This window comes from Lacerta agilis, chromosome 10, assembly GCF_009819535.1.
Source record: "Lacerta agilis isolate rLacAgi1 chromosome 10, rLacAgi1.pri, whole genome shotgun sequence".
Taxonomy (NCBI): domain Eukaryota; kingdom Metazoa; phylum Chordata; class Lepidosauria; order Squamata; family Lacertidae; genus Lacerta; species Lacerta agilis.
Genome location: NC_046321.1, coordinates 29,386,682 through 29,667,643, shown reverse-complemented (window position 1 = coordinate 29,667,643; position 280,962 = coordinate 29,386,682). Strand labels below are relative to the sequence as shown.

The 280,962-nt window shown below is 42.3% G+C and overlaps 7 protein-coding genes, 1 non-coding gene and 1 pseudogene across 18 annotated transcripts; 2 read left to right on the top strand and 7 right to left on the bottom strand.

Annotated features, from left to right (window-relative positions):
* Positions 1 to 29,762: 29,762 nt before the first annotated feature.
* TEF (TEF transcription factor, PAR bZIP family member) lies at positions 29,763 to 52,034 on the bottom strand. Of its 3 annotated transcripts, none has more exons than XM_033163574.1 (5): positions 51,863 to 52,034; positions 36,992 to 37,318; positions 34,661 to 34,881; positions 32,263 to 32,474; positions 29,763 to 30,442 (listed from the first exon to the last, which is right to left on the bottom strand). In XM_033163574.1, the coding sequence occupies exons 1-5, from the start codon at positions 51,963 to 51,965 to the stop codon at positions 30,421 to 30,423; spliced, it is 885 nt and encodes a 294-aa protein (XP_033019465.1). In that variant the 5' UTR covers positions 51,966 to 52,034; the 3' UTR covers positions 29,763 to 30,420. The 3 variants fall into 3 exon arrangements, with proteins under 3 accessions (XP_033019465.1, XP_033019463.1, XP_033019464.1); XM_033163572.1 differs by lacking the exon at positions 51,863 to 52,034 and adding an exon at positions 39,140 to 39,348; XM_033163573.1 differs by lacking the exons at positions 29,763 to 30,442; positions 51,863 to 52,034 and adding an exon at positions 39,140 to 39,349 and having other exon boundaries at positions 32,259 to 32,474.
* An 11,672-nt stretch (positions 52,035 to 63,706) lies between these two features.
* On the bottom strand, positions 63,707 to 107,304 carry ZC3H7B (zinc finger CCCH-type containing 7B). 5 transcript variants are annotated; one of them, XM_033163312.1, is made up of 23 exons: positions 102,797 to 103,011; positions 96,560 to 96,620; positions 94,616 to 94,649; positions 92,751 to 92,948; positions 92,147 to 92,305; positions 91,438 to 91,518; positions 90,091 to 90,150; positions 89,225 to 89,267; positions 88,259 to 88,509; positions 86,320 to 86,668; positions 85,201 to 85,259; positions 84,271 to 84,433; positions 84,031 to 84,192; positions 83,036 to 83,241; positions 82,182 to 82,282; positions 81,107 to 81,288; positions 80,683 to 80,768; positions 74,339 to 74,472; positions 73,270 to 73,375; positions 69,079 to 69,187; positions 67,319 to 67,449; positions 66,182 to 66,345; positions 63,707 to 65,022 (listed from the first exon to the last, which is right to left on the bottom strand). In XM_033163312.1, the coding sequence occupies exons 2-23, from the start codon at positions 96,610 to 96,612 to the stop codon at positions 64,830 to 64,832; spliced, it is 3,024 nt and encodes a 1,007-aa protein (XP_033019203.1). In that variant the 5' UTR covers positions 96,613 to 96,620; positions 102,797 to 103,011; the 3' UTR covers positions 63,707 to 64,829. The 5 variants fall into 5 exon arrangements, with proteins under 5 accessions (XP_033019203.1, XP_033019206.1, XP_033019207.1 ...); XM_033163315.1 differs by having other exon boundaries at positions 90,091 to 90,147; XM_033163314.1 differs by lacking the exon at positions 102,797 to 103,011 and adding an exon at positions 107,286 to 107,304 and having other exon boundaries at positions 64,830 to 65,022.
* Positions 107,305 to 107,552: 248 nt separating this feature from the next.
* RANGAP1 (Ran GTPase activating protein 1) lies at positions 107,553 to 131,678 on the top strand. The gene is made up of 16 exons (XM_033161670.1): positions 107,553 to 107,726; positions 116,468 to 116,627; positions 116,779 to 116,906; positions 118,033 to 118,092; positions 119,097 to 119,276; positions 120,008 to 120,142; positions 121,155 to 121,313; positions 121,481 to 121,594; positions 122,246 to 122,345; positions 124,179 to 124,263; positions 125,241 to 125,415; positions 126,724 to 126,846; positions 127,233 to 127,335; positions 127,841 to 127,929; positions 128,885 to 129,006; positions 130,885 to 131,678. Exons 2-16 carry the CDS (start codon positions 116,516 to 116,518, stop codon positions 130,952 to 130,954), a joined length of 1,755 nt encoding a protein of 584 aa, XP_033017561.1. The 5' UTR covers positions 107,553 to 107,726; positions 116,468 to 116,515; the 3' UTR covers positions 130,955 to 131,678.
* Positions 131,679 to 132,395: 717 nt separating this feature from the next.
* On the bottom strand, positions 132,396 to 140,508 carry LOC117053685 (chondroadherin-like protein). 2 transcript variants are annotated; one of them, XM_033161669.1, is made up of 4 exons: positions 140,244 to 140,508; positions 136,159 to 136,618; positions 133,893 to 134,491; positions 132,396 to 133,289 (listed from the first exon to the last, which is right to left on the bottom strand). In XM_033161669.1, the coding sequence occupies exons 2-4, from the start codon at positions 136,595 to 136,597 to the stop codon at positions 132,426 to 132,428; spliced, it is 1,902 nt and encodes a 633-aa protein (XP_033017560.1). In that variant the 5' UTR covers positions 136,598 to 136,618; positions 140,244 to 140,508; the 3' UTR covers positions 132,396 to 132,425. The 2 variants fall into 2 exon arrangements, with proteins under 2 accessions (XP_033017560.1, XP_033017559.1); XM_033161668.1 differs by having other exon boundaries at positions 136,159 to 136,601.
* Positions 140,509 to 142,338: 1,830 nt separating this feature from the next.
* Positions 142,339 to 142,454, bottom strand: LOC117054613. Its single transcript, XR_004427523.1, has one exon. It is a non-coding gene; the product is annotated as a U5 spliceosomal RNA (small nuclear RNA).
* A 4,188-nt stretch (positions 142,455 to 146,642) lies between these two features.
* On the top strand, positions 146,643 to 155,747 carry CHADL (chondroadherin like). 2 transcript variants are annotated; one of them, XM_033163006.1, is made up of 5 exons: positions 146,643 to 146,778; positions 149,424 to 149,592; positions 151,598 to 153,268; positions 154,443 to 154,609; positions 155,298 to 155,747. In XM_033163006.1, exons 2-5 carry the CDS (start codon positions 149,437 to 149,439, stop codon positions 155,593 to 155,595), a joined length of 2,292 nt encoding a protein of 763 aa, XP_033018897.1. In that variant the 5' UTR covers positions 146,643 to 146,778; positions 149,424 to 149,436; the 3' UTR covers positions 155,596 to 155,747. The 2 variants fall into 2 exon arrangements, with proteins under 2 accessions (XP_033018897.1, XP_033018896.1); XM_033163005.1 differs by lacking the exon at positions 146,643 to 146,778 and adding an exon at positions 148,650 to 148,718.
* A 3,565-nt stretch (positions 155,748 to 159,312) lies between these two features.
* L3MBTL2 (L3MBTL histone methyl-lysine binding protein 2) lies at positions 159,313 to 182,852 on the bottom strand. 2 transcript variants are annotated; one of them, XM_033161967.1, is made up of 17 exons: positions 182,735 to 182,852; positions 178,043 to 178,301; positions 175,797 to 175,930; positions 174,352 to 174,475; positions 173,761 to 173,840; positions 172,932 to 173,049; positions 171,442 to 171,576; positions 169,815 to 169,903; positions 167,030 to 167,261; positions 166,652 to 166,728; positions 165,138 to 165,242; positions 164,431 to 164,578; positions 163,779 to 163,861; positions 162,796 to 163,030; positions 162,066 to 162,131; positions 160,479 to 160,646; positions 159,313 to 160,187 (listed from the first exon to the last, which is right to left on the bottom strand). In XM_033161967.1, the coding sequence occupies exons 1-17, from the start codon at positions 182,771 to 182,773 to the stop codon at positions 159,907 to 159,909; spliced, it is 2,373 nt and encodes a 790-aa protein (XP_033017858.1). In that variant the 5' UTR covers positions 182,774 to 182,852; the 3' UTR covers positions 159,313 to 159,906. The 2 variants fall into 2 exon arrangements, with proteins under 2 accessions (XP_033017858.1, XP_033017857.1); XM_033161966.1 differs by having other exon boundaries at positions 162,066 to 162,164; positions 182,735 to 182,851.
* A 9,236-nt stretch (positions 182,853 to 192,088) lies between these two features.
* Positions 192,089 to 270,699, bottom strand: EP300 (E1A binding protein p300). 2 transcript variants are annotated; one of them, XM_033161754.1, is made up of 31 exons: positions 270,561 to 270,699; positions 252,823 to 253,481; positions 236,013 to 236,189; positions 231,579 to 231,840; positions 231,018 to 231,131; positions 230,384 to 230,620; positions 229,705 to 229,798; positions 228,576 to 228,713; positions 225,751 to 225,868; positions 224,176 to 224,347; positions 223,613 to 223,690; positions 222,494 to 222,603; positions 220,969 to 221,121; positions 220,014 to 220,508; positions 219,358 to 219,549; positions 217,670 to 217,826; positions 217,159 to 217,277; positions 216,621 to 216,860; positions 215,771 to 215,859; positions 213,486 to 213,596; positions 209,075 to 209,131; positions 208,317 to 208,394; positions 206,560 to 206,627; positions 204,991 to 205,141; positions 203,891 to 204,037; positions 201,735 to 201,848; positions 199,635 to 199,800; positions 199,036 to 199,200; positions 198,465 to 198,626; positions 196,946 to 197,227; positions 192,089 to 195,465 (listed from the first exon to the last, which is right to left on the bottom strand). In XM_033161754.1, the coding sequence occupies exons 1-31, from the start codon at positions 270,652 to 270,654 to the stop codon at positions 193,216 to 193,218; spliced, it is 7,449 nt and encodes a 2,482-aa protein (XP_033017645.1). In that variant the 5' UTR covers positions 270,655 to 270,699; the 3' UTR covers positions 192,089 to 193,215. The 2 variants fall into 2 exon arrangements, with proteins under 2 accessions (XP_033017645.1, XP_033017646.1); XM_033161755.1 differs by having other exon boundaries at positions 193,216 to 195,465; positions 213,486 to 213,566; positions 270,561 to 270,654.
* Positions 270,700 to 276,191: 5,492 nt separating this feature from the next.
* LOC117054128 lies at positions 276,192 to 279,909 on the bottom strand (annotated as a pseudogene).
* Positions 279,910 to 280,962: the final 1,053 nt, after the last annotated feature.

Below are 280,962 nucleotides of genomic sequence, written 5' to 3'. Positions count from 1 at the left end.
TGTGACAGACAAAAGTGTTCAGTTGGCCCAGTGCTTCAGGATTTGGTGTCCTGATGTGTGCAAAGAGTATTATGATGGTTTCAACGTTGCTTGAGTGGATTGTAGCTGCAAGCAATGGTTAGAAAGCCAGTATTTTGGAAAAAAAAATGTACAGTATTTGTCATGCAGCACTTAAGAAGCTGCCATCATGAGCACCTGAAAAAGGAAAAGTTTCCTTCAAGTTAAGCGCCTTCCTCTAAGTAACAAACTATACCAAGTTTGGTCACAATAGTGCTTTGGTAGCCTAGCCAGAGCACCAAGTTCTAACATGTCTCCAGAAACTCCTGGATAGTTTCTCCCAAGCTAGGGTGTGGGGTGGTGGTTAGACATTCCTCACAGGGGACTCCCTTGTTAAGAGAATTTGAAATATTGAGTCATTTAAAAGGGAGGGATCCTACCTGAACATAGGTTATAATGTCAACAGCACTGGTATTTCTGCTTGCTGTCATTCCCTCTTAGGGCAACAACAACTTACAGCATGAGTCATTCATGAAGGGCAAGGGAGGGCTCTCAGAGAACTGAAAAGAAGGCTGATCTTGCAATGCTTAAGGTGTGAAGACAGAGCAACAGGCCTGGAGAAAGTGGATTGGAATGTAGGACTGCTGAAGCCTCAATTATTTAGATTATTGGATTTAAATACATACATGCTTCCCACACACAATAGCAGCTGGAAAATCACAGCTTCACAGAGGGCCTTATATTCTACAGCACTGCAAGCCCAGATTTTGCTAAATAGTCCATTGTAGCTAGAAGAGTTTGATATGGTAATACAGTGGTACCTCGGGTTACATACGCTTCAGGTTACATACTCTGCTAACCCACAAATAACGCTTCAGGTTAAGAACTTTGCTTCAGGATAAGAACAGAAATTGTGCTCTGGCGGCGCAGCGGGAGGTCCCATTAGCTAAAGTGGTGTTTCAGGTTAAGAACGGACCTCCGGAACGAATTAAGTTCTTAACCCGAGGTACCACTGTATGTCTTAAGGTTTTTGGGCTGTTCCCCAACAGTACAGGGGCTGGTGTAAAAACCCCAGCGAAATAGTAATAAGGCTACCTACTGGTTTTACTTTTTAAGTTTGCTGGCTTTTACATTATCAGTTCAGAGTTTATGTACATATTAGCAGTATCAGTCATGTTAAACTTTCAATTTAAAAACATAACAAGATCCCTACCAAATACTAAGTTGGCTACCACTAATTAAAAACCAGAGTAAAAATGTCAGTTACACTGTTAAGGAAGAGGCTTAGGTTTTAACTTTGAGCTTCCACAATGTGGAGTTTTTGCAACTGTAAAGCAGCCATCTAGAATGCTTTCCTAGAGGCTTCACTGACAGCCAGAACATGGGCTTTCTGAGAATTTTATGTACATCATGGTAGAATACAAATATAAGAAAATGAAATATGTTTTAGGGAAGATGCATTTACAAATTCACTTATTGTGTAGAAAGCACAGTCAAGAATGTGTACTTAAATATGAATTGGTACAATTTCATAATTTGCATACTAATACAAAAACGGGGTGGAACAGAGTTGCATATGTGAAACTGAAGCAGATCAGAATCGGACTGATCCCTTCCTTTACATCATCACTGTAACAGCAGGCAGGCACTAGAAAGGTGGTGTGGCTTCCACAAAGTGTAAACCTTTGCATCTCTCCAATTCAAAATGTACCAACACCAACTTTGTTGGCTGGATTTGTTGTAAGTATGGAGTGGACAAAGGCAGAACAAATAACTGAGGGGGGGGGGAAGGCTTCCTAGGTGTGCAAGACCCCAAACCAGGGGTCAGCGAACTTTTTCAACAGGGGGCCGGTCCACTGTCCCTCAGACCTTGTGGGGGCCTGACTATAATGAACAAATTCCTATGCCCCACAAATAACTCAGAGATGCATTTTAAATAAAAGCGCACATTCTACTCACGTAAAAACATACTGATTCCCAGACTGTCCGTGGGCCAGATTGAGAGGCAATTGGGCCACATCCACCCCCCGGGCCTTAGTTTGGGGACCCCTGCCCCAAACCAATTCAGGCTACATGCTGGGATGCTGATCTAATGTTCCTTTTCCCTTTCCCTGTGGCAGAGCTGGTCTGCTGGCATGTCTAGGTTAGTTTTGTCTTTCCTGAATGCCATGGCATGTCATAGGCTGGATGAGTGGCAGAATACACAGGGCCCCTCTGAATCAGGCCCCACCTTCAAGGGTTATGGTTCAGGTTAATGCACACATTTCATTACTCTTGTATAAATGAACAGTTTACAAGATAAGTTCCATAACATCCTTTTCCTATTCTTCCTCTGCCCCTTGATATATTCCAGTGCCATCTCTTCCCCACTGTACATTATGTTTCTTGCTCAGAAGTGTATTAATTCTATACCCTACAATGCAGGTTTGCATTTGGGGATTGCCAACAAAAACATAGGCAAGTAGGAAAGGCCTGGGCCAAGGATAGCCAGCCTTAAAACCTTAAGTGCCTGTCTGTGCTCTTACCTCTGCTTTTCTGGCTGCCCTCCAACTTAAGCTGAAGTGAGTCTCATTCACCCTGACCCCTCCGCTAATTTGCTGGAGGGGTTACGCTTCCAGGCCTCCTGCTCCTCCCCACCTCTGCTGTGCTGACCTCACAGTGTGGTCACCTTAGACAACCCTTTGTGCTTATCAGAAACAATCTCCTCTAGTTTTTCTCTCTCCTTTAACTTCATTGACTTCCAGTTACAGTTACTTCTGTAACGAATGGCTAGCATTAATTAATATTGCAGTCATTTCCAGTGAGAACAAAACCTGGGCTGTAAATAAGGCAAAAACAATCAGCTGTAGGTTCATGGGCAATTGCACGTTTAAAAAATTGCTGATCATTATTTGCAAATGCACAGAGTCACTTGCAGGGCTCATTGCCTTTGAAAGGATCAGCATATTTGAAAAGCAGGCCAATGTGTTCCTTTGCTGAGATGGCTTGCTCTACTTTAGCTTTAGGAACCATGTGAAACTATGTCACTGATGTAACACAGTTGCAGCAAGGTTCTATTTTTCTTTATCCCAGCATTGTAAGGATGGGGGACTCATGTCCAAAGAGTAATGTTCTCATTAAGGCCTGCTACCATAAAAGCCCCCTGCTTTTAAGCAAGAGCCAGTGTGTTGAGGCAGTTGATGCCCACCAACGTGGATGGTTTTTGAAGAGGGCTAGACGCAGTTATGGAGAATAAAGCTGGCCACAAGTGGCCACTAACCCTGATGACTATGTTCTACCACCACTGCCAGAGGCAGTATGTTTCTGAATACCCGGTTGCTGGAAACCACAGGAGCTGCACTCAGAACCCGCTTGCAGGCTGCCCATAGATATCTGGTTGGCCACACTGAGAACACAATGCAGAACTATGTGGGACACTGCTCTGGCCCAGCGGGCTTTTCTTGTGGTGTAATGGTTGTGATGCTGGACTAAGACAGTCCACTGATGCTGAACTAGGTTCAAATCCTTACTTGGCCATGAAACACTAGGGTTGGCAGTCTCTCAGCCTGACCTACAGCACAGAGTGATTGCAAGGCTAAAATCGACTGGGACGGGGACATGTAGGAAACCGTGTATTCTGTCTTGAGCTCCTTGGAGGAATGGTGGGATATAACCGTTAATTTAAAAAGGCCAAGCTTTGCCCCCCCCCCCCCGCGAGATCAACAAGTGACAGAATGGGGAGTGTGCGGCAGGAGAGACAAAACAAGAGATAATAAGCAAAGTTCAATTCAACCTTCAGGTTTCTGTATATGACTCCAGAAAAAAGTGTCACTGCTTGTTACTTGTCCTCCCAGCGTGGCAAGCGTGATTTAAGTTTTTCAAAGTAAATGAGACTTGATTCACGAGCAATACTGATGGGCATCTTTATCTACAAAAGGAAGGATTTTATGTTGGTTTAAAGAAGAGCCTTTGAGTCAGTGAAGATAAAAGCTATTTGGCCTATTTATGTTGTGTTAATATTTAAAAAATCAATCCATAAATCATGAGTAGGAGAAGTGCTTTATATCCAGGCAAGCAATACTATTACGTTTAACTTGTGCTCAGCAAACGCAACCACAAATGGGACAGAAGCTGCTGGGTTGTTCCAATTCTTTCGGTTAATGATCGGAACGATGCGTCTAGACCGCTGTCATGTAGTCTTTCAGCATCACAATTCCCTACAGCACAACCAGTCCTTTCCTTCTCAGGGAATGGTAGCGCTGTGGGGGGTAATGTGGGTCTTCTGATGACTCTCGGCACCCTTAACAAACTGCACTTCCCAGGATTCTTTGTTTGCGGGAAGCCATGACTGTTTAAAGTGGCATAATATCGCTATAAATATGTGGTGTGCATGTGGCCTCTGACTGCCATCTACAATACAGTATGTGTCTCCAGAGTTCCAAGGAAAGTCACATTTCTACCTCTCTTATGCAGGAGGCAGAGGATGCACAACCCACAGGAATCTGTCTCAGCTTGATGTTGCCATCACATCACAATGCCAAGAGCATGCAGCAGCAGTGTTTAGATCAGTATGTAAGAGGAGGCATACAACCCACTGCCTTGATAAAATGTTTTGTATCTTAAATAAATGATGGGCTCTGCTGCACAAAGTCTTGTAGAAAGGAATCAAGAAATGCTCCAAAAATAGCCCCCAAATAGATCCTGATTTTGACACAACAGGTCTACTTAGCAAAGGGAAGCTTTAATTGTGAATTTTAGGGAGCATATAGAAGAACGGATCTCTTACATAATTTTCTGTTTACCTCTGAGCTTTGTCTCCGATCTATTGTGTACTGCTCATTCTTTCAGGAGGATAGGCATGTTTTTCAGGAAAGCTAACAAATTGTTTGGCATAATGTCTTTATCAATTTGTTAGTCCTTGAGGAAGGGGTGGGGAACCTGTGTTCCTTTCAAATGTTGGACTGCAACGCCGATCATCCCTGCCCATTGGCCAAGCTGGATGAGCTTCAGTACAGTGTGCATTTCTGTCCTCACCATCCAATGATGTGATCTACACAATGAGGTGGGTATTCACACATTGTGATGACATTGGACCCTGGCTAAGCTGAAAACTATGGGGATGCTGGTTTTGGTGTCAGTTTGAGTTTTGTAATGTGTAATGACTGTATTGCAGGAAGTAAAGGGAGCTGCCATCAACCATGACTGATTGACAAGGGTGCCTATAGGATTAATGGTTTTGCAACCATTTTACGCTCATTCACAAATTAGACTGACATCACAAATGCTGCTTCATGTGCCACAAATCCAGCCCCAGATGCTGGTATTACAGATTGCTGCAGAGATTATAAGCTCCCGTGTGTGTGTGTGTGTGTGTAAAGACTAGACATGCTACGTTCCAGTTAAAAGATACTACAATCTCTAGGTGGAAATGAAGATCACAACACACATTTCTGCTTCATACGTCAGATAACTAGGAGAGAAGAAAGACTTCTTTGTTCCATTGCCAAAAAGCACAAAAAGGAATGCAACAACAGAACTCCGCAATGATTATGCATACTCAAAATGTTGCAGAGGAGAGACTGAAAGCAGCACAGTGATTATTCCTAGATTAGAGAAGTAAATATATCTTTAGGATAGGAACTTTGTGGGGGGAAATATCAAAGGAACATTGTGTTCAAGCAAAGGCCTTTTACAGTTGTGTCATCCTCCATGATAGGACTGGAAGCTTGGAGTAAATTGCAGCAGTGGTATCACAGGGCACAGGACTTTGTGTTTTGCTTTTGCACAAATCTTATAACCTGAAGAGAGGACTGGTTGCACAGATGTTATGCCTGAGGGCTCCTACGCCCTTACTTTTTTTTCTTCTTTTTTAGCAATCCTTTCCCATGGAGACAAGGAAACAGATAACATGGCAACAACATTCAGTCAGGTAATTTAAGTTCCCAAAAGAATCTGTAATTCTTTCCTGGGAATATGAGCAAATATTGACATGAGTCAAGACTGGGATGGATTTACCTGCAAGTATCTGTTTTCATTACCAGATCGCAGCCTCAGAACGTGTAAGGAACACCTCGGATTCCAAACAGAGTACCTTTCATTCACCACTGCCAGCCCCCATGCATTTGGGAAAAGGGTTAAAGACTTGTAGGTCACAAGATAAAATGCTAGGGATTATTCACTGAATATGAGCCTAGCAAAAGAGATTTCTCATATACCAGTACTGCATTTGGACACTAAATGAATTATATTAGGAGGATGTGTAACCATTCAATGAGGTTGTATAGGAAAGTAATGGGGAGGACATACAGACCAAATGTGGCCAATGGAGAGAGCCCATTTTCCTCCCAACAAGGCAGCTGTGCCAGCTAGTGGGGCAGCTGCCTGCACTGTTAACAACAGAGAAAATAACCCTGCAAGCACAAGCCAGTGAACAATCTCTCTGTCTGTGCGTCTCCCATTCCCTTTGGAACAGCCCTATAAATAGTCTTCTATTCTGGCCCTCTTGACGTCAGACTCCCAGCTCCTTAACTCTCTGCTAGTCTCCAGGAGCTGGCAGTCAGAGAGAGGAGAGCCCTTTGCTGCATGTGGCTGCTGCTGCAAGTTAACCCTTCACCTGTCGTCTTCTCAACAGAGATATATTTCGTGGTCACAGTTTGACTCTCCAGAATACATACACGTACGGTACCTGCCCAATGGATCAGATTAGATTGGTGTCATTTTGCCCAAATATTGGCTGAGTCCTGTGGCCTCTATTCTGCACAGTTGGCCAACTGAAAGGTCATGTTGGCTTACAGAGGTGAAGATTTAGCCTCTTCCTCTACCTGCTCTCCTGCCCCCCCCCCAAAAAAAGACCATTCAAAAGCTTTTTAAGAGGGTCACACATACTGGATAAAGGCAATTCCTCAGCAGAATGGTTTCATGTAATAGAAGCAAGACAATGTGTTCAAATTAAAAACAACCCATGGATTCCCAAGCCAAAATACTTTTGCCACATACAAGAGATGTTCTTTTCTCTTTTCCAGTTTGAAACGTTAGCTAGCCATGATGTCAAAGAACATACAATTCATCAAGGGAATAATAAATACACTTGTTTTACATTAAGGTTGCAATTCATTGCCCATCTGTCTGGCTCCAAGAGGGCATTTGGTTCTAAGGTAAGCATGCCTAAGATTGCACATCAAGAGGAGCAGTCACTCAAAGGGCACTTCGAGATTGTTCCTATTTAGGTGGGTAGGTTTGTGGCTGGGGAAAGACAATAGGAAGGTTTGTAACTAATGATGCAAATGTGACCAGATCCAAAGTTGGCCAGGTCTCCTTCTATAGGAGAAAGAATCAATGCCATCAAATTCACTCTTTCCTCCTGCCCCCAACCCTAGATGAAAGCTGTCTCCTGCCAAAGTGTCCTCTTCTATACAACTACTATTGATGTTACAGGAGTATCCTAATTGAGGTGCAAGTTTTGTGAAGGGGGGGCAGGTAAGGAGGGGGAAGAATTATAGAGTACTAAGCAGCAACAGTTCCCCAGATGCAGTCTGAAAGAGCTATCGTGAGATTATCTGTAACAGATCATGCAAAAGAAAAAAGAAAAAGTAGTTTGGAAGAGCTCATAACAGGATTATGCGCAGCACATACTTGAAAGAACTCATTCCCTGCATGTAATCTGTTTTGTGTTTCTACCCTAACTTGATCCCTGTCCAGAGAGGCAGCTCAGCCTTCTTGGAAATCTGGATAGACCCATCTTACTGGGTCATCTAAGGACCACAACAAAGCCACAGCTAGCACAGACTACTGCCTAGGAAGTAAAACATGTATGAACCACACCGCATTCATACTACACCTTTAAATCACATTTGAAACCAGAGCCAGTCCAGCCATGAGGCAAGGTGAAGCAGCCGCCTCAGGCAGCAGAAATTCAAGAGGTGGTGCCCCCACTGGTGCTCCACCTGCCCCATTACTCCCACCACTGCTGGAGAAGCAACAACAACAACAACAACAATAATTTATTATTCATACCCCGCCCATCTGGCTGGGTTTCCCCAGCCACTCTGGGTGGCTTCCAACATAATATTAAAATACAATAGTCCATCAAACATTAAAAGCTTCCCTAAACAGAGCTGCCTTCAGATGTCTTCTATAAGTCTGGTAGTTGTTTTTCTCTTTGACATCTGGTGGGAGGGCATTCCACAGGGCAGGTGCCACTACCGAGAAGGTCCTCCGCCTGGTTCCCTGTAACTTGGCTTCTCACAATGAGGGAACCACCAGAAGGCCCTCGGCACTGGACCTCAGTGTCCGAGTAGAACAATGGAGGTGGAGACGCTCCTTCAGGTATACTGGACCGAGGCTGTTTAGGGCTTTAAAGGTCAGCACCAACACTTTGAATTGTGCTTGGAAATGTACTGGGAGCCAATGTAGGTCTTTCAAGACTGGTGTTATGTGGTCTTGGCAACCACTCCCAGTCACCAGTCTAGCTGCTGCATTCTGGATTAGTTGTAGTTTCTGGGTCACCTTCAAAGGTAGCCCCACATAGAGCGCATTGCAGTAGTCCAAGCAAGAGATTACTAGAGCATGCACTACTCTGGCGAGACAGTCTGCAGGCAGATAGGGTCTCAGCCTGCATACCAGATGGAGCTGGTAAACAGCTGCCCCAGACACAGAATTGACCTGCACCTCCATGGACAGCTGCAAGTCCAAAATGACTCCCAGGCTGCGCACCTGGTCCTTGCCTGCCTCCTGTCCCCCCAAAACAGTACTTCTGTCTTGTCAGGATTCAACCTCAATCTGTTAGCCGCCATCCATCCTCCAACCACCTCCAGACACTTCACACAGGACCATCACCGCCTTCACTGGTTCTGATTGGACAGAGAGATAGAGTTGGGTATCAGTCCAGGTAAGGGATGCTTCTGTGGTGGCAGAGCTGCTCAGCTTGCCCTTTTATTGCTTTTTAAAGTTTTACAGGTAGTTGGAGCTGGATTTTATCCAAAGAACATACCCAGAACACATTGGTGCTGCTGTCTGTCTATGGCAAATTGGGCAGCTTGTCCTGTGGACATCAGTGGTTCTAAAAGCAGCCGATAGTCATTGTCTCACAAGAAATCCATCAGAATGTGCTAGAAGCTTGACAATTTTTTCGCAGCCACACAACTCCCCTGCCACCACTGCCTGCTTAGAAGACCACCAAAATAAAAAATCAAAGTTACTTTGTTAAATGTCTGGTGATGCCTGATAAGAAGTCATGATAGGACTTCCTACTGCTCAAGTCAGTGAACAAAGGATCAAATGCACACTGGAAGTGCAGGAAGAAACTTTAAGATACATCTTCTGGAGTTGCCTTACCCCATAATGTATTCTGTGGTTCTGTTTATGCCTTTCGCAACATGTCACTCTAGTTCTTAATACTATGTGCATCTTTAGGTTATCTCGTATGCTTTTAGGTTATACATCAATAGTTGAGTTGGCATCTGTCTGATTCGGGAGACAGTGGAAGTGTGCGCCTTCGGGCATAAAGTCAAACCACTGTAGAATTACAGCACCTGCTGTGGCTGTAGAGACCAATACGGGAAAAACATGTTTTATTACAGGTGGGGCAGATGAAGGGGTCCAGTTTTGCTGCTACAGGTGCACCATGGCATTTCTTCTCTCTGTGCTCCTCCTAGCGGTCATTCCTCCTCTGGTCACTGCTGTGGATACACCACCTGACTATTTGGCTATATGGCCATTGGCCACTACTAGATGCAGAGTGAGCCTAGTTCTGCAGAATAAATTATTCTTAGGCAACTGCACCAAGTATCATGACTGGCAACATGAATTTTGCTCTTTGGCAGAATAAGAATGGGAGACCCATCAAAGACAGCAGTCTGCTAAGCTTTAGTAATACAAGTTAGTCTTTCCTTAAACATTTGAGGAATAGCTAATGAAAAGGGAGCTTCTTTTTAATTACAAACGCTCTATTTTAGCTTGCTTTTATTCTCATGTTGGTTTCTCTTGAATAGCACAGCATAGGGTAGCTTGTGCGTAACTTCAATCGTGTTGTTACTAGAGTAGAGCATGGAAAGGGAACAGATAACTGGAGGACAGGTGGGTCTACAGATATTGAGACTTGTTGGTATCTTTGTTATGTGCTGACGTTTTTAAGCCACTGGCTCTTAACATATTTATTGAATTATTAATAAAATATTAACCGGGAGGAAAAAGGAGGAGGAGATTTCCTAATACTGTATCTCCATACTAGGAAAAGGCTGGGATATTGAATTTATGCCTTTAATGCATCTGATAAAGGCTGGAAAAAGAGGCTGGCAACCTCACAGCTAAATTAATGGGGAATTGCCAGGTTGACTGTTGCGTTTGACACCCCAGTGCCATATCTTATTGCCCTTCTTTCCTGGAGACATTCCAGTAACTGCAGCCTCTCTGCCATGCACAGTTGCTGATTGGGGTCACTGTTCCCAAGCATTTGAAACTACCTATGAGGAGCACCTCATATCATATCCATGGCACTACTTAAGATTGTTTTGCCTATTTTTCCTCTTAGGCACAGAGAGAGGCTCTTGGACAATTAATAAAAATTGCTGGAAATGTAGAGAACAACGGGCATGTACAAGGAGAAAAGGCTTCCATAGCAAACTATCTCCCTTGCCAATGATGATAGTTATTGGAAATTGCTTCATTCTTTCTGGAAATACTTAACAAACAATTAGCAACCAAGGTATTGAGAATGTTATTTATAAATCCAATGAGGCAACAATATTCAGGAGGGACAAACCATCCTACATCACCCCCACTTCCCTTCTCTAGGGCCTCATCAAAGTCCTCTCAGAGGCAGCTGTTTCTGCAAAGCAATCTTTATACATAAGAAAACTTAAGTAGCTGCTCATAATCCAACTTGCTCAGGAAAGTTTCTCCAGTCATGTGAGGCTCTCCTTCTCATAACCAATGAGAACAGAGCAGAGCAAAGGGTCCTGTAAAGCACTACCCCAGGGTAATTTGACTATATCACTAAATAATATTTACTTTAGAAGGGCTGAAACATCCTTATAGAGTCACCAGTCCTCATCCTTTAAGCCTTCTAGAGCGATGACCCTGTTGTCAGACTCTGCAGCTCCCCATCATCCACAGCCAGCATGGCCAATGGACAGGGGTGCTGTCCAACAACAACTGGAAGGCCATAGGTTCTTCTTACCTATTTCAGAAGCTATGGCTGCAACTTCAACCCAATTACCTAACATTGTTGGGCCAGCTGCAGGTTTGGAACCCACTACTGGGTCACAGCTTGAACCACAACGCAAACACCGTACAAATATATATTAAGCTATTAAGAAGTGGGCCCCATAAGGTATGTGTGGCCTAAAGGTGGCCCCTGCCCTGAAAAGGCTGTCTTCACCTCCCCACTAATGTAAATGATCTACTCTGGGATACCTGCCTACTTGCGAATTCTGTTTTCACTTCCCACCCCACACTACCAGAGGATTTAAAGGAAATGGACAAAATCACTGAACTATATGCACACTGTTGACTAATTGATATATATTATTCCAATGGAACAATGAGAAAATCTACAGTCACTGTTGATCTCAGACAAGGTAGCCAGGACAAAGTAAACACTCAGCATTTGGTCCTTTGATTGCCATTGACAGAGCCCTGCTGTTTCTCCTTGTATAGTATGCGTGTGGGTCTGATTCCACAGATGTTGTTCAAACACATGCATATTAAATTTTAAAATAAAATGATTCATCACTGCAGGCCCAAGAGAGTCGGGCCAGAGACATTTACGTGCAACCCACATTGGATTACCGTTTGCCAACAAAACATTAGTTGCAACTGCATATGAAGAGGCCAGTGTTTAGCAGGTCATTTGGGTTGTTCCTAATAAAGGAATTGCCCTACTGTGAATAGCCTATTGGAGTGCTCACCGATTGCCCTTTCCATACTACTCTGGTACTGTTCTTCTATATATTAACTGACCAAATATTCCATGATCCATGCCTGGAGAGTTTCTGGACTCAACCGCATCTCTCCACCCCATGTGGACTTCTGGAACTTCCTTATGGGCCTATTTTTTTACTCAGTACTTACCAGTTCCAGATCCTTCTTCAGAGGATGAATGGCTCAATAAAAACTTCCAGGAGAGAAACACAGAAGAGGGAACCCCTTTTGCTACAGCTGAGTATTCCTGGCAGGAAGCCTCACAGAAGTTTGTGCTGCTTGACATTGGGAGGCAATAGCAGGCAAAAGTGAAGCTGAGAAGCAGTCTTTTTTCTTTTTTTGGTACTCCACTCTGCTGAAAACCATATGGCAAAATGTGAGGAGACAGAAGGCTTGGGCTGTGAGAGTGTGTGTATTTGTGTGTCCATGTTTGAGTGAGTGTGTAAGACAGGACTCTCTGCGAGTCATTGGCCACTTGTTCTAACCCAGGAAAGGCCCAATTTTACACAATACATTTAAAATACACACTCACCCCAGGAATCCTAGGAACTATACTCCTTACAGACCTATAATTCACAGCACCCTCAACACACCACAGTTCTCTGGTATCTCAGGGGGAAGTCATGTGCTTTAAATGTATGGTATGTACTGTTGTAGCACATGTACACAGCCCTAACTCCTTTGGGGGTGCATGCAAGCCTCCCCACACGAGCAAATCCCCATGTATTATTCCAACTAAGCCCTCCCTTTCCAAACACTGAAACCTATTTTGAGCATGTGGCAGTTGCTACTATATTTTATAGACTATAAAATGGCTTGTTCATTCAAAGCAACCTAGTCCCTGGACACTTGCCAATGGCTTAATCTTTCCACAGCAAATACTCCTAACAGGACACTGGCTTAGAGCTTTTGTTCCTTTGACCCCCTTCCTGCTCCCTCAAATTATATTCATTCTTGTGCAAGGCATTCTACTGCCCCTACCCACATTAACCGCCACTGCCCTCTGGTGCAAAAAGGAAATGCTTTATTTTCCCTCTCTCCGGGTGCCTATCAACCCCTCTGAAAGCAGCTCAGCATTGACATGCTTTGGAAAGCCCAGCTGGAGGAACATATTGGGAAGCACAAGCAGTGTAAATGTCACGTCACTCTTTCCCTTTCCCTTTTCTGAGGCTGAAGTGATGCCTGAGTGTCTCCCATTATGTAACACACAGTGCACATGGGAGCCAGGGTGCCACAGGGTGGATTACAGGCCGTGAGTGGAACAGCCGCAGCCATCGAACAAAGCTATTTTTATAGCTCATCTTTTGCTGCCCCCGCCCCCCCTTCTCCTCTAGCTCTTCTCATAGTGCCAAGCAGAGGAATAAGATATTGCAAAGTTTTGTTGAAAGGAGTACAAGAATTCCTTCAGATTATGTCATTAGCCTTCACTGTAACTTTGTTAGACAACCAGCAACACTAAAAAGCTGAGGTAAACCTGGAGATTCTAATGTCCAGGTCAGATTCTGGAGGTGCCTCATCATCCTAGCAGCAAGTATGGTCGCCTGAGCTGGCACTTACCTCTGCTGGGAAATATTTTTCCTCAAACACCGAAGGTTGTACACCTTCTCATTTCAGCCACCACCCATCCCCCTTTCCTGACCCTGGTGTGTCTCCTTAATCCCCATTCCCCGCAGTACTGGCAGTTCCCTCTCTCTCATGGTAATATTAGAAAGGTCACTCCACTGCCATTCCCACCCAGGACGACCAGAGCAGGATGTTGGTGGAAACTGCACCATAGTGAATAGGGAATCTAACACCCCTAGAATTGCCCCATCAGCTGAACAGAGAGGGAGAGACAGATGGTCAGGAGCAAGAGAATGCCTGCTTAAAGAGGCTAAATGTGACCAGCTTTCTCTCAAAAGCCCTGCTCATCTACTCCACTCCCTGGGCTGGCCGTTGCTGAATCAACCAGCACCAAGGCAAATAGCTCTCGCTCCTGTTTGCATATCAACCAGATGCAGAAGAGGGCAGGGGTCTTTTCGTTGTCATCAGAGACGCCTCCTAAACACCAAAAGTGGTCTAGAGCAATCAAACTTAGCCTAATGTCTGGAGTAGAAATTTTGACAAAAGTTCAGAATGTCCTGCCACTGTGCTGGGTGCAGTTTTAGGCATAAATCTTCATTTCACTTAATTCCCAAGGGAGTAATGTTTTAGGGGAGGGGGACGCTTCATAAATACAGTGGTACCTCAGGTTAATAACTTAATTTGTTCTGGAGGTCCATTCTTAACCTGAAACTGTTCTTAACCTGAAGCAACACTTTAGCTAATGGGGCCTCCCGCTGCTGCTGCGCCGCCAGAGCACAATTTCTGTTCTTATCCTGAAGCAAAGTTCTTAACCTGAAGCGTTATTTCTGGGTTAGTGGAGTATGTAACCTGAAGCGTCTGTAACCTGAGGTACCACTGTAGAACCACAGTATATATTAATTTACTGGCTTTCTGTGCAAAATGAAAGAGATTTGGGGCATCCAGTAATGCTCTGGGAAACTATAGGTATTGTTCTGCATGCCAAGCAGTTCTGAGAGTAGAAAGGGCCTCCCTTTTCACTCCAATTGGTAGGGCAGTGAACTCCTTCTCTCCTCTGGGGGACAGATAAGTGGCATGGTTGGTTTCCCACTGGCCTCTTGGGTTTACTTTCCTCGTTTTTCTAGCACTGGATATCATTTTTATTTGTGGAGAGGGAAATACAGTGGTACCTCTGGTTATGAACTTAATTCGTTCCGGAGGTCCGTTCTTAACCTGATCTGTTTTAACCTGAGGTACCACTTTAGCTAATGGGGCCTCCCGCTACTGCTGCTCTGCCGCCACACAATTTCTGGTCTCATCCTGAGGTAAAGTTCTTAATCCGAGGTACTACTTCCAGGTTAGCGGAGTCTGTAACCCGAAGTGTTTGTAACCCGAGGTACCACTGTACATGGTGAGGGTACTCCCCCCCTTTTTTTATTGCCCTGGATGGCATGGGGTGGGGAGTGACGCAGGGATGTCTCTACTTTCCTTCTTTTCCTAGCTCTGGAGGACATTTTGATGGGGTGGAAAGAAGAGGGAAGAGGGTTGGCTTCCCTTTGTTTCTTGTATTTTGATCTAGTGTTGGGGAGGAAGAGGCAAAGGCTGGTCTCATTTCTTTTCTGCCCAGAAGCACCTATTTATTTTAATTTTTTGTAAATAAATAATAATAATAATAATATCCTCCAGGCAGCTCAAGGTGCTATACATGGTTCTTCCTGCACGTCATTATATCCTCACAGGTTGGGCTGAGAGAATGGCTGAAAATTGCCCAGCGAACTTCATCACTAGGTGGGAATTGAAACCTTCATTTCCCAAGTCAACCAATCAGTTAGTTGATGCTTTGCTACATAGGAATAAGAGTATTCCCAGTTTTGTGTCAAGCCATACCCTCATGACAGCCATTTTGCATCAAGCCACGGTGCCTTGTGGCAGCCATTTTGTGACTGGTGGCTTCAACATTCTCTCAAAATTCCAAAAATGTTGATGACCGCTGCTTAAGTAGCACAACCAGTGACAATTGCTCCTCAGTCCTAACCCAGCTCCATTTCAGATGCAGTCTGATGTTGCATTGTTAGCAGTTTCCATTTCCTTGGTATAAAATTGGTCCTTCACAGTTGGAAGATACCCGTAAAGGTACTTCAGTTACATTCATTAGCAGTTTAGCTCAACAAAACAATGTTAAAATTACATAGTAGCAACTATGACCCTGGAATGCAAAGCACCTTAGATCTACGAGATTAATGGGTGGTTTAACATAAATCAAGGTATAAAAATAATTTAAAAATTAGGTTTACATGGGGAAGTCACACCGTTGGATGCATTCACGTAATACATTTAAAGCATGTGGCCACAGCCAAGGAGTTAATACTTGCTTTTTTAGTGTTAATGACTCAAAACGTCAGGTACACACTTGAGAGGCGGTGGCAAAAAAAAGGAGTTTGTGGCACAAAACTGACTGAGGTTTTGAGAGGATACTAGATTTTAGGGTTTGTAGCTAATGGCAGGCAGACATTTTCATTATTTATTTGTATTTATATCCTACATCTTCAGCACAAAATAACCCCAGGGCAGCTGTTAACAACATTTTGAAAACAATCTGATTATAAAAAGGAAGCACAATGGAGCAACCACAAGAGGCTGATCAAACACAGTACAGTATTTTTAAACGTCTAAGGAAAATAAGAAGGGTTCATGAAGCACCAAAAGACACAGAGTGCCAGGCTCAGCTTCCTGGGGAAAGTAGAGTTGTTACAGTTGAACAGGGCACTCCTGTGTCCCCTGATGCACCTCAGGTATCAGAGACACCTGGAGAAGGGCTGTTTACAAAGATCTTAACACATCAGCTGGTAAATGTGGGAAAAGGCAGCTGTAGAGGTAACCAGACCTAAAGCCCCATAGATCATTAAACAGCAAGTATCAGTACTTGCAATTATGCTTGGAAGCAGGCAGCCATGATATGTTTGCTAGGCCTGGTGCCTGGAAGTAGCTGCTCCTGGTTGCGAACTGTGCCCCAGGATGTGAACGGAAATTGGATGCGAACGGAGGCCCCGTTAGCGAAAGCACACCTCAGGATAAGAACGGTTCAGGTTAAGAACGGACTTCCGGAACAAATTAAGTTCGTAACCAGAGGTACCACTGTATTATTTTTAATTTTGTTGTTTTACTACTATGCTGTTTTCCACTTTGGGTTCCTTTGGGTGGCAGGGCAGGATAGGAATTTAATAAATATATATAATGATAATATTCTGAACCAAATGAAGTTTGAGAAGTCTGCAACATATTCGCATATATTGTATATGCACACAGGTAATGCAGGTGTGTGATCTACACACCAAACACGTTGCAGTGATCTCATCTGGAAATGACCAGAGCTGGATCACTGTGGCTAAGCTGTCTCTGTCCAAAAAAGCCAAGGCTGGCATGGCAACACCAGGTGGTGAAAGGACACTGCAAAGCACATCATGAGGGCCTCCAGTAACAAAGCTGAATTAAGTAGCACCCCAAGACTGTGGGTCTAATCCTCATCTTTCAGTTTGCATTGAATTTTAAAAATGCCATAGGCTTACTCACATACAGTTTCAGCTGAACATGAGAGGGAGCTAGAAACTCAATGGTTGACATCACCAAATTCTCTTTCGATACATGGTACCAAAAGATTATGAGCTGAAATCAGTTCTTGTTGATGACTTTTAGTATGCACACATTTGGCATGTATGCCTGCCATGTGACTTTCTTAGTGAGACAATGTCCTAATTCAAGAAGGGATGGGATGCAATGATATCCACATTGTACCTTGAGCACAACTTAAGAAATGAGGAGGTGATCTAAGGGGAGTCCCTTATAGAACTATAAGAAAGGGAATTTATTGGTGGGCATTAGGGAGGGTGACCAGGAAGGGTAGCTGCTGAAATAGCACCGTTGTATGGCAGGAATGCAGGAGCTGCAGCCTTCAAGATGTTGCTAGACTACAATTCTCATCATTGCTGACCATTGGGCCATGCTGAATGGGGCTGATGGTAGTTGGAGTCCAACAACTGTGGGAAATGCAGTCTCATATAACTAACATGTTTAGTTCTGGTTACAGGTAGGTAGCCGTGTTGGTCTGCCACAGTCAAAACAAAATAAAATAAAAAATTCAGTGCATGAAGAGGTTAAGACCACAGAATAAGCTGTTGTTGCCAGACTTGACCAGGTCCCGGCCCCTCATCTCCAGTGGGCAGTTAGGAAAGTTATTTTATTTTGTTTGCCTTCTTTCTGCTGTTCAGTCTCTTCCACCATATGAATCCAACTAGGCAGGATGTGTGAGCAGATCGCTCCAAGTCCTGACTGCATGTTCAGAAACTTTTACCATATTTTGTAACCCAGTTTTCCTTGCTGCTGTATGGAAAAACACATGAATATGACTGTTGATGATTTTGTAAGTACACTTCTTTTAAACTTACCAAATTGTGTAGTCTATTCAATGCTAAGAGGGTAGAAAGGGAAAGTCGCCGTAAACAACTTAGAATGAGATATTTAAAAGGTCTAGGAGCCTATATTTACATGCTTCACTTTGCTGCATGTTTTGCATTTTAAAATCTCAGCTGAGACTCTATCTTACCAGAAAGTATTCTACCCTGTGTTTGGATATAGGAACCTGGCATTCTTTTCTTTAAATCAATCATAAATCAACACCAACATATGGTGAACCACAGGTTGCCCATCTCTGCTGCAGAGGAAAGGGGTAGCCTTGAAACAATTTTCCTTCTTTTTATAGGGCTACAAGAGCACTTGAGTGATAAATTGGATAAAGGTCCCTTTCACTGCATTTTAAATGAACAGATACAATACAGGAGAAAAGAGCACTTAAGCTTCTGTGACTTAGTACTATCTGTCAAAACACTCATTTATATAATTTGGGATAAATGCAGAACACTTTCTGCATGGTAGAAGAATCTCCTTTCTGCATGCAGAAGAATCTCCTTTTGGCCAGGGAAGTAGATCCTTTGCCAATGCAGTTTGCAGTTGTCACCATGGGCGTAGCTGGGGGGAGGGGCAGCTGCCCCCCAATCAATAAAAATAAATGAAAGCACATAGTTAACTGAGGTTCTGCCTCCCCCCCCCCCCAACAAAAGGCCTAAACCCCCCAACAAAAATCCTGGCTACGCCCATGGTTGCCGCTACATCTCTCTCTGAAAATAATATTTTGCTCCCCATGCAGATTGGTTTTGACAAGCCTAAGGCCCTCTTATCCAGACTGGCAGTCCCTGGGGTTGCAATCCTTTTCACTTGTGGCACAAAAGGCTTTTTTCTATAATTCATTATCCTTGAAACTGCTCAGTCATCCATACTAAACAAACTCGAGAAGAAGTGGACCAGAATGTAGAGTCTTAAGACTCTAGCCTGCTCATCCATCATGCTGGTTCAACTGGCATATAAAAGGGAAGAGAATGTGATTGTTTGCTAATGGGAGGTTTATTTATTTACAATCATTTTTTTACTGCCTTTCAATTAAAGAAAATAAAAACCATTCAAGACAACTGGTTGCAAAGCTTAGGCTGGATTAGTGTCAAAACAGTATGCTTCTCTCTCTCATTCATTTCATATCTATAACCTTTAGTTTCTTGTGCAATCCCATCGGGAGGGTTATTTATTTTTAAAGGGACAAGGTCACAGCACTTGCTATGCTGCAACAGCGCCATCTGGTGGCGAGTCATTAGAAAAGCAGAACGTTTCTTAACCAAATTAGAAGACTGGACAAGGGGTAAGATGAACGTGATGATGAGGGCACATTTATAAATTGGGGGGGGGGAGGCGCCTGCATGCAGTGAGGGATGATGAATCCTCCCTCCCCTGATTTCCCTGCACTCCTTTGCCCCACTGTCAGGCCTTGGTCAGGATCTAACAAGGCCTCATGTGAAGAGCCCAATACAGGGGGAAGCAGCCAAGGTTCATAATGGCCATAGGTAATATATGGTTGAAAAGATGAGGCAAGGAGAGAGAAAGATTGCATGGTTACTTGGTAAGTTGTTGAGACTAAGAAGCTCAGTTGGATGCAAGGGCTAGAAAAGTGAAGAGAGAACATAAAGGGTCAAAGCAGAGCAAAAGACAACGAAATCCAAACTCCTTCCCTCAAAATCAGAAGGGATGGAAGTTGTTCAGTAACCCTGAACTTTGCTGGCCCCATTGGTGAGGGAAGCTGCTTTCAGGTCAAATGGTCTTGCTGACTGTGCTCTCCTCTCCCAAAGCAAAGTTCAAAACCAGAAAATCAGTGTCGCCTCCAGCATTGTAACTCCAAGTGTATCCCAGGTAAATCATACATAAGGTCATTTATTGCAATGCCTGGAGTACTGCCAGTACTTTTACTCTAAAGCCTTGCTACTTCCAGCTGCCCACTCACTTCCACCAATCTTAGCTCTTTCCGTGTCACTCCCCCTTTTGCAGAAGATAGTTCAGATGCAGTTTTTTTATTCAAACAACCACTACTTAGCGCTCTCTCTCTCTCTCTCTCTCTCTCTCTCTCTCTCTCTCTCTCTCTCTCTCTCTCTCACACACACACACACACACACACACACACACACACATCTCCCACTAAGGCAGCAATTAAAAAAAATCCTTCCAATTTTAGGAAGGCATGAAAATAACAAAGCACTAAACATTCCAAGATGTGAGGTACAAACCCTTAAATACTACATGGAAGTCTCCCAACAGACTCGTGGAGGGACACTGCATAGTATCGGAATAACTAGGAAACGGCAAAAATGGGGCAGGTAAGATATATATCCACCAAAAATGGGATTTGACACGTGAGATGCAAAACAAAAAACATGAAACATGTTGCACACAGATAATAGGCAACTGCCCCTTTCCAGAATGCAAAAGTTCTGAAGCACATCCTCTGGAATACATTTTCTCATCACACAATTAAATCTTAATGAAACTCTTTTATTCCTTGCATCCATTCCAGCCTGCCCACACCTTTAAGATTAGCACAAAGGAAGTCATTCTCACCTGCCTGACACCCAGAGCAATTAAACTGATTATAAAAGGGCATTCTCTGTATTGTCACCATAGCTCTTTACCAGCTGGGCTCCTTCAGACCATTCAGGACTTTAGGAAAGGGTTGAAAATATACCTGTTCACACTGGCCTTTCCTTGAATTTATTTTTTCTTGCTGCAGTTGATTTTGTTTTTATATGTGTGATGGGGGTGGCTGGATGTTTATTGCTACTGGCTTATTAAATGTCTGTAAAAAAAATTGATATTGTATTTGTATTGTTTAACAGAAGCCACCTTAACAGGGTTTGACTCTTAAAGCCAGCATACAAATAGATCAAATATATAAACACAATTTAAATATAACTATTTGGTTTAGAGGAAGGACCAGTGGTATGACTGGGGTTAATGTAGAAGACAGCTCCTTCAGTTGCAAGGGGACATCTGTGAAGAGCTGAAATATATCACCAAGGTGTCTCATTACAACCAAATGCCAGATGAAACTAAGTGGAAAATAGAGACTGATTTCCAAGGTTGGAGAAAGACAATAGTTTAAAAGCTGGAAGTGGTTGGAGAAATTGTTTCCAAGAAATACAGATATTTCATTGATTCCGTTGTTGCCTCTTATCAAGCAGATTTTTGCAACCAATACAAAATCCTGCAAAACCAGTTTAAGCAGAGGCAAATGGAGGATAGTGTACACGTACACACACACACACACACACACACACACAGCAATCTTTCAAACCACCTTCAATTCTTTGAAAAAAGCATTTTTTAATCTGACCCAAGATAGTCCCATTTCTGCAAATGTCCCATTGGAATTTTAGTACTCTGTTGTTGGAAAGGAGACAGTCTAACCCAGTTCTTGTGGATGATGTGCAAGTCATCAAAATCAATTGACGTAATTCCAATGATTTCAATTTATACACTCAAGAGTTTGACCGACCTTGGATATCACCAGTTTTTTTTAGTGAATTGTTTTTATTAATTCGAGTTTCTTGAGGCATAGCACTGCTTATCATCCTCACAGACTTCCGAGTCCCAAAGATTTCTACACCTTGTCATTTAAAAGCCATATTTAGCTCGTTGCACGAAGATAGCCAAGTTTGAATCTTTTCTTGTCCTTCTTCCACCTCCATATCCAAACCCCATTTGTCAAAAACAAAAACCCTAGAACATTTGTGACCAATAGTTGCTGTCCTAATGCCAAACACTACCACAAAACTCCTACTGCCCATCAGCATTCAGAGAGGGCAAGAAGCAGGTATCCTGCAACGGGGGTGGGTGTGCGGCAGTCTAGGTATCATGTTGTGCAAACTCTAGTTCAAGCTACCAACTGGGGAATTTTTTGTCTCTTTGTTCATGTTTGCCACATCTTCTTACCCTACTGGAAACTGACTTAATTGCTAAGGAAGCAGTAAGCTACTTGTGGCATGACTAGCTCCAGTAGGCAATTTAATGTTCTCTCTTTCCATCTGCATAGGATGTAATTTGACTTGCATGATTGGCATCTAGCTTCAGTACCTAAACTCTAGGGAAAGCTTTTAGTACTCTTTTAAGCAACCCTTTCTGGTGCTTAAGAAGATTAACTTATTATTGATTAGTGGTGCTTTGGAGACAGTGGATAGATTCTTCACAGCATGTGAAGTTTTAATTCCCACAAAATGTCCCATCCCCACTCCCCTTTTAAGGCAGTTCTAGTATATAGGAACAGATTAATTTTTTGCCTTTTGTTTCAAGATTTTCAACAAAAGGCTGCGGGAGACCATTTGTGAAATAGGTGGTGTTTCCATAAACATTAGAGGTGTTAAGTGCTTCAGCAGGATGTGATGTCCTACTTCCTACTGCCCACACACATTTTAAGAAGCGCAGTACATAGCACTTGCTTTTCTTTCTCAGGGGAAGCAACCCTGTTCAGCTTTATTGCGCTCCACAGATATTAGCTGTAGTTGCAGCAAGCTGGGCTGCTTCCAGGGAAAGCTCGCTCCCTGCCGCTGCTGCTTCCCTTCTGGAGTGGTGGGGGCTAGGGCTGGAGCCGGGTTTTCCCCTCTCACTCCTGCAGCCAGCGGGTCTGGCTTAATAGACTACATTATAGTGTAAACAACACTTTTATATGCACTGGGAAAGAAAAGAAAGAAGTTTGACTCCCTTTATTGTGATATTTGTTTTAATACAGTGGTCTGGAATATCTCTGAGGTATGCCTGTATTTCTGATACACTCACAAGGTAAAAACATGAGGAGAAATAAATATAAATAAAATAAACTTTTGTGTTCATTCATGGCCAGAACTAGCTTGTAAATATAGGAAGCAACAGTACAGCCTGACTTCTGAAAGTGATTATTGACACCAACTCCTACAGACAGACATCAGAGATAGCTGAAGGATCTGCACCACATCTTTATGTTCAGGTGACAGTTTGCAAACAATATACTGCAGTGACTACCAGTATATCTTGAACTTAGTAGAATATACACTTTATTTTTTTAAGGGGAAAAAATCCAACAATTCAATACAGTCAAAACTTTACATTTTTAAAACAAAAGCATTCTTTTTTTAAAAGATACTTAGCAGAGAGACTTTAACATACCGAGACAATCCAGCTCAGGCTTCCACAATCAGAGAGCTCATATCCTTAATTCTATCTATTAAAAAGTGTCATAAAAATGAATATCAGGTAGGCTTTGAGTATGAATGTTTTTTTTTCTTTCTTACCAGGATTATCATTTTTAAGTCCTTTCGACAGTCATCCATTATTCATTTGTGTGTACAGGGGAAAAAATGGGTAGGGATAGAGACATTTTTACCCTGATGTTTTTATAAATGGTAACGATCCTACTATATAGCGCCTTAAAATCCATGACTGAAAAGGATTTTATATACCAATCTACACACCTTCACTCAGTACATACTGGAACACATCAAAGAGAAATGCAAATGTTGTGCAGCAAAAACAATGAGTAGTTTTGACCAAAAAATGTCACATTTTATATTGCAGTCACATTTCCCCTGTTTAATGACAAATGGAGCTAAACACTCACCTGCTGCTCCAAATGAACAGAAGGGACTAAAGACAATGAAACTCCTGAGTAGTTAATCTCTCTAACTATGGAAAACTAACATAGCTACGCTGCAGGATTATCTGAGAACATATTTTTAAAGGGACATCGTATCCAGCTATTTTATAAGCAGATCAAGTTTTCCATGCCAATGATAATGGAGTTTTAACAGCAGAAATAATGTCACTAAGCTGGAGAAATGCTAAGGGAAGTACATTGCATGCAACAGATCCCAATGTAGAATACTGACAAAAAAATTACCTGTATTTCCAAATTCGTCTACCAGTTTTTTATGGCTAGGCTACCATAAACCTAATGTATAGTGTGCTGAATGACAATTCACACCAGACTTGTGCAAAGAGCATGTATGAACACAACATTCAGAGTAGTTTGCATTTCTGAAATAATCATGTGCTTTTTGTCAACAGGAATTAATGCATGAGGATACTGCTAACTGGCAAGATAGGCTTGCCTCCAAATAAAACCAGTTGAGTATGATTATGAATAAACTCAGTGACCACAGAAATACCCCCCATGCCAATTCTCAGTGTCTCTGCTTTTCGTGGTTTATTAAACATTTTGTAAATAGAAAGCATCACAAACCAAAGCTCTACAATAATTTAATTTTGCTTGATTTCTGCAGTTTTCTAAGAAACAAAATCCTCAAACCATGCTACATTAAAATATCTTAATGAGTTTGCAGAGGTTACAATGAAAGCACTTATTACTCCATGAGGACTGAGATTAATATTAAAGTGTATTTACATATTTTGTCGTACAAAATACAGTATTCCAATAATCATGTTATTACTGTGTTTCAGACACAAATGGAAAAACACCACACTTCTACTATTCTGGACCCAACTAAACACCTTGCCAGCTGATGCTTCAAAGCACAAGTTAATTGTTATCCTAGTTCAGCAAAACAATACAAAGAACACCTCAGCCTCAGTTTTGTATTAGGAGGCTGCCTTGTTGATTAATTCAGATAAAGTTCACAAGAAAGCACTACTAGGAACCACAAGTAAGAACCATGTGCATTAATGGAGCAATGGGGGAGGTTATGTGTGTGTGTGGGGGGGGGGGGAGATGTATTATTAAGAGTCTGAAAAATAGAATTATTACATTCCCTCCTCAGCCTCACCTTCTTTTCATTATAATTAGATAGTACAAGTTCACCAGAAAGATAATCAAGTTGACAAGCTTTCGCATCAAAAGCAATTCTCATTATAAATTAACTCAAATGAAGAGAATTAGTATCTAAAGTTCACAATGAGAATGACTTTGAACTCAGCAATGCCTTGTCTTACAATGTTCTATCTTCCTTGCTGGGCATCATTCAGCCAGAAGAACATAAACTTGTGTTGTTTTCATAAAAAAGATGTTTAGCAAGGGGCGGACATGCCAGGCATTGCCATTGTGAGGGAGTGTAGTTGCCATTCACTTAAGTATTTTTATAGGTTCTGTGGCAAATTTGAGAAAAACAGATGTAATATATAGAGTATGTTTTGGAGCCACAGGGAGAGAGAGGGTGTTTTATTCAGAGTACACCCACTGAAATTACTGGACCTAATTGAAGTCAGGTTCATTAGTTTCAATAGGTCGACTTTGAGTAAAACATAGTTGCACACTATCCAGTGAATTCTTCCCTGCTTCTTAGCTTAATGAGATCTGCATACCAGTGAATTCAATGCTGGCTCAGAAATCAGCCTTGCCTGATTTCGTTAATGAAAAAAGGACAAAAGTGTTTTTTAAAGCGGAAAACGGTGTGTGTGTGTGTGTGTGTGTGTGTGTGTGTTTGTATTGTTGTAGTTGCCATCCTATCAATGCCACATGCAGCGGCAGAGCATATGCCCGTGCAACCCGGGGTGAGCGCGCTCCCGAGGGTAGCGGGGCACAGAGGGTGCCCTCCCAGGTGCAGGATAGCTGCTCAGGTGCATAGAGTGGTGCACGAGCCCAGCAGCTGGGGCCGGAGGGAGCCACTGATGGCGGACATTTGGCGCCCCCTTGCCCCCAAGTTGTCAAAACGAAGGGGAGAGGGGGGAATGCTGTCGACAAAGCAGTGCAGCTCCCCCCCTTCCCCTGACGGCTTGGGGTAGGCTTGGGAGTCATGGGTGGGCGGCACACCAAATGTCACCCCCCTCAGCGAAGACACCCGGGGCGCACCGCCACACCACACCCCCTTCCTCCGCCCCTGGCTTTGGCTGCAAACTTGCGAAACGGTTTTTTGATTTTGTTTGTTTTTAAAGAGAATGGTTGAACAAGATAAGGCTTCTTCCAAACAAATCTCACTGCTCTATACACCTGTCTCCTCTCTGTAACTGGTTTTCAAACTGAAAAAGGGAGAGTAATCAGTTAAGAATTTTCAATTTGCCAGCATTATCACTGCTATGCACATTGCACAGAGGCAAACCTCAGATTTGTCACAGACTGTGTGCTCCATAATGAGGTGCAGTTAATCAGGGCTGCCTGGAGATGTGTCCGTGGATGCTTGAGGCTCCAGCATTGCAGGTGAAGCCAAGCCGATGTGGACCTGATCAATTATTTGGCTGGGAGACTTTTGGGGGCAACCCAGTTAGATGGGTGGGGTATAAATAATAAAATTATTCTAATTATTATTATGTATACACAAGATATAAAATTATATTTTAAGTGAGTCCACATGATGTATGTTTGCAAACACATGGTTATACACTCACAAAATTTAGGTGAGCATTTAAAAATGCAGATCTAAAAGGGTGCACACGTGAAATACATGAAGTAGCAATTTAGCTGAAGAGTATATGAATACTAGTGAACTCAGTGTACACATTTTTCCAGGAAAGCAGAGGTGCATATACAAAAAGATAGATAATGCACCTTTTTTTTCCTTAGCAAAGGTTCAGATTTGTAAGATATCTGTTACTCTAGAAGTTGAAACAATTCAGTTTTGTATAGCTGCCTTTAGTGGGTGAATCAGCCTCAACATGAGAATCTATGTTAAAACATCCCCAAATTCTGATTTTTGATGTGTGTTTTTGGGGTGGGGGGTAGTAAAAAAATTGAACTAGATGCTTATGGCCCAGAGGTGTTTAGGAATTCTGTAAAAAACTACACTATAGAGATTCTAGTATGTCTTAACTATTCAAAATATATTTGCTCTTAAAAATTTTACAGTATCTCTGTAAGCTTTAGCTGCTGGCTCTCTTTTACTGCACCTGTTATCTTGATACCTGACAGAAGGACTGCCCACTAGGGAGTACTAGAAGCAAGCTCTACATCTAGAATACTTGGTTATCCGGCACAATACAGCACAGCACAGCACAGAAAGGGAAAGTGCCAATGAATATTTTTTTTAAAAAAAACCACCCGCAAAGACATTGGGAATTTAACAGTTATACAAAACAGCAACCAAGATTACCGGTAATATCATAGGTTTATTATAAAAAATTATAAAGGCTTCAGTACCCACAGCACTAAGTATATGCCTCCATTACTTCTTGATGAATGATACAAAAGTAATGAATAAGGGAAAACTCCACCAAACTTTCACATGAAACCTGCACAGAAATTGATTACAAAGAACCACAAATTATCCCTTAAACCTAACTCATTGCTCTAGTTGCAAAGTAGAAATCTCAACATGACTATTAAATAATGATTAAAAACCAATAAACAGAGGTTAAATGCCTTTGCTAAGCCTGTACAATGAAATGAAATCTTTAAGAAAAGGAAGATCAGCTTCTAAATTATTATTATTAAAATACAAATTAATTATTCAATTAATTTCATCTATAGATGAAATTCAGTTAGAGGGGATATTTTATTTCAATCTCTCTCAAGGGGATGATCATGTACATCAAGATTACCATAACAAAATTCTCTATTATATGGATTATTTGCTTTTGAAGATTTTCTTTCTTCTCCACAATATTTATTTAAAAATTGAAAGTTGTTAACTCCTGGATCTTCAGTGGCATGTTGATAGTAACTGGGTATCCATAAAGAGATTACTGTTCCCCTCAAACTGTTCCTAGCAAGGTCTGTAATCCTACAGATCACACTGTGGTCATTCCATTATATAATTAAACAGCAGTATGTAGAAGAGTTTGCATACTTACAGCAGGCATCCTGCACTATTTCTTTGGGCAAATTAATGTTAAACGTTAGTGCAAATTAAGAACATTATTCTCTACTGTTATCACTATAAATTGGTTACCAAGATGAAGAGGAAGGTGGAAGACCTGGTTATGCTAATGATATATTATCTACCTCCCATACCAAAGAAATAATGCATTTTAAAGAAACAAAGTTGTAAAGTCACATGATGTTTACTGTGTCTCATTTGTTTTTCCTGGGAGAGTATTACAACTATTTCATCTTCCTATACAAAGGTACACGTAAAGTTACCCACATAACCTTTTCATCGCATCGTATAACATGTGCAAATATTCCAAGTGACTAAACAAAGCAGATTGAATGTGGGAATTTAATTTATATTATATTTCAGTTGTTTTGTGCTACAAAATGGTTGGAGAACTAAAGTTATTAACAACTATCATGAAGAGCCATATATTACATTTCTAATGTAACAGACACAGGTATTGGAAATCTGGCTCCAACTGCAAGTTATAAGGGTATGCAGCACATCATTTAGATTAGTACTACAATTCTGATATTATTTTCTTTCTGTGTTTATTTAATCGTTATATCAATCTTCTCCAACATTGGAGAGATTCTATAAACAGTCCACAGTCAATTTTACTAAGTAATATGCACACTGGTGCATTAATTACGGACAATTAAAATAGTACAGGCAATTTCTTAATTTTGCTGGGATTACGCTTTGAAAACAGCAGAAAATCAGTGTTTTCCAAAATGTAATCTACTAGCATAGTTGTGTTGGGACTTTCCTGTCAAGTCCAACTTCTGAATCTGGAACAGCAATCTTGAAGCCTCTTGTGCTAAGCTGGGATTGCCAGCATTGAACTGTACACCAAAAAAATCCCCCGTGTTGCAAACAGAACATTCTAAACAACAAGCAACACGTCAGCTAATAATGTACTGACGATATTTTTATAACGTTATACTGTTTCAAAATTCATAAACAGAAAACATATGTGCATGGAACATTTATTTTATTCTTACTAATTTGTGACTCCATGCACATATTATACGTTTTCTGTTTATGAATTTTGAAACAGTGTAATGTTATAAAAATATTGTCAGCATTGAACTGTAGGCACAATAGTGCCCTTGAGGTCTTCCCATGGTTCTGACAGGCCAAATGAGCCCCTCTTACTTCCTGCCCTTTTGATAAGCTGGCAAGGGGGGAACGCATAGAGCTGAATGAGGAGATTGGAGGCAAGATGCTTCTTTCCACTTTCTCTTTTAGCTCCACGTGCTCTTCAAGGCCCAGATTAATTGTTCTGGATAAGATCACTTGGAAAAGTGATCTTCTTTCTGTGGGGAGGCTGATCTGGCTGAGGGTAGTGGCCAGAAGGGATGGTGCACTTGTCCAAATGTGCCCACAAGCCTAAAAAGGTTGGCAACCTCTGCTATGCTTTCCTAATCACCTGCTAACCCAGTCATTAGTCCTATGACAAATTGGTGTGGGTTTTATCCAGTTTTGCAATATATCCATTCTTGACACATTACAAATTTCATGATCAGGGTGTAACTTCTACACAACTGAAATGCCCTATTTCCACAAGTCATTTTGTTGTTTCTAGGGTCTAAGCAACAGGTTCTGCTACCACACAGGCATGTATCTGATGGGATGTTCCAAATGTGCTATGTCTGATGCTTCAGATTTATAAGTGCAATGCTCATCATACTATGTTCAGGCACTCAAGTGAAATTCAGAAATCTTTAAGGGAAAAATAGTAGGGGAAAACAGCATAAATGTTGCTTATTTTATTTCTAACACATACAGGACCAGGTAGTAGAAGTGAAAATAAGCAATTATTCCGTCATTATTCAGTTGGGGCAATCAGAAGGCCACCCCTATTTTGATAAGAGACTTGGGGCAATTTGTTCAGCAAGAGAAAGTAAACTAGATGTTGAACTTGCATCTTCTGGAAGATAGGCAACAGCAGATAAAATGAGTAACTGAGTGAATAACTGAGTCACCCTACTTTCGCAACCTGTCCTTTTATTATACTGCTCCCTCTTCATTACACATCTATATTTATTAAAGTAAGGAAATAGAAATCTCTTAGGATTATTACAAGGAGCAGATTGTGAAAATGCATCAGCATGCCATCACAATCATTCTATTGTCAGTCAGCAAGCTTAAGAAAAAGTGCTAAATTTCAGAAAGTGAGTGTCAGCTTTAATCAGCCGAGAAAATAAGGTGCATCTAACTTGCTAGCATTTGTTAAGATATAGTGCATCTTGGGGTACGTGTTATTTCCCATTACTTCTATTTTAACTGATATGTTGGTTGTATATTGCACCAAAACATATTTCTTTTTAATTTGTTTTCCACATATTCTGTTTCTGTTCCAACAGTACAAGATACAATAGATTAACAGAATTTAGATGCAATATTGATATCCATTCTGAAGCACAGAACAGATATGAAAAAGAAAACACAGAAGGAAATATTGAATAATTATAGTTATATTCCCTTAATACCTGCCCCTTTCTCCCAATAAAGGATCACCACTGATTATTCAAACTGAACTCAAGGACACGAGCACCAAGTGTCATTGAAAAGAGTTAATAACTGTACTGCATGTTGTGGGTACAAGGAAATACAGCAGTACAACAAGAAATGTACCCTTAGAGACCTTGGTCTTTTCATCATGCTCAGCCCTTGAGTAGTTCAGAGGGAGGTACTTGCAGGCAAGCAGGGTCATCATCAGTTGTGGAACACCTCACATTTTCACTATTCATTCTGATGGCAGGTGGTTTCATGTGTAGTTTTTAGTTTCTTTGTGATTTTAAGAGTCTTTAAAGTTGCATCACTCGGAATCGGATAAGTCACTTTAAACAAAGCAAAGCAAGAATATGACTATTTATAAAACAGCACATTGTTACATTCACTCTCGGGGATGTTACCAATTCCCCATTATAAAGGAAACGGACTACTTGGGGAGCATTACACTAGCACTGACAGTAAAACCACTCTTCTGAGTCTAAGGTATCACAAAAGGGAACAACAATTCTAGGAAATTTATTTTAACTGCACAAAATTAAACTGCTTCCCATTTCTATCAATGAGCCATGGTAGCTTGTCCAGCTGTTGATCCATACCCAATAACTCGTGTTTTTTAACACTACTAACGTGACCTCCCTTTAAAAAGTGGGTGGGCGGGCACTGGCTGCAGCGCATCTAGATTATATTGTCCTAAAACAGCAGCAGTGTCCCAAACATTGCCTTTAAGAAAACTCTTCATTCTGCCTGAAAGCTAGTTCAGCATTCAGGCATTTTTCTCTCCTTGATCATTAAGAAAGTATATCACATGCTGAAAAAATTTGCTACAAGGGGATATGTGCACCTGAACTGGCACTCAAGGTACCCATTTACTTCTGTATTACTGACATTCTTATGTATCCTTGCAACCAATGGCCTCGAAGAAGGTCTCCAGTATTACACCAATGTATGCTGCTTTAGCTGGAGGAGGTTATTATCAGCTATTAGCAGCTATGGGGAAAGCCTTGTGTGTTCTTTTCAAGATAAGCACTAAAATATGCTTGAGACACAAGACATGCAGCTGTCAGGGAAACTATATGCAAGGCAACCCAAAAGGATGAATAAATTAAATAGCTTGCAGCAAGGTAATGTGTCCCACCCACCTCTTATATTGGTCAGGAGGTCAAAATCAACACTGTAGCAAAGCATCACTTTAATGGGTCTAAAGCAAGCTCTTCCAGGACTAATATTATCCTACAACTGTAGGTCACAAATATTGTGGCTCATTACTTTTTAATAAAAATAAGAATATACTCCTTTGAAGAATTAAGTGCAGGAATTTACCATAATGAATTGAACATGTAATTTAAGTGAATCTGATTATTTTCTCAACAGCCACTCATATTAGTTAAAAAACTAATGCAAGTGATTTGGAGACAAATTGCTTAAATGAAAGTAAAAAATTCCAAATGAATAAAGAGGAAATGCTTCCATTTTACAATATGAAAAGGAATTTATAATTTTTTTCAGAAGTAATACACCCACAGCAGTGTAGTTTGGACAGATACACAGCTGTTAAGGTTGCAATCTAAACCGCACTTATTTGTAAGTCCCATTGCATTCAACAGGACTTACTTCTGAGTAGTTAGGATTGAAGCCAAAGCCACATTTCTGCCCAATAGAATCAAAAGGCCCAGAACTGAAAAGAAGATTCTTACTTGTTCTCAAAGTAAGAGAAAACTATCAGTCCTGCACATCATATTATATGTATAACTTGGAAAAGGGAGCAATTACAAAATTATTTCAGCATGATTCCTTCCACATTATATTTGTTTTAAAGGAAAATACTTTTGAACCATTTGCCTTCCATTCCAGACATGACAGCAGTAAAACACCTGCCAGTCCAGCAACATGGACAGATTTATTCCTCAAGTCATCATATTAGTGTTATTTGATTAGCAACACCAAGTTCTTAAAATGTGTTAAATTGGTTTTTTTTTTAAATATTAAAAATTGGCATATTGCAACACAAGGATCAGAAGTGCCTGACCAAGTTGTGTCAGCAGAAGTGGATCTTGTTCAGGGTTACAGAACAACTGAGCTACAAACATTAGTCTCTATTGAAATAGAGCGAGCCAATGAACAAAGTAAGGGAAAAGGGTTTGCTTACAAGGGTCCATATCTGCTCTCATATTTAGAGACAATGTTCTTGCATTTTCCCATTTCCTTTCGCAGCTCTGCCACCTCGGTCCTCAGAGCTGTATTCTCCTTCTCCAGAAAGGCAGCTCGGACTGTGATCTGGTTCTCTTTCAGGCGACGAGCATCACGAGATCGTTTGGCTGCCACATTATTCTTCTTCCGTCTAGTCCAATATTTTTCATCCTAGAGGGAAAATAATCAGTTCAATAGTGAAATACTTCAGGTATCCAAAAGCCAAAAAGTACCTACCATATGGCCTCTTCTTATGACCAGCTATGCAACCCAGCCTAGCAAGAGTTATCTATGCCCTAGTAACTTCCAGAATAATTGCTGTGTCTCATATGTGGGGACTACTCAGAAATCTGGCACAGGAAACAAATCTGCTAGATTGATCAGTCCTGATCAACAGACAGAACACATCTTAAAACAGCTCCAGTGGTTACCATCCACTTCAACAGCTGGGTTTACTTATATAACAGGATTTAGTGGGACATAATTTTGCTTTAGTACATCATAGAATCATATAACTGTAGAGCTGGAAGGGACCCTGAGGGTCATCTAGTCAAACCCCCTGCAATGCAGGAATCTCAACTAAAGCATCTGTGACAGATGGCCATCCAACCTCTGCTTAAAAACCTACGAGGAAGAAAAGTCCACCACCTTCTGAGGGAGTCTGTTCCACTGTCAAACAGCTGTTACTGTCAGAAAGATATTCCTGCTGTTTAGTTGGAATCTCCTTTCTTGTAGCTTGAATCCATTGGTTTGGGTCCTACCCTCCAGAGCAGTTTACAGCCCTTAAGATAACTGAAGACAGCTGTCATATCTCCTCTCAAATTTCCTCTTATCCAGGCTAAACATATCCAGTTCCCTCAACCCTTCCTCATAAGGCTTGGTTTCCATACCCTCGAACATCTTAGTTGTCCTCCTCTGCTTAAGTTCCAGCTTGTCAATATCCTTGTTAAATTGTAGCACCCAGAACTGGACACAGTACTCAAGATGTGGTCTGATCAGGGCAAAATAGAGTAATTCTGACAAACAAGCGCCCCCGGGAAGCCCTTGGCACGCCTCCGGCAGCCAAACTGTTGCACGGTGGCAGCCCGGAGAGCAGCACCCACTGGGAGGGGCAGCCGGAGCAGCAGCAGGAGGAGACACAGCGCTCTCCCTCGCCGTCTCCTGCTCGCTTGCGGGGGCAGAGGCAGGCCGCCCGCTGGCCCTTGCGGCACGCCATGTCCCGCTCTAACCAGCAGCGCGAGTACAAGTGCGGTGACCTGGTCTTCGCCAAGATGAAGGGCTATCCACACTGGCCTGCCCGGATCGATGAGATGCCAGAGTCCGCTGTGAAATCAGCTTCCAACAAGTACCAGGTCTTTTTCTTCGGGACCCATGAAACGGCGTTTCTGGGACCAAAAGACCTCTTCCCATATGAACAGTGCAAGGGGAAATTGGGGAAGGCCAACAAGCGGAAAGGCTTCAGCGAAGGCCTCTGGGAGATACAAAATAACCCCACTGTCAAGGCATCCGGGTACTAGCCAACCCAGAAAAAGGGCCCCACGGAGCCACATTTCTACGGAAGGAAATTGCTCTGCCCCTCCCTCCCTCTCTCTTCTCTCCTGGCCCCGCCATTTTGCAGGTCCCGCGCTTTGAGTTAGTGCTTTCTAGGGGGTTGGGAAACGCTGGTCAACCACTTTGAAATAAAAGCAGTTGAATGCCTTTTAAAAATAATAATAATAATTTTTAAAAATAGAATAATTCTATTACTTCCTTTGATCAAGACACTATACTTCTGTTGAAATATATAAATATGCTTGAGCAAATGCTGGTGACCTTTAAAAAATATATCTGCAAATAGCATGCATATGTGCATGTTAACACACACGCACACACGGTAGTTGCTAAAGAAGGATCCTCTGTACCAAACAAGCAATACAATGGGTCAAAAGGGGTCAGCTGATTTACCAAAAAAAGGGTGGGGGGAGCTGTAGGAAATACCAGTACTATGAACCAGAACAGCAGAGTAGTGAACAAACCAGCTTCCAATAACCTTTTCATTATTACCTCCCATCTATGCAATAACTCATTCTAAAAAGAGTCGTCAACAGGTTTTCCACACCTATCAGCTGATCACCCATTCCCACCACCCTTCTGAGTAATACCCCTCCCCACTCCCTCACTATATTTAAGGATCTGGTGACTTCTGTTTCAGTGTATCTGAAGAAGTGTGCATGCACACGAAAGCTCATACCAAGAACAAACTTAGTTGGTCTCTAAGGTGCTACTGGAAAGAAGTTTTTGTTTTCATTCTAAAAAATTACACATGAACACTGTTCTCTAACTCACATTCTAACACTGTGATAAAAACCGGGTGTTACCTTTTGGTCTTCCGGGACAAAGACTTTCTTGGCTTTTTTAATCATGGGCTGTGGTTTCAGGTCCTCTTCAGCAAACTTATGCTTTCTAGGGTTGAAGAGCTCACCTCCTGGAACACTGGACAGCACTAAATCAGCAGGGTCAGGGTTGAAATTCACATCAACCTCAACACACTCGGGATCAACAGGGCTGGGAGTCAGTCTCTCGTTATCTGGTGAGGATTCTGGCAAAGAAAAAGAATTGAAATAGGAAGTCAGTGTGAGGAAAATAGCAACAAGGAAACCAAAGGGTCAAAAGCAGCCCCCTTTATTTAATGCCCCCATGTACATGGCACTTTACAAAGGAGGATATGACATGTCCTCACCCCAAGGGACTTCTGGTCTAAATCTAGACACAAAGGCAACACCCATGGGAGAGGAAGGAAGAAGGCAAGGGAAGAATGTGTGACTTTAGTTACATATCCTTGACCTTAGTTACAGGAGGGTAATTAAAAGACCACAGGGATAAAATCACTATAAAGCAGCCTTAAGGCTGTGCTGTTGTGACAGGAGTTAGTGCACCCATTTCACCCCACCAAAACACCCTGATACTTGCAGCAGGAGCTGGTATACAATCAATTTAAGGTCAGTTAACAGGTCAACTAGCTAATTTAACTCAACAAAAAAATAACCACATCAATCCATGGTATTTCGGAAATACACCTAAGATATGCAAGGAAACCTGGACAGCAGCAAATTGAAAGGTGACAGCAAAACAAAAAAGCACATTCCTTCTTCTAATTTCAAGCCACAGGACTGCCCCAGCCTGGTTGGAGTCCCATACAAAAGACAGGTATGAGTGTGCCTGTGAGTGAGTGCAGAGGAGGCTATTAATCCCAATTAACACCCTATTAACAATCCATTAAGAATTTGTTCTGAATCTGGGATGGATGGGGTCATTCCCAGAAGCAAGCATCTGCAGTCTTCTTGTGTTAACTGCCACAAACTGTGTACCAGCTTGTATCCAGTAACAACTACAGGAAGAGTGTGAAGACAATCCTGTTTAGATAGATAGATATATCTTGTTCATCTGTCAGATAAGATTAACTGCATATGAAAACAGCTAACAAATTCATGCTTTCAAGAAAAACAATTCCCCTCAACATCACGTCTGCCAAAGCAGATAGCCAGACATGCAGGGTATTAATGTGCTCTGTTTCGTCATGTGAAGGAAAACATTTTGCTATTCTTCGCTGTCTGGATGGTAATCTATGAAGAAGAGAACTCGGGCTTGTGAAAAGATATGTCTATTGGTCAGAAGATGCTTGGTTGTAGCAATCATGACTGGGACTCTGCACATTTTCAGATAATAGTTCCATATTTCCTATGTTGGATAGAGATGACTTGTCTAGCCTGCAGGTAAAGGTTCAACAAAAGTTTCTGGAAAATTTCTACCCAAGACTTTAATCTCATAGTACAGAACATTATCTTGCATGCTAAATGTTTTCAGAGTACAGTGGTGCCCCGCTAGACGAAAATAATTTGTCCTGCGAAAAATTTCGTCTAGCGGGTTTTTGTCTAGCGAAGCGGCAATGCAAGCCGCGTTTTTGCTAAACAACAAAAAAAAAAAGACGAAAAATTTTCGTCTTGCGAGGCAGCCCCATAGACTTTTTCATCTTGCGGGGCTGCCTTCCGCTAGACGAATGCCTTCGTCTAGCGAGTTTTTTGTCTAGCGAGGCATTCGTCTAGCGGGGCACCACTGTAATGCAGAATATGACATACCAGGAGTCTACTTTTTGAAAGTCGAAAGATACATTCCTTTTCTGAGGTGCAAACTTGAATGGAAGACCACCCCACAAATGAAGTACCCTTTTCTGCTTCACATACATCTCCCAGCAACCATTTATTAAGCTACCTGTTGTGTCAAGAAACACAAACACACACAGGCTTTGTAAAAGAGCATGCTCTATCTGAAAGTACAGCTCACTTAAAGCTTAGAATAGACTTACACTACTATCCCAACGTTAGGGTATGTCTCTGTGCAAAGGTTCCAGAAGCACAATTAATGCGATGGAGGTCTAGTTCTAACGTTACTTTCATTCATGGGAGGGCACCCAAAAGTCACTTGGGCAGGGCCTCTGTAGTTGATGTAGTGTAGAAGCAATGCACTAGCAGTGCTAATGAGCTATAGTGCAGAAGCAATGCAAGTTACACAGACAAGTTTAAGCTGACTTGCTACAGTTGTTTTAACCGTCCACCTCCACTTTAAATGAAAAAGCATTAAAGCACAACAGGCAAATATATCATATTGATTTTGTGATTAGGAAATATTCAGATTGGCAGCATTACACATACCTGCACTTGTGGTAGTTTCTGATGGCTGGAAAACCACTGTGGAAGATGATGAGAGTGGGGTGGTAGCAGCAGAAACACTGGCAGGTTCTTTTCCTTCCAACTCAGCCACAGGCAGCAGTGGGTTCTGGTTCAGATCCAGGTGAGTAGGACTGGAAGGGATTCCATTCTCCAACAGGAACTCATCCAGATCCATGTACTCCAGGTGGAAAGACTCCCCATCATAAGGAATTGTTTTGTCCCAGATGGGAGGCATGAGGGAGGCAGAGACTGCCATTGTACTAGCAGCTGCCGCTTCATCTTCCTCAAGTTTTTCCTTCTTCTCTTTATCTAAATGTAAAATGAAATGATGGTTTTAATCTTATGGAGAATTATAATCATGGTTCAAACATATACGCCACTCAATTACTCAACAATATCATGGTCCAACACATTTATCAGAAAGCACATGCTAGGTGCCAGAACAGAACCATTCAAGATTAGAAACATCCCTTTTCAAATGGAGGTAGCAATTATGCACAAAATGCAACACTGGACTTTGAGACTAAGCTATCAGAATGAACGTTGGTGTGCACACACAGCACACAACTATAAACATCTATGTTCACAGCCAAACTCCAGCCCCTCAACTCACAGCAAGACCGTTAAAACCCTGGATTCTAGGTAGTGTATACTATGGTTTCACCAACTTTGTCTTTCTTTGATGCTATGGTAAACATGCACTAAGAAGCCACAACTGGCTGACTCATATCCACTGCGTGTTTGGAGACATACATTTCCCTTTTATATGTTTACATCCAGTCACCAGTGAGGATGTGGCAGATAAGCTGTAAAAGTGTAACCATCCTAAAAGGGAGTAACACAGTGTTATTAAATCACATGAAGATAAACATTCTAACTTTCCAGCTACTGCTGCCATGTTACATTTTAGAAGCTTACCGGTATATGTGATCAACATATGACAAAACATTTAAACGTGTTTCTGTGACAGTGCAATTGTTTGCATGTTTACTCAGAAATAAGCCTCAATGTATTAAATGGGACCTACTCCCAATACTGTACAAACCAGGGAGCTTTGGAAAAATAAAAACAGGGCTCCAGTGAATGTCCAAAACTGGAGGAAGGCTAACATTTACTACCGAGTTACAGGTAGGTAGCCGTGTTGGTCTGCCAGTCGAAACAAAATAAAAAAAATTCCTTCCAGTAGCACGCACACGAAAGCTCATACCAGTAACAAACTTAGTTGGTCTCTAAAGTGCTACTGGAAGGATTTTTTTTTTATTTTTTTTACTACCGAGGTTAGCAAACTGTCCATTGTAGATTTTCTTCTTATCGACCATGAGTAAAAATCTACCATCCATCCAGATTCAGACAGGTGTTGTGGAATCAGGTGCATTGCAAGAGACAAATGCAGGTCAGCCACCCTTGCCACATCTACAAAACGAGATTTACATTCACATCCATCTTGGAATGCTGGTGGAGAAATGTGCATGCAGGTGTGTCACTTGGGAAGGGCGGCTCCAGAATACGTATGCATGCTTACGTTAATCAGGAGGAGCACCTCCATCTCTGGATTACCACGAAGCATCAAAACAACCAGGGCAAATGCTTCTCAAATGCTTCCCCCCTCCCTTCCCCCCACGCGACTCAACCTTGAATATTTGCAAACAGTATTTGCTTGAAATCCCCATCTGTTGTCTCCAGAGCGTTTCTCTGGATCGGGAAGGGCGGCGCAGGGAAGCGAGCGCCTGTCCTTTCCGTGCGTAGTTTTGGCAGCAGCCGTGCTGCCACTGTGGTTATGGGGAAACGGGAGATCAAATCGGCCCCTTAACGCTGCGGGAGGAGCCGTTGTTTTGCCTCCTCCGCCACGACCCCTTGCGGTGCCACCCCGATGCACGTTTGCACAGCGAGGCTTGCTCCCTCGTAAGCGTGCAGGAGGGGCTGGTGCTGCTCATCTCAGGAACGTAAACAAGCCGCCCGGATCATGGCAGGCGAAGGACAAACCGGGGCGCCAGAGCGCCGCAAAATGGATGCGAATCTGCCCTGCTGCTGCTGCTGCGTGCGCCGTTCCCCTCCAACCCTCCGGCTCGCTCCGCAGCGGCCGCCCTCCCCGGAGGCCCCCCCCCCCCGCGCTCCCGCCGCCGCCCTCACCGAGGCGCGTGTCCCGCGGCGGGTTTTCCATCAGCTTCTTCAGCACCAAGGGGAAGGCGCCCGCCAGGCCCCGCTCTTGCTGCGCGGCTCCCGCGGTCCCCGCCGCCGCTTCCTGGTGCACGGCACGGCTGGACATACTATAACCAAGCGGTCGGCGAGCGGCGGCGGCGGCTTCCGAGACACCCCCACCCTCCCCGTGAAGGCCCTGAGAGAGGCGGGCGGCGGCGGCGGCGAACGAGGCCAGCTGAGGGGGCGCCCGCGAAGGGAGAGGGAGGGGCGGGCCCGCCACCACTCGACACCGACGACGACGACCACTGCGCGTGCGCCGCTCCGGACGGCGGCTTCTCCGGGGGCCCCCGAGGCGCTTTTACTATTCATGAGCCCAGCGTCGCCACCCTCACGTTCTGCGCCCTGTGATTGGCTAGGGCCTTCAGAAAGGCGGGGCTGGCCGCCAGGCACGTGCAGCGGAGGGGTGAGTTTCTCATTAGCATGGGGGCGCCGCCCCACACGCTGGCGGGTATATGCCGCCGAGACGCCTATTGCTTTGCGCGCACCCGCGGCTCTGACCTTAAGTGAGCCTTGAAGCGAAGGGCGCGCGCCAGGGGCCGCCAGGGTAACCAGCAGGAGGCGGCGGCGGAGCCCTTTTTACCTGCGTGGGAAGGAAGTGAAGTGGAAGATGAGGGGACCAAGAGGTGCCGGGACGACGGAGGGGACCAGCGGGGCAGCCCCGGAAAGAGGAGCTTGGCGTCTTTACAGGTCACAAAGCTCGCCGAATTGGAGGTCAGCAAGCGCATTCAGGAGGAACAGCAGCAACAATGAGGCTTCCGAAAGGGAACCCCTCACACTCTCTGCAGGAAAACACGAACACGCACAGTTTGTTCTTTCACCTACCATACACACCTGTATACTTCTGAACCTCGTTTAAAAATAGCACCCACCCATTGTCATAGAATCAGAGAATCATATAGTTGGAAGGGACCCCGAGGGTCATCTAGTCCAACCCCGTGCAATGCAAGCATCTCAGCTAAAGCATGGCAGATAGCCGTCCAACTAAAAACCTCTAAGGAAGGTTGTCAGTGGGAAGTTTCTGAATATTTAAATAACTTATTCTCCACTTTTTGAGGCAGTTATCTGCAAAAGAGCTTACAATATTTTGTAAAAGTACAGTGATACATAAATCAATTTAAATAAAACCTTTTAAAACAGGGTATGTATGCCCCCCATGGCTTAAAAAGGCAACAGGGTCATTTCTCTCCCCACTGTGTTTCAAGTGGTGGTCACTGCACACATCAGAGAGGGGGCCAGGGTGTCTTCACCCGATGCACATTACGTAATTTCCCTTGTCCCCGGAATTCAAGAAAGGAAAGCGTATCAAACAGGAGCATTTCTCAGCAGACTGGATTTAACTAATGCCATATGCACGCCTGGCACTGTGTTCTAAACCACTGAGCCTAGGGCTTGCTGAACGGAAGGTTGGCGGTCCCAGCTCCTGCCAACCTAGCAGTTTGAAAGCACGTCAAAGGGCAAGTAGCAGGGGCGTCGCTGGGGTGACAAGCGGCGGCCCCTCCCATCACTCCCCAAGGGGAGCCCTGCCGCCCGGCATCCTGTCTGTGCAGCGCTGCTGCTCCCGGGGCAACGGAGCGAGTGGCGGCGCGTGGAGAGTTGCGGGAGGGGCCGTCGCTTGTCACCCCCACACGCCGCCGCTCGCTCCATCGCCCCGGGAGCAGCAGCGCACAGCGTGTGCGGTGCTGCTGCTTCCGGGACAACAGAGCGAATGGCGGCTGGTGGGGGTGACAAGCGGCAGCCCCTCCTGCCACTCCCACGCGCCGCCGCTCCCTCCGTCACCCCGGGAGCAGCAGCGCACGGCCCGACATTTCGCGCAGGCGCACTCCGTCATCGGACCGCCGCCTCTGCGGCCCCCTTTTGAGCCGCAGAGCGAAAAGGCGGCTTGTGGGGCTGCCGTCAAGTAGATAAATAAGTACCGCTCCGAAGGGAAGGTAAACGGAGTTTCTGTGCGCTGCTTTGGTTTCGCCAGAAGCTGCTTAGTCATGCTGGCCACATGACCCGGAAAAACTGTCTGCGGACAAACGTCGGCTCCCTCGGCCAGTAAAGTGAGATGAGCACTGAAACCCCAGAGTCGTTCATGACTGCACTTAACTGTCAGGGGTCCTTTACCTTTACCTTTTATATGCACCTGGCCTTAAACACCAGTGGTGGGAACAGTGGAGAATAGTCTATTTACAACCAGACCAGGGGGTGGCAGTGCTTGTCAGACTTCTGCTCCTTAGTCCCAGTGTTGCCTGTGTAGAGTTTAGCAGGGAGGAGGTTGCAGACAGAAACCAGTACAGTGGTACCTCGGGTTACATACTCCGCTAACCCAGAAATAACACTTCAGGTTAAGAACTTTGCTTCAGGATAAGAACAGAAATCGTGCTCTGGCGGTGCAGCGGCAGCGGGTGGCCCCATTAGCTAAAGTGCTTCAGGTTAAGAACATTTTCAGGTTAAGAACGGACCTCCGGAACGAATTAAGTACGTAACCAGAGGTACCACTGTATTAGTTGCCTTCACCTATTATTGGCTCTGCCTCTTCCTGCCAAGGGCTCTGGCTCTATATACTGTTGGCGTCCTTGCCTTCCGCCCTGCATTTCCCAGTGGACCCCAGCTTCCACTGGGTAGGAGTGCACCAGAGCCAAAGTAAGCAATGAGGAGTACATATTGACAGTCGGAAACAATAAATAATTATTATAATTATGATTCAGTTCACATAAGAATGAATCGTGAATGATTTAATTCACCCATTGTTGGAATAAACAAATTAATATAATCTAGAAATACTGAACTGTACTAGAATCTTGGAAGACACACTAGCATCAAATGTGCTTGTAAAATTCATCTCAGACCCTGCCTAAAAGTCTGCGAACCTAAATTTCTAGAGCTGGGAATGCCTTCCTTTGTGTCCACCCCTTTGGGAATTACCGTAAGATCTTGAATTTAGGTCCCACTAGTGGCATTAAGTGTTATGGCACTTTCCTGCCAAAAAGATGTGACAGGCCAAATCACCTGAGGTTTTCAAGCAAACCTCTCTTCATCAAGCTTTTGGGTTCAGAACTATAATGTGGCTATTAGTGTGTACCTAGTGTTTTATATACAGGTGAAACTCGAAAAAATTGGAATATAATGGAAAGGTTCATTTCTTTCAGTAATTCAACTTAAAAGGTGAAACTAATATATGAGATAGACTCATAACATGCAAAGCGAGATATGTCAAGCCTTTATTTGTTATAATTGTAATGATTATGGCGTACAGCTGATGAAAACCCCAAATTAACAATGTCAGCTTTGGGGTTTTCATCAGCTGTGTGCCATAATCATCACAATTATAACAAATAAAGGCTTGACATATCTCGCTTTGCATGTCATGAGTCAATCTCATGTATTAAACTCCAGTAGCTAATGAAAACAATTGCTTACATAAATGGACTTTCCCACAATATTCTAATTTTTCGAGTTTCACCTGTATGTATTTGCTTTATGAGTATGTATTACAGTATATGTATTGTTTGTTTGTATTACAGTATTTGCTTTCTGTAAATCAGTTTAAGTGCTGTTTGGCAGAAAAAATGTTTTTAAAATAATAATTTACAGTGAAAGCCTATGCCTACTCAGAAGTAAGTCTGACTGAGGTCAGTGGAATTTACTCCAAAGTGAGTATAGAATTGCAGCCATAAGTGTCCTGGAGACTTTTCAGAAACAATAGAACAGAGTATAGTATAAAACCACCTGCTGCTTGCGATAGAAGCAAGCAAGCAGTGGTATATAAAGTCAAGAGAAGAGCTTTATTTTCATAGTTGCAGGCCTCTCTTCTTCCAGTGGGCAGAAGCACACTGGAGATTAACTGAAAATCTTTTTTGTAATATAAATATTTTTTAAATTTCTACTTTTTACATGCATGTAACCTGTTTCTCATTTTTTCAGTCTTAACTTTGGGTCACTACATTCACATACAAAAAAGTCCTCATGAAAATTGACCAGCATTTTTAAGTGAGCTTGTTTTCTAATATATGTAATGTTTACGCATTTTTGCCCACTATATTGCATTATGTCCAACCAGAAGCTTTTACAGTGCAATACTGAAAGCAGGATTGCATGTAACCACCCCAACGCCACCATAAATGTAAATAATCATGAATGCATAAAAAGGACATACCATATTTTTCTGTGTATAAGACTAGGTTCCTTTCCTTTAAAATGTCAAAAAAATTGGGGGCGTCTTGTACACGGATACATCTCCCCCCCATTTTCTTAAATTGGAGTCCCCCAAAATAGGGGGCATCATACATGGGGGTGTCTTATAGACAGAAAAACACATTACTGTATTTTGCTACTTTTACAAATGGCTACTGTTTGGTTCAAGTACAGTACGGCTTATATTGGTCAGCAACAGGAGTCACAATATTGCCTTGCTCTCAATCTACCTAATTAGAGTAAAGCATAGAAAGCTGTTTTATTATATTTATGGCTAGTAAAGCTTCTAGGGTAGTTTGAGGCAGCTTGAGACAGGCAAATTTCCTTGGGCGGTGTGTTTCTCAAACTAGGCTGGGACCCAGCAATGAGTCATGGGCCACAGCCTTTCCAGTGCCTCCTCACTGGCCTGGGATTAGAATGGAAGGCAGAGCTGTCAACCTTCCTTTTTTTGCATTGGGAAACGGCACTGGAATAAGGGAATTTCCCGCCAAAAAAGGGAAAGTTGACAGCTATGTAAAGAGAGGGGAGCTGTTAGAGGAGGAAGAGGCGAATGCAAAAGGATCAGTGAGAAGGGGCGAAGGACACTGAACATTTGAAGTCTGGTGGGATAAGGTGCAAGTTGAGTGTGAAAAAACCCTTTTCACTTAAATTGGCAAATTCTTCCTAATATGGAGTGGCTGAGTCATGGCAACTGTCCTTACTTAGCTTGCCTCCATGGCAACTGTCCTTACTTAGCTTGAGGAAAGGTGAATTATGGAACTCCTTGCCACAAGGAAAAAGCTAAGGCAAAGAATTTAGCAATTTCAAAAAATGGATTAGATATCAGTAGCAAGTAATAGTAACTGCCAGTTGATTATGCCAAACTTTACCTCCACCTACCACTATTTTGGATTTTGCTTGGCTCTTGCATCACCATGTTGTAGTTTGTGGGCCTCAGTGATTTTCAGCCATCTCAAGTAAGCCCTGGGAGTAGAGAGCTTGAGAATCCATGTCCTAAGGTACACTGCTACTAAAGAAACCATGGTCCATAAAGTCAGACCATGATTCTCTCCTGCATCAATTTCCTCCAGTGATCTGTTCCACCATAATCCACTTCTGCATTCTATCTGGAAGGTCCAGCTGGACACCATCACTGCTGCGACTGGTGACATTGAAATCGCACTGAAGGCTTGCTGTTTTCAACTGTTTACAAAATGGTTGGGAGAGGAATTATCCCTCAACATGAAATCTGGAGTTCAGACTAATAGGATTAGTGGTAATAAGATTTCCACACAACATCAGACCTAGCATATTCTAGTGCACAAGGACAACATCATAACCAGGGCACATGTCATCTGGAGATTTGCGACAAGGTGCGTCATCACTCTGCAGACGACACCCAACTCAGTTTATCGTTTTCATCAGAGATTAGGTGAGGCTGCAAAAGTGGTAAGTTGGTATTTGGAGATAGCCATGGACTGGTTAAAGGCCAATAAACTGAAACTCAGGTGCAGTTTCTGTTGGTTAGCAGTTCATCTAGCTTAGATGGTGTTGTTTAGACTTTTCTTGGTCTGCAGTGCCAATAAATTTGGTCTTATATTTACAGACCCAAATGACTCCTAGCTATAGTTATGTTATAGAAACATCCAGGTTTGACTACTGTAATGCACTGTATTTGTTTCTGCATTTGCTGAATACTTAGAAACCTAAGTTAGTACAAAATACAACATCAAGATTTGTAATTGGCTGGTTGAATGGATCACATCCCAGCCAAGCACATGGCTTTTTATGTTTATAGCCCTTAAAAAGCTTAGCACTGTGATACCAGAAGGACGGCATGAACCTGCCCAGATATAAAAGGTCTTCCTCATATTCTCTTCTGAGCTCCCTTATCTTCAGAAGTGAGGAAGGTGGTGCTAGATTGGCCACCTCAGCAAAGGTAGAAGAACATAGACATCCGGGCTACTAGCCATAATCCTCCTTTAAAGTCATCCAAGTCATCACAACATCTCGTGGGAATGAATTCCATAGCACAGTGGTTCTGAAACTTTTTTCTCTGGGTCACACTTTCAGAATAAAAATTTGTTCGCACCACTGATTTTGTGTGTGTAAGAAATACATGGGGGGGGCACCTCATGGCAGTTGCTCATTTATAACATAGAACACAACTAGTTTATAATATGATCATGAGACATCCAGAAAGTATAAAACAATGCAGCTACATAAGAACATGAATCATTCCCTAAATAAAATATTGATTATCCTTGAATCTTCCTGCCATACAGTATTGCCATCCTCTCCTGCCACACCAGTGTGGTGCACCGCAACCTTTGAAAACCACTGGTCTAAGTATATACAGTGGTACCTGAGGTTACAAACACTTCGGGTTACCAACGCTTCAGGTTACAGACTCCGCTAACCCTGAAGTAGTACCTCGGGTTAAGAACTTTTCCTCAGGATAAGAACAGAAATCACGCAGCGGCGTGGCAGCAGCAGGAGGCCCCATTAGCTAAAGTGGTACTTCAGGTTAAGAACGGTTTCGGGTTAAGAACGGACCTCCAGAACGAATTAAGTTCTTAACCAGAGGTACCACTGTAATACTGACTGGATTATCTCTATATGTTTCATCATACTCCTTAAAAAAAACAACCCAAAAACCTCTAAAAGATTAGTGAGACAGGACTTCTTACCCTTGCAGAAGCCATGCCGCCTCTGCTTCATCAGAGTATGCTTGGTACTTTTAGCTTCAATAAAGCTTTCTCCAAACAGATGTTAAGCTAGCTATTTTGTAATTACCAGAATCCCCTTGGCTCCCATTTTTAAAAATTGTGTCACATTGCCCACTTTTCAGTCCTCAGGTATGGAGGCTGATGTTAGGAGCAAAGTATATGCTTTTGTTAGAAGATCAGCAATTCATATTTTAGTTTTGTAAGAACTCTCGGATGGATACCATCTGCACCTGGCAATTTGTAAATTTTTAATGGCCCATATGGCCTAGAACTTCATTTCTTGTTAGTACTATTTGCTTCAGTTCCTCAGACTCTCATCCTGCTATAGTTGGTTCAGGTGATCAGATCTGCCCTACATCTTCCACCATGAAAATAGATGCAAATAATTCATTCAGCTTCTCTGCAATCTCATTTTCCTCCCTTAGCACACCTTTCTCTCCCTTATTCCTTTCTAGCCAGTTTCCTGCTAGAAGTTTCCTGCTTCTAATGTGTATTTTGTTGGTGTTCGTGTTGTCTAGTGATCCTTGAATGACAGGCTAAGTGCAACAGCTTGGGAAGAAAAACCACGTACCACTTGCACAGGATGTTTCTCTGAATCCAGGGAAAGGACAAGCAACATTCTCCCAACCCCATTATTGAAGGGGCTGTGGAGATCAAAGCTGCTGTCACAAAGAGAATGGGAATGGGCTGACAGACAAAAAGTGTTCAATTGTGTGGGAAGTTTTAGGATGAAACTCAGCTTGTATGGTAGACTGGTGGGTCTGCATAGGATAAAATTTTAACTGTGCTGACCTTCCATCAGGTGCTTAGACTGATACTCTCAGGCTTGCTTTCCTCATTTTCTTCTTCACCTTGGGAGAAGAGACATCTTTGTATGTCTCTCCTGCTGAGAACAAAGAGCAGGCATGGTTCTTTGTATCTCCATCTTAGTTAGACAGAAGAAAGGATATTTCCTATCAGGTATGTTTTCCCTTTAATAAAGTTAGCTTTCTTATTTTCCTAAACTCAAGAGAATCAGTGTAATTATAATCAAGAGCAAAGTATGCTCCTCCAGCAAGTATTCAGTGCTCAGCTCAGCTTCCAATCTGTGTATTAACCCTGCATAAATATTCCAAGTGAGTTCACACTGAAGGAGCTGTAATCATGGACCTTATTTTGGGCAAGCCTGGTCCAAACAAATCATATTATTATTATTAACAGAGAACATGCAAATGCATATAGAAGCTGCCCCAAATGTAAATAAAACTGAATTTAGCCAAACTTTAGAGTACTTACAAGACTGAAGCTTCTCTTCAGCATTGCCCGCTAGGCAATTTGCCTAGACCTTAATCTGTCTCCAAAACTTTACTTGACGTTGACGCTTTGAACAGTATGTGTATATATATATATATATATATATATATATATATGTGTGTGTGTGTGTGTGTGTGTGTGTGTGTGTGTGGTGTTGTTGTTGTTGTTGTTGTTCTTGTATTTATACTCAGTGATTTCTAACAAAATATTAAAACACAAAAAACTGAAACATTAAAAACCTCTCTGTGCGGGCTGCCTTCAGGTGTCTTCTAAAATTCAGATAGATGTTTATTCCCTTGACATCTGATGGGAAGGCGTTCCATAAGGCAGGTGCAACTACTGAGAAGGCCCACAATGCACACAAACAAAAAATAGTACTTTTATGCCCATAGCAAGAGGAATTTACCTGTGCAGCTGGCATTCCACATATCCAACCTCTCGTTTTAACCACCCCCTCAGTCTCTATGCACGCAATGCTAGTGTGCTCCAGTGAGGTGTCCACTCACTGGCATGCTATCACTGCACCTCAAGGCAGGCCAACCTAGTTTAAGCAAGACACCAGGTGCATGAGATGCCTCACAGGGTATTCTTACTTGCCTGGCAACTTATTTAAATCAGGCTTCAGTTCACCAAATGAAAGAGTCGCCTTCTGGCATAGCAGAAACATCCGTAGGGTTGATGTTCTGAACTAATATCCATATTGTGTCATACTACTGGCCCATGGTTTGGCACATAGTGGAATTTCACATACATTATTTAGGATCTATGTGAGCTATTATTTAGGAACATAATGCATAAGAACTGATTTTGAAGCTTTGCTGGACTAGGCTTTTTACTTACAGTTCTTCTGGAATTAGTTGTTCTGATTCCTAAACAGACTAAACCCTGCACCCTAGACTACCAGAGAAAAGCAGAGAATTCAGTGAGACTCATAACTGGTTCACAATTAAATGTCTGAGTATATTGTATTCTATATTGGTTATGGGAAAGGTCAATGCTGATTTAAAAGGAAGACAAATAAGAGGATGATTGGGTCTGAGGGGGAAATATGGAGCCATGCAGCCCATTGGAAAATCAGTTCTCATTTATACAGTATACTAAAATATGTATAGCTGGCTCCCTCATCTAAACTATCAATGCAGTGTACAGCAAATGATGACCTCTTTGCTTTCTATTGACTGGTGCCTGTATGGAGATAGCCAGATGTTGGAAAACTGGCATTGGGCTGAACATTGATTCTTGGTATAACAAAGTATGGTCAATAGCAATGGCTGATAAACTAACATGTCAGGTCAGAGCAGCAAAGGGCAAACACAACCCCTGTTTCCTTTATAACATATGGCAAATATATGGCAAATATAACATATGAATACATAAATAGTTCAGACTGGCAGAAATCCACCCAACGCTCACAGGAAAATGTGGTGTGATCTTTTAGAGTAATCAAATGAAACTTTATTACATAGCATGACAAAAGTCTGTAATTTTATCATGACAAGTTATTTGTTGTTTATTGTTGTAACAGTTGTTTTCTCTAAATGTATCTTCTGTACCATAAAGAATAAATGAAAAAAAATTTTTTAAAGGCAGTGAACAACAAAATAGGCAGGTACAGTGAAACATAAATACAATAATACATTGTAAGTCTGTGATCCCCCCTAAGATCTTATGATGAAGGGTGGTCTAAAAATACAGTGGTGCCTCGCAAGACGAAATTAATTCGTTTGGCATGTTTGGGAACCCCGCTTCTTGGGAGTCTGATCTAGCCCTCCTCTACAAAAATTCTGCCCCTTTAAGAACACACTGATTTGGGTAGCAGCAGATAAAATAAAACAGGCAGCACTGAGGCAGGTAGAGCTAAGCACCTTTGTTGGGGTGCTCCCTCTCTGGTCATCAGCTCAATCATGTGATGTGTGGAGAGTGGGTGATAGCCCTCTTCATAGCTGAACCACATGGATCAACCAAAGAAGGATACTGTGAACTTGTATGTTCCAGGAATGGATGTGAGTGTGTGCAGATGGCCACACCCACTGCTGGCTTGTGAACCCCAGAAAGGTGATCAAAGGTGAAGGAGGCTATTGGGCGGGAGGAAAGTTACCCACTCCTTTTTTAGAGGAATGAATAGTAACCTCTGTGTGTGTGTGTGTGTGTGTGTTCATGTGCATTTGCTTTATTTAAATTACAAAGAACAATGCAAGTAAAAATGGAAAGCTGTTTGCTTAAGGGAGAGGGAGGTTCCCTTGACAACGTTTCAAAGATAGCATATTCTAAGAATTCAGCTTCTGAGTAGCCAAGATAAAGCACATCCAGTGAAAAGTAAATCATCGCCCTCAAAGATCTGTTCGTTTTCCTTTGTACATTCATACAAAACCAGAGACAGACAACCTGTAACTCTCCAGATGTTACTGGGCTGCAGCTGCTAGCATCCCTGCCCATCAACCCTCCTGGTTGGGGCTGTTGGGAGTTGGAGTAGTGTAGCAACATCTGGAAGACTGCACGTTGCCTGCCTCTGTTCTTCACATGTTGTTTATCTAAAATCTACTAGGTAGTTTCAGTCCTTTGGTACTGAATGTCTTGGGAGCACAACTCATATCCATCAGGAGCTGAGCATTCAGAATTGTGGACTCAATTTTGTGGAACTCCCTCCTAACTAATATCAAGCATCCCCCCTCCCTGTTGAACCTGAAGCCCTTTCTTTATTCCAGTGGATATTTTAAGTAATTTCTGATATAATAGTTTTTAACTGATTTTATCTGTATTGTTATTTGTTGAACTTGATGTAAACCACTTGGATACATTTATAATTAGGTGGTATATAATTTGTCAAAACAACCACCTATCAGAACAATTACGTACTACAGTGGTACCTCGCAAGACGAATGCCTCGCTAGACGAAAGGCATTCGCTAACGAAAGGGCGACTCGCAAGACAAATTTCCCTATGGGCGCGACTTGCAAGACGAAAAATGTTTGCGTTTTTTTCCGTCAAACCGCGCTTCCCCCATCCGTGCTTCGCAAGACGAATTTTTCGCTAGATGACAGCACTCGCAGAACGAATTAATTTCGTCTTGCGAAGCACCACTGTATTTGATTCTGGATTAACTGTCTGGTCTGCATAATTTTTCCTCTTGGGTGCAGTTCTAATTATTTTGCCAGAGCTAAATTGGACCTCCTGTTTCCAATGATCTTTTGCAGTAGGCCTAATATAAAATAGTTCTGGGGAGCGGATCATGTCACAGAACAGACATCTGGCTCTGTTTTTATACCAGTGGTTTGTTGCAAAGGTTTATGAAAGGAAGAAATAGAGGACAAACAAGGCAATGACAAAAGGAAGATGCTAGGGACCTAAAAAATGAGAAGCACGTGTATTCTCCTTTACTTCCATTTTCATCACAGCACAACATTCCAACTGAACTTTTGCCATCATCACTCTCCTGTTGCCACAGTCAGTTCACATAGCAGGCAATTTCTTTCAGCAGGCTTTCCCCACTGCATCCACTCACTACATTGCCCCACAAAAATCTGCCTTCTTGCACATGTTTGGGACCCTGAAATGACCACCAGCTTGTGTTATAGCAGGCTAACCAGAACCATATCTAAAACACGCACCACAGCATTTAGACGAGCTCCTGGCCAACAGCCAGAAATGCAGCGAGCGACTTAAAAACACCCCCCCCCAAAAAAAACACAAATGCCTACATAAGTGGAAAGAGAAAGCATCAGCCAACGGATCCCAAAGCCCATGGGAGCACTTGTTAAAACATCCAATCCCGGGTGGCTCTATTTCATATGGGAAGCGGAGGGAGAAAAAGCAACTTATGCCTCAGAAACAGCGCCATAAAACGACGTGACACTGATTTAAACCTGTGGGATCGTCGACTTGCTCTCATTGGAAGCCCTTTGATGTTGTTGTAGTAGTAATAATTTATTATTTATACCCCGCCCATCTGGCTGGGACCTGGGTTTCCCCAGCCACTCTGGGCGGCTCCCAACAGAATATTAAAAACACAATAAAACTTCAAACATTAAAAACTTCCCTAAACAGGGCTGCCTTCAGATGTCTTCTAAAAGTCAGATAGTTGTTGTGGTCATGATCCCCCGGAGCTGACCGACAGATAGCTCGCGGAATTAGAAGGTATGGGAATCCTGGGAGTTTTTGATACCTAAGTAGAACGGCTCCAGCAGCAGTAGTAGTTGCTTGAGCTGAGAGATCAAACCGGACCATCAACACAAGACACCCACCACATATCTGACAGCTTCTTCCGAAGTCTCCGGCCGCCCTCCTCCGAGTCCCACACATAATTAATTAGCAGCACCAGAAAAGTGTGGCTCTCAGCACGTGTCGCTGCTCTCGACTCTCCGATCCTCGCGGCTTAGGTCGAATTAAAGACAAGCCAAAGCCATTATCTTTCATGCCGCCACCCCTCCCTCTCCCAATCTGGCTTTGGGGCAAAAGGAACGGCGCGCACAGATCCTACCTTTTAGAGATCCCGTCCAAGGCACAGAGTACTCCAGAAGAGACTTCAGCACTTCAGGAAAATCCATGGCAGGAGGGGCTCCGAGTCTGCTGCAGCTGGACATTTCCCACCTTGGGCTGGGGAAGGACAATCCCGTTTCTTCCCAAGAGAAGGGCCGCCCGCGTGTCTGAGTGCGGAGAACGGGCTTTCAGCAGAAGTCACAAGAGCAGCCCGGAGCGATATTGCTCAACAACTCCTGGCAAGGGGGAGGCGGCGAGAGGAACAGCTAATCAGAGACGGAGGAAACCCAGAACTCTTCAGCCCGCCCCGCCCACTCCCCGCTGGCCAATGACAAACAGGGCCGGGGCCGGTCTGCCAGGGCTGGTTTACAGAGCCCGCTGCAGCCAATCAGACCGTAAAGAACTGGGCCGGTTACCTAACTTGCGAAAGGAAATGGGCTCGGTCGCAGGAAAGGCTTAAATCTCAAGTGTGAACAGACGGGCAACAAATCAAAGGAGTATTCTGACAGTTGGCACAATAAGTCTACCACAACCATAAAGTACAATGGCAACCTCACGCCAGTAAATCAGAGGTTGCTCTCTCGATCAGGCAGAATAAATGCATTAGTTTAGTACCTCCGGCCGGGTGTTGTTTTGTTTTCAGACTGTGGAGCGGCTTTGCAAATCATCCGTCATTTTAGGAAGGGGTACGCGGCGTGACCCTGGAAGCTGCCACCTCTTAGCCAGTATTTCTTGATTTCTCCATCAAAATACTGTAGGCAACATTCGATATTTATTTTTCATATGCTACTCAGTGTCTTGTGTGGGGTCATGACCCATCGGATCAAAGTTCTTAGTCTTAAGTTAGATAAACCTTAAGTAGTATAATCACAATTCTATCTCTTGGATAAAACCCCATGGTACCTAATTCAGTTACCTAATATATGACCTGACAATAGAAGCTGCAAGGCAGAAGCAGTAGAGTTTGTTTGTTTGCTTGCTTGCTTGCTTCTGTTTGCAACAAAGCAGTCTTTCAGGTGGAATCACAACTGCTGCCCACAGACTAATTCTGTGCTCCCATTCTTCACAAAGAAGATGACCACCTGCAGTTGAAGGGGTTCATCACACACAAATTCCAGCAATTCTTGGAGTGATTGATGGTGTGTATGTGTTTGTGCTGTGCTATGGGGTCCTTTAATCTGGCTTGGGTGTGGGGTAAAGGAACCATAGGGAAAATTAATTGCCGTGTGTAGATCCACATTCTGCATATGGCTAATTTGAAGATGCCATGGTCATACTCATCTATGATTGGTGGGAATTTGTGGCATTCAATGCAGGTGGGGGGGAACTTGTTTGAGCTGTTTTAGTTTGTGGTGTTTAAAAAGATGCTGCTTTGCTTTTGATTTTGCTGCTGGGTGCACACATGTGATGTCAAATAGGCTCTACCAAAGTTATAGCATGAGAATTATGGGACACTTTCATTCATACTGTTTCTCATGGAGTAAAATAACACACCATGCTGCTGCAAGCTTCATTGTTAGTGGGTGTGGAAAACACCATACTTGTAATCTAGTTTCTATTTCTATGGCATCAGCAGAAAATCTGTTGCAAGATTTCCAGGAACCTTTCTGTACTTTATCTAAAAGCCATATTTATACAAAACTAAAATAGAGCAATAACCTTATACATAGTCTGGGGGTGGCACTATATTTGGGGCATAAGTGTCGTTGGTGGCTAGAGGTGCCTTTTAACAGCTTAGGCTAGTTCATTAGCTGCAACACTATCTGAATAAAGCAGAGTTTTGTTAAACATGCTCTAGCTTTTTCTGGACTAGATTCTGGACTGACCCATTCAGCGCCACCCAGCACCCATCAGCGCCACCCAGCAAGGCCAGGGATGGTGAGAATAGGGGTGCAGCAATATCTAGAGGCCCACAGTGCAAGTTTAGAGCCCTTCTGGTCTCAGGTATAACTCTAACTCCTAATGCTATATAGCTTGATACTGAGAGAGATCATCCAAAGCTGCCAATTAATTTTCTTACTTTTGCCATCAGTTTTAAGACATGCTTTATTAGGCATTATGTTCAAATACTTTACCACACTGTGAACATAACATACTTTAAGGCAACGTCCCCTAAATCCTGTGAACTGTAGTTAACGCTTCACAAAGCTACAGTTCCCAGCACCTTTAACAAACTACAGTTCCCAGGGTTCTTTGGATGGAGTGTATGCAGTCTGTTTTATACAAAGAGACAGACTGGTACAATTTTGAATCAGTTGTGTGATTATGTCAGCATCTCAGTCCAGTAGCAATAGGTGTTGCAAAGCCTGCTTAAAACTGTGATTATTCCAATGGGTGCAGCCAGCTATCCCATCCCCCAGTCACGCTTCACACCTAGACAAGTTGCCCAGAAGCAATGTTAACAAGCCTCAGCTCTTTCCTGGCACCCCTTACACAAGTTCCTCCCACACACTGCTTTGAGCCTGGAGGCCTTACCTGCAAGATCCTTGCCCAGTGCAAGGAACTGAAATGCCTGCAACACACACACACACACACACACACACACACACACACACCCCTGTCACAGTTGTGGGTTTGCCAAGCATAATTAGCCTAGCAGCTTGGAAGCTGAATACAGTTGTCACCACAAGAGAATAGATCAAATACAGTGGTACCTTGGTTCTCAAACAACTTGGAACCCAAACACTGTAAACCTGGAAGTAAGTGTCCCAGTTTGAGAACTTTTTTCGAAAGTCAAACATGCTCCATTTGGAGCGTTACACTGACAATTTGAGTGCCACACTTCCGTTTTGAGTGTTACACTGAGGTCTGCCTGTTTTTGCTATTTATTTTGCGTTTATGTGGCTCTTTTTTGGGGGGGGGGATGACTGTGTGGAACCCAGTTCAGCTACTGATTGATTGTGTGAATGCAGTACATTGTTTATTGCTTTCATTTTATGGATCAATGGTCTCGTTAGATAAGAAATTTCATGTTAAATTGCTGTTTTGGGGGTTGTTTTTAAAAGTCTGGAATGGATTAATCCATTTTGCATTACTTTTTATGGGAAAGCGTGCCTTGGTTTTTGGAACGGACTTCCGGAAAGGATTACCGTAAGTTTGAGAACTGAGGTACCACTGTGTCCCACTAGATCTGTAGAATAGACCTCCATACCTGAGTGAGAATTTGAACCTAAGTCTCCAACATTTTCACAGCCAAATGTTCTCTTTAATGTATGATATTGGTTGCCAGTTCTCTTGGGCACAGTGGATATGATACACCAATAGCTGAAACAGCTGTCTTTGGGGAATAAAATAAAATAAAATAATGCCAAATAGAATGATGGTGACGATACACTTAAAAGAAAAAAAGTATATCAGAATTACCAGATGGTGACCAGGTGGTTGAATCCCATCTAGAAAACTATGCGTTTGGATGAAGAAACTAAAACCAATAAAAACTGAAGTTAATTAACAGAGACTTGGAAGCATTCTTCCAGCACTTTGCCAAACCTGATCATTCATAGCTGCCTAATGCATTTGGATCATGTTAGGAATACATAGCCAAACATGGCAAACCACTTAATCACAAATTGAAAACAAAACAAAACAAAAAAACTGAGAAAGTTTCCCAACAGTTTCAAATACAGCTCAAACGGTTATGTATTTATTCAATTTATGTCCTATGCCACTTAATGCTCTCAGCAACTTGTACAGTACAAATATTTTGTAAATAATTGTTTTAAAAAATATAATTGGAATTTTCCTAACTCTTGCATAGCCACCCTCCCTTCATGGCAGTGACTCTGAGAGCAGATGGCAGCTGTTACGCCTGCTCTTGCTCTGAGGGATGGGCAACCTCCCACCTGTTTTTAAGCCACTAACCAATGACTGCAGCTGGTATGTTTTTTATTTCACCTACCTACAGTTTCATGGCCACTGACAAGACGATCCTTGGGGAAGCCCATCAGTAGTTAGTAGTCACAATGACCATGCCTCCAGTCAGAGAAGAAGAAGAAGAAGAAGAAGAAGAAGAAGAAGAAGAAGAAGAAGAAGAAGAAGAAGAAGAAGAAGAGTTTGGATTTGATATCCCGCTTTATCACTACCCGAAGGAGTCTCAAAGCGGCTAACATTCTCCTTTCCCTTCCTCCCCCACAACAAACAGTCTGTGAGGTGAGTGGGGCTGAGAGACTTCAAGGAAGTGTGACTAGCCCAAGGTCACCCAGCAGCTGCATGTGGAGGAGCAGAGATGCGAACTCAGTTCACCAGATTACATGTCTACCGCTCTTAACCACTACACCATGCTGGCAGCAATGCTTCTGAATCCCAGTTGCTGAAAACTGCAGGAGGGGAGAGGGCTCCTGTGTTCAGAACCTGCTTGCGGGTTTCTCACAGGCATCTGGTTGGCCACAGTGGGAACAGGATGCTGGACAAGATGGGTCACTGGCCTGATCCAGCAGCCTCTTACGTTCTTATGACAGCCAAGCAGCCTTTTAATTGGATGGAAGAGGCCCTGTAGAACCCTGTTCCTTGCAGCCCCAATAGAACATAAGCTGGATCTAGCCCAATATTATTTTCCTACGTTACGCCCGTAAGCAGGACCAGAGTGCAACGGCACTCGCCCCACTTGCACTTCCTGGAAACTGATACACAGAATCCTACCTCTGAAGGCAGAGGTAGGACGTAGCTTTGTCCTCCATGAATTTGTCAATCCTTTTAAAAGCCATTTAACTTGGAAGACATCACTACATCTTACTGGAGCGTATTCTGTAGTTTAACTATGTGCTGTGTAAAGAAGTACCTCCGTTCCTTTATGCTTTGTGCTTCTAACATTCAGCTTCATTGCATCTTCCCCAGCTTTAATATGAGGAGGGAGAAAAGCCTCTGGAACTTCTAGCCAGTGACTGAATCCAGACTGAGAGCAGAGTACCGTTTGTGCTCATGTGCTGCTTGTGGCTCCCCCCAGGCATCTATCTGGCTGGCCACAGTGAGATCAGGCAGGGCTCTTCTGGCGTCCTTTGCCTGACCTCAGTAGTCCTCATGCTGATCAGTGTGTGATGGCATGAATGTCCCAATTATTAGTAAACAGTACATGTGACATCCTAAAATAAGCACTTCCTGTGGCCCACGCCATCCCATGGACTTCCATTTCTCCTTTTCCTCTCAAAGTCAAGACTATTCAGTGGCTGTGTACTTCCCCTCACTTTGATCAGCAATGGCTGGTATAATCATCTGACACCAGTTTTGATTTGAAAAACAAGACCACAAAGTAACAGGCCTCCTCCCTCCCTCCACAAGGCATCAGGCAAGCCACTTTCACTCCAGGGTTGTTGTTTTCGTCTTTTAAACCTGCACATCAGCAGCAGGTGGGGAAAAATGCTTTAAGTCATGTATTTGAAATGTTGTCTCAGATGAGGTTGCACTACAATACTATATGGCCAAAAGTACCCATCAGGGTTACATGTATTTATAACCCTAAATTGTGATTATGGACATATTCAAACAGCAATTTGCTTTGTGGTAATTTGCTATGATAGAAGCCTGGGAGGCTGAAGAGCTGATTAACCTGAGGTATAGTGAAGTACACCAAGCCACACTGTACACAACTGTTTATAATAAGGCTACAAGCCAAATCTAAGCATAGTTGCCACAAGCCCATGAATGTATGGGCCATGTGCTAACATCACTGTAAATAGCAACAAGAACTGTCCATGTGCTTACAGTGGCGAAGCTGCATGCTCCAGCACCGGGGGTGGCGAGCAGGCGGGGATGTGGCTGGTGTGTCCTAGGGGCGTGGTGCCCAGTGTGGTGGGGGGGCGCGCGGCGCATGTCGTGGGGCGGCCGCGATGGTACCGGGACAGTGCGCTCCACCTGCCCCTCCGCCAGTGTGTGCTTATAAAGAACATAACCACCTTCTTGCATGGCACAGGCGCCACCTCTCAGAATAGGCAGGATTTACATGAATGTGAACCATGCATCAAGTTTAATTGTTTACATACATCTTTTCTCTCTCCTTTACACACACTTTACTGCATGTAGGCAGAATTCAGAAGATCTTCCACCGGACTTCTCTCCTGCTGATTATCATTTAAAAAAAAAAAAAAAAAATAAGACTTCCGGCGGCGACGCAATGGCGGAGCGGTCGTGGGTTGCCTCGGCTGCGAGGCGACCCAGCCCGTCCCGGGGGTTGGAGCCCCGCTACCGCTAAGCGGGGCTCCGATAGGGTGCGGGAAGAGCGTCCCGCACCCTGGGCTCCCCGGCTATGCCCACTATGGCTCCGTCCCCTTCCCTCGCTCCCCCTGTAAAGGGGGAGTGGGGGTGAAGGGAAAACGGAGCCGGGCTTCAGGGGACAAGCCCCAACCGGGACGCGAAGCGGCGGTTGCCCCCGCGATGTGCGTTAACGTTCTACCTGTCAAAGTTGGAGTTTAAGAATCCCGGTGTCGTGAGTATTGGATTGGACTTGTTTTTGTGCCTTGTTGACGACCTGGGGGACATTTGGAAAGGGAGCCTGCCTCTTTCCCTTCGGGAGATAGAAAATAACCAGCTTAAGAGACTGCTGTTACAGCGATGGCAACAAAGTATTTAAAATTTGATAAGTGAGACTTATGGCTTTCCCCTTTGGGGACTAAACTGGTGGACAGTATCTCTTTTTAAAATTTTTGGCTCTTGCACCCTGGATTCGGGGAAAATGGCCGTGAAAGACTTTGACTGAATGGAAAGTTACTGGCAAGATGGAGAAGTCTGAGAACCGAAACTGTAATTTGACACCTATGCCCACTTCTGCCATGCTCGGCTTTGTTTTTGACTTGGTTACGAACTGTGAAATGACCCATGAAGAAAGGACTATTTTATTGAGACTGGAACTGCTCAACCGAAAATTGGAGATATTGAACTGTCATATGTCAAAAAAGTTATATCCCACAGAGGAGACTGTACAGGAAATGGCTGCATTGGAGGAGAGCCTTGGCAAAGAACTGAAGGGACTGATTGAACAACAGGATGAAAAGGTATGGCTACTCCGGAGTAACGGATCGTCCCTTGGGGGTGGCAGACCCAGGACGGAGAAAATCGTTATAACTAACTCCCGAGGTGAGAGCTTGGGAGCGAAGGTGAGAACTTTATGTTTATATTTACAAATAAAAGAAGAATGTGATGATGAACCGGAGAGGCTGGGGGAAAAGGTGTGCACCCTGATGTTCTATGCAAGGACTACTTTGGACTTAGTCTGGATCTGTGGTTATGTAAAGAAAAAGGATACTTCGAGGAGCAGCTCTGGAGCAAGACGACCAAAGAAAATGGACAGAAGGGGGATAGGGTGAATGATATTAAGGTATAAAGGAAAAGAATGCATTATGGTAACCTGAAACCGGTGTGTCAAGACTTTAAGTTTTTAGAGAAAGAAAAGAGGTATTCTAAATTTTTGTTACTAACAGCAGTTATAGTGAATGAAGATATTTGTTATGATTTATTTTGAAAATAAGGGGATAAGAACCAGAATCTTGTATGGAATTAATATTAAGTTATAACATGATCTGATCTATGTTAAGTTAAGAATGGGAAAATATTGTTTATTATGAAACAAGATTTGTTAAAAAGAAGCTTTTGATTTTAATTTTTAGATATTTGGATTTTTTAAGATTAAGATGGTATAAGATGTTATTAAAGTAATATTTGGGATTGGAACCGAAGGTGAAAAGGCAGGGGAAGTCGGTACCAAGATTCGACCAAGAAATTTTTTTTTTTTACAGCATAAGAAGAAGAATTATTGGTATTTGTGTATTTGTTTATTTCTAGTTGGGGGTGGGTTAATGTGGGTGTTATATTTGTATGTTGTTTGTTGTAAAACCAATAAATTCTTATAAAAAAAAAATAAAAATAAAAAATCAAGCATGATCTGCATATTTAGCCACACAGTCTATACTAGGGTTGGAAAACCTGTCGCCTTCCAAATGCTTTTGGACTACAATTCCCATCATCCCTGGCCACTGGCCTTATTGGCTGGGGTAGATGTATGTAGAAGGTTTGATGCTTTGTTCTGATTTGCCTCTGGGCACTCTCTTAACTGGCAGTTTGGCAAGAACAACCTTGCTAAGTTGTTTTGTCCTCATGTGCAGTAGTTAATAAACTAGGTCCCTAACTTGGATCCGTTGTGCTTGCTTTTATTCTCTTAGTTCCATGTTTTTATTTAAGGTGTTCCCTCACCTGGATAACAAACCAGTGGTGTAGAAGTAAATTCTTGACGCAGTTTTTCAGTAAGCAATGCCAATGTCATTGTGGTACGTACCAGTGGTATGGATCAACGGTCATTTGATCAGGAGTGCTGACCAAGGACATCAGGGGTAGGGAAACTTTGGCCTTCCACATGTTGCTGAACTTCAACTCCCAACAGCCCCAGCAAGCATGGCCAATTGCCAGGGATGATGAGTTGTAATTCAGCAGCACGTGGAGGTTCCCCACATCTGAAGTACGTAAGTAATGAGAGTAGTGGCATCATGGGAACTGTGTGACATGAGACTTGGTACTTTGCTTTAAATGAGAGGTAGCTAAAACAGAAAGATCTATCCTAGGGCCACAAATGAATCACTTTTTGATCATGTTTCATACCAGCCATATTACCCATGCATGAAGAAACAGATGAGCCACCTTGCCATTCTCATCCAAGGAATAATACAGCACACATGGTGAGGGTTTAAAGTGCACACTTTTATTTTCTATTACAAAGGCTAAAAGAAGCAAATCTGTCTCATTAGGAACAAGAAAGTTGTTAGAACATCTACATTATTATCTTGGATACTAGACCTTCTGAAAGGTACTATGGATTTCTTTGTAATAGTAAAGCGTGGTATTCTTAAAATATAGTAATACAAAGACATTTTGAAGGACTCTCCAACTTATTACAAGATCAGCTTAGAAATATAGCATCTCCCTTCACTGGCTTTCCCCATCACTCAATTTCTTAGGGGTAGTCTGGTTGAAGACTGGTTAATCACTATCCCATTCAAACCTACCCTTCCCTCAACTTTGAGGGTCTGGCAAAGGAGTCCTACCTTCTTTTTTGGAGCATTTTATAATAAAGTGACTGAACCGATAACTTTCTTTAATGTTAAGAAAGGGGCATTGCCAAGCTCTTTGTAGCACAGTTTGTTCAGTATTAACAAACATAACCAGTGACCTAATTTCATTATAATTCTCAGATGTGTCTGCCCTCCTGAAAATCTTTCCTTTGCTATGTCATTTATGGTAGTTATCCAAATGCTTGTTTCTTTTATTCAGTTTTTCTGGAGCAGTAGGCTGACACCCTTGATTACTGAAGAACTGCTAGTGCTATGGATACAGTGAGATGCTATAGCACAAAAAAATAATCCCATCCTATTTATGTAAAGACAAAGGGGAAAAGATAAACAGAGGACAAAGTACCACCCCCTGCTCTTGACAATGTCCATTTTCTTAAGAAAATAATCAAAAGGCTTTCTTTAGCACCTTATTTATTAGATGAACATTTCTTTCCATGGAATGGGCAGATATTTACATGGGTGAGTTCACCACTAATTGGAGTAATGATCCCCTCTCAGCATAAAGAATTCTTTTTCAACACAACAGAACTATTCCTCCCCCCAACATCATTTTGTTTCAATAAGAGATGCTGCATTTCCCTAGCTAGAGTCCTTTTCCTTAACCCTCAATAAAACAAGATTCCTTCGATACCACATACATATATAATATTATATAGAGTGATATATTTAATACCTGTGTATATATGATTTATGGAAGGGTTACATATATACACACTAGAACAAGTCCAGTGACAAAATACTGCAACACCACATATCAGGTTATCATATCAGGGAAAAAACAAAAGTTGATTCTCACTGCATTGCCCAGGAATATGTGTTCCCACCCCTATAAACTCTGCTTCCATAAACCACAAAAGCCCTTTTCTCCCCCATCAAAGTAGTATTGATTGGAGTAAAAAAGGCTGCAAAGCAGTTTATTTTTTTAATTAAAGAGGAAAGGAAACATTTCCCACCCCATAATCTAAATAAATTCACATATTATAACTCATGGTAGAGCATACACTTATATAGTTACATTTCTAGATGCAGATAGTTTAAGAATTTTAAACATCCATTTTCTTATGTGTGTTTTCCTCTGTCCTGTCCCAAATAGGTTAACATTTCAACTCCAGAAGCTGGTCAATTGCTCTCATCAGTATTTTGAGAAATAGGACCAACAGACTGAAAGCATAATGGCCAAGCAGACAACAAGCAAATACGCAAAATGCTTATGTGTGGGAAGGGGAGTGATTTGGCTCATTCAGTTGCAGTTGAATTCCTGTGGCTTTGCTTAATCCAGTGTCAAATTAATTAAGACTACTAAATTGTCAAGACAGCAGAAAATGCAAACTCCCTTTTTATCAAAATCTAGGCCAATGGAAAACACATAACATGATATGAGTGGTTTTGTTTCAAATTCTGGAATAATCAAATCAATAAAAGGGAATAACAGCTTTCAAGAAAAGTATGTGTGGATTATTCCATGGAATGGTGGTGGTCAGGGTACATGACTACCGTTCATTGGCAGTCAAACACACAAAAAGCTATAACCTTCTCCTAGAAGATAGCAATGAAAAGTACCTACATCTCCTCTTTAGGAATACAAGTTTTTCGTCTAACAAAATAAGCCTATTTCAAAACAAGTAGCTTGTTTTGCTTATAAAAAGAGCAAATATCTTTAAACTGGTTTTACGATAGGTACAGGTGGGTTAATAAGTGTGAAGGCCAGATACTGACAAAAACGAGTAATGGGGCATCTGATCATCAGTTAGAAAGAAAATAAAGCAACAAAAGGTTTCAGAGAACCTTAACCTAGTGATCTTATGTTCCCCTGCTCACTCTACTTTCCCTTATCACAATTATTTGGGCCTCTTCATGTCTATAGGGATAGCTTATATTATCTTAATTAATATTATTTAAGTAGGGAAGGGTTATAAAATTTGATTAAATATAAAAACTCTTAGTTGGACCATTTCATAAAACAGATAGTATAACCAAGACTGCAGGTCCTAGATAGATACATCTCAACCTCCTTATTCAGATCACACACCATCTGCTTGCAAAACATAAAGCAAATATTCCAATACTGCATACTAATTTGTAATACACACTTAGACCCAAAAATAGAATTGCGCCAACTTGTTCAGTCACAAGTGCTGAGCATTTTAGCTTGCAAAAATATAAGTTCTGCACATTTTAGATCACCTGCATTCTTATCCAGAACAGATGTGTCCAACACACACATCATGCCGTGTCATAAAATGAAAGCACCTTTTCCCTTCTTCAACCCCTATTTCACAGAACGTTTTGTTTAATGTTCCCATCATTTTTTTGCAGACGTTTACAGCCCAGTGCTGAACATGCTTACCCCAAAAGCAGGCCCCATGGAGTTCAATGGAACTTAACTTTGGACAATAGCCTCTGGAAGCTCACTTCAAAAGGTGTATTAAATAGTACTAATATAGAAGAGATCATAATGTCTTCTAGGAACCTTGTCCACTGTCAGAGAATGGACAGAAAGCTGATTTAAGGTGTTCTTGTTGCTGGAGGCTATTTGTAGATAATATATTCGATTAGTTTTGGAAACAAAACATTCATATGCAAGGAAGGTTTTATTCTCCTTCTTTGTAACCTTGGTTTAACCAGTTTCTCTTGTGGAAACATTTTTAACTTTTCTCTTTGCATTTAATTCTATCTTTGATTTCAAGTATAGTTACATTTTTTATTATCTGAGTGGCACCACATATTTTACATGGCAAAAAAAATTGGTTTCCAACCTGACTCTGCTTTTTATATGGCAAACATTTCTTAATCTAAACGACTGGATTCCTTTTACATAATTTCTGTCCATTTCTGCTATCATTGCTTTTTGGTCTTTGCAGACACACACATCTATCCAATACCGGGGGGGGGGGGGCACCACTAAGGTGGAACTGACACACAGTAACAACCGAGCAGGCTCTCTGCACAACCTGCAAACATTAATTTTTCTTAAGCACATGTCAATCCTCAAAAGAGCATCTTGGTTTTAGGTGTCTCTATGGAGAGGTAAAGACTGCATTGTGCAATTGCTCCAACTGTAGGAGGAAGAATCTTCACAGTTATGCTTAACAAACATAGGTCCAACACAATAATCTGTTATCAATTTGCTTTTTGGGTAGCAGAATAAGCTATATGGGAAGGCAGGGAATATACTGTTGCCTCCACTTCCAAAGACAACGTAGTGATAATCTTTCTAGATGGACTAGAAATTCATTGTCCTCCCTCACCTGAGAGGGATTGGAATGGGCAGCAAGGAGGAGGTAAGATTTAATCTTAGAATACACAGAGAAAAATATGATCTTATTTTACTATTGCCTACAGCAACCACCGGAGTCATCTCAAAACTTTAAAGATAGGTTGAACTGGGCTTGTTTTAAGTTACTTCCTTATTCTTCTACACAATGGTTTGGGTGTCTGTGGAGAAGAAGCACACACCACTGCACAGTCACCAACACTGAACAAAACCCCACTTGCTCATCATTTCTCCACTACCTCTCTATGCTCAAGTCCATGATGCTGCAATATTCCAGCAATCAGGCACCCCAAATAAAGGATCCAGGGGCTTTGGGACCAAAGTGAGAAGCCCCCTCCCTCTTATTTACCAAACACCGCAAAACAGTAGCTTTTTTTTTTTAATTGAAAAGTGGTAGATTGAAAAATTATGTTTAAAAAGGGAGCGGGGCAGATAAAACAACCAAAGTCTAGGAGCATCATGTTCCCTGGCTATAGATGAATCAATTCAAAATCCCATTCAACATCAGTAAATCATCTTGATTATCTTACAATCAAAGAGAGGTTTGTGGAACAACTACCAGTCTCTTTGTCACTGCCCTGCTCCTTCCCTTCCCACATCTCTGGTTCTGAAAATCTGCCTGTTTTCTCACCACCCTCAGTAAATTATATGCTATCCTGTAATAGGAAGCTGTATTTGCCAAAGTCGTCATCTCTGGGACAGAGCAGCATATCCTTGCGGGCTTTGGCCAGCTTCTGCTTCATTACTTCCCTCCGATCCAGCCACTCTGTCAGTTCATCCTGGCCATGAGCAGAGCGACATTTCTCTCCTTCAGGGCAGGATTTTGTCTTCTGGAATCTGCAGGAGGACAACAACACATGGCTTAAGAGACTTTAGCGTTTTTTCATTTTTAACCATTTCCCTCAGTTCTTCGGTATCTGACACCAGAAAACTAATTTCAAACCACAGAGGTTTTTTTTTCTACTAAGCATAGCAAGGGCCCAAGGCAAAAGAGGGATTTTTTTTGGTAAACAAGCCAGCCTGGTCAGTTGTCAGGTATGATGGGAGCTGGAGCTGAGCAACATCTGAACTGTAACTGTTGTTTAAAGATATGATAACCTTATTAAAGCAAACATAAGTAAGTCTTAAAGAAACAATAGCAAACTTACCATGCCTTTATAGTTTATAGTAAATTATATACTGTTACTTTTATTATAAAAGTGTGTCTGGCCAGTTTTGTACCATGTCTGAATTTCACCAGCTACTGAGATATGGTTAAAGATGTTGGTAAACAATGTAGTACAGACATCTGGTGGCAGCAGTTAGAAAGTGAATCAGCAGCGGTAAATAAAAGCTGGCTCTCTGCCTATTAAAAATAAATAAATAGATGCACCTCTCCACCTATTACTAATAAACATTTAACCTGAAATGTATATAGTAGCTGTGCTGCTCCATAAGAAAATTCCAAATCAATATTAGGGAAATAGCTTTATGACAAAACAGTACATAAGCTTCTGAGTCCTTCAGAACTCTTCATAAGGCTAGACGACAATGGGGTGAGGAAGAGCTGAAGCCAAGGACTGTTCTCTTTATTAATCTGGAGATACATACTGACTAGGGACATGGGTGGCGCTGTGGTGTAAACCACTGAGCCTTGGGCTTGCCAATTGGAATCCCCGTGACTGGGTGAGCTCCCATTGTTTGGTCCCAGCTCCTGCCAACCTAGCAGCTCGAAAGCACATCAAAGTGTAAGTAGATAAATAGGTACCGCTCCTGCAGAAAGGTAAATGGAAATTTCTGTCTGCTGCTCTGGTTTCGCCAGAAGCGACTTATGCTGGCGACATGACCCGGAAAAAATGTCTGCGGACTAACGTCGGTTCCCTCGGCCAGTAAAGCGAGATGAGCGCCGCAACCCCAGAGTCATTCACGACTGAACTTAACTGTCAGGGGTCCTTTACCTTTACATATTGACTGCATATGTAACCAGATGACAAAGGGGTAGTTTTGTGCACAGTACCTTTCACACAGCCGGAACTCCCCCATTGGGAAACGGTAGTTCCAGCAGCTAGAGTCGTTCTCCGATGTGAAGACTTTTTCTTTATGCTTCTCTGACTGAATGTGTTGCTGCCATTGCTTCTTGCTGTTGCTGTTCTTCCCACAAAGCCAGCAATGGTAACCCATCTAGACATCAGATAACAGGAGAACACAGTTCTTTAACTTCATGCTGTTTCACTGAGCAACTGCTCCATAAAAGAGTTAGAAAGGGCTCCTCCAACCACCTCCACGCCTAGCGTTCAATAAAACCGATTTGCCCATGACTTAACATTTCCAATAATTAAGCTGTATAGAAATAGCTCAGATAAAAATAAAAGAAATCCATTGTTCTATGTGTTTCATAGTTTGATCACCAATTAGATTTTCCTTTACTGTCCACTTTCCAAAATGTTTCTGGGTTTTGTGGGGGGGGGGGGGAGTGGTGGAGAGAAAAGGAAGAGGGGGAGGGAAAAAGGGGGTGCATGTGAAAATTTGGGTGCAAGGGGATGCAAAAAAGAGAGAGTGGGAGGCATGGCAATGGGGATGGTGAAAACAGGTGCAAAATGGGGCTGCAGAACAGAATAGAAAAGTAATTTAAGAAATGGGGCTGGGAAGGTGAAAAGCAACCTTTGTAGTTGCATGGGATTGGAAAGAGAAGCTCTTGGGGGTTAATGTGGGGAGAATGGCAGGGGTGAGTAAAACAGTGAGCAGGGGCACACACGTGTGTGTGTGTGTGTGTGTAATAAAATAGAGTCAACATTAAATCCTTCATATATTTCATTACTAATATAAGGATTGGGTCTTCCCGAGACTTCCTGTCATTCCAGCAAAATACATGCAATTAATGAAGTGGCCCTCTATTTCTTTTTTTAAATGGTACACTGTCTTCATAAAAACAAGGAGGGGGATTCAATATTTATTATTTGTTTGTTTAACTTAATTGCTTGCTGCAAAGAGCAACGGCATAATGTATAAAACAGTACCTTTCAATAAAAATCATTCCAACAACCATGAAGAAACAGCAAAAACATTCCACCCATCAGAAAAACAGCAAAAACATTCCACCCATCAAGCAGCTTATGGATGGCAAGAGACAGATTGCGCAAGAGAAAGATGTTACCATGTCAGCATAATCAGTGGGCATCTGGATCTGCTTCTCCCCTTCCCGTGATGTCAGAGGTGTCCCCTCACCCGGCTTCCCAGGATTGTGTTTTTTCAGCCACATGTCATAGGTCTGCTGCATATCCAAAACTGCAATGAAATATCAGTTTGATGAGCCTCCTTTCCATCATGCCAAGCACAATTGCTCCAAGAGGAAAGCTTTACAAAAGAAGCTGCTTTATACCAAAGTCAGAGCAAGAGTCCGTCTAGTTTGGTATTATCTTAGCATTCTTGTAGCTCTTCAGCATTTCAGACAGGGGTCTTTCTAGAAGCCCTACCTAGAGATGGCTGGATTTGAACCTGGGACCTGCCACATGCAAAAGATGTGCTCTGCAACTGAGCCAAAGCCCCACCACAGCTGAAAGGACTTACAAAAAGACTTTTGATTTTAAGGCGGGTGTGAGGAACTTCAGGCATAAGGGCTAAATGTGAACTTCCAAGTTTCTCTGTCTGGGCCCTGGGACTCTCTCTACCCCACACCCCTAGGCTACACCCCCCCCCCCACCAACCCAGCTTCAACCCTCCCCACCTTGGGTGTTTTTGGATGGGTGGAATTTGTCCTTGGACTCTGATAATAGCTCTCCCTTGTCTAGATGAAGAATAGAGAGGGGTAGGTGTCTGAGTGTAGAAACTAGACTACTGTACAAAGTTTAAAAGCCTCTTTTGCCTCTGGCCCTGCTCATTACTGGAATGTGGCCCCTGTAAGGCTGCCCAGAAGGTGAGATATAAATGCGGTAAATAAACAAAATGAAAATAAAATAGCACACGGTGCAGGACACGGTTTCAGCTGGCAGAAAAGAAGATAAGCTTATACATGTGTGTGATATTTTGGAATACAATTCCAGCCCACAATGGCGTGGTTCCTATTTAAAGCTGACTCCTGTAAACTGTGGGTATCTACGGATTGGGAGTCAAGTCTTGTGCACGTATTCCTCCCTCCTCTGCTCTCTGGAGTCACCTGCACCCCATTGATGACATTAACCGTAGTTTTAGGGAACTGTGGTTTGTAAACCAATTTCAAGCCATGGCTTTAATCCTATCCAGGTTTAGCCCTACCCAGACCTGGAACCTCTTCATAAGAGGAGCAGAGCACCCTAGCAGATTTCACTGCCAGCAACCCTGCCAGACCCAGAACTCCTGCCCCCAGGACCAGAGCTCACAACACCAGTAGCCTAGATTCCTGGATAATTCTTGGATTCCATCCCTCCACCAATCATCACCCCCTGGAGCTCCAATAATGGAGGAGACAGAAGCAAGGCAAGTTAAATTCTTGGCTAACAGCATGTTTGGCTATTCAGGAGGCAGGTAACTGCCTGAAAACAGGGCCTGGCAGAGAAAGCCAGGCAGGAATGGAGTCTCCCGCTGCTATATAAGCTCTCAGTCTGAGCTCCGTCAGAGCTCCAAACACACCTTCCTAAACTGGGGAAAGAGACAAGATTCCCAATTATTTTATACATTGGTGTCCTCATAATGCAATACTTCAATTAGCATGGGGAAGGAAAGGAGAATTGCTCTGGAGAGGGGAAGGAAGGGGTGAGTTTCACAAGACCAGCCCTTGGTTTGCAAACTATGCTTTTCAGGGAGCCAGACTTACATCTTCACTAAGCCACAGTGTGTCCATCACTCTCAAGGCTAGCTTTCCTACCGTAAAAACGGGGGTATGGGGAACTAGAATGGAAGAGAGTTCTCCCCCTGCTCCCAAACATACATTCCACTCACTCTTATTTTCTTTCATGAAAGTCCACATCTCTCTCTCTTCAGGGCTGTGGGCAAAAGAGCAGTTTCCAACATACTGACACTTCCTGCCATTTTGGGCATGAATGCATAGCTGCAAAGAGATAGAAAAAACACACACACCTTAAAAAAGAAGGAGAAAAAACCTCTAGCCTCAAAAGAAAAAAAGGATGAAGTAGCCAAGAATGGTGCCAAGTCAAACAAAAAGGGGACAAGCAAGCTTTACGAATTAATTCTGCTTCAGACTGTATCCGCAGATCTGTGACTAGGCAATGATAACAAATTTGTCTCTCCAGTTTGACAGGTGATAGCTTTCCAGCATTAAGGTAGTTGACCACCCCACCCACCCCCGGCAACAAAAACCTGTTCTTTAAAGCTCAAAGAGCAATCTCTGGAAAATCTGAATTGACGTTTGCTCCAACTGAGTGCTAAAGAGCAGGCATTCACTGTGACAAAACCAAAACCAAAAACCCATGCTCAGACACAGCATTTTTAAGTGCAGACCTGTGCCTGGAAAGAGTGGGTTAAAGGTAAGTGTGGATAAGCCCTGAGAGCTTTAGGATTTAAATTTTCAATTATTGTTTTTTTTGGTACAAGTTTATTCTGGTTTTTATCACTGCATATATGTTGTTGAATGCCATTAAGGATGCTGTGGTGATAGAACCCACCTCCACACATACACCTGAAAGATGACAAGCAAAGAAGAAGAAGAAGAAGAAGAAGAAGAAGAAGGAGAAGACTGATACACTGGGGGCTTATGGAGGTTATTCAACAACTCACTGTTATTCTGTGAAGACTGCTGTGGAATTGTTCCTGTGCTTTCTGCCCATTTCCCGGGCCCTCCTGAGGCTAGCAATTGCTGCAGCACTTCCAGAAGAAGGGCTTCTGAGTTTCAGGTGCACTGCCAATCAGTGCACCTGGTTATCAATAAGCCATACAGACTTTTCTTACATACAGCAATTTCTTCTTATAGATCACTACTAGTCAATTCAGAATGGTTGTGTGATCCGCAGCAGGATTAGGGTGGCGGCGGCGGCATAGTTTCTCCCCTCACTCAAAAAGCAGCTGTTGTGCAGAACACTGCTAGTTGCTGTGTCACAGGGATTGGAGTCACGGGCTCCTCCCCACCTGCCTCTTATTCCAGAGTATCAGTACCACAGACTTGCTTTCTGCAAGTCCTGCTATGGCCACATACCACTTGTCTCACGCTTGCCATTTAAGCAAGGTCTTCAGACACTGCCATCTTTCCCCTTGACACAGGGTACAGAGGAAAAACTACTACTCTTTAAGGCCACTTTCTCTCTCAGAGCCCTTATGCCTGTCCTTGTGTTGGACAAGCGCTCCCAAGAACTGCAGGTGCATTCTAGCACATGGAGCTACACAGAGATCTACTTTGAAATGGAAGGCTGCATCACGGAATTAAGAATAGTACACCTTCAATATGCTACATTCAAGCACGCTTTCAAGCAAGAGCATGGAATCACAGTGAAGCTCACAGACCTGCCTGACATACTAACATATCAGAAAGTTACTCTGGACCACATCCTCTCTCCGTTTCTGGAAATGGAGACAAATCAAGGCCAGATTTCTTGAATACCTCTCCAAGAACCTCCTACATTGCAGAGTTGAATAGAAAACACTAAACTATAAATATAGGAGAACTGAAGAAAAGCTTCTCCTCCAAAGACATACTGCTAACGTTTTCCCTTTCCCTCATATCTCCCTTTTTAGTTTTTGTTTCTACCACAAAGCCTCTTCATTTCTTGAAAAGACCACACCCTGAGGAGGCTACAGCACAACTACCCATTCCTCATCCACGGTGAAAATCATGCTATGCTCTAGGAGAATGATTTCCAAAGCAATTGTTTTTAACCTCTTTTCCTCATCCTTACTTACTCATGGAAACAGAGGATGTTGACTTTGTGCTCAAAGCAAATAGACAACAGACACTTGGATTAGAAACAGATTTAATGAACAATTCCAACAAAGCAAACAAAAACTATTCCCTTAGCCAGGGGTGGGGAACTTGTGGTCTCCAGATGTTGCTGGACTACAAATCCCATCATCCCCTGACTACTGGCCAAGAGTTGGAATCCATTGGCCGGGAGCTGGATTCCAATAACGTCTGGTGGGCCAACAGTTCCCCATCCATGCACTTAGCAATCAACAGAAGTACAGCAGTAAAATTATTCACTTCCTTGTAGCAACCATTTTTGAAGCACAGTTATTTCCTTTTGCAACAGAATACAAGTCTTTTAAAAATGGGATTGGATGATTTTTATAGAAAACTCTTCTAAAGCAAGGAGGCATTTGACTATAGGGGCACATGAAAAGCCTAGGTCTGAACATTCATGTGTGAATATATGCACGTGCATGTATTGCTTGCTCATTATTTGCCAAAGAGATCTACATTGGCTCCCAGTACGTTTCCGAGCACAATTCAAAGTGTTGGTGCTGACCTTTAAAGCCCTAAACGGCCTCGGTCCTGTATACCTGAAGGAGCGTCTCCACCCCCATCATTCAGCCCGGACACTGAGATCCAGTGCCGAGGGCCTTCTGGCAGTTCCCTCACTGCGAGAAGCAAAGCTACAGGGAACCAGGCAGAGGGCCTTCTCGGTAGTGGCGCCCGCCCTGTGGAACGCCCTCCCATCACAGGTCAAGGAGATAAACAACTACCTGACATCCAGAAAATACCTGAAGGCAGCCCTTTTCAGGGAAGTTTTTAATGTGTGATATTTTTGTATCTGATTTTCGTTGGAAGCCGCCCAGAGTGGCTGGGGAAATCCAGCCAGATGGGTGGGGTACAAATAATAAATATTATTATTTTTATTATTAAAGATTGTTGGTCATTTTGAGTCTTCCCTTCTCTTAGGAAAAAGGGATACAAAAAAGTTTTGCAATATGTTCACCCACAACTGGGCTTAACATTAAGAGCTCCTCTTGAGTTTTCTTTTTTCTTTTTCTTTTTTTGAATGAACAGTGCTTTCCAAATCCTTGAATTGACTTGAAGTCACTTCATCTTCAAGCCCAGGAGCTAATGCCACACCTTCTCTGGCAGTCAACAAACTGAGAAATATCACCAGCTTCTTTTCACAAACAAAGCACTCTGAATTAGGAGGGTAACCCAAGGTGAACGCTACACCCGATTCCAGAGCCAACCAGTCTTTCATGGAACAAGGATTTTAATTAAAACCACCAAATTTGCATGGGTGATTTCAACGGGTGTCAAAATATTCTTTCCTTATCGCACCACTGACTAATCTTGGCCTTCAACCAGCACCTGTTTTTTGTCTAACAATAACTCTGCTATTCTCCTGTCGAAGGAGCTCTTCCTCCTTCAGCTTGTGTATACTGGCTCCCTTCTCAGTCTATACAGAGGCTCAAGCATGAATGGAAAGAAAAGGCAACTCACTTATAAGAAAAGGTCACACAACATTTGGGGCTTCTTAGAGAAAAGGCGAGTAAGATACATGACAGATATAAAGAATGATGCACAGTGGGAAAGTGGATAGAGAAAAGTTTTCTCCCTCTCTCATAATACTAAAACTCAAGAGACATCCAAGTTTCCGGGCAGCCAAAAAAAGGGCATTTCTTCGCACAGCACATAGTTCGCCTGGCACCTTCATTATATATTTTTAGGCACCAACTGAAAACCTTCCTCTCTAACCAGGCCTTTGGCTGATTAATATTCTACAGCCTTTTAAATGTGTCTGTGGGAAGGGGGGTATTGTTTTGCTGTTTTGTTTAAATTATTTACCTGTTTTTATCCTTTATTATATTCTGTGAACTGCCCTGAGCTGAGTAGTAGTAGTAGTAGTAGTAGTAGTAGTGGTAGTAATCAACTAGGGAATTCACGGCTACAAAAAGCAGTGATGGCCATCAGCTTGGCTGGCTTCAAAAGAGGATTAGAGAAGTTCATGGAGGATAAGGCAATCAACTGCTAATAAGCAGGATGGTGATGGTCTACCACTGCTGCCAGAAGCAGTTTGCCTATGTATACCAGTGGGAACCACAAATGGGGGAAATGCTATTATGCTCAAGTTCTGCTTGTGGCTTCCAATAGGCAACTAACCAGCCACTGTGAGAAGAGAGTGCTGGACTAGTTGTGCCTGATCCTGCAGGCTCCGATGATGTTCTTATGTTAAGCGCCATCTGCAAACCAACAGTGCTACTCACATCGTATTGCTGAGGGAAGTTGCGGATGGAAGGCAATGGTCGGACAGACACCCATTTCTTCTTTGCTTTGGACATTACAAGCAGGACACGGCGCTCCTTGGTCCAACTACAAGGGAGGGGGGGGGAACCAAAAAAGATGCTCAGAAAATATTCCATTATGAGCAGAGTCTGGCTTTCATGACAACTGGTGTACAGACTGTCCTAATGAATCCATAATTCCCTGCTAGAAAGAAGGAAAGCTCTGTGCCACGAACCACGTAGGCAGGGTGGGGAGGACAACACACAACAACTGATTGCCAAAATAAACCATGCGAAGCAGTAGCAGATAAGAAAAGCCTTACGAGGCAGATCATCTGGTCCTGTATCACATAGATTGTATGATTTATAGACTAAGTGTGTGGAGGCACTGTGCATACCTTCAGACTGGGGAGGCAGAAGACAGCACTAGTTTGCTCCTTTTTGCCAGAATATGATCAGTGACATAACCCTGAAGGAAGGACTAATAATGCACAAGGATTCCCCAGACGCAACCTGTACTAGAGCTGTCAGGCATGAGGGAATCCTTGACACATTGCCTACTTAGGGAAGCAACCGTACTTCCTAGGCAAAGGAAAGGGGAGGGCATTGGGAAGCAGAATCAAAATGGGCTGGCTTCAAACTCCCTGCCCATTGCTTTACAAGTTAATCAAGCATTTATAGTAATCTTTCTTAGTGCAAAACTGAAGTATACCTCCAATTTTAAAATGGGGGGGGGGACCTGTATTGTTTTAATGCAATGTTTCCCAGAGTTTTGAAACATTGCATTAAAACAATACAGACCATAAGTAATTGGACCATAAACTGTGCATCATTTTTAATCTCCCTTCTCCCCATGTTCCCCCCCCCAGCTTCCTCCACAAGAGTAGGTATGCCTGGCTCAGTTCAAAAACGACCACAAATACTTTTTATAGTCTACAAGGAATAAAAACTAAACCCTAGAAAACCACAGCAGTCGTTTAAATAAAATCATGCCACAAAATCTATGGTAGGAAAACATTTGACAGGCAGTACAATAGGTAAGGGCACATACCAGTGGCGAGCTTTGGCACTACAGTACTTGAGGTCCTTGTCTGGTTCCACCACCTGCCCATTCCTCCAACACTGGCCACAAACAAATTTCATTTGGAGGTCGAAAGTGCTTGGCGTGGGAGTCCTCGCAGAGGCCTGATATTGGGAAGGAGGAAGGAACAAAGTTGGTGGAGGGAGTTGGAAAAGTTGGAAAAGAGGGTTCATGTTGTTATGGTTCTTGCCACCTCTATAGGAAAAAAGAACATTAAACACAATACTCACATACAATCCTCATTCCTTTGACTGCAATTTTAGAAAAAAAAATCGCTGCTTTTCTTTATAATCAAACTCATGGAACTTAAAATAAAACACACACACACACACACCAGGGGTCTGAGATGAATGAGTCACTCTGGGTGCCAACTGCTTTAGGAGTGCAAAACGCAAAGAATGCTAATCTCAAACAATTTCTCCAGCCACACTGTTTTGTGTAGGATTATGCTGCATCAACTCAAAATAAGCGCCACTGAGTCTTTACTCTCAGGTAAGGATAGCCACCTGAATCAGGTAGCCAGGGCACACCAACTGAGACCAAGGAAATCTCCACAGAGAATGGACCCTGCCTTAGACCAAGCCTAGAAGGAGGATTTAAAGTTTTACATGTGTGTAATTCTGGAGGGAGTTTCTAAAGACTCAGATAAACACACCAGGTTGGTGTCACAGGTCACGTAAGTAAAGACTGTACCCATCCCCATGATGATCACTGCGAGAACAAATGGAAAAACAGGGCTAATCCAAATTAGCGCAGGAGGTATGGTGCAAAAAGAGTAACTATGACAAAACACAAACCGCTGGAACAAAAACAGCTATCCCTATTAGCCAAACATACTAGACACCTATTCCTACAGTGTTAATTAACCATGTGGAAAGCTGCCATCAAGGCCCTCTCACCAAATAAATCCATATAAGTCATTGTTGCAGATGGAATTCATCCCTTAGGTATCTGTCTAATAATCGCTGCCTCCAGTCTTTTCACGCCCTCATCAAAGGCTTTGAAAAGCTCCTTCTAAACATTAGAAGCTTCCAAGAACATGAGGCAAGCACAAACTGAACAGGTATTTTCAGGTGAGTAGCCCAAAGCTGAGAAGCATATGCATCCTTGCCAGGTAAATACATCTTTGCAAAGGTAAAAGGACTGAAGGAAGAAGCTAAAGCATCAACTGTGCATGACTGTATTTGTAACAGCAAGACACATACCTGACGGATTGCTAATAAATTAGTCAATGTTGCATGGAAATTAGAGGTTTCTAAGCATGCCATGAATTAACTCAGCCCAACTGGCTTCAGATTAACAGCTCCATTGTTATGGGGCCAACATTACAAGATCTAGTTGGCAACTAAACCATACCGGCCACGTGATTAAAAGCTTTGGCACAGCAATGCTTTGATTTGTTATTCCAAATAAGGCAGAAGGCATGCCACAACAAGGAGGAGAGCAGTGGATCAGTGGTAGAGCACGTGAGTAAGATCACCAACAAAATGTTGCAGCATAGTGAGCTTCTTTCAGAATTCCAGCCAGCCAGCTATGACTTCTTTCAGGATATTCCATTCCATTTCTCCCTCCCTCTAGTTTTCATTCTTCTACCATCCCCTGAGTACAGTCACTGAGTATGCTTTGGAGAAATATCTGTAGCTCAGAAGCAGGACATCTGTTCTGCACGCAGAAAGTCCCTATTTCAATCCCTGGCATCTCTAGGGAAGACTGGGAATGCCCCCCAACGGAAACTTTGGAGAGTTGCTGCCAGTCAGTGTAAACAGTACTGAGCTAGATGGAACAATGGTTGAAGGCCAATTCTAGAAATGTGGGATGGGTCTGATTTCACTTAGATATGCAAGAGTATTATTCTCTCATAACCTTTCCCTAGCTCTGTTAACTCTTCTCCAGCTGTTCCCAATTATTCACAATATTTAGTTGCCAAAAAAAGCAACTCAGCCCGGCATTGTTTATTCGCAGTCCAGAGTGAAGCTGGCTATACAGAATGGCTGTTCCAGGTATATCTAAAAACGAATGCATTCAGGCATTGTGCAATTAGTTTCCAGACAACTTCACAGCTTAGAAAATGTCAGGTGATTTTGCAATCTGTGAAAGTAGCAAGAGAGCAAGTCATCCTGTTATTTAGTTTTTCTGAACCAAAGTCATCTTAGCACAAGAGCAGAGTGTGCACAAATAAGGGAATTCTGGGGAGATAGAACCCATCCCCCTAATGTGACTCTGCAACATCCCTCTCCCCACAGAAGTTCCCCCACTCCCTCTCCATACAAGAGTTATTTAGCTGGAAGCACAGCTGAATAAGCATTATGCCAAATTAACCTGCTTAGACTGGAGAAAAATAAAGGCAAAAACAAACTTTCCACTGTTGGTTGCCTAGCCCTCTGCACCAGCGAACTGTTGCTACTTTCTTTTAGAATTAGCTAAAAGTTGGTTAGGATGGAAACCACAATGAACCCATATGGGACTAGTTAGTTATATTTGAAATTCCGTTCCATTTAAAAAGCTACAAGCATGCTATAAACCAGTGTCATGTAGGACCCTGTTTAATTAGCAGGGTATCAGCGACAAGCATGTTCTGAACATGCCCGCACAAACATTTTTAAAAAATCTTCATTGCTATCAGCTGTGCTTTTCACAGCAGCATTTCTTACTAACTGAACATTTCTGACTTAGTTCAAGACACCCACTAGGCTCAGAGATGGTGGAATTTTGACCCTCCAGATACTACTGGACTTCCAACTCCCATCATGGGAGGATGGATTGAATGTTTTATTTCACAAAGGGATTGCGAGACTCATTAGAAAAACAGTCCAACACTTCTTCAGCATCCTTGGCTTGAATGTACCCTCAAATATTACATGTCCGCAGATACTAGAAGAAGAAGAAAAAGAAGAAGAAGAAGAAGAAGAAGAAGAAGAAGAAGAAGAAGAGGAGGAGGAGTTTGGATTTGATATCCCGCTTTATCACTACCCGAAGGAGTCTCAAAGCGGCTAACATTCTCCTTTCCCTTCCTCCCCAACAACAAATACTCTGTGAGGTGAGTGGGGCTGAGAGACTTCAAAGAAGTGTGACTAGCCCAAGGTCACCCAGCAGCTGCATGTGGAGGAGCGGAGACACAAACCCGGTTCCCTAGATTACGAGTCTACCACTCTTAACCACTACACCACACTGGCTCTCAATGAAATGAAGGGATCCAGGTCTGGAAGGCTGCAGCCTCAGAGAAGTAGGGTGTGAGCTGCCCAAGGCCACCTTCTCCCTTGTATACCCAGCCATGGGGCACGGGGGACTCTTAGCCCAGCCTCCAAAATGGTCTCATAGGCTGCATATGCTCCTCATGCTTTCTGAATGCCTCCCCCATGACATGGAGATAGGCTGTTTCTCTTGTCAGAGGAAAAGGCCACTCCTCCCTGTCTGCTCTAGCTGGTAACTGATACTAGGCTATGCCTCCACTGTCCCAGTTCTGCTTCCGCTGCATTACTCCACCATGGCACTTAATAATTTACTACTCCTACCTGGTCTTTCTTCTCTCATTGGGAACATTCATTCCCTTAATGGCTACATGTGTACCAGCTTAAACCACCATGGAAGTAAATGGTGGTGAGAAAGCATCCAGAGTTTAATTTGTTTCATTGGCTACCACAACATCCCAACTGCCCTCTTCCCCAGCTCTTGCCTGATCCTTCCTTGCATCTGTACTGCCTCAATCCTTCCACCTGTGCTCTTCTCTGAAAAGTATGATGTAGCTGCGCAGTTTGATTATTTGACCCCATTGTTATAGTAGCATGAAGCCACAATCCTACATATGCTGGACAAGCCATAACATGTCCTTCTTTGCTGAAAATGACTGACAGAAGGAATAAGAGACACCAAGTGGTAGGAAATATTATTTAGCATTTTAATCTAACAACTTCTAAATGATGGGTCTCCCCTCCCCTCCCTTTCTCTTCTTACTAACCACACCTTCTGAAAGTCATTAAAGGTCAAAAAACTTAGTGTTCTAGTCCAAGAGCTGTTTTAATCCAATGTCGGGGCTGGGCTCCTTTTGTTACTCATCAGCTAGGCACTTCTCCAGGACTCCAAAATGAAACCCAGAAGGAGAGCAACGGGTTATTATTGTACAGTAGTACTTTAAAAGCTGCCACTTGGAATCCAGAAGCTTTTCTTTTGGGAATTATGGGATCAGAACTACCTAAACAGTATAGAAATTTATTTATGTATGCAACCACAGCTGCAAGAATGTTATTTGCCCAAAAATGGAAAGAAGAAGAGGTCCCAATGAGAGAAGAATGGATACAGAAGTTAATGGACTACGCAGAAATGGCAAAACTTACCAGGAGAATAAGAAATCAAGATAGCAATTTAACAATTTTTAAAATAAAGGAATGGAAATGGTTTACTGAATATTTACAAAAAAAAACTGTAAACAGATTAAGACATTGGCAGGATTAATGTAAAAACCTGTAGTCTCTCTCTCTCTCTCTCTATATATATGGGATATATACGGGAACAGATTGGAGAAGGAACTGGCAAACCACTCCAGTATTTTGCCAAGAAAACTCCATGGACATAAAAAGTAGAAGCTTTGAAAAGAAAGTGAGAGTTTCCAAGGCATGCTCTGGTTCATGGGGTCACAGAGAGTTGAACACAACTAAGACGACTGAACAACAACAACGGGAATAGATATATAAAAGAATATGTTGAGATAATTTGGAGTATGCAGGAAGATAAAAAGAAATGTAAAGAACCATAGAAAGAGGAGGAAGGGAGTCGGAGTTTTAAATATTTAAATTGAGTAATTGTTGTAATTTATATAAATGAAGTGAAGGATAGGCGTGCCTGGCGTGCTCTGGTCCATGGGGTCACGAAGAGTCGGACGCGACTGAACGACAACATATAAATGAAAATTATAAAAACTAAAAAGCTGCCACTTGGCTTTTGAACCTCAGCCTACATATCACCAGCCCTCCCACGAGCCATAATCTTCCAAGAATCAAATCTGATCCCCGTTCTTCATGGTTCAAAAGAGTGTTATTAGCTACTCATTACTATATTTTTTCAAAAGGTACATCATGGCTTCTGGATTTTGCTTCTGTGTTTTGATTTTGTCCCGGAGGGGGAGGGGCTTTCTGGGCATAATTTCTTTTCTGTTACTTTTAACAACCACAAAGAACAAATGAGATAGTGCTGCCTCTAACAGTGTCATGCTAGATGCTGGCAGGCATGATCAGCTGAAGAAACCGAGTGGGAAGGAAAGAAGTCAGAGTAATAGTTGCAGCAAACCTCATGATCTCCACCAAAAATAAGCCCACCCCCCACGGGCTGCACTGCAGTATGAAGAGCCACTCACCCATACAGCCCATAAGCATCCTCCTCCCTTCCTTGAAAGCTGCCTCAAGGCCCAACTGCTCCATTCTGGATCCTGTTTTGGACATGTGCAATATATTCATCCTTGCTGAGAAGTTAGTGCCACTGTGCCTAATGGCTCTTGTTGGCCACTAAATGTGTTTAGGAATGTGGTCTTACACACAGAACAACCCTTGAGCTATTTTCGCATAAACAATTATTTCCATTTAAGAAGCTCCTTAACAGGTTTTAAACCCTATGAAATTCCAAATGAGATAGAGAGAGAAGTTAAAAGCAAGGAAGGGGAAGAAATACATACACCATTTAATAATACAAATATACTGGAGTAGCACCCAATCCCACCCCTCTCCTGGGGGGCCACTATACAGAGAGAGACACTGCTTATTCTCTCAAAGGCACACAAAAGAATACAGAGAGAGTTCTGGTAGGTCAAGCATCCTGTTCTTCACAGTAGCCAATCATATGCCTCTGGGAAGCCTACAAAGAAGACATGAGGACAACAGCCCTATCTTCAGCAACCGATACTGAAGGCAACATAGTCATCAAAACTAGAAGCAACTGTTAGCTATATCTACCACAAATCTGTCTATTTTCTTTTTTAAAACATCTGTTTATTTCCCTTTAGAGCCAAGTTGGTGACCACCACATTTTCATAGCTGTCAACCTTTTCCTTTTTTGTGGGAAATTCCTTTATTATAGCATTCGGAAACAGCAGGGAGGGTTGACAGCTATGCACATCTTAGGCTAGTGAATGCCAGAGTTTAACTATGCACAATGTTCTCCGGGAATTTCTGTGTGGGTGGAAAAATTAGGGAATGCTCATGTACATTTTAAGTACACAAGTATAGAAGTAAAGTACACCTCCTGGAACTGGAAGTTCCTAATGCTGTCTACCTTTGATCAATGAATGTGTGTTCTCATAAAATACAGCCATTTGCATTGGACCGTACCATATTGCTGCTAGTCTTGCTCGCATGTGCCTCCATCTGTTGCCAGTACTTCTTGGATTCCTGTACAATATCTTCATGGGTCATCCCTGGAATTATAATAAAGACTTCTATTAAGAGCTTCCAACTTCCAGAATCTTTTCAGATTTTTTAAAACAATGGTTTTAATTGTAGTGTTTCAAAAAGGCCATTCTTGCCAAGTTGACAGTTACATCCATTGATTCACTCTAGAGCTTTTCTTTTCTACAAAGTGTAGAATATTAAAACCTAACACCACAAATCATTCCCTCAACTCTTATAATTCATGTATGTAGGATTTTAATATACTAAAGGTACAATCCTATGGTCCCTAGAAAGGCATCTCAGGAACCATAGATACTGCAGATCTCCCCCTCCATCCTCAGGATGAGCCAAGTGGTACACTTACCCGAGTACTGCTGTAGCAGCCAAACTTTGAGCTCTATGAAGCTGTGAGCAAAATGGCAGCTGTCTTCACGCAGGCAGCCGTAACGCACCTCATGCCTGCACACATCAAACTGAAAGTGCTCCTGGAACTGGCGGATCTTGGAGTATTTCAGTGAGGTGGAGCGAACAATGTGAACTAGACACCTGCATCAAGGAGAGAAATGTTTATTCATAAAGATACTTGTTTTAAAACAGCAGTGATATAGACAAATACTGCTTAGCCTGAGCCAGCCCATCCATTTGCAGCACCTTCTGCCCCCTTATTCTACAGAGAAGAACCTCAAATCTGGACTACAATGTTAGCCTCTCGAGAAACTGCCATAAAACATGCCCACCAGTCCCTAATATATTGCACCTTTTGTGGATTTTCATTATAAGCCACTTTGGGAGCTAATTGTGCTAAGTTTAGACCACCATGGGTACGTACCTCAGTTTCAGAACACACTTTCTGGATGTGGGCTTTGACAATTGTGTATCTGCAATGCTTCATGAGTAATGTACTGACTGGGCTAGACAGACAAAATAAAATATTGTATCTTGGGCCTGATTTATGCATTACTCAAGAAGCATGGCAAATATTTAATCATCAGAACTAACAACAGGAAAAGGTTGGTTCCACAACTGAGGTGCTTATGTGTGGTAGTTAACAGGATGGCACCACGGTGAGGAATGCTGCTTTAAACGATCTGCTAGATGACTGCAGCAGCAAGAGCACAACCACGTCAACTGTTCCATGCTGCTAAAGGAAATGCATGAATATGGATTTAATGATCCTTATCATAATAATATAGGATAGGCCAGGAGTATTCCCAGAATCAAACAGGGTGGGGGTAGGGCATTACTAGCGAGACCATCAGCCGCAGCTCATTGTTGAGCAACTGCTTTGCATCCCCAGCATCTCCAGGTAGAGACACTCTAGTATGAAACCCTGGAGAGTAGTCTGTCAGTCTGTGCAGAGTCAATACCGAGCTAGTTAAAGGTTTGACTTAGTACAAGGCAACTTCCTATGTTCCTATGATGAAGCCCAGCCCACTTACTTGTTATCATAAAAGCTATGTTTCGCAGCTAGGTTGGAGCACACTGCTGGCGAGTCCTTGGTCCCTTTGCTGATTATCCGGGGTTTGCTATCAAAGCAGATCTGCAAGCACACCATTAGAAAAGGGTTTCAGACTCTTAAGTCCCTAGAAATTGCTTTAAACAATCATTTCTAAAGCACTTCCAGTGCACTGTAATATTTGCCTAACAAGGGCTGAAATCTGAATGGTTCCCAAATGGAACCCTGGAGAGCCCCTGACAGTCAGTGTCGACAATACTGGACAAGATGGTCCAATGTTCTGATTCAGTGTAAGACAGCTTCTTGTGTTCCTTTATCATGCTCCTGGCAACTTGTGATTATAGGTAATTATTATTATAGACGAGGAATTAAGGCTAAGAGGTTGCAACCTGCCCACTCAAAAAGTCAACGAGTCCTGTTCTTCCAGGACCCAGCCCAATGTTCCATTGACTAGAACACAGTGGCTTTCTGCTAAGTTACTTAGTGAGAGAACAGGATGCTTATTGTAATCAAGCCACAACCACACAGTGATGTTTCCAATTTATGTTTCTCAGCAGTACTGGAGATTTTTGGAGGCCAGCTCAAGGCTAGCCACATAGCAACTAGGCAGTAGATTCCAGAGAGGTGCCATTTTCCATCACTTTAAAACAGAGCTGCAACACACAATGGAGTGTGTGAGAGAAAGGGTAAGCAGAATTTTGGTGTTTTTATGCAAAACCAAAACTAACAAATGTCAGCACTGAACAGTATTCTGGGTGAAAGGCTCAATGGTCCAGTTATGTAGCTAGACAAGAAGGAAGCAGTGAAAGGACATCTTGCCTGCCTTCTACTCCATACCTCACAGAGAAAGGTGAATATGCCCTGGTGTTCCTTCAAGATCCTGGCAATGGTCAGGCTGCCCCGCTTGACTCCGCCCAGCGGGTCAAAGAGGAGGTCACGATTCAGAGTCCCCTTCCGCTCCTCTGTCCACACGTCGATCTCCTCCTGGTGGTACGCGAAGGTGCAGTTATCCCCGTACTTACAGTCCTGCTTGTTAAGCATATCTACAAAGCAACAGACACCACACCACCACACAAGGAATGGAGGCTGGAATCAGAACCAAGCTCTCTTGCCACCCCTCCATCTGTTTCCTTCTCTTCCCTCCCACCCAGCCCCAAGATCACAAACAGTTAAAAATAAACCAATAAGTTCAAAATATCACATCTTGCTGTAGCCCAGCCTTCCCCAACCTGGTACCCTCTGGATGCTATTGGGACTACAACTCACATCACCCTGGACCATTGGCCATACTGGCTGTGGTTCATGGGAGTTGCAGTAGAACAACAACAACATCTGGAAAGTACCACACTGGAGAAGGTTGCAATTAGTCATCCTAATAACTCAAGCCCCAGTCATCTTTACTAATGATTAACTTAATCTCCCCAAGGAGACCTGCCTGACACCTGCCCATTTTGGCATAAGACAGACAATTTGATTTTCTTAAGATGTTAATTTAATCATTCTTTTCTTGGCTGATGGCAATTGTGTTTTTATGCTGCCCTTTTAAATCTTTCTGCTTTAGGTGTGCTTTTGTAGATCTTTTATCTTGTTTTATAACTGAACTTTGAAAATTTTGTAAGCCACCATGATGGGGAATCAATTGAAGGCAAAGGTATAAATCCCTATAATAATTAAAGTCTGTACACATTCATGAAGGAGAGGGTAGGTCAGTAGGAAACAGGTCATTGCTACAGAAAGCAGCCTCTCTCTCCCCATGCCATATTTCACAGAACCCTCCTTCTGTATGAAGCAGTCCCGTTCCCTGCCCCATGCACCCTTTCCCTTCAATTCACCTTTGCACAGATAATAAGATCCCACAAAGTTTGTCTTGGTTGGCCGTGGTCGGATTCTCTTCCAGGTTTTATCTTCCGAGTTGCAGCGCCTGCCCAGCAGTATATCCCGCTTGCACTTGTGTTCCAGGCCTTCTCGATAGGTATAATCGCCAGCCTTGGGTCCTACAAAAGGGGAGACAAGATTAACAAGAGCCCAGTTTTTCCAATAGCAATTAGTCCAAGTCACCACAAGCAAATAACCTGTTTTGGGATAGCAGATGCGACAGGCTTGTTTGAAGATGTGAGTGGATGCCAGCGGATTCTTCACAAGCAGAGCTGTGTTGGGCATCATTGACTCTGGCTGACACATCAGCAACTCTACCACTTTGGGTACCGTTGGGTGACTTGGTCCACTGTGGTTTGCCTGGAGGGGGGGGGAATTGCAACAAAAAGTAATTGAACCCCTCTCCTGAAGTTCTTTAGGTCAACCTGCATTTCAGAAAGAACAAGCCAAAGAGGGCAGACTAAAGCCCTTCTCATTGATGACTCTACTCTACACGCAGGGAGAATTACTCTGACTTTCGTGGTCAATCCAAAATACAATCTTGAGAATTCCCATGAATTCTAGGCAGGGTTGCAAAGTGGAATAGACTGGATGAAATCTGGGTATCAACTATATTACTGACAGTTACACTGAAGGTGCATCTGAAAATCTATTTCCTTCTTATTTGAAAGCTTATTGGAAAGGTCAAAGAGTATCCTACAATTGTCCAATACACTTTAGTTGCCTATGTGGTTCAGCTAAAGTGTCATATATAGCTCAGGAGGGGGGAAACAACTTTTTTCCTGATACATGGCTGTACCATGGTAATTGTAAAAAATAGTGAAATTATTAGTTTTTTGTAACAGATTTCATTAGCTTTCCAACACAGTTTTAACATTTTAAATCACATACTTTGTTGACATTATATCTTAAATTAGAAAAGGTAACATCAGCCATGGCAGCATAAAGAGCTCAAGCAACCTGCCGGAAGAATGGGCTGTCACATGAAAATGCAACCTATACACCTTTCAAAAAATCCTAATGAAGTTTTGCCGCCTTACATGATGCCAAGGGGTCCATTTTCAGCTCTTGGCCCACAGATTATTCTATCTCCCAATCCAGAGAAAAAGAGAACAACTACTACTCACCAAGGATGGTGGTTTCTGGATACCAGCAGGCTGCCGTGGTTCTTGTGTGCTGGTTTCCTCTGAACAAGGAGAGAAAAATCACAAGAGAAATGAAGACAGCTGGCCAGTGTTACAAGCATGATTGCCAACTACCCGAGCACTACCACATTCAACTACCGTCTCTTTTCTTAAATTCCCAAGAGGCAACAGAATCCAAGTTCCATATTCTTTTAGCACTTGAGGCAAATAGTTTCAATAATTTAAAAAAAACCCTAGATTTAAGAAAGAAAATAATAGTAATGCTCTTGCACAGCCCTGCCACCCAGGTCATTAACATGAGGTCTGCATAGGGAAATATCCCAGGGGGTTCTCTCTCCATTGTTAGTTTCAAATTACTCCAAAGAGGCAGTTCTCACCAAGAGGAAAATTGTTTTCTAGTGGTTTAGGTATCACTGGCTAGAAAAAGACTCTTTTCTTCAAATTTGCTTTGGATTATACAGAAACATACCTCCTTCTCCTTCATCCTCTTACATGTTAATCTTGTTATTCAGTCAAGTAATTTTTAAGTTTCTCTTAATCTATAATGCAGCAATGAACTAATACTCCTGCTGTTTGGTGCAAACCACACGAGAGGCACTATACAAAGCAACACATCTATCCATTTGCTTATTTATTATACCCCGCCTAGTTAGAAAAAAAGAAACACTTGCAATTTAAAAGTGACAATACAAGGCTGGGACATAGGCCAGGAACAGATATGAGTGGTGAGAAGGAGAGAGTTAGATGGCAGTGGAGGAGCATGTAACATGAGCCTAGGGCAGTTGATTCTTCACAGAGATATGCCTAGAAATTATATTGGGTTTTAATAATAATAATAATAATAATATTATTTTTATTTATACCCTGCCCTTCCCCGCCAAACCGGGCTCAGGGCGGCTAACACCAATAAAATCACAACAAAAACATAAAACAATTCATTAAAATACAGATTAAAATACAATTTAAAATTTAATCTAGACTGCAGCCTCATTTTTAAGTAGCCCACCAATCACACCAAAAGAATGAAACATCAGGGTTTTGATGCAGCATTGCCCTTCCTTTCTTACAAGATAATGTGACTCTAACAGGCCCCACACCTACCAACAGTAAAGGAATCCAGCGCATCTAGTGACCCCCTATTGGTTCCAAAAGCATCCAACACATCGAGGCGGGACTCTGTGTATGGGAGCAAGTCTAGCGAATCCAGTGAGTCCAGAGGGGAGCTTCCACTGCCACCCACAGGCGATTCAAAGGCATCCAGGACAGATGAGGAGGAGAGCTGCTTAGTGGCATCCATCACAAGGCCAAAGGAAGCAGGAGGGAGCGGTGTGGAGACTGGAATGCTGGCGGTCACCACGGGAGGGAGCAAAGGAGTGCCGCCGGGAAACACGGGGATCAGCTGGGGCATCTCACTAGACAGGTTGGCAGGGATGGCACCTTGGACCAGGGACTTCAGCAAGAGAGATAAAACATGATACAGTTAGAGGGGAAAGAGATGAAATACACCAAATACACAAGGTAGGTAGAGCAGGGCACTATGGCAGACAGAACTGAAGACTAGTTTACAGTTACTTTCTCCAACGCAGCAGCATTATCAACCAGTATCTGGGTAGACCCTCCTCTCTTTTCGGGTGCAACTCCTCCCCCCGCCACTGCAGTTCAGCATTACACAGGCATCAAGACTAACCAGGTGTCAGAGGCATAAGTGGCATTAACTGGATTGGGGGAGCAGGGAGGAAGAATGCAACAGGTAAACAGATCCAGTACGTCCAGTTACAGGTAGGTAGCCATGTTGGTCTGCCATAGTCAAAACAAAATAAAAACTAAAAACGAAAGCTCATACCAAGAACAAACTTAGTTGGTCTCTAAGGTGCTACTGGAAGGATTTTTATTTTTATTTTTTATTTTGTTTAGATCCAGTAGGGTACCAGAAAGAAGCTTCAGGAAGCTTCAGGGAAGGAGAATGTGCCCAATGTTGACCTAGAGCATTGGTATATCTAGGAAAGAACCGTCTACTCTGATGAGCAGTCGCTGTCTAACACGGACAGTTGGTCTTTCCTAGGTAAAGGGACGCCTGACCATTAGGTCCAGTTGCGGACGACTCTGGGGTTGCAGTGCTCATCTTGCTTTACTGGCTGAGGGAGGCGGCATACAGCTTCCGGGTCATGTGGCCAGCATGACTAAGCCGCTTCAGGCGAACCAGAGCAGCGCACGGAAACACTGTTTGTTTACCTTCCCGCTGGAGCGGTACCTATTTATCTACTTGCACTTTGACGTGCTTTCGAACTGCTAGGTTGGCAGGAGCTGGGACCGAGCAACGGGAGCTCACCACGTCGCGGGGATTCGAACCACCGACCTTCTGATTGGCAAGCCCTAGGCTCTGTGGTTTAACCCACAGCACCACCTGCGTCCCTTGGTCTTTCCTAGTACATGCCTAATACTTTTCTAATACAGGATCCTTTCAGGTTGAAGTGTCAGGGATTGAACCCTGGATTTCCTGTATACTGTGCACAACACATGCTCTGCCATTAAGCTATGGAATTCCCCATTCCTGATATCAGAGCTTTCTCTTAACCATGATTTGAAATGGATGTTGGGGAGGAAACCCTGGGCAGCTTCAACCACTGTCAACATCAATGCCACTGTATCACTTAATTGCATGTAAGACTAGTAGAGAACAATCTGCACTCCAAAAGGCCAACATGTGTGGACAGGGAGACCAGAACTCTGCTTCCAATTGCTTAACCACAGCTATACAGTTGGGAGTTGTAGATGTGCACACACCCTTTGTGTTCCCAAGGTGATAAACAATGCCACATGGAAATGTATAATATACTCAGGTCTCATGTTGACTCAGATTTCGTCAGATACTTAGAAACCAAGAGGAGGAGTTTATGGGCAGGGAAGAGAAACCAAAAGGAGGAGGGAGAAAGACACAGAACTCTCCAGTGCATGAGGAGAAGAGTGAGGGAAAGTAAAAAAGGAGTGACTGAAAGCAGAGACGTAGATGGATAGATAGACCTAGGAAATCTACTCTTACCAGAGGGTATTGTGACCCATCTGCAATAGAATCCAGAATGGAGTCCAGTTCATGCCCAAGAACTCCTCCTTCAGTGAAGTCATCAGCACCCTCAGACCCTGGCATGGATGCAGCCTCAGTAGAAGGGAGCAGGGTGGCGGCAGGCAGTGAAGTTGGTGTGCCTTTCGTATCCAAGTCAGTTGATGGAAAGGCAGAGTCCTCACTCACAGAGACATTGGGAGGGGTGACGCACTGGATACCGAGAGAGCTGTCTGCAAGGCAAATTATTTGATCACATCCAGATGGCAGCACACACACAGAAATTGAAGCTCAGAGACTCTTGCTCTCTGAACTACAGGAAGCTACTGTATGCCAGGAAGTTTGTCCAACTAGCCCAATATTGTACACTCGGGGGGGGGGGGCAGTGGCTGTCCAGGGTCTCAGGCAGAGGTCTCTCTCACCCCTCTATCATCATCCACTATGCGATCCTTAGAAATAGAAATACCAGGAATTGAACCAGAGACCTTCTGCACTCAAAGCCTGTACTATACTGTGTCTCCCATCTTCAAAATACGTCTTTCAGTATCTGGCAGAGTACAATCTAAAGTCATGTTTCCAACAGTTTCTTCAAATTTTATAGCATGCTAGCACCCTGTGTATCATGGGAAAATGGTATCTCCTGCAGTGGATTTCATTCACATGTGCTGGGAGCTTCAGCATACACTGGTTTTTCTGCTGGGACAACTGCAAACCCAGTGCAAGGTTCTCAAAGCTGGCTCAGGGAGGGAAGTTGCAAGAGAAAGAACTTACTTCCGCCCTCCCCTCTACCAGCACCTTTTCTGTCACTTCAGTTATAGTCCTTAGTGGCAAACCAGGTGGAAGAACCAGAGGTCCTGAAGATATGCCCTGAGACTTTCTAAAGTCAAAGCTTAAGTCAGCAAGAGAGACAAAAATTGTTATGAGTCAAAGGAACATAAAACTAATCACCTGTTTCAATGTCATCTACAGAGCCCAATCCATTAGAAACAGTCTGCAAAGAGAAAGAATATACTATTGTCATCCCTCTTGCGGGGGGGGGGGGGGGAGGGAGTTACTACTCTCAGCATTCAGATCTTTTCTCCAATTTTCACAAAGAGTTATTTCAGGGCCCACAGTGATGTACCTAACTACAGCAGTTTGCAGTTTTTTCCTCTTGCAAAGTGTTTATTCACTTTAATGACACACATACTGGTCTTTGAAACTAGCACTAATTTCCTCTCCTTCACCCTTCCCGCCAGGCTTCAGGGAAGCTTTCAACTATTAAAAAACACAAAAAACTTGGGCATATGTTCATCTGGTTAAATTTTCTTTGGACCCCTTTCCTGTTGGGTTTATTTTTTTAAAAAACCTTGAAATACTGCTCAGGCCATGTGAGTTATGTGACTAGTTGGACCGACAATCAGTGCTCTACACAACTGACTGACTTCATTACTGTCACAAGGACCATTAGCTAGCCAGTCAGCACTCTCTACAGCTTTTTCAGCTTCTGCTAAAATTCTGGAATGCAATCAATTGCACTTAAAATTAAAAATTTCCAGGAGGCATCATTTCTTGCAACAGCGAACCTAGGCAGTGAGTGCCAATAGGACTCTAGCCAAACGGGATCACTGAGAAACATGAGGGAGATATCGGCATACATGGTGGAATCCCAGGGTTTGAAGAACAATAAAACTCTTTAAGCGGGAAATGGGGACAGGGAATGAAATGAAGTTTCACAAAGAGGTCCTGGCTGGCTGGCATGCTGAACAGCAGCACTTGACAGTGCAAAATGTTGTTTCAGGTCTCACTTGCACTATTTTATCAATAAAGGCTACCTGATTTGGTAAGGCAGAAGACAGGCCATTACTAAGTAGAGAAAACGTTTCCAATTCCTGCTGCAAGGAAGAGAGAACAGTGGTAATCTACAAGATTCTGACACAAAGTCACTTCCATATTAAGAAGGAGCAGGTAAACATACAAGATGGCACTGACTGTGTGTGTATATATATGTATTGCCCTGTACATGCACCCTGTACACAAGACCAGAAATTGCAGCTAAACCTCACTTCCCAGTTTTATACATTCAGTACAAGGCATGCTTATATAATTAGTCAAATAGGACAATCTACTTAAAGGTTACATGCTGCTCCCAACAAGAACTGACTACAGTACTGTGTTTGGAATATCACATCATTTGCAAGTGGACAGTCTTATTTCGGATTTTATCCTGGGTGAAACTAATAGTGCTAAGTTTTGACAGGAGAGGAGGTAGGTAGTCACGCTCTCTAAGGTCTTCATAGGTAACCAGACAATATGACTCTGTTCTGAGCTGGCTAGCTGAATTAAAAGCCATTTCTAATTAAATACCATTTATAATAGTGGCAGGTGCTCTTAAAGTAGAATACTGTACAGTGGTACCTTGGTTTTCGAATGACTCAGAAGCCAAACGTTTCAGTTTTTGAATGCTAAAAACCCAGAAGTAACTGCTTCTGGGAGTAAATGCTTCGGTTTTTGAACATTTCAGAAGTCTTCTGGAACTGATTATGTTCAAAAATTGAGGTACCGCTGTACTCACCATTCCAACCTTCTGGTTTGTCATAAGCCTTTTATACATACATTTACATGCAACTATACACACCCAATTAGTACTCCCCCCAAAAAAACATGGAGGCCCTTCAGATGCTGGTGGACAACAACTCCCATAACCCCTCACCATTGGCCATGCAGTCCGGGAGTGATGGAAGATGGAGTCCAGTAAACATCAGAAGGGCCACACAGGATCCCCAAACTAGACCTGCTCGACTGCATCAAGCCCAATTCTGAGTACTGGACATGAATGGTGGTTCACCAGAACTCAACACTTCCTATTTCCGTTTTCTCTTTTGAGGATGGCCATAAACACGGGAGAGTACCAAGCATAGCTGTCAACTTTTCCCTTTTTTAAGGGAAATTCCCTTATTCTGAATAGGATTCCTCGCAAGAAAAGGGAAAAGTTGACAGCTATGGTACCAAGCACTTCAGAGGTTACCACACATTGCCTGCACAACCATCTTGATGCTCACTAGCTAGCATTAGGCAAGTCACTCTCTCAGTCTAACGTATCCCAAAGGATTGTTGGAAGGATGCAATCACATAACCCTATATATGCCAACTGAAATAAACGTGGGACATGAATACTATACCTGAGGTCTCTTATAGGCTTTCCGGACCCTTAATCCCAGTTTCTGTGCAAGCTCCTGGCCGAGTTGTGCCACACTTTCATCCTTCAAGAAGACAATGAGCACATTTGTTGGTGCACAAAGTATTTCACTCAATTCTTTGCAAATACAGGGGTCCTCCCCCACTTATGTGGGGTTACGTTCCGGGCCTGTCATATAAGTGTAATTCTATAAATTTCATAAGTGAAATTGCATGAATCCTCTAAATGCCTATTTTCCCCTGCTCCCAAGCTCTCTCTCATGCCGTCTCTCCAATCCAGACCAAAATATCTAAAGGTGAGATATGAGCAGAACAAGGGACAGTGTCTCAGCTAGAGGGGGCATAATGGCAGGGAAGCTGGGGGGAAAGCAGCACCACTTGCAGTAAGAGAGAGCAGGGGCTTTCCCCCAGAAGCTGTCATATATAGAAATATATTTGCAATTCTAAGTGCTAAAGACAATAATAACCTTTCATATTTGTGCTGGAAACTGCATGCTCTATTTATTAGTCTGCTCAATGCTTGGAAGATTTGTAGATTCCTTTTTATTGCTCTTTGGATCAAAACAAAAGATGAGAGAGCCAATGATAGAGGAGGGGAATGGAAATCTCAAGTTTGATTGTAATTTATTTTAACACATTTATGCGCTTTCCATTAAAAAGTCAATGACTGTAAATTTGCATGCCACTACTTACATGTGGGAGGGAGAGCAAGCAGCGGCTGTTACATTCATATGCTTCCTTGTGCCTCCCTAGCTCATTCAAGCAGCGGGCTTTCCGGAATAGCGCACGGATGTTCTCCTTGTTGAATCCCAAAGCCTTCTCACTGTCTTCCAGAGCTTTCTCATGCAGGCCCTTTTGGAAAAAGAGACTATCATAACCATAAGAAGCTTGATATAAACGGATCCTACACGTCTCCTTCCATGCAAGATCTATCCCACCTAACTCATTGCCCTTAAGTTCTGCTTGTACGGAAAAGAAAGGGGGAGCAAAAGAACAGTGTGTCAGGTTAATACCCACAACAATGGATAATTCTTCCCCTTGGTGTATATTGCCTATAGTCAGATTCCTAGCCCCCACCCCCTAAAGGCAATGGAATGAACTGCACAAGTATGATCATCACCTGATGACTGCAACATCAAATAAAAGCAAGTGAGCCATGACATATCTTGAATTTTTTATTATTATTTCAACCAAAATTACTTTAATGCAGTTTAAACCTGCTTATACACAAGTCATCAAATGATGGAGAGATCAAATAAAGCAGATACATGCACAGACTAGCCCCAAGACTACTCACCATCGCAAAGTAGCAGGCAGCCCGATTGACATGCAGCTTGCATAAGAGATCCACCGGAATGGCCACCTCATCTGAAGCTGCATATTCGGCCACATTCAGCCCTTCGACATACTGAACCAGCGCTAGCTTGAAATCCTTCTCTCTGAACAAATCATTGCCCTCTGCAAATAAGTTTCTCACCAGCTTTTGCAAAAAAGCCTGTAGGAAGAAGAAAAGAAGAAATAAGACACTATGCCATCCCGTAGTGTCCTTGCTACAGCGCCAAAAAGGCATCAAAATCACCATATATGTTCTCTCATAATATAAAGGAGGCACATGATTCGAATAATCCTAGAAAGCCACAATCCCCTGTGGACAGGTTTATGAGAAAAAGCTTGTCTGCTAAGAGAAAGAGTGTTCCTTGGTTGGAAAGCTTCATCATGGCATGGTACAGTGGATGTATCTATCCAAGCCATTTGTTTCCTCACAGTGTCAGCTGGAGGAGTGGGGAAGAGTGCAGTGGACAAGATTCACTCATGCACATTAAGCCATGGTTTATGGTTTAGCATGATGTGTGAACGCAGCTCTCACCTGCTTTTTCTTCATCTAATCTTAATGATATTGTGCTTCATCACATCACAATATTACTGTTTGCTATGCAGTGTGCCAATGTCACAACACAATGTGGACAGGATTTGACAAGAAAAACAGGACCTAGACCAGTCATAGTACATTTCTAGACCAAAGGAGTTCCCTAGACTCATAGCTATGGTTGGAGAGGGGACAACCATCAAAGGTTTTAGGGCAGATGCCCTGCCAGAGGCTGCCAAACTTAAATGAGGAGTCTTAAGAGCCAGGCAACAATTCAGTAAGTAAGTGGGCTTGAGTAAATTCAAGTTTCCCATTTTAAAATAAATATACCGGTATATCTTGGGCAAGTATGCATAACTTGCTTGCTCAATTAAAGCAAATTTGGCAGTATCAAAGCTAAGCTGTACTCAGACCCACTGAAGTCAAAGTACTTAAGTAACTTAGTCAAACAACAAAAATATTATTTGAAAGTAAATGCCCACATTCTTGATAGTTTTTTACCACTCATATTTTGAGAACTGAACCAAACTGGAGATCTCGGTAGCTAGAGGATATAAAATAGGAAGTATAAAAATCACCCACACAGACCCAGCTAAAAATCTCAATGCAATTCAGAATGGCATCTCCTAAATCCTAGCTGCATCCATCACTAGCATGTGGCCCTCAAAAACTTGCCCAGAAGGAAATATGGACCATGGATTGACCTCGGGCTGAAAAAGCTTCCCTATCCCTGTTCTATGAGCAACTCTGCCCATCCAGCAGCAAGAAGCAACTACTTCCCTTTCCCTCCCTGCCATCGCCACCCCAGTCACAAGGACTAATTTGTCAAGATAACAATATACCGTATTTTTCCGTGTACAGTCATACCTCTAGTTACAAACGCTTCAGGATGCGTATGTTCGGGATACGCACCGCGGCGACCCGGAAGTAACAGAACGGGTTACTTCCAGGTTCGCCGCATTGTGCATGCGCAGAAGCACGCGGTGACGTCACACGCATAAGCGCCGAAATCGCATCGCGCAGACGCAGCGCTTCAGGTTGCACATGTCACGAGTTACGAATGGGGCTCCGAAACGGATCCCGTTCGTAACCAGAGGTACCACGGTATAAGACTAGGTTCCCCCCCCCCAAAATATAATGTAAAAAATTAGGGGGCGTCTTATACATGGATACATCCCCCCATTTTCTTTAATCTGAGTCCCCCAAAACAGGGGGCGTCTCATAGATGGAAAAATACGGTATATTAAAATAACATTTGCTACTTCTTTCTTTAAAAAAGAAACTCTTAAAATTACCTCATAATCTTCTTGGCTTAGGGGTAACGTGGACCTAAACAAAGACAAAGGGCTTGTGAAGTACAGAAATACAAACATATATACACATCACTCTAATATGTGAAGCAGTATAAATGAATAATATAACCAGAAATAGGGAACCTCTTCTTTTTTACCTGTGGGCATTGGTATGCTCACTTTTCAAATACGAGTTTACAGAATGCACTTAAGTTTTTCATGGCCTGTACTTTAAACTACCAGTATGTGTACAGGAAGCTACATTATCCTTTTGGCTTCAGCCGCTGCACACAAATTTTCCTGTTGTTGAAGAATACTTTGCTTATGTTTATACACACACAAAACCTTTTGCACAAAAAATCCACATTATTTGATTGAATCTATATCTTATCTATATCACACACACACACACTTTTAATGATTCTTTGGGCAAGAAAGTAGGCTTAAAGAAACAGCAAACAGAAAGCTACTAAGTCAGGATAATCAAAAAATTGGCTGTGCTTTGGTATTGGTTTAAATTTCTTTTGACTTTCAAGGCAGTGAAAGTGACTAACACAGGGGAAAAAAGCTCTCTGGGTAAACGTACCACCAACTATAGTATTAGCCAGCACAACATCATTCTTGAACTATCATAGATGGGAACTTAAATACAGTAGAGGGAAACAAATAAGTTGTTTCAACTCGCCTGGGTGGCAATTGGCCTATTGCCATCCAAAAGTCCAATGTTTTCCCGTGTTGATAAAATGTCCCCTGCATTGCTAGGTGGCCTCATGGAGGCAATACTTTCTCCACAGCCAGATAACAACCCAAACACACACTTTGGTTTTTCTGTCTATAAAATGATAGCACTACTTGTTTTCCACATCATGGCATGGTGTCCAGTTCAATAAATTATGTCTGTCAAGTATTTTGCTGGTTCCTTCAATAGAATGAATCAACTTTCTTCAATATACAAATGGAAAAGGTTTTGCCTAGGTTCCCAAGTGTAGCTAGTTTCCATGCATAGCTGTCAACTTTTCCCCTTTCTTGCGAAGAATCCTATTCGGAATAAGGGAATTTCCCTTAAAAAAAAGGGAAAAGTTGACAGCTATGGTTTCCATGGGCTGCTAAATATGCGAAGAAGCTGGGTGTGTGCCACAGATTTGAATGGAATTTGGCTCCTCTATCCCTTATAATTGTACTACTGTACAGTTGTATGAACCAGAAGTGACTATCAACTGGAGTGCAGGGCTTAACCCTATAACGACAGTTGCCACGACAATCCATTTACTCTAGAATAGTCTTATTAAAATATGAGCCTTCCAATCTGCAGCCTTACTCTAGGAAGTTAAGACTGCAAACATCTGGTACAGTGGTACCTCGGAACTCAAACTGCTCTGTTTTCGAACGTTTCAGCTCCTGAACACCAAGAACCCGGAAGTACTCCGGTTTTCAAACATTCCTTGGAACACGAACGCCCGACGTGGCTTCCGCTGTGTAAAAACCTAGTTGTTGGCCAATTGGAAGCCGCGCCTGAGAACTCGAACATTTCGGAAGTCGAACGGTCTTCTGGAACGGATTACATTCGAGTTCCAAGGTACCACTGTATTTCACAGTTCTCACTTACAAAGGTAAAAAACAAAGTACACTCACTCAAGGCCAAGTATACATTTCCATGCAACAAGTGTTACTTATGTTATAGTGGTGTCACAATTTTGGAAGCTGTACAGGAATTGTGGTTCGATTCTTTATAAGTTTTTCTTAAATTAAATAAGTTTTTCTTAAATTTTATGTCAGCGTATTTCCGCTGCTATTTATGGAAGTTATGCTTTATTGTGTGGGCTGTTTTGGTCTTCATTTGAAGGGAAAATAAATTGTATATATTAAAAATAGATATATTAAAGGATTGCTCCATTTCACAGATTAATGAGAATAGAAACAACACAGTCTCCAAACTTGTTCACTTACTGGATGAACTGTAGTCCCTTCTCTATCTCTTCTTTACGTTTTTGTCTCTCCATAACAGTCACTGCAGTGGGGAAAAGCATATATTAAACCTTTTAGAGTTTGTGCGTACCCCACGATACAACTTTAACAATAACATAGGATCGTTTTAACTAGAGGTACCCGGGACTATACAAGTAAAGAAGGGATGGGAAACCTGTGGTTGTCCAGATGTTGTATGAATCCTCCAATGTTTCCTGAGCACTGGGTGCGGTTGATGAGACGTTAGAAGTCCAACAACATTTGGAGGTCCGCAAGTTTCTCATCTCTGCTGCTAAAACATGCATTCCAACACTGAGGAATGGTCTCTCACAGCTGCTGCTTCAAATGTGGTGGGTTAAACCAATTTATAACAGTTATAGAGAACAGTTAAGATAAGATATAAGATTAATCAATTAGGCAATGTAATAACATAGGTTAAGAGTTATAAGATTAATGACTTTTAGTAATTAGAAAGGTGAATATGAATATTGGGAATTTAGGAAGTTACGAAAAAGTATTCACAAGGGACGCAGGAGGAGGAGGCAGGAGGAAGTCCCACTACAATGTGAGGAAGTAATATTAGGTATAAGAATCAGGTATGTTGTTAGGTATTGTTTTGTTATTTGTATGTTATATGTATGTTTTGGTGTAAAAACCTTAATAAATATTATTATTTTTAAAAAATAGAATTGTATAGAGAACAGTTCCCACCCTCAAATGGGCCTAGGGACCAATAGAAGAGTGCAAATACTGCTATTAAACATAACTACATGTAAGTGCATATTACAGTAGCAACACCCCCCCCCCTTTTAAAGCAAGGATAAAGTCTGCTTGATCCACACTGCCCCAAAATGGCCTCAGCTGATCTGCTACCATTCCTCAATGAACATCAATGGACTGGGGTCTGTACAGAGGAACAAAATCCTGCTTTCTGTTGACACATTTTCTTCCAGATAGATGTATGCATTACCTTTTCAATATTCCATTTTCATACATCCCCAAGTACTGTACCCACTTTTTAGAAAGCAATCTTGAAAGGCAGGCTTTGATTTCCAGGATACCATAGAAACTACCATCTTATGCATAGAGATGTTACTCTCTACACAATTCACGGCAACACAGATTCTAAGACCCATCTAGCTACACTAGGTTTTTCCAATTTTGAAGATGCAAACCAAAATGAAGGCTGTGAATTATTTATGGTGGTACAACAAGGAACATCAAAGATGAAGATGAAACCAAGGAACCAACTCAGTTCAGGAGAAAAATTCAGAGCACAAAAATTATGTCATGATTCAGTGCGCTGTTCTGACATTTCATATTAAAAATACAAAACAGGAAAATTTGTTCTCAGCTATCTTTAGCTGTGCTAGGCAAACTTAAAAGTATTTTTCAGTTGGTCAGGTGCAACACAAGATGTGCTGAGTCTGCAGCAGAATTAGTACAATATTCCAAATTGCTGGAAACTGGGTATTTTTATCTGCTGAAACCAAAATGCCATCACAAAAAGGAGAACGTTCAACACGGGGGGGGGGGGAGTCCAAGTGAGATTCAGCACATCCCATAACATACAACACAAATTAAGACTAAGCTCTGAATGAAGTTTGCAATGCTACATCAAGCCTTACTTTGTGGGATCAGTTCTGGCAGCCTGAGGACTTTGACACAGTATTTGTGACTATGCCTCCAGTGCCGTCTTGACCATTGCTTTTCAAAACTGATTAAAGCTAGCTGCGGGGTGGGCATGACTGGGTGGGTCCAGGGTGCAGTGAACACTCCTTTGCATGAGGGAGTGGTGCCTACGCCCCGGTCGCAAGGTACTCATGAGAATTGTGGCAGTGCAGTCGCAGGCATTCTAGGAGGAAACTGTTTAGATGCATTCCAAACTGAGTTTGGACCTGGGTCCAGGACTCAATTGGCCATGGTCACTCTGATACATTACCTCTATCAGGGGAGGGACAGGAGGAACGTGACCCTGCTGTTCCTGCTTAAACTCCTGATTACAGGTTTCAGTATCATTGGCCATGGTATCCTCTTGGACCATCTATGGGAGATGAATATTGGTGCACTGTTCTGCAGTGACTCTGGGCTTAACTCCAGGGATACTTCCAGAAGTTAACACTGAATACAGGTATGTGATTCTCAGCCCCCCCCCCCCGCTCTTGTGTTTTTGGGATGCTACAGGGCATTATAGTGTCTCCAATGCTATTTAACATATGTATGAAGCCACTGGGACCAACCATTAGAAGATGAAGAGTCATCAGTACTCTGATGATACCCAAAACTTTTTATCTGTAATATCTGAATTAGAAATGACTGAGTAGGCCATGGATCAGTGTTTGGAAGCAGTGGTGGGCTGGATGAGGGCTAATAAACTGAGTTTGAATCCAGGCAAGACAGTGTGTGTATGGGGTGGGGGTTGGGTTTGGGTTAATAGGTTCAGTGAGAATGTGTCCCGATCCAGGATGGGGCCAAACACTCCCTGAAAGAGCAGCTGCAAAGTGTGGAATGCTTCTAGATATAGCTCTATCCCTAGAGATGCAGGTGTCTATGATGAGAGCCTAACCATGACTGTGAATGCATTGTTACAGGTAGGTAACCGTGTTGGTCTGCCGTAGTTGAACAAAAAAAAAAAAAAATCCTTCTAGTAGCACCTTAGAGACCAACTAAGTTTGTTATTGGTATGAGCTTTCGTGTGCATGCACACTTCTTCAGATACCATGCATTGGTACTTCAAGGTTGGATTAGTGCAATGCACTCTATGTGGGGGCTACCCTTGAAGTTGGCCCTGAGGCTGCAGCTAATGTAGGAATAGGAATAGGAATAATTTATTATTGGCCAAGTACATTTTCCAACATACAGTACTTGGAATTTGTTTCGGCTACATTGCAATGTAAACATACAGACACTGTTCCTCTCACAATACAAAGAAGCAAAGAAACCCCACCCATAATTTACCTCCCCTGTACAATGCAGTGTCTAGGTTGCTTGTGGGGATAAACCACCAGCAGCATATAGCACTTTGTTTGCAGGATTTTCATAGGTTGCCAATCTACTACTGGGCCAAATTCAAGGTTTCGGTACTGACACATAAAACTTAGGACTAGGTTGCTTAAGTGATCGCCTTATCACTTATACACACAGCGGGTCTCTGTGTTCTGTAGTGTTTCTCCTTCATGTGCCCAAAATAGTAGAAACATGTTCCAAAGTGACTTGGAGCAGGGCTTTAAATGTGGCTTCCCCTGTTTTGTGGAACAGCATTCCAGTTTAGATGTGACAGGCATCTACTGTCTGTACTCTCCAGAAACAATTGAAGATTTTGTTATTTCAATAAGCTTTTCCAGCTGGGTGAAAAGGTCTCTGTTCATTTTGTACTGTTTTTAAACCTGTGTGTACGTATGTGAAAGGTTATTACTGTACTGTTTTAAAAACTTTTAAAAGCTGTTTTTGAGATAAGAGATTATTCATAAGTTTATTATTATTTATTAAAAAAATCAGCCAGCAAATACATAATCCTATTGGAAGTCATCACTCTACTTAAATTTCCAAATAAAAAAACCTGTATTTGGGATTCTTATATTGCAGGTAATACAAAAGTTAATGCATCTTACAAATAAATAACTTTGCCCACATATGACCACAGAACTGTCATCTAAATATGCTGATGTCCTTGTCTGGAAATGCATTTTTGTAAAGGTCCTTCCCAAAGGAGTAACAATTTATTGTAAAATTTAAACATACTTTAAAACATCGTTGGATTGTTTAACTACAAAATATATTTTGTAACCATGGTATTAATATTGGCTTGTTATACCATTATTTGTCTGTCAATTCCTTTAGACTGCCTTAATTTTTAGAAAGGGGAAAAAAGCAGCACAACACTGCTGTGAGGGGTGGGAAGAAGTTTGAGGTTGGTTTTTATTTTTTGCACAAATATTTAAAATCATCTTGAGTACTTCTGCTGGAGTACCGCGCCTGGTAGTACAGTATTTTGCTTCTTAGGGTTTTTTTAAAGTTCTCGAATGGGGTAACATAATAGGGAGCAGGAAACAAATGTTTCACTTTTAATATGATGTTACAGGCACTAGCCAATAGCTGCTCATGACATGCCTACAGTTTAAACTGGATGGTGCAGAATGATTTTGCCAATGGCCTAACTCGGTATAAGGCAGCTTCCTATGTTCCTGTGTACAATGGTGGTTCGAATCCCCACGACGGGGTGAGCTCCCACTGCTCGGTCCCTGTTCCTGCCAACCTAGCAGTTCAAAAGCACATCAAAGTGCAGGTAGATAAATAGGTACCGCTCCGGCGGGAAGGTAAATGGCATTTCCGTGTGCTGCTCTGGTTCGCCAGAAGCGGCTTAGTCATGCTGGCCACATGACCCGGAAGCTGCACGCCGGCTTCCTCAGCCAATAAAGCGAGGTGAGCACCACAATCCCCGAGTCGTCCGCGATTGGACCTAACGGTCAGGGGTCCCTTTACCTTTATACTGGTCTTTAGATTTATTTTCTTTTATTTCCAGTTCTGTATTATTGTTGTTGGTTTTCATTGCTTTTACTGTTTAAACTTTGGATTGTTTTGTATTTTAAACTGGATCTACAAACTGCTCAGAGATGGTATACTGCAGAGTAAAAGTTTAAAACTGCTATAACATGCACTAAAAGCTTAAAATAAGAAACGAAACAAATGAAAAGGGCCACATTTATTATCATGGTTTCAAATCTCATGTTTTCCAGACTCCTCTCCAACCCTGAACCTTGGGAGTTAGTAATACAAAGCTTTTATAATCCCATGTGTCTGGAACGTTTCACCGATTATGCGATAAGGAGACTCTACCGAGAAAATGTACAAATGGCTTGGCAGAATCACAACAGGTTCGTTGCATTCATGCAAATTGTGATGTTTTGCTTTGCATAAAGAAAGCTGTGCGTTTAGTTGCAGCCCTCAATATAGCACATTAACAGGGTAACATTGAGCTGCAAACCCGAATGTAAGATTACTTTTACAGCACACATCTCCCTAGCGCTTCTATCTCCCCAAATATTTACATGCACCGTAAAGACCTCTGCAATATGAAGGGGAAAGGAGGGAGGGAACAGATTCTCTTTTTCAGCAACGGTTTAAACACGCTTCCCATTCCCCTAGTGTTCATTCTCCCAGTTTTCAACATATTTTTGTTAGCTATCATACTATAATGCAACAGGCGTATAACAGACATTAGTAAGCCTTTTCGATGTGGCTTGTACCCTGTTTATGCGCATTGGCGGCATCTTCCGTCTTGTGGTTTGCCTCTATTGCTCTCCTTCAAATACGGTCCTCATTTTCATTGCCCCCCCAGCCCCCATTAACAGCCCTAAAACACACACGCACATTTTCCTGGTTTAATTCCACTAGAATTGACCCCATTCCCACCAATCCAAGGCCTCCAAATCCCCGGCCTCGGTTAGCAAAAGTAACCGGCGTTAGATGTGCATCGAACGCGGAAACAGACAAGGAAGAGCCGCCTGCCTTCGGAAGCCACGACACACAACTTGGTGCTGCTAAGCTCACAACAAACTGTCACGGGTGGTTCTAGACAAAAAAAAAAAAAACCGCCCAAAAAAGATGCATGATTTTAAATGAAACATTTCCGTTCTGCTAAGCAACGTAACTTTTACAAGTCATAGATTATAAAATGCCAGATGAGGCAACAGCCAAACCTTTTTTTTTTTACTCAACTCCCCCTCGTCCAAGATCAGCGTTTCTGCAAAGCTTCTCTTCACTGTGACTGTATCTAGTCAGTGCTTTTGAGCAAGAAAGCAATAAAATAAAATAAAATAAAAATTCTAGAACCGCAGACCCGAAATGAAACCGTGAGAGAAGTCAAAAGGTTTCGGGGATTGCCATTCAGTTCCGAGCTCCCGCTAGTTCCTCCCCCAAAAAACTTCCCAACCTCAAAAGAAGGAGCAAAGGGTGGAAGAAGACATTTATCTTTTAAGAATTCGACCCGAATAACATTTAAGAAGAGACGATAGTAAGTGTGACTTTCGCGTCCTATTTAGTTCTGGTTGGGATTAAGCAACATATGCAGTGAGAAATATTTCCGTTACTCGTCTGCAAAGCTGAGTAAGCTTCAGGGGTATTTTGGTCCATCTTCGCTCCTCATACCCCCCAACCCAGCCACCCTCCTCCTTCCTAGCTTCCTTCCTTCACAGAAAAATAACAAAATAACCAACTCACCTCCTCTGCTTGGGGATTCCCCCTACACTCCGCCTTGATAAATGCTATGATATTACTAGAGATATTATTAGAGCATTATTACGGTTAGTAATAATACTAGTAATTGCTATTTAATTACAGAAGGCAGCATTCTGTTCCTAGAGCTGCTGCCGATACAGCTCCCTCCATGTGCCTCTTGGTCTTTTTTACTTTCATTTCCAGGTCTCTCCAGCTCAGTCTCACCAGCAAGGCAAAATGCTTCCTTGGGATCCCTCCAGGTCCTACAGTCCACTGTTTCATCGACACCACACACATAACACAGCCATCCTAGCGGCGATTTAGGCTACAATCCTAATCTCATTTACCTGAGAATAAACCCCATGGAATTAGATATGGCTTACTTCAGAGTAGATATGGTTAGAACTGCACTGCAATCTATGATGATAAATATTTGAGCAAGGATGTATAATAATAAATGAGCGAAGGAAATAAACCAACAAAATATTATTATCATCATCATCATCATCATCATCATCATTTTAAATACACAGTTAAATGCTTAATGCCCACTTGGGAATGGTAGAGCAAAAGGCTGGGAGCCAACAGTCAGTAGGTGGTGCAACAGCCAATGAGAAGTGAAGCCAACTAATTCTACTTTTGTCCTCCTTCCTGCTGAGTTCTAGAAGGATGGGACTGAGACTAAGGAGGAGGAAGCTGACAGCCATGACCACCTCCTGCCCTGGTTGTGATTAAGAAGGTTGGCAGGTGTAAAAATTATTTAACCAAAAGAAGAAGAAGAAGGTTGGCAGGTGGGTGGGGTTAGCTGATGGACAGCTGAGGTTGGGCCCCATTCATGCTAATAGAGCAGCCTCTACTGGTATTAAAGGACTTTGTTCTACAGCACAGGTTCTGTTAGTAGCTGGAAGTGCCTCTTAATACTTCGTTGCATGCTGATTTGTCATCTGGAGAAAGCCCTGGTTATATCCAAACTAGACTGCTATAATACACTACATATAAGGCTCTCTTTAAAGACAGTTCAGAATCTTCTGCTGATATAGATCACAGCTGCCAGGATACTTGTAATAGCCAAGTGTTGAGATCATGTTACAAAAAAAAATCAGGGGTTGTCAGACTTCCTATCACCAGGGCCCACTTAACAGAGCTAAAAAATTTGGGGTGCACATACCACAAAATAGTATGGGGTGCTGTTAAATAAATGAGGTTTTCCCTCTTTCCACTTGTCTGAAAATATTTTTTAGTAAACTGTCATTTCTTCTGCCCCTTCTCCTTTCATACTTAATTTGTATCATTGCCCCAAACTTCCAAATTCTTTAATCCCTCCTCTTCCTGCTCCTTTGATATTGTTTCCTTCCTCCTTCTGTAGCTTCTCTCATTCCCTTTCCCGCTACTCCCATTATTAATATTTTAATAATAACAATCAATAATAATTTATCTCTCTCCCTAATTTCCATCATTGCTCTCTTTGATCAGGAGGGGATTTCGTGGCTTGGAAATAAACCAGCCATGCGGGTAGGACGACTTGTGTACTTACATATATAGCAAGTGGAGGGGCCAGGAATCACAGCAGTAGACTAAGGTGCTTATCATTTTCCTTTCCTTCAGCCCATCCATCCTTTTTACTTCCTTCCATTATTCCATTTTCTTATACTTTGTTGGCCACTCTATCCATTGTCCTTTACTTCTTTTGATCCTTTCCTCCTTTCTAGCTGTGCATAGTACAGTCTTCCCTCTCACTTTGTCCAACTCCTATTCATGCCTTTGCACTACTCATGCAAGGGAGTAGGTGCTTGTCCAACCAAAAACTGGCATTTCAGTAAAGAAAATTCCAGGCAATTTATCAACAAATAGTACCAGTCTAAGGCTACAGTTCTAGACTCGCTTACTTGGGTAGTCATGTATAGGACTGTACTGTAAACTACTTTATCCATCTATAAATGTGTATGAATAAAGAATTATCAGAGTAATATAATAACTAAGTCACCTGTAAAAGGTGATTACTTGCAGTGATAGATAGATAGATAGATATGATAGATAAAAAATCAGAGTATATAACTAGAGGTCAAACTTTTGATAGTGTCCCAATGAGTAAAGACAACCAATTTTAGGAGTGAGTATAAAATAACGGATACTTCAAAATGGTTAGGGAATAAATGTTTAACCAGTCCAGTAACTGATGAGGAAATTAAACATATATTTATCAACTTTAATGGATTTTTTTTATCCTCTCCTTCACAGAGTTAGTCAACACTGAAATTGAGAGAGGAAAGAGGTAAATTCATTAAAAACAAGAATGCATGAAGCTAGTCAACATAATAACAGGGGATGTTGTTGATCAAGTTGCCCCCCAAATCAGAAGAAAAATCAACAAGCAATACTTTTTATTGCTGATGATGCCCCCCCTTTTTGTGGGCTGTTGAGCTTGCTCTGCTTAGTTTCATTTACCGTATGTCTCACTCTAGGGTATCTTGAGTGTTTGAAAGGCAACCAATAAATTATTTTAATAAGGCAATAAACTGTGGCAAATGAAATGGAAAGCCCTGTTAAAATTGGTGGGCTGCATATGTGGTACATATCTGCATTTTGGACATAGCAGAGTATTGCAGGCTTGGCCACATGTAGCATTTGTCACAGCAGTTTGTCTAGTGTGGCCATTAAAACATCATAAAAAGAGGGAAAGTGGACACAGTTTTGTACACAATTAGATTATGCTCATTTAAGTGTTTTTCTGCTCCACTTCTCCCCACAAAGATCTACTACCAAGCTGCACTGTAGTCAGTTTCTACCTCTTTTTCATAGCATAGCAAACCAACCCACCTCACTAGGTCAGTGATGCAAGTCACATTAGAGTCTGTTGGGATATGTAGGTGCAAGACTCCACAGCCCCACTATAATCTGTTATTTTGATGCTGTAAATTCTTGAGTAAACATATGCAATAAAATAAGGCTCTATCTGCACAATACATTTAAAGCAGTATCACACCACTTTAAACAGTTGTGGCTTCCTCCAAATAATCCTGGAAGCTGAAGTTTGTTAAGGGTGTTGAGAGAGCTGTTAGGGATCCCTACTGCCCCCCACCCCCCAGCTACAGTTCTCAGAGTTCCCTCCAAAGAGAGATTGATTGTTAAGCCACTCTGGAAACTGTAGCTGCTACAAACTCTCAGCACCCTTCATAAACTACATTTCCCTGGATTCCTTTAGGTAAGTCTAAAAGACATCTGCACTCAGGAAGTGCAGGTGTTGGCCTCTGCTCTGTCTTCTCTCCACAGGTGGACCAAATAAATTCTGACCTTCCTCGGAGGGTCTGTCTTTATTGACTGGTAAAAACCCTGCAACACCATGGCTGCTTAAAGTGATATGACAGGTGGGTAGCCGTGTTGGTCTGCCATAGTCAAAACAAAATCGAAAATTCTTTCTAGTAGCACCTTAGAGACCAACTGAGTTTGTTCCTGGTATGAGCTTTCGTGTGCATGCACACTTCTTCAGATTCAGCTGACCACCCATTCCCACCACCCTTCTGAACAATACCCCTCCCCTCTCCCTCACTATATTTAAGGATCTGGTGACTTCTGTTTCAGTGTATCTGAAGAAGTGTGCATGCACACGAAAGCTCATACCAGGAACAAACTCAGTTGGTCTCTAAGGTGCTACTAGAAAGAATTTTCGATTTTAAAGTGATATGAAACTGCTTTAAATGTATAGTTCAGATTGGGCCTAGTTCACAACACACTGAAGCAAGTGTCATTTTGTAAAAGTCTAAACTATGCCCTCCAACATTTCTCCGATGAAAATTGGGACGTCCCATTCCATAACGATAATTTACTTTTACATGTCTTACTGGGTTGCCCCAGCCATTTTGGGCAGCTTCCAACATGTATAAAACATAATAAAAACATTAAACATTAAAAAACCTTCTCTATATAGCATTTACTAACATGAGTTTGGCCAAACTGCGAGAGGCAGTGAAGGATAGGCGTGCCTGGCGTGCTCTGGTCCATGGGGTCACGAAGAGTCGGACACGACTGAACGACTGAACAACAACAACAACAACATATAGCATTGCCTTCAGGTGGCTCAGAGATTGGATAACTTTAAACTCTCCAACATTTCTCCATTGAAAATAGTGACATCCTACCATACCTTCCAACATTTCTCCAATGAAAATAGGGACATCCTAAGGGAAAGTGGGACATTTGGGGATCAAATCAGAAATCAGGATGGCTTCTCTAAATCAAGAACGTCCCTGGAAAATAGGGACACTGGGGGGCGGGGGCGGTGTATACTAGACCAGAGGATTTTCAGAATAAATTCTCCCCCCCCCTTCACCTTTTTCTAAACTAAAAAACTTCAAACGTTGTAATTTTTTCTCTTAAAAGAGTTTCTTAAAGGTACAGTAGTTCTTAAAGGCACAGGAATTCTTCAAGAAAATAGGTAGCAGTCGTACTAAAAACAAAACAAAACCATAGAATCGTATCCAAACCCGTTACACAAGTCTGACCCGCCGCTCCAAGCAACAAAACAGTAGGGAACTCAACCTCTTTCACTCCACCACAAAGTTTTGTTTTTTAAAGGGGGAGCTCGAGGACACTTCCATTAAAAAAAACTACAGCTCCCAGCATGCTTTGCGGCGGCAAACGGGGAGCCGCGTCATGCGACGCGAAATTGTGACCTCTCCTCTCCGTTTCGGCTCTCACACTAACAATTGCCTGGGCGCCTTTAGGAGAAAGGAGGGGGCAAAGGGGAGGAGGGAGGCCGTGAAAGCCCCTTCCTGCGCAGGCGCGGAAGACCGGGAAGGCGAAGAGCGAATCACAACGTAGGAAACAAAACTGCCGGCTTTCAAATCCTCCGCCTCCCATAACGCCATCGTCTTCGTAGGCTTGGGGCTGCGGTAGCGGCTGCAACGTGACAGGCTGGAACCCGGCGCTTTCGCAGGTAAGCAGCCGCGGGGTGGTCTCGTTGTGTTCGCGCGAGGAGGGGCGGGAGTTGGCTGGCTGGATTTATTAGGCAGCCTCGCCGGTAAGAGGGCGCCGGGTGGGTTTGTTTCCTCGCGTCAGCGCCGCCTCCCCGCTTTCCGCCCCGGCCATGCCAGGCGCGGCGCGTGTTGGTGCGTCAACTGGTGGGAAAGGAGGAGGCACTTGCGCGTTGCCCCTCAGGATGCACGTGTACATATCTTCCCACGGTAGATACGCTGTGCTCAGTTCGTCCGGCGGAGACGTGGATCCAAACCTCCCCGGTGGCACTAGGAGTGCTTTTTTACCAGCCCAAAACTCTCGGCCCCTTCCCTGTATGACGTCACGCCCTCGTTGGTAGTTTTAGGGCCCACTCGGGTGAGCCTGTCTAGCCTGGCTTGTGTAATTTTGTTGTGCTGTTGCGTTTTTTTTGAAGCCCGTGCATTACGGAGCGAGGGTCTCGGGTCACCTCTTTGCTCACCTTCTCTGAGTTACACTTACTTTTTTAAAGTGAGCATCTGCATGGGAGGCTGCTTATGTAGAATAGCGAGGAAGCAGACGGAACTGAGTCAATGAAGGCGTGCGGTGTATCTAGATTGGCTGAGCCATGCTCGATGACTGAAATAGCTTGCAACATTAGGAAACACGTAAGCTTCACGCATTTTCCTATTGCTTCAAGAGTAGGGTGATAAAGACAGAAAAGCAAAAGGTTTAAATAGGACTTTTGTTTGGGAAGTGATTATTCTAGTGGAAACAAGTTGACAGTCTCCTGACCTGTGTAACAAACCACTAGTAAATACTGTAATAATATTGGAGCGTTTGGGAACTGAAGAGATGGTAACAATGTGCCTTTAGCAGCACTGATAGTCACTAAAATGTTTATCAAAACAGGAGTGGAAAATTAGCTGTGGTCTAACACACAGAGCCTAGGGCTTGCCGATCAGAAGGTCAGTGGTTCGAATCCCCACAATGGGGTGAGCTGGGTGAGCTCCCGTTGCTCAGTCCCTGCTCCTGCCAATCTAGCAGTTCAAAAGCACATCAAAGTGCAATTAGATAAATAGGTACCACTCCGGCGGGAAGGTAAATAGCATTTCCGTGCACTGCTCTGGTTTGCCAGAAGCGACTTAGTCATGCTGGCCACATGACCCGGAAGCTGTATGCCGGCTCCCTCGGCCAGTAAAGCGAGATGAGCGCCGCAACCCCAGAGTCATTTGCGACTGGACCTAATGGTCAGGGGTCCCTTTATCTTTATGGGTGGGGTTTTTTTATTTAAATGTATTGTCTTCTGCAACAGTCTGAACAGAGAACTAGCAATACAATATCATGAATGGGGAAATCAAGTTAAAGTATGACAAGAAAAAAATGAGTTGATTATGTAAGAGATAGAAAGCTTGATATTCATGGAGCCATTGCCAAAAAGCTAACTTTCTCCCCACCCCAACTATACTTCTCATAGTGGTGTAATGTGAAGCCAAGCCTCTGTTGATAACTCAGTGGGTGGGGAGGGAGTGATCTTTTTAAATATGGTCCCAAATAGTGCAGAACTGAACTGGAAACCCGTGATGAGAAGCCCATAAGTAGGACATAAGCGCAACAAAACACTGCCATTCCTTTTCCCTAGCATATTCATAAGCATACTTTCTTCAGTACTGGAGATAGAATATTGCTATTGTGACAAGTACCGTAGCCACTGATAACCTTATCTTCAATGTATTTATGTAATACAGTACCTTTCAAAGTCAATCAAATTGGTATCAGTCACTACATAGTGAATCCATAGTTTAGCTATGCTGTGTTTGAAGAAGTACTTCCTTTGGCCTGTCCTGAATTTCCCATCATTCAGCTTCTTTGGATGATTCTAGGTTCTAGAGAAAAGGATGACAGACTCCACCCACTAAATAAATCCATGCCATGCATAACTATATATATTGTTACAAAAGTCCAGTGCCTGACCGGGTCACAGGGACACACACACACACACACACACAGGGTCTGTGTCCCTTTGGAGAATAGAAGACACGGCAGAGACTGTTGCGCTTTAAAAAATATGGTTTATTTGCACCTTTGGACTGCATGGTGGGAGTCCAGATCTTACAGCATGGCCAACGGCATTGTAGGCAACCTTTTCTCTCCCTGGCCAAGATGGATCTCTTCCTCCTCATTCCTTCCAGAAACCTCTGCTCAAAAGCACACTCCATCAGCTTGACAACCCTTCAAATCAGACCTCTGTCTCTGTTCACACCTGGGGGGAGGAGTTCTCCTGCCAATTGCCCTAGCTTGGCCAGGCTGGTTTGCATAGTTTCCTCAATTCATTCAATTTATTCATTCCTAGGGTTTATAGCAGGTGTCCCCAAACTAAGGCCCGCAGGCTGGATACGGCCCAAGCAAGCCAATTATTCGGCCCACGACGACGCCTGATGCCTGCTCTTACCAGCGTGGCGTGGCGTGGCTGCCATCTCCAGGACGGGACGGCGTTGGAAATAGCTTGTGCGCATGTGCAAGCATCATTTCCGGCGTACTTCTGGGTCCGCGGAGGCATGCGTACAAGCTATTTCGGGTGCTGCGCTGACCCAGAAGTGCGCTGGAAATTATGCTTGCGCATGCGCACAAGCTATTTCCAGTGCCACACCGACCCGGAAGTGCACCAGAAAAAGCGAGTTTGTGCACTCCCCCGCCCTCCGGCCCCTGGTTTAGAGGGATCCCCCCCTTGCAAATCTATACCATCATGTCTCCTTTCACCTTTTTCCTCCTCCTAAACTAAAGAGCCTAAAGAGCCTCTTTGACTACGCAAAAGCATTTGACTGTGTCGACCACAGCAAACTATGGAAAGTTCTTAAAGAAATGGGAGTGCCGGATCACCTCATCTGTCTCCTGAGAAATCTCTATTTGGGACAAGAAGCTACAGTTAGAACTGGATATGGAATAACTGATTGGTTCAAAATTGGGAAAGGAGTACGACAAGGCTGTATATTGTCTCCCTGCTTATTTAACTTATATGCAGAATTCTTCATGCGAAAGGCTGGGCTGGATGAATCCCAAACCGGAATTAAGATTGCCGGAAAAAATATCAACAACCTCAGATATGCTGATGATACAACCTTGATGGCAGAAAGTGAGGAGGAATTGAAGAACCTTTTAATGAGGGTGAAAGAGGAAAGCGCAAAATATGGTCTGAAGCTCAACATCAAAAAAACTAAGATCATGGCCACTGGTCCCATCACCTCCTGGCAAATAGAAGGGGAAGAAATGGAGGCAGTGAGAGATTTCACTTTCTTGGGTTCCATGATCACTGCAGATGGTGACAGCAGTCACGAAATTAGAAGACGCCTGCTTCTTGGGAGAAAAGCAATGACAAACCTAGACAGCATCTTAAAAAGCAAAGACATCACCTTGCCAACAAAGGTCCGTATAGTTAAAGCTATGGTTTTCCCAGTAGTAATGTACGGAAGTGAGAGCTGGACCATCAAGAAGGCTGATCGCCGAAGAATTGATGCTTTTGAATTATGGTGCTGGAGGAGACTCTTGAGAGTCCCATGGACTGCAAGAAGATCAAACCTATCCATTCTCAAGGAAATCGGCCCTGAGTGCTCACTAGAAGGACAGATCCTGAAGTTGAGGCTCCAGTACTTTGGCCACCTCATGAGAAGAGAAGACTCCCTGGAAAAGACCCTGATGTTGGGAAAGATGGAGGGCACAAGGAGAAGGGGACGACAAAGGATGAGATGGTTGGACAGTATTCTCGAAGCTACTAACATGAGTTTGGCCAAACTGCGGGAGGCAGTGAATGATAGGCGTGCCTGGCGTGCTCTGGTCCATGGGGTCACGAAGAGTCGGACACGACTGAACGACTGAACAACAACAACAAAGAGCCTCTTTCCTCAAAGAGGAGTTACTGCAGTTCATTGACAATTTGGTTGCCCGTTACAGAATATTTTCCAGTCCTACAATATCCTTTTTGAGGTGAAAGATAGACCCTGGCCAAAAATCTAGCTGCAGCGTTTTGTAGCAGTTGAAGTTTCCAAACAGTTTTCAGAGACGGTCCACATAAAGTGCCTTATGTTAACTTTGCCTAGATGTGAAAAGGGCATGACAGTGAGGAGAGCTGTTTTCTCCTGGTAAAAGTACAGCTAGTGCATCAAGCTGAAGTAGCACAAAGCAGTCCTGTCCACTGCTACTAAATGGATCTCCAAGAGCAAAGTTGGATCCAGAAGAGCTCCCAGATTGGAAACCTGCTCCTTTATGAAGAGTGCAGCCTTGTCCAGAACAGACTTTACACCCAACCCTGGATTGAGTCTCCTGATCAACAGCATTTCTGTCTTATCTGAATTGAATCTGAATTTATTAGCCCACATCCAGTCCCTCCTTAAATTCAAGCAGTGATTCAAGATCTCCCGCAACCTCTCTAGAATCAAATGGGAAAGAGAAAATTGGGTGTCCTTAGCATGTTTATTGGTTTGTTTATTTTTATTTATTTCATAAAATTTATACACCACTTGATTGTGAAAATATAAAAGCCCACCTTAAAGTGGTTGTGCTGTCACCACACCCCAGATCTCTAGAGCTTCTCTCCCACTGGTTTATGTCAGAGTTGAATAGCATGGGTCATAAGATGAAGCCTTGTTGGAACTCTTGAGGGACCAAGAAAAAGGCCCTGGGGTGAAAGTAGATAGCTCAATGAAAATGTCAACCCAGTGTGCAGTGGCTATGAAAAAGTTGATTTCAATGCTGGGGGAAATTAGGAAGGGAATTAAAAATAAAACTGCCAATATCATAACACCATTATACAAACCTATGGTGTAACCATATTTGGAATACTGTGTACAGTTCTGGTTGCCTCACCTCAAAAGGGATATTGTAGATTTGGAAAAGGGTCAGAAAAGGGCAACCAAAATGATCAAGGGGATGGAGAGACTCCCCTAGGAATGAATGTTGATTATGACAGATGCTTAGTACTGTATATTATTTAAGAATATTGTACAGGAAGATTTGTGTGCTGGATCAGCCTTTTAACAATTGGCATTCAGTGTGGACCATAAAGAAGGCTGATCGCCGAAGAATTGATGCTTTTGAATTATGGTGCTGGAAGAGACTCTTGAGAGTCCCATGGACTGCAAGAAGATCAAACCTATCCATTCTCAAAGAAATCAGCCCTGAAGGACAGATCCTGAAGTTGAGGCTCCAGTACTTTGGCCACCTCATGAGAAGAGAAGACTCCCTAGAAAAGACCCTGATGTTGGGAAAGATGGAGGGCACAAGGAGAAGGGGACGACAGAGGATGAGATGGTTGGACAGTGTTCTCGAAGCTACTAACATGAGTTTGGCCAAACTGCGAGAGGCAGTGAAGGATAGGCGTGCCTGGCGTGCTCTGGTCCATGGGGTCACGAAGAGTCGGACACGACTGAACGACTGAACAACAACAACATTCAGTGTGTTATGTGGCATACTGACTCAATTTAAAATTGAAAGAGCATGCTCAAGCAACATTTGAAATAAGAATTTGGATTGATATCCGGGGGGGGGGGGGAGAGCTAGTTAACAAAATATTAATTCCAAGAGATATAATTAGGCCTGTAGATAAATGTGACACCTCTTTTTTAAAAATAGCATGAAGGTAATCTTAATTTTAGAAGGTAGCAAACTTATGCAGTGCTGTGGACATGAGTTCTGGTGCTGAGATAGGAAGGAATAGCCACTTGTTTCTTATCTAAAAAAGTGATATTAATATAGAACAGTAATAGGTTTGCTTTGCTTACTTTGGACCGCTACACCACACATTCCACATTTTCTGGTTTCGTGGCTTGCACAATTTTAACTGTTGCAGACCATGTCATCTTTGGTGCCAATTTCTACAGCTATTCTTAGAAATTAATATAAAATAAATTATTTTAGGGTAGCTTCCCTCCGTGCTACATGATAAAGTGGACTTTTGAAATTACCCAACATGGTCAAATTGCAGCAAACATAGCAACCAGTGATTTTATTACGTAGTTGGGGGTTTCACAGTACTTGAAGGAGGTGTGTGAGAATCTGAGTTTATGATATAGTTTATCTCTGTAGATCATGGCCTAAGTATAAGATTGAAATGAGACCCTCTGTCAGGGAACTGGGGGGAGATGCCACTTCCATCGCCTGAGCTTCGCAGAGGGGTGGGAAGACCGGGAAGGCGGCATCTAAGGATGCCGCGATTCCTATGTTGGGGTCGCAGCCAGAAGAAGGCACTTCTGGATTCTTCAAACGACTAGGCAGTCATGTTTTTGGATAGCTCCGCTTGTACATAGCTTTGGCACAATAAATTAGTTTGTAGACAAGGCGGACTTTGTCGTTACTCGTGAGCAACTGCTACGCGGATCTGACACCCTCCATGATGAACTCCATGGTAACCTGGCACATTGGCACAAGCCTTACTCCAGCATCCTGAAATCAGGTATATTCTGAGTTCACACACACATCTGATTTTAAGGATTAACACAGGCAAATTGAGTTATCAAGTACAGGATACTCAGCTCCTCAGTGAGATCCATCTACACAATTGTAAGGTGATGCAAAGGTTCAGGTAATTGCTCCCTGTCACAAATCTTTCACCTTTTTGTTAAACAGTCAGGAACAGGATGACCAAAGATGAGAACTAGGCAGGAAATTCCAGAAGTAACTATGGAAATTGTAGAAACCACTCATTTCACAACCCCCTCCTTTCTCCACTGGCATGCCTTGGCAAAAAGGGTATTAAAAAACCATTAGATGCAAAGGTTAGTTAGCTCTCACAGCTCCAACAGGACAGCTTCACTTTAAGGGCACGTATACTTTCCTCCCCACCCCTCCTTCTAGTGTGGGTTTATGGCAAAATTGTCATGCCCATGCTTCTGTAGGCCTTTAGAACAGTTAGGGAATCATTTACTCTTTCATCAAAGTGTGTATGTATTGTCATTTGCTACCTGCTTAGACTGTAACTTTGCCGTCTAAAGCAGCATTTTTATATATTCTGTCACTTCTGTGTTATATAATAAACCAAGCTTCTTTTATTTCTTTGTGTAAGAGCTTCTTGTAGGCATAAGACTAAGGGTTAACACACATCCATAACAAGCACAGCTCGTAACTCCAGCAAATGATCCTAAACCTCTCAGTGGTGTGTATATGAACATACATGAGTGCTGGTGGTGCACATGTAAGTCCAGGTAACACACATTGTAACATGGTGTCAGTTGGATGTCGAATCTGGGAGCCCAGCTTCCGTGGTTCTTGCTGACTTGCAGGGGCTTGTATCTTACAGTAAACTGTGTTTACCGTTGATAGTCCTGAACTATGAGATGGATGTCTCCAATATAGCCTTCGTTGCCCCATACCACATTCTACATAGACACTGTTTTTATTGTTGTAAGTCACTTTGACACACCTTAGTGCAAAAATGTGACAAATAAATAATGATGGTAGGAAACCAGTGCCCTTAAGTAGGGAGAAACAAACTTGGGAATGGCTGCTAATCTGTGTCATCTAGCTTTGGCTCCTTTTTCATTTCCATTAAAATCCATAGTGTTGAATAGTCAAGCTGTGTATGTAACATTTGAGCTATATCAGAGTTCCTTGTTAGTGGCTGGGATTGAACCCAGCCAGAGTATATGGTCAGAGAAATGCTTCCTTCCTTCCTCCTCCAGATACAGTACTGCTAATGAGAGAAAGCGTAGGCAGTTGTTATAATGAGGAATCTGGTTGCCTATATTTCAAACTTGTCTATTCCTCAACTTCCCTGCCCTGTTGGAGCTTTTCCTTGCTCAGGCTTTGCTAGGTGTGCAGAAATCAGGAATAGGGCTTCAGAAAATCAACATTTTGTGAATGAGTGTGGAGCTGACTTTTTAAAATTATGGATATGGCTGCTTAGGTTGTGCTAGGTGATGAATATTGCCCTTCTACTAATTTGAGTTTGACACGCTTGCCCCAGTTTATCATCAGCCTCATGCAAATAATCCTCTCCTGAAATGTGCTGATGCTGAATATTAAACCAAACTGCATTATTTATGTGGAACTTAGCAGAAGCATGGTGGTACACTAGCAAACTATGCTTTGTAGCCTCTTTTCAATAGCTGTTTCCTAATCCGCAGCTCTTGGAACTGGCATGTGGTGACATGGGTGAATTATTGTTCTTTTATTTTTGCCTGCATGTGACAGGGCCTGTTTGCTATCCTCACAGGCAGTTTTCACCCCAGTGTTAGCCTGTTCTGACCTCTTTTCTCATGGCATATAATAATAAGGTAGGCAAAGATTATTACTCTACTGAAATAGTTGTTTTGCAGGAGGTTGTATGATGGTTTAACCCAGGGGTCAGAAAACTTTTTCAGCAGGGGGCGGGTCCACTGTCCCTCAGACCTTGTGGGGGGCCAGACTATATTTTTTGGGGAACAAATAATGAACGAATTCCTATGCCCCACAAATAACCCAGAGATGCATTTTAAATAAAAGCACACATTCTACTCATATAAAAACACGCTGATTCCCGGACCATCCGTGGGCCGGATTTAGAAGGCGATTGGGCCGCATCTGGCCCCCGGGCCTTAGTTTGGGGACCCCTGGTTTAACCCTTTGCTCCCCTCTCTTGGCTGTTTCCTTTTCTCCTTGAGCACTTAAGGGGTTAAGCCTTGAAAGCAGTTCTCTATCAAACAATAAATTCTACATATAATTGAACAGCACATTTTCACCCCATTGGTGGTATATGATTTCTCTCCTCTTTTTCAGCACCCTTCCCAACTGGTGATCAGTAAAGGTTGACACAATCCCAAAAAAATGGCATCAGAAGACATTTCTAAGCTGGCAGAGTCCTTTGCTAAAACACAGGTGGGCGGAGGGCAGCTGAGCTTCAAAGGCAAGAGTCTGAAGCTCAATACCGCAGAAGATGGTAAGTGGAATAGCACTGCTTTGAATGTTTTCCCAGCGTTAGATCCTGGAAAAGTCTGGCCTAATCAAATATATGTTTCCCCCCCTTTAATCTTTCTAAAATGGCGGATCTCAAATTTGGGAACAAGTAATATTCTGCTTATTCTGTGCAGCCGAAGAGGTGATTAAAGAGATTGAGGACTTTGATGGCCTGGAAGCACTACGCCTCGAAGGCAACACTGTGGGGGTGGAGGCAGCAAAGGTCATTGCCAAGGCTCTGGAGAAGAAATCTCAGCTCAAGGTGAGCATTTCAGTGGATGATGGACAGTGGAAAACTCATTATCTTGCAACTTAAATTCATTGACTGCTTGACTAGCAGATAAAACAGGCCCAGGGAGATCTGTGACTTTCACGAAACATAAGGGAAAAAATCAAAACTGTCTTAGCAATTTTGAATTATAAGTGGCATTCACCACTGTGCTTCCTGTGATTGACTCTGTTGGTAAGTGAACCTGTGGGTCTCCAGATGTTGGACTCCCAACTCCCATCATCCCCAGCCAGCCTGGCCAGCGCTCAGGGATGCTGGGAGCTATATTCTGCCATGATTTGGAGGGACACAGGCTCCCCACTCTGGATTTAAGGAAAAGTTTGAATTGGTGGAGCAAATACTGGTTGAAACCATTGTTCAAGCAAAGTTTACTATTTTTGCAGGGAACAAAATGAAATATGCTAGGTCTTACAGTAGCAGTTATGAATTCTTCAGCCATTCTCTCTTCTGCCCTCAACCTTCTGTCTGCAAAACAACCCACTGACTATTTTTTGGGTGGGGTGGTGATTGCATAGAATAGATAGACCCTTTTTTTAAAAAAAACATTGCTTCCTGCCTTCTTTATGAACTCTGAAGTAGCACTGCTTCAGCTGTAGTTACTAAGCTTGTGTGTGTATGCGGTGAGATTTTTAAATTGGTGTGCAAGATTATACTGCATATTTGAGCAAATTGAATTCCAAATGCCACTCTGCATGCCTCCTTTGGAGCATGGTGAATTTATTTATTTCACAATATTTATATACCACTTGATTACAAGCAGCAACAACAACCCTCAATGCAGTTTCCCAGAGGAATAAAGCAATGAAATTACCAGTAAAAAAAAACAGTTGAAGACAAATATTTTAAACATTTAATGAATAATTAAAACCAACAATAAGGATTAGTTTACCAAATTTCTAATCTGTATGTATTATTGCTACGTGCTGTCAAAAACCTGTTATTATAAAAAACTACTCTTGAGCAAAACATTTGATATAAAGCCTATGTAGCTCTCCATTACGCACACCAAGTAAGTGAGTACAAATACTTTGACTAATTGTGGTAGATTACAGTGTACTTTTTTTTGGAGTATGTATATAATATATATGTCTTATTTTAGAGGTGTCATTGGAGTGATATGTTCACCGGGAGACTACGATCTGAAATTCCCCCTGCTCTGGTAAGTGTAAGACTAGGTCGCTAATATTACCAAATGCCATTTTCATTATTTCTTAGTCCATGCTCTTATCATGATATTTTTCTGAGACTTTCTGAGCTTGTGGGAGCAATATATTGTATCTGTTACAGGGACTTTATGGCAAAGGTGGGGAAGCTTTATCAGCCCAAGCTTTATTAGCCTTTCTGGGTAACTTTCCGAGGGCCACATGCCAGTGGTAGGTAGAGGCAGAGGCAAAAGTGGGTGGGGCATTAAAGTTAGAAATTACCTTCGTACAGTAGGCTACTTTCTACACACAGTCATGCATGCCTTGCTATCCTCTATCCATGCAACCAAGAGGCACTGTCAGAGTTCAAGGACACAGTCATTCCAGGGAAAAAAACTTGGGCTGCAAAGCAGAGCCTGTCAAGTGTGGCCTGAGGAGAATTTCGAGGGTCTTAGGTTCCCCACCCCTGCTTCAGATAGAGACAGGGATGTGATTAATGAATGACCAAAATGAAGGTTTAAAAGAGTTGTAATTTTAAGCTTTGAAATTGGTTGTCATAGATTAATTGCCTAGAGAGATCTCTGTTGGGCAGAAATTGAGAATGATGGAATCAGTATTATAATGGTAACAGTTTAATAAATCATTAGGGCACTATAAGGAGGGCAGAGTGTCATCAGTGACTGTTTCCTCAGTCCTCTTTGCTTGGTGTCACAGCATATCTGTTGCTGGAAAAAAGGCCAGGAGGAAACAGAAACACAGCATCCAGGTAGATGGGTGTGACTTGTTCTTCCCAGCTGCTTGTGTTGCCCCTCCTTGGCACAGCCATGGCACATAGGACACGAAACAGAGCAGCTGCCCGCCTACCTGCAACTTCTCCATTTTATGAACGAGAAGGAGCGTCTCAAGGCTGCTAGCGGATGATGAGTGAAAAGAGACAGCAAGAAATGGCTGTAGGGCAGATCTCTGTCCTCTGCAGTAGACAGGGGCTTTGTGCCAAATTTACCTTTTGTTCATCTTTCAGATTGCACTTGGAGAGGCCATTGTTTCTGCTGGCTGCCAGCTTACAGAGCTGGATCTGAGTGACAATGCCTTTGGACCAGATGGAGTGCGTGGATTTGAGGCACTTCTGAAAAGCCCTGCCTGTTTCACCCTGCAGGAACTCAAGCTAAACAATTGTGGCATGGGCATTGGTGGTGGCAAGGTAAGGGCATTTTCTGGGTGGGGAATCCAATCTTCACAGCAGGGTGAAACCTGAAATCCCCACTATTGGGGCTTCCTGCCTATTCATCATGTGATGTCACATTTCCCCCTTAAAGTGGAACTTGAATGCAAGTTGTACTGCAAAGGGAAGATCCCAGCAGGGTTGTGTGAAGTCACTTCTTGTCAGTTGATTGACACTGTCTTCAAACCCTATTTCTGACAAGTGTTGACTATTCAGAAGCTTTGATTTAGAGCTTTTGAGTAAAACCGGTTCCAGAAGGGCTTCTGTTTGCCAACAAGTTTTTTTATTGCTTCAGATTGTTGTCTGCATTAAAATCTCCACAAGCTGACCAGGGTGGGCTGATGGATATTTTAAAAAATGACTAAAGCATTCCTTTGCCTGCCATAGAAGGGGTTTGTTTTTGTTTTTTTGAGAGGGGTGGGAGAACCAAGACCCTAATTTGGGGGCCTGTGTCCTTATCTCACACACATGGAAATCTGAGTTGAGGACACACAACAGAATCATTGCATCTTACTAACCTACATTCCCCTCATGATATCACTGCTGGGAATAGCCTTCAGTGGTGTGTAATATTTTCTGCAGAGTGCCTGCATTATGTATGTATAGGAAGTGATAGCTTAAATGTGTACCTTACAGGAATGGAATCCCTCAGGCCAAAATGACATTATAGTAGCATAAACTGTCTGGTATTATTATTATTATTATTTTAGATCTTGGCTGCAGCTTTGAAAGAGTGTCACAGGAAATCAAGTGTTCAAGGCAAGCCTTTGGCTCTGAAAGTATTTGTGGCTGGCAGGAACCGCCTGGAAAATGATGGTGCAACTGCTCTTGCTGAGGCATTCAGCGTAAGTACAAAAAGCAGGCCTTTGAGACAGGAAGTTTGCCCTGACATTTGTTGCATGGGGAGGGATGCTCTTAGCCATTGGTGTCAATGAACATGCATATTCTTCCTCCAAAGTGTGTTGTGGTGCCCTTTAAAAAAACGAATTCCTTTTGCTACAATGCTACTGTGTCCTGCATTGAATGGTATTAGTAGTGATCAAGTTCGTTGCAGCATCAGAAAAGGCCATTTGAGGCAGCCTAAGTCACCTGTGTTGATACAAGAAGCGGCTTGCCAGGTAGAGTGGCACCACTGTGCTAGCTTGCCGGAAGATGGGTGCTATTGTTTATCAGGAGGGGCAGAGTGGAAAGGAGGTTGATGCGGAGCAAACACACTGGCAGAGCCAATCTAGGGCTCCTGCTGGTGCTTTTGCACCACATTGACCTCCCTGCTCCATTGGCCCTCTCCCCCTGGTAAGCAACAGCAACTCACCTGCAGTATTTCTCAGTTGGTGGGCCAGGGACTACCAGTGGACGGCATTCCACTTTTAAGTGGGCCTCAGTTCTTCTTACTCACCCACCCTGCATTTGGCTGTGCTGCAGAATTTTTGTTGGACCAGTGCCAGCACCAAAAGCTCACCACATGCAGAGTAAAAGTGGTTGGGGGAAGAAGTGTGGAGGAAAGAGAGATGATTTCACTCTGAAGAGAAAGGGCAAGAGGAGGTGTTGAACTAAATTAGAAAGAGACAAAAACTAATATTTTAAAAAGTAAATAAAGCAGGATGAGTAAGCAATGGGACAAGAAAGGAAAGTTGTTTTGAGTCTCAACATTCTGGAATCAGGAATGCGCTTAGGCTTTTCATTATTCAAATTAGCCAATCACTTTTGATCACTAAATAGTATACAAAGGGTTCAGACAGAATACCCCAAGACAATTGTGGAAGATGGAGAGAAAAGGATCTGAGAACACCACTCTCCTAGAATTATCACCTATGACATGAACTTTATTTGCTTTCCATTCTGTTTTTGCCCCTTCAGGTTATTGGGACTCTAGAAGAAGTTCACATGCCACAAAATGGAATCAACCATCCAGGAATTACAGCCTTAGCTGAGGCTTTTGCTGTCAATCCCTTGCTGAGGGTGATCAACCTGAACGATAACACTTTTACAGAGAAGGGAGCTGTGGCCATGGCAGAGGTGAGCTCCTTTCACTTAATCCCTCTTGATTCTAACAGTGACTTGGGCCAGGAAATGCTGAGAAAGTGTAGGGGAGGAAACACTTTCCTTAGGATTAAGTTGGTCTTGTGTGGTCTTGCACAGTCAAGTAGAATAGTGAGTGGAATAATGTTCTCTATTCCATACAGACCCTCAAGAAACTCAGACAAGTGGAAGTGATCAACTTTGGTGATTGCCTAGTACGTTCCAAGGGTGCTGTTGCCATTGCTGAAGCTGTTCATGAAGGACTCCATAAATTAAAGGTATTGGCTACAACTTAATCTTTCAAGATACTGTATTTTGTTAAGCTGCTTGGGAGAAATCTGAGTGATTAAGGGAGATTTCAAATAGGAAATACTCTTTTTTTGTCCATCTCCCCATACCCTGTTTAATTCAAAAACCCTGAAATAGGGATTGACAAAATACACGACTACTCATTTTCGTGCCTGTGGGTGAGTTGCATCTTAATGCTAAAGGCACCATTATGAACTGATGCCAAAACATAGCCACTAAGCGTGAATACATCCCAAGCCACTTGGCATGATGGAAGAACGACATTTATTCTGTTTGAGAGAAATGTTAGTGTTTTGCATCCATTTAATATGAAATTTGGTTTAGAGGTAGTGTACTGAATCTAAAACTACAAAGAGTCAACATAAACCTTCATCTAGGATTTATTTCTGTGGTTCTTAAAAAGAAAACCAAGCACTATTTGCCATCTCTTAAACAAGGTTATTCATAACTTAGTCATTTCTCCCCTAACCCCATCACTACCTTTTTAATGAAGCTTTTTTTGGATTCCTGATTTGGTGCTTTGTAATGTGAATTGTAGACATACCTGGCTTGAACATGCAAAATATGTGTCTAATTTTTTAAAAAATATTCCTCTAAAACCATAACTTCTGTCTGTTTAGGAACTCAACTTGTCTTTCTGTGAAATCAAGCGAGATGCTGCTCTAATTATTGCTGAGGCTACTGAGGACAAGTCGGAGCTACAGAAGCTGGATCTCAATGGTATGAGGCTTATGATGTCAGTGTCAAAAATGTTTTACTAGAAATCTGTAGCTGGATAATTGCCTGGTTCATTCAGGTCAGCATGTGAATACTGTATGCCTCAGTTCCCTCTCTTCCCCAACCTTCTGTTTAACCCAACCTTCCCATAGGTTCTTGGTCCATTGCCCACCCCACACACTTGCTTCTCCAATCCTGTCTCTGAGATTCCTGTCCTTTAGCTTCCCTAACTAATTGAATCTCATGTCAATTAGCCGTGCAATACTACTGTAGTTCCTAGAGCCTTTGCAGGGTCTTAGTCCTAGCCAAAGTGATTTTCTCTCCCAGAAGATGAATAGGAAACATTCTTACATATTGTTCCCTGAGCATATATTGTTAGGATCGTCTGATTCGCATGTAGGACCCTGGCAGAGACACATGCCCTACTGGCATGTTCTCTCCCTCCTGATCGGACATTCGGGAGCTTCAAAAGCTTTCTCCAGCCCGAACATCACAGCGACTGATACCAAAAGGCATTAACACGCTTAGGGATCCTGCAGAGTGTTAGCAGTTTGCATAACAGAACTCAGTAGCACAGCATTTTGTCTAATCTACTTTATTTACATATAATACACTCGGAGCATTCTGACTTAGCTCCTTCCTCTTTCTCATCAGACAGCAAAGAGAGAGTACAAAGGACAATAGTCCCACATCACAGAACACAGTAACACAAAACATCCTGTCTCTGTCACTTCCCACACTGTGGAATGAAAACATACACCGTCATGTGATAGACAACAATCCCATGACTGCAAACACAGAGCAAGAATCCTAACATATATAATGTTCATGAATATTCTATATCACCACTACAACTTAGCCATTTTGTGTCAGAGACTTCACTACCAAAGTACAATATACTTGATTTTTAAACACTATTCCACATTGACCCAGCAAACCCAACTGAAGTGGCATTTCCTTCAGAACACGTCCCATGATTGGGCATTTAAGTATTAAAGTTGTTCATATAAAGATAATACTGAAGCAATAACTGTTTCATTCCCAACAGTTTGTATTGCTAGACAAATGCCTTTATGGCAGCTGTAGAGTTTTTGTTGGGTGCATGTGGCACAAGAAGCTCAGTCAAGTAGTTAAGCTCACAACAGAAAACAGCTGTTTAGCAGAGTGGTCTTTACTGGGCCAACACCAACATACACCCCTTTACATACACACAGAGATGGTACAAGTAGCCTTCTCCCTCTCAACGCAGAGAGAGTTCTTTGTTTCAAAGTTATTGCTGTGTTAAAGTCCACAGCCAAGTCCTAAGCTTGGTTGCTGCAAAGTCTTGCAACTGATAGGGTTCTCTGAGTTCTGAAGTCTGGCAATTTTCCAACTTCTTCCTCAACATCTTCAAAGTCCTCCCTTAAATCCATAGTCCCAACAGATTTGTTGTTGTTGTTCAGTCATTCAGTCGCGTCCGACTCTTCGTGACCCCATGGACCAGAGCACGCCAGGCACGCCTATCCTTCACTGCCTCTCGCAGTTTGCCCTCCATCTTTCCCAACATCAGGGTCTTTTCTAGGGAGTCTTCTCTTCTCATGAGGTGGCCAAAGTACTGGAGCCTCAACTTCAGGATCTGTCCTTCTAGTGAGCACTCAGGGCTGATTTCTTTAAGAAGTCCCAACAGATAGCAGTCAGCAATTCCTGAAATCTCCTCCCACGACCCACAGAGTTTTGCCCTTTTCTACGTAAAATTACTTGCCAAATCTGCCCGGTGACACATATAAGAAAGTCACAGGATGGCTGCAGGTGCATTGTGGGAATTACAGTATTTGCTGATGTCTGTCCTTGCCACAGGGAATTGTTTTGGAGAGGAGGGCTGTGAGCAGCTCCAAGAGATCCTTGAAGGCTTCAACATGGCAGAAGTGCTTGGATCTCTGAGGTAAGATATATGAAGAAGCTACAGTAATCTGCTGCTAGAGTTCCTTGAGTCTCTAGTGAAGCTGCATGCAAATAGTGCTGCTTGTGAAATGGCCATTTCTCCAACATCTCCAACAGTAGATAAGCTCGGGCTCCTAATTGGTTTTGCTGTTTTTATAACAACCATTCTAGGAGTGTTACAGCGGAATAAATCTGACTCGGGGGCCCTTGACATGCCCATTTCTTGATCGGTTGGCCTGAGTTTTTCGTTCCTTAAAACCTAAATTGTATTGACCCTCTTTGGAAATGGCTTACTCCTTATGTTCATAACTAACTCAAATCCATTGATCTCAGTGAGTCCACTCTGAGTACGATTGGGTCATATACCACCAGTTTTCTAGGAGCTGTACAAAGATTAAATGTCAAATGCATCTCTGTCCACGAGGTAACAGTCTAACATTCACAAAAGAAAAGAAAAAGGGGATGGGATAGGAACTGGAAAACAATCAAATTCGGTCACTGATGAAGGCTCTGGGGAAACAATTTATTATTTATACAAATATTTATAAACTACCCACTTATATAACACATCAAGGTGGTGTACAGAAATATGTAAAAATAGAATAGAACATAAAATACCATTAAGAACAAAATAAAAAAATTCCTTCCAGTAATGCTACTGGAAGGAATTTTTTTTTTTTTTTTTTTTTTACTATGGCAGACCAACATGGCTACCTACCTGTAACTGAAACATTAAGAACAGTACAGTGATGGATGCTATCCACTTCTGAGGTCCAACTGCTGCTCCTTGAAAGGACCACTAGGGAGAATAACCACTCCTACAAGTGTGCTTCTTTCCATCTTTGCCACTAGAGCTTCCTTTATTTGTGTTTAGGATTATTTAGTGTAGATTGTTACAAACTGACTGGCAATAAAATGCTTGCGTACGGCATGAAGCAGCTATATTCATAACATTCTCTCCCACGCTTGTCCACCTAGTGATGATGATGGAGAAGATGACGATGATGATGAAGATGACGACGATGAAGTGGAGGAGGAGGAAGAGGAGGAGGAGGAGGAAGAGGAGGAGGAAGAAGAAGAACCAACTCAGTTGCAGGAGAGAGGCCAGGGAGAGCAAGAATCACTGACGCCTAAAAAAATCTTGGAGGCACATGTAAGTATGAACAGATCCCGTTACTTTCACATAGAGGGAAAATAGCTGTAGATGAAGTGATATGGGGTGGGAAAGTGTTCTGTAAGATTTCTACTGCCATATTTTTCATTGTAATTTTTCCATTTCCAACAATGCAGCGTTGCATAAAATTAATTAAAATGTACTGAGTGAATACAAGTCAAATTGGGCAGCTAAGCGAGTATTTCGATTCAAACATTTTTAGCTACTGGAAAAACCTTTGAGTTGTTTTTACAAACTTTAAGCACTACCGCCCTGATTCACAGGTCACATTAAACCATAGGTTAAAACAAATTGTGGTTTAATGTGAGCAAGTAGCATGCAGAAATGGACTGCTCTAAAGTTGCTGCTGCATCACAGTCTTCCAGCCTAATTAGAAGCTCAGGTTCAGATGAGAAATAAAGCCAGACTCTGGCTTGTTTCAGCCATGGCAGGGGAGGGGCACCACAGGAACATTTGAGCAGTATGCATCAGTATTCTGCTTGTTCACATTAAACTATAGTGTTAAATTGTGGTTTAATGTGACATGTGAACGGGGCTAACAAAAGTTAGCCTACTAAATTTAAAGCAGAAATGCTAAATCAGACTCTAGTCTAACTCTCCAGGGACCACATGCCTTCAGAGAGCTAGGACTCCCAGTGAGTGGCATCATCCCACACTCTTGGACAGATGCACAAACCGTACACACACACACACACACACACAGAGAGAGAGAGAGAGAGAGAGAGAGCTCTCTACCCCCCTTTCTCTTTCTTTTTCTCCCACTTTGTTTCTTCCCTGTGCACCATCCCTTTTTAGTCCATTGGAAGGGATAATTCAGGAACAACTAAAGCTGCTCCCTCTTCATCCCAAACAACAGAGCAGTTTCTGGAGGAAACTGCTTTCCCACAATTCTCCCCCACAACTGAGCAGTGGTAAAGAGGGAGCTGCCCTTGTAGGTTTCACTGCGTCAAGGCGTTCCAGTTGCCTTGATGCAGTGGCTTGTAACAGAGAAAGGTTTCTTGGACCCTCATTTTTCCTGAGGCGCAAGACTTCAGTGATAGGAAGGTATTTTTGCTGTGGCCTTAGTATGTTTGATGGAAAGGCTCGGCAGGGCAGATTTAGGGTGTTGTAATATAGCATTAGGCTCTTCTCCACTAATTTATTTATGACGACCTTCCCTGTTGCTGCAACTTTTTGGGGGGACCTGCCTTTCCCTCCACTTCTCATCTACAGCACTAGAGTTCTGGCGCTTTTGAATTTTCTGGGGAATTACTAGGGCACACTAATTTTCAGGGCTGTCTCTTCCAGGATTCTACTCCAGTGGTTTCTCCTTCTCTCACTCCTGTGGATGTTGGCACTTTTCTTGCTTTTCCATCCCCAGAGAAACTGTTGCGACTAGGCCCTAAATGCTCCACCTTAATAGCACAGCAGGTAAGTCACAGCTGTTTTTCATGAGTCGAGTCGTGGGGGGTTGTTGTTTTTGCAAAGCTACAGTTTGAGATTGGAATTTATTAGGTGTTTCAGAGGATTCAGTGTACAAATACTTATATAACTTCAGGAAGGCTACAAAATATGCTTGAGTATAATTAGCCTTATCTGTATTCTTCCCCCTGAAAATCATAATAATAATATTTATACCCCACCCATCTGGCTGGGTTTCCCATGCTTGCTACTTGTTGAAATAGCTGGGGATGTAGGTGTCATGCATGGGCTGCAACTCCAGGCATAATGGCCATGGACTAGTTGTTCTTTCAAGCAGCAAAAATACCTTGTCATTGACTCTGCATTTTTTGATTCTGGAATTACGTTTCTTCTAGACAGACACATCTGACACAGAGAAAGTTGTTACGGTTTTTCTGAAGATATCTTCTGTGTTCAAAGATGAACCAACAGTAAAATCAGCAGTGAATGAAACAACAGGTGAGCCCTGGGAACTTTGGCCAAAAGAATTACGGCAAAGAGCAGGCTATCAGGCTCAGTCGCTATGGCCGGGGTGGCTAGCCTTTTATTAGCTGAAGGGCTGCATTGGCCAATGGTCAATTGCATTGAAGACAGGGTTCAAGGGGGCATGACCAATTTTTAATTATTAGTTTTGCTAAGAAAAGACACATTTTGGTGGGTCTTGAGGTGGTCATAAAAACCTTTTTTGGCATCACAGCAGGGAGCCTATGGGAGCAGTCAGTAAAAATTAAGTATTTTTTTCTAATAACCAATTTTTTAGGTTAGGGATATTGTGGGGGACACAAAAATGCTATAGGAAGAGCTATATGCAGCTGCAGATTAGCCACCATATGCAGATACCAGCTAAGTTCTGTGACCCACCAGGTTCCTAGTGTCTTTCTTTTGGCCAACTGCCTTCAGGACTGTAAAGCTTGAGAGCCTCTTTCCCTGAAAAAATGAAACCTGCCATTCTCTTTTTTTTCAGATGCCATGATGAGAGAAGCTTTTTCATCAGCTACCTTCAATTCTGATGCTTTCATTACCAGCCTCCTGATTCACATGGGTTTGCTCAAGGTGAGAGGAGAAGCAAATGATTTGTGGCAACTGTGAGGTGTGGTCTGTATAAGCAAACTGCACCCTTGTTCGAAAAATCACAGAGATTTAGAAGACCAAGATAACCGCTTGTAGAAGGTGTTCTTTCTCTGTGACTATATAAGGCTTCTATGCATATCTGGTGATAAGTGATAACAGAAACCTGTTCTCTATACCAGGTATTCTAAAAAGTACCCATTTCTGCTCTTGGCAAATGGAAGGCATGTGGTAGGAATAGAAAACAAATAGTACACTTGCATAGACAGGGCCTTGATCAAGTACCTATTGTGCTCAAGCAACAGCTAAGTGTGAAATTTTACCTTCTCGTCACCCATCTATCCCAAATGCATCCACTTGAGGGCTTTTTCTGCCCTTTAAAAAGGGTAGAAATGATATGGCAGCTGGATGTCCTGTAAGAGCCAGTGTGGTGTATTGGTTAAGAGTGGTAGACTCGTAATCTGGGGAACCGGGTTCGTGTCTCCGCTCCTCCACATGCAGCTGCTGGGTGACCTTGGGCTAGTCACACTTCTTTGGAGTCTCTCAGCCCCACTCACCTCACAGAGTGTTTGTTGTGGGGGAGGAAGGGAAAGGAGAATGTTAGCCGCTTTGAGACTCCTTCAGGTAGTGATAAAGCGGGATATCAAATCCAAACTCTTCTAAGGCCAGGAGGGACACTGAGCACATGCCGTAATTCTGTGCTTTCATTTCTCAGGCCAAAAATTGTCTGGGCTTTGAAAGGCTCTAGGGTAGGCAGCCATGAAGGGATGGGGGAGAAACAGGGAACACTGGTATCTGAACTGCACCATCTCAGCAAATTTATCTATTCAACACAATTTAAATATACTCCTTGATTGTAAAAATCAGCCGCCTCTTAGTGGTCTCAGAACGATCCCAGATACTCATTTGTATCTCATGCATGTCTGCTTATATCTTCCAGAGTGAAGAGAAGATCAAGGCTGTACCAAGCCTTTACGGCCCTTTGATGACTCTGAACCACATGGTCCAGCAGGATTATTTCCCTAAATCTCTTGTACCAGTTCTCTTGGCCTTTGTTACAAAGTGAGTATTGCGCCTTTCTCAATAAGAAAAATTAGCAACACCTGCCGCTCCCAGAGAACAGAGACACATCATATTGCTGGATCCAGCAGAAACCTCTCAGCCCAAGACATGATATTGCAAAGGGCTTAAACGTCAGCCATAATCTGTAATGACATCTTACTATTTTGCTGAAAAGCCTTTTTTGGTTGGTTGGTTGGTTGGTTGGTTGGTTGGCTGGTTTCTTTAAGGGTGATAGATATCCAGCCTTGGAATGGGGCCTTCTGAAGGGCTCAAATTTTACTCCTTAACTGCAAATGAAATGGGCGATGCTGGCAGATTGGTTTTTGCCAAAGAGGAACTTAATTCTACTACCTTAACTATAGCTTCTGTTTACCATCCCTTCCTAAAAATACCCTTTTACTCAGCCTGGATAGCTCAGTTGGTTGGAATGTGGTGTTGATAATGCCAAGGTTGCTGGTTCATTCCCATATGGGACAGCTGCATGTTCCTGCATTGCAGGGGGTTGGACTAGATGATCCTCAGGGTCCCTTTCAACTCTACAGTTAGGTTTCTAAACCAGGGGTCGCCAAACTTACCTGGCCTCGGGCTGGTTCCTCTGGCGCCGATTGTGCAGTGGGGCAGGGGAGTGTGCGCCCATATGTGCGCGCACTCGCTTTTTCCGGTGCGGCTCCGGAAATAGCTTGTGTGCATGCACACGGGCCTCCGCAGACCCAGAAGTGCGCGGAAAATGATGCTTGTGCATTGCAAAAGCTATTTCCGGCACTGTGCCACGCCGAAAATGACACATGCGCAAAAGCTATTTCCGGTGCCGTGCCAGTAAGAGCGGGTGGCGGGAGTCGTTGGGGGCCAGATAATTGGCTCATCCAGTCCGCAGTCCTTAGTTTGGGGACCCCTGTTCTAAACTGATGTCTTTTCAAGAAGGTGCAATAATGTTAGATGGTGATTTAAATAGGATTTGTGATGTTCACATGGATAGAAGGGGTTCCATACCTTTGAAAATGCAAGCCAAGGCCTTTTGCCAAAGTGCTACAAGACTTTAATTTCATTGGTGCTTGGTGTTTGCTTCATCTGACCCCAAGAGACTTTAGTTTCTGTTCTCATCCTTATGAGCAGTACAGTTGTATCCATGTTGCTCTTTTTTCTTCCATTGAACCTCATAAGATCATGCAAGTGGGTATTGGCAGTCAGACGGTCTCGGACCATGCTCCAGTGTGAGCAGTAATACAAATATTCAATGAAGTTGCACTGTCCTTTTCTTTGCAATTTCCCCCATGCTGTTGCAGCACCACCTGGTGGTTGACCACATCGTGGCAGAATTGAAGTCATATTAAATAGTGGGAAATGAATATTATATATAGAGAGATAGAGAGAGAGAATATTGTCCTGGATAGACTTCTGTCAGTGCAGAACTTCTTTGTTCCACGCCTCACTCTTGCTACAGATTGACTCCTGTTTCTGCCCCACAACCCCATTTTCCCGTGGTACACTTTGTTCTGTACTCCATAGTTACACCAAAATAATCCTGATAGGCCAGGGTTGGCTAACCTGTGACCTTCCAGATGTTGTTGGGCTGCATCTCCCATCATCCTGCATGGACCATAGCTAGGATGCTGAGTCCAACAACATCTGGGCAGCCAGTTAGCCCCTGCCTCCCGTTTTAGACCATGGGGCCTACATGTACATGGGACACATAAAAGTGTATGACTGTTGCATTGTGGGAAATCTTGAGTATTTTTTAAAGCACCTAGCAATTGCAGCTGCTTATGGCAGATTCCAGGACTCCGTAACTGAACTCAAAAGGGACAGAGAATATCTGTTGATCCAAGTACAAATTCATTAATACTGATCCCTTCTTCTATTTCCATTTTATCTTTGCAGACCCAATCATGCTTTGGATTCCTGTTCCTTTGCCCGCCACTTGCTCTTACAAACCCTCCACCAGCTGTAATACACAGGACAAAGGGACTTACAGACAAAGGGACTTACGGATAAAACATTCTGCCTCTCTTGACACCAGGATGTCTGGCTACCTACTGCTACCTAAAGCTTTGAGGAAGTCTGCCATGTGCTTTTTTAAAAAAAAACAGCAACAACATGTTTGTGGTTTTTTTTGAAGGGGCTGTGTGTTTTTAAGCTCTTTTTTCCAAAGTGAACTCTGCCTTCCCCAGTGTAAATACTTTGTTGTTTTCCCCCCATCCCCCTTTCTCTGAGTCTTCCCTCAGCTTTTCTGCATTTTGTTTAGCTGAAACTTCTGTTTCCAAATTCAGGACTTTGGACCCACTAAATGGCTTAAATTGAACTGTTTGTCAGAGGACCATCTCTCATGGGGTAACAGAAAATCCTGACGGTAACTTTTTTACTGCACTGTCCTATGAGCTTTGGGGGAGCAATTCTTCCAGCTCTAGGCCAGCACCAGGTATAAAGCAATGTCACTATTTTTGCTGTTTCTCAGAAATTTAGGTTATTATAATTGTGTGGACTGTGACATATATTCCTAATTGGGGATATTTCATTGGTTGTTGGATCATCATGAGTGATCCTTTGCCATTTATTCACCGATGTTTCTCATTGAAATGACTGATTCTGGTGGCCTGCAAGAAAACTGCTAGTAATATTTCTAAGCATAAAAGCTCTCAATTAAAATAGGTTTGGTTCGGTATAAGAAAAATCAATATTGGCTCTCCTTGGAATCATTCTGTTCATATTTCCTCTTATACCTTGAGTAAAGAAAGTTATTGTGTTTGGATTGTTAGAAGCATAAATTTGGCTCATTGGACAGTGCAGAACTGGAAATAAGCAACCCTTCATATAATTCAACAATACCGCCATTTTTAGTTCAAATTTTGTTGTCTTCAGATTATTTATTTTAAAACACATTACCTTGAAGCCAAGCCTGAATCATTAAAAAATAAAGCAAGTAACATCTATCCATGCACTGTTGATTATCAAAAGAGCAATTGTGTCGTGAACTATAGGCATGGGTTTCTTCACAAATACTATTTCATTAAAATACATGAAAAATTTCTAATATGGCAGTTGTGTGGAGCATATCCCAGATAGTCGGGCAGCAGCTATGATACCACCATTGTGTGCTTCCCCACCTCTGGTCTTCAGAAAAATAGGAATCTCTTGCATATTAAGTGGTATAGATGGATCCCCTTTCAGGTTCAGCCAACAAAGCCACTAGTTTATGGTAACATGAATACCCAAATAATATTTCTTTCCTGGTATTGTTGTAAAAGTCTGTTTCTTTGAGAAAATCTTCACAAAGAAGGAGACAGGTTAGAAAAGATTTCTTCCACCGGATTCAGCATTTCTTTGTGGTCATGTAAGAAACATTCTCATCCACAGCCGTGAAGGGTTTGGATGCCGTTCACAACACCGGGTCATTTTAACAAATAACTAATATTCTGTAAATATCAGAGGCTTGCATAGGCTGGTGTGGATGAAAATCTGGATGGGACAACAGGAGTGCAGTCTATCTTCTCTTGAGGCCATTGGCTAGCAGCTGTCATATAAACATGCTGGTTGTCCTCTTCTATGTTCTCATAGACTGGCTCTGTGGTCAGCTTGGACTGGGCAGTGCCTTGGCACTGGGAAGGCAGCCCGTCTTCATCATAGTAGCGCTGGAACTGGAAGGGTCGGATCCGCCACTTGTAGAAGGCAAAGAGAGCCAGGGCCATCAGTGCTAAAAGTGCGATGGTGATGCCAATTCCCAGGGCTAAGTTGCGCTGAGCTGGAACTTGGGCTCCAGTGCGCCCTGTAGCACATTGCTGGGCTGTAGGAGCAACACACTCCGGGAGGTTCTCGTTCTGGGGAATAATGCAAACCCTGTAATCAGTCCCCGGTTGCAGATGGTGAAGCTCAATCTCGGTTAAACGTCCAATCACTCGCAGTATGTGCTGATCCACAGAAGACTTGTAGCGCACTTCAAACTGGTCATGATCTCCAGAGAAAGACCAAGTAACCACCAGGGCAGTGTGGTCTTTTGTTCTTGTGTGAATGCTACTAATATGGTCAGAGAGGCAAGGGTCATATTTCTCCAGTATGTAATGGTTCTCATGAGTGGTTGGTCTTGAAGTGGGATGATTTTGTGTAGTTGTTCCTGCGATAGAGAACATCCTACTGGTAACAGAAGTAGTGAAAACAGTGATCGGAAGGGTCGTAGCAGCTTGTGGCAAAAGTCGTTCACTGGGTAGAGTAGATATCACAGGCATGGCTTTTACAGAGGAGCTGGTGGTGGCTGAATCGGTTTGAAAAGGTGGACAAGTCAATTTCTGTAACTGGAGGGGAAAAGAAGACATGAGAGAAGTCATCTTCCAATATCAGCTATAATGTGTGTCACACTTGCTCTCACCTTTATAATGTCTAAATGAAGGCTCTTTGTTTTAGTACATGACAACTAAGTGTAATGTACAGAATGTTACAGCTTCCTAAGAAAGCTCTTATGACTTCAGAGCTGAATTTAGCATTGCCACTACTTCCTTCAGTAACCCATTTGGCTGCAGACAGAGATTGCTTAAAGAGAAATGAATGTGATTGGATGACAACATTGCCTGTGATGTTCACACTCATTTATTCTGTCCCATTGTTGTCTGCCTCTAGCTAACAGGCTTTGCATATTCTTGAAGCATTATAAAAACATACAAAACCTGTTTGCCAGAGACTAGTGGACATACCCCAAGCAAGTGTTCCAATTTCATACCACCTTCAACTCTGGGGAAATTGTCTTGTGTCCCAGGCCAGCTTTAGACTATCTCTAGGATGTCCCTTGCTACCCTGGATGGCAGATGGAGAGAGGTGTCTGTTCCCACCCCCCTTTCTTCAACAGTCCTATTTGCAAGGTGTTTCTGGGGTCTGTCAGTGTGATTCAGATTGTTCATTACCTCTACATTTGCCAGTTGTTGTCCCTGAAGGGCTTCCGGGGAACTGCATTCCACTGGGCTGCGATCTTTTCTTACTACTTGCTTCTGCCAGGTGCGAAGCCAGATTAAGTTGCAGTCACAGCGCCACTTGTTCCCAGTCAGATACAAAGTCGAGAGATACTTCAGGGACGACAGAGGTGACAGCGACTCCAAACTATTGTTCCTCAGGCTCAAGACCTCGAGTCTGCGTAGCCGTTTGAACGTTGAGCTGGTAATGTTCTCCAGGCACAGGTTTTCTAAGAACAGCTGCCTCAGCGAGCTAAGCTTCCTCCCAAAGGAGAGAGATGTCAGCTCCTGGATTGGGTTGCCACTAAGATAAAGGCTGGAGAGAGTAGCAGAGGTGCGGACGGCAAGTGGCACACTTTTCAGCCTGTTCCAGTCAAGGTAGAGGATGCGCATGTTGCCCGGGAGAGCTCTGGCTGACAAGTTGGCAATAAGGTTAGCACTGAGGTGAAGTTTGCGTAGCTGCTGGAGACCACCAAGGGCCTGGTCTGAAAGTTCAGTCAACAGGTTATGACTCAAGTCTAGGAGACTCAGTCGCTTCAAAGAGGAGAATGCACCTAGGCAAAAGAGAGAGTGGAAGTAAGAGCTGTCTTGAGCTGAGAGCTAATAACTCCATCCCACTTCTGCCCTCCCCAGGGCGGTAAATGTGCAGAGCACATCTGTGAACTGCTTTCCAGCACAAGTGAAAACTGCTTAAGCAACCAAGTGCTTAGGTCTAGGGTTCCTTCTCTGGGTGTGTGTTTATACTTGCTTGTGCTCGGATTAATGAATACAGTGGTACCTCAGGTTAAGAACTTAATTCGTTCTGGAGGTCCGTTCTTAACCTGAAACTGTTCTTAACCTGAGGTACCACTTTAGCTAATGGGGCCTCCCGCTGCCACCACACCATTTCTGTTCTCATCCTGAAGCAAAGTTCTTAATCCGAGGTACTATTTCTGAGTTAGTGGAGTGTGTAACCTGAAGCTTCTGTAACCCAAGGTACCACTGTAAAGCTGTTGCTATATGGGAGGCCTGAGCATTGCTCAGTGTGTTTCACAGAACTTTTGAGAACCAGACATCACATTGTGCTAGCAGTGGGATTCAAACATGGCACAACAGAGACTAGCCTACCATTTGGTCCCTTGCAGATCTGTGACTTGAGAGGCAGCATATAACTATTTTAATTAATAAATAAAATGAATATTGCTGGCCAGTTTCTGCTTTTCTTGGTGCACATTTGTGTCTGATGATATCTAGCTTATTCCCAAGTGTCCCCCCACCTGACACCTTGGTGTGATGCCACGTTAACTTGTCTTTCCTCATGGGCAGGTTGCACTAGTTTGCTAATATTCTGGTTTACAGTGGGTGGGTGTGTATAATCTCTAGAGATACTCAGATTTAATCTCTTGGTCCCTTCTGCAATATTGTGGCACTGAATGTGGTCTCGTGCTCAGTGGTGTCATCAGGACAGGACTTTCAGGCAAAAATCCAGGGCCCAACTCAGCAGAATGAGCAGCAAGAACCCCAAATGCATTTTGAAGCAACAAACTAAAGAAGGTAACCATTAAGGGAAGAGTCCAAAATTACAGGACTGCATCCTTGTTTGTGTTTGAATTTAATTTTATAAAATTTGCAGAGAATGTCAAGAGCTCTTTCCCTTCCAAACCAAGAGGAAAATAAGAATCTTTTGTGCCATAAGGAATACAAAAGGCAACAGGAAGGGCACCAGAATAGGCTAATCTGGACTATTGCACATAAAAAATGAGCAATTCCTTATCAGTAGCAGTAATACCATGGGCCTACTTTATTGCTGTTGAAAGGAGATGTTCACCCCAACTGAACAGATCCATATTGAACTTATGCTGAAATACTTTATAAGACTAGGTTTTTTCCCTAAAAAATAATGTCAAAAATTAGGGGGCGTCTTATACACGGGTCCATCTCCCCCCATTTTCTTAAATCTGAGTCCCCAAAATAGGGGGCATCATAAAGATGGAAAAATATGGTAATTCATAGAGGGCTTGAACTAGCCAATTTCAGTGAAGTTACTCCACATCAGCTTTGTACTCAGCTTCTAAATTGGTCAGCTGCTGGTATATATCTATGTCTTATGTGTCCATTCATTTGTACTTCATCCCAAATGCATCCTTTCCCTACATTTCATACCCTAAAACTGTTGGGAATGAAAGTGGGAGGGATAGTCACTACCTTAGCAATGAGGGGGGAAACACCCATCTATAAATACCTGGTGAAAGATAAGCAATCCGATTGTGCTCCAGGTGCAGAAAGACTAGATTGGTCAGGTTTTCAAATGCCCTTTCTGGGATCTCTTCGAGGAGATTGTTGTCCAAGTGGAGGTGGTATAAATTCTTCACACCGAGAAAGGTTCCCACTTCAATCCGGCGCACTTGGTTGCTCCCAAGGAAGAGTGTGGTGAGCTCGGGCAAATCTGGGAAAGAGGCTGCCAGCAGGCTGTCAAGCTGATTGAACTGCAGATCAAGCTCCACTGTGGCTTGTGGGATGCCAGTGGGCAGAGAAGAGAGACTGGCATTGGAGCACCGAATAAACCAGTCTGTGAAAGAGCAGCTGCAACCGATGGGGCATTGGGAACGGTCCAGGAGCTCTGGGCTGCCAATGATCCACAGTAGTGACAGAGTAAAGGCCACACACCAGCGCTGAGCCATAATGCTATAATTTAAAGCAGACTGAAATAATTAAATACACTTCAGAAACCAGCAGGTAGTCTGGGATGCAGCTCTGCTCAGCCAGAGCCTTTTCTGATCAATTGCATCATGAATATGTGTCAGAATTATACATGCATCCCACCACATCTCCCCAGCTCAAAAGCTTACATTTCTGGGCACTAAGGGGCTTTGGCAAAGATGTGTGAAGTCAACTTAATGCTGTTCAGTCTTCATACTTAAGGTTAAAATAGGCTTCCATGTGCTGTTCTGGCACGTGTCTGAGCCCTAGACCAGGGGTAGTCAATGTGGTGCCTTCCAGATTGTGTTTTTTTGTTTTTTGGCAGGGGCGGAGCAGACTACAACTCCCATCATCCCTGATCATTGACCATGCTAGCAGGGCCTGATGGGAGTTGTAATACAAGAACTTATGGAGGGCACCGTGTTAACTTCCCATGTCCTAGACAGACGGGACAAGAAAGGAGCAAATCTCTTCACCCCTTCACCACCCAGAAAAGCTCTTATAGTAGAACAAGAAGATTTCTCTGCAGTTGACACTGTCATTTGAATAGGCCTTCAGGCAGACTCTGAGACTGATCATCACACTTTCCCCCGGTTGCTCTCTAGCCATCATCCTTGCTGTCTCTTTGCTGGCAATCCCTTGTTGAACCACCTAGCATTTCAAGGCAAGGGAGAGCAAGAGTCACTTGGCCTTCCTTGGCCCTCACCTACCACATTAGCACTAACTGACATACTCTCCAGTTCCCTCTTACCACAGCCCTAGGTATTCTTGGCTTAATCCTGTCCAGTGTCCAGTAAGTTAAAAACAGCAGGGACATCTGAATTGAGGGGGGAAGTGTGGGCTGCTATTTTGATGCAATGTGTGGATGCTGCAGAACACTTCCATGCATGTGCAGAACAGAATCTTCTAGGAAGTGGATGTGCCCATAGTCCAAACCATATGCAGGGCACAAGCAGCAGAGGCAGATTTGTGGCTTCCAAATTTCAGCAGTGCCCTGTGCGACACCTAAATCCACACGGCTCCCTGCCTCTGTTCTACATCATTGTTGTGGCGCCCTCTCAGCTGGGTACCTAGTGCAGGCGAACTGGCCGTGCTCCCCTAAATCGGCCTGTGGCACAAGGTTGGAGAAAGCTCTCCACTGAAAGCTTATGCCATAATGCATTTATTAGTCTTTAAAAGGCTGCAAAATACTCTTACTGTTCTTGAAACGACTTAGTAGTACAGCTACCCCTCTAGAAAGTAGTTAACTGGCATCTCTGGAAGCAAACAGCAAGGGTGTTGGGGCTTCCTCCTTTTGTTTCAGTCGGGTATAATTTACAGCTAAAAATATACCGATTCAGCAGTCTGGAAAGCAGGAAACACTGGCGTAAGACCCCTTTGCCCTTTATTTCCCTCCCTCTGGTGGTATTTGAAAAGTGTCTGCTTTTAAATTGTCTCTGGTGAGTGTTGTGACAATCTGAGTGTAAGCTGCTATTCTCCACATGGGCATGAGATGAATGGGCTCTGTGACTTCAGTCCATGTGGCCAAGAAACACAGGAAGTAGTGAGACTGGGGGTTTGTTTTTTGCCCTGAAAAATAGATTTATTTGAGAGAGCAGAGTAGAAACTTGCTCTAGCTTGTAAATTAAAATGGTGATTCTTGGGATGTTACATTCTGCATCAGATCAGTGGTTCTTACTCATTTTTAAAATAACTGTGTCTATGCTAGCTTTCAGGGCAAAGGCAGCCAATATGCATAAATAAAACACAACTGAAACATACTGTTCCACTCAAATAAAACCATATGCAAATTGTGATTTTATGGATGTGAGTAAAATATAAATCCACACATGGAAAAGCTATAGGGAGAAGAACCAGGAAAGTCCCCAGGGATGCTCTATGATTGAGGTACAAATTGCCCAAGATTCTCCTGTCCTTACATGTTATATTTGCTATCTGACTCTACAATACATGAAATAGCCACATCCCCTGTCTACATAATGACAACAGCAGTGATGCCCATTAGGTGGTTTTATATGCATCTGCACATTTTCTAGAAGAGAACTGGTGGCCCTTGTGAGGTTGCTGAGCTATCAGACGTAGTTGGAGTCCAACTGCAGATTTGAGAGCCACAGGTTCACCCTATTGGGTTAAGGGGCTTTTCAGTGATGGAAAAGCAAACAGCTTTTAACTCTCTGTACCACATTAGCACTAACTTTGATCAAGAACCAGCAGGCAGTACCTAATTTCCTCTTAATTAATGTTCATCCATGCTAGTTAAGCTCTCAAAACCAGGGTAGGGATTTCTGCAGATGAAACTCACATCAGTAACGGTTCTGGTCTTGAAATCCTCAATGCATTTACTAATGAGTAAGCTCGCACTGACTTGCTTTCGAGTTACTGTGCACAGGGCTGCACTGTTAGGAATCGGTGCAGGTTGGTCTATTCTGGGAAATGGGTCACTGCCCCACCAACCTTAGTCCGCCCTCAGCAAGCTCCTGCCTGCCGGCCTTCTTTCTTACACCCAGACCCAGTTTCCTCCTCCTCCTCCTCCTCAGTCTCAGTGTGGCCTCTTGCAGAACTCAACAGGCAGGACAATGGGGGGGGGGGGATGAGAATTAGTTGGTTCTGTCATTGGCTCTGGCTCTACCTAGTGTTGACCTTTATGCCTTCCACCCTATCAGTTCCAATGGGCACCAAACACCACTATTAGGAATACTAGGAAGACTTTCGGTCCAGCAAGCATTTGAATTAACAAAAATGATGAATTTTGATTAATTGTAGCAAAGTGATAGCCAGCTTATGCTTTTACATAGTTCTAGATTTGTATTCAGTCATTGGAAGGGGGTAGCAACCATTTTCCAGAGTGATTCGATTGTTCATATGTCTCATAATATATTTTAAGTGAGATTAGAAACCCGTAAAAGAAATGATGATGAGAGGGTCCTGTCATTAAAGACATAAAAGTAACATAAATACAAAACAGACCAGTATGAATGGAGAGCTGGGTCATTTTTCATTAGTGATGTAATGAACATTAATCAAGACATGCTAATGACATTTGCGCAACCACAACACACAGTACACATATCCTTTGGGCAGATGGTCCTTGTGCACACACCATCATCAAATGTCAACCTGAAAATAATTCAAATACAGCATCATGCACTTTCTGGGAGGAAAACTCACTACTGTTATTTCTTTCTTACCCACCCTTCAGTGTGGGTTACAACACTAATACTGTGGTCGCAATTGCTGGGAAATGCAAGGCAAGTGTGCCAATGTAAAGACCTGAGATCCTTCAAAGTAAAAACAATCTATTCACTGCATCATACAATCAGAGTCTCCCATTCATCAGTGGATGGTTGTACCTATTTGGAACGTACATATTGGTTTCACAATTAAATCTGGATACTTCTTCCCATTTTTACTATGCTACATAGCCTTCAACAATCCTCACTGCCACTAGCCTGCAAAACACCCCAAAACCCACTTAAATTTTATAGTCTATGATAAGGAAACCCCTTTGCTACAACAAATCTCTCTTTAGGGGCACGAACTGAATTCAGGCTTTTATCATTCTCATGTGCTGCACCCTGTTGTGTGGCTCCTGCATCCTCATCAATTTGAGCCATTAATCTCCCTTACCTGCTGCGTTGCTTCTTGTTAAGCTGTCTTGGAGCCGCTTTTGGATCGTACAGCCATGTAGCTGGCTTCTCTCACTGCTCTTTCATATGCTTCCCTTCAACCACAAAGTCTGATATAGGAAACTGGGTTGAACAAGTGTTTCCTTCTATTGTTTCTAGTGAAAATGGCCCTGCAGCCCCCCACCCTATTAAAAAGTGACCCAGTGCACCAGATACTGTCTTAAAACACCAGTAGATAAGGCAGTAAAAAGGAAGTGGTGGAGTGGAATCAATATTTCTTTATTTCTCTTTTTCAATTTTTGAAAAAGGCAAATGCTTATGAAATAGGATTCCAACATTTTACATGTGTTACCATCAGAATGGGGGGAAATTATAAATTGAAATACTTCTTATTGTTTGTTAATTTAAAAAGGGGGAGAAAAAAACGGGTTCTAGTAATGCTGTGCATTACTTGCATCACAAAATGCCATGTCTGCATGTTATTCCATGACCCAAACATCACGAGTAAAACTAATATTAACCATTGATTCTACCGCCAATATTACACTCACTTCCCACACCAATATTACTTTCAATTCATGTATTACATAAGCCCCTGTGACAAACATTATTACCAGAACTGGGTATTATAAACAATACTGAGATGTGGTGAAAGATGCAAAGGAAAAAACTGGGAGAAAGATTCAAGAACACCTTTACAGGGCGATTCTATGTTAGTCTACTCAGAAGGAAGTCCTATTGAGTTCCATGAGACTTACCATACACCCATATACATGCTTGCAACCAGTTATTATAGTCATATTATTAATTAAGTATATGGTATTAAACATGAATGTTCAGATTTTGGGAATAATATACTAACTGTTTGCTTTGTGTTTTTGTTTTTAAATTATTTTTCCACTATTGATCACTTACAAGGCAAACATACTATAACCATTGTTTGTTGTTCAGTCGTGTCCGACTCTTCATGACCCCATGGACCAGAGCACGCCAGGCACGCCTATCTTTCACTGCCTCCCGCAGTTTGGCCAAACTCATGCTAGTCGCTTCGAGAACACTGTCCAACCATCTCATCCTCTGTCATCCCCTTCTATAACCATAACAAACATCAACTCTAACAAACAATGGAGTACCATGACGTTTTGTGTTTGTACATTGTGCCATCTTGGGATTCACGAATCTTGAACCGCCTTGACCAGGGATTCTATCCATAATAACAGAAGCAAGACAAATGTGCTACAACACTGGGAACAATTAATTTGCTCAGGAAATATAAGAACAGAAATGTGAGGGTTGCTGGGTGCTTTTGATTAATAAATACCTGATCATGCAACAACAACCACTTTGTTCCAGTTACAGGTGGGTAGCCGTGTTGGTCTGCCATAGTCAAAACAAAATCGAAAATTCTTTCTAGTAGCACCTTAGAGACCAACTGAGTTTGTTCCTGGTATGAGCTTTCGTGTGCATGCACACTTCTTCAGATACCTGAAGATACTTCTTCAGATAACCACTTTGTTGTTTAAGTGATATACTATTTATTTTTAGATTTTGTTGTTGTTCAGTCGTTCAGTCGTGTCCGACTCTTCGTGACCCCATGGACCAGAGCATGCCAGGCACGCCTATCCTTCACTGCCTCTCGCAGTTTGGCCAAACTCATGTTAGTAGCTTCAAGAACACTGTCCAACCATCTCATCCTCTGTCGTCCCCTTCTCCTTGTGCCCTCCATCTTTCCCAACATCAGGGTCTTTTCTAGGGAGTCTTCTCTTCTCATGAGAGTAGGGTTAAATATAATGTTAACATCGAGATGAGAAGTAACATAATTCATATTCTTTAAGATCATGCAACTCAGACAGAAGCCCAAAAGAAAGAGCAATGTATTTCTTAGAAGTTATCTCCAAAGCAGCAAAGAAACCCCAAAACTACTTATAATAGCCCTTCTCCAAGTGGTACACCAACAGAAACACATCTCACCTCACACTTTCCTACGGAATAATAGAACCACAGATTTCTCAGCCATCTAACAGCCCCAAGAACACTTAATATAAAATTACAAAGACACACAAAAATTCGTTCTGTTTTTTTAAAACGTATATGACAGCTCTGCCGAAACAGAGCCTCAAAAAATTAGTTATAAACTCATAAATGTTCCTCTCCACGGAAATCTTTAGTAAAAGGCGAAAGATTTATACGATCTGAAGAGAAACCAGAGTATACTGAAAAACCTTCGGGCGCCTCTACCGGGGACCAGTCAACAGCCTCGCAGGTGAGGGCGAATACCTAACTGCCCTGTCAAAAGTAATCCCTTGAGTAAACACTAGATTTCCAAGGTGACAAGGCCAGTTTCATAATCGAGTTCGAAACAAAAAAACATTAATAAAAGTATTTAAAATTTATCATCTATGGCCTTCCGCGCAATGTATGATGGGATATGCAAATTAAGCAGCGCCGCCTTCGCCTCCGAGCCGAATTCACCGCCCCTCCTGCCAGCTCTGCTTTCACGTGACGTCTGCACTTGCCGCGAAGGCTTCCGGACAACGATCGCCACTGCGCATGCTCAGACCTCCGGTGAAAGTTTACAGAAATGGGGCGGGGAGGCGGATATGAATGAGGTCATTTGTTCAAGGAAAAATTGCCCCCGCTTCTGCTGGGAAGCCGATTTATACAGTATATATTCAAAGCAGCTCCGTTCAGTGTAAATATGCATTTGATGCACGAAAAAAAATACTATTTGCGAGAGAAGGCTCTTAATTATTTGAGCAAAGTGCAGTGTAAGCACAGACCCGCTGCAAGTTTCACGCCATTAGAAGCAAGTGATGTGCAGCGCGATCCTGCACATCTTTACTCGGAATTAAGACCCAGTGTGTTCAGTGAGGTGTATTGGTAAATGCGCATAATAAGGCCACAACCTTAAAGCTGAGAGTCGGGGTGTGCCGGCCACCTGTGCTCGCTTTTCTTTTCTTTTAAGCATGGGGCTTAGTGTGGAAAAGCTCTTTTTACTACCCAGGACATAGAGGCCACTTCCAGGTGACCTGAGCATTCCTCCTGATTTGTTATAGGACATTGCCTCAAGTAAACGGTATCGCCCACTCCCTAGTGCATATTGTCCCTGTCGTTTTCCTTAACGCAGGAAGTCTGATCGGGCAAGGGAGACGAATAAACTTTCATTGCACAACTTAAATTTGCCGTCAAAACGAGACTGAATCCCAGCCACAAATGGCAGTCTGGAATCATCCAGAGTGGTAGGGTGCTTCCAGGTGGGTGTATATTGCGGAATGAATGCACCTTGTGTATACACATTTTTGCAACACACACCCAATGTTGGCATGTTAGCCTGTTTTAAAGCGTACTCCCATATTGAGTATTTAACCTGATTTGTTTTCACAGCCTGGGTTGTGTATTGAGTGTTTATTCTGATTTGTTAAGAGGCACATTGCATCAAACCAGGCTTATCCCATCATTTTCAGTGCATTTGCTTACCACAAAAGTCTGGTTTTTTTTGGAGGGGGGGAGGTTTGTTGCAGTAAGTTGTCAAATCCCTTTAAACTGTGCCATCTGAATTTTGCTGGTATCTGTTTGAATCCCACCCATAAAACAGAGTCAATCTAGAAGTGCCCTTAATCTTGATTTACCCTTTCTGGGGGAAGTATGATAAATGAAAAACTGTTGTCAATAACCCATTTGCAATACCTGAATTACCCCCCCCCCCATTTACATCACTGACTACCTGGAAGCACCCTTATGCTAAGAAATTCTATTTTTTATATTTACTACAAAGACCGTATAACAGAAAAGAGTCACAAACTGAACTAAACCAGGGGTCAACAAACTTTTTCAGCAGGGGGCGGGTCCACTGTCCCTCAGACCTTGTGGGGGGCCAGACTATATTTTTTGGGGAACAAATAATGAACGAATTCCTATGCCCCACAAATAACCCAGAGATGCATTTTAAATAAAAGGACACATTCTACTCATGTAAAAACATGCTGATTCCCGGGCCATCTGCGGGCTGCATTTAGAAGGTGATTGGGCCGGATCTGGCCCCTGGGCCTTAGTTTGCGTACCCATGAACTATACACTCAAGACTACAGGAGAACAGCCAAGGATTACATTATAAATGAGAAAGTTCTGATTTGTTTATTCACAGTGGTTCTATTTAGCTATTTATTTCCTGGATTTCCTCCACAAATGGTAAATCTGGGTTCAGAGGCCGAAAAATGTGGGCTAACAACGACATCTGGTTGGTTTTTTTAAAAAATATATATTTTATATATTTTTCAACACTACAACAACAACATATAATATCAACATATAATATAAAACCACAGCGGACTTTGGTACCAAACTCTGTCATTTTGTCCTTACCCACAACAACTTCAAATTTGGTGATGACCTGTTCTTCCAGATCAGCGGCACAGCAATGAGCACCCGCATGGCCCCACAGTATGCTAACATCTTCATGGCAGATTTAGAACAACGTTTCCTAAACTCCTACCCACTCAAACCTCTCTTGTACCTGCAATACATTGACAATATTTTTTTTATCTGGACACATGGTCAACAGACCCTGGACACCTTCCACTCGACATTCAATGGCTTTCACCCCACCATCAACCTAACAATGAACCAATCTATGCAAGAAATACATTTTTGGACACTACTATAAAAATACAGGATGGGCATATAGACACCACCTTATACCGTAAACCAACTGACTGACAATCTACATGCTTCTAGCTACCATCCCAAACATACCAAACAATCAATTGTATATAGCCAGGTCCTACGTTACAGCCACATACTATAGACAGATTCTCACCTAAGAGATCTACAGCAAACCTCTTTAGAACTAAAATATCCACCTGATGAAGTTAAACAACAGGTCAACAGAGCTAGACTGATACCCAGAGAGAACTTGCTGCAAGACAAGACCCCAAAAAGAGAATAACAGAACACCACTAGTAATCACATACAGCTCCAAAGTTAAAACAGTTCAACACATCATCAGAGATCTACAACCTCTCCTAGACAATGACAGTTCTCTTTCTCAAGCTCTGAGAGGAATACCTTTCATTGCCTACAAACAGCAACAGCCACCCAATCTTAAACAACTCCTCACCCACAATAATACAACAACCAGACTTAACATGGACACTGGTACTAGAGCCTGCAATGAACCCAGTTGCCAACTTTGCTGCCACATACACCCAGACAACACCATTACTGGCCCCAACAACATCAAACATACCATCTCAGGACTATTTAATTGCTCATCTTCTAACACTGTGTATGCCATCAAATGCCAACAGTGCCCTTCAGCAATCTATATTGGACAAACAGGCCAAACCCTACGCCAAAGGATAAATGGACATAAATCTGACATCAGGAATCACAAAAAAATCCTTCCAGTAGCACCTTAGAGACCAACTAAGTTTGTTCTTGGTATGAGCTTTCGTGTGCCTGCATCACAAGACAGAGAAACCAGTAGGAGAACACTTCAATCTCCCAGGACATTCTATACAAGATCTCAAAGTAGCTGTCATATTACAAAAGAATTTCAGAAATAGACTGGAAAGAGAAGTTGCTGAATTGCAACTTATTACCAAACTTAAAACCACGGAGAGACCTGATCTGAATAGAGACATTGATTCTTATCTCATTATACATGACAAAGCTATTTTTAGCCATCTCACCCCTTGCTTTTTCCTGTAAGACCAATTGCAGTTGTTAACAGTCGTCAACAGGTTTACCACACCTATCAGCCAATCACCCATTCCCACCACCCTTCTGAGTACCGTAATACCCCTCCCCACCCTCTCAATATATATAAGGGTCTGGTGACTTCTGTTTAAGTGTATCTGAAGAAGTGTGCATGCACACAAAAGCTCATACCAATAACAAACTTAGTTGGTCTCTAAAGTGCTACTGGAAGGAATTTTTTAAATTTTGTTTTGACTACGGCAGACCAACACAGCTACCTACCTGTATATATAATATCATGTTACCTAAAGTTGAGAAACTAAAATTTGGTTTTTGACACATTGTGGTCCAGGAACATGCTGGAAGTGAGTCCTAGATAGAAATTTGAGGTGGCTAATAATAATAAACCCTGGAATCCAACAGGTTTTTCCTTTGTTTTAAATTGCATTTAATGTACTGGAGCAAATCATTCAAATCAATAAGGATATTTGGAAATTTAACTTGCTGTATGTACACACACACACTGAGAAACTGCTTGCAGAGCAAGGACTTCTCTGCCTTCATAAATGAGAGGTTGTGTAAATACAGGTTGGCCTATTTGACAGCTTGAAGGGGGGAAGCGGCACTCTGCAATTCTGCTCCATGAGCTTCCTTGTTTCCTTCTGTGGAAGGGCTGCAGCTTGCCCAAGTCTAAAGGTATTACAAAGAGTCCAGTGTTAATGCAAGGATGAACAGCTCTTGATGTGTGTTTCCATTACCAGCCACTGCAATGGCAGGCAGAAAAAAGAGGACTGGTTAGTTTGTATGAGAATCCTGGATGCTTTCCACTCCCTCTGAAGGTACGTAGTTTACAGGTAATTCCAGATTCACTTCTGTCATCTAAGGCTCAAGTGGCCTTGATGGTGCAGAGTGCCTTCCATTGGCTTTGACTGGTGGCCCAGCTGTGCTCATATCTAGACAAGGACAGTCTTAACTACTGTAACTTCTGTTGTCTATGATCGGCTGGATTACTGCAGTGCATTATATGTTGGACTTTAAGGTATTTATAGTCTCTCTTAAGAGGGTTAGGATCTGTAAGACTTGTCTTTTATCTGTATAGGTGTGTTTTTAGGTTTTTATTGGTTGTGCTTATTTTAATTGGCTTTAATGTAAGTCACTTTGGGTCACTTTTGTGATTATAATAAATTCTCCCCTTGTAGGCTGAAATCCTGACATTTTCAAAGGACATTCTGAATACAGGGTTTCCGTTGGAGGAAGCATTCATGAGATGTGTTCCGAAATTAACCATGTCCCTTATTTTTTTGACATTCAAAGCAACAGTATGGCAGCTTTACAGGCATTCCCAACGTGTGTGTGTGTGTGTGTGTGTGTGTGTGTGTGTGTGTGTGTGATCATTTCAACCCTATGGCAAATAAACAAACCAACATTCTCCCTTCAGTCTCACAACCCTCCATAAAGACAGTTTCCCAAACTTTGTGGAAAATTATAGCTTTCCAGGGCACCATAAGCAGCGAAGGAAATTATACACTGAAAACAAATTACCTCATGTTCATGGAGTTACTTGAATAGTTTGAAATAAATGAAGGGACTGTTATATCCAAATCTACCTTATGAGTGGTAAAGCAAGGGCTTCATCAGGCAGATAAATATTGCCAGTGCAACCCCCTCAAAAGAGGGTGCAATGTGACTGGCCAATCCTGTGTTATGCTCTGTGCCTCCCACCGCTTTCCACAGTGATATCTGACTGTTGTCCCTGGCCTGTGTGAAAGATGAGCTGAACAAAATGTATACCTTTAGTTCTGTATTTGCTCTTGCCTGGGCACCTGGGTATAAATCTCTGGTGGACTTCTGGCCTACTGTTATTCTGTTGAAAGCTGCAAGTACTTTTGAAATTCACTTTCCACACTATCAGCTATATTGTGTGTCCATTCTCATTCCCACCAGACTGCTGGGGTGAGCAGAGAGGTTTAAAACCCAACAAGAGGTTTACCTTTTTGTTGTTGTTCAGCTTCTTTCTCTTAAAAAAATATGCAATTCATATCACTCCCAGGATACAGTTGTGTTCATCATTCTGTTTATTTTACGTGTGAAGAATGTATTGTAATTGACAGTTTACTGAGAGGAAGTAAGGAGAAATATTTTATATTTCCACTTAGCAAGACTATCCCTTAGGAAATCTACTTTTTTGTATTATTAGTTGTAATGGGTGAAGTGTGGAATGAATGAATGAATAAAGTGGTGTGTGTATGTAAAGACTCTTGTATTCTACAGAGAAAGGGGTCTTCCGGGAAGAGTGAAGTCTTAACCTTGGCAATAGAGGAAAATTGACAGGCACAGAAAACAACCAAGACATGCAACTTTGAGAGAACAGGCAAAGAAAAATGAAAATTCACAATGAAGGTCGTGCAAAAAGAAGGCGAATGAAGGCAAAGCAAAGAAATGAACCTCTTGGCACAAGTGATGGTTTCATTTGTTGCATTATGTAAAATAACCTGCACATCAGTTGAGGTGGGGTGGGCAGAAGAGAGGGCTATATACAGTATAAATCAATTTTATTGCCCTGTAAATGAAAAATTACTGATTTTTGCTTTGGGCTTTTGTGCCCAGTTTATGTATGTTTCTAAATCTTCAGGGATTTCTTCCTCCATTTTAATTTTGTCTAAACTAAGTTGATTTGTGATTCCAATTGCACACACCCCTCCCCCATTTCCTTCTCTCTCTTGGTGTCTCTCCAAAGCCCCTGCTATTCTCTTTACTTTGGCTGAGGGGCCTCCCTAAGGTAGGTCAGATTCACTTCTAACAACGGGAGCCTTAACTTTTTAGAAAGCCATTAAAAAAATACACAAAGTGAAGAGCAGTGAAGGAAAAGCAGGAAGCAGCAGTATTAAAGAGCTAAATTTATTAAAGTTGTATTCTCAACATCAGATTGCTTTAATTGGTCTTAATTCACAAGAACTGTGATTTGCTTTCAGTCCAGGAGCAACATTACAAATGAGGAAGAATGAAAGTTTCTGGTATGGAAAGTGCCTGTCTTGGATATATTAAAGTTTGAATTGGGGGTGTGGGGAGGCAATGAATCTTAAGATCACTTGCTTAGTTTATACCCCTTTTTATTACATCACAGTGACAATATTAAGGTCATCTTTGTAGGGCATTTTTTTAAAAATAAGTGGTTTTGTGCATTCAGCATGCACACCCAGTACACAGGTCCATTTGTTTAACTGTTACTAAATAAGTAAGGTGGGAACACATGCTGAGGATTTGCCTTGTGTTTTCTAACACATTTTAGGATGCTGCCTTATTCAAACCAGTTACAGGTAGGTAGCCTTGTTGGTCTGCCATAGTCAAAACAAAATAAACCATTTATTCAAACCATTTACCCATCCAGCCTCCCACCGCTCCTCTGCCTCCAGCCAGTCCACGACAGCAGCAGGAAGTTTAATATTGCCTTATGACTTGGCTTTCTTGCATATTCCCTACTCAGCCGCTTCCCCAAGATGTGGACCTCTGTGCGCCTTCTTCTGTTGTCAACCCTACTCACTGGAAAGACGGTTTCTGAACGCTGCCCACAAATCTGCCTCTGCGACAGCATCAAGCATCAAGTCATGTGCTTGAACAAGAACCTCACCAAGGTGCCCATTAACATCCCTCAGGTCAGTTCGCGGGAAGCAACGAGGGACGTGCAATACAAGGGTGCACAACTGCACTTCTATGAAGCATCCATAGGGCCCTTTCCTCTGACATCCTACTGGCAAAGTTCAAACTGGAAAGAGATTTGAAAAAAATATTGCCTTGTAAAGTGGTGGACGCTCCTTTATTATTCAGCCAAGGCTGGAATGCTACCAATAAGGGATGTTTAATGGGTTTCCTGCATTAGCAGTGGGTTGGAGTTGATGGCCCTTGAGATTCCCTTCCAACTCTATGAGTCTATGAAACAGCTCCAGTTTCTTTAAAAGTTCTAGTGAAGCCATCTAAGATCTCTCTGACCCAGAGACTTCGTTTTTTAAAGAAGAGCTGCTGCCTCTAACAAATTTCTAATATTAATAATATGTAAATTCATCCATTTACATCATATCTAAGGATTTAATCAGACATTCCTTAATCAATCATATACCTTGAGCCAAGCACTACCTGAAAGAACAATCTCAGCAATTACAAACAGGTCAAAATAATACACATACATTTGATTTCCATTACCTACACTATTAAGACAGTGAGATGATTAATTACGATAGCATTAGCACCTAAGATTGGACCTGTCTACATCCAAAACCTGCACACCTCACCCATGTACCATATTACAATTCCACTACAAATGGATAAAATAGGCATGCCCCCCTTGCATACATCCTATAGTTGGACTCAGTGGCAGAGGAAGCCGCTTGGTCACTTGGGGCGGCAAACCGGGGGCCCAACGGTGGCGCGCGCTGCTCTGCAGTGCACATGCGCAGTGTCGTTGTATACGACACATGATGCACACGCCGTGCGCCGTACGCAGCAGTGCATGTGTTGTGCATATCACGCACGGCGCATGCATGCCGCGCTGCTCCATAGCGGCACCGGCGGGCGGGCCTTGGGTGGGCCGTGGGGTGGAGCGACCGCCGAGCAGGCCGCCGAGCAGGTTTGCGAACAGGCTGCGGACAAGACCGCCTCGCTCCGCGGCTTGCTCGGGGCCCGCCTGCGGGGCTCAGCTTGGGCGGGGCGGGTGCGCCAAGTGTCACCCCCCTCCCCTGGAACCCGGGGCAAACCACCCCCCTCGCCCCCCCTCGCTATGCCACTGGTTGGACTGAGGTTTTAGCTGGAATAATGTGCCACCTAAACATAATCTTATATTGGACTTCCCCATAAAGTGGAAGGGCCACAGCTCAGTGGTAGTGCATCTGCCTTCCATGTGAAGAATCCCATGTTCAATAACCAGATAAAGCTGGGAGAGACTCCCTGCCTGAAAACATCTGCCAGTCAGTGTAAGCAACACTGAGCTGTATGGACCATTGGCCTGACTTAGTATAAGGCAGCTTCTTATGCTCCTAAATCATAACAAGCCAAATAAGTCATCATATTGTTATGACAGACCAAGCACATTCAGAAATCCAAGAACCCAAGACTCTGTTCCAAGGTATTTTATAATAGTCAAAATCATATCACAGATTATATAACTGAGAAAGTACCCCCTTTATTAAAGTGTATTCTATAACCACCTTCTCAAACTAGTTGTTTGATGCAGCCCGAAAATATTACCCACTCCTTTTTGTACAAACTGCTTTATTTGAAGCTTCTGATACCCTGTGGCTACCCAGACCCGAGTCTCCGCAAAACTCTGGTCTCAAGTAGACAAATTCCAATTTGGTATCATGTCCATGTAAACTATACATTTATGCTTTTCCCATCTGAAAAGGTCTCTCAGTCTTTTCTGGGATTGAAATTGAAGTCTGTTGTGGATTCAAAAGGTGAGACCTATGGGGAAAAGTCATTTTCTATATCTACTCCAAGTATGGAATAGTTAATAATTCTCTATTATAACAAACACACCAGGGAGTGATGAATTGACTTTTCATCCAGAGGCAACATTGTTCCAAAAGACAATTGTTCCAAAAGACAATTAGTTCCAAAAGACAATTAGTTGAGGATAAAGCTAATGTTTATCTGTGTAATCAACAGGTCACTCAAAGACTTGACCTCCGGGGTAATGAAATCAAAGTCATCTCTGCAGGAACTTTCTTGCCTATTCCATACCTGACCCACATGAAACTTCAGAGATGCAAGGTGGAAAGCATTGAGGAAGGGGCTTTCAGGGGATTAGGACGGCTTGTCTACCTCAATTTGGCTTCCAACAATATAGCATTCATCTATCAAGAGTCTCTAGATGGCCTCTCCTCCCTCCGGCAGCTTATCCTAGAAAATAATAGCATCGAGGAAATAAAGCCAGGGGCTTTTAGTCAACTGGGCTTCCTCACCTTTCTTAACCTGGCCAGAAACTCCTTGGTTTACCTACCAGATATGGTCTTCCAGGGACTTCAGTTGATCAAGTGGATTAATTTGTCCCATAACTCACTCAATGTGCTTGCCAACGAGGCCTTTGGTGGATTATCGACCCTTAGGAGGCTAAGCCTAGATCACAATGAACTTCAGTTCCTTCCTAACGAGGCGCTCTCTAGATTATCTGGCACAGCCCAGCTAGACCTTGGACACAATCCAATCACTTATATTGGTGAGGAGGCCATTGAGATGGCATCCCTGAAACAGCTCTTCTTGGACAACATGGCCCTTCAGGAGGTCTCACACAGAGCTTTTGTCAAGAGCCCCCTGCTGCACACTCTTGACCTGCATAACAACCAGCTGTCCATGTTGCAGTCACAGACAGAGATGGCCCACCTCAAAAAAATTGACCTAACAGGGAACCCTGTCTTTTGCACTTGTGAAATGCGCCCCTTCAAGGAGTGGGCTGCGAAAGCAAGAATACACGTTGATGTGGTATGTGCTGGTCCTGCTGCCGTTAGGGGAGAGCACCTGGAATCCCTGAGGGCAACAGATATGAAGTGCAGAAGTCATGCCTTGGGTGAGGAGCTGCTGCCTAGCCTGGCCACGGTCACCAGGGAATCAGAGAAGGATGCTGTAAGATGCCCACAAGGATGTACTTGTTCACCAGATTCCCAGCATGCAAACTGTGTCAGGAGAAACCTCCAGAGTATTCCCAAAGGCTTTCGAAGCAGCACCCAACTTCTGGACTTGCGCCATAATGAGTTCCATTCAGTACCGCAAGACTCCTTCCCTGGTTTGAGAAACCTGACATCACTCCATCTGCAAAACTGCAAGATTGCAAGGCTGCAGCCTGGTGCTTTCCAGGACTTGAAAAACCTCATCTACCTTTACCTGTCTAACAACAACATAGATTCTGTAGATGCTGATGTTTTCAAAGGGCCTGCCCAGCTTGCATATCTCTACCTGGACCACAATGGATTCAACCAAATATCCAAAAGCTCCTTCACCCTCTTGCCGAACCTCTTTGCCCTCCACTTGCAACACAACTCCATCGGTCAGCTGGATGATAATGATCTGGCTGGGCTGGAGAAGCTACGCTGGTTATACTTAACAGGGAACCGCATCACTCACATGTCTCCCAAGGCTCTGGGACATGCCAAGCTGCTGGAGAAGCTGCATCTAGACGAGAATCATTTGCAGGAAGTGCCCACCAAGTCTCTCAGAGGGCTGCCCACGCTTAGTGAACTGAAGTTGTCCAAGAATCCCATAAAGTACATTGGGGATGGTGCCTTCCTGCCAGTAGCAAGATCTCTGCAGCACCTGTATTTGGATGATATGGGGCTAGAACAGGTAAGCAGGGGTAGGAAGGCTGGAAATTAAGACCTGCCTTCTCTTGCCATCATATTCCCAAGAACATCCCTTTGCAAATGTTTCTTTGCTTAATTTTATTAAATACCAAGTTCTCAGGTGTCAATAGAAGAATTTTGGAAATTGTACAAATGTGTTAGGAGGCCCTAACCAACCTGTAGGCCATATCTTGCAACCTTCCCCAAATACAAGCTTCACCTCAAGGGGATAAACTTAATCAAGTCAGACTTGCATTGGTTCATCTAGCTCAGTAACCAATTGACAGCAGCTCTCAAGGGTTTCAGACAGGGCTTTTCCCCAGCTCCACTTGGCGATGCCAGGCATTAAGTGCAGGACTTTCTGCATGCAAGGAAGGTGCCTGCCTCTGAGCTAATGACCTTCCCCCTGGACCACAAAATCTGCTCTTAGGCCTTTAACAGAGATATAAAATACATTTTCTAGCAGGTGTGGCTTTTCCACACATTGCAGTGGCAACAGGAGAGGCTGTCCCTACTCAAACTCTGCTGCACAGCTGTTCCATTTCATCTCATGGCTCTTGCAGGCCGAGGGAATGGCCACTGCCCAGTTATCAGGACACAGACTTCTTATGCAAGAAGGTCCCAGGTTCATTCCTTGACATCTCCCGCTATGACTGGGAAAGATGCCTGCCTGAAAAAAACACCCAGAGTGCAGGTAAATGAACCAGAGGTCTGACTCGGTATGCCAGCTTTCTAAACAGCTTGCATCCAAACTACCTGCACAATGTATAAAAATGATCCTGGGGTTATTGCTGTTTTTCTTTTGATTAAAAGCTGCCATCAACTGAAAGGGGCTGGGAGAAGGTACAAAACAGAAACCACGGCAGATGAGCAAATTTAAAAGCTAGAACTATTATTTCCTATATTCCAGCACCCTTATATGTTGAAGATGCTCAGATCTGATAGAGCAATTCCATTTCCCCATCCAAATTTTATTTTATTTGTTATAAAAGTAATATGGAATGACCATAATTTGACCAGTCTGGGGTGGGATGTGGAAGCTAAAGTGCCTGGATAAGTAGAAGAGCACCTTCCAAAGGGTTCTGGTGGGACACACCAAGTGGGTCAATGTCACCAGAAGTTTCAGATAACTGGCTTAGATCAGGATGCTAACGTAGAATTTACTGTTCTGTTTGCAGATTTCCTCTGGTGCCTTCACTGGCTTGGGCCCACAGATAAGAAGTCTGTATCTTGAGAAAAACAAAGTGCGCAGTTTGCCGAACTTACACGGCTTTACAGCTCTGGAGGTCATCAACCTGAGTGATGTTCCTTTCTCTTGTGACTGCCAACTTCTCCCACTACGCAGGTGAGCTGCTAGTTCCCACTACTGCACAAGGGCTTGTAGAACAGCAGTGGATAGAATGTTTGTCTCTCTTCCTTATTTGGCAGGGCTTCAAACGCATCCTATTAACATGCTCAGACTAGCACTCTTGCCAGCCATCTCAGCAAAGTGATTATGGGCACTGTTCTAGTTTCTGTTACCTAGTCACGAAATTGTACAGTAATTCAACATGTTCCTCTTTATTGCCAATAAACCAAACAAGGGATGGGGGAGGCCCAAGAGCAGCAACTACGAAGCAACTCTTTCATTATACCAACTCACTTCAAATGCTATTGCATCTGCTTTCAAGCCAATATGCTTTAAGCTGACTCAAATGCTGCAGTGTCATTCTAGACTAAAGCTAGGTAAGAGACAGGCAACCCAACACAATTTGAAAAGGTGGCTCATTCGTTTATGCATCAAGCTGATCGGCTGAGCTCCATAGTTGCCTAGGTTGACTTAGAATTTTTTAATTTTTTTAAAATTAATTCATTAATGAAATCATCAAGTCTCCATACCTTCCTTTCTCCTCTTCTATGTTTCACAATACAGTAACTGAAGATCCTCTTGTATCAAGAAGCAAGCTCTCAGAAATGTAGGAAAGTGTGTGACTGTGAAGATACAAAGGCTTAACACTTAGGCTGATTATATTGCCTCACTTCCTCCTTTTCAGGTGGCTTGACAAGCTGAATCTTAGAGTTGGAGCCACCTGTGGCTCCCCAGCAGAGGTACGTGGCCAGAAGGTGAAGCTCGTAACTATCTTCCAAAGCTGTCCAGGCTGGAATACCAAGAAGACAAAACGAACCAGTTCAACTAAAGCCAAAGCCAAAGCCAAGGCTGGAAGGAGCTCCAGTAAGAATAGGCAGCAGCAGGCTGGAAATATACGAGTCAAGAAAAGCAAGGAAAGCAGAAGCAGGAAAAGCAAGTTGCTGAAAATGCGCTTCTCCACTAATAGGGGGAGAAAGGCTTGAGAGGGGGCACATTTTTATGGCCTGTAAATCCCTCCATACTACAAAAGGTGCGTTTTCAAAGGGATACTTGATAATTATACCAAAAGTCAATCTTAGATGTTAAAGAGGCAGGCAAGTGGAGCGGTATGCCATAGCTGTCTGTCTGTACAATCATGCACCAAGCATGGTTGAAATCTCCAAGATGCTTGTATAGGCAAATGTGCACACTTTTTTCTATAGTTTTCTATAGTTTGTTCTGCTAGTCTGGAAGTAGTGCAAGGTAACGAGTACTCCTCTTGTCACCATGATTTAGCCAGACATGTCCTGCACACTTTCCAGTCTGTCTGTATTTAACAAGGGCTTAAAAATATAAGAGCTTGCCATACATACATACATACATACATACATACGTAAAGCTTTCTCAAGGTTGCTGAATTTTTTGCCCACAGCTGAACTGTGTGCTGTTTCTGCATCTTTGCTAAACTGTAAAATAACCCAGTATCAACCAGGAGCATTTTGTTGAAGTAGAAACAGCAGTTTCTGTTAGAGGAGATAGTTAGAAAGTTGACTTTGTTAAGTATATTAGTTATTAAAGTTAATGCTCTCGTAATGCTTTTTCTAAGCATTGGAATATTTGGGCTAAGCTACTATTTGGCTAAGTCTTTGCCTTCTGCTACTCATTGTATTCAGTATGCCAAATTTATGCATTGATGATCTACTATGCCAATAGCCTTTGGCACTATATACAGAGAATTTTGCAATTCAGAGTTGAGGAATTTGTTGTGAATTCTAGCATAGCTTACCACAGAAGAGCAATAATTGGGTAGTGCTAGGAGCTCACCATCTGTAAGCAACCAATGCTTTTCCCAAGGTTAAACTGCCTCTTATCTCTGGTGTGTTCTGGAGTTATCTCTGGAGGCGGCAAACATTTTACAAGAGACAAAATATGGGGGATTTGACGCAATAGCGAAAGAATGTGCATTGAAAGAACCATGGGATAAGATGGTTCCAAAGAACCAAGATGTCTCCAAACAAAAATGAAATCAAGTGTTTCACAGCAAGAAACAAAAGCAGCAGTGGGGGGCACATTTGTAGCATAGCAGATTTACAGCCTTTTCCTACTTTCAAGTTCCTTTGCTTGCAAAACGACTTCTTTCTAAGCCTCCATGCTAAAGTTAGCAGCTGAAAGCCTCAAATCAGGAAGCACCTTTTCACTGTAAGAAGCATCAGACAATGGAACAAGTTGCCCAGGGAAGTAGTGAGATTTCCTCCTAGGAGCTTTTCAAAACACCAGGATGATGGAAAAACACGCTCAAGAATGGGCATGATTTTAAATCCCAGGAAGCTGCCATTGCAGTGGGCTGGCCAGTATTTATTCCAACCATTATTTCACAAGAAGAATTAAATGTGTCATTATTAATATTTTCTCAAATGGCAACCCCCTTCTGGAGATATACCACGGCCCATCTGCTCTCGTGGTGAGAATTTTAAGACTGGCTCATAGTGGCAATGTGGGTGCTCCTGCGAATGTGAATCAGGTAGTTGTTGCCTTCACCGTCTCAGAACAGATTCTCATAGGCTTAGGCCCACTTTTAACCACTCCAGGGGACCATTGCTGGACTATGGCTGTCATCTGTATGGGATGCTGGCAGCTACAGCAACAAAACAAGGAAGGTCAAATTTCCCCCCATTCCAGATCTTCCAAATTCATATTCTTAGAAGAAAGTGCATTGCCAGTGCAATGTAAGAGACAGATCTTAAATGTCACTCTAGTAAAGAATAACAGGAGGTACCACAGCTTAATGACATTGAAATCGAAATGAAAACTCCCCCACAGCTTCAGGGCTGTTTCTTACGTGTAACTAAATGCACAAAGAATTATTTGTGTGTGAAATATAAATAGAAGCAAGCTATTTTTATACGGCTATGTAAGTATCATATGCAATAGTTAAAAAATAAACACTTCAGTTACAGCTCTAGTGTAATTTACTTTTATCCTTTTTGACATTTATAAAAATGAGATTTACTTTCATTCCTGATGTTAAAAGGCACAGACTTACTTTCTGCAAGGAGAAAGTTGGTAGAAGATGGGTAGAGTCTGTACAAAAACATACGGTTAGATCTGGACTCTCCCTGTACAGTCTACCCATTTATTGTTGAGGAAGGAGATGAAAAACCACAGTCACCTCACCAGAAGCTTGGGAATAAGGAGGCCAACAGGGATGGTCGGTCCACACTTCTGGACTTTTTCAAGTCCCCACCCAACAGCCTTCTTTCATTTCAGGCCAAGGTGGGAGAAACATGCTGACTTTGGGGCCCATCAAAATGCCCACAGTCAGAAGAGTGACAAGGATGCTTGATAAAGATGGTTTACATTAGGGCAGTGCAGATGTTAGATCAGAATCCACAGACAGATCTCTGGCTGATTTGCAGAAGACTGACATGGAATTCTGACTCCCAATTGTTTAACAATGGCAACAACAAAATGAAATTTTCTACTTAAATTAAGCTTCTGTAAAGAGCTCAGCCCAGTTCTGGTCACATTCCTAGTCTCAAAATGTGCTCAAAGGGACCTTATTCTTTAATTCTTCCTATCTGTAATTTGCACCTGGCTATGGTTGTTAGGTCTTTTGAGTTCTAACAGAAAGAAAAAGGCTCTGCAGAACCAACAAGCCATTAAGTCTACGCACCCTGCTTTAGAAACGCAACATGCCATAATAGCACATCCCAATCCCTTTAGATTCCAGCTGTCACACTTTAGGTAGTTTGGGAATAAATGCAAATAGCAAAGGGGAAGGAGGGAAGAAACACAATTTGGGGGCAATGGCAGCAGGGAAAGAGGAGTTGAGTCAGAAAAGGTAAACTAAGTGTCATTCCATGCATTATGTTCCTAGCACATGTCTATAGTGCATATGTTTAAAAACATTTGTGTGTTCTGGTTTGGAAACACTTTCTCTAGTATATAGTATTATAAAAGTGAAAAGGATACTTTTGGTGTCGTGGTTATGACCCTGGGGACTAATCTGGCTGAGAAGACAAAAGGCAAAACAATCCCCCCCTGCAGACAGATGTACTTTAGAACTAGAAAACAATGCACAAGTCGCTTCTGTATGCCTTTGGTACCCATATTTTCTTGACCAGAGAAGACTCCAAACACAAGGTATTCGGACTAACTTTTACTTACAAATTTCACCTGTACAGTTTGAGTTTGTTTAACAAAAGGGCAAAATAAACACATGTAGTTTTATTTACAGAAAGGGTTGTGTCAGGGAACTGTCCCCGGCTCAGCGCAGGGTGGTGGAAGGGGTCTCGGGATGTTACAAAGAGCCCCGACCCCACTTGACCAGCAGCACCTCCTCCTCCAGCAGAGGAAGCAGCAATGTATCCAGTGGGGAGGGGCAGGCAGCTCAGAGGCTGGAGAGCAGAGGCTCTGGGGATGTTGGAGAGACCTTGCACTCCCCTCGCCCAGCGGGCGAGGGAGGAGACACGCCATTTCCATTGCCCCAAGTGTGCAGAGGGGTGAAACGTAAGGAGGGTAGGCGGAGATTTCGTATACCGATGCTCTTATGTTGGGGTCACAGCCAGAAGGGGCCACTCCCGGATTCTGCGAGTGACTGATACAGACATGAACTTGTAGCTCTGCACTGTAAATAGTATGCACAATAAAACTGCTAAAAGACAGGACGGAGTTTTGGCTGTTTACTCATGAGCAACCACCCAGCGGACCTTACAGGTTGCAATAGATTTTTCTCCTCTCATTATTGTCAAAGAATTGATTCACTCTGTTCATAGTACAAAGGGGGGCAAGTGTATACTCCTACTCCTCACAGAGGAAAATGGGATGCTCCAAAGTGCATTGGGCTCACATGTAATTTGATTTCATGTGTCCTGTGCCTTCTTAGACTCTGTGGCCAAAATGGCAGGAAGAAACAATGTAGCACAGAGGAAGACAGATGATTTGGGAGAGCAGTTCCCAATACCATGTAATGGATGTGGTTCTGTACTTTATTGGCACTTATCTAGATTCTGGCTCAATTGATGCAAGTTTAAAATGACTGGAAGCACCTCCCTACAGAGATCTAAAATGGAGAAATTCATCCTTGGCTCCTGCCATGCCAGTCAGAAAGGCATAGTGGGCTTGCCTTTTTACTTAATTAAATGAAATTTGTTTTGAGAGCTTTTCCTTTTTTATTTTGAGGTGATCCATCAACTATTTAAAAAACTACAGCTTTATAAACTGTGGTCCATGCCCCCGCAAATGAGGCCAGCAATTTCCTAATTTCCTCAAGAACTGTGGCAAAAGAACATCAAGTCACTTTGTGGCATGAAGCTTTAGTCTACATCTTCATCCTTCAAGCAACTGATCAATACTGGGCTTGCTGGAGCTTCTGGTTCCATGACTTCATCCTTTAAGCAGCTGAGCAGCACAGAGCTTGCTGCAGCTTCTGGTTCAATATCCTTATCCTTTAGGCAGCCACCTGGCGTAGGACTCGGTGGGGATTCCGTGTCCATATCTTCATCCTTTAAGCAGCTGATTGGTACTGGTAGCGGTGGGGCTTCAAGTTCCATTGCTGAATCGTCAAAAATTTCTTCTTTCACCTCCACAGCAACAACTGCAAGAAACAGAGAGAGGGGCCACATTCGCATCACAGGACACAGTCCTCAGAGCATTCACATACACATGTAAGAAATAAACAATAGCAAAAGCTTGCGGTAAATTGCATCCATATGTACCAAGGCCGGGAGACCTGTGACTGGAGTTTCCTACAACAGCAGGCAGATTCTGCACTGGAAATGGTGAGCAGGAAAATAGCTAATTTACACAACCACCACCTTCCCATCTCCAATCCCACTGAAGGGGGGCAGCAAAAAAGTAGGAATAAGTGACACCCCTTTTAATTTACTTTCATCAGAAGCTGGTTTCCGTGAGGTCTTGCTTGCAGTTTGTGTGCCCTCCTTTGCTTTAGGGGCAGTCCTTTTCTTGGCAGCCTGTGGTTTCTTCTTTACTTTGGGGGCAGCCGTCTTCTTTGCTGCTTGCTTGATGGAACGGGCTTTAGCAGTCATCTTCTTTCCTTTGTATACAGAAAAAAGCCAGTTAATAAGAAAACCAACCTTTGTGACTGTTTTGCTTCTTATATTAACATCTTGTTGTGAAGGTTTTTTGGTGGTTCTTTTTTTTTTTTGTATGGCAGCAGCATTCAGTCAAGTGAGCTCTCAGCGCAGCTGAAATCACTGTATTTTTCCTGTCTATAAGACACCCCCATGTATAAGACGCCCCCTATTTTGGGGGACTCAGATTTAAGAAAATGGGGGGGAGAGATATATCCATGTATAAGATGTCCCCTAATTTTTGACATTATTTTAAGGGGAAAGACCCTAGTCTTATACACGGAAAAATATGGTACTCAAGACACTGGCTGACTACTTCAAAGAGAGCTAGAATTAAGACTCATAGGAATCTTGCAAGATAGGTAAGGCATGTACTGAACTTAGCAGGATGCTGAACAATCAAACAATTCTCTAAATACACTGTTGCAACACTGACACAAGTGCTACTGATAGTCATTTTTGTTTAGTTTAAATTACAAGGTGAGCTTTATGGCTTAGTGAGTATTTGAACCCTGGTCTCCTAGATCCTAGTTCAGCATTCTAACCATTACACCACACTGGCTCTTATATGTTTAGTCTATTTAGTTGGCCAGTTCAATAGAAACATCAGCTGCTGGCCATTAGGCCGATGGTTCACTTAGCCCACTACATTAATCTGATATTCAGGCAGAGCTCATTTCCCACCACGTTAACAGAGACCCTTTTAGTAAGAGATGTTCAAGGTTTCAAACACAATTGTTGTAGCCACGATTCTTGAAGAGCCATAGCTCATGTTCTGCACAAACAAGGTCCCAGATTCAGTCACCTGGCACCTCCACGTAGAAGGATCTTGGGTATTACAGAGAAGGGCCCTATTCGGCGTTGCCTCACAGCAGGCCATCCTCACCAGCAACATAAGAAAGGCATGCTCCTTTAAGGCTCAGGTTGGGTAACAGAGGGACAATGGGATGATAAAAGGGATGGTGGGAATTGTAGTGCTTCAAAATTGGAAGAATCACAGGTTCCTCATCCCTGTCATAGAGCAAAGTCATATACGTGGTCCATCCAATTGAGAATCCCAATTCCAATAGTGACAGCTTATGGTGATTCGCAAGAACGCATGGGACAAGGCACAAGCTAATGATGAGGCAGTCCATTTCATGCCCTGTCAGACTGTCCCAGCATCCACATTTCAAGCTACTCCATTTTGCAATGCCATCCTCACAGAAGATAGTCCAGGCAAATGTTCCACCCCCATCTTCTGTACCTTAATGTTCCTTGCATGTGCACTGGTAGTTCTGGGTAGCATACTATCTGCAGGAAGCCTTAGTATCAAACCTTGTAATATTTGCTTTGTTATTAAGATGAATCATAGAGACAAGGTTGTTCTAATTGCCACTCACTTTTCCTCCCATATGGCTTTCGTTTCTTCTTCGGCACCTCCTTAGCTGGGACTGGTGACATAGGCTCTGCCACCGAGGAAACAGATCTACAATCAGAAACTACACAGGACACAGGAAACATTAAGCAGCAGCTAAGTATAAAGACACAGCTGCATAAGGTTTCCAAGCAGGAGGGTTCATGATTAGTTCCCAGTTTAACAAGCTCAGAACACTTTGTATAAAAAGAAAGAGACAGAGGAGATCAGTTTTCTGTCTAGTCCCCCACAAGCCCCCAAGTTTGCTACATTTGTACATTTTATTCTGGGGCCTCACAATGATTTCATCTTGTAAAAAACTTTAGTGGCTCAGAGTAAGGCAATTCAAAGGTACAGGAAAAGCCAAAAGGCTGCTCTAGTCCTCACTGAATGGGCTGCATGTATATGGAGCTGGTATTGAGAGCAGAATCGGTTTAACGACCATTTCTGCTTGAAAACATCCCCCTCCCTCAAAATAGGGAGGTTCCTGTTGTTTTGATTTCAGCTTCAATTCCTCATCAGCTACTGAACCTGCCCACTCTGGTTCCTAGCCTTTAACATGCCCAGGTTCCTATGCAATAAAGACATAGGGTGGGTAAGATGGAAGGTACCTCTTTCTCATAAGGGAAGTAAAAAGAAGAGCATAGGTCAGATTGCCACCAGCACACCTTGAATGAAACTGGTGATGCTGGATGAAAGAAGATACATTCTCTTACCTGGTGCTACTGGGGGCTGTAGCTGGTAGCCTATCAGCTCACACCAGCCCACAGGATAGATATCTGGGGACTCACAGTCCACCCACTGGTCATATTCACTGTCCCAACCATCAAAGTGTATCCTGAGGAGCCGATGTACCACTCGCTTCACTGTGGCCACACAGATAAGCCTGGGCTCCATCAAGTCCACTGCTTCTAGCTTGGCACCCATCTTGAAGCCATGGTTTGGGCAATCCTGGGAAAAGGAGCAGCATGATATACCAACCTCAAATAATAATATACACCCATGAGGGCTGCATGCTTGATTGATTGATTGCACTCAACGTTCTTGTTCTCAGAAATCCAAATTCTACATAATGCTCTCTGCTTTTAAAAATTTAAGTGTATGCACGCGCGCACACACAGCTGTAAAATATTTTTTAATTAAATAAATATTTTAATAAATTAATAGTCAATTCTACTGGGGAAGCTTATCAGTTCAAGTTGAGGGACAGTATGAGTGTCTAGAAATGATATTTGTAATGAGGTAAGGAAGGAATTTAAACTGGGGGGGAACGAGAGCCTTACACATTTAAGTTAGCAGTACCAATGCCAAGGTTATAAATGAGAGATTTGACTCTGCTGCAGAGTGCAGTCTTCTTGATCTCTTTCTAGCAAAGCACACTGTCAAGGGTGAGGCTCTGTCCAGCCTGGATCATTGAAATTCCATGTACGAAATGAATCTTACTTCCCTATCTAGACTAAACATCCCAGACACTTGGACCTTTCCACTTAGGGAAGCCATTTCAACTATCCCTGATAAAGCTGATTGCCATTTTCTGTAGCTTCAGGGAAATACTTTACACAATATTTATTAAGTATGCTTGCATCTGCACTGTATATAATGACATTTCTCATAAGGCCATTTGCTTCTCAACAACAGAGCCACTAGTTTGGGGTGATGCTGATGCCTTTGTGAACTTGCCCTTCCACATGGTACTCACCACGTTGAACAGATGCGCTGGTGCAGCCTTTGACTTGGTCTTTTCGAGATAGCTTGTCCAATTGAAGGTCTTGGCATCATGCCCTGAAGTATGAAGTTGTGGGGGGGATGTTACTGGAATGAAACACCCCCCTCATAAACACCACAACCAGAAGGAGCAGGAGAAGCATGCAAGTTATTGTCTATCCCCTTGCACATATTTGTCCAAGAAGAAGCCAATGCCAGCTGCAGTGGAGCAAAGCAAAAACAATGTTTGCTTTCCAGAGTGGAGATCAGACAGAACACAATGCAATAGCTATTCAGAAAACCAAGTAGTTCTTGTTTCCAGAGAAGTGCAGAGGCAGGAAAGGATGAACACCAGCTTTTGTATAGCCCTCCAATGCCCCCAAGAAGCATGGAAAAGGTAAGATTCAGAGGCAGGCATTCTATTCGGAGCAAATGCAAGGGGACAGCAAGACAGAAACTGATTTCCAGCCAAACTCCCAATTTTCTTGGGCAGAAACAACAACAGAGATCGCCATCTTGATGGCAAAGAAGAAACTATGTTGGTTTCACACTTGTAGTCTAACGTAAGCAAGGCATTCCATTTTGCAGGGAAGGAGCTCAATCTGCCATGGAAGCAAGCAAAGAGAAAGAGAGCTTGGGGTCCTCACCTTTCGGAGGCGTCAGCTCAATGTTGTTCTGCTTACAGAAATTGACAGGGAAAATGGAGGGCAAGGAAGCATGGTAGCAGAACCAATCAGAACCATCCTCAGAGGCTGCGCCATCAATGCCGATCATGAGATAGCCATCTAAAAGGACCTGAAAGACAGGCCAGGGGGGAGAAAGCGACCCTGAAGGTTGTTCTAAAGTATTTCATAATAGCAGTTTCTAAACTCAACAGAGAGAAGAGCTGGAGCACTCTATGCTTTTAAGTGCCTAAATATAACAAACTTTCCTCTTACTTTTATCGCTCATTTATTTTAAAAAATATTTATAACTTGCTTTTCTTTCAAAAACCAAGATCTGCACTCACATGTGTGTGATTTGAACATCCCATCAGCACTGTACAAGCATTATTAGATTTTTAAAAAGCAGACTCATAGCACATATTTTGCGACTGCTGCCTCCAACATTTTCTCAAAATTCAAAATCTGCCCACTGTCCCAAATAAGTTGGCTCTATGGTATATAAACCAGAGCCTTGATTTTTTATTTCATAAAATTTATACACCGCTTCCTTGTAAAAAAAGCAACAACTCCAAAGCAGTTCCTTCCTTCCTTCCTTCCTTCCAAGTCTGACTCCCAAATCCTTGAAAGCCCAAGGTGCAAAGTGCTGTGCTTGGCTGAAGCAGCCGCTCCCTCTTTTGAGACCGGCATACCTTACGGACAGTAGCCACACATATGTTGCCCATATTCAAAGGGTCAATGGCTTCCAGTTTCATGCCTTCCTCAAACCAGCTACCTTCTGGGTAGACAGCACGCACCTGGAACAGATTATGGATGAGAAAGAAGTTGGTGATAAAGAAGTAAAATGCATGCAGGGAAATGTGTGGGCAACTAGAAAGACTGACCCTGGTGATTGGGGCGTAGGAGTTCAAATTGCTTTCCAGCTTTGCCGGTTGGCCTTGGGGAAGCAGCACTCTTGTTCTCAGTTAATTACCTGATACACGAGAACAGCAGTGAACTACATCACAGCATGGTTGCAAGGCCAAATAGGATAAACACGATAAAGGGAAAGACAACATCTCCCACTGCTTAAGCTTCCTCCAAGGTCTAGTCCTTCAATAGGGGAATGACTCTTTCCAACCACAGAAAGTCTTCCCCATATTTTTTGCTGCAAGCCATCCCTGTTTTGCTTTCAGCTCACCCAGGTCCTGTACCCTATCCCCAATAGCTCAACAGTGTAAAGCAAAGTAAAACAGTGTTAAATCTTTGAAAAATAAAATGCAGCAACAATTGAGGGCAAATTAACAATAAAAGAAGAAGAAGAAGAGGAGGAGGAGGAGTTTGGATTTGATATCCCGCTTTTCACTACCCGAAGGAGTCTCAAAGCAGCTAACATTCTCCTTTCCCTTCCTCCCCCACAACAAACACTCTGTGAGGTGAGTGGGGCTGAGAGACTTCAGAGAAGTGTGACTAGCCCAAGGTCACCCAGCAGCTGCATGTGGAGGAGCGTAGACACGAACCCGGTTCCCCAGATTACGAGTATACCACTCTTAACCACTACACCACCACCACCACTACTACTACTACTACTACTACTACTTTATTTATATGCTACCCATCTAACTGGGTTGCCCCAGCCACTTTGGGCAACTTCCAGCAAATTATAAAACCACAGTAAAACACCAAACATTAAGAACTTCCCTATACAGGGCTGCCTTCAGAAGTCTTCTAAGAGTCAGATAGTTGTTTATTTCCTTGACTTCTGACAAAAGGGCATTCCACAGGGTGGGTGCCACTACCAAGAAGGCCCTCTGCCTGGTCCTTGTAACTTCGCTTCTTGCATTGCAGTGAGGGAACCACCAGAAGGCCCTCAGAGCTGGACCTCAATGTTTGGGATGAACAATGGGGGTGGAGACACTCCTGCAGGTATACAGAACTAAACACCAGCCAAAGCCTGGGAAGAGGCACTTCAGAAGGTGCTGAAACACCAACAGTGCTGGTGCCTGTCTCAGTTCCAGCGCAAGGTGATTCCATGGAGAGCCACAACAGAGACGGCCCCCCTGACTGGTTCATACAACACTGAGCTCCTTGGGTGCTACAACAGCTAGTCCCTTGCAGGGCAGGAGAGAGATTTCAAGAGCTCCATAAACTACAACCCCCCCAAATGGTGCAAATCCCATCTCATTTGGAGAACAAAGAAAAGAAAGAGACCGTAAACCTTTCCCACCTTCTTGAAGAGATACGGAACAGCATCGCAGTAGATCTTCCGGAAAGTAGGGTGGTGTGCCATGTCATTAGATTTTTCTTCCAGCAAAGACATAAAAGGATATTGAAAGTAAGAATGAGTGAAACGAGACACCTTGAATTTGCTAGCTAGTGGTCATGTTTTAGGAAGGAAAATTCTTCTTCTTTTTTCCATTTAAAAATAGTTTATTTGCCACAGCATACATTTCAAACATTCTCGTCATCTTAAAAACCGTAAAGTAACACGTCATGTGCTCTGATCTCATTAAAAGGAAGGAATACATTATATCTGCAACAATTTGAAAGGTTAAAATATATACTTCAAGTAGAAGAGTAGTTTTTCTCCTATCTAAATCCTCACCCGTTCTCTTTATGCTATGGCCAACCCTTCTAGACCAGCCAACAGGGTGGATTAAGGGGCTCCACATGTGGCACCAGAAATCATCAACGCTGTCCCCATCTTCATAGAGAAGCCTCAGGCGGCCACCAATCACAGTGTCCACGACAGCCACACGTATCCGAGAAACACGGGTCTTGTCCACCACTTCCAGTCTCATGCCTTGGCGGAAGGGATACTTCATGTTCTCCGTCATCTGAGTAAACAAGAAGAGAGATGCTCTGCTGCCTTCCATGCCTGCGACTCTCCTCCAGAGATTGCGCAACTCTCTGCACTTTTACGCTTCCTCCTCTAGAGTGCACCCTTGCAGTTCTTCTTAAATATGGGGTGCCGCATGAATCCCCAAAAAACCCCACCCCAATTGCTGGTGCTTCCATGTCAACATAAAAGCATTTGGCCATCCATTCAGATTGGGGTTTTTTTTCAAACACTTTCAGTAGCCCAGGTCATACACCCATAGTTAATGTTTTAGCATGAATTCAGACATGGCTCCCACTTTGCTCCTTCTCTAGCACGAGTGGGAGTCATGAACCATGGTCCTTGGCTCAGCGATACATCTGAATAAATTTTGGCTTCTGGACTCATTTGATTGAGTCCAGATCTGAGTCCCCAGTTCAGATGCAGTATTAAGCCAGGGCCCAGGGTTTGTTGGCACTGCTCAAGAAGCAGTAAAGCAGGAGCCATCTCTGCATTCATGCTAAACCATTCACTATTATTTACCATGAAATGTGAATGCTGCCATTGCCACTTTTGTGTAGCCCAGAGCATTTAGATAAATAAAACCACAATCTAACCTGATTTATTACATTTGTACCCTGCCATTTCTTCAAGAAGCTCAGGGCAGCATACATGGTTCTTCATCCTCACAACAACCCAGTGAGGCAGGCTAGGCTGAGAGAGAGAGAGAGAGACTTGCCCAAGGTACCCTAATACCACACTGACTGTTTTGTTGGGGGAAGAGTCTCAGTCAAAATTCCAGAACCTTCCTTGGATTCATATTCTGTGTTAAGGGCTCATGCCCCACATCTCTGGCAGAAGCAGATTTAGCCAACAAAGTGCTGTAAACCAGGAGGTGGAGCTATGAACCAGGAAGTCCTGGTGTAAATTGCAACTCTGGCATGAATTTAGGATATGGCCTTTGGCAAACCAGACCCTCATGTCCCCTGCCCAAATCTGCCATATGTGGATATAACTGACATACTTTACAATGCTACTGGCTTTTTGAAAATTAATAAAATTATTTAATAATAAAAAATACAATGTTACTGGGGGGATGGATACCCAACTAACTCATACCCAGAGTGGACCTACTGAAACAAATGGACCTAAGTCCATTGTTTTCAGTGGGTCTCCTCTGAGCATGGCTAACATCTGGTATTATCTGTTGTAAGGATTACTGAGATAATATATGAGAAGCATTCTGAACTTTAAAAAAGCTCTAAAGGAGAATACACACACACACACAGCATTATTACTAAAAAATGACCTTCTGCCTGATCCTACCCATATTTATTAAAAGCAGATCCAACAGATTGCAGTGGAAGCACACGTGCAAAGAATTGCAGCCTTCATATGACCCAGAAGCAGTAACTCACAGGGTCTCCCCCAAGAGGAAGTCTCCTTGCCCCTAATAGCCTAATATACCATCTCTAGCCAAGGCAGCCTCGTAAAACAGGGGAGGGAGAGAAAGGCATAATGAAGTATAACACTAATTACCCTCTCACAATGAACATTCTGAAGAGACTAATCAACACTGCTTATTGATTCCAACTCTGCATCACTGGTTTGTGCCTGTTTAAATGTGGAAGCTAAAATTGCAAAAGCTCTTCCTCAATCCGCCATCTCACTATTCAGAGGCACAGATTATGAAGAAAAATCCCTTCCGGCCAAAGGTGCTTTCTAAAATGTGCCAGCAGGAGGCGCCTAACCTCCTCCAGCAGCAAATATAGCTAAGCTGAGTTTTTAGGTGAGCTAGTGAAGGTAACAGACCAAACAGCAGGGCTTTAATTGCTCTTTATTTAAAAGTCTTTTAAACTGAAGGACATCATGTCACGAATGTGGGAGATTACAGCTAACACATTCTGTTCATATTTATCAAACAATGCACTAGGCAGAACCCAAACACTCTGAAGAAAATTCTACCAACTTTATGCTATACTGCTTATCCCAGACACAGCTCAGTCCTGAAAAACATTGTGTGTTTCAATGCACTGCATTCACATCCACACTAAGCATTTAAAGCACTGTCATATCGCTAACAGTAACGTCTCCCAGGGGTTCGTGGGAACTGTAGTTTGTTAAGGGTTCTGGGAGTTGTAGCTCTGTGAGGGGTAGTGTCCTAACAACTCTCAGCACCCTCTCAGTTCCCAGAATTCTTTGGGGGAAGCCATGAGTGTTGAAATGCTATAAGAGTGCTATAAATGTATGGTGTGGAACTTGTAGAAGTGTCTTTCCTTATCACCAAGTATCACCAGGCCTTCCGGACAGAGATGAGCTCCAGCATGGCTTGCAGCCCATATAAAATCTGAACGGGCTACTGCAGCCTCCGACTTTGTGTTCTCTGGATATTTGGACTACAATTCCCATCCGCCCCAGCCGGCATGAGCAATGGTCAAGGATGATGAGTGGTGTATTTCTAAACATAGTGAGGGCACCAGGTTGGGCTACTGGAAGAATGGATAAGCAGAAAGGCCTTGATTCTTTCCTCTGTGTGCAGGGGGGTGGGGGGGAGAAAGATTTTTTCCCTCACCTTTATATGAAAATCCACAGGGATAGTCCTGGCTCCCACAAGCTTTTTCATGAGGTACCCCTTCCAGTCGGTGTACTTTGAATGGATGGCTGTACAAAGAGGTATAAGATTGCCCAGGTAAATAATACTTTTGATCTGAGAATTTTGTTTTTATCCATTATGACTGTCTTGGTTGTTATCAGTATCAGTGTCCAATACAGTTCTGTTGTTTTATTATGAAAGTGTGATTTTTAACTGCTATAAATTGCCCTCAGTATTACATATGTGGTTGAAGGCTGGAATAATGATCTTCATATAATTAAAAAATAAACTTAGCACGCCTTTCATTCCTGCAGAAGGATGAAACACAGGGATCTCCTCATTTTTATTCTTCTCTGGTTAAACTTAAAGCCTCCTTTCAGTTTACACTCACCCCAAAAATTACCTGCAGCAACTTGCTTTGCTCCTTCAAAACACTGTAGTCTTTCAACAAAAGCATCAGCAACATCTAAGTTTCAACATACTACCACCCTGAACAGGCTCTAGATTTTTGATGGAAACTTTAGAGGTGACTACATATCACCTTGAAATGCAGTGAATTTCTTTACATTTTGACAAGGGAAAGTTCTGCACTGCAAATTATCCGACCTACAATAACTACTTATTATTATTTATTTCATTTATCAGCTGCTTTTACAGTAAAATGTTTCAAAGGTCTGTAGGGTCCAGGCTGGCTCATATGGGGAGAGGTGGTCCTTGAGGGATTGTGGTCCTGAGCCATAAAGGGCTTTGAAGCTCATAGAATTGTAAAGTTGGAAGGGATCCTCACGGTCATCTAGTCCAACCCCCTGCAATGCAGGAATTTCAACTAAAGCACCTACGACAGATGGCCATCCAACTTTTCAAAAATGAGGGATGCTAAAAAGTTGTAACATGACTTGGGAATTCAAAAGACATTTTGGTTAAATTAATATAATTTAGTTTCGCATGGAACTTAGAATGTGTGTAAAATTGCCCAGAGATAATTAAAAATGATTGCCAAGTACTTGTGGTTATATTATACATTAATATTTTTTATTGTCATCGTCATCATTATTATTATTAGGCATTACTTGGCACTTTCAGAAGGTAAAATGAAAATTCTTTGGTTTTCTTAAAAGCAGTTTATGCGTTTTTTCACCAAACTTAGACTTGCCAAGCTAAATGTTGTCCAATCACGAAAATAATAGATTTGAATTCCTCACACTCAAAAACGTATTTTTAAGGCTGCTTTCTGAAGAATTTTTTCAAAAATTAAGTTTTACCCCCTAAAATGACACATCCTAGTGTGGGACAGTCATCTAGAACAAAGGGTTGGACTATTTGGCCTGGAAAGCCCCCTTCCCCAATACCAATACACCCATTTCTCGTTCATCTCTGCTTTCTCAGTCCCCTAAACAAAAATTCTCATATTGTAAGAACTCTCAAATTTACAAGCATACATGCAATTTGATAACTTTTTGCTAATGCCCCCAATGTATCCAACGTGCAGAATTTAGGATTAATAGTCACTAGATCCAATGGGCATGATCCAACTTGAGAAAGGGAAATGATGCAAACTGTGAGTTAAATAAACCCCCAAAGCAGGGCGAGACTCAAAGACACTTACACTGGGGAGGCACCAGGATTTTGCTGTTAACAGCACACCAGCCAATAGGGTGAACGTCCACAGTGCCCAAGTTGACCCAAAAGTCACTGCTAGAGTCATTCTCAAAGCCTTCATAACGTAACAGTGCCTTGTATCCTGCGTGGATTGATTTTTGGAGACAGAAAAGGAAAACAATAGAACATTTTATTACATCTCGAACACTGCCACCCTCCTTTTTCTGATCACTATAGCAACAGTTCCTTCAAGACAAACTCTGTTCTCAGTTACAGGTAGGTAGCCGTGTTGGTCTGCCATAGTAAAAAATAATAATAAAAAAATTAAAAAAATCCTTCCAGTAGCACCTTATAGACCAACTAAGTTTGTTCTTGGTATGAGCTTTCATGTGCATGCACAATTTAGTTGGTCTCTAAGGTGCTACTGGAAGGAATTTTTTTATTCTGTTTATTCTGTTCTCAGTGCATGGACCACTGGATGCTTCCAACCACAGGGATTCTACCACTTGTTTTAGGAAGCTGCTCCACAGCCTGAATAACTCTGCCAGCTGGAAAGATAGCCTAGTGTCCTAATTCAGCTCCCCAAATCTTTTACAGTTATGCCCCGTTACCAGGACTGCTCTTAAGGCCCATCTGGGACCCTGGGTTGGGACACAGCACAGCATGGCAAGTCTGGAAGCCTATTCCACCAGTGCTCTAGCAGAATGTTTCCCAAACTGTGGGTTATGACCTGCAAGTGGGTCACAGGCTTTATTATTTTTACTGGGATGTCTTAAGCAGTGGTAATAAAATAGGCAAACCTGAAGTTAAAATGCATGAAACTGATGGCTGCCAAAGACCTGAGGTCCAAAATTCATTTGACAATAAATCAATGGGTCACCTACCATGCCGGGTAAATTTGGGCTTGTGAGTTGCCATACCAAAAAGGTTGAGAAACCACTGCTCTAGTACTTGCACTACCCACTTGCACTACCAAATGAACTTCCCTAGCAAATTGAGATCTACTAATAAGGCCTTGGTACAGCTTCCAACTACTGTGGAGGTGAGCTTATTCTCTACAATAAGCAGGGCCTTCTCTGTTGCAGCCCCAATTCTTTGAAATGCCCTCCCACAAGAGGTGCATGCAGCCTCCTCTCTGCTGTCCTTTTAAAAGACAAGCTAAAATCTCCCGTTTTGAAAAGGAAAAGAGAGCCTTCCATTGCTGTGTTGCTAATTCTCTGTTCTGTTATTTCTCTTGGGCTGCTTTTATCAATAATGCTTTTAATGTAAGTTTTCAAATTAAATTATGTTTTGGGCAATAGATCTGAAACCTGCTTGAATAGCTGCATATCAGTGTTAAAAAGTAAGTACTGTACATAACGTTTTATAATGATGTTGCTTTTATTTCCTTTTAAATATGTTGCCTGCCTCAAGTCTCCAGATGGAAGCAGATGTACATTCAAATAACAATAAGGAAAGTAAATTACTCTTTTCTGTTATCCCCCTCAAGAGACCCACCTGCAATCTTAACAACAGAGGCAATCCAATACACACGACTGGGGAGCACAGCATCACTGTTTAACACTTCTACCTTCATCCCTTTTATCACATCTTCCCACTGATCATAAAGAGGCACCTGATGATGGAATGGAGAACAGATTGAAGCAGAAAAACAGGGAGCCATAGAAAGAATAGCAAATTGTCAGAATAATTTATATTTGCTTGTGTGTGTGTATGGATGTGAAATTGCACATGTGTGATGAGCAGGTGAGGAAATTGCTTTTAACAGAGAACTTTGTGCCCTTAACTCTGTTAGCTTGTGTTTCTCTAGCACCTTTCTAGGCAAAAATGTGATTGTGGAAGAAAAGGGGGCATTACCTCCAACACTAGATGGAGAGTCTGAAGTTGGCCATTCTCCTGTTCATCTTCACAGTCATGACTAGAGCATTGTTAATCATACAGTGTAGGTTTCTCATTACTGTAGAACCGCTTACTCTTATTTTATGGTCATAGCAGTTTGCACTAGTTTTAATGTTAGCTAACGATTTGTTTAAATGTTCCCCTTTCTGGCAACGCTGAATTTAATTGTTCACATATTTTTAAGCTGATTGCCAAATCTAATTGGGATCCATTTGCAGGATACTATTAAGCTTTTTATCATTTGGAAATCATAGCACACAGTTTACAATATGGACATTCAAAGTCATCTTGATTTGATATTCTTGTTTAAAAACAAAATTTAAGCTACTCCGAGCACTTTCCTGGGGACCCTTCTTATCTTACCAGGAGCCTAGGTTCTGTTGCAACACAACACATATGGGCTTGATGGAAAGTAGGGAGTGCTCACATGTTTGAAACTGCCAACAGGCGCAGCCTTGCATCCATGGTCCTGCAGATACGCTCCCCAGTCAAAGCCAACGATGAGAGCTGGGAGGGGACACAAGAGACCATCTCAACACAGAAGGTTCAAGGTTGGCAAACAGATTCGCCACAATAGGACATGGACAGGTATGGGGACATCTTCTATTGGAGCATCATCCTCTTGGTGTAAGACACTGCGAGTTTCTGAAGAGCTCAGACATCTCTATCCAGCAGAAAGGAGAAAATAGCTAGATCTATTATAGAGAGCACAGAACAGTCCAGACGTTTATAGACTTATCCAAGAGCAGAGACTAGCTTACAAGGCCAACAAGTCTGAAATGCACCACCAAAAAATAGGAAGGGGACGCAAGTCTCTCTCTGTGTGTGTGCCATGCAGGCACTCCTTCACCTTGCATCCACATCTATAGTGGTTATACATTCATTCTTCTCTTTCAGGTGGCATATTCTATTCAACCAGAAATACTTTTGTGCATGGTTCTGATGAACTTCCTATTTACCTTGAGGTTTGAAGCAAGCAACAACCTCTTACTTCCTCTGCCCACTTGCCAGCACTTACCATCCTGGCCAGTTGGCGTTCCATCTGCCAGTTGCCCTGTCCCCTGCGTATGGAGAAAAGCCCCGATTTTTGCAGACCAGGCTGCCTTGTGCAAGACTTTGGCTTTTTTTGTAGGTGGTTTGCCCTGTGAAAGTGTGACAAGACAAAACAAAACGATAAGAAGATGTTAATTCTCAATAGCCTTGCAGTGACACAAGGGACAGACAAATCTTGCTGTCTGTGATGGATTTGCAGGTTAAATGGATGAAACCAAAAGGGCAGCTTTAACGAGTACAAGAAAGTCTTGTGGCAGCGAAATGGCTTAGAAGTAGCTTTCCTAAAGTAACTTATCTGTATCTGAAGAGATGTGGCATGATATTTCAAAGACTATGGCTTCTCTCATCAGATGTATCTGACAAAAATTACTCCTGGCCTAGGAAAGCTCATGCAACCGTATGTTTTGCAATTTTCCAAAGGTACAAGAGAATTATTTTTTTGCCATTCAAATGGAAAAGGAACGCAATGCAGAACTTTCTGCTACTTTCACAAGATGACAAAAACAACTATTAATATTTCCCTTGCCTTTTATACATGTGCTTGTAGTGGTCGACGTGATTTAACAGTTGGAAAATATGGAACTCTGTCCCTGAAAGGCTCACTCCAAGTTATGGAGATGGAAATGATATCAAGAACAGAAAGAACTAACTTATTTCCTAAAACCTACCTGATTCCTTCATTTTCTTTTGAGGAAACACTCTTCTCCTCCAACTCACTCTCTTGTCTTTGAACTACGCTGTGCCCTGTCAACTAGTGGGGCCGTCCTTTTTCTCCCTTCTGGTGCCTCCTCTCATACAGGAAACGCTTGCAAAAGATCCACTCTTTTTATTCTAAATTTGAAATAAACCACCACCCCTGGTGTCATATTCACAATTTCTTAATTGTACAATATTAGATTCCAAATAAGGCTTACTTATACAACATCGTGTGTGTGTTTGAGAGATTAGTCAATCTGGAATAACCACCACTCTGAGGTGTTATTTTTCATTACAATCACTGACAATGTTTGTTTTTAAAATCACACTCCACAAAAGCATGCATTAGAAAGGGTAGAGAAAAATCTACCCACTTAGGCCTCTTCAGTAACCTGTTTACAAATATGAAACAGCAGTTAAAGAGAAAGTGTTCTGTGTTAAGTGATCTTTAATATGCTGGTGCATGTGGGTGTGCAATTCTATGGGGGAAGGCATGGCTTTTCCATCCTCAAGTCTCCTCTCCCCTGCCAAAAACTGCTTCCAAACAATTAGTTATCCAGTGCGGCTGTCTGCTAGGTGCCTCCTACCACCTGAAGTCTCTGCTTCATGAGAGAATGGCTTTTTGAATATCCCTGGCAGGCATCCAGCGCCGTTTACTGTTATTTTCATGCCTCGTTTAGCAAACAGCAGCCTCGTTAAGTGGGCCTTGCTCACCTGCAGCCTTGCCAGGATGCTGGCCTTCTTGGAATTTGAAGAGTAGCTTCTGGAGCAGGAGACGCTGCAGAAACGTTTGGTCTTGGAGAAGAAGGCATCTTTTGTGCCCACAATCCCACACATCTCACAGACAGCTGAGGGGGCACAAATACAACAGGCCTCAGCAGCAGGAAGCAATTCAGTTCCACCAGAAAAGCCCAAGGCTACCAACGGGGTTGATTAAACTTAGGTTGACTGGGAGCCATCTCCTCCTCCAAGCTAGGAGGAATTGTTTATGTCTCACCCACCCCCAAAACAAGGAGTGAATCTAGGGGGAATCCTAGAGGCAGTTGGCATGTAAGAAGGGCAGGTAGCAACCAAGGGGGAAGTAAAGGGTCACTTGTTGCTACTGACGCAAACTGCTCTTGTCCTGGCATTTCAACTAGCGGATCAGAAGGAGAGAGCAGAGCCCATAGTGTGCTTTAGGATCCCAAAGAGAGACACCTGAAGGAGTAGAGAGTGCCAGTTATTGCACTGGCCACTAGGAGCATCAACCAAGTTGGATAAAAAGCACAAAGATGACAGTACTGCATTGCATAGTATTGACTATAAAGCAGAGATATAAACTACTTCCATAAGCTGGGGGCATGGCGCTCAAGGAAGAACCTGTACCTCCAATAGCAACTGCATGGGTTGACCCAAACATCACACAAGCACACCCTATGAAGCTGCCCCAAACCACCTCTGTATGGCAGTGCTCCAACACAGGAAATGTGTTACAATGCAGATAAGATTCCTGATTGCAGAATTTTGTCTTGAAGCCAGAATTTAATAACTTTAATAAAATCCACCACAAAAGCTGCAACCTAATGGATGGAAAGAGCCTCTACTCCACCCTCTCATTTTGGACACAAAGCATGACTAGCTTTTTGGGTCCTCTGGGTATATGCACACGTACATACATACATATGCACACATTCATTCTCTCTCTCTCTCTCTGCCACAATCTTCTCTCTCTCCTGGGGCACCCCACTTTCTCTCCTAGCCATTCCATTTTCATACGCACAGTCCCATAGCTCACTTCCCCTTTCTTCCTACCCACTTGGTCACTCTACTTTCTGTTCAGCTTCTCATTTGTCAATCTGAGCCTTGAAAAGCACACAGAATGGAAAGAGAAAGTGAAAAAGATTGTCATTCTTTCAACTTCCTCCTTTGCTTCTATGTACTTTTCAAGGGGGAAACTGGAAAGCATCTAAGCCATCTCATGATGAAGGGGCCAGAGAGCAGGGGGCACCACTGCACCCTTGGGCACCATGTTGGTAACCGCAACTGTATCTAGCTCCATTGTGATATCACCGTTCCACAATTTCCAAGAAAGGTTTGTAGCTCATCATGAGGAATTGCTGAATATGGTCTGGTACACTCAGCTGTGTACATATAACCCACCTTGTGGGAGTTGCACTGGTCCTATTTCATGATTTTCAGACACACTACCCCAAATGTACAAGTCTGGCCCTGCATAGTCTCCTCTCAACACAAACCTTCTTACTAAAGAAGCTTAACACCAGGAATACGATAAGGAAAATTATCAAGATTGTTAAGTTTTTTTAAAAAAAAAAGTTTATTTCTCAAACAGATTTTGAGTACAAAATTTGAATTTGCTGGGCAGAAGCTTTCCTTGTGAAACAATATAGAATAACTGAATTGTTTGATTTCATGTTTTTTAATATGACACATATTTTCAGGCTGTATTGTTTTAAAGCTACCATTAAAAAGAAGTATAAAAGTTCAAATACAATTTAATGTTCAGATTATAACACACAGTATTTCTACATACAAGTTTCCAAAACTGCACTGAATTCATGGAAAATGTATGTCAAAATCTTTAACCAAACATTTTTTTTTAAATAGCTTGTTTGAAATTGTTTTCTTGGGGGCAAGGCCCCTGTAGATTTAAAAAGTGGGCAGAACTGCATGATAGTGAAATTTTGAATTCTTCCATATTTACACACCACTGTTTTTTCATGCAATACCATATGGCTAGGCATACTCTGTATATGCAATACTCCCTCACCATGTCTGTATGAGATAATATAGGCTATCACACACACTCTCCCTATTAAATAGCTGATATTACATTTCTTTTTGGCTCATCCTCCAAATGTAGTGAATTCCATCAACTATCTCTACCCCCCCCCACTCTAGAAAGAATAAAGCTGCTTTGTATTCAATCATTAACAGCTTCCTTTGCCACAAAACACCAGTACCTGGCTCAGACCCACTTTCATCTGGCAATCGGCTGGTAGGTATTTTGGCCTTTGGAGTCAACGTAGGCAGTTCCCCAGCTTCTCGATCTGCTGCTTCATTCTCACTAGAGTCTTCCAGGAAGGAGGTACTGCCACTCTCTCCACTGCTGCTGTAACGCCGGCAGCTATCATAACCCCCAAAGAGATCCAAGTCATCATCAACTTGCTCCTCATTCTTCTGCTCCAAGGATGAGGCCTTGCAATGGGCCGGAGACTCCAACTAGCAGCAAAACAGGAGTATATTTGAAACACCCACAGACATGATGGTGGGGAAGAGGCATTCAGTTCACATATATCAGAGGCAGAATCATTTGAGCAGGCTATTAGCCAAGGAAGTGTCGGTCCTTCCACTAATGATGAGGTCCCATACTCCCTCAATATGCTCCCCTTAAAATATTACATATTTATTTAGAATACTGTGATGTTTCCTTTAAGCCCAAGCAGCTAACAACAACAACAACAACAACAACAACAAAACTAGAACAATTTAAAACCAACACATATCAAACATCAAGTGAAAATCTTTTTCAGACAGTTAAGTGGAAGAGTAAACTGGAAGAGCTGCAGAAAAGGACAAGCAAATTATCAGATGCTGGACTAGATAGGCCTTTGGTCTGATCCAGCAGAGATCTTCTTAACAAAAAGAAAGTTAATTGGACAAACAAATAATATCCGTTAAAATTCCAGGAGAATGGAAGCATTTTCAACTGGTGCTAAAAAGGCAGAGTCAAGTCCAACCAAATTTATTAGGGAAGGTGGGATATATATGACTAACAATATGAAAATGCATCTCTATTCATTTATCCTGTGCTTTAAAATCTTTAATCCTGAAGTCATGACAACTCTCAAAATTTTAGGATTGACTTTTTGAGGTATTTAGTGAGCACCACATAAATTACATTAGGCACTAGTTCACAATCAGAAAACAGTGATGTGGTAGTAGTGGGCAATTGCACAAAAAGAAGAAGAAAAAGTAAAACTGATGTACATCCTAAGGAGTACACAAAATCAAGCTAGAATAATTTGGAGGGGGGATGATATAACTGTATTATCATTTCAGTCTTCTTTGACGTTTCATAACTTCAATCTTTGCTACCATTTTCCATTTTTTCTTTCTTTCAGGGAACACTGTCTATGTTGATGCATCTTCTCCGGGGAACTCCTGAGCATCTGCTGTAGAATTTCTGCATATTGCAGAGGATTCTGGGGAATTCTCAATAGCTTGTCTCAAGTCCACTTGAAGTGATACCCTGGTCCATTGGGCCTAGCCGTCACCCTGACCCAACTGACCACATGAAACATGCCTTGCACCTGCCCCTCTCCTAGGCAGTGCATTATTTGAGATAATCCGTAAGTGCAGACATGTTACCTTGCAGGATTGCCAGAATTGCTAAAATTGCCCAGAGGGCCAGAACATACTTTTAAACCCAGGACCTGTGCAATCCTTCTACACATCGGAAATTTAGGGGCAAAGCAGACAGGATGTTAAATACACAGTTGGCAAAAAAGGAGATAACTGTACATCTAGTTCCCCCTCCTACTTGCTGGATTCAAGCAATGTTAGGACACTGCAGGCAGAAACGTATGAGGGGAACCCCAGCGAAGCAAACAAGTGAGTTAAGCAGATTTTGGGGGTAAGTGACCATGACTATAGCCCAGCTCTGTAAAGACATGAGGTAAACAGTGAAGCAGAAAGAGATGTTAAGCACCTTTGTGAGTTTAGCAACATACTGAGGAAGCCAGTGCAGTCAAACATCCTATCGCCTTGGTTTTTCTTTCTAATTCTAGAAGATTGCAATGTCAAGCAAGCAGCAGATACCCATAGTAGCCCACTACAAATTGAGGTGAAAAAAATCTGGCCACATCCAGTAAAGATGACTTCAAGCAGATTAGTCCAATCTTAACCACTTTTTGCAAGTATAACCATCAGAACATTTCCCACCTAATGTTTAACGTGTGTTTATGGGAGAATAATAATAATAAAAAAATCTAAGCTACAGTTTATGATATAAAGCCCCAGCAAATAGCTACAGTATTATAGATCAAGTAGTTATTCAACAGGAAGGACATGTATGTTTGTTTTTGCCTATTTGTTGTGAGGGATCAAGCAATATACTGTATTGATTAAGTCCATTTACCCAGCAAGCCACCAAATCACTTCTGAGTTCATGAAGTTCTTTGCCTACAATAAGACTACTCATCCAGCCACAATGCACCCTACAGCTGGAACCACCACACTATAAATATCAAATTCCATTTCCTTTCTGAGCTCCACCTTCTTCCACAAAGCATTCCTTTAATCCCAAGAATCACCAGTTCTACACTCCTAATCAATTAGCATCTTCCAATCAATGTTGCATTAGTAAATCCAACCCTTGTTCCCATCTACTGTGTGATTAGATCCTACAATACATTTAAACTGTAAATTGCCCCACTGTGTTCAGGGGAACTTGCGCTTAAATTTGCACAGGATTAAAGACTGGTGAACTCACCAACCTTTGCACCCAATCTGGAGAAACTGTCATGGGCAGCATGCAACAAAGCATACACCAAAACTAATTCTACTGACTACAGTCTAATTTCAGTGGAAGGATGGGGGCCAAGGAAGACCTATCCCGGTCCAGCCATGGGCACAAAACTGGCGACTCCTGAACTATACTGTTACTCTGATTCTATTGATACTTCACTTAACTGTTCACTATGCAACCTGTCATTTAGTTTTAATAGCAGCCAGTTACTAATTTAATAAGCTGTTTGATAAGCAAGAAGCAGCGAGTTTCACACAGAGTAAAGCCAGGAGGTAATTAGTCAATATGCTTTCGAGAGGTCTAGCACTGTCCCACATACATCTTCAATACTTAAAAAAAACTTACGGTACGTGTGTGCAGGATCATTCACATAATAACATAGTTGGGAGCATCAGTCACATGGATTCAATTGGGGGGGGGAACCAACACTTTCAACACTCAGAAATTTCAGTCTATTTTTATTTTTTGTCAAGGGCAGCAATACAAAGTAAATATAGCATTGATACTAGAAACAAGGCATACTGAGGAGAGAACAGGAGGAGTAAAATGCATTTTGGGGAGGGGGTGAGCTTTGTCCCACATGTTGGTTTTCTAAAAAGAGAAATAACAGTTCAAAAAATATTTTCCCTAAAGGAAAGCCTATAGATTTTTATTATTATTTATAATTATAACCAATAAAGAAAATATAAAACACCCAGAAAAGAAGAACCTCTATAAACTAAAATACACTTGTGTATCGACTTATAGAATACACTATATATAATCTGATTTGTAAAAAAAAAAAAGACATAGCATTACAAAAAACACCTTTTGATTGAGGAAGTAACAAGTGTGTGAGTGTCTGGAGGCAGTTGGAGGATGGATGGCGGCTAAAAGATCTGAGGTTGAACCCTGACAAGACAGAAGTACTGTTTTTGGGGGACAGGAGGCAGGCAGGTGTGGAGGACTCCCTGGTCCTGAATGGGGTAACTGTGCCCCTGAAGGACCAGGTGCGCAGCCTGGGAGTTATTTTGGACTCACAGCTATCCATGGAGGCCCAGGTTAATTCTGTATCCAGGGCAGCTGTCTACCAGCTCCATCTGGTACACAGGCTGAGACCCTACCTGCCCGCGGACTGTCTCGCCAGAGTGGTGCATGCTCTAGTTATCTCTCACTTGGATTACTGCAATGCGCTCTATGTGGGGCTACCTTTGAAGGTGACCCGGAAACTACAACTAATCCAGAATGCGGCAGCTAGACTGGTAACTGGGAGTGGCTGCCGAGACCACATAATACCGGTCTTGAAAGATCTACATTGGCTCCCAGTACGTTTCCGAGCACAATTCAAAGTGTCGGTGCTGACCTTTAAAGCCCTAAATGTCCTCGGTCCAGTATACCAGAAGGAGCGTCTCCACCCCCATCGTTCTGCCAAGACACTGAGGTCCAGCACCGAGGGCCTTCTGGTGGTTCCTTCACTATGAAAAGCCAAGTTACAGGGAACCAGGCAGAGGGCCTTCTTGGTAGTGGCACCTGCCCTGTAGAACACCCTCCCACCAGATGTCAAAGAGAAAAACAGCTACCAGACTTTTGGAAGACATCTGAAGGCAGCCCTGTTTAGGAAGGCTTTTAATGTGTAATAGATTATTGCATTTTAATGTTCTGCTGGAAGCCACCCAGAGTGGCTGGGGAAACCCAGCCAGATGGGTGGGGTATAAATAATAAATTATTATTATTATTATTCAATGAATTGCTTCCAATATCCATATCTATCTATCTATCTATCTAGACTAGGAGCAACTATCTTTGAAAGTAAAAGAGAGAAAAAGACAAGCGAGTTAACTTTCAAGGAAGCTTATTTGATACCGTTTAAGGCTAAAGAAAAGTGCCTTTCCTTGCACACAGGGGTCCAGCAAGAAGGGGGGTGGGAGAAAGAGAGGCACGGGTTGTGGGGCGACCTCCTTTTAGGGGGAATGAGGGAAATATACTGTATTACGTTTTGACATGGAACACCCCCTCCCCGCCCCTCGACTAAAGCAGGAGGCAGGCAGGTGGGACGTATTACGGCACCATAGCAATGAACTTGAGAGCCCTCCCTCACTGCCGCCTCGTCGCTAACCGAACAAAGGAACCACCACGACCGACTTACCGGGCCTCCTTCCCGCTCCATGGCTCTCCTCTTGCCCATGCAGACGCCGAGCAGTCCAGCCAGCGACAAGACGCGGCCGGGCGGCGCGCGCTCACTTCCCCCTACGGAGCGCAACGAGTGGCCAATAGCTGCGTCGCTTTCAGCGTCCTCCGCGCGCACCTCCAAGGCGCATGGGCTCGTTCGCCGCCCAATGGGCAGACAGAGAAGACGCGGCGCCGGAAGAGCCGGAGGGGGAGGCGTGTGGCTTGTGAACAGCCTTCGCTCCACCGCGCGCAGGGTTCTGGGAGTTGTAGTTCTTAAGGGGTGCAACTAAGTTTAACTCAGGCTGTAGACCCGTTGGGGGGAAAACAACAACACACTCTTAGAACGTCTCTCCTCATGTTCTCAGTGGGGTGTTTACTTTGCAGAGAATGCAGACCATGTGCCAAGTCCGTTCCCCGCCTCTCCTCGCAGGGAAAAAGGCACCGCCTCCCAGGCCATTGTCCGTCGGCCCTGCAGGCAGCAGCCGTCCTTGAGGGAAGCCCCCACAACCCGCCAACATTATTTGGCAGAGGAGCGCTCGACGCTACCCGCTTTCCTGTGCCAGCAGCTGCCCGCCAGGGCCAGGCAATTCTTAGTAAAGGCCAGGCTGCAGTCAGTCTCGCCCTGCGTTATAAGGAAAGGAGTGTGCCTGAAAAACGAAGCGCCGCCTGCATTTTGCGTTCCCTACCGCTCGCGTTCTGTCACGTAGCTAGCGAGCGAGCAGGGCCCGGGTCTCCCCCTAAATTGCCTCCCCCAGCCTTTTGAATGTGGGCCTGATCACTGCTAGAGCAGATAGCAACACCTCCCCAGTCTATCCGGGGGGATTCAATGGGGCTTGCCAAGTAATATTTGGAAAATGCCCCTATGGGCTGCAAGCAAGCAAGCGGCCACCTTCGACTACAGAGCTAGGCAGAAAGTGGACCGGGATTTTACAGATAAATCTCTGACTCTGAGTGATTTGAAGCAGGTCGCAATGATTTTTGACTTGTTGTTGATAACAATGGCAGCAACAAAATTACTCTTCCTCCAAAATACATACATATATACTGAAATAAGAAAGAAAGCTGTGTGCTGGGAAAACCTGGAGTTTTGTGTAGGAGGACTGTGAGTTCAGTTCTGTACTGACACTCAGAACAAATTCCTGGACTGTGGGCTGAGAAATGACAGCTCTCACTAATAGTTTGCACAAATTAGATATTGCACAAATATCTAAATGGTATAACAGGACGCTTGTTGTTGATAGCTTTAGCAAAATGCTCAGAGTATATAATATATTACTAATATCTATTACTATACTAATACAGCTATATCTATACTCTCTCTCTATATATATAAATAACTTACATTACTAACAGTGAACTCATTCTCTTGAGTGTGAATCCTTATGTAGACAAAATGGCATTATCCTCACACAAGGAGCTAACCTCAGGGCTGAAAAAACTACAGTAGGAGGTTTGCAGGAACAGAAATAATATTTAGAAAAATAAAACCCTAAAAGCAGAATGGGGAAGCCGATCACTGACAGAAGGGTGGAGAACTACAGAATCAAGTGTTTTAAAGGTATGTTTTTTGGTCTCATTTATTTATCTTTTAAACAAATAAAATGTTTAGTTTGAGGAACTCTGAAGACAATTACGTCATCTTAATCATTCTTTTCTTCCAGTGTAGCCCAGTGCTTTTTTTCTGCGGGTACGCAGGGGTGTACATACCCCCTAAACATTTTGTGAATCTTTGTACTTTTGTCCATTTACTGTATTTATTTTTCATGATTTGAACTATAAAATGGTGATTTTCTTGAGTCAAAATGAGAATACCCCTAAACATTTTTTAAATAAAAAAAGCACTGGTGTAGCCTACACCTCAAGTTAACCAAATTCAGCAGCTGATTCAGGCTGCATTCTCTCTCTCCCCCTATATTCCAATTTTTGGGAATATAGCCAGGCAACCCTCCCCAACATAATTGGGGTGTTTTCTCTCAGTTAAAGCGTTACACCTAGAATTGCAGCTGCCTATGGTTGCCTGTTAGCTCCTCCCTCCCCCTGTAAAAAAAGCAAAATGCTTGCCTCTTGCACAACACAGAAAGAAAACAACCTAAAGCTTGCTCAGTAGATCTCACTGTGTGAGGAGAAACTTGTTATCCAGCCCCATTCTCAATAGAAAGCAGCCAAGAATCATGGTCACCACATTATTTATTTCAATGATGGGGACCCTGAGGTCCTCCAAATCTTGTAGGACTCCAACTCCCATGTGCCCAAGCCGGCACGGCTAATGATCAAGGATGATGGGTGTCAGAGTCCAACATCAACTGAAGAGTCAAAGGTTCCCAACTTCTGGCTGATTCAGACTCTCATTCCCAACAGCCTGTGTTTGAACTGCTTAACAGGGTTTTGTACTTTTTGGACAGGCTACTACTCTCTTGTGTTGTAGTCTGAGCAGCCAAATTCTCACACTCTTGGATGAAAAGTACTGAGATAAATTTCTAACCTATGTGTGCTCCTTAAAAAATAATTAATTAGAATTTCTTATTTAAACTGTGTCTTGAGGGAATAGCATCAGCTTGCAATGGAATTAATGTGAAGGAAGGGGGAAGCAGGAGTAGTATCTTGCCAGCTACCTTAAGTTTTCCAGAAAACCGCATGAGGTACGGTAGTGTTTCTCAACCTTTTTGGTATGATCCACAGGCCCAAATTTACTTTGTCTTTACTGACCCAGTGATTTACTGTCACATGAATTTTGGACCTTAGCTCTTTGGCAGCCATCAATTTTATGCATTTTAAGTGAAACTTTGCCGACGTTATAACCATTCAAGCAAAATTGTACTTGATGCCCCCATTAATGTGGAATTGCTGAACTATTTATAGTACTTACAAAGTCAATCAGTTTATTTTTTTTTATGAGAATGTAAGAACACCAGTCATGACTTCATAAACCATAAAAATGTATTCTATAAACATACTAAAGTGCTGTTAGATTAAACTATTAAAAATATTCAGTTTGTCATATTTTCATTCACAGTCAAGTCTGTTTTGGTAAGTATTGGTGGGATCCCTAAAGTTTGCATTTTGCCAATGTATACTCAGTATGGGACCTGAGCTTTGTATCAGTCATTGCTTGAAAACCTCTGGCAAAGGTATGGGCTACCAAATGGCAGCAGCACAGGTACTGCTTTATTAGCAAGCTCAGGATACTCAGTAGTGAGTAATTTGGTGATATGAAGCCAACATTCAGTTAATTTCAGTTCCCAAAAAATATTGTTGAGTGTCCTATCACATGACAGTTCAATAAGTTATTATCCTTTTTGCAGAGAGTCTGCAAACACCATAGAAGTTTAAAGCACATTTAAAGCATGTTCACACAAAGAATCCTGGTAACTGTAGTTTGCTAAGGTTGCTTGGAATTATAGCTCTGTGAGGGGAAAACTAGTTTCTATGATTATTTGGGGTAGTGTGTGTGCTTTAAATGTGTCTTAAATGTATGATATGTACACAGCTAAATACAACTTTGTGATGTTAGTTGCAAATGTGTTTCACACACACTCACACTTCTGATTCTTCAGCAGGCAATTTATGGACAAATATTGGCTAAGCAAACTCAAATTACCTTTGGCTAAACTATTAGCTAACCCTGGTGGTAGATCTGATGATGGTTCACCACAAGGTGCTCATACAAGTTGTTGTTTTGAGTGACTATTACAACTTGCCTCTGATGCGTAGGTGCCACAGGTTTTCTGACCCACTGGTTGGGAAACACAAGTAGAGAGTGATTCAACATACTCTCTTTTGCAGTGGTGGCAAGCAAGGTAGACTTTTTAGCTTGCTTAGTAATGCCTGTGATCCTGTTTTAGGGCCCATTTTGGCAATTTCTAAAATGTGTAACATGGGGTCTCAAAACGGTTTGCCTGTCACATTGACTGATGTGTCAAAATCTGGAAGACATTATTCCTAATTTTAGATATGTGGAGGATGGTTGTAATTATTTTGTGGAGCATATGGTGTAACTTTTTGGTTTTTTCCTTCAAATATCTGAGGTTGAGCCATTGAGTTGAAAATAGGTTCCACTGCTAAGATGTGGCTTTCTCTTAAACTCCTATATTTTGTCTATAGAGCTAAAATAATTAGCTTTTTGGGTTTTAGAGGAAAGGGACTTGAGGTTGTTTCCAGCTTCTACTTAAGACATTAAAATCAATGCACCTACATTAGCAATATTAACCAATTTCAGCAAGTCTGCTCTGAATAGAACCAAGCTGAATGCAATCCTTGGTTTTGACAAGTGTGTTTCCTGGCATGTAAGGTTTTGATTTTTGGCACTGAATGAGTGTGTTCCAATAAAAGTGCATGAATTTAATTATTCCATAATTAATTTCTAAATGAAAGATGCTGGAACTCACCTTTGTCTGAAAGCTGTTTTGTGCCCTTCCACCCCCATTTAATGAGGGATACGGAACAGTTCCTTTCTCAGGAGGGAGGCTGAGGCACTCCGTTCAAGTTTAAAGGCACATTTTCATTTGTTAATACTATTTCAGTTCCGATTTGGGAAAATGAAATGAAATTAAAAATGACACGCCCTCCACTTCACTAGCTGTGACACTGAGAATAGTACAATCCTAAATTTGTCAATTTAGAAGCCTCACTAAGTTCAGTTGCAGTACTTTCTTCCAGGTAAATAAATGTGTATGGGATTGCATCTTAAATTATGCAAAATGCATGGATATTAATTACTGTAACCAAATGATATTTTTCTGGCTACACATTACTTGCCTTGTTTTAATCCCCATTAGTTCCAAGGTAATCTACGAAGACTACAATCGTATATATAATTGCCTGCCAGTCCCATTTAGTTTAAGTCTGAGAAGACATGCATAGTATTGCTCTCCCAAGCAGCATTAAAGTTCAAAACACAGCTGGTTCTTCAGCTAAGTGGTCTCATTGGCTATAATGCAAGTTTGCAATAAATGAATGCCTTTGAAACTTGATCCCATTAAGGTTATTCACAGTACCCTAAACACAGGTACAAGTTGTCTCTCTACACATGTACAAGTGTTTGCGTTGATTCATGCCGCCCAGCTATTTACACAGATTATACACTCATTGAAAGTAACATGTAATCACCTGGTTATGTTTATTTAATGATCCCAATGCAATTAGTGGGATGCGGGTGGCGCTGTGGGTTAAATCAGAGTGCCTAGGGCTTGCCGATCAGAAGGTTGGCGGTTCGAATCCCCGTGACGGGGTGAGCGCCCATTGCTCGATCCCTGCTCCTGCCAACCTAGCAGTTCGAAAGCAAGAAGTGCAAGTAGATAAATAGGTACTGCTCCAGCAGGAAGGTAAACGGCGTTTCCGTGTGCTGCTCTGGTTTGCCAGAAGCGGCTTAGTCCAGCTCCCTCGGCCAATAAAGAAAGATGAGCGCTGCAACCCCAGAGTCGTCCGCGACTGGACCTAATGGTCAAGGGTCCCTTTACCTTTTAATGCAATTAGTAGGTTTTACTTTCAAATAAGTGAGCATATAATGCAAAGCTTGTAAAAAGTGAGTTTCATGGCTTTGTACTCTGCTATTCCTAAATCCAAATTAGGGTACGGTATTTTTTTCCTAAGGGCCAGTAAGTGTTGTTGGGTTTTTTTTAAAAATCCTATTCTCTATCTTTTGTTTCTAAGTATCTCAATTGCATCATAGTTTGAGCAGGTCAGTCATAAGTTTGTAGTCCTACCATCATCAACAGACCCAGGGAAAGAAAAAAACCTGCCCTGTCTTGTGCTCTTTAGGAAGAATCAGAGCTCAATTGGAGCATTCATTTTGTATGCAGGGGGTTTCAACCCCCAACATCTACTGATACGGCTGGGAGAGGACCCCACCTGAAACTCATGCTACTTGTGCTCACTATCGACAATACAGAACAAGATGGACCAATGGTCTGACCCTGTTTAAGGCACCTTCCTAGGTTCCTGTGTTATTTCCTGCATGTCAAGCTTCTATTATCAGGTGGAATGAGTGCATCCTGCATTTTTTGTACCAACAATTAGAGATAACATTTGAAGCGATGACCATGTCTACTGTTGCCATCTTTGTACTGCCCTTGCTCATTCACCTTTTAAGAACCTGATACAAAGAATGCCTCTTGTTATATGTAAACACACACACCCTCTCTCAATCACAAGAAAACTGCAACAAGTTAACAAATGGCAGCTCTGCACACCAAACACACCGATTCCCACGAGGTCCATGTGAGTAGGTACAGTTAAGGTTGAAGGAGTCCTTGAAAACCAGGTGGAGGTGGTACTCCTGCTCTGCAGCCTAGGTGTACAATAATTTTCATACATATGAGAATTTATGATATCCCTATTATGGATAGTATATTTTGCATTCTTGTACACAATGAAAATTCAAAATTAGGAGCTGTGATTATTTTGCTCAAGATAACTAGCAAAGCATGAGAATTAAGGCAGGCTGGATGGCTAGGGAAATGCCTTTGTTTCATATATTTTTAATATTTGAAGTTATTGCTACAGAAACCACCTATAGTTCAATCTCCAATGTAGGTTTGGCTTTTTTCTTTCTTTTTAATGATCACTTCTCTGAGTGCTGCTGTCACGGCTGAGGCATTGCTGAATAATTTCAAGATTTCCAAGCTTGCAGCCTAGGTGAAAAGACCTTCTGGTCCTCCAGCTGTTGCTAAACTACAGCTCCCATCATCCTTGCCCATTCGCCATACTTGTGGGGGCTAATAGTTGAAGTAAATAAAATTAGAACAGTCTTGGTATGGTCAAATGGCTTGTAGACCAAGATGTCTATGGTCTGATTTCTGAGGTAGAGAAGTTGCAAACATTGTATTCCTCACATTATTGCAGAAGAGAAGGAAAATGCACTTTATATTTCTGCATGGCAAGAAGAGAGCTGAAGTCAGTCAGATGTGCATACTGGAGACAGGGAGTGGGCTTCTGGCCTTGCTTAGGTTTTCCCAAAAAAACGAACTTCACGTTTAGTAATCGTCTTCCTACTTCTTCACCTCATTCTGCCTAACTGCAGGACACAGCATTTTAAATTCTGGGATAGTGTTTATCATTGTGGATTACAAATAAAACATGACAAGTTGCATGCTGTGAAAGCTAGACCTATTTGCATACCAGACAGAGATGAGAATTTTGTGTTTTAATAAGATTTAGACCCAAAGTATCTATTTAATGGCAGTACACCTTCACTGATTTGCAGAGCCGTAAGCTCTTATTTCCTGTCAAGGCACTGCAAGTTCACTATAGAAGAATGCACTGAGTGTCAGATTAACTCACCCCCCTTTTTTTTAAAGAAAGGATGAGGCAAGTCAGTCTATAGAAACGATGTAATTTCTATCCTAAAATTAAGAGGGATCTTTTTCAATCCACTGAATTGTGGATCTGCTATATGGCTTTAGGGACACTGTATTTCTGTCATTTTACCCTGCGCTTCAATTCTTATGCTGAAATGTGCTGTTTTTATAAAATCCTGGCTGGATTTCATTATACTTAATATTTTGTTTGCAAGCATCCATTATAAATGCTGTAACTAAGTGTTAGTTCTAATTCATCAGTTCTGAATGAGCATTTGGCTCAAGAACTGGAAAGCAATTTCATTTTATACATGTATGTGTGCAATATATGTATGTTTGTGTGTGAGCATGCTTGTGGGAAAAGATTTTAAGCTAATAAATTTAAAACAACCTAACAAGGAGAGACAAAGAATGATGCATAGTGACAGTACAAAAATGCAGTGATGATGAAAATACATAGAAGATAAAAATAAAAGCTGTAGTTGGTGATGTGTCATCAACAATTGCAATTTAAAAATGGAATTTTGCATCTGCATAATCTACTGAAGAACTACGATTTCAAAATTTATCACATTGAGCACACTGCAACTTTGCACCTTCCCCCAAACAGGAAACACTAAATGCTCATAGTACTGTAGACCCAGGTGGCGCTGTGGGTTAAACCACAGAGCCTAGGGCTTGCTGATCAGAAGGTCGGCGGTTCAAATCCCTGCAATGGGGTGAGCTCCTGTTGCTCAGTCCCAGCTCCTGCCCACCTAGCAGTTCGAAAGCACATCAAAGTGCAAGTAGATAAATAGGGACCGCTCCAGCGGGAAGGTAAACGGCGTTTCCGTGCGCTGCTCTGGTTCGCCAGAAGCGGCTTAGCCATGCTGGCCACATGACCCGGAAGCTGTACGCCGGCTCCCTCAGCCAGTAACACGAGATGAGCGCCGCAACCCCAGAGTTGGACACGACTGGACCTAATGGTCAGGGGTTCCTTTACTTTACCTTTACTGTAGATGCAGAGTTCATCCTAAAACCAAAGCCTCTGGCAACGTTATTACCTACAACCATTTTCTATGAGCCACTTTTATTGTATTTTTGCAAAACAGATAATTTGTACATTATCCTGTGTTTTATCATCTGTGATAATATGTATTAATTTTTACTTCTTTCACTGCACTTTCCATCCAACCTGCATTGCCCCGTTTATCTACTATTCTAAAATAGTTTGTCAGGGCTAAGGCTAGAGCCTGACTTTGAAACTAAGCTAATCCAGAAAGGGCTACAACAGGCAGAGAAACATTTAGAAGACCTTGTATTTAGTAGCTCAGATAAACACCAAACTGACAGGAATTCTGTAGTACTTAATAATGCAAAACCTTCCTCAAACTCTCAGGACTATCCACTTCAGCAGAAACAAAGATGCGTCTACAGTAGTTAAATGTTAACTACATGAAACACTGTATGTGTAGCTAACTATTTCTCCATCTAAGCTTGTGGGCATGAACAAAATCGGACTACCAAATTGCTGCCCCTGGATGGCACTCATTTATAGAGGGAGGGCTCAGTCTTCATAGCACTCGTCTAATTAAATTAGAACTGCTGGTGTCAGAGCAGACTGACATGCTTTTAATTTGCCTGCAATCTCCACAGATTCTTCAGGTCACCTTGCATGCCAACCCGCTGAATTGTGGAATGGTGTCTTGAGACTTCTGTTCCAATAGTCAAACCCTGGACAATATTCTGGACTCTGGAGGTTCTTTTGAGGATCAAGTGCTGTCCAGGTCAAATATGTAGACAGCATCCTACCTAGATTTGAAGAAATGTTGCCATAGCACAAGTAGAAGCAAATATAGCATTCACAGCAAAATGGACATTGATCATCTTCATTACAGCCCAAAATACGCATGTTTCAAAAACACACATAATGGTATGTTACTATACATCAAACTGATTGCTGTAGTTTTTTGTTTTGCAAAAGCATACCATCTTCTTTCCCCAGTTTAAAATAAGCACCAATTGAAGGGGAAAAGAAGAAGGGAAGCATAAAAAACCAGTCTGTCTCACACAGTTTATTTAACAATAGGTAATAAGAAATCAATTAACAGTCTATACAGTGATCGAAAGTTCATATTTATAAGTAATCAACTTTAATTGCATGATTTACAACATTTGAGGGTTTTTTGCTTTCTATTTTCAAGTTTTACAGAAAATGGAAGAGGAGGAAATGGGAGGGGAGGGATAGAGAAAGCAAGCATAAAGAAGAAACCCCAGGGATTTACTCTCAGGTTAAAATTATACCCTTGGAATAGTTTCTTACCCTCTTTATTTTTTCCTTTGTTAGATGTAAAAATAACGAAAAAAATTCTTTCAAGAAAACAAAACCACAATATATATACTACATCCATTTGGCAGCTGCCCCGTGTATTTGCAAAAAGTTGTCTTCTCTCTACATGTACAAATTTTAATACTTGAAGTTTAAGCTCAGACTCTGGTATAGAAAATTCTTGGAGGACAAAAGTAGACTTCAGGAGGGAGACTGGGTTACTTAATAATTTTTACAGTTTTTAAAAGAATTGACATCTTTCCAACCAAAGAGGAAAAATTGGTATTTATCTTTAATATATATTTTTATATATTTATATATATGCACTGTATTTTAAAGCAACATTCACCCTTTTTGTCCTCCAGTTTTAGGAAATGTTCTGTTTTTTCTGTTTTTCTTTTTTTCTTTTTTGCAGTAGGCATGAGAAAAACCAGAATAGGGGAAAAAAGTTAACCATCTGCCTCAGTAAATTATAACTATCAATATTACATATTTTCATTAATTTAAAAAAAAAAAAAACCTATTGGAGGCTAGAGAAGGAAGCCATTTGGTCAGCAGCCAAATAACTATCCCATCCCAAGCACCTCCCCAACACACGCGAAGGGAAAACAAAAACAAGTAAAAGGACTGGTTATGACCCCAGCCATAACAAAAATATATTTTCTTTGTATTCTATTGTCCCTCAGGTTCATTTTGTTGGTTTCTCATTTTTTAAAACCACAAACTACTGCTGCAGAGTTCAGATGTATTCCAGGGAAAAATGTTCTGCTAAGAAAGATTCAAAAAAAATTGTCTTCAGTACAAAAAGTCTTGAGAAAATAAGTTTTTTTTGCTCCCAAAATGCTACAGTGTGTCTTAGTGTATGTCTAGTGTACTCTGTGAAAGGTTTGAATTCAAGTCTGAATTATCTGAGCCAAGTCCCAGTTCTGTGGCACTTGCACCATGGAGGCCTGCCATGCCTGGATTGCTAGCAAGCTGAGAAAGCATTGCATTCTGGTCCGGGCTGGCAAAGTGCCCTTGATCCATGGGGTTAGCCTGGGCAGCTACCAGTCCTGGATGAGGGGAGCTGGTCTGCGGGGAGACGTGATGTGGAGAAGGTTGTGGCTGCATCCTAGGGGACGGACTGGAGTGGGGTGGCTGGGACTGGGGACGTGGTGAAGGGACAGGCTGTGGAGAACGCACTTGATTGGTGAGCGATGATGGAATCTGCTGGCCTTGTAAGTGTGGGGACTGGGCCTGGCTAGGGAGCATGTGCTGTTGGGGACTCATAGGATTGGGCTGAGCTGGTGATCCCATCTGCTGCTGAAGTAGTCTCTGCTGGAAAACTTGCTGCAAACTGGATCCCGTCTCTGCACTCATCTGTTGTGGAAGCTGGCTCATTTGTCCCATATTCCCTTGTTGCATTTGCTGCATGTGATGCTGCATCCGCTGCTGCTGCTGCTGCTGCTGTTGCTGCTGCTGCTGCTGCTGCTGAGGGTACCCAACTCCCTGGGGCTGTTGGAACTGATTATGGTTGGCCATGCCAGGCCCCAACCCTGGTCCTGCTGCTTGACGCTGCTGTTCCATCAGCTGCCGTCTCATTAGGATTTCCCGAAACTGGGGAGACATGGTTGCTGCAGGATTCATATTCATTTGTTGTGCCTGAGGATTCATCCCACCCATGGCCTGCTGGGGTGGTGGCTGCTGGGGTGGCGACTGCTGGGGCATGCTGGGCCTCTGGACACCTGCTTGCATCGGATTCATATTTTGCATGGCTGGATTGGGATGCACACCTTGCTGTCCTGGCATGGCCTGCTGCTGCATCCCTGGTTGCCCTTGAGGCATTCCTGGCTGTCCCGGCATGCCCTGTGGATTCTGGTTCCCAACATACTTGGCAGCCCTCTGCTTGATGAAAGCAGCTAACAGCTGAGGGTTGGAGTGCAGGATGTTAAGCACCTGCTGCTGCTGCATGGGAGAGCTGGGGGACCTGAGAGTCCGCAGCAGGTTTTGTAAGGCTGCCTGGGGCACAGAGCTTTGCTTTGATGGAGCAGCGCCAGGTACCTGACCCATTCCTGGCTGCTGTGGTGACATACTCATCTGCTGCCCAGCCTGGGCCATTGACATCATTGATGGTCTCTGCATTCCTGACTGCAGCTGCTGAGGTTGAGGCAAACCTCCCTGGGCCCATGCGGGCTGCTGCTGAATTCCTGCTGGTCCCATCCCTTGATCTATATGGCCCCCAGGACCTCTGGCCATCTGAGGTGGTGTTACACTCATAGGCTGTATTTGATTCATCTGGGGCATCTGGTGTTGAATTGGCCTCTGGAAAATTGGATGAGCCATCTGCCGCTGGTGGTCAGCTACTCGCTGGATCTGCATGGCTATTTCCACGGCAGCTGCAGGGGGCCCCGGCATAGGTGGCTGAGTAGCCTGAGGAGTTGTCGGAGGAGTTAACTGGCCACCTGCCTTGCCTTGGGAGACAGCACCAGGAGGCTGAGTTCTTGACATGCTATATGGAGGCATGTTATTGGGAGGTACAGGTTGTGGCTGCGAGGCATGCTGGGGTGGAGGCTGTGGCTGTGGGGTCTGAGGAGTTGGTGGCTGCTGGCCTGTCGGAGTTGTTGGTGTGGCTGGTGTTGGCGAGGGCAAGCCTTGCTGCTGACCTACTATGCCGGTCCTCTGCATGCTTGCCACCCTCCTCCGGAGCATCTGGGCCTGCTGCAGGCGGTGCTGAAGCTGCTGCTGACGAAGCTTGTGTTTGATGTTGAGGCAAAAGGGCACTGGGCACTTGTTCTCCTGGCAGTGCTTAGCATGGTAGCAGCAAAGAGCAATGAGCTGCTTGCAAATTGGGCACCCTCCATTGGTTTTGCGCTTGCAACCTTTGGTGTGCTGGACGACCCTCTTCATCTTCTGACAAGACGGCAATGAGCAGTTGGCATTGCGGCACTGGCAGGCATGGACCAAAGACTGGATGCAGCGCTGGATGCTCAGGCGACGTGAATCACCAGGACTCTGAGTAGTGGCTGTCTGTTGGTTGTTGCTTTCATCGTCAATACCAAGGCCCAGTTTCTCCATCTTGTGCTCATGGTTTTTAGAGTTATAGCAGGTGATACATAGGTCATAATCCTAAAAACAGAAATGATCAGTCAGATAACTGGCCTTATTCCCTGACAGAGGCACACAACTATACCATCGCTAAAAATTAAATAGCTGATAAAGGATAGTCTTAATTAACAATGCAATCTCAAAATGCTAATGATGACTTGTCCAAGGGAAAAAAATCATGGGACTTGGAAAGAAGCATTCACTGAAAACTATGCAATGACTATCAGCCAAAGTGGCACAAGTGTCAATTCTTAGGGAAAAAACAGCAAGACAGATGCAGACTTGAAAAAGGCCAGGAGTCACCAACCCAGTGACTGGTAGCTCCATAAAAAGGTCCTAAGTTCTGAGTTTTCATATACATATATATTTAAAAAGAAATATCTAGACAGCCTAGAAAGTTAAAGAGGAAAAAGTACAGATATGTTGCTAAGCAATTTCTGTGGATAGAGTCAGCCTGACTTCTGCCACCTGTCAATGTTTTTAGTTTTTAGCCAATAAGTGAAGCCAGGGCTGTGATTAGTAAGTTAGGTAACAAGAATTACTTGGGTTCTGAAGAGCTGTTGTTTCCCCTCTCCCTCAGAGCACTCTTCATGCTTATTTTCTAGTAGTCCTTGGAATCTCTGTAATTTGCCATTTCTTTTTCCCTAGCAACCATAATGCATCTTTCCTATGGTGAATTCATCTGAGATCAGGTAATCCCTAGAAGTTATTTTCTCAAATACTACTACACAATGAATGTGGGTGGATGTTGAAGAATCCCCCTGCCTCCAAAAGGAAAATCTGAAATCTTTGCAAAGTGGCTTAAGCATATCTTCTGCTTTGCAAGATCTAAAGAACAAGCACCTACTAAGAATGGCAGAGTCAGAAGTTTGAGTCTCTTTGTGTTTAATGGGCTTTACTCCCAGGTAAGTTGGTATAGGATGGCAGCCTAGGCTTTGGTCTAGGGTTGAAAAATGGGGGGAGGGAGCACTGTTGTGCCATTAATAGCTTTATGGTAGGCAGAAATTAATAAGGAGATACACTTATAGGAAACTTTACAATTACTGTACTTTCTCTAGTCTTGTGTTATGACATGCCCCCATGGCTGCCATTTTGTCACTGGTACCCACAACACTCTCAAAATTTGAAATGTATCCATTGCTCCAAATGGCTGATGATCCCTGCCTTGGGCAAACAGGGACCCTAACAAAAAGGCCCTTAAGGAGAGTACATTTTCAACACTTTTTTGGCTGTAATATCCTAAGAAAGCTCTTTACTCTGAAGCAGAGCCATGTTAAAATGGAAGCATAAGCTATACAATATTTCAGTAGTCACAACATAAATATCAAGACACTGGAGTAGGATAGCAAGGAATATTTACTTTTAAAATGTCCTAAGACAGAACCTAATATTACAGTAGACAACACTAATGAAACCCTCCACTTGAGTTCCAAAAACCTCTTAATGCTATAAACCTCTGAATATTTGTATAGCAAATTATTTCACCAGTGGCGAGACATACCTCACAGACTGTGCAGTGCCACCTTGTTTCCACATGGTGTTTGCATTCATTGCAGGTATAAACAAAACGATCCTGGCTCTGAGTATGTAGCTCTACCAGCATGCACATGGTTGACCACATTGCCCTTCGTAGTGAGGAAAACTCAAGGTGTTTGTCTCTAGCAAGGGTGAGGAAGGCATCACGCCCATCCATTAAGTCGCACGGAATGAGTGGATCAGGTTCAATGATGGGAGGCAGGGAATTGGCTTGAGGACCAGCAATGAGACGGATCACAAAGAATACCTGAAAAAGAGAGTAGTGGATATTAGGCTTTATTCCAAGAGGTTTGATTCATCACCCTTAACTATACAATGTTTTCTGTTCTCTGTCTTTCGGGCTCATTGTGGAGAATGAAGTAGTCAACATGCTCTGAACATCAGGAACAAGCCACAACTGCTCTATATTTTGTCAAGTTTATTGCAGGGGTAGCTGTAGTTGGTTTGGAGGCACCACAGATCAGCAGATTGAAAGAGGCTTTGCAGGCACTGCCAAAGTGGAGGGCAAGTCAGCACTATGAAGGGGGCTTCTGAACAACTAGCTGTCAAACTTGGCCTGCAAGGGGTTGTAGAGATAACAATTTGGCTCTCTGGGCTAGAAAGTTTACCAACCCTGCACTAAAAGATACCTGAAATAGAAAAAAACACCTAGTTAAAATACTTAGTGTTGGACAAAGAAAATTAAGATTATTTGGTTTATAATGCTCCAATTTGTATGTTTAACTTCATTTACCACAACAAAGCCAACCCAAAATCACTTGGCCACAATGGTGTCTCAACAACCTCAGCCTGATTGCAAGCCCCAATGTGATCATAATTGAGCATTTTCTTCAGTGTTCCCCCCCCCCCCGAGGGTCCTCAAGGATATGCAGTACCAGCACCTCTTTTGTTGTTGTTAAAAAGTGTGGCACTTACTGTAACAACTTAATGGTGGGTACTGGTACCTTTTTTTTTTAGGGGGGGAAAGCACTTGCTTTCATTCACAATTTTTCCTTACTCTCACATGTGTTTGATAACATGTTCATAGGTTTACAGTATGCCTTATGCTTCACTGTGTCTTAGAATTTGGCAAAAATGCTCAACTTTCCAATTTACAATACAGCCCTTAAAATAGCTATATAGGTTTATTAGTTACAAAAGATTCTGTTTTTGTATATTATCTAAATACCCAGGAGAAATAACATTTTTAAAAACCTTTTTAACACAGAAACATGTATGCAACTATTTCCCACAATGTTCCACAGAGCATGTATGTGTGTAGTCTGCTGCTCATTTCAGTACATTCCCTCAGAAGCCTCAGACCACTGGATTAAATTAACCATGGGTCTAACTTGTGTGGCAAATGCAAAGAAGATTATTATTTGGTCATGAAGTTCCCTCAGTCAACATGGAAGTAATAAACCACCTACTTTTACAGTCCAAGGATATATTTCACTTGCACTTAGATGCTGCAGCCATTCAGATACTTTAAATATTGTTCTTACCTCCTTATGCTTTTCCATAGTGGCATACAGTTTCTGGGAAAGGTCATTGGAGACATTAGGCATTCCAGGTTTCTTTTTATTACCACGACTCAAGCTGCTCTTATTTTTACTGGTCTTCTTATTATTTTTCTTTTTGGCGTTTTTGCTATCTCCTTTGCTGACCTGCAATGTGAATGGAGAGTTGAGTCTGATTTGAAAATGGCAAGACACATTTGGTTCCCAGGAGTAAACAAGCAACCACCAAGAAGTCATTACACCACATCAGTCCCAAAAGCAAAGCTGGCAACTTAAGCCAGGTAAGGCACATATTCATGTCTTGATCTTATCCACACAAGAGGCAAAAACTACGACAGCTAGAATGTTCTTCAGGCAATTTTAAGAAGTAACTCCTGAATGAAAACAAAATGCTGTGGGTTGGTTCCTTGTTCCTTTCCACCAACAAACCTGTAAGAAATTAATAAATAATTCTACAGAGGATTCCCGAATCCTGTGTCCAGTTTAATCTGCCAGTTGTAGATTTTAGGAAAGAAAGTAATGAATGACATTTGTTGGGAAAACATTACTTCCTTACATCAGTGCTCTCATTGCTAGTGTTCTCTTCTCTCTTTCGCTCCTCTTCCTCTTGCTCTAGCTCCTTAATGCTCTCTTCTAAAACATTAGGCCAGAAGTCCCCTTCAAAGTAAGGCAGCTCTTTTGCACTTGTCAGACGGTCTTCTGTTGCCTGCTTAAAAATATCCTGCAACACAAAATATTTCTCAGTACACATCACATTGATGACAGCAGCAAAAGCAGAAATACTCATGCAGAATGCCTCCTAGTCTCTCTTGAACATTAATAAATACAATAATAATAATAATTTTATTATTTGTACCCTGCCCATCTGACTGGGTTGCCCCAGCCACCCTGGGAAACTTTAATTCTTCAAAGTTGTTTTTCTTCCAGGCTTCTTTTTAAAAATAGTGCTGGTGTTTATGGTGCAAGTTTTTTTCTACCCACCAATTTTGAAATGCTTCTTAAGATCCAAATGCTTCTCAGACATTACCTTTTAAGTACTGTTAGCTAAGCAATATTCTTGGAAGTATTTTGACATTTTTCTCAAAATAAATTCCTGTTCCAGTATATGTAAGGTGCAAGAACTAAAGGTGATATTTAAGCTAATTCACAACCAACCTTGTAATCATGCACTATGCGCTCTGACACAGATTTATCCAGCATCTTTTTGTACCACTCTTGCAGTCGTTTGGGTTTGGGTATCTTTTGGTCAGGAGGATGGCAATGGAAAATATAATCATCACCTTCACTAGGTGGGCAGGCCCATATATGTCCCGTTGTATACCTAATATGAATTAAAGGGAAAAGCCAATACCATTAGTTCTGTTATCCATTATAGTGTTTCACTGTGTTGCCCACTTCATTTATCCATCTTTTCAGGAGCAAGAGTTTCTTTTACAACATCCAAGCAGAACCAAGGTCAGCCTAGAAATACTGCATCCGAGGAGCAATGTATAAATGATGCAGATGACCTTCCCATCCAGGTTAACTGGTCAGACCCAAAACTGCTTAGCTTCAGAGACAGAACTGATTCATATACCTTTAAACTATTCTAAGGGACTGAGAAGCCTGATGCAGTAGCCAATGGAAAGAGTTTATTGTCCAACTCTACCCACCCAACCTCTGTTTGAAAACAGTTACAGGCTATGCTCAATAATACTTGCAAAACTGGGAGAAATCTCAGTTTTTAATGGGTTTATTAATATTGTCATATTGAATTGTAGGCTCCTTTTCTTTGGAGATGGAAAAATAGGTCAGATTTAGAATGCTCAGTTCTTTCTAAACTATTTTGCCCTATATACCCTCCCCAATGAGATGCCAGGTAGTTCTTTGTCCCTTCCATTTATCTATAATTCCTTGTGCAACTGCTGCACAACAGCCTTGTAAGGCAGACCAGTTGCACCTGAACTATCTGGTAATCACTGCCACAACCACTCCCTTTCAGCACTTACAACTCCCCCAGATGGGAGGGGATTCTGGGGTGCTCAAAGAAATGCTAGGTCCTGAAGTCAAGTTGTTCAGAATCTACCGCCTATGTTTCTTCCCCTTGAAGCAACTTGACCAATATTTCCTGCTGCTTTATCAGCCAATTTCTACTTTAGCTTTTAATTGTGGGCCCATTTCTACCATTATAGTTACCAATTAATGGCAGAATGCACCCTTTCCTCAGTCTTCTATAGCTTATCTTCTCAACAACCAATATGTGTTGGTCAGCAGCTTATAAATCTGTGACAGTTTATTTTGGGTAGTCCACTTCTATCTGCTTCATTTGATAGCAAAGAACATTTAAGTAGAGAAAAGGGTTACTTTACCCAGGCAAGAATTATGTAGCAACTATGATTTTAAAAAAAAAGCAGAGAGAAATAACAAGACCCCATTGATACAGATCTTAAACTGTCCCTTTGCTTAGATTTCAAAATTTGTATAATCAGACACCTTTTTCACAACAACACAGATATTTGTAGGACCTCTTTTTATAGGCATATCAATAATTATTCTACATTTTCTTCAAAACCACCCCACTTCCTCTGGCTTATTTCACTTTGTTATTTACTTAGTTTTGTCTACAATTTGGTTAAATTAATTCAGGTTAATCTAGTTAAATGAGACGTTTCACATCATGCTGGTTTTATTTATTTTCAATCAATCCACCCTGGTTTCTTATCTTTCCCCCCCTCTCCAGACAAATTATCTCCTGAAGCACCTCATGCATCAAAACTTCTACTCAGTGCTGGTGACTATCACTACATAAAATGAGACAAAGGCTCTACCCTCAGATATACAAACTTTAAAAAGAGTCATTAAAGAAAATAATTCAGGGAAAGGGTAGAGATGGAAAATAAGTTTTATACCATAGGTGGGTTATTTGACAGCCATTACAAGAGACTGTCACATCACTGATCAATACAATAAAAGAAGACAACATTTAAGACTATCTTTATTTTTATAAGTCAGCATTGCAGGAATTGTTCTCCTTTACAAACACTCAGATCAGACTTGTCAAGTTGGAACTTCTCTATATACTGACTTCTGCCCATACATTGAAGGGACTCAAAATGTACTGTACGGTTGCAACAAGCAACCTAACTGTATATTCTTGCTCATTAATATTAATTACTAATTGTGGGCACATCTATACCCACAATTTACTTTGAAGATATATCATTTTCAATCATTTGGGATAGTATGGAGTTTATTGCAGAAGAACAGAAAGCTTACCCCAACTTTTTAACGTATTCTAGGTATCCTATTAGGATTTCATGATATACAGCAGTCCTCAGGCATTTGGGACGGAAGAAGTGAACACTGTCAAGGTAAGATATGTATACTCTCCTAGATAAAGAACAGAGAACATTCATAAATCCAGGTCATAACCAGAAACATTATTCAAATACCTCACCATTCCATTTCCCCCATTACCAAGGAAAAATGTCCATTGGTGTTTGAATAGACTATTAAGGTACTTCAGACACCCCCTTAGCGGCCACCAATACCCCTTGCCCTTCAGTTCTAATGTTTCTTTAAATTAGCTTTTGGGGGGCTTGCTTCTCTTGTATTTGTTCTGGGAAAGGTTGCCTATTTTCAAGGGTATGTTAACTGCTTTTTAAATCTGATACTTGTTATCAGAGATGTATAGGTGTTTTGGGGGTATTCTGAGCATCACTATTTTCTTCTTCTCTGAAACTGATATCTTGGGGTGCCCATGACAGTTTTAGATCTCCAAAGGAGATCCAAAAGTTGGGGCCCCTTATTTTATATTTTATTTTACAGCACTCATCTCTGGAAGAAATTAATGTCAGAAAGGTTCAGTCACAATGTAAAACCTTGGTTTGGTGCTACTAGAATGAACCTTCAAGAAGCTTTAGGCTTGCATGCTGTGATTTTATGTAAACTGGAAAAATAGGATTTGTCTTTGGCCAGAAAATGGGATCAAACTTTTGTTTCCAATACTGGTCCGCAGGTGAAGTACTAACGATAGTTTGACAGTTCAGACAAAATGACTAACTGTGACTTGCCTCAGACCAGAAAGGGAACTGTCCTGTGCAATGGAGGGCAAAAAGTGCACATGCAAGTCAAAAGCTCCTTGAAGGTTTGTACTTATAATATCAAGTCACAGTTGATATTTAAACCAGTTCTGCACACTTGTTGGGCTAGATCTCTCTCTGGCATGCAAGCCTCAGACGTTGGTTGTTCTCAAGTGTTTTGTAAGGCGAGTCTATTACAGTAACAAACATATATACAGTCTCATTAACAATGCAGCATAATAAATAGAAATAATGTCAGGAGAAAAAAATGTGGTACTGGTTTAGATGGTGCCACTTCTAAGAAGTATGAACATCTCTCAAATACCGAGTACTTAGCTTGTATTAAAACTTTAGGCATTACTTGACCTCTATAAATAGGTCACTCATAGGCTACTTTCCCCCATTCAAGAGATATTGGCACATTATGTGGCTAGCACAATGGTCTCAGGATACATCTCCCAACAATTATTGCAACAGTTTAACAATCCATCCCCAGTGGAAGACCAATATGAGCAGATGAACTTATTAATTTAATTCTGTAGAAAATGCTGAATTTAAGGGGGGAAACCTTATTACTACTACATATAAAAGATAAACAAGCTTCAACAATTATGCTCGCCATGGGGAGTGTAACACTGCCCAATGAGCAGAGAATCTTCTGCCCAACTCTGATGCTCCAAAGATAAGTGGAGATTGTCCCCTGGAAGCATTCTGATGATCCCTGCCCTCTCCCCAGTTCTAAGGTTAGGAAGAAGGTGTGGGTTGGTTCGCAACTTCATTGCTCAAAGCCCCTAGAACACTTTGAACATACAGGCTCAAAACCAACACTGATCTGCTTTGAGGGCTTCTTCAGTGGCTGCTCAATGGCAACACTCCCTCTCTCCCATAGAAGGGGCCATTACTTTGAGCTGCTTTGTTGAGCACTGGTGAAGCCAGAATGCTCCTGGCCTGCCTTCCCCACAGGACTTCTTTTGCTGCTGAGTGGAGGCGATTTCCTCCATCAAGCCATGGGGGCGGGGGGTGGGTGGGAAGAGTGAACCAGGCAACCACAATTTTTGGCTTGCCTAGCAAAGCTAGCCAAAAACTGTAAAACCTTGAAGATAAAAACATTCCAGCTACTTCTATGAAGTAAACACAGTTGTGCCTGCATGGGGGAAAACCAGCCATCAGAAAGGAAAGTCAGAGATGGAGCAGGAGTAGAGGGTAACTGGAGACATTTACAACAAATCTTGCAGTTTGCTTTTGGGCAAATAATTCAACCTCGCTTAAACCTTCAAAATGGCATATCTAGCAACAATCCAAATATAACTACCATCAAAATAATAAAACTTCATCAGTGTAGTTCTTTACCTCTGATTGGGTTGAGGGCAATCTGAACCATACTCCTGAACATGCATACCAAAAAAGCACAAATCTACACCATCAATCTCCTCAAAAGCAAAGAGGGCTTTTGTTCGATAAGGGAACTGTTCTGCCATCTCTCCACTATCTACAAACCTGCAAAATGTAAAGGCATAATTTAAAGGCATTCTTTGAAGACAAGCACGACAGAATGAAGGTAACAGAAATTCTAGTCATGTGGTACCGTTTCAAAAATGCAGATATTGTACCCAAAATAAAAATTAGTAACTACTGCTATTTATTTTATAATGGATTTGTTTTAACTGCCTTGTTCTGTTGTAGTTTAACCTTCATGATGAAAACAGCTTTAAATGCCTTGAAAGCATAACTGCATGCCCAATTAATAAACTACACAAAACCTAAATGAGCACACCCGTAACTATGGAGAGAATTAGAGCCATCTCTGATAAGAATTTAACAATAAGAGATGCCTGTTCAGTCTCCTTAATGTGATTAATTTACTACCCTTCATTTCCTAGTCTTTCCCAACATCTCCCCGCATACCATTTTCTCCTCACCCTTACACTGCATTGTATGAAATCTAAGTAACAAGATACGCAACCAACAGTGAATGTCCTAATTGTTATAATCATTCATACTATAATAGCAACATTAAAAACACTTCACATTATGACATTCCATGGGGAGTGCGTGAAGCGAGAAAATATCTTAACATTAGAAGAAATCTGACCACCTTAGTCTGCAAATGAAAACTTCAGGGTATCTATAGCCTATAGCCTAATGAAATATTATGTTTTACTCCTTAAATATTATTTTTTAGCTATAAAATACCAAAAGCCAATACTCTATTTAATCCCTATGATCAACGTTTTTGAATTAATTCACCTTACTTTAAAAAACTTATAATCGGAAAGTCATAGAAATATCAGTTTGACACTCATAAATGTGAGATACAATTGATGGCAAAGATATTGCCAAGTGCTCTTTGATTACCAAAATGATAAATTATGCATTGCTTTAACACACATAGTAACTGCAACTAGAGGATTCATAAGGATTCATAACTCAAAGACTTGGGAAAAACATACCTTGCTTTCATCCCTGGCTTTACCTCTACAGTTTTCTCTGAAGTATGAACCACCCTAACTATGACTTCGCCTGACTCAGGGTGATTCTGTCTTCTCAGGAACTCATTCACTCTGTTCTCTAAGAATGTACCAAGTCTTGTGGCTGGTAACCCTGTATAAAACAAAGAACTCTCAGCATACTATTACAGTAAAACATCAACACCAAAATCGCCTAATATAAATAGCTATAGTTTTACCTTGAGGCCCACTGATTAAAATTTGCACGCTTTTGCCCTTGATGTTAATCTAAAACTTCTGCCTATTAATCTACCAATTGAATGATGTAGACCTGCCTGGACACTGATCAACTAATCTGCTAACAATTTTCAATAAAGCTAGTAATTAACATCTACATAATGTTCTCCTCAAGAAAAGAGGGTAGCATCAGGCATATATATCGCCTAAATGAAGAAAATGGAATTCATCTAGAAACATGATTCCAGTACTTTTTGCCTATATGCTTGTCAGGATCTCCCCAGCAGGGCACTAGAGCTCTCTTAAGATCTATCTCCAGCATCTAAAACTATTCACCATACTAGCAAGAGTGTTCCTGAATGGACTACTTAGGAAAAAGTTATCCGTGTATAGCTCACTAAAAACACTGCATGCAGCAGCAGAGAAAAAAAAGGCAAACAGTATTGGGAATGATTAGGAAAGGAATTGGAAATCAAATAGCATGCACAATACAACATCCCCACCCCCACCCCAGTTCTCAAGCAATGATACCAATAAATCCAGGAAGCTTTAATTATGGGGGGAAAGCAAACAGATGTTGTGACTTTAAATATCAGGCTCATATAGTGGCTTGGTTTCCATTTTAGGATAATGGGGAAAACTCCAAGTGTTTTGCTGCATGTTAATGTCTTCCATATTTCAAGGATGTGCAGAGATCTGGGCCTCCTAATTGCACCATGTCAGTGCAAGTTACCAGGCGGTTACTGATAGGCAAGGACTTCTATACTTGCCTTATTTCTTATTATAAAAATGGCCATAGATTCAAAATTCCAACATTAGGATCATGTTCCTGATAGAGGAATATTGTCAGTACCCAAATGGAACTGATCTAGTCAATAGACTACCTCAAGTTAATTCCTGTGGCTTAGTGAAAAAAACAGCATGTAATAACACAACAGTTCTCAACATATCACTTGGCTATAGGACCTTCTGAAATTAGTACAGTTTATTTCCTAATCGGTGAGAATCAAGTGGATGCTCTGACCCCTGAAATGTATCTTGTTGGGTCCATGAGACCTTCTCAGGTTCTGTGTCCAGCTTCTGGAACTCCCTGCCAAGGGAACTCTTCTTTTTATGAAGGCTCTTGGACTTTAGAGTTTTAATTTTGCTAAAAAGTTATAAGTGGGCAATTGGGACTGATATTTTAACTTGCTATTTTAATTTAGTTGTACTTGAAATTCTCTATTGTATTGATTTTTAATGTTGTTGTTAGCCATCTTGAAGGAAAGACAGGATTAAAATGCTTTAAATAAAGCAACCAACGGGTTGAGGAAGACAAGGAATATCTTCACTTACTTCGAGCACAAAATTTATTTTCTCTCCGGGTTCGCCCAGTTTTCTTTAGGCAACCATCACAAACAAAGCTGAAATAGAATTGGGGTGAGGAAGGGAAATCAAAATATATTCTTAACAGAAAGGTGAATAATCTTCAAAAAAATATTCCTTTGATATTTTCTAACATCCTGATACCCAGTATTTATTTCAACCATTATTTCTTCTTCTTCTTCTTCTTTTTTTTTTAAAAAAGGATAGCATATTGGATTTGATCAATGTTTTAGTATGTATCAACAATAAATTAGGAAATCACTGAAAGGTCTTATTGCCCAAAGTATGTTTTATCAATTAACTTCCCTTTTCCAGTTCAAGATGAGCACTAATTTTAAGCTGATCCAGTGATTAATGTACACTATACTACCACTTCAGCCGTTTCCCTATAGCACTTTCTTCAAAGGAGAGCATAAATCCCAACTAGGACAACATACGGGATGGACAGAATGGAAGGTGCAGAATTGTAGGCCTGCCTTCTGAAATTCTGCATCATGAACCATGTAAATGATGCTCTCTGCGCATTCTGTGATCTGTGGCAGCAGTAGTAAGGTTATTGGAACTAGAAAATCAAGCTTCCTGGGGTCTGAGTTGTAGAAAGTCCTTCTAAAGGCAGCATTGATATTATGCAGGAGTATGTTAACAAATGTCTATTAAGAGGGCAAGTTTATCAACTGACTTGAAAATAGTACCTTATTTTTCGGTCCATAAGGCTCTCCGGACCACAAGACGCACTTGTTTTTTAAAGGGGAAAAACCAGGAAAAAATATTTTCCTGGTTTTCCTCCTCTAAAAGGCAAGGAGGGGGGCGCTGGAGGGGGAGTACCTTCTCCATTCACAGCGGCTCATCCCCGCTTGCTTTAAAGGGACATGGGGACGAGGGGAGAATGCTCCGTTTCTCCCCTCGTCCCCATGTTCCTTTAAAGCAAGCTGGGATGAGCCTGCTTTTGGCATCGGTGCGCGGGGCACAGGGTGGTGGAGAAAGCAGCAGCATCCCCGCTGTTTTCTCCACCACCCTGTGCCTTGCACCGATCCCAAAAGCCTGCTTTTGGGATCGGCGGGCAGCGCGTGGGGTGGTGGAGGAAATCCTCCACCAACCTCCCTGCTGCCCACCGATCCCAAAAGCAGGCATCGCCAAACGCAGCGGGGGATGGGGGGAGGCAGCGGGAAGTGAAGGGGATGCTGCTGGATCATGCCAGCAGCTCTGTTCATGGAGCTGCCAGCACGATCCAGCAACATCCCCTTCGCTTCCCGCTGCCTCCCCCCATCCCCCGCCGCGTTTGGCGGGAGGAGGCAGCAGAGATGTTGCTGGATTGCGCCCAGCCCAGCACCTCCGTTCGCTGAAAGAAGCTTCTTTCGGCGAACGGAGGTGCTGACATGATTCAGTAACATCGCCGCTGCCTTCCCCCACCTCCCACCGAGGGGGGGGGGGGGAAGGCCGCGGGAGCGAAGCCTTCGCTCCATAAGGCGCACAGGGATTTTCCCTTCCTTTTTAGGAGGGAAAAAGTGCATCCTATGGAGCGTAAAATACAGTAACTTAATGGCAAGCATTTTAGAAAAACAATTTTAAACTAGCATGGTTGTTGTTTTAAATTAAACCAACAGCACTCTTTCCAGATAGAACTGTAGTCATTTTGTAATTTTTAAAAATTGTACACAAGAAACACATCATCAACAAATTACTATCTTTGTAAGAAAAAAGTAAAGAAAAAGCAGGAAGCAACCCACCCAGATGGCCAGATTATCTCATTATGAAGCACACAAATCTGATGCATTTTTCTTCCACATTCTATACATTCAACAAACCTGGAAGAGAAAATCAAAGTATAAGCAACACAGGAAGTTGTTGAAGATAACTGATTTAGAAAAAATGTGTTGGAACTGAAGAATATGTAGCCCAAGTACAAAATATTCAGAACTGTACATTTTCAAACTTGTTGATTTGCATGTATCTCTTCTCAGCAACAGTCTAGTGTACTATGCCCAATTGCAAACCACTACTCCCCATATGGTCTACACTGATTTTAGTTATGCATTATATAGCTTCTCTTTTCTTACATTCCACTACTAAAAAAATTCAGAGCAACTAAGATTCCTGCACATCTAAGTTTGAAGGCAGAACTAGGTACATTACAAAGCACAGTTAAATGTTTACAAAGAGGATTGGGAAGCTTTTGAAAAAGTGAAGTCAATTTTTTATACTTCAAAACAAATATATTCAATATAAATTTGTAATATGGACTAAAGTAATCAAAGGCTTTTCTTCCCCAAACTCAGTTCATGTGGCTACACTTAGGCAGGCAAAAATTTGCTTTCTTAAGGTACAACACATCATCAATATTGCAGGTGATAAACTAAGAGAATAATGCTAAAGCCTTCCACTCACCCCTCCCACCCCCTGCAAAAAAATATGAATAAATGGTGAGAAAAAACTTTATTTCCTTTTTAAAATGACAAGTGATTTGAACTGCTCAAGCATGACTTACTGTTCAGGGTCCAGTGTATCATTTTTCCTTTTAGAAAACTGGTCTTTATTTATTGTGCTGAGGAGAAAAAATGATAATCACAGTTGTAACAAAAATAAGTAGCTGCTCATAATAATAATAAATCTTCCTAGCACCTACAGCAAACCCTGCTATGCAGCCCAATAGTATGCATCCTGCTTCTTTAAGAATTAAAAATTTTGAGAGGAAGGAAAACTACAGGTGAATTCAAATAACTAGGGCAATGTAGTGGCTACTTAAAAGCTTTTAAGACACCAGAGTTGCCATTCATAACTTGTGACCACACACTTAAGCACTCCTGCCCCTCTGCAGATGCTTAAAAATCCAGAAAGTCTTAGGGTAGTCACAGGGCTTATCAGTGTTGTCAGAAGCTACAGATAATTTCTTTCTCACTAGGTACAGGAATCATACAGCTTCTAACCAGCCAAAATTCAACCCTCCATCATAGATTGGGGAGCAGATAAGCACAAATAGGCTACTAGGAAGTACAGAACGTACTATTTAAACACATTCTACAGTTTGACGTATCATGAAACCCCATTTTATAAAACACATCATCTTTAAAGACTGACATTTATTAATATACAAATTGTGACTACCTATTGGGTTAGTGAGACCTCCTTATCTTCTCTCAACTGTAATACTTGCTTTTACTATGACAGCCTGGACATAGTTTTCCACCCTTTGGAAATTTCAGAGTTTGACTACTGTTACATGTTGCATATGGGGTTGCCTTTAAAATTGGTTCAGAAACTTCATCTGCTTCCAAACACAACTGCTGAACTGTTTCAGCACCTCTGCTATATTAATAGTTCTACAAAGTTACCTAATATTTCCAAGTTCAATGCAAAGTGACATTTTTATACCTTTAAAGCCCTGAACAGCTTGACACTAGAGTACTTAAGAAGGACCATCTTTTTTCTTATATGCACCAGCACACCTTCCAACACCCTTTTCCAGGTGCCCTCAACTCTTTTAGTGAGAGCATCTTTTCAGTGATGGTGGCTTGCCACTGAATAGTCTCTCTAGACAAAAATACTATATGGCAGTTACTTCTATCTTGATTCAGCTCAATCTACCTTGATTCAGCTCAATTTCCTTTTTACCAAGGCTTTTAATCGAATTGCTGCTGCAATCTGATCTATTATTTTAGTGACTGTTGTATTTCTCCTCCTTGCTGCTTACTTGGGTTTATTGTTACCAGACGGGTAGTAGCCATGTTAGTCTGTTACAGCAAAATTAACAGAGTCTTGTGGCATCTTAAAGATTAACACATTTTATTATGGCATATGCTTTAATGCACTAGAGCCCCCTTCATCAGATACATGATTTTGTTTATTGCAATGTTGCTGACCATTTCATTCTTTTCTACTATGGTAAGCCATTCCAGAGAGGCTTTGTTGAAAAGCACCCTTTTAGAACAATATAAAACTAATTAAATTAGGTTAGGAAATTATTGTTAACTCTTGTAGTACATGCTTCTATAATTTCTACCACTGAACTACTGCAGTGTGCTGTCTATAAAGCTGCTGTAGAATTTTTTTCAAAAGTTGATCCAGAATGTAGCAGACTTGTGCCGGCCATAAGAATTATGCTACACTTAGTAGGATTGATTACTGGTTTGTTTCCAACTACAACTCAAATTTCTGGTTTCCGCTTTTAAGGCCTTAACTGATCTTGGCCCTCATAACATGAAGTACCCCATATGGAACTGAAATTTTGGGAGGTGGTGCTATTACTGTATCTTCTCAAAGAGGTATGGACAGCAGCTGTAAGATATAGATTGGGGTCCCCAGTGTGGCACCTGCAAGTATCACATTGCCCCCAGGTACAAGCCAAGACCCCCTGCCCCCCCTTTTTAATGGGGAGTTGTGGTCACCCTAAAAATATGTATAATTGCATTGTGATATTTAGAGAGTTTTCCCCAGTCTCTTTACCCAAACATGGAATTTGCCTTTTGCACAGCTGCCACACAATAGGTCAACATTTTCACTGTGCTACCAACAATGACTTCAAGATTTCATTCCTGGTGAGTAACCATCAGGTCAGACTCTATAAGCATATATGTGAAGTTAGGATGCTTTGCCCTGTTGCACATTACTTCATACTTGCTTACACTGAACAGCATTTGCTATTTTAATGCCCATTCATCCAGTTTGGATTCTTTTGGAGCTCCTCACAATACTCTTTTGGTTTTACCACCTTAACAATTCAGTATCATCAGTAAAACTGGCTAATACACTGCTCTTGCTTAATTTCAGGTGATTTATGAACAATTTTAAAAGCACCAGTACTAACCCAAATTCTTAGGGACCCCACTTCTCAAATCCCTTCATTATAAGTCGTTGTTGTTTTTTACTATGTATTTTGTTGTTTTTATATTGTAATTTAATGTTGTGAACTAACTGCCCTGAGATCTGTGGATGAAGGGCAGTATACAAAACGAATAAATGGCGAGTTTGGGGAAGGACATGGGAGTGGCAATTTTTTGTATTTATTTAATTATTGGTGGGGGAGAGGTATTCTGCCTGCTTTGATGTGTGTCTATTTAAGCATTGCCTGTTAACCTTCTGTGATGTTTATTTAACAAAGTTTATATACTGCTTAATTGTAATAAACCTCTAAGTGGTTTACAAGACATAATGTTAATGTAATGTCAACAACAAAAAAGTTTAAATAGGTATTTTAAAATGTTCAAAGACCAAATGAGCATATAATGAGGTAAGGTGATCTCACAAGTAAATGGATCCCGAGCTGTTGAGGGCTTTGTATTAATATATCAATAGTAACGCCTTGAACTTGGCCTGGATATGAAAGGATATTTTGTAGTGCCTACAACAGTTTCTCAGATTTCAAAGAGTGCTCTTGAACTGGGGGGGAAATGGGGACATCTAGGATGTTCTTTGGTGGTGACGTTCCAGTTATGAAATGGTTGCCTAGAGAAGCTTTTCCTGGCTAGCTCCCTTTCACCTTTTGAAGGTTAGGAAACTTGCCTTTTCTGGAAGACATTTGCTGCCTCAGAATCCAACCAGACTTAAAATTATGTCTCTTGAGATCCAATGTATTTTATCATTAAAAATGTATTTAAAAGCATTTTAGGCACTTATTCTCCAGAAAATCTACTACATATTTTCTCCTATAGGTTAAATTAGAGATAGACAACACTGTAGACTAAGTTTTTAGCTAAGTCTCCTTCCAGGTGCTTCTTGTTTAATCCTCGGCATCAGGCTCTTTCCTGCTTCTAAAACCTTCCCTGTTTATATGTTTTCACATATAACCAGAATCCATCAGGCAAAGGACCCCCACTTACTGCAATTAAGTAATCTATTTCACATATTATGGAACTATCAGAACAACATTACAAACATTGAAGTTGAAGCAAGGGAGCCTTACACACTGACCCAGTCCAGATTTCATGACAAGTCACACATCAGCATAACAAGAGTGAGCCACAACAAGCCTTGAGCTTATGCACTCCCCTCCTGTGAGTTCCAATGGTTCCACTTCTGGTTTAGATTAACCGCAACACCATGTCATCTGAACTGTGGCTAGCATTAACTATGGGTTGTTTGAAACAAGCATGCTTCATAACACATGGTTTGAAGTTGGGTTGTTGCAAGCCACAGTTAAGGTTAGTCACAGTTTAGGGTTCGGACAACATGCAGTTCTCATCTCATCCTTGCAGCTGTGCCTAAGGAGAAGAGGATGTGGCGTTCAAATATGGCCAATATGTAAAGGCACATAAAAATTCTAAGTGTCAGAACATAGTTGCAACCTCCAGCAAACAATTCCTATGAACACTGTGCTTCAACATACTGTAACCCTATTTTGAGCAGGAAAATCTGTCACATGTGTTTTCAAATTTAGGCCTGCTTTCAGTTAGGTACCTGCCTGAACAATTCTTTGCTGGATCTCTTGCTCAACAGGTTAAAGGTAGTCATGGTGTGTATGTGTGTGCATGCACATGCACAAAATAGTTAAAAGTTAAAGCAAGCTGTGAAGTCTCCTTTCTACAAGCAGAAGCAGCAAAAAATTTTGCAGGCTCAGGTGGGATTGGAATTCTTAAACATTAGGTCTTTATGGAATCTAGCATATAAACTGGAAGAATGCTTCTACTTTTCAAAAGTGGTTTTTCATATTCTCACCAAAATATGAGTGTGTTTTAGAAGCTAAAGCTCATTCTGAAACATAAGGTTTGTCTAGTTTTCAAATAATATTCCTGTCCTCTGTTCATCCCATAATTGCATAAGGCCTCAGCATTAAGTAAGGAATTTTACCATAAATTTGATGTAAATTGTTTAATGTAATAGTATTTAGAGTATGAGATTGACTAATGGCTATGATAAATGTTGTAAGAAATTTAAAAATAATTAGAAAGGAGATAGTTACTCACGTTTGAGGCTGTGATGGGTCGTCCCCCAAAGAAACGCTCTCTCCTTGGATTTCATTGAAGCACTTCTCACAGAAATGATACCTGTCGGCAAGAAGGCCATATTTGGGTGAACTGTTCCGTCCACACAACACAGCCCAAGCCAAGCAACGGAGCCACCAATCACAGCAGGCCAAGGAGGGGGGCGGGAGCAGAGAGCAGGTCATCAACGGCGACAGGGACATTCAATGATGAAGATTTATGGGACCCAGAGTTTGTGTATTGTTTTGTTTTTTGTTTGGGTTGGTTTTTTTGCAATCAAAGCCAAGTGCAGACAACGACAAGCATGAAGGAGAAATAAAAAAACAACACACACACACACAAACAAAGAAATAGGGATTTGCAGGACGAAAAACAAAAACACAGAAGCAAGACAGGACAACACAAAGCAGAAAGCCAAGGCAAAGCACAGATTAGCATTAAATCTCTCAAATGGGATCACAAGCAGCAAATTATAGCAAATAAAAAGAGTATTCCATTTTAGTATGCCCATGCCCTCCTCATTTCAATAATCAATGCTACAATAAAGCAGAGAATCAAAATGAAGAAAGGGTAAGAGCAATTGCTGCTCTGACATCTGCATCAGGGTAGCAACTCTTTTCATAAGAACATCTGCCAGGAGAGGGCTGGAAAGGGGTGAAAACAATCCATCTTGAGAATGCTCAAATGTTGACAGACCAGTCCTTCCCCCCAAAGCATTTTTTGTTTGCAACATCTGTTTAAAGCAGCAGTAACCATCCCCAAAACAATTTCTATGCAATTGTTCATGATATGCCAAAATGATAGGTGCTTTAAGGCATCTTGACAATCAGCTATGCATATGTATGTTCTTAATATGTGACATACTGATGTTCCATGCCTCCAAACTGATGTATAATTGACATATTAAAAGGATTCCATCTTCATCTAAGTTAATGTTGAATGCTTTACTCAAGATGTTTTTGTTTACCCTCAAGAGTGCACAGAAACTGCAGCCTTTCCATTGCTAAGCAAGTTGATTTGAGTGCAAACATACAACAAAAAGAAACAAAAACAAAAAACAAAACTGTGACAGTATTATAAAGCAAAGCAAAACCAACACTAGAGGAAATGTAATTGCTAAGGAATGGATCACTTCTTCACCACCTAGGTTTCCTATCTATAACAGGTTAGTTATTTATTACACTGATACAATGACAAACATTGATTTGGACATTCAAAAGACCGGTGTCCAAAGAACCACTTAGTGTTATCTGCTAGTAGAACTAGTTGTCTACTTCAGCAACACACCCAAAACATGATTTGCGGCAATGCTCCTGACAAAAAACGTGAAAAAGTTGTGTTCTCGGTTTTGTTTCCTCCCTTAAAAGAGCTCCAAACACAGTTTTTCCTATCAGATGTTTTCCGACCCCAAAGCAGAAGACAGAACCATGCTATCACAGAAAGCAAGCCTTCAGAAAGACTGCCATCATCATGCAGGTGCAGGTGGTAAAATTAAGATGCACAGTGATGCTTATTTAATCAAACAACTCCAGAGTTCACTCCTCAGCTAATTTTCACTTCAGAAAAGAGCTATCTAGAACAAACTGAAGGCTGCAGGTCCAGTGGAGTACAGAGAAGTTGCTGGTTTACTGAAATTCCCATAAAAGATGCTGGACCAGGTGGATCTTGGTCTGATGCAGTGCAAGATTTAGCTTCTTAAACAAGAGTACATACTCAGGAACACTTGACAGTTATGCCTCAATAGTTAAGAGATCTCAAGCACACACACAGGAGTGTTACTACCATAGAAATTCTAGCTGAGAGTGAGAGACTGTAAGAGGCCTTGGCAGAGTGCAGTCAGCCCCCCTCTGACCTTGCAGGCACCCTGCTTTTCACGCGGCTCTTAAACAAAACACAGCTTTACAACTACAGCTTTGGTTGAAATAACTGTGATCTAAAACAGGAAATATGTCTCCCTTAGGACAAGACTGAATGTTAAATGCAGTGAACTCAAGATGCAAACATGCATGCTTTTCTGTGCACTGTTTCATACAGTGGAAAAAATGATGGTTTTACTGCAAAAGCTTTGAACTTATCTAAAGCATATGGAGAGTTTATATTAACATCCTAATTTCTGAAACAGGAAGAAAAAGTCAATTGATGGAACAAGGCACTTGGCTTGCATGGGAAGTAATCTGCTGAGTATGCTATAAATATAAGTGCATGCCTGCCTATATCTAATAGAATTTTTCACAGCAGGTTAATGCTGTACCTTAGCATTTTCTTACCTGTTTTGGTAACTGTAATATGTAGCATCTCGTGGGATTGTGCATAACTGTTTGCCATAGCAACATAAAGTCTGTGGTGAAAACTCCAACTGAAAAGAGAGGGGAACACAGGTTGCTTACAGGTATCCAAGAAATAAGAAACTTTGCTTTGAAGTTTCAAAAGCTGCTACTACATTGGTAACCCAAAAGCAGTGAAGGCACAGATCCCACCCAATGAGGGCATGCACAGTACCTTCAGAAGGCAGGCTGAGCACCAAATTTCCCTAATGGATAAGCTCTAGAAGATTCCAGACACTGTCCTGAAGAGGCGCAAAGCCCATACTTTGGATTGCACAGAAACCACAGGTTTTTGTTTACAAGTTTTTATGAAGTATTATAGATTCAGTGGTGATAGTTCAATATCAACACCGTCCGCCGCCCCCAACTCCTAGAACCAGAGCACAACCTACAAATTTTGTGGTGCTAATGATGATTCCTGTACAACATAACATTTATTAGGCAGTAGTCTTATCCATTTGGAATGCAGTTTACCCCAAAGAAAACCTTACTATCAAAATATTTTGTACACAACTACATGTAGGGGTAGACCAGGGACAACAAACTTCTTATGCCTTGGAGGACCATCTGCTTTATTGCTTACATGCAGTAGGAATACAACTGAATGTTGTATTTAATGATGAACATTAAAACTCTGGAGTAAGTACTGAACACAATTTAAGATAATTCTAAAATAGTTCACCATACTTGATTTTTATATTAGCATTCAAAACAGACTTAAAGGATCCTTAAAATTAGACATTGAAGTATTTGGGTAATTTCCTGAAATTCAGCTTAAGATGACTCTCCTTACCTTTCGTCCACAACAATAGCCAAGGCTCTGCATAACTGGATCAATTTCCTGCTCAAACACCTCTGCCAGCTTGGAACAGTACTTATATACTCTAGATGTTTTGCGGTTGTAAAGCCAGGCATTGTTGAACATGAGCCAAATATCATCGACATACTGCCAGGGCTCCTGGTACTGTCCTGTGTCAAGCTTCCTCTTGATTGTAGAAAGATCCATGGGGTTCTTTACTATATCAAAGTAATCCTGAAAAATAAATAAATAAGAATTCTGAACCCTTGGGTGCTGACCTGGAATGTCTTTGCTTATCTCATCTACAAAAACAAGTAGACCCTGAAGCCCCATCTCAGAAAGTAATGGAAAAGAAATTTGCTTTCAGTCAGACAAATTTAAGAATGCCCAAAACAGAAGACAACTTTGCTCTGAAGGAGACTAATCTGAAAGAAAGAAAGAAAAAGATGGAACTACAGGATTTTATTGTTACACACAAAAGCCCTGGAAGTGGTTATGCATTGAGATAAATGTTTCTTTTCAATACACTTACAGGAATTCCTAGTAGTTGGGGATCCACAGGCTGTCGGAAGGGAAGGGACTCTGGGTCCTGACGGTAAAGTGCCTCCAAAGTTGGCATAAGTGCCTGCCTCAACTCTTCTGGCTTGAAAACTTGTGAAAGGAGACACATAACATTAAATTAACCAAGAAAATTAGAAATCTGATTAACATCAAGACAATGCTTCATTTCCAGTTTCCCCACTCATTATCCAATGGTGAAGTGTTAGGCACTGACTAATTTGCAGTAGTCAGAACAGGCATCTGATATGGAACAACAGTAGGAATTAAAAATATTTTACTCAAGAGCTAATGTGTACAGTAAATGTAAAGTTTGGCTAATAGTTAAATTTCATAGGCCTGTCTCCTAACCAGCGTTCCATTAGATAAGGCACATCTGTCTATGGATGTCCTATTACCAAAATGTTAACATGTGAAGTTCAAGTCTCAAACTTAAGATAACTGCACAGCTTCTCTATGTAGCTGACAAGAAACTGTAAACTTACTTTTCCTCTTTGACTGTCCTGACGCTGGTGAAGACTGAGTACCTGGAGTACTAGGTCTTTCCTCCTCTTCCTTCACTTCTTGCTTCACTTCTGGTTTTTTCTCTTCCTGCTCTGTTGATTCAGATTTGCATTCCTCAGACATGGATTCTACCTTAACCTGGAAAAGCAGGAAGACATTTATGAGCAAAAAAAGCAATAAAATAATAATGATAATGATAATAATAAATGATCACACCTTCAAGAATAATGAATATTGAAGAAAGCAGCTGGGTGACACTGTATGTTCTCCCTCTATTGCAAGTAATGAGACCATACCTCTCTTATGAAGCTTGTTCCCATTCCCAACTAAGGGACATTTCAAACACTATGTACTTCTTAGTACTTCTGTGTAGCAAAAGTTGTAAACACCATGACTGATATTCAACATGCTCAGAGTAGCCCCACTCCAAGTTTGTCAGTGGGACTATTCTAACAGTTAGGTATCACCCCATGAATAGATAACCACGTGCAACAACTGTACACAAAACTATCACTGTGTGTATACAGAAGAGGTGGACAACTGCAGTCTCCCAGCACAGGTATACTGAAATAGCTCACACAATCTACATGAAGTTCACATTACTATCAACATACTATTCTCACACTTCTTCAATATGACTTTCAATAGGAAACAAAATCTTTGAAGATAGCTATACAGTATCTGAAAAATATAAGAGAATGGCATAATAAGGAAAACTTGTTCTCTCTCCTCTGTAGCAGTTGGTGATCCTACTGTAGCTACAAAGCAGCCTAACACAGGGGTGGAGAACCTCCAGCCCATGAGCCAAATCAGGGCTAGTACGGGTCCCAATTTGACCTGCAAAACTGTTTCCCCAGCCCTTCAGCCTGGTATTTTCTGTAATGTCATGTGTGGGGCAGATGCAGACAGCGCCTCCAAAAAATGAGCAGGAGCTTTAAAGGCCTCCTGGTTGTTCTTTTGTAAGTGAGAACTGCTGTCAAATTCATAGTGCAGATGAATTTACAGCAAGGCCACTGGGATCAGCACTTCCAGAAAGCCAAATATTCCACCATCAGCATGAAAAGAAGCTACAGCTATAAATGATTGTTCTCTGCAGGTGTGGCTTGTGCTATAACCATAAAACAATTTTTTTTAGTCTGGGTCTTCTGATGTCGCAATGAGTTTTTGCACCAAAAAGAGTGTGTGTCAATGAGACATCAGGTGACCCCACCCACCTGTAAAATGGAACACAGGATGAGGGTGGTTCAGAATCTGACCAGCTGACCAGAACCTGTTTACCCACACAAGTGCTACTAAGTAAGCTGCTTGGTTATCACTTGAGAGAAAAATTCTAACCCCGCTTGTATCATGCCTCAGAGACTACACAGACAGGAGATGTGGATCCAAAAAACAAAACTGAAATGTTTTAAAAATTAGTGCACTGACTTTCCTAATCAGCAAGTCAGACTGGTATAGCAGATAAAAGTATCAATTTGGGTAGACCTGGACTAAAATCCATGACATTTACAGGGTGACCTTGAGCCACTTACTCTCTTTTCAGCCTAAACTACTTCATAGGGTTGAGTGGATAAATTGCAGCCCCCCTTTCCAGTATCCCTCCTGTTCTTTTGGAAGAAAAAGATCCAGATGTGATCAAATGAATCAGTTCCTATGCATGCCACACTCTCACCTCTGGCTTCTCCTCCATTTGAAGATCTGTTTGTTCTGACTCTTCCTCTTCCATTTTAATCTCCATTTTAATTTCAGGCAAAGGCTGCTGCTGCTGCTGTTCAGGAGCACCCTGTTGAGAGTTCACATCCGCACTATTGGTGGATGGTGGGTTTGATACTTGCCCATCAATGTTTGCACCTGGATGTGAAAGCTACAAAATGAAAGCAACAGAACTAGTAAAGCTACATGTTAAGTAGTGCCACACAGTTTTGCAGCAGTTTTATTTTGGTCTTCTAAGCTAGATGGTATCTCAAGCAACTTATGACACATGCATCTCAATAAGAAGAGATGCTACACAAAAACCCCAACATCTTAACACTAGCCTACCACGGAATTATGTCTAGCTATACCACTTTCTGCACCCCCCTCCCCAAAAATCACACACATATACTTTTATCAGACATCTGTAGCTGAATTAATTCTTTGAAACTCTGCTATACAAAAGACAGCATGCATTCCAAAGTCCAGCATACTGTTCTATACCTGCATGCAATGCATGCTATTGAGATAGCAGAAACGATTTAGCCATTGATACTGTATATAACAACCTAAAAAGCTTTTGCCCAAGGTTGGACTTTCACTCTTAATAGCACTAGAAAACTTAAACTTCCTTACGGGTGTTGTAGGATGCTGAGGCTGCAGTGCTGCTGTAGGGGTGGGCACAGATGCAGTCGTGCTCTGCTGCGAAAGAGGTTGCTGTGGCAGCTGCTGCTCTGCAGAAGGGGTAACAGAAACTGGAGGCTGCACTTGTGGAGTCAACTGAGCCTGGGGAGGTGTTGGGGTCTGCCTCTGTGGGGGGTGCATAGTTTGTGACGGTGGTCCAGGTGGCATCGCTTGAGGAACAGTGGCAGGAGCAGATGCAATTGTTGCCTGTGGTGGTGCTGGTTGTTGTTGTTGTTGCTGCTGCTGCTGCTGCTGCTGCTGCTGCTGCTGCTGCGATACCAGTCCTGGGGGTGTATGGTGAGGTGTGGGAGTACGACTTGGTACTGGAGAAGGAGAGTTTCGATGTAAAGTAGACTGTGGAATAGGAGGGCAATGAATATGACTCCCTTGAGAACCTGGCGCCACTACTGGAGAAGTCACAGGACAGGAAGAGCTGGTCATTTGTGCCTGTTGAAAAAGAGAACTGTCAGTATCTGAATAAACTGTGTTCGGTATCAACAACTGAAAGTCCTGGGGCAGATCTAGTCTCCATCAGCTCCTGCTCCCCCAGTTTGGAACACAAAGGTGAAAAGGATGTGGAGGGAGTGGTGTGACTTGCAGGCAATTCATGTTGGAGAATGGATGGAGCTTTGGCCCATTCTCCTCCTTCTCCCACTCAGAGGCACTCCTGTAGAACTACTTGCCAACCAATGAGAACGTGAGTAAAATGGAAGGCAGTGCACAGAGAACTTAAGGATAAGTACTAAGTATGCTTGCCTGAAAGATGGTCTTCATCAGATAATCAGTAGTGCCAGTAACTGGCATAAATTAATAATTTTGCTCCCTTTTTATCATTCATCCAGGTCTACCATGCACACAAACAAATCCACATCCAAAGAGCCTGCCAACAGAACTTCTCTCAACATACTTGAGACGTGGGAGTCTGATTGCCAGGTTGAGTCATAGGCGTGCTTGTTGGATTCATTCCAGGAGACAATGTAGGATATTGGGTCTGCTGAAGGAACTGACTTTGATTGGAAGGCTGTGACACCCCTTGTTGCATACGTGGGGAAAATCCCATCTGTAACAAAGTATTTATTATGAATGAATAAAACATTGTATCAAGCTAATAGACAAAGTTAAGAATGACATAGTACTTCCAGACACTAACATAGCAAATTTATTGATACCCACTTATCACCTAACTTGCCAGGGACGATCATGGCCAGAGACTTAAATGGTACTGCCTCTGGATTCTCAGAAGAAGAAGAAGAGTTTGGATTTGATATCCCGCTTTTCACTACCCGAAGGAGTCTCAAAGCGGCTAACATTCTCCTTTCCCTTCCTCCCCCACAACAAACACTCTGTGAGGTGAGTGGGGCTGAGAGACTTCAGAGAAGTGTGACTAGCCCAAGGTCACCCAGCAGCTGCATGTGGAGGAGTGCAGACACGAACCCGGTTCCCCAGATTACGAGTCTGCCGCTCTTAACCACTACACCAAACTGGCTCTCAGCCCTGTAGCCCAATAAAATTCATTATTTGAAGCATGTTGCAGGCCTAACTTACCATATTTCTCGCTCCATAAGACGCACCTTTTCCCTTCTAAAAAGGAAGTGAAAATGTTGGTGCGTCTTACGGAGCGAAGGCTTCGCTCTCCACTGCCTCCCCCCACCCCCTGCTGCGTTCGGCAGGAGGCGACAGTGGAGATGTTGCTGGATCCTCCCCGCACCTCCGTTCGCAGAAACATGCTTGTTTCTGCGAACGGAGGCTGCGGGGTGGATCCAGAAGTTCCTCCTACATGCCATCCGCCTATCCCAAAGGCAGGCTCCCCGCTGCTTTCTCCACCACCCAGCACCCCGCACCAATGCAAAAAGCAGGCTTTTACGAGCCACGGTGGCGGGGGGCAGCGGAGATGCATCAAGGAGCAGGGAAGGAGGGGCAGTCAGCAGCCGCCCACCGCCCCTTCCCTGCTCCGTGAAGCATCTCCTCCGCTGCCCCTTGCCGCAACTCGTAAAAAGTCAGCAGGGGTGCGGGAGGCAGGTGAAGTGTTTGGGAGAGGCACTGTACTGTGCCTCTCCCAGTCCCCGCGCCACTGCTGCCTCCTCTGCTCCCTATCCCAGCCTTTTAGAGGAGGAAAACTGGAAAAATATTTTTCCCTTGTTTTCCCCCTTTAAAAATATGTGCGTCTTATGGTCCGGGGCGTCCTATGGACCGAAAAATACAGCAGTTAACATAATTGGTTAAAATACGAACAGTACTCCCTATTTAGAGAGTGGACTACCAACACATTTACATACATAGGGTGGTATTCAAGGTATATCCACCGAAATTAATGAACATGACCAAGTTAGATCCCTTAATTTCAACAGGTCTACTTTAAGCAGGACTTGAGTCAAATAGCACCTATATAGTTTGGGCACAGCAGCCAACAATGGAAAGCAAAGTCAACCAACCTGGCTCATGGTCCCCGTCTGGCTTAGCTGTCCAGGGTGCTGAAGGGGAGGAGTTTGCCGGGGTCCAACTGACTGCATTTGCATGGTCATCTGGCCAAACTGATTCATTCCTGGAAGTTTACAGGTTTAAACAAGATTGGTGAGTTCATCAGAATATTTATACTATGCCACACAGTGTAAGAATTAGAGAAGGAGGGGAATATTTTAAATGGACAAGAAAGGAGGAAGATGTCAGGAACAAATCAGTATCAGGACTGTGGGCAAGAGAATAAGGAGACACTAAATGTGTAAGCAGAAACGTAGTAGCAGAAAGTGTCAGAGGAAGCAAGGGCAGTACATGGGGAAGTAAAGGGGTGTTCGTGTACACAAGGGAAGTGAGTTTTAAAATACAAGGGAGTGTGAACCTTGAAATCAAAATGAATAGAGACAGGAAGCAAAGGCAAATAGGAACTTAATCATGGCACTGGAAAGAGACACATAGCATAGGCATTCTGAAACAAATCAAGAGAGGAAAATGCACCAGAAATGCAGAAAACTCAAGAAAACACAGCTTGGGGAAAATGAATACATAGGGACATTGGTCTGTTGCGATAAAAAGAAAAGGGTGGCTCTTGGAGACACTTTAAAGTACCGTATTTTTCGCTCCATAAGACACACTTTTTTCCTCCTAAAAAGTAAGTGGAAATATCTGTGCGTCTTATGGAGCGAATGGTGGTCCCTGGAGCTGAATTGCCCAGGGGCCAAAAGAGGATCATGCTTTTTATTTTACAAAGAGAAAAGGGGGTGTTGAAAGGACCCCACTCAGCAGCTGATCAGGAAGAGATCAGGAGAGAGATAAGAGTCCAGGCTCCCTTTCAGCCCCGCCCTCCATTGCTGAATGTGCTGCAGAGGGAGGTTGTTTGTTTCCCCAGCGACATACGACTGACTGGCTGATTAGACTATCTTTCTGGAAATGGTAGAAAAGGCTCCCTTTCCTTTAGAAGCTGCAGAAATGTGAGTTGAACCCCATAAAAACGGGGCTTTTCCTCTTTGCTCCCCCCCCCCTTTGCAAAAGGAGCTTTGCTTTTCCCCCCTTTGCAAGTGCCAAGTTGTTCAGCTCTCTTTTTTCTGAACTCTTACCTGGTGGTGTCTGCATTCGATTCACCATCTGGTTTGGCACATTGGCACGAATCATAGTTGGGTCGGGAAGAGGACCATCTGCAATGTAGTTGAACACCAAAGTTAAAGAATTCAGACATTTAGGGTAAGGGGAACTTAAATTCTTAAATTCTTGGACATATTTCAGCATTTGGGGAATATTAACTTTTACATCTAGGATGCTAAACACCTAACAGCAGCACTATCTTGATAAAATTCAGCAGCTGATCAACCAAGTTCTATTTTCTATTTTCAAGAACCAAATGTATCTTTAGAAATGAAACGCCAGGACGAAGGGCATTATTCTGAAGGTACTTTCAACAGAATATGAAAGCATGCACTTTGCCATGTTTTCACACTATGCACTTGAGGGCTCTGAACAAATCGTACAACTATATGGGGTGAAGGTTCATATGGGTTATTCCCCTCTGTACCCAGCTGGATTATGATTGTCACCCCTGTAATTCTTGAGTGCCCAAGAATCAAATAGATTCAAATATCTATTATTATTGTTAAATCAAACTTTGTAAGGGTACAACACTTACTTGCTGTCATCCCGGGTTGTGGCTGCCCCATGGGCCCTTGACTGATAGGAGCTGGTGGCATGCCTGGGGCATTTGGTATCATATTCTGCCTTTGTAGCCTGGTCCTCCTCTTTTCCTCCAGTTCCTTCTGGATCTTATAAATTTTCTCTGCTAATAAGTGGTAGTACTCTGCCTGCAATGAGAAAAGTATATGAGATGCATACATAAGGAAACCTTACAATATGTATATTTCCAATCCACCTGAGACTGAGGAAATCCTCCAGCTACAACAAAAGGGGGGGGAGGAAGAAGGTGACTGGGGTGCCCATCAGTAGAGGCCAGGATACTTTGAAGTACCAGGGAGTGGTCTTGAACATGTACTCCCCAGGAAATCAAGATTCAGTGCCTTACTTCCTATGGCATAAGTGTTCAATTTACACTTCAAGTCTGGCAGATTGTGTTCCGTAATTTAAGAGCATCATCTAGGCTGCAGTTCTAGGTTGCCTGAGCATTCAGTCAGCTGGCCGCAAGTAACAATATCTAGTCGCCAGGCCTTATAAAATACTAGCCTCAAAAGTTTACTCCTTATTCCAAGTAACTCTTCACTGGAATGAGCCTACACCAGAATATTTTGCTAATATTCTTTGTTTGTGGCTTTGGAACTCGGCCTCTGCCTCCTGCTTCAACTGACAGATAGCGCTCTACTAGGTCCCAGAATACAAGGTCTCTGAGTCTATCCTTTGCATGCAAATACCCAATATCTGGCATGGTAGGCAGGTTTGGCCATAAGGCAACATTGTCCCAACTGCAGCACTTTGTAACTGGAGAACTACTGAAATTGAGGTTTTATCTGCCTCCTGCCCCTAAGTTTCTTGGTCAGAGCAGGTTTCATTCCTCACATTTGCTAAATACTATCCTATTTATATGCAGTACAGCAGGAACGGCTCAGAACCAGGGCTTTGTCACCCCAATCTGGCTTCTGTTTCTTGGTGAAAATAGCAGCAGTGGGGAACCTCTGGCCCACAGTCCAAACCTGATCCACCACAGGATTCATATTTGGCCTGCAAAGCAGTTTATCCCAAACTATGTCATATATGACATCAGGTGAGGGGCTGGTAGAGATGCAGCAGTCAATGCAGCTGTTGATACACAACTGTGAGCCTGAAAGGGTGCCAATGACTGTGCCCTGGCAGGGAAAGCAGACTTTGCCTCTACAAAGCTATAAGCTTCAAACACTTTAAAGCACTGTGCAGGGCTCTTTGCAATGCCACCATTCTGACATCCAGTGATTGACAGGAAGGTAGACACAAAGCTAGCATCTACTAGGGATCTGGCTTGCAAAGCCTAAAATGTTTCCTACTCCTAAAATAGAATATGTTTGAATCCTTGGAACTTGCTTCAGAGAAAATTGGAATTTGCTACAAATGATGATTCATTGGTATTACTGAAGCATTCCTTCCAAATACTTATTATATATACATACAATGGAAAAGAACATGACTGGCTTTTGATCAATGTAATTACAGAAATGACAAAAAGACAAATTAATTTATAAATTAATACTCTTTGATACCAGAAAATTACAAAATAACTTACCCTGCTATTTGCTGATTCATACATGTCCCCTTCTACTTTCCGAGCATAGGAAACAAGATTTGCCATGCGCCTATCTTTTAGTGCTGCAGGGTCAGGAGTTGGAAATATGGCTTGTACTCTGCAAGAATATAGAGGGAAACCTTGAACCAACTATTCATCTCCTGAACTTCTTGATCCAAAAATCTAATGCCCACAGCTAGAGTTTATGTTATTCTTATTTTTTGTCAACTTCTGGTAAAAGCCAAGAACAATCTTAGATGGGAATTCCATAGCTGTACTGGACCAAGAGGTACAAATTGTCTAATTCAACTCAGTGAAACTTGCAACATCCAGATAACATAAGCTGCCTTAATTAGGAATAGGTGTTCAGTACAAATATGAAATTAGCTGTTGTGATGCTAGCTCACAGGCAGAACAAACTGGAATAAGAAACTGAAGGGAATCCAGCAGAGTATACAGTGGGAAGAAAGAGAAGGCTATGATAACCATTTCTCAGGCAAAACAAGCTTTTATAACCTGATCCAGTAGAATCACCCTATAGCCTCAGAGGAAATGATAGTCTTGTGAACCTTTCAATCTGTGACATTAAGTGTCTTACCACAAGGGGCAGCAGAGCATAGATCCAAAAGTTCTCAGTTCTAGGTCCAGGGGTTCTTAACAAAAGGCTACTTTCCACTCATACACTCTTTTTGAATATGATGTCTGAATAAGAACCAAAAGTTTGCCACACTGAAACATCTATTGTCTCAATAAAACATGTCTTGACTGGGCCAGAAGACAGACAACAAAACCAATCCTCATCCAATCACTGCAATATGTGAATTATGATTAAGAACTGCCCCTTACTCAACATTGTGCAGTCTGATGAGCAACACTGTTACCTACAGCGCTACAAAGCAAGCCCCTGAAGCATGCTAGCAAACACAGCCTGGGCTTCTTCTTTTCAATTCAGCTGTTTTTCCCCATCGTGAAGAAATGGCAATGGTCTCAATCAGGCATAGGCAAACTTAGCCCTCCAGATGTTTTGGGACTACAATTCCCATCATCCCTGACCACTGGTCCTGTTAGCTAGGGATGATGGGAGTTGTAGTCCCAAAACATCTGGAGGGCAGAGTTTGCCTGTGCCTGGTCTAGATTACATTAAAGGTAAAGGGACCCCTGACCATAGGTCCAGTTGTGTCAGACTCTGGGGTTGCGGCACTCATCTTGCGTTACTGGCTGAGGAAGCCGGTGTACAGCTTCCGGGTCATGTGGCCAGCATGACAACGCTGCTTCTGGTGAACCAGAGCAGCGCACGGAAACGCCGTTTACCTTCTCACCGGAGCGGTACCTATTTATCTACTTGCACTTTGACATGCTTTCGAACTGCTAGGTGGGCAGGAGGACCTACTTATTACATTCCCCTTAATCCATGTGTAGGCATAAAGTAGCTCTCTGAATGATTTGCAGTAGATCCACAATGGTTTGACTCCAAACTGTTTATCAGTAGCAGGAACAAAAGGTACCCCACCCAAACACACACACAAAATGGGCTACTCAAAAGAAAACTTGGGGGGCAGGGAGTGGATATCAGAAATTTATTTTTCTGTGAAAGGGTTGCCAGCTAATTTTTGGTACTAAAATTATTAGCCTGAGAATGTGTTCAGCCTCAAGAGATTCTGAATTTTAAGTATACCCACCCAATAGTTCCTCAGGATCTTGCTGGCAGAACTTAGGGTTCTAGGTTTTTTGGGGTTCTTTGAAAGCCTGAAGTCTCCCCTGGCTTATTACACTCCAATTAGCTGATGCATAAGAGACTGAGTATCACAGGTTTGTTCCAGACAAGCTAGAGTCTGATTTGCTTCATCTTTAGCACAGCAGAAGCAAGGGAGAAGCAACATGAAAGTTTTGAGTGGTGTGCACCAGCATATTAAAGCACTGTTTGCTTTAAACTATGGTTTAATGTGACATGCAAACTAGGCCAGTGTTATGGTTGTAACTGAGATGGATAGAGAACAATACACCAAGTATGCTACCTTGAGCTCTTTGGAGGAAAACAGCGAAGTTAAATAAAAATCTTCCAAATAAATCTATCAGAATGAGTTTGTCTCCTGGTCCAAACCAATAATAATTTCTTCTTCCTTATTGAGTCAGTATAGAAAAATGTTCTGGGCATAGTCAAGATCATATCTCTTTGGTTTAATGGAAGTCATTTCAATCCCCCTATGGATGCCTTGGGGGGGGGAGTTTATGTGGTGAAGGTTCTAAGTACCAAAAAATGGCTTGTAACCCAGGATAATTTATTTGGGCTGTGTGTGTTTGTTCACCCATCACATCATACATAGAACTGCCATTTAGCCCTGGAAATGACTTGTGTCTTCATGAGCAGGGTGTGGAAACAATTGCTGAGAAATCAAACTCTAATGACAAAAAATATATAGCTCAAGACAACATGGATGACACGCTAGAACCAGATCACACTACTTGGCCCCCACTGGCTGTTTCCTCTGAATTCCAAATACAACACCCTTTTAGGCATTTGGTTCAATGTAGAGATTCCAATGAGCTAGGCAGCAAATTGGAAGTATTTCCATCTTTGGTCATAAGGCTGATTTTCTCTTTTCATTAACAACTCTGTCTGATCTTCAGACTCCTGCCTAGTCTCCCACAACTCCCATACAAGTGATACCAGCAACTGTAAAGTTATTGAGGTAAGAAAAGTGAATAGTTACATCCATCACCTATGGAAGGAATGCAGCAGATACATTTAGAAGGTTTAAGTACTTTTATTGCACCATTTCAATTATTTCTTCTTGAAGTTTGAAGATTTGGTGATCAATACTTACAGTTTATGAACAAGGTGATTTCTGAGGTCCTGAGTAATATCTTCATGCCATGGTTTCCGAATTCCAATGCCAGAAGGATGTGTTGCTGTTGGCATGGCCCCCAAACTGGCAACATTGGCATTTTCATTCATCATGGTACTTTAAAAAAAGGTGATTATCAAAAACTTCTGAAACACTGTTTTATGTAAAGAGACAACTGTAAATAAATAATGGCTTAATATGTGGGGGCCAAGGAACAGCAAGTCACTATTGGTGCTAAAATACATATGGATGATATTGTAGTCTTATTTCAGGCAAGGCTCTACATTAAGGTGAATTCCAATATTCATCCACTTTCCACTTTATAGATGGAGAAATACAATTTTGAACATTAGCTGCCATTTCTTCCATTTGGAAAGTCCTGGGTACTTGTTATTAACCAACAATAATTTACAGTGGTCAGGAGCTGACGCTTTAGTGTCCTCACTTGACCTGTGTCCCAAACAATAAGCAGCAGTAGCAACATTATGCACAAGAACCAACTTTAATTTGTACAATCTCTATCAGTCACAACATGTACCTTTTTGTGGAACAGAATTATTTAGCCCAGTATATGATATATATTCATATTATATATCATAGTTCAAAACCTGTGCTATATAGCATATGCATCACTAGCAGAATGTGCTATAGTACTTCACTGACAACATTTAAATGCCAACACTTTCCAGTCAATATAGAACCGGCAATCTAAGAGCATGCAGCAGCACTACAGAATTCAGAAACGAGACACATGTATATCTACTATGAAAGCAAGCTACTGCAAGATATTTTGCTTTACCTATAACCCTTACAAAAAAAGTTTTCAGGTAAATGTGGAGCCCCTATGGCAGAACAAACAGAGTATCTCAATGCTAACCCAGTATGTTGACCTCAACAGATTTAGATCAGGCGGACAAAAATGCCTTCTCTATAACAAAGAGCTTTATTCAGAGGTCACAGATAAAATTTTAAAGTATACAGTATTTTCCTTTTGTAAAAATCCCTCTTGTTAAAAGTTACTATTTTGTAGCTCTGCCACTTTTGTGAATTCTTTCCTCAATGTGTTATTCCGAAAGTTTTTTTTCTATACAATTAAAAATAAACTTACTTTTGAGAATTCATAGCTGGATGCAACATTGATTCAGGTAGGAGACTCTGGGCTTGAACACCAACACCTCCATTCACTCCCATAGGATTAGCATCTAGACCAAAAGAAAGAAAACAGTAAAATATGCTCTACTGTAGATTCATTGCTTTAGGTGCTTAAGTTGTTTCCAGATATTCTAGGGTACACAAGCTGCTATCATTGTTGCACAACAGATTTTGGCCCTACTACAAAACAGCTTCTTTCCCCCCATGTGTATAGGAGCAGCTCAAGGGGTGAGGAAGCACTTCTGATGGCAGAGGCAGATCTTGCTTCCTTAACTGAGTCTCAGATTGCAGCATGTTCAATTTGTTCATCAAATTAAAAATGAACTCAATGGGAATCATTGAGATAACCCCTCACTAAGACTACCCTGAGTTCAACTTTTTGGTTATACTAGAGAACAATGAAACCTTGAAAACTTGCTTTTGCCATGTACAAAGCCTCACCTCACTATCACCCATGCAAAACTTCACAAATGGCTTTAGTAAAATACTAGAATAAGTTGTAGTTTAGGTGTTGATGGTAATATTTTTGTTTTAATGTGGAATTATATATTTTATTATTGTTGCTATGAAGAGTTGTTAGTTGCCTTCTGAAATAAGGTGGGATATGCATTTTTAAAACGAAGTTAAGAACATACTTGTAGGATTCATGGGGCGAAGTCCCTGTGGTGACTGTCCTTGCTGCTGGCTCTTCACTTGAGCTTGTGTCTGCGTCTGCATCTGATTCCCTTGATACGTCAGTCCAAGGGCAGCATAAGCCCTCTCAATTGAACTGGGGTCAATCTGGTTAGTAGCATTTATGTTGGGGGTTGTCTGCTGACCCACCCCTACAGAGCCAGAATTTCCAAGTCCTACTGCACCACCACCTAGTAATGCTAGAAAAAATGAAGACATGAAAATGGTCAAAAACTGTGACTAGAATGAACATAAAACACATCAATCCTTTTATAAAGTCCTTAGTAACACACCAATAAGGTTTGGGGCATTAAACTCTGTCTGTTGCTGACCTGATAAGCATGGAGGCTGCTGCCTACCACAACTTGGGCAGCTATGGCTGCATCCTACTGTATTTGCAGACAAGACTGCCATCACAATATGATAGTGAGACCAGAGTAGAGGGTCCTGCTGTCAGGAGCACTGTTTGTCCTGTAGGGACTCGATCCTGCAGCTGGCTCTCACACCAGCCATTAATAGTATTAGGAGAAATATTATGAGAAATGGAGTGAAACTGCAAATCTGTAATTAAATTAAATTAAATTAATGACTACTTACATTGTTGATTTCTTTTGTCCCCAGCATTCTTGAGAGGGAGACACACAGGACAGTCATGCCGTGTACAATTCTTCCAGTGCGATATGATTTGTCGTGAAGATGCACAGTGAGCCACTAAAAAGAGGGTTAGAAAGCACTTAAAACTTCAAATTTCTTTGAGCCAGCTATACATGTGCTACTGATGCACAGAACGACTGATATCCAGAATTGAAAACTTTCCCCTTAGCCTTCTTTTGACTGATAGGTCAAGGGAAATCTTAGTTGATTGAAACTTATCTTATCCAAGTACAGATCAAGGCTTTTCTGCTCTTTGCAATAGGTCACCCAGTCTGGATCTCTTATTACTTATTGCACAGTGGAGGCCAATGTTGATTGCTAAAATTTCAGTATCTGTATCTCTCATCCTGACCTTGTAATTTGTGAGCTCAAATTACTGCAAAATTGTTTTTTGGACAGTATTAGCTTCCTACTGTCACAATGGTAACATTTCTAGAGGGGCTTGACTTGACTTTACAAGAACAGGACCAAAGATTTCTATGAGATGAAAAGCTTTATACTTACCCTGGCAAGATTTTCCAGCTTGACAATGTGTCATGTGGTTGAGGACATTCTTCATGGTTCGACAATGAGGGAGGTTGCACTGTCGCACCTCACCATTTGCTTGTTCCCGCCGCTGACATTTGTGAGCATGTAAGAGGAGAACGAGTTGCTGCTGAATGAGTTTGCGCTTTTCTGGGTCTGCAGTTGGTGCTCCTGATCCCATGCCCTGGGGGGCAGTTGACACCATCCCAGCCTGCTGAACTGGAGGTGTCTGCTGTTGACCCTTCAAAGGTAAATAAAGAAGACAAATGGAAGTCTAACCCTGACAGTTCTCTAGAAGACAGCAAAACACAAAAGTTATTCATGTCTTTTGAAACTTTGCTTAAACCTGTAGAAGAAACAGCTATATGAATTATTTTAGGATAACCTAATAAATCCTCTCTCTCTCTCTCTCTCTCTCTCTGAAAGCTCTTATTCCTTTGAAGAAAACCCATTCTCAAGCAAAGTTCCACAATGCAACATAATGCTCATATAGTCCCTAAAGAAAGCAGCCATACAACACAGCCTACTAATAATGAGTATGAGGAATGATTTCATGAATCAATATTTTCTAACCTCCAGAAGCCAACACATAAACATACCATCCCTAAATATGGAGCAATACAAAGGACAGATCAAGCACAGAAGACATAGTTATTGTAGCCACTACCAATGCAACATAGCAAACCAATATTGCTGAGCTTGTTAACTAGAAATATATGCTCCTATTCTGCTTAGCAACCACCTTGCAACGCCACTTGTGAGGCTGATCTTTGGAAGTGGCAATGGAAGCATTGTTCCGTATTGCTTTTCATTCGACTTCAGAGAGCTTGACTTGATTTAGTTTTAAGGATCTCAAGACTTACTTCATCAACTGCGAAGGAATAATTATTGTTTTTCTCTTTTAACAAGGGGTCAAGGTATGAGAATTCAGCACAACTACTAACATTGTATACCAACCATGGGAGAAATTCAGTTTTCCTGTTAGCTTCACCCAAATACAGTAGTAAAGGGATTTCTTCACTTTCAGCCTGTTTTCATGTATACTGGAGCTTCACCGCTTCAAACTAACTGGGCACCAGAGGCAAAGGCTAACTCCAGTTTGAACAAAAGTTACACTAATAACTGAAATGAGTTTTCCTCCGCATTACTGAACCATGCTTCATCCTTCCCAAACTGACTACTGTACAACATAATACTACAACTGAATTACCCTTTTGCAATGCTGTACCTTCCAGAACTTTGACTCTTCACATATATGTGTATTTTGGCTAGTTATGGTAAAACCCCTGTCATGAATGGAACTTCCCTATACAGGTGGTAGGATTGTGGCATTCACAGATAGCTTCACTCTCTTCAAGTTAATTGGTGTACCCAATACCAATTGGATTTCAATCACAACTGATAAACTTACTCTTTATTAGAGTAATAAAGAGTAACACAACATACCTAATTAGCATAATCTATATTCATACAATGGAGCTTTTAAAGTGCTCTTTGTCAATGCTATATGGATTTGGTGTACAATATTACACTGGACCAGTTTGTACATAATATTACTCCATAGTTTATTTTAAACTACAATTTAATGAGAATGAGAAATGTGTTCCTGCCCAATCTATAGTCCCTAGGGCCTTTTAAACTGTGCATGTGTGTGGGTTATTGTTTTTGCTTGTTACTATGTTATGCATTTTTGTATTTTTATAATGTAAACCATGCTGTGATCCTCAGATAGAGGATAGTATATAAATTTAATAAATATTAGTAACAATAATTTGTTCCTCCACTACTCCTGCATGTACCTGTACCTCTCTCACTGAGGTAACTGTTTGACCAGTTCTGTGAAGAGCTGTGTTAGATATAAAAGCTATTCGTCATATGGCCCCTTAAACCTAGGTTACGGGCACACTAATGGAATGTTTAGGTGCTTTTTTAAAAATAAAATAAAAACAACAACCATGATTACAAAGCCAAAAATGAATTTTGTATACTGTCAGCTCCAGCTAAAATCTGACTCATGCTGTAGCACGGCAGCAAACTAAAAACACCAACACTGCTGCGCGCCAGCTAGTGGCGAAGATGTCAGGTGCCACCCTGGCGCCCAGGCATCTTCACTTAGTTGAAAGTGTCTGATAGCCAGGTGCAGAATGAGCATGATGCCTGGCTAATTTCGAACGCTGTAAGAGAGGCAAAAATGTTTACCCATTCCAAGGGAGAGTAAGTAGAATTCACCTCATATTTGAATTTATTAGGTTAGTCAATTCTCATTATGTGCCAGTGTCAGGAAGCCTCTGCAGAGGGAGGCCAATGTTTCTGCACTCACTTTAATTCACTGACATGAATTAGATGTTCATTGACATGAATGTTATAGCAGTAGAAGAGTATACTGCCTATACTCATTAAAACATACTTTGAAATAAACCATAGTTTAATGTATTGTGTGAACCAGTCCACTATTGGAATCTATTAGATCTGAGAGCCAAACCAACTGTTGCTTATTGGCATGCTGATCTGATGAGCAGCGCAACATGCAGCCCACGTGATTCCCAATTGGTTTGGATCACATCAGGAATATGGCTTAAAAGTTAATGTGAACAGTACATAATGGAAGCAAGTAAGAGGAGCACTGTAAGATGTTTTGACTTCTAATCTTCTTTGTTCCCAGTATTTTTTAGGCAAAAGTTCAGCACAGTTCTATTAGGATCTATACAACATTATTTCACTTTTAAAATGCCAATACCTAGGGATGTACAATTGGACCCTAAGATACATAAGACATTCTTTTTAGTCAGCAATCAGAATTGAGCTCTTCTCTTATTTCAAGCTCACACCTGTGCTGCTCAGAGTAGATGAAGATGATGAACGAAGATTTTAAAAAATCCACTTTTTACAGAGCAACACTTGGCTACGAAGATTACTGGCAACAGCTAGCCATTCAGAAATAGCAGTCTAAGAACTTTTGGGGGTCTGACTTACACTCTTAGCTTTCCACTTTTTAAGAGCATGGTTCCATGCATGCACTCAGGCCACACATACAATGCAACATGAGATAAGTAATAGTGCATGCATACCTGCAATTCTATCCGCCCCCAGGGTGGTAGAAAAATTAAGACAGGCTATACACGACCCAGGAATCAGCTCTACACAGCCTCTTCAGAGCTCCCCTCCCCAGCTCCAGCCTGCTTTTCAGTGTGGCGCCTTCATTGCCCACTGCCCAGGCCCCTCCTGACTTCCCAGACAATGGAGCACTGAAAGCTAAAATAGGCCAATATAGGCCACCTGAGAGAGAGGTGGTAGCTCTGCATGGCCTTTTCAGACCTCACAACTCAAGTAAATCAGTTTGCCCATCTTCACCACAGCCCACAGCAAGGAGAAAGGGACATTGGAAGCTCCAAGGAAGTGTCCCACACTCCATGTTCTGACCAGCCTAGCTTCTCTAACATCTTACCCAGCTACATTCTGCCTCCTCCTCCACCTCTGTATTCTCCAGTAAGAAGAGTATGTTCCTTGATACCCCTGCCTCCAAGCTCTCCACAATCCCCAAAAAATTGCTGTTAAAAATACCACTAAGGCACACATCATCTGGAAGGGAATAGGGATGCTAAGAACCTTATGAGCATGTACAGGCACCTTCCCACTCACATGACCACTGACACATGCATCATTTTTGGTGCCAAAGGGAGGCAGAACAGGACAGAAAGGACTTGTGTGTGTCCCACTGACATGCAGAGTTACTGGGAATGGAATCGCTATGTACACAGAGATTCTCTTGTACTGCTGTGTCACTAGCTCAGCACTGTGGAAGGCAGGATTAACAAGAATCAAGTTAAGTGTGTGCACATTACACTGTCTGCTCATTGGGAGCTCAGGTGTATCTGTGGTGCAATGCTCCACTGAATGTGTTGGCTCAATGGCTGCAAAGCATAGATTGGCAAATGAATGAACTGATGCAATCACTCCTCATCAAACACATCTTACATCCTGCTATGACACATAAAGTCATAGTTTTCAACAAAAAGCAATTTTATGTCATCCATTTCTTCCTATATCCCATTTCCCCTTGAACTTTCTGCCCACATTATCAACAAGCACATGAACACAGTTTCAGAACACATCACAGACTGTTATTTCTATATTTCCTCCAATATATGGATGGAAATAGTACTGTCTGCCTCCTAAAAGGCTAGAATTCAGATGATGAAAGGGTAGATATGAGAGTTATGCAAAAGACAAGGAGATATGGATCAAGTAGAAATGCCAATCAAAAGAAATTAAAACTCAACTAAGATGCTTTTTTCCTCTAGGTTGAATACCCTTATTTCTCATGATTTGAGCCAATATGGAACCCATTAAGACAAAATACTGGTATATCTTGAACTAGCTGTACAATAATTTGAAACAGAAGTTACTACCTACCATATTAGGCATTACTGGACCAGGCACTGGCTTCTTGTCCATTGGAAACTGGGGTAAACTGTTAGGTAATATAGGCTTATTTTGCATCTGGGGACCAAGTCCACTGGCTCCAATTGGTTGTCCAGGATTCTGGCTGTATGGTGGGACATAAGGACCGGGGTTGTTCATCATTCCCATCTAGAAATTAAAGAATGACAATTGAGGAATATTTTCATTTTCTTCTGTTCATTTCATGGTATACACTATGGTTAACTACTGTTTGGTTCAAGGAATGGAATATCACAAACTGTAAAGTATTAACCAATTCTGATCTACATATACCCTCTTAATGCTATCCATCTCTTTCCAAACCCCAATTCAATATTGGTTGTACTGACAATTAATAAAATTTTGCTATCATTCAATACTTTCCATTTTCCCTTCATTTTAAATCAAGCATTTCTTCATATATATTCCTCCAGATATTAAATTATATTGATTGAGCACCTCAAAACTTAATTTATCCTTGAATGCTTATGATCCAAAGATGCACCTTCAATTTTACAATCTGGATATTGAGCCTGATTCCGGTCATAGGTCATAAAAGAAATTGAAGATTTGAAAGAATGTCAAAGAATGGCAGATTAAAGATTTTATATCAAAACAACACCTGAGCCATTAATTGTTTAACAAAGAATTACATACCACTTGATCTAAGAAAACCTCTAAGCAAATTATACAAAACTATAAAATACAATTATTAATAGTTCCTAGGTGTTAAATTCTTACAAGTGCAGAATGAGTATTATGAAGCACCTGTAACAGTGTCAGTGCTGCAGACTGAAGCTGTCAAATGGGCATATATATACAAAATAAGTAGACCACTTGAGTATATAGTGGTACCTCTGGTTAAGTACTTAGTTCATTCCAGAGGTCTGTTCTTAACCTGAAAATGTTTTTAACCTGAAGCACCACTTTATCTAATGGGACCTCCTGCTGCCGCTCCACTGTTCTTATCCTGAAGCAAAGTTCTTAACCTGAAGCGTTATTTCTGGGTTAGCGGAGTTCTTAACCTGAAGCGTATGTAACCCGAGGTACAACTGTATATGGAAAACACAACTGAATCTGGCAGCTGCCTAAATTGATGTTTTCTACATTTCTACATGTTTTCTACATTTATTGACTTTTTCACTATTAGCTGTTGAATAGTAATCCAACAGTTCTCCTGACATGTGTGGATACTACACCCTATAATCAGCTAACCTAACATGCTAGGTGGAAGCCAGCAAATTGCCTCCCACTAGCACAATGGGACTTCTCCTGCTCCACCAAATCTACTCTGGAGGGTCAAGAGAACCCCTAGAACATTGCACAGGGGTGAGGAGAAGGGACAGTTCAACCTGACAAGCAGAAATGCATGTACCGACAGATCATTACAGCCTGAAGCTGAATTTCTCCATATGTACAATGGTGTTCAGTCGTTCAGTCGTGTCCGACTCTTCGTGACCCCATGGACCAGAGCACGCCTGGCACGCCTATACTTCACTGCCTCTCGCAGTTTGGCCAAACTCATGTTAGTAGCTTCAAGAACACTGTCCAACCATCTCATCCTCTGTCGTCCCCTTCTCCTTGTGCCCTCCATCTTTCCCAACATCAGGGTCTTTTCTAGGGAGTCTTCTCTTCTCATGAGGTGGCCAAAGTACTGGAGCCTCAACTTCAGGATCTGAAGTTGTACAATGTACAATGGTAGACTGGTCTAAATCATGACAATCTTTAAAGAGTTATCCAAAAATGCATGAGTTTTCAGTTGAAATTGAAGCAACAAGGCTCTGCTCTTCTCTCCAGCTCCAAGCTGGTGGACCCCTGCCCATTATAAATAAAATACACAATCTCTTCTGCCTCTTTCAGAAGTGTGGTCTACCAAAGCAGGTAATTTCCAATGACTGGTTCTTTATACAGGAAGATTTTCTATGTCTCAGATCTTATCTACTTGTCCAGGTAAGTTCATTTAATACTATTTTGCTAGTAAAGTTCCTAGATAGCAGGAAATCTCTACTGGAAATTGTAAGAAAGCTCTGCTGGCCACAGTCCATTTTACACAGAGATTTTAGTTGCAGAGAAAACAAGCACATTGTTTTTAAAAAGAGGAAATCTGTGGTTTAGACAAAGTTGCAGGTACTAACATAATTAAGAAACCAGCATCAGTTAAATAAACCTAGATGGCTATAGTGGAAGAGTCTTTATATGCACTACTGTAACATACTGGAAATTCCCTTCCAAAACTTTTTGATATCATTATCTTTTACATTATCTAATACTTATCAACACACACAGTTCAGTGCCCTGTTCTCCAGTAGCAACAGCTGATGCCACCCCCTAAAAAGATCACACTGCTAGTAAGTTGAGGTGAATATAAAACAGACATAATTCTGTAGTATAGTACAGTAGTAGTAATTAGGGCTGGGAGAGATCAGCTTTTCAACATAGTGTTGTATCGCCAGCAAAACATGGCAGTTTGGTGATATACCACAATGTTGAAAAAACAAGATGAATTGGCCTCTGCCAGCGAGACACCTTGAGAGCTGAGGCAGTTTCACCCCCTCCCCAGCTAAGACAGCCCCATGCTCTCTCATGTGAGCAGCAATAGCATTGGAGCTGCTTTGTGCCACTCAGCTGGGGGGAGGGAATGCCCATGAGTGGGCGGAGCATCAGGGCTCCTTTAACTGCTCGCTGTGGGGAGCAGCAACCATGCTCTCCTCAGCTGAGCAGTTCCACAGCACCACCAGCTTGCGGGAACTAGCACAGGGCTGTGGGCTCCTTTGACTGCTCGACTGATGCAAGGGCATCTGCACACTCCTCAGTCAGGCAGTTTAAAGATGCACTTCACCAATACAGGTTGTTTCTCCCTCTCTGTCATATGAGAACAAAGTGGGATGGCGGTTTCACTCAGCAAAATACCGCTGAGTGAAGCAGAAATCGTGGTCTGCTCCTCATACCAGTCCTGGGCGATATTATCACTCAGGCCTAGTAGTAATGGAGAATCGGTGTTCCTTAGCCTCAAACATAGAGAAGCATGAAAAAATAACTGAACACACGTTTGGTGGAGAATGGAGCCTCTCTACTATCCTTCTATTGGGGAATAGAAGACAACTGCAAGTTGTTCAGCTCTTGCTAAGTCATCCCATTTGCTCTGTCATCCTTGTGTCTTCAGTTTGTGTACCTCAAAACATGCCACATAGACAACCCTGAAAATTTAAACTGCATAGGTTTAGATCCACCTTGACAGCATAGAGCATGAAGTTATACATAAACTGGCAGGCACAATATGTTGTTCCTCTGGTAGTTGCTGTAGCCAACTTCAGAATCTGACCGGTTATAGTTTATTGTTGCTTTTTAAAGAATGTGTTTAAAGTTTTCATTTGCTAGAGCATACGAGGTGGGAAGGTGCTCAGTAAGCTGTGCACAGGAATCAAGTGGACTGCTGGCAAAGAGATGAAACATTTCAACCCACCACTGCCAGCCCACTTTTCATACTGGATTCTAGAGGTCAAGCTCCCTACTACCATCCTAGAAAGCAAAAGAGCTGGCAGCAGAGAAAAGAAGCACTTCATTCCTCTGCCACCAGCCTGTAGTACCGGTACCTCTATGCTACACAAGTAGGAAAAGGGAGAACAGGGAGGTATGGAGTGACTCATGCCTCTGCCACTAGTCCATTTGCTTTGTTTGCTGGATTTGCAGAACGAGTCTTTATTTTCAAGACATAAAGTATAGGAACACAAAAGGCTTGATGTCTACTGTGTTTCTAGCCTGCAGAATTCTTTACTCTGCTTTTTACCCATAGCAGGGGCTGGCAAAGTATTCTATCCATCTTCCATCAGCCCCTCTTTTAAGTACTATTTTTGGCTGGCTGTTAACTTTGTGGCCAATTTATACTATTATTGTCATTAATTTTTAAGTAGCCTTCTGCACAATCAACTCAAAGTTATACACAACATGAAAAAGTGAAAAGTGAAAACAGTTAAAAACACAAAACACAGCAGATACATTTAAAACAAAACTCAAATAATATAAAGTAGATATAGCAAAGACGCATTTGTCCAGTTGAGAAAGCTTGTGCACAATTGTTATAATCCTATTATTTTTTAATATTTGATTGCTCTGGGAATAACCTCTAGCATTCTCTTCCATTCATGATTTCATGTGAAAGCTCACTATGGACTATCAGCAGTTCCTAGATTCACAAGTAAATCTCAGAGATAAATGCTATGACCACCAAGGTCCCTTGCAATTCTTACGATTCTAAAGTATCAACAGATTTAAAGTTTAAGGTTTGTAAAGTAGACCCATTTGCGTTCATAACTAAACTATATTCATGAGCCATTCTTCCAAGCCTCTAACTAACTGAATTATCAATGTCATTGTACCAGCATAGCCCACTACCATTAAATGTAATATGGCTGAGATGTGAAGAGAAAATCTGTTCAAATGCACTGGCTCTTTTACAGGGTACTATAAGCAGGCTGACTGTCAAATCCCAGTTAAGGCCATATTATGTTGTGATCTTTGGATGAAGAGAAGTACATCAATTTAATAAACAACAACAATTAAAATAGTATTTATTCTTCAGTAGTTGCTTAGGGTGCCTTGCAAATGAACCACTGCTACAAAGGAGTATAAAAGCATGTAACTGACAATATTCACATTCATTGATTAAACATAACAATGAGTAGTAGAAGCTCCTATATTTGGGAGGGGGTGGTTCTTCACACACATTCTTGGCAGCAAACTGATTCTCTAAATACTCAAATTTGGAAAATTCTCTATAGATGCTAACAGAGCAGATGGCACTGGAAACTTCTGCTTCAAGAATGCAATTTACTCCACCTCCCCTGTTAAATTCAGTCTGCAGCATGTGCATTTTAAAAGCCCAAACTGACCACATTTCCACTGTAAACCAGTGTTAGAAACTAAGAACTTTGATAACTTAAGGAATAGCCACTTTATCCAGGGACATTTCACACACACATATATATAGGCCTATTCTTACCTCCTTTTCTTAATGGTGACACAGACCATTTATAATGTAAGAATATTCTTCACAACTGTGAGCAGGGCAGTGGGGTGGTGTAGGTGAAGATAAGCTACAACAATGAACTATAATGTTCACTGCTCCTGCTCAGTCTGCACAGAAAAAGCATTTTGGTTCCTGAAATTCATTCTGATTGTGTAGATAAAATAAAACTTATAGAATTCTACAGGATGTGTTATTAGTGTGTGAAAACAATCAAGATCCAAGGATCCTGAGGCATGCACCTCCAGATGGTAGAAATTTCAGGTGCCATCCTGGCACCTAGGCTTGGTCACAAGTGGCTGATAGCCAGGTGCAAAATATGCCTGGCTAATTTCAAACACTGTTGCAAGCTACTCTAGCATGTTTGCTCTAAGAAAAGACATGTGAACCATCATCACATAGCTGTCAACTTTCCCTTTTTTTGCGAGAAATTCCCTTATCCCAGCGCCATTTCCCATTGCAAAAAAAAGGAAGGTTGACAGCTCTGCATCATCAAGAAAAAATAAAGGAGAAGATAATATGAACTTTCCCCAGACATATAAGATTACAGCGTTTGAATCAAATTCAGTATATACCAAGAGTTAAGGAGGTTTATTATTGCAAAGCTAAACCTTTCAGTTCATTTTAATATGTGGCATATTGAATTAAGTGGCCAAAACACTTGTTAGACAATGCCAACATGTAAAGCAATGGATCAAAATGTGATTAAGTCCTTTCTTGGAGTTTATTTATGTATCAAATATATCATGTCTTTTTTTTTTTTTACTGAAGCCCCAGAAACTATGCTATTCAATTATGACTTTGTCAGTTCTTGCATACATATAAGTTTTGAACCATATCCTTTATACAAAAACTCCAGGACTGGGAACCAGAGACCCTCTATGTGGGCTTCCAACTCCTATCAACTCTGACCACTGGCCATGCTGGCTGTGCCTGAAGGGAATCGGAGTTCACACTCCACATCCTTGGTGTTGCTAATATGGTGCACAAGAACACAGCAAGCTGCCTTAGACCAAGTTAAACCATTGCTGCTGCTAGGCCTTTATCATCTACAGTCTGATTGGCATTGGCTCTTCAACATTTCAGACAACTTTTCCAGCCCTACCCCAAATGCCAGGAGTTGTGTACAAGATGTCCCAGGTTCAAACTGTGCACACTTCCTATTGTGAACCTAATCAGAGATTAATCCCAATTTCATCCTGACATTTCCCCTTCATATGTGGTTGTATATTTATGTTATTGGGGATGTCTTGTACAATTGTTCTTTGAAAATATTCAAAAATAAATAAAAGTACAAACAAAAATTTGCCACCAAGTTACATCCCGACTTCAACTAGTTCTACCTGCAAGATCTTGTACTGCAGTCGTTGCTTAATTCCACTTGGACTGCATAATGTTCAGCTACCAAGGTCTGGTTATTCTACACCATCAATGATATTTACTGTAGCTCAAGTATACCAATGATATGCCAAGTAACTACTAATCCATAATTCTTATCTGCTGTTCAAGAAAACGTGACTCACCTTTTCACACACATAATAAAATGAAATTACAGCTCAAATGCAAGTGTTCTAGAGTATATTCAACAGCACCAGAAGATTGTAGAATCATTGTACTGTGATCAATTAGAGTCAGAACAGGCCAATTTATATGAATGGATGGAAACACACCTCTTTTAAAAAACAAACACTGAACACCTGAACAGAAGTAAAATAAAAATAAATCTAGAGTATTTCAAACTGTGGTCAGTTGTATCTAACCAAGTCACTTCAACCTAAATGAACACAGTTCATTCTTTCTCTCTCTCATGTACAGCTGTTTGGGCTTGATAAAATTAGTATATGTTAACAATTTTCAGTGCTTCCATTCCCTACCCCACCCCCATTAAGCCAATAACATAACACTAAATTGTCTTAAAATAGTTGCAAGTAAGGAAAAAAATCAGTCAGTCTACATCCCAATCCCAAAGAAGGGCAGTGAGAAAGAATGCTCCAACTACCGCACAATTGCACTCATTTCACACGCTAGCAAGGTTATGCTTAAAATTCTACAAGGCAGGCTTAAGCAGTATGTGGACCGAGAACTCCCAGAAGTGCAAGCTGGATTTCGAAGGGGCAGAGGAACCAGAGACCAAATTGCAAACACGCGCTGGATTATGGAGAAAGCTAGAGAGTTCCAGAAAAACATCTACTTCTGCTTCATTGACTACGCAAAAGCATTTGACTGTGTCAACCACAGCAAACTATGGCAAGTTCTTAAAGAAATGGGAGTGCCGGATCACCTCATTTGTCTCCTGAGAAATCTCTATGGGGGACAAGAAGCTACAGTTAGAACTGGATATGGAACAACTGATTGGTTCAAAATTGGGAAAGGAGTACGACAAGGCTGTATATTGTCTCCCTGCTTATTTAACTTATATGCAGAATTCATCATGCGAAAGGCTGGGCTGGATGAATCCCAAACCGGAATTAAGATTGCTGGAAAAAATATCAACAACCTCAGATATGCTGATGATACTACCTTGATGGCAGAAAGTGAGGAGGAATTAAAGAACCTTTTAATGAGGGTGAAAGAGGAAAGTGCAAGATATGGTCTGAAGCTCAACATCAAAAAAACTAAGATCATGGCCACTGGTCCCATTACCTCCTGGCAAATAGAAGGGGAAGAAATGGAGGCAGTGAGAGATTTCACTTTCTTGGGGTCCATGATCACTGCAGATGGTGACAGCAGTCACGAAATTAGAAGACGCCTGCTTCTTGGGAGAAAAGCAATGACAAACCTAGACAGCATCTTAAAAAGCAAAGACATCACCTTGCCGACAAAGGTCCGTATAGTTAAAGCTATGGTCTTCCCAGTAGTAATGTACGGAAGTGAGAGCTGGACCATCAAGAAGGCTGATCGCCGAAGAATTGATGCTTTTGAATTATGGTGCTGGAGGAGACTCTTGAGAGTCCCATGGACTGCAAGAAGATCAAACCTATCCATTCTCAAAGAAATCAGCCCTGAATGCTCACTAGAAGGACAGATCCTGAAGTTGAGGCTCCAGTACTTTGGCCACCTCATGAGAAGAGAAGACTCCCTAGAAAAGACCCTGATGTTGGGAAAGATGGAGGGCACAAGGAGAAGGGGACGACAGAGGATGAGATGGTTGGACAGTGTTCTCGAAGCTACTAACATGAGTTTGGCCAAACTGCGAGAGGCAGTGAAGGATAGGCGTGCCTGGCGTGCTCTGGTCCATGGGGTCACGAAGAGTCGGACACGACTGAACGACTGAACAACAACAACAACAACAACAACAACAACAACGAAAAAAATTCTTAGTAAAGCTTTGAATATGATTTACTAACATTTATACCACATCTATAGTACAGAGTGCTATATGGTATAGAGTTCTGAGACAGCTATATATAGTATAGACCAGGGGTGGCCAACTCCCAAGAGACTGTGATCTACTTTCAGAATTAAAATCTGGCAGTGATCTACCCCTGTTTTTTTGGGTTCAGCTCAAAGTTGTTGATCTTTATTGGGATGAGGAATGCCCCGTTTTTAGGAGTTTGGCTCAAAGTTGTTGAGGGTGACCTTTTTGGGGGGGCTGCCCCAATACTTTTCTTACGGGGGGACAACAGAAACTTTTAGAGATTTCTTTGGAGAGAGTTGCATAAAAGCACTCACAAATCTGTACGCTGCACAAACTCCTTTACCCACTTCCTTTTACCTACCTATCAAGATTTCTTAAAAAATACATGCCTTCATCCATTGTTAGTGTGACACCTGCGTCACCAACTGTTTGATATCAGGCGAGTACTGTGTCAGGGCCAGCTTCAGGGAATCCTTAAGGTGCTCATCTGTCATGTTTGCTTACTCTTCATCATTTTTAAATATGAAAATGCAGATTCACACAAATAAGTAGAACCAAAACATGAGTGTAAAGTTTTGCTGCATTTTCTCCAATTTGGAAATTTCTGTCTAGGCACAAATTCCCAAAATGATGATTCTTCTGCACGGGCCCTCAGAAAAATGTCATTTTTCAGAATTAATATCTCATTTTCAAGAGATGTTTTGCACAATGAGTAATTTGTACTGATAATGACTACAATTTTTTAAATGTCCAAATCAGAAATGAATGGAAATGACATGTACTCTACAATTAATTCATTTTTTTTTGAAGTCGCCAAATCTTTTTTCTAACTCCAGAATAACAGAATCAATTTCGGCCACATACCATATTTTTCGCTCCATAAGGTGCACCTGGCCGTAAGATGCAACTAGTTTTCAGAGGAGGAAAACAAGGGAAAAAAATATTCTGAATCAAATGTTGTACTAACTAAACTATTTAATAAACTACCAGTATATCAGAATAATATTTCAACAATGTAAAGTGAACAGCAGTCAACAGTGCCATTAAGAACCACCATCACTGTCATTAACAAATGAGGAGAGACTTTATCCCCTAGTAAGGGGGGGCAGACAATAAATATGTGAGCTTCCCACATTGAGTCCCTTAGCTCTAAGGACAGTATGGTTTGGACCTACACAATTATTTTAATAAAGGCAAAAGAAGTGGGACTTTCTTCTTTTTTGTTCATTACAGAGAGCTCTGGGGGCTTTCATATGAGGTAGGAATGAGGGAGAAATCTGATTCAATTTCCATTTAAAGTCAAACCTACCTACCAGTAATTCACATCTTCCCCAAATGTTCATCTTGCTGCTGCTGCTGCCGCCGCCTCCTCATGGGTAGTGATAAATGCTACCGTACTTTCACAGAGGGAAGGCTGGGGAGTGGGGTGGGGGAGGGAGGGAGGCTTGGGAAAGAAGCTTCACACTTCCATCCTAAGCCTCTGCAGGGATCGCTCTCCTGGATGCTTGGGAGGTGCCAGCCAGCCACCTGGCAGGCATGCAGGGAAAGGGGAGGCAGCTGGCTTTGTGGCTCCAAAGGGACAGGAGCCGCTTACACGGGTAAGAACTCTTTGCCTCGGCAAGAGGGAGGCGGGACCATCCTGCGCAACACACACACACACACACACACACACACACTCACACACACACACACACACACACTCACACACAGAGTGTCCATTTCGGCAAGAGCTCTCCCAGTAATTGCCCATTGTTATTGAGATTTTGGGAGTGGGAGAAAGATAAGAGTTGGAGAGCTTTTTACAGGGGGAGAGCTTTATTCCCCTTTTAGGCTGCTGTTCACTAAGGAACCCAAGATCTACCCGCGATCTACCAGGAACTTCCTCGCGATCGACCTGTTGGCCACTCCTGGTATAGACTAAGTCCAACAATCTCTTCTCTTCTCATGAGAAGAGAAGACCCCCTGGAAAAGACCCTGATGTTGGGAAAGATGGAAGGCACAAGGAGAAGGGGACGACAGAGGATGAGATGGTTGGACAGTGTTCTCGAAGCGACTGGCATGAATTTGGCCAAACTGTGGGAGGCAGTGGAGGATAGGGGTGCCTGGCGTGCTCTGGTCCATGGGGTCACGAAGAGTCGGACACGACTGAACAACAACAACAAAGTCCAACAATTATCATAATCAGATTTGCAAAGCTGATTTAAACTGGGCATTGGAAAAAATTAGATCCATTTTAGAAAATGGAAATTCACACCACTGCTTTCCACCTATTTAGAATTCAGGATAAGGGCTTTTATAAAAGCACAAATATCAAACCTTTGCACAACAAAGTGTTAGTTGACAAGAATGTTTCCAGCAGATAAAGCATCTATATATTATAACCCCATGAAAGTAGAAGAAAATGCTCATCCTGCTATGCATAACAGCCATGCCATTTTGCTTTGCCATACAAAAGAAGTCAAGTATTTCATTTGAAGGTGAAGCTCAGCTATACGTTGGCTACAAAATACTTTCACAATTTTCATTTTTAGACCAGTCAAAAACCTCCTGTTCCCAGTTTACTTTTCTAGACTCGGTTGTGGGGTATTGACAACAGCTGGTTGGAGAGCAACACAGATCAAGCATGCTTGTTGTCAGTTTGCACTAACTCCACCTCAAAAAGTGAAACTTGGGCTCTCTGCCAACAGCCAAACCAGTTGAATACACTCTTGAGTCTCAGCCTCCATTTCAGATTTCCCTCTAATAGGCTCTTCAGCTAGCCTAAGAATATACATTACAAATGGGGGTGTCTAAGCTAAAAAGAGTGTCCTTTCTGCTAAAACTGACAGAAGCAGAGCAAAACTGTATCTACAATTTACGTTAAACAATCTTCTTTGCTTCTCAAATTACCACTCAAGTAAATTTCAGGATTTGAAGACAGTATACTCCAATTGCTCATTAAACTGAATCTTCACATGTTAAGTATTATTATATTATTAAAGTTGTCAGACTATTAAAGAAATCTTAGTAGAGTTTATCAGTCTTGTGAGGTATAACCAAGAGACTAAGCCTGTAATCATATGTACATTTATCAGTAGTCCTACTTTGTTCAATGGATTTGCTTGAGTAAGAACGCACAATGCTAAAAAATGCATTTTGAGTAAAAGTGCATTAAAATTTAGCTCTGTGTGCATTTGCATACGAATGAAACTGTTTAAGGGAGAGACATTCAGTTTTCAGATTATTTATGCCTATGTTACAGGAGGCACCACCCTAGAAGAACATTTGCCTTTGTAAAGAACAAAGCTATGCCCCCAAATTATGCCTGACACCTGCAGTTTTACTTAAGAACTTTTGGTAATAAAGAAATAGTTTTGTAAAAATCTGTTTACATAAGCCAATTAATCTTCAGAAGCTGAAATTCTCATTATAGAATTATGAAGCTTCTTCAACTAATAAAAGGTTGCAGCACTGCATTTTGTAGGCTTAAAGTCACAAAGCTGGATCTGGTAGCAGGGTCACTATCTTTCCAACTGCTATTTGGCTATCTGAAAATGCCTGTATTTAAGTTTTTCCTGCAAGTTCCAAAGATCTCAGAAGCCCGCTCTGCAGTAACTCAGAGCAGTGTGTGGCTGTTATAACTTGTTTTAATTATACATCAACATGAGGTGGTTTTTTTTTAAAAAAAAGGTGATCAATAAATTAATGAGGATTATATTTGCACCCCAGTACCTTTAAACTTTCCTGCCACCCTAGCAATTCAAAAGCACGTCAAAGTGCAAGTAGATAAATAGGTACTGCTCCAGTGGGAAGGTAAATGGCGTTTCCGTGCACTGCTCTGGTTTCGCCAGAAGCAGCTTAGTCACGCTGGCCACATGACCCGGAAGCCCTCGGCCAGTAAAACGAGATGAGCGCCACAACCCCAGAGTCGTTTGCAACTTGACTTAACTGTCAAGGGTCCTTTACTTTTTTTTAACCTTTAAATTTAGCCAGTGAGATATGGCACTAAGGTCTGCAGAAGGTAGTAGTATCAGTTAAAGGTGTGTGCCCTATCTTGAGAGCAGAAACACTTTTCAATACAGCAAGGCTACTATTGGATACAACCATATGAAATCAAATTCTAAACTGCCACCTATAACTGTGTTGATCAAATACATATTTGCATCCATTTGAAAGACAGTGTTGTTGCTTTGCAACTTTGTTGTTAATCTATATTGATTTTTATTGGCTGTAAGCATCTTTAGGTAAACATGCCAGTTTTGCTCTCAGATTCAAAACCTTTCCCAAACCAGGGTTAGCTTAAACAACTGCCACCAAGAAAGAGCCAGTAAAAATTTCTGCTGGCTCAGACCTTGAGGGCCTGAAAGATGCAGTTCCAAGGCAGTATATAATCAGGTAATAAATAAAAATGTTTGCAACTTAGAATTCTAGGTGCTTTGGGAAATAAAACATATAAGCCCCATAGACTGAGATAAGGAAACGGCATCACTCCAGAGCCACTATTCATGTGTTTCATGTCCATGCAAGGCACAAGAGTTCTCAACAATGTGCAGCAGTAATGTGGAGCAGAAAACTTTTCAGAGCTTTATTTTTCCATGAAAATTTCTGTTTCATAAGTTCATTAGCAAAAATGAAAAGATGCCAAATGCAAATATTAAGTAAGCTTGATAGTTTCCAAGATTTTAGTTTTGTTTATTAAATACAAGAAAATATGGCAAACTAGATCACTGTTGGAAATTTTTCCAGGAAATCCATGTTGAAATAGGTGTTACAGTTTTCATCTTGGAAGCCACAGAATACACCAGTTATTTGTAAGGGCAATACATAAATAGCAAACCTTCCCCAAAATAGTAATATTAAATGGAGTTATCATTATAGTGGAGATCAGAAGGTGGCACAATGTATCTTTACTACAGTAGCTGTTAGAGCTAGAACACAACCTATACAAGATTGTTCCCAGCCTGAGTCATATACAGTAATAGGAAGTGAACTGACCAGTAAACCCTGAGAAAAAATTCGTACCCGCTGCTTTGTGAGACATGTTCAGGTGAAGAAAAGGCTACGGATTAAACCCTACACCTGGCATGTCCAAAGTCCATTTCGGGGGCCTAATCTGGCCTGCTGGTTGGTTTAATCTGGACCCTGTGGCAGTTTATTTCCTGGGGTAAAAATCATAAAAAAGCTCAACAACATCAATCCTTTTTTTTTTTTAAAGGGTCAACAACTTTGGAACTTGCAACCAAACTTTCCTTTCCTTTGGACCACATCAGTGAAGCCGAGAAGGTTGTTGGATGCCGCTGCCTTCAAGCTGCAGCTCCCAAGCCTGCATGCTCCCCTGATCAGGTGAGGTGAAAGATGCCTGCTAGGGAGAGGGCACGGACAGCAAATTGTAGGGACTTGTCACTGTCATATTTGTTCTTTACTCTGAAATCAGCAATGACTGCAAGACTTCCCTTTTCCATGCATTACTGTCCGCCTCATTCACACATACCTTGCTAAAATCATTTCCCATGTAAACCAAAAAATACACTAGTAGGCAAAAATGAAGTGATTCCACTTCCCCAACTTCCAAATGTGAACATGTACCTACAGTAGTCACTAGTAATGAGGCATTCTGCAGTGGGTGTGTTTAACTCATTCACTTTATTTAAAAAAAAAAACCCTGCCATCTCAAGCACAGAAATAGCGATGGAAGTACAGTAATGCAGTAGTCCTGTCACAAAAACATTCTTCAATAGCAACAAGCTCTCTCATGTCAAGCAAAAAATGTTTTTGCTTCAAGAATTCAACTACAAAAAAGTTGATTAATTCCCTGCATCTGGGGCCAGGATTCCTCTACTCTTCAATTTAGATTCCAGTAAGTTCTCAGACTAAATCAAACACACTTGCATTCTCTTTCAGGGTTTAGACACTGTTCAATTGACTGGACAAATATACAATGAAATCAAACATGTTGATAAAACATGGATCATTAAGTATTTTTGGTGGGGGTGGGGGTGTTACATTTACAATGGCAAATTTATTTTATATTATAAGACGGTGTTGTTTCTAGTTATACTAAGCAGTGGTGCTACATATTTTTCTGAAATTCCAGATTTCATCTTGCTATAAAATTAGGTACTGCTTTTGATAAATTGAAATTCATATTTTGTCACTTGAATATGTGTGTAGTCAACTGCACCTACAATAGTAGTTACAATTAATTGCTAAAGCCCAGCCTCTCCTGTCTTCCCACTACTTGAATTAAAAAACAAAAACGAAGAACACCATACTATTTTTTTGGTCACACACTTCCATTTCCCTTGCTACTGACAGTGTGATGTCCATTCTTCCCATAAAAAACAAACTTTCTAAAAATAAAATTTTATTCTTATCTTGTCACTGCACCTATATACATCCAAACTTTAAAATCTTTGTTCTACATTGTTACTTAAGAGCTAGTTATTGCCTTTAAAGTCTGCTTGCAAGATTTATGTCTGAACTATCAACTGAGATTCTGCAGACCTTAGGAACCTGAGATCAGAATTTGCTATATCCCCTTTACAAGTTTCACTCTTTGACATGCTAAACATCTCACAAAGATGGAAATGTGAGGCAAGCAGGTTGACTGATCAAGCAAGCTCATCAGCCAAGCAACTTGCAAACCCAGTCTGCATCTAAGTAGTAAACCATACCTGCCAGTGAGGGTCACGCTACGGCAACTAAACACATTGTTATGTTTAGTCATTAGAGCAAATGAGTTTTCAAAAGACAGATGAAAAGGTATTATATGCAAAGACTGCACAGATCTATTCTACTAAAGAAATCCTAACCAACATGGTGCCCTTCATATATTTTTGACTAAATCCATCACCAGGCATGAGGACCCTCTAGCCTGTGGGCCTACTTAGACCTAGCACTGTTCCCAATTTGGCTTGTGAGGCTGCTTTCCCAAAACCACACCCACCTACCCCACAACTGATGTCATGTGATATCAGGTATGAGGCAGATTGTGCATTGGCAGTCATTATCTACTGGGAGCCTTAAAGTACACTCCCAATTGTTCATTGGCAAGGGAGACTTGCTATGACTGCTGATCAGCTGGTTTTGGCAGTGGCAGCAACCCTACTGGGATCAGCTGAACCATGGAGTTCCCCATATAGTACTCCATAATGCACTGAATCCCTGCTCAAAGTAGAGCATGAAGTTGGCCTGTATCAGCAGCTTGATGTTAACTTCCAAGTCAGGCTTGAATGAACTAGAATTTCCTTTGTAGAACTGCCAAGTAAAAATATGTCAACTGCCATCACAGTGACACAGAGTAATTTCCAGGTGGGCAGAGGCTCGCCTACCTGTCAAAATGGCCCACCATTGGTGGGAGACCCCAGGGTACAGCCCACCAGCTAGATACAGTTCCCCACCCATTTTACATAAAGCACCCAAGACCTCTATTTGCTGCTCTGTGCAATCATGTGTTAACTCTCACTGGCTACCACTCAATGAGAGCAACCTGGCAGTTTACTACATATTTCCCACAGGACAAGCACCTGCTAGGTAAGTACCAATTGAGGACTCATTTTAGATGCTTAATCTAAACATTGTACCAAAATAAGTAAGAGAAAAGCTGTTTACTATCCTTTCTCCTGAAATAGTAAACAACTATGTGCAGAGGTTATACCAAAGCTACATGATTAGTAATGAAATGCACAGCATTTTTCTGCTCCACCACTTACAAAGCAATAGGTTATTCATTCTAATTAGTGAAGATACTGTTCTTGGTGCCTTATTACACTCACAGTACTGTTTTTTTCCAAGTACTGAGATATGAGAAGTCCTGCAGGTCTACCATCTAATTTGCAAAAGTGACTACAAAATATCTACAACCACCATACAAACTCTCTTGTTTGGCACCAGCATCTGTATTCAGAAATGCCGCATCTGTAGGTTGAAGTTATCAATCATGGGTAACAGCTGTGTTAAACCTAGCCACTACTTAACAAATCAAGGAAAATATTGCATGCACATATATACCCACCCCACCCACAATTATAGCAATGATTCACTGAAGAATAGCAATATTAGTCTTCCTAGTAGTTTTAATACTAGGGGAAAAATTCATCTTCAGTATCAACACCACCTGTAGGATTATTCTGCAACTGAAGAACTAATACACCAATCATAGGTACTATTGAAAGCTATAAACTCAATACATCATTTTGAATGGCAATACTGTAACTGTAAGACTGTGAGGTTTTTAGAAATACAACTTTTCATATAATGCTACATGCCTACTTATCATGTATTCATATGCTTAAATATTCCCAGGTATCATTCATAATTGCAGTGAATGCTTCTCACAAGCCTGTTTTATGGAAATGTTCCGGTATTTTGAAATACTATACTTCAAAAACTTAAATGTGATCACAAGAAAAACTTTGTCTTACCTTGCCCATTGCTCCAGGCTGTGGACCCCTCAAGCCTGTCTGTCCTCCTATCTGCGGAGAACCTTGCTGCAATGTCTCAGCCAACAAGTTACCAGCATTACCCATTCCTGGGTTTGAGTATGACATGTTGGAACGTCCTCTTCCTGCTCCAATCGAACCATTTAAAACTTGCCCCTGCATCATGCCTTGTCCATTTCCAGAAGCCAACATACCAGGATTCATGCCAGCATTTATTCCTGCATTCATTCCCATTCCAGGCGGATTTACTGGATTGTTCACTGCTGGCATCATTCCTGCAGTGGGTTGAGTAGACGGACCTTGATTTGGTCCACTTGCACCCATCCCCAAATTTGGAGATGTCAATGCTGCCTGTGCCATGGGGCTTTTGACCATACTGTTTAAGATTCCCATTCCAGGATTGTTCTGCTGGGGTTGGCTGGCCATGCCCTGACCTGGCCCACCAACTCCCATATTAAGGTTTGGTGAGCTACCAGCACGTAACAGTTCAGACAACTGTTTGTGTTTTGAAGCAGCATCTTGTGCCATACCAAGACTAGTCTGCAGCTGATTAATATCACCACCATTGGTAAGTCCCAATTCTGTGGAGCTGATCAGTTCATCTGGTAAGTCATGTTCCAGATCAAACAGGGATCCAAAATCTAGGGAAAGGAAAAAACAAAAGAAATGGTTTAGAACACTGAGAAGATATTTCATATCAAATTTAGCTCTTTTCAATGCTGGCACTTTTCTTATCCAATTAACTATGCAGCAAGCCTAGAAGCATAAACAGTTTGGGTTTTTTTGTAAGTTTTTCACATTTCCCCAACTATATAAAAGCTTCACACAATTGGCTACCCTTCTTCTCACTTCATTAAGACTAAAATGGGGAAAAGATTTTGGAGAATAGAGGAACAATTCTGGGAACACATTTGGAATAAACTGCCATTTGGATCAATCTCAATTAAAACTTGAGAAAATGCTTTAAATATAGCACATCACTGGTACATGTGCCCAGCCAGATTATATAGAATTAATCATAACACATCCAACCTTTGCTAGCAGGAATGCAATTTATCTGGCTCTCTAGTACATATGTGTGGTTTTGCCCCAAAATTATTCCCTTTAGGGAAAACGTTTTTCAAACAATCAAATGATGGGACAATCGCTACAGCCCTACAATAATTTTTCTCCTCGGATTTAGAACATAACCAATAAAAACCTGATTCTCCATTTATTAACTGTAGCTAGATTAGTGACTGCAAAATTTTTTGGAAAACTTTAATTGCAAATCTTTCTGAAGCCTGGATTTCATAGGTATTGTGCTTCTGGTCAGATTACCGTATATACCCGAGTATAAGTCGACCCAAATATAAGCCGAGGCACCTAATTTCCCTACAAAAACCTGGGAAAGCTTATTGACTCAAGTATAAGCCGGTTCACCTTTGCCGCTGTGGTAGAGGAGGAGGAACGAGCAGCCCGAAAGCAGCCCTTTAGGCTGCTCCTTCCTCTTCCTCCTTTGCTGCTGTGGAGCTCACCCCGTCGCAGGGTTTCGAACCGCCATTCTTCTGATCAGCAAGCCCTAGGACTCTGTGGTTTAACCCACAGCGCAATGTTCCCTTGTGTTATACAGAGAAGGCTAGGACCGCCTGCCTCACTTGAGTATAAGCCGAGGGCAGCCTTTTCAGCACAAAAAATGTGCTGAAAAACTAGGCTTATACTCAAGTATATACGGTAACCATTTTACAAAAGGAATACTGACTGGAGGGTGGGGAAGGAAAATTCACACGTTCTATATGACAAGTATCCTTTTATTTACTTTGTTAAGACAATCAACTCATGGAACCTGTCAGGGAACTGCCACCTGGCCCACTGAGGGGAACGGAGGGTCCATTAGCATACAGAGAGCCCCAATTGAGCAGCAGCACCTCTTCCAGCAGGGAAAGCCGCCACACCTCCAGTGGGGAGGAGGGAAGGAACCAGTCTGGCGGGGAGAGGACTTAGGGATGCCACTGAGAGCCCCAGCACCTCTTCTAGCCAGGAGCCACAAACAGGGAGCCTGGTGGGGAGAGGGCTTGGGGATGTTGCTGAGACCCTGCGCTCACCTCGCCCGGCTGGTCAGGAAGGAGGCACGCCATTTCCGTCGCCCCAGTTGCGCAGAGGAATGAAACGCAAGTAGGGTAGGAGGAGACTTGGGGTGCCAAAGTTCTTATGCTGGGGGAGAAGCTAGAAGGGGCCACTCCCGGATTCTGCCAGCGACTGAGGCAGACATGCATTTTGTAGCTCAGCACTGTAAATAGTATGCACAATAAAACAGCAAAAGACTGTTTGGGCTCCTGCTCCGTTACTCGTGAGGCACCATTACACAAACCTTATGAGGAGACACTTTCATTTGATTGCCTTTCTTGGAACATCTAAAACTACAACCATCAGCCTCTTTTTTTCTTTGTTTTCTGTATAACTACTAAGCTCTGCATTCCTTGTTTTGTTACTTGAAATTAAAAATGAGTTTTTAAAAATTCACATTTTCCCTCCACAACCCTACAGAATATGTCAGGCTGAGCAATAGTAACTGACCCAAGGTGAATAATGCTTAGCAATGGCTTAAACCAAGGCTCTCCTGTGCAAATCAAATAAAATATCAACTATACCACATTCCTTCATATTTATATATTCAAGGCTTAATTTCTTTTACTCCTGCAAGATTCTAACTAACTCATGTTGAAAGCTTTCATTGTAAAAATAATGTCACATTGTGTTTGTAAACCATTGATTGTGGTGAAAGAACTGGATCTGGCTGGGAGGCCAGATACCCGCCTCCCCTATTCTGCAACCCCTCAGCAGGTTTGCTTTGACAGATGGGCAGTGCTGACCATCTATCAATCATCTGACATCACATGGCTCCTTTTCCTTTTTGCCCATGCAGTCTGAATTCAAGCCACTGGAGGCAAGGCACGACATTTCTCAAGCACCAATGATCAGTTTATTGTTGGCACTTGAAAAGCACTGTGCCTTCTTGGCTAATCCCAGTGGGGCTCACTGTCAGTGCACATCACCTGATCAACACTGTCAGCAAGTCCCGTTTGCAAATAAACAATTGGAAGCCCACTTTAAGCTTCCAAATGCTCTTTTAGAGCCACATCCTTGCCAACCTATCCATGACATCACACAGTACTTCAGGTGTCAGGCAGCTGGCTCTGTGGCTTGGGGCAGCCAGACTTGCAGGTCAAACACTAGGTCTAATAATTTACACAAGCTAGAGGTTCCACACCCATGCCATATGCAAAGAGTTCAAAGCATTCCAGAGATGAATTTGGTATATCTTACAAATAGACTTGCAAAGTAGGTCAGTATTAAGACCATACTGAAGATGGGGGCAAGAAAACAGTAGCTAGTGAAAACAACTAGCAAGCTCACAGCCGAAGTGAAATGAACCAGGAACTTACTATGCAACACCAGTTTTCTTCATGTGCTACTATAAGAATACCTCCTTCTTGGTTTTCTTTTAGCAACTTAATTGCCTGGACTAAAGGTCTTAAACACGCTATCGTTCATACAAGTATATTGAGTTTGCATCAGCTCAATCTACTTAAACCTAAAGCAGCTTTAAGCACGGAAATACAGGCAGGAAACCTTGGTTCTCTTCCTGGTCCCCATACATGTCAGTGGAGCACATATAAGCACACTCTGCTTCTGTTCTGCCTTCTTCTGGGTCCCAAAAGACGCATGTGTTGGTGATCACATGTCATTTGGACATGACTAAAATTCTCATCACCTGTAAGTACACATGTATGTATGTATGTGTGTACACACACACACACACACCCTCCACCATGAAAAAATACTTAAACAAAAAACCAGAAGATCACAAGCCTTTTAAACATCAGTGGGTTTGGGGGGGCAGCAGGTTTTAAATGCTACAAGCCTCAACTGCCAAATGTTAGGCTTAGTGCATCTATTTATGCAAAACCATTTTGGACACACAACAAAGGAAATAAATGATAGTGCCTACAACTAAGCAATTACAGCATCTTTTTATTGACTCTGTACTTTCAGTTTCAAAACCTGTTTCACCCAACTCAAGCTAGAAAGTAGCCCTAAACACCCACTAAAATGCGCCTGCAAGAACCTGCTCCATCTTTGGAGCACCCTTATACAAAATGAAATTCAAATGTTCAACATACTATACTTCAGCAATTTGATATTTCAATAAAATATGTATTATAAAAGATATTCCACACAGTATTTATGTGAGAGAATGACCTGGTTCAGATTCTACGCCATTTCCTCCTAACCATGTCTATCTGCCCCACAACTGAAGTCATATGCTATGTCCAGTATAGGGAAAGTACGTGGCTACAAATGTTCCTTTGCAAATGGGGCTCACTTACAGCCCCAAGAGATCTGCAGAATTACTTGGATTCAAACCACACCTGCTGTCTCCAGAGGAGAAATGTCCATGTGTAGATGCAGTATGAATGCAAACTTCGCCAGTAAATGGACTTCAAAAGAGTTTGCTGTAACTGGTCCCACTTATCTGTCAAAGTTGGCACATGAGAAGTGGGAGAATTAAGGAGCCAACCTGCCAGCCATATCCAGTTTTGCACCTCTAGTTTAGAGATGTGAACCAGGACAATTTTTTGACTACGGTTTAAGTGTGGTTCTCTGTTCCACATAAATGTACAGAGACAGTAGTAAGAGCATAAATGATGTCACTGCTAGATCTCCCTGGTAACATGGCCCTTTCCCCCACACAATTCTTCCACCTCCAGATTTCTTAAAGCAACTTGTGTTATGGCAACTATTAATAAAATTGCATTCCTTAAGAGAAATTTATCTGCTCTGACCCACCTTTACTACACAGAAGAGTTGTGGAGTGGAGATAAAAAATTAAAGTGTTTATTTCTCATTATGACCAGCTTTCCCCACTTCACTCATTGTCTACTATTTACAAAGCTTGAAAGCCTGTTGCTAACAATCTAAAGTCATGCCTGCATGAGTGAACATGGGGCTTTTAAAATTATTTTAAAAGAAAACTACCACAGAAAACTACCCATGGGTTGAGTTATTGGGTTGTTTTTGTTTTGATTATGCATTTTGTGGTTTTATATTCTGTTTTTATCCTGTGAACTGCCCTGAGACCTGTGGGTTTAGGGCAGTATACAAATTTAATAGATAAATTTATATTAAGATTCTGTCCGCGAGCAGCCATTTTATGGATAATCTTCCCCTCCCCCAGTTAATTTTCTTTCTTCTATGATTCTATGGTTTCCTATCTAAATTACTATACATGTCTACTCAGAAGTAAACTCCAATAAATTTAGTGGGGCTTACAGCTTAGATACATTCTAAGCCAGGCTTCCTCAATCTTGGCCATCCAGATGTTTTTGGCCTAAAACTCCCATGATCCTTAGCTAGCAGGAAGAGTGGTCAGGGATGATGGGAATTGTAGTCTCAAAACATCTGGAGAGCCAAGGTTGAGGAAGCCTGTTCTAAGCATATCAAAAATTCCCAAGGCTGGATTTTAAACAGGAAAAGGGAAGGATGGACACTTCAGGCTACCTTGGAAAGGATGAGATAGGTGAAGTAATGCCAGCAGCAGCAACTCAATGATTTCCCTTTGGACCAAAACCCACCAACACAAATACAAAGTCCTATTCTTCCTCCCAGAGAACAAGTGTCCGGTTCATGGAATCTTGTCTGTGAAAGAAAATTAGTCCCTCTTCTCTAACTCCACTCCACAAGTATTTGCAACAATGTTAAACTTTGTCTTCTCACTCAGGATACATTTCATTCATTGAGGAAGGAGGGCAGGATTCTGTCCTAACCAAGGTAGGAGCAATGGAATTATGTGACAAAACAACACTATGGGTGACTGGTGGGTAAGGGAATAAAGCAAAGCAGTGGAAGGAAAAGGTTAATAAACTGCACTGCCAAGGATTTAAATGGAGTACGGAAGATTTCCAGCCAATGGAAGGAACCATGGAGTCAAAGTTAGGCAATGCCAGTAGACATTTTCTGAGGATATCAGGTGGAACACAAAGCAGGCAAGGAGGCAGGGGGGAAACAAGACAATGTTTGCCTGATCATCTGTGGGGGACACCTGTGATTATATTGTTTAATAAACTATGTTAATTTGGCTTAGCATTATCTGCAAACCAGGCCCAAGCTAGCTTTGCATTCCCATCTACATGCTCTGCTCCCATGTGCAAGTCTTTCTTGAGAGGGCAGTTCACAGTCAGACAGCAGGAACGCCTGTTAGAACTGGAAACAGCTCATCTTTGCCACATAGTGGCCTGCTTTGACATGACTGTGCTTGATGGAGTTTTCCATAGGAAGTGCTAATCCCTATGAGCAGTATGCAAATGCCAGATGCTGGGCCCTCCAAATGTTGCCAAACTACAGCTCTCATTATTCTGGGCCATTGGCGATGCTTGCTTGGCTGATGGAAGTTGTAGTTCAGCAACACCTGAAGGGTTCTAGTCCTTGGAGTCAGTATGCACACATGCAGCAACATCTCACTATGGAGCTCCTGGATTATGCTATCCTTCAGCAAACAAGGAAGAAATAAAGAAAAACACAAATATCTGCCACGCCCAAAGAAACTGCAAGGCAAGCAACCCAACAATGCCATGCAACTTTTTAAAGACAGCATTCTAAGGTATGTCTCTATCTAAAGTACAATTGATTTATTTTGGTAGTGAAGAAAGATAATGGATAATATGAACTTCTAATATAAAACACAATGCAATGAGGGCTTTTTAAAACCTCTTACTACAATAGACAGAGGCTGCCTTTCTCATAGCATTCTGAGTGGAAAGTGTACATCAGGCTTCCTCAAACTTGGCCCTCCAGATGTTTTGTGACTACAGTTCCCATCATCCCTGACAACTGGCCCTGCTAGCTAAGAATCATGAGAGCTGTAGGCCAAAAATATCTGGAGGACCAAATTTGAGGAAGCCTGGTGTACATTTTCAGCATGTTTAGAACTATAGAAACAAAAACAAAAACTTCCATAAAATGTGGATTAGAAAATAATGGTTATACCTTTTTCCAGAGATTTAACACTTTCATTAGTATTCAATTAACCAGGAGTCCTGTGATATTCTTAACATATCATTTACTTGCCAGGTGTTATGAAACTGCAATATGAATGTTTGGTGCACCTGATTTGGTTTCCCCTCTTCTTACAACTGATTTTAAAACTGGGAAATTTTAGGTTGAACTCACTTTTAAACTGATCATATCAAATATGCACTCCAATAAAATGGAGATTGTGTGCTTCTGTCAGGCCAGAAAAGTACTGCACTACACTAAGGCCAGCAGTTTACAGGGTTGCCATTATATGCCAACAGTTATTTTGAAAAGGATTAGTTCCCAGTGGTATGGTTTCCTCTTTTAGGGACATGTTAGTTCTAGGCAAGAACAGCAAGGGTTTTTTTTTGTTTTTGTTTTTTTAAATGGAGGTTCAAATAATCAGACAGACAAGAACTCTTCCTACTGAGGTGTGTTGCTTCTTCACAAAAATATTAATGCAATTTTAAATCACAATGTTGTCAACATTCTTTACTTTAATGTACACTTGTGGTGAGGAACCACTGAAAAGTTAAGCCTCCCAGGCTAGCAAGGCCATTTCTGTGAAGCCACAGTTGCCAACCTCACCTGTAATGTCGTATATGAACTCAAGTTTGGAACAGGTAAAGGTCAAGCTGTGGTGGAAGGGGGGTTGCAGGCAGTGCAGAGCACTTTGCAAGCACCAGTGATCAAAGCCATCCCTGCACCCACATCCATTAGATTCAATTTCAAACTATATCAAAAGCAAGTCACCTGACACTGATGTCAGGTGACTGAAGGATGGGTGATACCACCCATCTAGCAAACTTGACCCACACGGAAGGAGGAGATAAAGATTCATCTGGATCCAGTTCCCCACCCTTGATGTACATGAATAGTTTTCTTTGGCTCTTCACACACTTGAAGAAAACACTCTCATATTGGTCAAAATGTTTATTTCATTCATGAAATGGTGGAAAGCATGAGCTTCCCAATACTAAAAACCATCATACTGGAAATAAACTACAGCCCTATTTCCATCCTGCTTCAGTTTAGTATCAGCTAAACCTTAAACAACTAACTTTAAACACTAAATTTAGCTATTATTTGTTGTTATTGGCCTTTATTGGAATAAATTTATATGATTTTATGATTTTATTGTTTAAAGTCATCCAAATACACTGATAATCTGAAAACATAATATATAAAAGACTAGATAGCCACCATTGAATAAATCAGGCTGTTTTAATGCCAAATTAGAAAGTTCTGTTCCGGTAGTCCATTCAACTTCCAAAACATTCGGAAACCAAAGCACATCTTCTGATTGGCTGCAGGAAGCTCCTGCAGCCAATCGGAAGCCACGTTGGACGTTCAGCTTCCAAAAAGTTTGCAAACCAGAACAGTTTGCGTTCAGGAGCCAAAACATTCGAGAACGAAGCTGTTCGAAAACCAAGGTACGAATGTATTTCCCAAGAAATATCCACCTCAGGTTTCTGAGTGCAGGTTGAACTTGGAATAAGGGAATGGACAAATGGGAATGGCAAGTACATTTGGCACACTATTCAGATTTGTTATTTGGGTATAATATTTAGTTGTTGCTTACACAACTGAGAATAGAATAATCCAATCCCAATTATATTTATTTGGAAGTCCTATGGTTGTCAATGGAGCTTAATTCTCAGAATGAATCTTGATTAGTTACAATGCAACACAACACACAGGATAACATGAAAATAAACTTTCTGCAGTTTTGCTATTGTTTCCAGCATTCTATATTTCAATAAAATGAACTTTTTAAAAAGTATCATTCTAAAATTCTAGCCATTCCTGTGCTATATTGCATGACAAAGTAAAATGTATTCAATCTAGATTTCTGTAGTCAATAACTGTTTCCAAGCAAAGCAGAAGGGTTAAAATTATTCAAATACAGCAGTTAGCAGTTTCACAGTACTTCCAAGGTCTATTTTGGACACAATCATATGAAAGAAAAATCACAGAAGCTAGACAAACAAGAAGTTGAAGTGCTCTCAGGAAATATTTCCCACCTCTGAACCCATCCAACACATCTCTTCCAAGAAATGTCACCTTTTTAATAGAAAATATGGTATGGGGCAAACTAGTTAAAGCACAGAAGCAATTCAAAATGTGGACCAACGTTTCCTTTCAGGCTGTTTTTACTCAGCCTATTTTTTAATAGACAAATGTTAATCTTTAGGACTGCTGGTTTTCAGAAAAGTAAGATAGCAGAAAGTTCCTAAATATCCAAAACAGAATCTATTGCAGCATACGCTGACTAGGTAGTCGTCGTCCATCTACATCTGGTCCACACAAGCATTTGGGCAGGCAATAATTCTTTCTTTCTTTTCTAATGATGTATTTGTGTCGTGGTAGTGCTGTCATAGTTTCAACCAACAACCAGAGCCTACTTCATTATATTCGTGAAACACTATCCTCAATTATACCAATTATACGTAATTGCCAGAGAGGAAAAGTTGTGAACAGTAGCACCAAAAGGCCATGAAATGCAACTAATAACTATGGGTCACTTTCCTGTTTCATTACTACACTGCAACTTGGACTGCTTTACCGGCAGTCCACCGTTTACATGGGGGGGTTACATTCTGAGCCACTGCACATGCTGCATATAACTGAAACCTATTGACAAAGCCTGCAAACAACCCGTCCCCCCCCCATTCCACCCTTTTAATGACATCTTTAAGACATTTCCGGGTCATTTCTGGGTTCTGCTATGCGTGTATACATGGTAGCGCACATATAAAACATGCCCCTTTCCCTAATCGCCACCAACCTCACTTCAGAAAGCAGGGAAGCTCAGAAAAGGGCAGGTTCATGTGAGACACCAAATGTGCCCCAAGTAAACACCAGTTAACAGAAAGTGAGTTACTGCCACTGGTGACTAGGACCTGCCTCCAAGTGATTAGATGCCAACTCAGAACCTAAAATGTTCATTATACTTCTCAGCATGAGTTTATTCCTTTAAAAGTTAAATCTACTGGATATGTTCAATTTAGTGCTAACCAAACTAAGTTAGAGCTAGCACTTTATACCAGATGACTCCTGCTTTGTTGTGCAGAGAGCTCTGCAGTCAGTATCTTTTTTTGCAAATCAAGTCCCAGTAAATTAAGAAAGTGACTAGTCTGTAGACAGTCCATGCACGCAAGTCTTTATCAACAGGAGATAACAGCTCCTTCCAAAGACATTTCCCTTTACAAGAGGCTGAGACTCAGAGAAAGCTATGAACCTAATTAGTTGCCTGCAGTAGCTGCAGCTGCCTTAAGAGAAAGTAGCCTGGAAACTACTTTTATAAGGGGTTTATTCAAAGGCTGTACAAGACTGCTTATGATTACCTGGTGAATTGAAACTAGTACAAATGACCCATAACTTCTCATCTTCTTGGGATGAGTTCAAGCAAAGTCCTGCACATTATTCTTTAATGGGAGAAAGATCTGGCTGTTCAACAGCAAAACCTCAGAAACTTCTGTTTTGCCTTTGGTCATTTAGAATCTATGAACAGAAACCATATTTGAGCATCTCTTATGCAAATGAAATGATTTTTCAGTATGTTCCTCTGAAGTTACACCAAAACAAAGCAGAAGCCTATGCTTCTCTCAAGTTTTTTTTAAGTTCCCCAATCATAGAGCAATGAGATGTTACTTGTATTTTCTAGATTTCCCCCCAAAAAACTTCTTTTTTACATCAACTATGAATTGACTGCTAAGCTCCTACTGTAGGGCTGATCATGAAACTATTAACAAGGATCCTGCATATACAGGTGAAACTGGAAAAATTAGAATATCATGGAAAAGTTCATTTATTTCAGTAATTCAACTTAAAAGGTGAAACTAATGTATGAGATAGACTCATGACATGCAAAGCGAGATATGTCAAGCCTTCATTTGTTTTAATTGTGGTGATTATGGCGTACAGCTGATGAAAACCCCAAATTCAGTAGCTACTCAATCCATAACACCTGCAAAGGGTTCCTGAGCCTTTAAATGGTCTCTCAGCCTGGTTCGGTAGGAATCACAATCATAGGAAAGGCTGCTAACCTGACAGTTGTGCAGAAAACGATCATTGAGACCCTCCATAAGGAGGGAAAGCCTCAAAAGGTAATTGCAGAAAAAGTTGGATGTTCCCAAAGTGCTGTATCAAAGCACATTAATGGAAAGTCATGCGGAAGGGGAAAGTGTGGAAGAAAAAGGTGCACAAGCAGCAGAGATGACCGCAGCCTGGAGAGGATTGTCAGGAAAAGACCATTCAAACATGTTGGGGACTTTCACAAGGAGTGGACTGAAGCTGGAGTTAGTGCATCAAGATCACCACACAGAGACAGATCCTGGAGATGGGCTTCAAATGCTGTATTCCTCTAGTCAAGCCGCTCCTGAACAACAACGTCAGAAGCATCTTACCCGGGCTAAAGAAAAAAGAACTGGTCTGTTGCTCAGTGGTCCCAAGCTGTCTTTTCTGATGAGAGCAACTTTTGCATCTCATTTGGAAACCAAGGACGCAGAGTCTGGAGGAAGAATGGGGAGGCACACAATGCCAGATGCTTGAAGTCCAGTGTGAAGTTTCCAGTCTGTGTTGATTTGGGGAGCCATGTCATCTGCTGGTGTTGGACCACTGTGCTTCATTAAGTCCAGGGTCAACGCAGCTGTCTACCAGGAGATTTTGGAGCACTTCATGCTTCCTTCCACAGACGAGCTTTATGGGGATGCTGACTTCATTTTCCAGCAGGACTTGGCACCTGCCCACACTGCCAAAAGTACCAAAACCTGGTTCAATGCCCATGGGATTACTGTGCTTGCTTGATTGGCCAGCAAACTCGCCTGACCTGAACCCCATAGAGAATCTATGGGGCATTGCCAAGAGAAAGATGAGAGACATGAGACCGAGCAATGCAGAAGAGCTGGAGGCCGCTACTGAAGCATCCTGGTCTTCCATAACACCTCAGCAGTGCCACAGGCTGATAGCATCCATGCCACGCCGCACTGAAGCAGTAATTGATGCAAAAGGGGCCCAAACCAAGTACTGAGTACATATGCATACTTCTACTTTTTAGAGGTCCAATATTGTTCTATTTGCAATCCTTGTTTTGTTGATTTCATTTAATATTCTAATTTTCTGAAATTGTGAATTTGGGGTTCTCATCAGCTGTACGCCATAATCATCACAATTATAACAAATAAAGGCTTGTTATATCTCGCTTTGCATGTCATGAGTCTATCTCATATATTAGTTTCACCTTTTAAGTTGAATTACTGAAATAAATGAACTTTTCCACGATATTCTAATTTTTCCAGTTTCACCTGTACATTCAACTCAGCATGGAAATTTGATAGACTCCTGGTCGTACTCTTACATCTCAAGGGCTACTACATATCTGGCAACTAAGAATACCATACATTTCATAAAGTAGGCTCTGATATATAAAAGCCTATGGGACAACAGGTTTTACTATGCAATTTTATGTCTTACAATCCAATGTGTTCAGGATTACAGGAGGACCAGCTCTGGTGGGCTGCCTAACAAGCTTACCTGGTGGTTTGAGCCATTTAAACATTTATCACAATGCCCAACAGCACCTGATGTAGTGCTAAGCGTCTATTGCAACATTACTCTTTCAGGTGCCACAACTAAGTAAATTTTGCTGCCCCCTTGCAAAACAAATGCTTTAACACTAAATATAACTTAATAAGTAGAAGCTTGTTCTTCAATCATCCACATACTACAGATGAGTTGTCATTGTGATCCAAAACTCAGTATTTTATTTTATTTGGAGGGATGCTTCACCTAGAATGCATATCTCAAAAGCTCTGAAAATTTATGCAACTACTGGTTTGATTTTATACACCAAGAGTATTGAATGCTTCCCATTTCTACAACATACTTATAAATATATGTTTTCTACAGAGTCTAGTATAAACTTTTGCATTAGTACTGATCAGTGGAAATTAAGATTGGTTTAGGAAAGTCTGTCAAACATATTATTTCAAGTTACTTGTTAACAATTAGTCTGCACCCATCTGCAAACTGTTTAGCTTTTGTTTGGATGACATGATAGTACTGATGATAGTAGGGATGTAAAAAGCTTTAAAAAGCAGTCTTAAGTGTTTGAAACACACTGGGACTCCACCATTTGGAAGTAGATAAACTATTTACAGTGCCACAATTTAATAGTGTTGTGAAGCACTATTTTAATCATATTTACTTGGCAGTAAGGCACCACTGATTTCACTGGGACTTACTTCGATATGTGAGTTTTCAGGGACTGCAACTTAGTATTCTTCTGTATTGTTTAACAATTACAATTGCTAAAAATCCACTGATACATGCATGCACAATGAAATAAGGATATCTCAAGAGTTACACTCTATAAAACTAGCTTACATTTTTCAACTCCCTACATTTAAAAACAGTAAGGAACACTGAACATTAAATTGCTTACAAAAATATTCTGCCAGGACTACTTGCTCTATTTCAAATTGTCAAATCATGTCAGTAGTCTGAAACTAAGGCTCCATGGCTTATTACCACAATTTCTGCTGGGCTCCCAGGTCAAAGGTATTCACCACTGGGAACTGGTCTCTAGGCTCAACTGCTTGCTATGAAAAAAGACAAGAACCCTCTGCCCCCACTCCCCAGTGCTCCTGATCCCAAGGACAATGGCAAGGTATTCCTGCTATGTGGTGAAAGGGACAGGAGAAGTAAAGAGGAGTACAGAGATTAGACTCCTCCACTATCCACTTTACCTGCAGTCCTAACTCTCCTGACATGAAAAGAACTACTAGCATTGGTGCCAAAGGAGTGAGAAAGAAAAAGATGAACAACTTTTTATTATTTACAAGGTTGGTAAATGCACTACAGCCCATTATTTTCATGTGTGTGTTGCCAGTGGTACAATGCTAACTATTAGTTTACAGTAGCTTATTCCCATCTTTCACAGAGAAAGCTAAAACTTATACTAAAGAACTTATACTTTGCAGTCACCTAAACTTTCCCATTTGTTCTACCTTTTCCAGCTCATTCTTGTGGGATTTTGCAGCTGGGATATACTGTTTCCAATAACCTCTGAAACCAACTGATATCAAAGCATTATTGAAGTGATTTGTTCTAAATTAGGCACACATACACCAAATTAAGTATGAAATACAAATCATACTTTAGTCATTTGAAAGTATGCTTATTTGTCAGAAGAAAAACACAACTTTGACCATGACTGAAAATTTAGACAGTATAATGCTATACATTTTGAAAATCAGAATAATAATTCTAATTAGGTTCATAGAGAAATAAGCATACAACAAGAAGTTTAATGCACAAACAGAAAAATAAGGCTAATGAGATTAACAGCAAGGATTTATGATACTAGAATTAATACATCTCAAAGTTAAGGGGTTTCTGTGTTTTTGAAACAGGAGATCCTACTCCATTCCAAAATCGAATTGAAACTGAGGGAACCTTCAAAAGCACATAGGTGCAGTAAAAATCTTATGAAGCCCTTGAGTATGCCCAAAGCACCTATTTGGGTCCTGACTTATAGAATCTGAATAGCTGTGTACCTGCAAAGCTATTCTGAATGTACACTGCACACATTTACAGTTTTGCCTGTTGCTGCAAAGTAGCCAAGATGACAGAAACAATTTGTTTCTGTAAAATCAGTCACGTACCAAACAGAAGAAGCAGTTTTAAAATGCAGTTCCCTTACCTACTTTCTGCCTCATTTCCCAACATCAGCACTGTATGTATCTGGATGATATTCCAATTTTTACTCAAGAGTTCTTCACATACCTAACCTTCAGAAAGACAACTGAAATGCAACCTTATAGGTTTACACTAACTAAAATTCTCAAATATGTATTTCATTTCACAAAACACAACTAAATTAGAACATATACTGTTGGTTTAATAAGAGCTTTCATAACACAATGCACTACTTTATGGATATGGCATACAGTAGTTGTGTTCTCTCTCAATGCAGCACATGCTTGTGTTGTGTTCTAACCTATGTTTTCGGCTGAGCTCATACAGCACCACACAACTTTGTTATAATCAAATAATGAAAAGACATCTCCTTCCACTCAATATGAAAACTATTAACAATACTCATTTGTTTGAGGAAAGGGGAAAGCACCGTATTCCAGAGTTCTGATAGCAGTCAATACAGGCAATGTGGGAATTCTAAGCAATAATACTGCTATTCAGTATACAGACAGAAAAGCTGCACAAAGAACTTTATTCTTATGGCAATGACATATTTAGAAATATTTCTATTTTTCAACAGTCTTTTATCTTCAACTTTAATATCTCCATATACCCTAATGGTGTCAGCATTAATATGAAGTATTTTACAACTATATATGCTTTTAAACATGTGTTAAATATGTTTTAAGGCATCAGGACAAGAACACAGAAATAAGGCAGCTAGGGCTTCTATTAGCTAGAAAAAGATGCAGCACTGTGACGCAGCATTATAGGGGGGAAGACCACTAGTTTGTTTCCAAAATGAGGTTTACTACCATACCACATGTTAGTATATTTTAAATTACTTCTCTGTATGTCCGTATTCTGAACACATAAAGTAAGAGTCACTATCATATTTCCACATTCTAAATATGAATTAATTTATCTGTACAATCTAACCTCTAGATAAAGTACTTCTAGAGATTAAACTTGACTAGCTCTGATTGCTGTATGCTGAATATCCTTAACATTTCTCCAAACATGGCTATTTTAACGTTACACTTAACATCTCCAGTTGACTAGTATTTCACTGAGGAGTCAATCAAAATGGGCAATATAGATCATTTATTACTAGTCAAAAGCATGAGGCAATAATTACCTTTTTAAAGGAGGTAACAAGCCTAGTAAACAAACCAAGTAACCATTACAAGAAACTAAGCTTTGTCTAGTATACTTCTCAAATAAGGTAGGAAGAGATGTGATAGCTTACCAATATTATAAAAGAACAAAACAACTAAAATATGCTTAGTGGATAATAAGAGTAATGCAATTCTCATAGGCAAAGGAATCATTGACTGAACACAACTCCATTTAGTTCAATAAGACTTCTGAGTAGACATGGTTATTATTGCACTTTTAAATCTCAAAATAGGACTTCTGAGTAAATATGTGCAAGACTGCACTGACTTTTAAGCACAGGCATGTCTACTCAAAAATTAAAACTACTTTTACAGTGTGCATAGGGTTGCAGTCTTGACATTTAACTACATAGCTTCATTCTGTCTATAAGAGAATGACCTGACATGAATCTAAATACCACTCTGTAGCATAGTATGCAGAAATGAGTATATACTGCATTACCTATGTAGTATTTGCTTTTTGGCCAGAGCTTCTCATTCTGCTTTCTTACCAGTACAATGGAACCTGTTGATTTTCAGGTAAGTGCAATATCCCAATAAATGGTGTAATTAATGCTGCTTCATTTGAAATCCAGTTCCTAAACTTACTACAGTGCTCTTAAGTAGAGTGGATTCAAGAAAAAAACATTGCTCAGCACCGAATGCTTAAAACATCTTTATGAATTATGCGAAACAACCAGTATTCAAACTAAAAGACAAGAAAATAAATTGTTATGCATCAAATAATATCAGCCATTTCCCCCCTGACTTCATATATGAAGTAGTGCTAACAACTTCCAATGTACAAAACTGGCTACCATCAGTAACCACAATGCCCAGATATGTGGCTGAAGAGCTCTTCTCCTCTAATAAAGTAAGTTAAGAACTACTGCACTGTTTGATACCTATACCTTCAGAAAAGCAATACCAGTACTTGTATAGCCAGTTGCATTCTACAGTGATTTAGTTCCCTGAACTTCTAAAACAACCAGTAAACATTTGTTACCAAATGAACACCTGTAACTTGCATCCATAATTTCTAAGGAGTTCTAGAGTTCTAACTGGCTGGCTTTTACGAACCTCAAGAAATATCATATTAAAATAGACAGAGAGATAAGAATAGTTGTACTCATCCTCACACATGCAGAGAAACTATATGGGAATTTCAGACATTTTGGTCTCAAAGCAAAGAAGTAGAAGATGCAACAGAAAAAGGTGGCTCCATAGTTTCTCAAGGCAAATCAGGTGAACTAGTGTATTTAACAAAATGTCAATACAAACCTTATTCACCAATTAATATTACCACTCTTGACCAAACAGAAATGTTGGCATTTAAGAACAATTTGTGGTTATGAAAGAAATGGTGGAGGAAACAAGCTATCCATCGTAATACTGCTCAAAGTGAAAAAATATTTTAAGACTGAATGTCCCATCTTTAAAAAGCAAGATTTTACAAAAATCAGGACTCTATATGCACAAAAATGTGGATAACAGTTGTGTAATGATTTACACTATAACTAGAGTTTAGGATTGTTGGTGTTTTTTAAACAAAGGTTTCACTTGCTGCAGAACAGTGAAACGAGTAAGCAAGTAACACAGACATGCTTATATCCCCTTCAATGAAAAGGGCAGCAGCAGCAATTAAACACCCAATGTGATTAATGCAGCAAGGTGCAGAGAAAAGTAGGTACACAGAAAGGCAAAAAGACAGTATAAGAAGGGTACTGGACAACAGACTGTGCAAAACATTCAAGAGGAAAGGAAGGGAAGGGACCCATATACAGTGAGGTAAAAGCAAGGGAGACTGACCTGTGCCATCGCTTGCAGAGACAGAGAGCGCCGGTGAGGAGAGTTTAGGCCTCTTGGCTGAAGGCGGGCCCGACTCCACCACATTCTCGGCCATTTTTAATTCTTTTTAGACAAACAGAGCCCAAATTAAAGATGGGGTTCGTCAAAGTCGTCAGCCTTCTTCTTGGATCCGGAATCAACTGAACAACAGTAAGAGAAGGAACTGAAGAAGAAAGGGACAAAGTTCCTCTTTTTCTGCCCCTCGGGATCTATCTCTGTTGGGTAGCAGCGACTAAGGGGGAACAGAGATGGGAAATAGGGTGTGGAAGCAGTCTTTCCTCCGGCCCACAGGGAAAAACAAGGATGAAAAGAACAGAACAAACCCTTCTCCAAACACAAATATGCGGGGTTGGTGGGTTTACAAATCGAATTAAATCCGGCTATGGGGCTGCTGGTGCTTCCTCGCCGCCGCCAACACCACCATCTTCATCCTCCGGGGGGTCGTCGTCTTCTCCTCCTCCTGCTGCCTCTTCGCCGCCGCCATCAACCTCTTCCTCCTCGGCGTCGTCCTCCTCCTCCTCATCGCCACAAGGAGGCGGGCGAAGGAGGAGAGGAGAAAAAAAGGAGAAAGAATCTCTCCTCTGCTCGCAGTTCCTTCCCTCTCCTTCCAAAAACCAGCTTGCAATGCGGGGGGGGGGGAGAGAAATGCCCACTGCTAGTGAAAAAGGGACTGGGGAAGGGGGTCACAGACGGAGCGTGTCGAGGGTCCCCAACTCCCCCTGCGCCTTTCTCGCCAGTCACTAATGGCTGCAGAAAGGGGAGCCGTAAGGAGGAGGAGGAGGAGGAGGATGAAGCTAAGTCCCAGGAGTCTCCGCTTCACATCTTGTTGTGCAGGAACAAGGAGGCGGAGGAGGGGTTGTTGTCCCGATGGAGGCAGCAGAGATCCCGGGATGGGGGCTGGAGAGGGTGGGCTTCAGGACTCGCACCCCGCGCCCCCACCTTTTCTTCCTTTCTTTCTCTGTAGCAGGGTGCCCCCCTTCTGGTCAGATGGAGGGATCGATCCCAGAGCAGGAGGAGGAGAAAGCGGCGGCGGCGGCGGCCCCTCCCCCCCTTCTCTCTGCCTCTTCCCCCTCCCTGGGGGATAAGGATGGTTGCGAGCGCTTGGTCTGCGGAGAGGACAAGACTCTCCTCGGAACCGAAGACGCGATGCCTCAGGCGTTTCTGGAGCGGCTCCGTCTCATGTCCGCCATGTAGGACCTGGGGAAGAGGGAAGGGGGGGGCGTAGAGAAAAGAAACAGCTTTCCAAACCGGAGCCAGGCGGCCTCCTGACCCCGCGAACGGGCTCAATAGCCAGGAGAGGCTGTGGGTGGGGTCCACCCGGGGTCCCGAGTCACTAGCCGAAGCCGGGAGTGCGTACTCCCCTACTGGCTGCGAGGCTGGTGTAGTGGGTGTATCACGGAGGTTTCGGGTTCTCTCAGGTCTGGCCGGCCAGGGGCCCTGAGCGGCTGTCGGTCTCTGTCGTTGCTTTTCCACCTCCCAGGCTCTACCCGCCCAGCTCGGTCCCTCTCGTTCGCTCCCTCCCCTCAGTCGCTCACACACAAACAAAATGGCGGCTGTTGTTTCTTCACTCTCCCGATTCCTCAGAGGGAAGCGAGCGGCGGCGGCCGGAAATGAGCCAAGAGAAAAAAGGGGCGTGGTCAGAAAGAGGAGAGGCGGGGACGCACGCAGCTCGCACACACAATGGAACGCGGAGGGCCGAGGAGGGGGAGAACCCGAGGCGGGGTCAGCTGCGGTCACGAGACTTGCTCAGCCACTCGGCTTGCGCTCCCGGAGCGATCCCTTCCGCAAACTCTCTCGCCTCCGCCTCTTAAAGGAGAAGGAGAAGCTTCTCGCCCACTTCCCTCCGCCTTTACTTGTATTTTATGTCGGCCAAAATAGACCGCGAGGTTGCTGCTTGGGACAGGCCTATTGTAATGGGGGAAGGGGGGGGCGCTGAGCTTGTGTACTCTGGACCTGGCAGTGCCCACGGTACGCATCGGTAGCCCTCCGTGGGAAGACAGGCCCTGTTCCTTATGTTTATACTTCCCTCATTTGCTGCTGCAAAAACAGCGGCCAAGAGTCACAGCCGAGGGGTGGTTTGGTGGGCGGCGGAAGAGAGCAGGGTTTTTGGCCGGCCTTCTAGCTTCTCATGTACGGTGCAGGCACACACACACACCGATGTGATGAGGAGGAGGACTCAGGGTGTACGTGCACATATAGACATAGGACATTAACCGTAACCTGTGATAGTATGAGAACAATCATCACGCAGCCTCAAGGTGGAGGCGCAGAGGTCTTTTTATCAAGCGATCTTGCACAATTGCGTTTTCCTGCCAACATCCATGTCTGTTCCTCGTAAAGAAGAAGGAAAATTCGCTGGGGGGGAGGGCTTTATTACGCGAAAAGACGTGGGGTAGCATTGTGCTGGGACTGATACGTATTCCCTGTAATGCCGCGAGTCTGGTTTATAACGCTACGCCTATGTTTGCATCGTGATTTGCCACCGCGACCGCGCTCTTTCATACAAGAATTAGCATAATGCTCTGTTAAAGCAGGGGTGGGGGTCACAGTAAAGTACTGTAATGTATAGACTAGGAGAGCCTTCCGTTGCTCAGTATGTTCTGTGTAGACACATGAGCCTTTCTCTGCAGACCCCCGGGAGAAACAGCAGCACTTTCCCCACATATGCATTCCTTTGTGAAACGTAGAAAAACGAAAGGATTCCGTGTTCTTTCATTTTCCTCTTCGTAGGAGAGGTGAACAATCAATTCACAAGACCACTGGACACATGGCTTACTTCTTCTAGCTTGGTTTTTTATAAGTGCCTGCAGGAAACGCCTCACCTGGGCAGCGCACATACTGTAATATGGAATGCCTCTGCTACGTTCACTTTTCCAAGGGTTTTCTGGTCTGTGCTTGCGACAGACAGTTCTGTTAGTACGTTCATTACAATAATTGTTTTATTAAGGTTAAAAGGACAGAGCAAATCAGAGCATTGAATTGGTCTTCATATGACACTTGTAGTGGATTGGGCTATTGAAAGTGATCCATAAGATTACTTACGATATGGTGACACAGAAGGGGTGTAAAATCCAGGCAACTGTGGCCCGGACCTAGTTGCTGAAAAGGACAGGAAGGTACGTCTCTCCTCGGGTATGTGCTACTATACAGAACACCGAAGGACAGCAAGATTGTGGAACAGCCCTGCTGTCTCTTGCTCCTTTTGTCTGTGCTTCTTTCGCCATCCCAGTTATGTCTCTCGAGCCTATTTTCAGTGAAGCTTAACTTAGGTTGCTCTCAAACTTTGATGGAGATGTGTGAGCAGCACAAGCAGGAGCCAGAAAATCATCTTCAGTAAGAGGGGAGATACAGAAACAACCCCAGCAAGAATACTGACAGATCACTCCCTTTCAGTCTAGTCCTAGTACAGCTTGCAGTTCCTAAATTTTGTTTTGTTTCATGTGTCTGCTGCTTTTCCACAGTGGACTGTGCCCAAAGCAGCTCACACAATAAGCATCAGATAACAGAAAAGACCAATTCAAAACAATTCATTACAAAACATAACAAATTTAAATAAGGGGGAAATGAACCATTCTTTCTCAAATTATTTTGCATGCAAAAAAGAATGTCCATCTTCATAGAGAGTTCCTGAAATGTGTCTGTGGGTGTACCAAACAGAAAGATTTGTGAAAACTTATTTCCTACCAAAGTCCTATGGTCACTATCCGTTGACTGCTCTTCTAAAGAATGTTGGGATACCAGAGAGTTTTGTAAAGTATTTGCGCTCTTGGTAATCCACCGTCTGTGAAGCATTCAGCTGATCTCATCATTAGGAATAAATATCTGGTCTCCTTCACCCAAACGGCACAAAACCTTAACACACCAGACAGTAAAACAGTGGTACATTGTGACGCAGTAAATGAATACTACCATACGTGGGCTTGGGGTGGGGATGGAGAACTAGTGCCCTCCAGATGTTGTCACTATCATGGCCAATATCCAAGGATAATGGAAGCTGTACCAGCAATGTCTGGAGGGCCTCAGGATTTCTGTTTGAATCCAAGGCTCCAGCGATGGGGGAAAGCAATGTCCTCTTGGGGTTTCGATGCTGTGAACCCCCCCCCCATCTCATGCTCAGGTTTTATAAATAAATAATATAAAGACACCATAGTCTCTGCTTTGCCTCGCTACCAAAATGAAACACGAACCCTGGGTAAGCGCCTGGAACTCCTGGAATCTCGAAGTGCTCAGAGATTGGGGTGGCATGCAACAATATTTTAACTTCTGAATGTTTTTTAAGTGTGGTAATTTTTTTTTTGGTTTTCATGTTCGATTTTTTTTTAACTTACAATGAAGCAGTGTATACATCTTATGAAATAAATAAAAATAAAAATATATGTAGTGAATAGGCTGGAACATCACACCTCAAGTAAAATTTATGAACTAATAAATCACTGTTAAACTTCGAGGGGGGATCTGTCTTACCAGGTCTAGTGCTATTCAATATTTTAATTCGTTACTTAAAAGAAGGGAATTGCATCTAATTTATACATGCAACAGAACAAAATATGTGAATTTATTGAATAACCCTACACTGAATCAGTCTAAATGTATGTTTTTTCCTCAGCCTCCCTTGCGGTTTCCCCCCCTGCCTGGGATAAACTCCAGAAAGTAAAATGGCAATGGAATGGTAGATACTAGGAAGAGGGGTTTGGGGAATGTTAAGTACTCAGCTAGGACAAGAGGCAGAGGCAGCGTTGGTTCCAAATGTCTTTTATTATTAAACAATGGAACTAGAATTCAAGAACAACCCATGCTGCATGTGAGCCTGCCCGAGCCAGACTGACTCGCTCCCACCTAAAACTGTGTTCAGAGAAAAGAGTCCTTAGTTAGCTTGTTTCTGATAGGAGTGTTCGCCCTCCTAGCTCTTCTGTAATTGGCTAGGTCGCACCAGGAGGCGGACCCTGTAAGGTGGTTGAACAGCTCCTATTGGTTCCCATACATAACACCCTCCCCCCAAATTCCAAACATTATGATCAATAAAAATCTTTAAGGTGTGTTGGTGATTTACATTCTCGTTGGGACCGTCGTGATTCCTGGGTCTGCACCTGCGACTGGGGAACATTTCCAAGTCCCTGTTTGCTAATTGGTGCGATCAACGGAGGCGGCTTTGCAGGTGTTGCTGGTTGCGGGGCTGCTGTGGACACTGGCCCAAGATCGCTCTGTTGAGGTGTCTCGGTTGGCGGCGCACCCTCCGTTTCCCCACTTGTCCCAGTTGTCAAGTCTCCAGCTGTGTCTGTTGCACTACCCTGTGGTTCCGCTGGACATACTGGGTTGGGAGATGACCGGGGTCTGATCTGGTTGAGGTGTCTTTTCCAAACCAGTCCACCCTCCAGCCCCACCTCATAGGAAACCGGGCCTGTACAATGATCAATGGTGCCTGGTACCCAACCTTGTCCTAGCCCATAGTTCCGGACATATACAGGATCCCCTGGGGCAAACCCCTTAGGTGCCTTCCGCTCCACAGCGGATGGTCGCTGCTCTAAGGCCCTGTCGGGATGTATGCGATCCAGGAGAGTATTGAGCCTCCTTCCCATAAGCAACTCAGCTGGGCTACAGCCAGTTGTTGCACTTGGGGTGATGTGTTGAGCCAGCAAAAACTCTTGATAAACGGAGGGTCCAGTCTCCCTGTATTATACGCCAGAGCACATCTTTAGTTGTGCGAACCATGCGTTCTGCTTGGCCATTAGTGGCTGGATGAAAGGGAGCTGACCTGACGTGGCGGATTCCGTTCTTAGACACAAACTCTTGGAATTCCGCCGAAGTGAAAGCTGTTTCATTGTCACTCACCAGTGTGTCAGGCAAGCCGTGTGTGGCAAATAACTTCCTGAGTGAGTTTATAGTCGCCTTACTGGACGTGGTTGAGGTCAGTGTCACCTCGAGCCACTTGGAATGGGAATCCACCACGATGAGGAACAGTTGGCCCTGGAAGGGCCCAGCAAAATCTATGTGCACCCTGGACCATGGGGACTGTGTGGATTCCCAGGACTGAACTGGTACCTTGGGGGGATCCGGCCGCTACACTTGGCAGGGTTTACAATGTTTAACCCACCCTTCAATCTCGGCGTCTATGCCCGGCCACCAGACGTAGCTTCAGGCCAGTGCCTTCATCCGGACTATTCCTGGATGGGACACGTGCAAACCTTCTAGGACCTTTCTCCTAAGCGAGGGGGGAACTATGACTCGGCTACCCCACAATATACACCCCCTGTGTGTTGACAACTTGTCTTTGCGAGCTGTGAAGCTTGAGAATTCCGGTCCAGGCTTTCCAGACCAACTCCTCCCCACCCACTCTGCAACACGGGCCAACAACCTGTCTTTCACTGTTGCAGCAGCCACGTCTTTCACATGTAGGGGTTGGTCAGGTAATTCCTCCAGTTGCAATATCTGGTGAGCTGGAGCAGGATCTGGGCCATTCTCAGGCAGTGGTAAGTGGCTGAGAGCATCTGCGTGCCCCATGGCTTTTCCGTGTCGGTGCTGTAAGGAATATTGGTAGCCGGACAAGAAAATGGACCAACGCAGAACCCGAGGGGAGAGTATCTGAGGCGTCTGGCGATTGGGGGCGAGAACTCCCAAGAGAGGCTTATGGTCAGTCACGATAGTGAAGGGCTGGCCATAAAGGAAATCATGAAAAAAAAATTTACTCCTTTAACCACTGCCAGACCCTCCTTGTAAATCTGGGAATAATTGCGTTCTGCTGGTGTGAGGGTTTGGGAGAAGTACGCCACTGGGACTTCTCTCCTATCTGATAGTTGGTGGCCCAGAACCGCGCCCACCCCGTACGGGGAAGCGTCGCACGCCAACACAACTGGGAGATTTTCATCAAAGTGCATCAGCACCGAATTAGAGATAAGCAATTCTTTGACCCCTTGGAAAGATTTTGCCTGCCGTGGGCCCCAGACCCAAGGTGCTTTTTTGTCCAAAAGCCAGTGCAAGGGCTCGGCCACTGCTGCCTTGTGTGGCAGGAACGCATGGTAGAAATTGAGGAGTCCCAAAAAGGCTTGCAATTCTGCCTTGTTCTTAGGGGCTGGGGCATCACAAATTGGTTGGATAGAGGCCATCTGCATCCACTCGGAACCCCAAGAAGTCCACGCTGTTCACTCCCAATAGGCACTTTTTCTGTTTGACCTTAAGTCCTGCCTCCTGGAAGCGTTGTAGCACTGTCCTTAAGCTGGCGGCGAAGTCCTCCTTCGACGACGCAGCGATCAGCACATCATCGAAGAACGGCATGACTCCGGGGATGCCTTTAAGAAGATGGCCTCATCCACGGGGAGCTGTTGGTACGCTTGTGCCAAGTCCAGCTTTCTGAAGACCTTGGCCCCAGCCAGGTTTGCCAATACATGGCTCACTACTGGAACCGGGTATGCATGGTCCTGCAGGGCCCGGTTCAGGGTGCATTTGTAATCACCACAAATGCGGACAGAGCCATCAGGTTTAACCGGGGTGACAATTGGGGTTTCCCATGAGCCCGATGTAACCGGCTCTAAAACCCCTTGTGCCACTAAACAATCCAGTTCCTCCTCAATTTTGGGTTTGAGCGCAAACGGAACTCTACGAGCCTTGACCCTGATGGGTTGCACCGTGGGATTGATCTGTAGGGAAATCGGGGGTCCCTTGTAAAGGCCTAAGGTTCCGTCAAAAACTAATGGAAACTCCTGGCAGATTGACTCAAATCCTGTCCCAGGTGAAATTTGATTTAGTCCTGACACGCTTAAGCCTAACGGGCCAAACCACACCAAACCCAAAAGGCTGGTAAAAGGACCCTTAGTTATGATGAGGTCCAATTTCTTAATGTGATTCTTAAACTGGACCTTGAAAGTGCCCATGCCCCTTAGCTGAATTATCTTCCTCTGGAAGTCTTGTAACACCACGGTGGCCGGTCGGAGAGGGGGGGCCCCATTTGGAAAAAGCTCTCTAAATGTTTTATCAGATATTATGGAATACGATGAGCCGGTGTCCAGCTCAATATTGCACGGATTTCCCTCAATTCTAACTTGCACCCTAAGCTTATTAGATCCCGGGGATGGAGATTGATATACCCTGGCTGAAGAGATTGACTGCAACTCCTGTGAATATTTAATGCTGTGGATATGCCTGTCCTGCTAAACTTCTTCATCCTAGCATCCCATTAACGTTGCTCCTAATCTTCTCTGTTCCTTTCAAGGCCACATTTTAGCAATTCCTGCGTAGGTGGATATCTAACTAAAGGGAGATTTATCCTCTTCACATTTTTTGTTATGTCTATTAGACTGCAAGCCTGTGAACCTGCACGTCAGACCAACTGGGCAGCTGTGTGACAGACGTGTAATCTTTCAAGGGAAAACCATTCCCATATCTACCTTCTGGTAAATTCCACAGGAAAAGGACATAGCTGTTTCCTAGGAACCCAGTTGCAGATTTGACTGCTACTGCTAATGGAAAACTCTGCCTCCACCATCCACTGACACCACTCCAAAGAGGCAAGAAACATACTTGCAATGTTCGGATGCTCAAAAGCTAGGAACAGTGTGTCACTACCACAATTCAATGCAGCCCTGAAATCAAACTTCATTAAGACTCCACGACAACCACCACTTGGTTAGTAATCCAGCCAGGCAGCACTTTGGATCCCAAAACCAATGTCTGACTGAGCAATAGAACAGTCTCAAATTCAGCCTTTCTGATACATCTGCAAAATTTACTAACCTAGGATTTATACTTGTCTTTCTGCCTCTGCATATATAACTAAGAAAATGTTTAAAGAAGCCTACCCTGCTCCACTTTTTTAAAAGTTTCTCTCACCAACCAAAACACAGTATTCTCTACCCTTGTGCATTCAGGGCACAGGAGCGGGGGGGGGGGGAGGCACAGAGTTCCTCATTGGTTTAGAAAATACAACACCTTTATTGGTTAGTGGGCATCAACTATAGCATGGCATGGGGCAAAGATCCTATCATTCTGTGTGCTAATTCCTGGACAAGGCTCCATGCTCAAACCACCAGCTGTGAGTTAGTCTCCTTAAAGGCCCACATCAGTGTGGACTGGTCTGCTTACAGCAACCTGGGAGCACAGTGACCCAACAGCCCCCTCAGCTGCTGGGGCCATGGACAAAATGCAGCACCCAAATATTTCCCAAGGGATACTGCCACTGGCTTCTGCATAGTAGGCCTACCCACACACCAATGCAGCCAAGTGTCACTCCTGCACCCACAAAAGGGGAGAGATCATTTAAGTCAGGAAGTGCATCAAGGGATAACACCAAACTAGTGCTGCAACACCGACATGGCTCCATCTCCCCTTCCCCCAGTCAGATTGTCCCACACAAATGCTGAACTTAGACATTGCTAGGGGAGTAGAGAAATAAACCATAGAGGAGGGACAGCTGCCTCAGACACAAAATATAAAACAGCAATTGGATTTCTCTAGTCAAGAAACAAGTTAAAAAACTAGAGTCAGTTTGAACACGTATGACCCCAGTTATATGGCATGTCAGACTCAAGTAATGACTGGAAATATGTAGTTAATTGTTAATTATTCATTTTATTATAATTACTTGCAGTATATTTTATGGGTTAACGACTGCACTGTGGGAGAGAAACATTTGGTAGAACAATATCCTGCTGCATATATTTTGAATTAGAATATACAATATAATATAGTCCTGTGTTGAATTATGCTTTTAAAATGTTGTGTGCCTTCTTAAGTATGTGTTTTATGTATGTATCTTTGTATGTTACCCAAGAAAACTGACACTTTAACGGGGGTATAAACAGAGACCTGTATTATTATTTAAGTTATGCTACTTACAGACTTCATTGTTCTAAGGAATTTGTACCTTAATCTTAAAAAAGTGAGATGAACATTTGTGCTAAAATTCCTCAATACAGAGGGTAATTTATGTGACTTACAAGTTACTAATTTTATGTTTAAATTAAACCTACCATTTGTGTGTGTGTACACTTATACATAGAAGCAATAACATATAAACGTGAAGTTAATTCAGGCCTGTTGTTAAAGACTAGAGAAGTGCTACTCAAGCTCCCCCTCCTCACACATAGCATAATTATCACAATTTTCCTGTGTATATAATGTAAACACTCAAATATATAACTTAGCGCAGACAGGAATCACCCTATGGACAAAATATATGCCGCAGACCAAACTCTCAAGGAACCCATTCACCTCACCTTGCTCTTCTTTTATTATTTTTAAATCCTCTCCTATCATAGTAGGATGTGGTCTTCATAGTACCACATCAGCAGTCATGCCAGTGAATTAATTTATTTATACTTTTATTTAGACCATTTATATACCACTTAATAGATAAAAGCAACAAGTATTACAA

Bases quoted from the DNA above. Each gene is read 5' to 3' on its own strand.
- TEF (XM_033163572.1), bottom strand. From the start codon at position 39,275: ATGTCCAGCCGTGCCGTGCACCAGGAAGCGGCGGCGGGGACCGCGGGA. The intron at 37,319-39,139 runs GTGAGGGCGGCG...TTTTACATTTAG, and splicing joins GCCGCGGGACACGCGCCTCG to ATAAAGAGAAGAAGGAAAAA. The intron at 34,882-36,991 runs GTATGTGTAATG...TTTCTTTGCCAG, and splicing joins AGAAACTACCACAAGTGCAG to AATCCTCACCAGATAACGAG.
- ZC3H7B (XM_033163314.1), bottom strand. From the start codon at position 96,612: ATGGAGAGACAAAAACGTAAAGAAGAGATAGAGAAGGGACTACAGTTC. The intron at 89,268-90,090 runs GTAGCCTTTATT...TTCTCTTTGCAG, and splicing joins CTTCTGCCTTACCAAATCAG to ACTGTTTCTAATGGATTGGG. The intron at 86,669-88,258 runs GTAAGAGTAGAT...CTCTTGCTGAAG, and splicing joins ATGGGTCACAATACCCTCTG to TCCCTGGTCCAAGGTGCCAT.
- RANGAP1 (XM_033161670.1), top strand. From the start codon at position 116,516: ATGGCATCAGAAGACATTTCTAAGCTGGCAGAGTCCTTTGCTAAAACA. The intron at 124,264-125,240 runs GTAAGATATATG...TTGTCCACCTAG, and splicing joins GAAGTGCTTGGATCTCTGAG to TGATGATGATGGAGAAGATG. The intron at 125,416-126,723 runs GTAAGTATGAAC...TGTCTCTTCCAG, and splicing joins AAAAAATCTTGGAGGCACAT to GATTCTACTCCAGTGGTTTC.
- LOC117053685 (XM_033161669.1), bottom strand. From the start codon at position 136,597: ATGGCTCAGCGCTGGTGTGTGGCCTTTACTCTGTCACTACTGTGGATC. The intron at 134,492-136,158 runs GTATTTATAGAT...TCTTTTGCCTAG, and splicing joins GATTGCTTATCTTTCACCAG to GTGCATTCTCCTCTTTGAAG. The intron at 133,290-133,892 runs GTAATGAACAAT...TTTCCCCTCCAG, and splicing joins AACAACTGGCAAATGTAGAG to TTACAGAAATTGACTTGTCC.
- CHADL (XM_033163006.1), top strand. From the start codon at position 149,437: ATGTGGACCTCTGTGCGCCTTCTTCTGTTGTCAACCCTACTCACTGGA. The intron at 149,593-151,597 runs GTCAGTTCGCGG...TGTAATCAACAG, and splicing joins TGCCCATTAACATCCCTCAG to GTCACTCAAAGACTTGACCT. The intron at 154,610-155,297 runs GTGAGCTGCTAG...CCTCCTTTTCAG, and splicing joins CAACTTCTCCCACTACGCAG to GTGGCTTGACAAGCTGAATC.
- L3MBTL2 (XM_033161966.1), bottom strand. From the start codon at position 182,773: ATGGGCAAGAGGAGAGCCATGGAGCGGGAAGGAGGCCCG. The intron at 171,577-172,931 runs GTGGGTCTCTTG...CAATCCACGCAG, and splicing joins CTCTGTTGTTAAGATTGCAG to GATACAAGGCACTGTTACGT. The intron at 165,243-166,651 runs GTGGGAAAGGTT...AATCTGTTCCAG, and splicing joins TTCCGTATCTCTTCAAGAAG to GTGCGTGCTGTCTACCCAGA.
- EP300 (XM_033161754.1), bottom strand. From the start codon at position 270,654: ATGGCCGAGAATGTGGTGGAGTCGGGCCCGCCTTCAGCCAAGAGGCCT. The intron at 224,348-225,750 runs GTAAGTTATTTT...TTCTCATTGCAG, and splicing joins ATGAATCAGCAAATAGCAGG to GCAGAGTACTACCACTTATT. The intron at 201,849-203,890 runs GTAAAGAACTAC...TTCTTTATCTAG, and splicing joins TGCCCTCAACCCAATCAGAG to GAGAGTATACATATCTTACC.